This window comes from Podarcis erhardii (assembly GCF_964252035.2).
Source record: "Podarcis erhardii genome assembly, chromosome: 11".
Taxonomy (NCBI): Eukaryota; Metazoa; Chordata; class Lepidosauria; order Squamata; family Lacertidae; genus Podarcis; species Podarcis erhardii.
The window spans coordinates 794,941-1,083,298 of record NC_138501.1 but is presented as its reverse complement, the minus strand read 5'-3'; the positions used below and the strand labels follow the sequence as shown (position 1 = coordinate 1,083,298).

General features: G+C 43.7%; 4 protein-coding genes and 4 long non-coding RNA genes across 18 annotated transcripts; 3 read left to right on the top strand and 5 right to left on the bottom strand.

The window, feature by feature from the left end:
- Window positions 1–22,706: 22,706 nt before the first annotated feature.
- Window positions 22,707–51,822, bottom strand: CFAP95 (cilia and flagella associated protein 95). 2 transcript variants are annotated; one of them, XM_081881098.1, is made up of 6 exons: window positions 51,680–51,822; window positions 51,254–51,362; window positions 46,292–46,413; window positions 45,547–45,615; window positions 40,512–40,569; window positions 22,707–23,107 (listed from the first exon to the last, which is right to left on the bottom strand). In XM_081881098.1, the coding sequence occupies exons 1-6, from the start codon at window positions 51,775–51,777 to the stop codon at window positions 22,910–22,912; spliced, it is 654 nt and encodes a 217-aa protein (XP_081737224.1). In that variant the 5' UTR covers window positions 51,778–51,822; the 3' UTR covers window positions 22,707–22,909. The 2 variants fall into 2 exon arrangements, with proteins under 2 accessions (XP_081737224.1, XP_081737225.1); XM_081881099.1 differs by lacking the exon at window positions 45,547–45,615.
- Window positions 51,823–53,097: 1,275 nt separating this feature from the next.
- Window positions 53,098–90,252, top strand: PTAR1 (protein prenyltransferase alpha subunit repeat containing 1). Its single transcript, XM_081881096.1, has 7 exons — window positions 53,098–53,189; window positions 63,068–63,237; window positions 73,939–74,005; window positions 82,231–82,335; window positions 83,830–84,043; window positions 86,833–87,146; window positions 88,868–90,252. Exons 1-7 carry the CDS (start codon window positions 53,104–53,106, stop codon window positions 89,211–89,213), a joined length of 1,302 nt encoding a protein of 433 aa, XP_081737222.1. The 5' UTR covers window positions 53,098–53,103; the 3' UTR covers window positions 89,214–90,252.
- A 33,607-nt stretch (window positions 90,253–123,859) lies between these two features.
- On the top strand, window positions 123,860–243,085 carry APBA1 (amyloid beta precursor protein binding family A member 1). 10 transcript variants are annotated; one of them, XM_081880956.1, is made up of 15 exons: window positions 175,837–175,908; window positions 186,381–186,420; window positions 201,072–202,282; window positions 217,164–217,265; window positions 219,494–219,533; window positions 224,297–224,442; window positions 226,875–226,907; window positions 228,672–228,758; window positions 229,323–229,355; window positions 229,447–229,632; window positions 231,142–231,321; window positions 231,970–232,182; window positions 233,422–233,541; window positions 234,819–234,959; window positions 238,666–243,085. In XM_081880956.1, exons 3-15 carry the CDS (start codon window positions 201,125–201,127, stop codon window positions 238,735–238,737), a joined length of 2,511 nt encoding a protein of 836 aa, XP_081737082.1. In that variant the 5' UTR covers window positions 175,837–175,908; window positions 186,381–186,420; window positions 201,072–201,124; the 3' UTR covers window positions 238,738–243,085. The 10 variants fall into 10 exon arrangements, with proteins under 10 accessions (XP_081737084.1, XP_081737085.1, XP_081737083.1 ...); XM_081880958.1 differs by lacking the exons at window positions 175,837–175,908; window positions 186,381–186,420 and adding an exon at window positions 123,860–123,957; XM_081880959.1 differs by lacking the exons at window positions 175,837–175,908; window positions 186,381–186,420 and adding an exon at window positions 132,365–132,427.
- LOC309352581 lies at window positions 124,282–125,293 on the top strand. The gene is made up of 2 exons (XR_014161386.1): window positions 124,282–124,470; window positions 124,608–125,293. It is a non-coding gene; the product is annotated as an uncharacterized lncRNA (long non-coding RNA).
- LOC309352557 lies at window positions 190,113–195,597 on the bottom strand. Its single transcript, XR_014161371.1, has 3 exons — window positions 195,571–195,597; window positions 190,601–190,694; window positions 190,113–190,298 (listed from the first exon to the last, which is right to left on the bottom strand). It is a non-coding gene; the product is annotated as an uncharacterized lncRNA (long non-coding RNA).
- A 3,943-nt stretch (window positions 243,086–247,028) lies between the features above and the next one.
- Window positions 247,029–248,419, bottom strand: LOC309352551. The gene is made up of 2 exons (XR_014161363.1): window positions 248,193–248,419; window positions 247,029–247,532 (listed from the first exon to the last, which is right to left on the bottom strand). It is a non-coding gene; the product is annotated as an uncharacterized lncRNA (long non-coding RNA).
- Window positions 248,420–249,374: 955 nt separating this feature from the next.
- ENTREP1 (endosomal transmembrane epsin interactor 1) lies at window positions 249,375–262,532 on the bottom strand. The gene is given in 6 exon segments (XM_081881093.1): window positions 249,375–250,197; window positions 251,355–251,644; window positions 255,692–255,841; window positions 260,878–260,956; window positions 261,754–261,860; window positions 261,863–262,532. Coding segments are annotated over 6 exon segments (843 nt in total). The 5' UTR covers window positions 261,879–262,532; the 3' UTR covers window positions 249,375–249,996.
- Window positions 255,936–259,648, bottom strand: LOC309352553. Its single transcript, XR_014161365.1, has 2 exons — window positions 259,035–259,648; window positions 255,936–258,326 (listed from the first exon to the last, which is right to left on the bottom strand). It is a non-coding gene; the product is annotated as an uncharacterized lncRNA (long non-coding RNA).
- Window positions 262,533–288,358: the final 25,826 nt, after the last annotated feature.

Here is a 288,358-nt window from a genome sequence, read left to right as displayed (position 1 = left end):
CCTGCCAGAGAACTCTGATTTGTAGTAGAAGACCTTAAAGGTGATTGCCTGGTGATTGCTGTGGAATAGTCCTGTTAGGGCCAAATTGCACATTACACTATAAAAAGGTAAAGATAAAGGACCCCTGACACTGTTAAGTCCAGTCGCAGACTACTCTGGGGTTGCGGTGCTCATCTTGCTTTACAGGCCGAGGGAGCTGATGTTTGTCCGCAGACAGTTTTTCTCGGTCATGTGGCCAGCATGACTAAGCCACTTCTGGCAAAACCAGAGCAGCGCACGGAAATGCCATTTACCTTTCCGCTGGAGTGGTACCTATTTATCTACTTGCACTTTGACGTGCTTTCGAACTGCTAGGTTGGCAGGAGCAGAGATTGAGCAACGGGAGCTCACCCCGTCGTGGGGATTCGAACAGCCGGCCTTCTGATCGGCAAGCCTAAGAGGCTCGGTGGTTTAGACCACAACGCTACCCGTGTCCCTAGGTGTAATAATATGACAACATCTTGCCACCCCCCAGGCTGTTTCTGTCAAGGCTAAAATGGCCGCTGTTTCTTTAATGCGAATAAAGCTGGGTCAGCATGACTCAGCGGTCTGCACCAAGTTGTATATATAAGTGAGAAATGTTAGTTTGTGCTGTGGCTGGTGTTTGGGTTGGTTGGTGCTGGTGTTTATAGTTATTCAGTTGCTTTTGCACAAAGACTTTTAAGAATAAAGCTCTGCAAGGATATTCTCGTGGACTCTTTGTGCCGACAAGGGTCCGAGGACCAGGCTGAGGAGACAATGGGAGGTCAGAACCCTTTCCTCCTCCTCCTCCTCCTTCTTCTTCTTCTTCTTCTTCTTCTTCTTCTTCTTCTTCTTCTTCTTCTTTTTTGCTTTTTACAAACACTGACAGGTTATGGGCCCAGTGTTTCTGAGCATGTGCAGAGTGCAAAACGGCTGACAGCATCTCAGCAGGGAGCTGGTGAGTCCTGGTGGTGTATGGAGCCAGTGGCTGTGTGTTGGAGCAGTTGGTGGCAAGCTGTAACTGTCTGCAGCGACGCTGGAGTGGCTAGGATCTGAGGATCAAGAAAGCACTCAGCGTCAGCTACTGGAACAGTTTGAACTACTAGAGGACCACAGTAGGTGACTCACAGAGTGGCTACACCAGTTGCAGAGCCCGGCGGGACCTGAGGGTCAACAGAGGCAGCTGCTAGAAGCCGGTGAGTGCCAGCCAGGACCATCCAGTGGGACTCTAAAGAGAGAGTCAGGAGAGATTGCTGAAGGCCCCACAGAAGGGGCTCAGCAAGCACCAGCAGAGATGGCAGATTTCCAGTCTTCCCAAGTTGTAAATATTGGGGGAGGCATCCCTTTTGAACTTCTCTGAGAGAGCAACTGGCTGAGTTGGTCAATTAAAATGCAGCAGTTGTTAAGGAGAGATGGACTATGGGACTGTGTTGAAACTGAGGTTTTGAGACGGGACTCTGCTGAGAAAAAACAGCTGGATGAAAGGGCTCGTGCCCAAATTATGCTGTGTTTGAGCAACTCTCAGTTATTGCATGTAGCAAATGCCAGCACAGCGTTTGAGTGCTGGAATTTATTAAGGGCAATGCATGTCAGAGAAACTGCTGGAACTATAATTTCTCTGACCAGAAGGCTGTTCAGGACTGTTATGAAAGAAGGTGAGAGTTTGGCAACTCATCTTCAAACACTGAAATATCTGTTTCTTCAACTACAGCAAAGAGGTAAGCGTTATGATGAGACTGACCAAACATACATTATCCTTTCAAGTTTGCCTGAAAGCTGGTTGCCTGTGATTAACAGCATGGAGAGTATGCATCCCCGAGATCTGACCCTTGAGTATGTGGTTGGCAGATTGACCGAAGAAGCAGAAAGAAGGTCAGATAGACAGGCTGAACTCCAAGAGCGAAGGAGTTACAGCTGAGGGGGCCAGCAGCAGAATCTGCCAATGGAGCAACGCCAAGGTTTGGACTTGGCCATGGCGGTGAGGAGGTGCTATAGATGCAACCAACCCGGGCACCTCCAACGTCAATGCAGGGCAAGACTTCCAGGAGATGACGTGGAGCAGAGACAGCAATCAACGCAGAAACGTAAGCAGAAGGGGTTCTCTTCAGGGAAGAAGAACACGCGTTCTGCTCAGTTTGTTTCTGCATTTTCTCGAAAGGAGAGGAAGATACCTCGAGGAACATGGTTGCTGGACTCTGGGAGCAGCAGGATTATCTGCAACAGTCGGGAGGACTTTAAGACCCTGGGGAAGCCAGCCGATGGAAAAGACTCAATCTATCTTGCTGATGGTTGTAGAAGCAAGATTGATGGCCAGGGAACATGTTTCCTGCAGTGCTTGAACACTACTCTACCAGAGACTCTGTTTGTCAGCAGTTTAGACTATTGTTTGCTGTCTGTAAGCTGTTTGATTAATGCAGGGTATAGTGTTAACTTCACGCATGATGGCTGTCTGATAAAGAATGGAACTCAGGTATGTGGCTATGCAAAGTTGGAAAATGGGTTATATGTAATGCAGGACAAGCCTGTTAAAGCAGCGCAGGTGGTTCAGGATAATTTGCCAGTTCATAAGGGGTGTGTACATGAACTGCACAGAAAACTGGGTCACGCCAGTTTTCGTGTGCTTTCAGAGATGCAAAAGGTGTGCAAGAACCTAAAAGTAAATAGCTGTAACTGTTTTCTAGATTGCAATGTATGTAAAATGGCCAAATCTAAGAGGAAGCCTGTGGCTTCTAAAAGTGACAGAGTATCTAAAGAGGTTTTAGAACTTGTCCACTGTGACGTGATAGGCCCTTTTCCACAGAAGACTGAAGGGGGCGCCAGATATGCTTTTCTGGTAATAGATGATAAATCACATTTTAGTTGGCTGTTTTTGTTAAAGCAGAAATCTGAGTGTTTCCCCACATTCGGAGAATGGGTTGCCCAAGCTGAAAAGCTCTTCGCTCGGCCTGTTGTGCAGTTGCAAACAGATAGGGGCGGAGAATTTCTGAACAAACAATTTGGGGCATGGCTGCGACATAGGGGATCACTCATCGTTTGACTAACCCTTATAGCCCTGCTGAAAATGGTCTGTGTGAAAGACGTGGGGCTGTAATACAGTCAGTAAAGGACTGCCTGCTAGTGGATGCAGGATTGGGTCAAAACCATAGGCTGTGGGGCGAGGCTTTTCTCACAGCGAACTTTTTGATTAATTGAACCTGGTCAAGCTCTATAAAAGATATACCTTATCGTGTATTGTTTGGGAAAGAACCAGAGTGGACAATGCTCCATAACTGGGGTTCTTGGGCACATGTAAATATTCCCAAAGCTCAGCGCCAGAAAGTGGTGCTAGAGCGCAGAGACTGCGGTTTGTGGGTTATCAGTCCTATGGCAAAGGGTGGCGTTTCAATCTACACCCAGGACGCGTGGTTCTGTCACGAAGTGCAGACTTTGCTGACCAGGACAGATGGACTGCGATCCATGCCAACCCAGATTGCCTACTGCCCCTGCAAGTAAGAGAAGAGGCTTCTTCTCAGCCATTGGCAACACAGGAGCAGAATGAGGAGGAGGCACAGATTTCTCCAAAAGATGAGGCAATAGATAATAATACTTCTCTAGAGGAAGTGGAAGAAGAGCCAGAGATAAGGGGGGAAGAAGAAGTAGTTGTGCCTAGGCGCTCCCAGCGTTCAAACAAGGGTGAACCTCCTCAGCGTTTGACCCTAGGAGGAGTGAGAGTATGCAATGTGAGTTGTGTGGAACCACAAAGTTATAATTAAGTCTTAGACTTACCCCCTGGGGAACGTGCTTTGTGGGAACAAGCTATGAAAGAAAAAATGGACTCTTTTAAACGTAACAAAGTGTTTGAGGTCATAATGCCGCCCCCTGGTGGCAGAGTGGTGTCATGCAAGTGGGTTTACAAAAGGAAAACCCTTGCATCTGGGGAGCCACGTTTTCAAGCCAGATTAGTAGCCAGAGGGTTCACTCAGATTAAAGGGGAGAGTTATGATGAAGTGTTTTCTCCCACTGTAAAGAGTGAAATTTTTCGTTTAATGCTTTCCATTGCTGCTGTAAGACAATTAGCAGTCCACCATTTTGATGTTGATGCTGCATATCTGCATGCAAATTTAGACCATGAAGTGTTAATGAGACAACCCCCTCCTGGGTTTGAAGAGGAGAATGGTGCAGTCTGGCGTTTGAGAAAGGCTGTTTACGGTCTCAAACAAAGTGGAAGGTGTTGGAACCAGTGTTTAAATGAAGCCCTTGTAAAACTTGGTTTTAAAAGGAGTGTGGCTGATCCATGCTTGTACACTAAGGGGACAGGCGACAAATATCTAATGCTCTTAGTCTTTGTTGATGATTTGCTTGTAGCAGGGAGTTCCACAGATGAGATCCAGAAGCTTACAAGTCAACTGCAAAAGAGGTTTAAGCTTAAAGCCTTAGGGCCTGTAAGCAATTACTTGGGAGTAGAAGTATGGCAGGAAGCTGATGGAAGCTTCCTATTGAGCCAGAAAGAGAAAATTCTTCATTTGATAGAGCAGTTTGGCATGGAAAACTGCAAAGCCAGTTCAGACTCCCATGACACCAGATTTCCCAAAGACAGTGTGTGATGATGAATTTGATCAGCCTGAGTTGTATCACTCAAAAATAGAATCACTGTTGTATTTAAGCCAGTGGTCAAGGCCAGACATTGCATGTGCTACAAATGTTCTGAGCCAACGTGTATCTAAACCCAGTACTGCTGATTGGTGTGCTTTGAAAAGGCTTATCAGATATCTAAAGGGGACATTAAATGTATGTTTGAAGATATCTAGTACACAAGTCGAAAAACTAGAAGTATTTGTTGATGCGGACTGGGGAAGCTGTGTAGCTACCAGAAAATCTACAAGTGGAATGGTTATGATGTTTGCCAATTCCATAGTTGGATGGAGGTCAAAGAAACAAGGATTTGTTGCGACCTCATCCTGTGAGGCAGAATATGGAAGCCTGTTGCTAGCATGCAGTGAAATCCTGTGGTTTATACAGATACTAAAAGATCTAGATTGTAAAGTTGATTTGCCTATCCAAGTGTATGAAGATAGCCAATCATGCATTGCATTAGCAGGCTCAGAAATAATGAAATCTGCATCCAAACATATTGCTATCCGTCATGCGAATGTTAGAGATTGTGTACAGAATGGGGTAATCAAACTGGAGTATTGTCAATCACAAGATAATATTGCTGATTTGTTTACCAAGCCTTTGCCAGCAACATGCCATAATGAATTGATGACAAAACTGGGTTTATGTATATAGTATATAATGTATGTATGTATTGTTTCTGTTGGGGTTTTTCGCATTTAAGAAACAGAAGCGGTGTCACGGCTAAAATGGCCGCTGTTTCTTTAATGCGAATAAAGCTGGGTCAGCATGACTCAGCGGTCTGCACCAAGTTGTATATATAAGTGAGAAATGTTAGTTTGTGCTGTGGCTGGTGTTTGGGTTGGTTGGTGCTGGTGTGTATAGTTGTTCAGTCGCTTTTGCACAAAGACTTTTAAGAATAAAACTCTGCAAGGATATTCTCGTGGACTCTTTTTGTTGTTTTTTTAAAATAAATTTTTATTAAGATTTTAAAGATTACAGAAAAAACAAGAGAAAATAATAACAATCAAAGAAAAAACGAAAAAACAATACATATAAAAAAGAAAAAACATCATCAAAAACCAGAAAACAGAAAAACAAAAACAAAAAACAAATCAAACATCACTTGCTTACATTCACTTATTTCCTTGACCTCCTCACACCTCCCATTTTTGTATTCTAATTCAATTTGTTATTTCAGCAAATCCTTCCAACCCTATTTTTATCTTAATAATTTATCTTAATATACTATAATTTTACATTCTTTCTTTCACCAACTCATTTTTACTTAATCCTTTATGTCATGTCCACTAAAACCACATAATTTTCTTTTCCCAACATCTTTCTAACAATCCTTAATTTTACAATATTTTTGAAGATAAACTTTAAATTTTTTCCAATCTTCTTCCACCGACTCTTCTCCTTGGTCCCGGATTCTGCCAGTCATCTCAGCCAGTTCCATGTACTCCATCACCTTCATCTGCCATTCTTCCCGGGTGGGTAGATCTTGTGTTTTCCAAAACTTTGCAATGAGTATTCTTGCTGCTGTTGTGGCGTACATAAAAAAAGTTCTATCCTCCTTTCGCACCAATTGGCTGGCCATGCCCAAGAGAAAGGCCTCTGGTTTCTTCTGAAAGGTATATTTAAATACATTTTTCATTTCATTATAGATCATCTCCCAAAAGGTCTTAATCTTTGGGCATGTCCACCAAAGGTGAAAGAAAGTGCCTTCAATCTCTTTAAATTTCCAACATTTATTATCGGGCAAATGATAAATTTTTGCAAGCTTGACTGGTGTCATGTACCATCTGTATATCATTTTCATTATATTCTCTCTTAAGGCATTACATGCTGTAAATTTCATACCTGTGGTCCATAACTGTTCCCAGTCAGCCATCATAATGTTATGTCCAAGATCTTGTGCCCATTTAATCATAGCAGATTTCACCGTTTCATCCTGAGTATTCCATTTAAGCAACAAGTTATACATTCTTGACAAATTCTTAGTTTTAGGATCTAACAATTCTGTTTCCAACTCGTGGACTCTTTTTGTGCCGACAAGGGTCCGAGGACCAGGCTGAGGAGACAAAGGGAGGTCAGAACCCTTTCCTTCTTTTTTCTTTTTTTTTCTTTTTACAAACACTGGCAGTTTCTTCCTCCCATCCCCTGTGGTTCCAGTTTCACATTTATATGGTATACAGAAATCCAGAACACTGGCATGGGTAAAATCATATGGGGAGTTTTTTGGGGGGGGAGGCTAAGCACTCAGCTTTGTCTGGTAGGAGAAGGGCTAAGCACTTAGCTTTTTTCCTGTTGCACAGCAAAGAATCGCCCATGGAACTAACAGGTAGCTGCAGTATGATGTGTGACTTGACCCTTAAGAGTTTCATCCAAATGCTCCTTCTGTTCATTTTCCAAGAACACATGCTAGAGATTCCAACACATGATGTCTAGAATAACACTGAGAATTTAACATTGGGTAGCAAGCATTTTGGGTATGGCTATTCTAACTTTTAAAATAATAATAATTTAAAAATGGCTAGCCGCTAGACCAGCCTGCTTCCTCTAGCTATTTTTATTGAGACTAAAATCAACTCTGTATTTGGACCTGTGGTTTGCAATGTCAGTTGGCTTCAACATTTCTTGAAAACTGTGGCCCGCCCATAGGATGGGAAAACAGGAAAAATCCCCAGATCTTTAAGCACTAGCCTTTGTACCCAGAATTTCTGGGTTTCTTTTGCTTGAGATGAATAGAAAACAGACTTAAGCCATCAGGAAAATGACTAGTCTGTGGCTTCCTTGAAATAGAAAAAACATGGCTGTCATCGACAGCCAATGATAAGGTACAGAAGAGGAAAAGATTAATTATGTCAGTTGCCAAGCGCAAGAACAACCACATCAAAAAGTTACATCATCCTGTCAAAATACAAAGTAGACTTTTTACTGTGTGATTTATACTTGGCCTTAGTAGTCAGAAAACATGCTTCTTGATCATCAGTTTTCCCCCTCGCTTGATGAAGTCACTTTCTGTTTACCTCTTGTGATCAGTTTGTGTTTTTTTTAAAGCAATGGCTGTTGCTAAGGGGTTAGTAGAAATGGCTTTGGCTCTTGTGTTTCTGGTAACTAGCCCAACGACATAAACACAACAGTAAATTTTCCTATTGCCTGCAAAACCTTTGTGATTCCTAAGGCTGATGTCTTTATCCTCACCCGCTTCCACTCATGCTTTTAGCTTTAAGCTACTATCCAAATGGATAGTCAGGCTACTTTTGCATGAATTACAAACTTGGTTCTTCCTAAGGAGTTCCACGAACATTTTTATTGGCCTTGATGTTTGCATGTTTTCAAAATTTCAACACAAGAACAAAACTGGTGTCTCAAGCTGAGTAAAAATGAAAAGTTTTTCTTTCTATTCACATAGAATTGCAAGGTCATCAGTTTTACATGAGCTGCTAAGAAAAGCAGGGAAACCAACACTTACTTCTCAATAAGCGAGGCCCACATCACTGTTACTATTTAAATAGAGAACACTTGTTCTCACATACCTCAGAGGGCAGGATGAGATCTAATAGGCTTAATTAACAGGAGTAGATCTCCGTGGAACATTAAGAGAAACGTATTGACAGAAAGAGCAGTTCAGCAATGCAGGCAAACATCTAGAGCAGGGTTGGGGGACCTTTTCAGCCCAGTGGCCCAAGCTCCTTATTTCCACAACCCCTGCAAACCATGTTTGACAGGGGGACGGGCCCCCAAAACCCATGCAAAGAGTGGGGCAGCCAGACACATTTGCCCCAGCCTCAGAGAGTAAAGCTGGCCGGGAGAACACTCCGTGCTTCTCAGCCAACCATTGACTCCTACCCTGGGCCTCAGACAATTTCTGCACGGGCCTGGGGCCACCCACTTGTCAGTTGTTGTGATATACAACTCCTGACTCACACTTGTGTGCGTGAAAGGGTTAACCTGAGATCTTAGCTCGAGTGGGTGGAGTTTAACAGGCCCCCAGAAGCCTTTGCTCACCCCTTTGCTGCATCCTGGAACATGCTGAAGTTGCTTCATGGTTTCCACCATATGGAAAAACCAAGTGAATGGAAAATCTCTCTAAAATGAGATTTTTACAGTCTGCGTCTTTGCTAACCAAAAAATTACATGGTCCTTTTTGTAAGGAAACCAAATTATTTTGAAAAACCTTTTTCTTATTTATTTCACTGCCAGCAGGAGGAGACTTGTTTGCTGTAACTCCTAAAACTGTGAGTAAAATCGTAACTTATTTGCAAAGCTAAGTGTCTGTGATTTATTCTAGCCTAGGTATTTTTATGAGAAACATCTGGATGAGGGCAGGTGTGAATCTAAGCAAGTTTTAATTTGCTTGGAGCAATTGCTATTATGCTAACTGCTACTAGAGAAAAAGAATCTCTCTTCCCTCCCATATCAGTCACCTGACATCATAATTATATCAGATGATGATGCCTTTGAAGTGAGTTTCCAAGTGGTTTCTTTTGAAACTGTCTGGAAACACACTTCAAAGTGAAGGCTGCACCTTTATCTGTCTTTCACCTGAAGTGACATTAAAGGTAAAGGTAAAGGTACCCCTGACCGTTAGGTCCAGTCGCAGATGACTCTGGGGTTGCGGCGCTCATATCATTTTCAAGCTGAGGGAGCCGGCGTTTGTCTGCAGACAGCTTCTGGGTCATGTGGCCAGCTTGACTAAGCCGCTTCTGACGAACCAGAGCAGCGCACGGGGAAAAAACCCAAAAAACGAAGTGACATTATGAAGTCAAATTTAAGACTCCCGTCGGGCCTAATTAGGCTCACACGCCTGATATTCTGCACCCCGTCCTTTCTCACTCAAGGGCTTCAAGCAGAGGCTGGTGTGGGTGTGATGTTATAGCTCTGGATTTTCTGCATGCAGCACAGGTGGGACTGGACTGTTTTGAAGACCCCTTCCAACTCTTATGATCATTTGACTATGTATATACATCTGGCAATGTACTTGGAGTCAGCAGAAGCTGTAAAAATAAACCTCCCAGTGAATCTGAGTTTTGATTTTCTAAAAAAAAAAAAAAAGATATAAGTAATAATAATAATAATAATAATAATAATAATAATAATAATAATTTTTATTTATACCCCGCCCTCCCCAGCCAAGGCCGGGCTCAGGTCGGCTAACAAGCAATAATAAAAACAAGTTGAATGAATACAACTTAAAAACAAAATTAAAATACAACAATTAAAATATTGAAACAGTAAAATATTAAAATGCAGCCTCATCACAGAAGGAGAAAGAAAAAAGAAAAAAAGAGGGGGGAGGGAATCAAATTGGCTCCAAGCCAAAGGCCAGGAGGAACAACTCTTACAGGCCCTGCGGAAAGAAATCAGATCCTGCAGGGCCCTGGTCTCATGAGGCAGAGCGTTCCACCAGGCCGGAGCCAGAGTTGAAAAGGCCCTGGCTCTGGTTGAAGCTAATCTAACTTCCTTAGGGCCCGGGACCACTAGGGTGTTGCTATCTATGGACCTTGAGGTTCTCCATGGGGCATACCGGGAGCACATTCATTCAAACTGCTGAATTGGAAATACATTTATCAGTACAGAAATGTACTGCAGTATCATCAGTTAATAGAACCGTGCAGGTCCTTTACCTTTTTTTAACATTAGATGCTAAAATACAACCTTATTCTATGTGCAGTTTTGAAAGTTTAGCCTGCAATGCATGTTTTTCATCATCACAAAAACCCACCATCAGCATTGGGGCATCACTTTAACATGCTTAATCTGCGGTTTGGAAGAACATTCAAGTGATATAAGCTGCAGACACAACTTGAGATGTTCTGTCGTCACAAAAACTGTTCCCATTCTACTACCTCTCCTTTTACATGCAAAACAAAAACAAAAACAAATTTCAAGCACAACGTATAGTGTACACATAAAAATACCACTAATAAATTAAGCAACAGCAGCAGCAATAGTAGTAGTAGTAATAAAAATACATACATACATAGCCCAGACACGTCATTTAAAATGCAAAAATCTGCCCAGATGGGCATGCTGACTCCCAAAAAGAAGGCATGTCTGGGAAAACCTGGATGTATGGCAATCCTAGTTTAGCCCATGCTCCAGCTTCCCCTCTCTGTTATGTTTAAAAATATTCTTAAAATTAAGTTGTTGGTGGGTTTTTCTTTTAAATGACTGTACATATGAGTGCTGTGCTGTGATACCATGATGCCAAAAAGAATTGTTGTGCCCCCTTAATAAATGTAGTGTGTGTGTGTGTGTGTGTGTGTGTGTCTGTAAGCATACATACCATTGGCATGAAAGTATTAAAGACAAATAACAAAAAAAGGAACATTCCGACAGGAGAATTAGATTCATATTTTACAGAATGTTTACACTTTGAAGAGCTCAGGGAATGTGATAGAATTTTTAAAAAAATCAAAGGAAGGAAAGCAAATCCACCATCATTATTAAAAATATCCAGCTCAAGCCTGACCGTCACAACATGAAACAGGAGATAAGTTCCCAGCTTGCTTCTGCCTTATTGCAATTTGCAGCAAAAACAGAATGAAACTAATTACACAGAGTGTTACACCAGGAGATCTGCAAAGCTCCAAGGGAAACAAAAATCCCCTTTCTCCCTTCTAAAGTTTAGCAAAAACATTCATAAGGTCAGGATGAGAACCACAAGCTCAGCTGTAGATGAAGGGGGATAAAACTTCACTGCAAGATGCCTTCACTCTGGCCGGTGTGGGGGTGGGGGACGCATCTTGGCTGTTTCTTTTGGTGATCTGCCAGTGCGCTTTTCTGAAAATGAGCAGGATTCTTTTGTCAGCCACGGTATACAGGGGTGAAACTAGACTTTATTTCACCTGGGTCAAAGACCCAGTTTGAAAGCACGCACCCCCCATGCATATTTGCAGCCAAGGGGCGTGGATCAGCCAGGACGACCACTTGGCTGTTAAAAGCTAGCAAGGGGGGACAGCAGGCTGGGCCAGGGAGTGTGATGAATGTCTCTTTACCAGAGGGGGTGGTTCCTGTCTGCTTGAAGGAAGCAGTGGTAAAACTATTCCATGAGAAACCCTCCCTGGATTCAGAAAATCTAACTAACTACTGTGGAGCCTTCAATGTGGGCTTCCTCTGGGTTCAATTTTATCCCCTAGGCTGTTTAACATCTACATGAAACTGCTGAGTGGGATTATCTGGAATTTTGACCTATAAAGCCTTAAATGGCTCAGGAGTGCAATACCTCAAGTATGCCTGTTATGTACTGATTACAGATAGGTAGCCGTGTTGGTCTGCCATAGTCAAAACAAAACAAATTCCTTCCAGTAGCACCTTAAAGACCAACTAAGTCAGTTCTTGGTATGAGCTTTCGTGTGCATGCACACTTCTTCAGATACACGACTGAAGAAGTGTGCATGCACACGAAAGCTCATACCAAGAACTGACTTAGTTGGTCTTTAAGGTGCTACTGGAAGGAATTTGTTTTGTTTTGTTATGTACTGAGTTGAATAGGATCCAAAATGCAGCAGTCTGATTGGTCCTAGAACAATAGGATCCAAAATGCAGCAGTCTGATTGGCCCTAGAACAATAGGATTCCGAATGCAGCAGTCTGATTGGCCCTAGAACAATAGGATTGTTCCCGGCCACCACACATAACTCCTGGCAAGGGCCTTCATTCTCACTACCCCTGGGTGTGTCTTGTGTAGGGCTGTGAGGACCCTTTTGTGGAGGGGCTAGGGAACAACGACCCTGCTTCCCCATAACAGGCACCCCTTGTGGGCCGACAGTTCATGTTTGCGGGTTGTGTAGCTGGCGAATCCTGGCCCGGGGCTGCTGCTGGGCCATCCACTCCACTCCACACCCAGTCCAGGACCCGGGAGATGACCCTATCTTTCTTGGAATGGTGTGCAACTTCTTGTGCCTGAATGGGGAGGTCGGGAAGCAGCTCCAGGCTCATAACCTCTTGTGCAGGTGCTGGGTCGGGGCCTGTTTCCGGTAGTGGTAGCCTGCTGAGGGCGTCCGCATGGCCCATCGCCTTCCCCGGGCGGTGAATCAGTGCATACTGGTAGCTGGCAAGGAAAATTGACCACCTGAGGACGCGAGGAGACAGCACTTGGGGGGTCTCCTTTTCGGGGGCAAACAAGCCAAGCAACGGCTTGTGGTCAGTCACCACGGTAAAGGGCTGCCCGTACAAGAAATCATGGAATTTTTTTACTCCCTTCAAGATTGCCAGACCCTCCTTGTCCATTTGCGAGTAGTTCTGCTCGGTTGCGTTGAGTGTCTGGGAAAAGTATTCCACCGGTACCTCTCTTCCATCCAGGAGTTGGTGTCCCAGGACAGTGCCGATGCCATAGGGCGAGGCGTCGCATGCTAGCACCACCGGCAGCCTCTCGTCGAAGTGTGCCAAGACCGAGTTTGAGACAAGCAAGTCCTTGACTGCCTGGAATGCGGCCTCCTGGCGCTGGCCCCACACCCAAGGGGCCCACTTGTCCAGGAGTCTGTGTAGGGGCTCCGCTACCGCCGCCTTGTGGGGAAGGAAGGAATGGTAAAAGTTCAATAGTCCCAAGAAGGCCTGAAGTTCAGTCTTGCTCTTGGGCGCTGGGGCATCACAAATGGCCCGTACCTTGTCCCCAGTCGGGTGGACCCCTTCTGCATCCACCATAAATCCCAGAAAGTCCGCCTGAGGCACTCCTAGTAGACATTTTTCCCGCTTCACCTTGAGACCCGCCGTCTGGAATCGGTGCAGAACGGTGCAGAGGCGGTCCTCAAACTCCTCTGGTGTGGGCCCAGCAATCAACACATCATCGAAGAAGGGGGTGACGCCAGGAATCCCTTTAAGGAGAGAGTCCATTAGATTCTGGAATATGCCTGGTGCCACACTGACACCGAATTGCAGCCGCTTTACCCTGAACGCTTTACCCTGAACATGTGTCACAATCGTCTGTGCCTCTGCTGTGGCCTCATCTACCGGCAGCTGTTGATATGCTTGGGCCAAGTCCAGCTTGCCAAAAAAATTTGACCCAGCCAGGGTGGCAAGGACATGGCTGACCACTGGCACTGGGTATGCATGGGCTGTGAGGGCCTTGTTTATGGTACATTTGTAGTCTGCGCAGATGCGGACCGAACCATTAGGCTTGACGGGTGTGACGATCGGGGTTTCCCAGGGGGCACTAGGCACCGGCTCCAGCACTCCTTGCTCCACGAGCCGGTCCAATTCCTCATCTATACAGGGTTTCAGGGAGAACGGGGCCTGACAGGTCATACTGCGGGGTCAAGCTGTAGAGCAATGGGGGGCCTGTATACTGTCCCAATTTCCCATCGAAAAACCCCGGAAATTCCTTGCAGATGGCGTCCACTTCCACTTGTAAGCTAGTGTGGTTCACCCCGGTGACGGCTAGCCCCAGTGGTCCAAACCATGCCAGTCCCAGTAAGCTAATGTAGGGTTATTGCACCCTCGATATTGCACCCTGAAGGTCCCCACCCCCAATGTGGGGACCTTACATTTCTGGAAGTCCCGGAGGGTGAATGGGGCCGGCCTGAGTTTGGGACCCCCACTAGGACACAGTTTCCTTAAGGTTATTGATAGAGTTGAACCCGTGTCCAGCTCCATGCGGCATGGGGCCCCCTCTATCTGTACCTCTACATAAATTTTCTCTACGTTGGGGTGGGGCAACTGGTATACCTGGAAGTCTGTGAGCTCCGTCGAGTTGCCTTGGTGCGTTGGGCCCCGGAACCTGGGGCTCTTGGATTGGTTATCGGATGCCTGGCGTCGGGTGGGCTGAGCCCGACACACTCGAGCGATGTGTCCCAATTTTCCGCACTGCCTGCACTCTGTGTTGCGGAAACGGCAGGTCCTCCTCTCGTGACTCTCCCCGCAGCTTGCGCAGTTCCCTCCTTCTTGTCGAGGCAGCCGTGGTCTGTGCGCTGCTTGAGTACGCTGCTGTACTCGGTGCACTTCCTCCCTGTCAGATGCTGAGTCGTCGGTGAGGTCTTCGTGGTGGACCCTTGGTTGGGATGGCAGCCTCGGCCGTGCCTCTTGTGTCGACCTCTTGGCAGCTTCCGTTGCCAGGGCCTCCCCCAGAGCGACCTGGAACGTTAGGTCCTTCTTAGCGTAGAGGCATCGTTGCAGCTTCTCATCCTTCAGGCCACCGACGAGGCGGTCACGAAGCATGTTCTCCAATTCTGAGAAGTTGCAGAACTGGGCGGCTTGGCGGAGAGAGGTCACAAACCCAGTTATGGTTTCCCCAGGGGCTTGCCGCTTTGCGTAGAAGGCATTTCGACGAGCCACCACTGAGGGCTGCAGCGAAAAGTGCCCCTTCAGCTGTTCCATTATTGTTTTGTATGGAACAGTAGCGACGTCTTCAGGCGCAAGGAGAGCCCGGGCGATTTCAAACGTCCCCTCTCCGCAGATGCTGAAGAATATCGCCCTCTTCTTGGCATCTTCTTCGTCGGTGACCCCTTTGGCTTTTAGGAGGAAGGCGAAACGGGAGGCATACGCTTCCCAGTCTCCAGATGCTGGGTTGAACGGCGAGAAGCTGCTGTCAGTTGCCATTCTCAGTTCCTTGGGTCCCGGAGCTGAAGCCTGGATACATGGTGTGAGGCAGCGGTGCAGCAGGTGGCGGTGCTGCGGTGCTGTGTGTGGCAGTCAGCTCAGCGGGATCCCACCTTCGTCACCAGTGAAATATACTCAGAGCCGAGAGTGGATTTCATGCTCTTTATTCAGCTCATAGTGGTGAGGAGGGAATGAAAGTCCCCTCAAAGTGTCTGCTTTATATACATTATTTACACAATGGGCTGCACGTGATTGGCTAATTCCGGAATTCTCCTGTAGACCAATCAGGTTGTGGATTCACTTCTATCTGGAGCTGGATTGGGTGGCTCCTGTCGACCAATCATACTGCTGCATTGTTCTAGGACCAATCAGACTGCTGCATTTTGGATCCTATTGTTCTAGGACCAATCAGACTGCTGCAGTTTGGATCCTATTCAACTCAGTACATAACAGGATCCAAAATGCAGCAGTCAGAGTGACCCTAGAACAATAGGATTCAGAATGCAGCAGTCTGATTGGTCCTAGAACAATGCAGCAGTATGATTGGTTTGCAGGAGCCACGCAATCAGGCTACAGATGGAAGTGAATCTACAACCTGATTGGCCTATAGGAGAATTCCGGAATTAGCCAATCACGCGCAGCCCTTTGTGTAAATAATGTATATAAAGCAGATACTTTGAGGGGACTTTCATTCCTCCTCACCACTGTGAGCTGAATAAAGAGCACGAAATCCACTCTCGACTCAATTTCAATGCCTCTCCCCATGTGAACCTACCAGGACCCTGCGATCATCTGAGGTCCTTCTTCATGTGCCTCCTCTGCAAAAGGTCTGGAGGACAGCAACATGAGAAGGGGCCATTTCTGCGGTGTCCCCCCTTGTGGAATGCTCTCCCTAGGGAGACTCACCTGGTGCCTTTGGTACAGATCTTTCGGTGCCAGGCAAAAACATTCCTCTTTTCCCAGGCTTTTGACTGATTAACATTCTACTGTATGTCTTTTAAAATGTGTTTGTGGGGGCAGGGGATTATTGGTTTGTTCTTGTTCATGTTTTATTTTGCATTTTATGTTCTCATTTTGTTCTTTTATGTTTTGGATGCCCTGTGATCTTATGATGAAGGACAGTATACTACTACAACTACTAATTAGAAGGAGGAACAGGACCGCACTTCTGCCCCTACCCTCATCTAAATGATTAGCATAGATAACCGAAGAGGCAAACGTCTTCTGTTTGTGATGGGGAGGAAATTCAATTGAGTTCACATTTAAAAATGAATAATATCAAATTCATACTTTCTGAAACAATATGCAAATCAAAATATCTGTCAAAATTCACACTTATCTGAATTTTGTGATGATGTTCTCCCCCCCAATGTTGACAAAATGTGTATGTTGCTGGGCACTGTGCATAAAAGTAATATATTAGTGAAAAACAACATGTAAAATGAATATATTGGGAGAAATTGCAAAAATTAGTCAAAGCTGCATGCAAAAATGTCTTTATTAGGAGAAATTCATACTAAAATGCTGGTGAATTTTTATGAGGATTTTAAAAATAAAAAATGCAGGTTGCTACAGAAATGTAGAGAAATAGATTTAAAATTAGACTAGTGAGAAAAGGAGAGAATCGAAATTGACAGATCTTCCCATCCCTACCTGTGACTGCCCTACACACAGCAACACATGAGTAGGGCTACAGCTACAGTTACACATACATAAACCTTGGTTAAATGAGGATTATTTGGGACTGAATTTGGTTCTTGGCTCACTGTCCCCTATTAAATGATTTCCTTCCCCTGGAGTCTTCTAAGCTCGAATGTCATCTTATAATATTTAAAGATGTTGATATGGAGGCTCCTCACAGCTGCATGCAGCTCATGCAGAGTATATTTATTCTAGGAGCATGGTTGCAATTTCTAATTTTGATGTGGATTCAATGTCAGAGGCTTTGTGGCTCTTTGAAGCTATCTCCAAAGTAGTGTTTTGTATTTTCATTAGGGAGCTTCACCAGCACAGCATACAAGCCAAGAGAAAAAGAACCACCAAAACCTTGCCAGAAAATAAGTATGTAGATTAAATCAGGCAGATGGATGATATTTTTAAGAGGACATCCAGATTCATGAGCGTGTGTGTTTTCCTTTACAAGAGTATAAAACAATGAATCAGCATACACTGAATTATTGAAACCAGTGCTTTATATGTGATTTCTGCATGCTGTATACTAGAAGCAATGCAGTAGAACCTCGGGTCACGTACCGTCCTCCTTACAAACGCTTTGGGTAATGAGCTCCGCTAACCTGGAAGTAGGTGCTCCTGGTAGTGAACTTTGCTCTGGGATGCGAGTGGAAATCGTGCGGCGGCAGCAGGAGGCCCCATTAGCAAAAGCATGCCTCAGGTTAAGAACAGTTTTGGGTTAAGAACGGACCTCCGGAACAAATTAAGTTCGTAAACCAAGGTACCACTGTATGTGCATTAGGATCTTGAGTAATTCTTTCCTAATCCCATATTTTGCACTGACTAGTGTTCTACTTTTAAGGCTTTCATGCGTTTCTGCTTGATCAGGCAAATATATTACAAACATTAAATGATTTTCTAAACAATTGCTAGTCTTCTTATACCATATTATACCATCTTTGCAGCGTCAGCTCAGCTGTTAGGCAGGCTGAGGCAGCTCCTTCAGGTGGCAGAAGCCCTGAAGGTGGCAGCCCCTGTGGGAGCCCTGCCACCTCCTCCGCTAGCCAAAATTGTTTGAGATCTTATGGAGCTTTGTATTGTATTGTATTGTTTTTTCTTGTTCTTGTTCTTTTCCCCCCCTCTCTTGTCTCTTTTTCCTTTTTAAAAAGTAATAAATATTATTTTTTTAAAAAAGAGAGATCTTATGGAGCGCACAAGATCTCACAAAATAGGCAAGAATTTGGTACCTATGCCAATGCCGCTTCTCCATCTACAATCAGTATTTAGCTAATAAAATACTACTACTACTATTTTCTAAAACATTATGTTTCCTTTAAACTGAATCAACTAATGAGAAACTTCTCAGCCCTGTGTACTGTCTTTAGAAGATCACTTTCTTCCAGTGCTTGTGAAGGGCCTTCAGCTTAGTGGTAGAGCACAAGCTGTCCATGCAGGAAGGGCTGAGATGCTGGAGGTTTTGTATCCATCAGACCACATAATGCTAGACTAGATGAACCACTGGTCTCACTTGGTATAAGCTTATAAGGCTCATATAGGACTACAAGAAGAAATGTAGAGATGCTCTTCTCAGTAGTTGTGGCCTGATGAGGGAACCTTGTTCCTTGTTTACTGTCCTTAAGCTAGCAGTTGTATAAATCCCTTTGAACACAATGCAATTTACTTTTGAGGAGAAAACCTATGATTGCACTAAGTGTTTTCCTCACCTTGTATTTTGTTTTAATTATGTTTATATTTTTGTGAGCTGCCTTTAATATTTAGGCGTACCCAAAAGGCAGCCTAAACATATTTTGAAAGGAAGAAGATCCCGGATTGTTCCCGGATGTGCTGCCGGCAACCGCAGTCCCTGCGGTAAGAGTGGCTTCAGGAGCTCCAGTCTCAACAACAACTATTGATGTAGCAACTGTGCCAGGCCAAGGAGGCATACAAGGCCCAGGCCGACCGCCACCGCCAGGTGGGGCCGGAACTCCACATCAGTGACCTGGTATGGCTCTCCACTTGCCACCTCCACCCCTCTCGGCCTTCGCAGAAGCTGGATGCCCGCTTCACCGACCCGTTTCCTATCGTGGACCAGGTCTCGTCGGTGGCATTCCGTCTCCGGTTACCCTCAACCCTGAAGGTTCACCCAGTATTCCACAGGTCCCTACTGAGTTCGGTGCCCCCCCGACGAATTCCACCCGAACCGTCCCCGACCGCAACCAGTTTTGGTTCAGGGGGAGCCCGAGTATGAGGTGGAGCGCATTCTGGACTCACGATAACGCAGGGGAAAGCTCCAATATCTCATAGACTGGAAGGGGTATGGGCCTGAGGACCGTTCCTGGGAACCAGTGGCCAATGTAATGTCCACACGCCTGCCTGCCTCCGTGATTTCCATGCAGCGTACCCCAGCAAGCCGGGTCCGGACCCTCGGTTGGGGGGGGGGACTGCGAGGCGGGATGGTGTGATGGCCTGGGAATCTGATTCAGAGGCTGAACCGGAGGAATCCCAACCTGCACAGGAGTCCCCGCCTCCAGGGCCGGCTGAGCCAGGGCAGGGGCTTGAATCTGAAGGGCCCTCACCTGTGCCGGATCCTCAGGAGCAGACACCAGCTGAATCCGCTCTGGCTCCAGAGGTGATCGAGGACCCATTGCCTGCAGGTGCTCCTCTCCCAGCCCCATCAGGGGAAGAGGAGGTTGCCTCTGGGTCCGGTAACCCTCCAGCCTCTCCTGAGCTGCAGAGGCTCAGGGCAGAGAGGCAGAGGGAACTAAGTTCTCTCAGGAGGAGTGCTCGCCTTAAGGCCAGGGGAGGCGAGTCACCTGTGGGCCGGGACCGCCCCAGGCCTCAGAGGAGATAAAGGCCAGTCAGCCCAGTCCCAGGAGCAACATCGTTGAAAACCTGTTCCTGCCAGCACCCTGACCTGCTCTTCTGGAGTTCCTGACCATGCCCGGCTCCTTGCCTTGGACCCTGCTTCGCCCTTGTCGGACAGCCTCCAGACCCTCGACCCAGGACCGGACTCAGACCACGCTGCACTGTAACCCCCCCCCCCTGGGACCAGCACACAGACCATCTGATGCGTCTGACACTGAACTGGAAGAACCACTGTTCACCATTGGCCACTTTTCTCCTAAGGAGGAGGAAATGAGTGCAGAAGACTTGCTTCTAGTACGCAGATCTGAAAGGGCCACAAAAGGCAAACCTCCAAAGAGATTTGCTGATGAGTTTGCTAAGACAGCAACTGCTGTTCTTAGTAGCTCAGAGAAGGTGTGGGAACCTTCAAGCTTCAAAGAGGTTCAGGAGTTAACCTCTAAAGATGCTGAACCATGGCTTAATGCCATGAAGGCTGAAGTCGATTCCTTGGGTAGGAACCAAACCTGGGAGCTAGTGCCAGTAGTCCCAGGAATGAGACTGGTTGGCAGCAAATGGGTCTTCAAGGTCAAGACAGACCAGACTGGCAAGGTTGTCAGGCACAAAGCCATATTGGTTGCCAGAGGTTTTTCACAGATACCAGGACAGGATTACCACGAGACCTACTCATCCACCGTCAAGTATGAGAGCATTAGGCTAATGCTCAAGATTGCTGCAGAGGAGAAACTGCACGTTTCTCATCATGATGTGAACACAGCTTTTTTGTACAGGGTTTTGGGGGAGGAACTTTATATGCTTCCACCTGACAGAGTGCAGATACAGAAGGGAATGGTCTGTAAACTACGGAAATCCCTATATGGTCTCAAGCAGAGGGCCAGCTGTTGGAACACAAAACTCACTGAGACATTGCTTTCCCTAGGTTTTCACCAAGGCAAAGCTGATCCATGTGTGTTTGTCAAGGAGGGGGGCAAAACAAACTGTATTGTTTATGTTTTGTTGATGATCTTCTGTTTTGGAAGAATCAGGCTTTGTACCAAAGCACCCTAGCTCAGCTGAAGGAGCACTTTGACATAAAGGATCTTGGTAAAGTATCCAACTATCTTCCTCTGCAGGTGGAGAAGGACCAAGCAGGTAATTTTCTGGTACACCAAACACAGAAAATTGCTGATGTATTAACCAGGCTGAATTTGGTTGATGCAAAACCAGCTGACACACTGATGGTGACAGGTTACCAGGTAGATAGTACTGCTGAAGCATTTTCTGACACCACACTGTACAGATGCATTCTAGGCAAGCTGAATTTCATTGCTAGATGTTCAAGACCTGACACAGCTGTAAGCACTAACCTGTTTAGCAGACATGCCAACAATCCTACAGTTCAGGATTGGAAAGCTCTGAAGCGCATAGCCCACTATTTGAAGGGGACTTTGCACTACAGGCTGAGGTTCACCAGTCAAAAGATGGGAGATCTTGAAATCTTTGCAGATGCTAGTTTTGGAAGTGACACCATGGATGGTACAAGCAGTTCTGGAGTATGCTACATGTACAACCATTGTCTCTTTGACTGGCTGTGCAAATAGCAGACGACAGTAAGCCTAAGTTCCTGTGAAGCAGAACTCAATGCCCTGTCATTTTCACTCATGGATTGTGAATGGTTGATGCAACTGTTTCAGGACATCAGAGTTTCTGTAAAATGTCCTATACAGGTGTATCAAGACAATAGATCCTGTTTGGCTTTGCTGAACTCAGAGAGTTGCAAGCAAAGAACCAAATACTTGCAGATTAAGTTACATCATGTACTCTCTTGCGTATTCAGAAAGGAATCATTCAGGTGTCCTACATGCCAGGAAATGAAATTCCTGCTGATCTGTTGTCTAAGGTTGTTAACAGAGAACAACTTAAGGTTTATGTACAGAGGTTGCAATTGGGTTGAACCACAGGTACTACAGGTTACACGGAAAGGGGGAGGATGTTAGGATATAGTTCCATTCCACCTTAAAAAGGGAACAGATGTTGTGTGTCACATACTTGTTTACTTCCAGCTTCTCGCTGGGAACCTCTGTTCTGGCTGTTTTCCTGGATACGGAGGCAAGCAGTCATGTTTTTCCTTTGTTCTGAACTACGTTGAATAAAGCTGTAAATATGCTCTCCTGTCTGCATCCTTTTGTTGTGGAGACTCTGCTGAAAGGATGTGCACGGGTCTTGGAATGTCTCTGTGGCTCGTGTTGCTAATTGACTGATGATGTTCCATGGGAGACCGGTGATCGTCCAGAGACGACTGGGGGCCTGCCTGATGCCTCCGTCTCCCTGGCAGTATCCCAACAGTGTGGGGGACAGAAGGAAAAACAAATACACCCAATATAGGGTTGGTGTGTTTTCCTTTCCTTGCCAAGAAAAAGGGATGGCTTTGGATCCTGTAGACCCCAAACCTCCTTCAGTCCACCCTGAGGTGACTCCTCCCTTGGCAGCTTTCACATCCATGAGGCAGCCATGGCCTATTGCAGGGATCACAGGATTGTGCCCTTAAGCTTGCATTTGGAAGGGACTTACTGAAAATACTAGTTGTACAGGGAGGGTGGTAAAAAATCAGGGCATTCAAGTACACAACAACAACCATTTTTATTATTTGTACTTTGCCCATCTGACTAGGTTGCCTCAGCCACTCTGGGCAGCTTCCAACATAGTGATAGAATATAGATGACCCTGCAAGGAGGCCAACTGTTTTAGGTGGTGTTCACTAAATATGGCAAATGCATATTAACTCCCCACCCCCAGTGTGCATAAAAGGATGACTAACCAAATCTTATCATCACAGCACTATATATTCATACTAAGTGACCCCCTTGTCAATGGCAGACCATGTTGCAGGATGTGGGAAGGATAAGCAGAAAGCTATAAGAGAATTTAAAATGTACTTGCTATTTTTGACAGCAGCCCAAACTAATGTAACATGCAGTTCCTTCCTAAGCAAAGCACAATAATTTACAGAATTCCTCTAACTTGACATCTGTTGGCTTAATCCATCACAGAGAATTTCAGTAATCTGGGATTTGATTTTGTTTTTTTGAACAGGTTAACAACAGGATCCCAATTTGGTACATCCATTATACAAGTACCGTATATGGATTTATTCTATAACCAGCTATTCTAAAAGTTGCAATGTTATTTATTTTGCAGTATGATTCTACAATAATCAGATACAAAGATAGACTTTACTTTTGTAGAGTTGCTAGTGCTTAAGAATTATCTTCATTCACATTTGTCCGTATAGGGCTAGTTACAGGAAATACCTTTTGCCTTAGATCTGCATTACCATACAACCCACTCTCATCTTGCCATGTGTTGATCCCATGTCTTCTGTAATCAGCCGTGTCAGTAAACTGAGAATGACATTTTCTGTGAACTACAGAGTAGCCATCTGGCTGAAGCTCAATCTAAAGAAAATACATTCAAGGGCATGTTATTAATCATTTTTTATTATAAGAGAGGCAATGGTTGTGTTTGCACATCAAGCAAAACTCTGTCACAACCTAGAAAACCCAAGAAGGAAGGAAAAAATCCTTAAATAAGAGACACGGGGGAATGATTAATGGACTTCAATGTCTGTACACGAATGCGCAAAGCATGGGAAATAAACAAGATGAGCTTGAGCTCTTGGTACAGCAAACTAAATATGACATAATAGGCATCACTGAAACCTGGTGGGATAAGTCCCACGATTGGAATGTAATAATGGAGGGATACAATCTATTTCAGAGAAACAGGCCAGACAAGAAAGGAGGAGCAGTGGCGTTATATGTCAGGGATGTGTATACCTGGGAAGAGATCCAAGATTTAGAACCTCAAAGCCAAAGTGAGAGCATTTGGGTCAAAATTAAGGGAGAGAAGAATAACAGGGACCTCATTGTGGGAGTTTACTATAGATCCCCAAGCCAAACGGAGGACATAGATGATGCCTTCCTGGAACAGATGGCCAAGCATGCAAAAGGAAGGGAAATAGTAGTAATGGGGGACTTCAATTACCCGGAGGTAATTCAATTACTGGAGGAGACTCCTCAATGCCTTCTTTGCCTCAGTCTTCTCCGATAAAGAAAACAATCATGATTCTATGATTCTAAGAAGCTGCTTTATACTGAATCCGACCATTGGTCCATCTGGCTCAGTATTGCCTATGTCAATTGGTGGGGGCTTTACAGAGTTTCAACTGGCGACATGACCAGCCCTACTGGGAGATGTCAGGGATTGAACCTGGAACTTCTAGAATCATACAATCATAGAGTTGGAAGAGACCACAAGGGCCATCGAGTCCAACCCCCTGCCAAGCAGGAAACACCATCAGAGCACTCCTGACATATGGTTGTCAAGCCTCTGCTTAAAGACCTCCAAAGAAGGGGACTCCACCACACTCCTTGGCAGCAAATTCCACTGTCAAACAGCTCTTACTGTCAGGAAGTTCTTCCTAATGTTTAGGTGGAAACTTTTTTCTTGTAGTTTGGAACCATTGCTCCGTGTCCGCTTCTCTGGAGCAGCAGAAAACAACCTTTCTCCCTCCTCTATGTGACATCCTTTTATATATTTGAACATGGCTATCATATCACCCCTTAACCTCCTCTTCTCCAGGCGAATCATGCCCAGCTCCCTTAGCCGTTCCTCATAAGGCATCGTTTCCAGGCCTTTGACCATTTTGGTTGCCCTTCTCTGGACACGTTCCAGTTTGTCAGTGTCCTTCTTGAACTGTGGTGCCCAGAACTGGACACAGTACTCCAGGTGAGGTCTGACCAGAGCAGAATACAGTGGCACTATTACTTCCCTTGATCTAGATGCTATACTCCTATTGATGCAGCCCAGAATTGCATTAGCTTTTTTAGCTGCCGCGTCACACTCTTGGCTCATGTCAAGTTTGTGGTCAACCAAGACTCCTAGATCCTTTTCACATGTACTGCTCTCAAGCCAGGTGTCACCCATCTTGTATTTGTGCCTCTCATTTTTTTTGCCCAAGTGCAATACTTTACATTTCTCCCTGTTAAAATTCATCTTGTTTGTTTTGGCCCAGTTCTCTAATCTGTCAAGGTCGTTTGGAAGTGTGATCCTGTCCTCTGGGGTGTTAGCCACCCCTCCCAGTTCGGTGTCATCTGCAAATTTGATCAGGATGCCCTTGAGTCCATCATCCAAGTCATTGATAAAGATGTTGAATAAGACCGGGCCCAAGATAGAACCCTGTGGCACCCCACTAGTCACTCTTCTCCAGGATGAAGAGGAACCATTGATGAGCACCCTTTGGGTTCGGTCAGTCAGCCAGTTACAAATCCACTGAGTGGTAGCATAGCCAAGTCCGCATTTTACCAGCTTCTTTACAAGAATATCATGGGGCACCTTGTCAAATGCCTTGCTGAAATCAAGGTAGGCTACATCCACTGCGTTCCCTTCATCTACCAGGCTTGTAATTCTGTCAAAAAACGAGATCAGGTTAGTCTGACATGACTTATTTTTCAGAAATCCATGCTGACTATTGGTGATCACAGTATTCCTTTCTAGGTGCTCACAGACTGTTTGCTTAATGATCTGCTCCAGAATCTTCCCTGGTATTGATGTCAGACTGACTGGGCGGTAATTATTTGGGTCCTCTCTTTTCCCCTTTTTGAAAATAGGGACAACATTTGCCCTCCTCCAGTCTGCCGGGACTTCGCCTGTTCTCCAGGAATTCTCAAAGATGACTGCCAGTGGTTCTGAGATCACATCTGCCAGTTCTTTTAATACTCTTGGATGCAGTTCATCTGGCCCTGGAGACTTGAATACATCTAAACTAGCCAAGTATTCTTGTACTATCTCCTTAGTTATTCTGGGCTGTGTTTCCTCTGCTGAATCATTTGCTCCAAATTCTTCAGGTCGGGCATTGTTTTCTTTATCGGAGAAGACTGAGGCAAAGAAGGCATTGAGGAGTTTCTGTCTCATTGGTATTGCCTGAAGTTGTGCTTTTACTATCTCCCTCTTAACAAACTCCCAGCCATCATGAACTCCCTTTCCTTTTACAGATAGGTAGCCGTGTTGGTCTGCCATAGTCAAAACAAAACAAATTCCTTCCAGTAGCACCTTTTTGAAAATAGGGACAACATTTGGTCTTTAAGGTAGTTGGTCTTTAAGGTGCTACTGGAAGGAATTTGTTTTGTTTTCCCTTTCCTTTTAGTATTACTGTCCATGGGATCTCACCCAGCACTTCCCTAAGTTTTATGAAGTCGGCTTTCTTAAAGTCAAGAAATTGAGTCCTAGTATGCCTGGCTGCTCCTTTCCGCTGTATAGTAAACTTCAGAAGAGCATGATCACTCGCGCCTAATGATCCTTCCACTTCTACCCCACTAACCAGGTCATCAACATTGGTTAGGACCAGATCTAAAATGGCTGTTCCTCTTGTTGCTTCTCCCACTTTCTGGACAATGAAGTTGTCTGCAAGGCCAGTGAGGAATCTGTTTGACCTTATGCTCTTGGCTGAGTTTGACATCCAGCAAATATCCGGGTAATTGAAGTCCCCCATTACTACTATCTCCCTTCCTTTTGCATGCTTGGCCATTTGTTCCAGGAAGGCATCATCTATGTCCTCCGTTTGGCTTGGGATCTATAGTAAACTCCCACAATGAGGTCACTGTTATTCTTCTCTCCCTTAATTTTGACCCAAATGCTCCCTCTTTGGCTTTGAGGTTCTAAATCTTGGATCTCTTCACAGGTATACACATCCCTGACATATAACGCCACTGCTCCTCCTTTCTTGTCTGGCCTGTTTCTCTGAAATAGATTGTATCCCTCCATTATTACATTCCAGTCGTGGGACTTATCCCACCAGGTTTTAGTGATGCCTATTATGTCATATTTAGTTTGCTGTACCAAGAGCTCAAGCTCATCTTGTTTATTTCCCATGCTTTGCACATTAGTGTACAGTGGTGCCTCGCAAGACGAAATTAATCCGTTCCGTGAGTCTCTTCGCCTAGCGGTTTTTTCGTCTTGCGAAGCAAGCCCATTGACGGCTTAGCGGATTAGCGCTATTAGCGGCTTTTCGGCTTAGTGGATAAGCAGATAAGCGGCTTAGAAAAAGGGGGGGAAAGGAAAAAAACCCCGCAGGAACTCGCAAGACATTTTCGTCTTGCAAAGCAAGCCCATAGGAAATTTGTTTTGCGAAGCACCTCCAAAACGGAAAACCCTTTCGTCTAGCGGGTTTTCCGTCTTGCAAGGCATTCGTCTTGCGGGGCACCACTGTACAGACATTGAAGTCCATTAATCATTCCCCCGTGTCCCTTATTTAAGGATTTTTTCCTCCCACCACTAGGTCTGCGTGCTGTTTTCTCCATTTGGTCTATGACATTTGGATGATCATCTTCATCAGTTGATAGACTCCTACCTTCAGGAGCACTGTCTCCCTCCCCCAGATGCTCTACCCCTAAGCTACAACCCTTGTTGCCCCCATTAAAAAACCTTGTGCCATTAGCTCCCCTGGTTAAACAGTGTTGGTTTAGAATAGCTACCATTTTCACAGCAGATAAAATAGATTGAAAATCAGTGCTAGGGGAGGCTTCATCAACCTCGGCCCTCCAGATGTTTTGAGACTACAATTCCCAGCATCCCTGACCACTGGTCCTGCTAGCTAGGGATCATGGGAGTTGTAGGCCAAAAACATCTGGAGGGCCGAGGTTGAAGAAGCCTGTGCTAGGGCAACAAAGCAAACAGTTTTTAAAGCTTTATACCCGGTGACAGCAACAGAAAATAATTTTTAAAAAACCAAGAGCAAAGAAGGAGAAGAGTGAATTTCTGGGGTTGGGGGTAAGCTGTATCCCATGGTAAATTTCAGAGAGAAAAATATTTCTTTGGAAATAGAGTCTCCTTCTTTGGAGGTCTTTAAGCAGAGGCTTGACAACCATATGTCAGGAGTGCTCTGATGGTGTTTCCTGCTTGGCAGGGGGTTGGACTCGATGGCCCTTGTGGTCTCTTCCAAACTCTATGATTCTATGATTCTATATTTCATTTTATCCTTCTCATCCTAAACATATTTTATTTAAAGTAAATCCTCTTGATTTTGATTATGCTAATTTTCAAGTAAGCATGCTGTCAGGGAAGAGTTAGAAATTTCCAGTTTCTCAGAGGGAGAAAGCATTCCCCAAGGGGGGAAGGAGAGCAGTGAATCTAATAGAAGGGAGCAAGAGGAACAACAGGGAGGGACCGGCTGTTCCCAGGAAAGGCAAGGGTTGAGTTCTAGCTCAGATTGGGAGGAGGGGAGATACAGGCCAGCTCTAGCCAGGAGGGTAGGAAAAAGAGGGGGAAAGCGAAGGGAAGGGCGCCTTCGCCATTTTGAGAGTGGCAGGTCACCGAGAAGCAGAGCTCAGAATGTAGCTAAAAGAAGTGACTCGGAGGAATAATAGCTAAGAACCGTTTATAAGATTGTTTTGTTAATACGCAATAAAAAGTTTTATAAAAGAACAAGAAGCGTTTGTGTGGTGATCTGAAGAGGACAACGACCAGGCCTGACACATACTTAGGATTGCAGTCTTATTTTAAATGTTCAGTTTGTTATTCAGTTAGATAATTTGTACGTGAAAGCTATCTTTCCTTTATGTGTACTACAGGGATCTAGAAAAAGGAGAGTAGATGGAGATGAGCTGTTTGTGGGGGGGGGGGACATTTATTCCCCTTAATCCCTGCAAGTGATGCTGATGTTTGTTGGATCATGAAATCAGAGGAGGGCTTTCTGAAATTAATAGTATTTAACATTGTTGTCATTGCCTAGAGCTTGAAGGAAGTTCAATAAATAAATGTAAAACCAGAATTCAAGCAAAAACCCACCAAGTCTATAGACAAGAAATGTAAATACCACGCCATTTCTTGTTTGATGGGTAGTTTTAAAAACAACAATAAAAACCATTGGTTATGTTTGCTGTTTTAAAAGAAAAAAAGCCTTTTTAAAAAAAGATAACTAGCTAATAGAAACATAACAGCTCTGCTATTTCCCTACTACCATTATAGCTCAGTTTATGTGATGTGGTAGCATCAGGGTGGATAAAAATCAATGATTTAAAAAAATAAATATTTAAAAAACAGTTTTTAAAAAATCAGTTTTTTTTATTTAAATTGGATTTTTAAAATGAAATGCTTTTGGAGAGAAAATCTTTCTAAAGATAATTTTCTATCTAAGTTACATTATAGTCCAAAGGCTATTCATCAGGAAATAAGGATTTAAGTTTTTCATGTGTGCTAAAACTCAGTCTAAGGTTGTGGGGTTTTTTTTTTTAATTGTTTAACCACATCAGTTAACAAACATGGATACATATGTGTCAGGGAACTGCCATCGGAGAGTCAGGTGGTGGAGGGGCTCAAGGAGGCTAGGAGACCCTTGGATACGGAGGAAGGAACCAGCAGGGGGAGAGAGAGTTCATGGAGAAACTCAGTCGGAGGGATGGCTCCCAGAGACTTCCAGTGAAAACAGCGGGGAGGTCTCAGGACCTCCTCTGGGTACACCTACTCCTCGCAGGAAACTGTCACGCCGAGAATCCCGAAGGAGAGTTTCCGTTAAGGAACTCTTATGTTGGCGCAAATTCCGGAAACGCCCACTGACAGATTCTGCCAGCGATTGAGGGAGTCATGCTTTGAGGGCTCCCGTAAAGGCAGAGCTTTGAGACCTACGCCAAAGCTCTGAGGGATTCAGCTTTTACGCACAAGCAGCTCATTATCCCATCACAGCAATCTGTCAGTCCCTGAAAGCCGCTTGTGCAAAGGAGAGGCATCATGAGTAACCCAACCGAAGCCGGAGGGGCAGGTGGAGCTGGAGCGGGTCCAAGTCTGGAGGAAAGATACAGAGCGTTGGAACACCAGCTAGCACTGCAAACGGCGCGGCTTGAGGAGAGGCGGGCTCAGGATGCAAAGGGGAAAACCACCCCCATCGCAAGGAAGGTACCAGGGTTGGTGCAAAAGTTTGGGGGTGACCCAAGAAATTACCAAGCCTTTAAGACAGAGATGCAGTATGCCCTCAATCTGCAGTTTGATGACTTTGCCGATGAGGAATCGAGAGTGGCTTTTGTGATTGGGCATCTCGAGGGTGGGGGGCTAGAGACTGGGTGAGGCCCCTGATGGCAGCGAATAATGACGCCTTAAAGGACTTGAGAAAGTTTTTCCTCGCGATGGACTTGATGTTTTCCAGCGAGATTGAACAGGGGGTGGTGCGCAGACAGTTGATGGCGTGTAAACAGGGGAATCAGTCCGTCCGAGAGTATTGGACACAGTTTACCATCCTGATACATAAATTGGGGTGGGACCTGTCTGCGGACCAGATACAAATGCTGTTTGAAGAAGGGCTATCCCCAGCGGTAAAAGACGAGCTTTCCCGCGCGCCCCGTCCGGAGTCCATGGATCAGCTGACCAAATCCGCGCTCGCGATTGGAGCGCGCCAAGAAGCAAGGGCTCTGGAGAAGCAGGAAGGGAGAGGAGAGCGTTGGAGCGATTTCCGCATTCCTGAGATGCCGGAGCAACCTTCCCCGCCTGTAGAACCGATAGAGATTGGGGCAGCGCGCGCGCGCGAAATTTCAAACGCCAACGAAGGGCGGAAGAAGGAGAGGAAAGGCGCCAAAAAATGTTTCCTCTGCCAACAGCCAGGACATTTTGCCAGAGTCTGCCCTCAAAGGAAGGGATGGCAAGGGATGGCGGGAGCTGTTGGGAGTGAGGAGGAGGGGGGTAAGGAGCAGGTAAAAGCCAACGCCTGGCTGCCAGCATCAGGGCACAGCAGCCAGGCCAAGGATCAGTGAACGTGCCCAAGCCTGAACCCCCAAGAGCAGCTCTAGTCATAGAGGTGTTGCTAGAGCTACCCAATGGACATCCGCTAACGATAAAAGCTCTATTAGACTCAGGCAGCTCCTGTAATTTCATGAGTAAGGAGTTTGCAGCTGAACACCAGATACAGACGCTCCCTTTAAGTAACCCTTTGCAGGTGACAACGATTGATGGGAGGGAACTGCTGGTAGGAGAAGTGAACCAACAGACTGTTCCCATGATAATGAAGGTGGCAAGGCACACGGAAGTGATTGCGTTTCATGTGGCCACCCTGGGAGGAGCGCCCATCATATTGGGAATGAGCTGGCTGGCGCTACATGACCCGCTAGTGGGATGGCACCAACGGATAGTCTCTTTTGGGTCAGCTCATTGCCTAGAACACTGCAAAGGAAGGGAAACTCAGGGGGGAGCCATGGCCACTCTGGCAGGGATGGAGGTGGAAAAAAAGGGAGAAATACCACAACAATACGCCGACCTGGGTAACGTCTTCAGCGAGAGAGAAGCAGATAGACTGCCCCCGCACAGACCCTTTGACTGTCAAATTAACCTACTCCCAGGAGCCCAGCTGCCAGTGGGCAAACTGTACGCCATGTCCGACAGGGAGATGCAGGAGTTAAGGGAGTTCATTGACAAGAACCTGAAAAGAGGTTTCATCAGGGAGTCACGAGCGGTGGGGGGTAGCCCAGTTTTCTTTGTGGACAAAAAAGACACGGATAAACCCAGGCTTGTAGTGGATTTCAGGGCCGTAAATGCAGTGTCAGAACCAGTGGCTTTCCCCATGCCCAGAATTGATGACATTTTGACCCGGGTGAGGAAGGGAAAGATTTTTACCAAGCTGGACCTGAGGGGGGCGTATAACCTGATACGGATGAGAAAAGGAGATGAATGGAAAACTACCATGTTCACCCCCTTGGGGGCCTTTGAGTATCTCGTTATGCCTTTCGGTCTACAGGGGAGCTCAGCCTGCTTCCAATCCTTCATGCATCACGTCCTGGGACCTCTGCTCTATAAGAACTGTGTGGCCTTCTTAGATGACGTGTTGGTCTACTCAGAGGACGAGGAGCAGCATGTCCGAGATGTCCGGGAGGTCCTAAGCAGGCTGCAAGCAAACCAGCTGTGGGTGAAACTGGAGAAGTGTCAGTTTCATACCAGAGAGGTGGAATTCCTGGGGTACCGTTTGTCAGACAAGGGATTAGCCATGGATCCCAGCAAGGTCCAAGCAGTACTGGAATGGAAGACACCCAGAACCAGGAAAGACGTGCAGAGGTTCCTGGGGTTTGGAAACTTCTATCGGAAGTTCATCAAGAACTTTGCCCACTTAACAGCTCCCATCACTGATTGTCTCAGTAGTAAGAAGAAATTCGCCTGGACGGAAGAGGCGCAGCAAGCGTTTGAAAGGCTAAAGAAAGCGTTCGCGTCGGAAGAACAGCTTTTGCACGTGGATCTTCAGAAGCCAATGAGGGTAGAAATGGACGCGTCTGATCGAGCGGTAGGGGCGGTGCCTCTCCAGCCGGGAAAAGATGTGTCGGACTGGAGACCGTGTGCCTTCTTCTCGCGGAAATTGAACAAATCCGAGAGGAACTACACCGTGTACGACCGGGAACTGCTCGCCATTCATGAAGCTTTTCGGCGGTGGCGACACCTGCTGATTGGAGCACAACACAAGGTCCAAGTGTGCACGGACCACAAAAATCTAGAATATTGGAGAACGGCCCGAGTACTAACCAGAGACAAGTGAGATGGGCACAGGAGTTCTCCAAATTCCATTTCGAAATTTGTTACGTACCGGGCCCGGAGAACGTCAGGGCGGACGCTCTCTCTCGAAAACCAGAGTATTTAGAGGGGGAGGGAGCGCCCGAGGAAAGGCATATCATCCCCGAGGACCACTGGGTGTGTGGGGCAGCATTGGTGGGGCAAAGAGAACTGGTAGAGGGAACCGAGAACGATGAATACGCCCAAGATAAGCTCAGAGGGCTCAGGGGAGCTGGAGAGAACACAGGGGGGTTTGAGGAAAGGAACGGGGCGTTGTATTACAAGGGGGCACTGTACATACCAGAAGGGGAACTGAGGGGTAGAGTGCTCAAACAATTGCACGACAGCCCCACCGCGGGGCACTTTGGGCAACACAAAACCATGTGGTTGGTTACCAGGCAGTTCTGGTGGCCAAAGGTGAGGGAAGATGTACGTGAGTATGTAAGGGGGTGTGACCACTGCCAGCGGGCAAAAGGGGAGAGGCTGGCACCGGCGGGGTTACTGGAACCATTACCCACACCAGAACGGCCCTGGGAGGCAGTATCCATAGATTTTATGACGGATCTGCCAAAATCCAAAGGGAAAACAGCAGTCATGGTAGTGGTAGACCTATTAACCAAGATGTGCCACTTTATAGCCTGCTCACATGCGGTCACGGCAGAAGAAACCGCCAGGTTGTTTGTAAAACACATTTTTAGGTTGCATGGCGCCCCCTTGAGGGTGGTCTCAGACCGAGGGAAACAATTTACTTCCAGGTTCTGGAGGAAGCTCATGAGCTTACTGCACGTAGAGGTAAATTTCTCGACCGCCAGACATCCAGAAACTAATGGGCAGGCGGAAAGGGCAAACAGTATTCTACAACAATACCTGAGGTGTTATGTGAATGACAGAGAGAATGATTGGGTAGAGAAATTGGCTCTGGCCGAGTTTGCCTACAATAACGCGGAGAATGTGTCCACGGGAACGAGTCCCTTTTTGGCTAATTATGGGTGCCATCCTAGGGCATTTCCAGGGGAAGGAGGGGAAAGATGGAGCGTACCGGCAGCGGAACACTTTGTAGAAGAAATGGAAGCAATACATTCAAAAAATTATATACTCAAGGGCCGCAAGACGAGGTTGAGATTAAACAATTTTTGGAAAGAAATGGATTAACAAAGTTGTCACAAAAAAACAGAACAATCCTGAATAATAAAATAACACGACAAGAGATTGAACAAGCCATTCAGAACATGCAATTGGGCAAATCTCCAGGGCCAGACGGTTTGACCTCCAAGTATTATAAGATATTAAAAGACTACTTGATCCAACCAATGATGGAGGTCTGCAACGAAATTATGGAGGGGAAGAGGGCGCCGGAATCGTGGAAGGAAGCTTTTATCACATTGATACCAAAACTGGAAACTGAAAAGACACAACTCAAGAACTATCGTCCCATTTCCCTTTTAAATGTGGATTACAAAATATTTGCAGATGTTTTGGCAAGCAGATTTAAAAGAGTTTTAAATGAGGTAATCCATAAAGACCAAGCAGGCTTTCTTCCAGGTAGACACATGTTTGCTAATACAAGGAACATTATTGACATTTTGGAACTTTTGCAAACAGACATAAACACAAAAGCAGTGTTAATTTTTATAGATGCGGAGAAGGCCTTTGATAATATTTCTTGGAAATTTATGAAGGGAAATTTAAAAGAAATGGGAGTGGGACGGGGGTTTGAGAACGGGATTGACGCAATATATTCAGAACAAAAGGCCAAATTGATAGTTAACAATGTGGTTACAGAAGAGTTCAAAATTGAAAAAGGAACACGACAAGGCTGCCCGATTTCCCCTCTGTTATTTATTTCGGTTCTGGAGGTGCTCTTGAACATGATCAGAGGGGACCGGTTGGTGGAAGGGATTCAGGTCGGAGCGAAACAGTACAAACTTAAAGCTTTTGCAGATGACCTAGTTTTGACCCTGCAGGAGCCAGAATCTAGTACGAAAAGAGTATTACAACTGATTCAGGACTTTGGTCGGGTGGCGGGATTTAAATTAAATAAACAGAAAACTAAGGTGTTGGGAAAAAATGTGATAGATACAGAGTCAGAACGGTTTCAGAGAGAAACAGAACTAACTGTGGTTAAAAAAGTAAAGTACCTAGGGGTAAATATAACAGCAAAAAATCTGAGTCTATTTAAGGATAACTATGAAAAATGTTGGTCTGAAATTAAGAGAGACTTGGACAGTTGGACAAAACTGAAGCTTTCTTTGTTAGGCCGAATTGCTGCTATTAAGATGAATGTATTGCCAAAAATGTTGTTTTTGTTTCAAACACTACAGATTGTGGACAAGACGGAGTGCTTCCGGAAGTGGCAGAAAGATATTTCTAAATTTGTCTGGCAGGGCAAAAAGCCCAGAATTAAGTTTAAGATATTAACTGATGCGAAAGAAAGAGGGGGCTTTGCCCTGCCAGACTTAAAGTTGTACTATGAAGCCGCAGCTTTCTGCTGGCTAAAAGACTGGCTACTTCTCGAGGATACTGACGTACTGGATTTGGAAGGTTTCAACAATGCTTTTGGTTGGCATGCATACTTATGGTACGACAAGGTTAAGATCAATAAGGCCTTTAAGAACCATATTGTTAGGAAAGCAGTATTTAATGTCTGGACAAAATACAAAGACTTATTGGAAAACAAGACTCCGAGGTGGCTTTCGCCTCTGGAAGCTAAGGCCCGAAAAAGACCCAATATGGAGGCCAAATGGCCAAAATATTGGGAAATATTAGAAAAAGATGGAGACAATTGGAAATTGCAGAGTTTGGAGAAAATGAAGGATAAAGTGCGAGACTGGTTACATTACGCTCAGATTAAAGAAGTTTTTAAAAATGACAAAAAGTTAGGGTTCCAGGTGGAGAAATCGAAATTAGAAACAGAATTGTTAGAACCAAAGACTAAGGTACTATCTAGAATGTATAACTTGCTGTTAAAATGGAATACACAAGACGAAATGGTTAAATCGGCTATGATAAAGTGGGCACAGGACATTGGGCACAACATCATGTTTGAGGACTGGGAAAGGCTATGGACCACTGGGTTGAACTTCACCGCATGTAATGCTCTGAAGGAAAATGTAATGAAAATGATATATAGATGGTACATGACCCCAGTTAAACTTGCCAAAATATACCATTCGTCTGATAATAAATGTTGGAAATGTAAAGAAAATGAAGGAACATTCTTTCACCTCTGGTGGACATGCCCTAAGGTGAAGGCCTTCTGGGAAATGATATATAATGAACTGAAAAAGGTATTTAAGTATACCTTCACTAAGAAACCAGAGGCCTTCCTCCTGGGTATTGTCGGCCAGAAGGTGCTAAAGAAGGATCGAACATTTTTTATGTATGCAACAACGGCAGCAAGGATACTCATTGCTAAAAACTGGAAAACTCAAGATCTACCCACACTGGAAGAGTGGCAGATGCAGCTGATGGACTATATGCAACTGGCCGAGATGACTGGCAGAATCCGAGACCTGGGAGAAGAGAGGGTTGAAGAAGCTTGGAAGAAATTTAAGATGTATTTACAAAAATATTGTAACTTGGTTGAATGTTAAGAAGGATGCTAGATTATAAAAAATTGGCCACCACTAAACTAGATTTGAACTCGATGATAAGTGAGATTAAAGAAAACATAAATTTTTTGGAGAATTGCTAGATTATATTTAAATGAGTGGATATAAGACCGTAAACAAGTTGATAATTTGCTTGGAAAAACCTTTTAACAATGTAAATGGGAGCGGGAGACGTGAGGGAGTCCAAAGAATTGATGAAACTACGTTGTGTTGGAAGTAAGATTGTTTATCATTTGTGTATTTGTATTCAAAAACTTTAATAAATATTTATATATATAAAAAAAAAAGAAATGGAAGCAATACATCGTCAGCTCCAAATGAATTTGGATAGGGCCAAGGAAGAATACAAGAAACAGGCAGACAGGAGCAGAAGGGAAGGAGAGACCATAAGGGTGGGGGACCGGGTGTGGTTGTCGACACAAGGGTTGCCATTCAAGGGCGGGTGTAAGAAATTGAGGCCCAAGCGACTGGGACCCTTTGAGGTCATACAACAGGTAAATCTGGTGGCCTTCAAACTCAGGTTGCCAAACAACATGAAACTGCACCCAGTATTCCATAGATCATTACTGTCACCATACCGAGAGGGTCGGGAGTTTGTGGGACGTGAGGGCGAGGTTCCCCCGGTACCGTCAGTAGAAGAGAGGGAACGCCGCAGTCACGTGGCAGAAATAGTCGATTCCAGGTGGAAGGGTAAACAGGTGGAGTATTTAGTGGCATGGGAAGGGGAACCGGAGTCAGAGAACACATGGGTAGCGGCAGAAGCGGTCAATGATGAGGTTTTAGTAGAAACGTTTCATCGCAGGTTCCCAAGGAAACCTCAGCCCGTGACACGGTTCTGGAAAGAACACTTCGGCACCACCGACGAAGAAGAGGAGTTTGAAGGGTTCCCAGAATCAGGGCCGGGAGAGGGAGAAGAATCCGATGAGGAAGAGTACTCGGGGAGAAGGGACAGTAGTCGGTGGAGGGCGGTTTTCGAGTCATCCGAAGATGAGGAGGATTCTTTCAGGGGTTTTCCATCCTCACCACCCATAGAAGAGGGGGAGAGGGGGTGTGAGGGGGGCCCTGGAGGGGAGGTGGATGTCAGGGAACTGCCATCGGAGAGTCAGGTGGTGGAGGGGCTCAAGGAGGCTAGGAGACCCTCGGATGCGGAGGAAGGAACCAGCAGGGGGAGAGAGAGAGTTCATGGAGAAACTCAGTCGGAGGGATGGCTCCAAGAGACTTCCAGTGAAAATAGCAGGGAGGTCTCAGGACCTCCTCTGGGTACACCTACTCCTCGCAGGAAACTGTCACGCTGAGAATCCCGAAGGAGAGTTTCCGTTAAGGCACTCTTATGTTGGCGCAAATTCCGGAAATGCCCACTGACAGATTCTGCCAGCGATTGAGGGAGTCATGCTTTGAGGGCTCCTGTAAAGGCAGAGCTTTGAGACCTACGCCAAAGCTCTGAGGGATTCAGCTTTTACGCACAAGCAGCTCATTATCCCATCACAATATGCTATAATGTTATTGTTTTAGTTAAATAAACTGTTTGAATTGTTATTAAGGAAATGATTATTATTATTCTTCCAATAAAGTACAGCAGAAAAGTTGTCCAAATATAGACAGTTAACTTATTAAACCTCACAATTTCATAATTATCTGTCAATGTATTTCTAGTAGTATAACCAAATCAGTGATTTTTGATGTAACTGCAAAAACTACTTTGAAAAATTGTTATTCCCTGCAGGATACACTAGGACTAAGGAAGCAAGGGATCTAGTTGTCAGGAGACTCAGGAGACAGAGTAGCTGAAGGAAGAGGAACAAAGGGGAAGGACCAGAAGGGAAGGGGAAATAATCCAGGATGCTTGTTCTGGAGGGTTTCAATATTCACACTGTGTCCATCTTGGAGGGACCACGGTGGGACTTAATGCCCACCATGACCACTATGGTTTCTTAATACATTGTCGGCATGACGTTCTGCAGGATACACTTTGGATCTTGTATAGTTGACGCCACAGAAAGTGGACAGTCTGGAAATCAGGGGCTTCTCTGTCAGCCCAATGTCTTGAACAGACTATTTCTTGGTGAGGTTTTGTCAAGATGTGGCCTGACAATGGGGAACCTAATCTGATGAAAGGAAATTGTAGAAGCCCCCCAGTACAACTGAGAACCTGGAAGAACCTACAAAAGTCCCAAAGCAGACTGTAGTGCCTCAGCTCATGAATGCCTTGTCTGAGCTGCGCAGCACAAGGACCACAGCCCATGCCCTGCCTTGATCCCCAATGCTTCCTCTTCCACCACCCAGGCCTTAAGAGCAAAGACGGCAGGGAATTCACTGAGTTCCTGCAAAGCTCCACAGGTGAAGTCATTCAACATCTGTAGCGAGGGGCCATCAGTAGGCCAATGAGACTCAACTCTTTCTCATCTGAGTCAGGTGATCAGGTGAGGCATGCAAGAGCCAAATTGGTGTCTGGACTCAGTAACTGGCAGCCTGAATTTCAACAAGATGGAGGCACTGAGAGTGGGTAGTTTTCAGGTTCAGAAAATTGGTGTTTGTCCTGATCTGGGTGAGATTTCATTCTTCCTGAAAGGGTAGAGACACAGTTTGAAGATATTCCCTGATCCCAGCATTGGATCCTCAGTGGCCCAGGGTGTATTTTACCAACTTTGGCTGGTATGCAACTGCAACTGTTCCTGAATAAGGAGTCCTGCTTTGGTGATCTGTGTTCTGGGAACCTCTCTGTTTGATCACTAATGTATTATACAGGGGGGATGCCCTTAAAGACATCCCCAGAAGCTTCCATTCATGAAAAATCTGGCTGCAAGAGTGTTGGCAGGTATTGCTGAGGTTGTTCATATTTCACTTATTTTGAAATATCTACTGCTTATTTGCTTCTAACCCTAATTTAAGGTGCTGGTCCTTACTTTAAAGTCCTAAATGGCTTGGAGTCCAAATACCTGAATAATGGCATCTTGCCATATGAGGATGCCTACGTCTTAAGATTTGTTCCAGTATTGTTCCAGGTACCCTCTTTAGTGGATTATGTTATATAAAGCAGATGTCTTTTTGTACTGATGTGTCAACATTTTAATGTGTTTGCCAAGGAGACACACCTGGTTTTGTTGACTAGTGGGGCCATTCCTACTTGCCCAGGTATTTTAGCCTTTTAAAATTGTATATGGTTTTGTTGGGGTTTCTATTTGATTTTGTCTTGTTATATTTTGCTGCATTTTTAAAATTATGTTAATTAGTTTTTATTTGTGCTTAAGTACACTCTCCTGGAATCTTTGTATGACGCATAAGTAAGGAATATTTTAAATTAAATAGTCAAGAAACTATGTGATAGTAGCAGAGATTGAGGAGACATAGAGGGTGCCTAGGCATGCTTAGAAGGAGCTTGAGGAGCCAAGGATGCTAATGATGGCAAATGCATTTTGCACATTAACTTGAAGCAGAACCTTGCGCTGGTATGCTTAATGAGATCAAAATGTCCAAAGGATGTGCATATGGTAAAAAAGGTAAAAGGTAAAGGACCCCTGAAGACAGGAATGCCTGGCATGCTCTGGTCCATGGGGTCACGAAGAGTTGGACACAACTAACGATTAAACAACAACAAAAGGACCCCTGGACGGTTAAGTCCAGTAAAAGGCAACTATGGGGTTGCGGCACTCATCTCGCTTTTCAGGCTGAGGAAGCTGGTGTTTGTCCACAGACAGCTTTCTGGGTCATGTGGCCAGAATGACTCAACCGCTTCCGGTGGTGTCTGACGGGACACCGTGACAAGTGCATATGAGAGAGACAGAAGGGCGGGGAGAGGGAGAGAGACAGAGAGTGTTCATCATGATCACAGTTGAAATGTGTACTGACAAACACTTTCCTTTATGAGTTGCCATGGTTACAAAAATATCTGGCCATGATTCCCATTCTGCTAAAATCCCTGGCACGTAAAATAAGGGATCCAGAGCAAGCCATGATTAACCCACACACTTTCCTTTCTCATTTACTGGCTTAACTCTGTATTCCATACACACACAATTAATCAATGCAATTTAAGTGGTAAAGTTAACATTTCTCACTGCTACTAGAGGCCAACAAATAATACAACAGGTTTGGAATCCAGTTAAAGATTATGGGTTGTGTTCAAGGTAGCGCCAAGGTTAACATTCTATCAACGCAAGGATTTTTCCTTGCATGACAGAATCTTCTTCCTCCACCCAACTTTGTCCCTAACCCTCTAGAGCAGATTTGGGAACAGCACAGGGTGTGTACAGTGGGGTTGGCCCATAAGGTGGGGTGAAGAAACCACTTTGGGCAATGGGTGCCGCTCCTTTCCCCCCACCTCTGCCACCGGCCTGAGTCTGGACATTAGGTTAAGGCCAACAATTACTCAGCACTAGGTAGTGTGGCAGCAGCATGATCAGGGAGGAGCAAGGGCCTCAAACTGTTGCTGTGAGTTCCCACATGCTTTCTCATTCACACATACCCATGGTATGGCTTAATGTTATGTGCAAACTGGGCTGCTATCCAATTTCATTGCTATGTAATATATGTAAAATTGACTATTTTGGGGTGAATCTACATACTTCATTTACCTGGTAGAGCCTGTTTGAAACAACCTCTGAATGGCTACTGTTCTACACATGAAGGCCTTGATGTAAAGCATGGTAGAAAACAACCATTCTGCTCTTATACTTACATATGGTTCATAGTCATGTGGTGGAACATAATCTGTTTGGTATGTTGTATCTAGAAACCTGTAACACAGAGAATATATATTATACCTAGCTTTTGTGTAATGTTTTTAACTTGTCTTTCTCTAAGAGCTCTTAGAAAAACAATTTAAAAGATATAGTTAACGTTGATCTTTTAGTAAGCAAGACCAAAGTAGTGGAAAAAGATATTTTCAGTGTGTGTTCCCATAGCTGTTAGAGTCAAGTTATACTTTACAGAATTTATTCTCCTTTGGATTTGGACCAAATGAGGACTGCTAATTTCCAGAACCCCCACAATTGTTTTTCAGTACTAGGAAAATTTAGCAGCTATGCCTGAGGCACAGGAAGAATAATACTTCCAGTGAACTGCCAAAAAGTGTCATGCTAATGAAAATAGAAGTATTCCTGTGATTTGTCATATAACATGTTACACTCGATTGAAATTTTCTGACAGAAGTTGATCTATTCTCAGCCTGTTTTTAACTGGAGAATCCCAAAGCTGAATCCCAAAGTTCACCAACACAGCCCACAGCAGAACAGTTCCAGATATGAGTTTTTTAAAGCACTGCTTTTTTGCAGGGACAGTTCTCATGGCCCTTGGCATCCCTATATGGATGAGAGGATGGCACAGGTAGAGCACTACATTCATATGAACAGTCCAGTTGTTTGTACTTATTTCATACATGTATACAGCTCGAAAGTTCTTGAAGCGATTTAGAGGAAAACTGAACAAACCCACAACTGCTGCCAATCAATTTCAGAATATGGCTCTTAGGAGGGTAGGAATGGATTGTGCCAAGTTGGCATTTGGACAGCCATGGCAGTACAAGGATTGATGGAGGTGGACACTGGAATTTCCAGCCCTGACCCAAAGAGTCTGTATACAATTTTAACAAGTTACAAGAGAATATGTAATAATAATAAATAATAAATAATAAATAATTTATTATTTATACCCTGCCCATCTGGCTGGGTTTCCCCAGCCACTCTGGGCAGCTTCCAACAAAGTATTAAAATACAGTAGTCTGTTAAACATTAAAAGCTTCCCTAAAGAGGGCTGCCACCTTCTGCCCCTCACTTAAATCTTATCTCATTCACTTCCAGGACTGGAACCCAGGTGAAGAAAAGTGCCCAAGCACAAGGCACGGGTATATTTAGCTTTCCTTGCTCATATGAACCTTCTGATGTAGAAATCAGACCCTACCCAACCCTATACTTGATATATGAACGAGGCAGATACAAGAACAATCAATGTGACTTCAGTCTTCTCACCTAGTTCAGCCCTATGATGAAAGCAGCAGCAATCATGAATTCATGATTTATTACATACCAAGCCAATAAATAAAACAAAGCATGTTCTGATCATCCTGTAACAAGATCATCTTGTAACCTCTTTTAAAGATGATCTCTGTAAAGTTTGTACTCTGAGCTAGTGACTAACTTTTTAAAATATGTTCAGAGTTGCCATGAAAGGCAAATGATCCAGCTCTAATAAGCATTATAATATCTAGCTTTCAGGAGAGTTGCAGGGGGATAAATATCAAGTTTATGGGGTCTAGCTAGTTTACCCACTAAAATATTCAACAACACTGCGATCCCACATCCCAGCCTCGCAAAGCGGCGCAGGGCTGGCAGGGCAGTGTGAGGATGCAACAGGAACATGTGTGCTTTGGATACATGCCTGTTGCATTCTTGCATCCCCTGTCAGCTCTGCGCCCAGTGCTTTTCCCATTGCAAAGAGCCCCCAAGCCCCAAGGAGGAGGAAGAGACGTCGTTGACCCTCCTGGAACCTCCTTGCACCCTGCTCGGCTCCAGTTGCCCCTCAGCCTTCCAGTAGGAAAAGGCGCAGGCTGAGAAAAAGCAGGGTATAAATAAGAAGAATGGAAGGCAGGCACAGCATGCAGCCTTCTCTTCTGTTTTCATGCCTCTGCACTGCCAGACGGACGCAGCCTGGAAGGCGAGTGGAGCCCATGGAGGAGCCTGACTGCATCAGAGGCAGCACAGCCGCGGAGAGGTGGGGACAACACTGACAGATGGGAGGGGACAACGGTAGCACAGATGAGGCAATTTGGGTGGGTCTTTCCCACTTGACCCACAATGTGTCTGTGGGGAGAGTGGTGCCCTCAGTGATTAGTCCTCACTTGCTGCACTCCTAGCCCCACCTACCTGTGAGTAAGACCTGTAATTTACACAGACTAATATTTAGTCATATGGTGCCTTCAGGCAGCCTGTTTATTGAGCATCCATCTTAATTTGTTTGCAGGGAGATTAAAAGACATTGGCTGTTTAAGGAACCTTCATTCCGATTTGTCTTCAGGGAGGTGACAAATCAAAGGTAGTGTTATCCCACACTTTCCAGTGCATTTTCCTGCATGTACCTTGTTGCAAAAAGTCTGATCTTTGGGGGAAGTGGGCTTGTTGTGCAAGACATCCTAGTCAACTATAATGGCACAACCTAAATTTACTAGTACAGTGGTACCTCAGGTTACATACGCTTCAGGTTACAGACTCCACTAACCCAGAAATAGTGCTTCAGGTTAAGAACTTTGCTTCAGGATGAGAACAGAAATCGTGCTCCGGTGGCGCGGCAGCAGCAGGAGGCCCCATTAGCTAAAGTGGTGCTTCAGGTTAAGAACAGTTTCAGGTTAAGTATGGACCTCCGGAATGAATTAAGTACTTAACTTGAGGTACCACTATATGTGCTTGAATCCTACCTGAAAATAACAACTGTCTGGAAGCACAGTTAGCCTACTTATCTATTTACCACATTGTCTACAAATACATCTATGCCCAAAGTGATTCTTCAGGAGTTCAGTGGAGCAATGCTATGCCAACCCCCACCCTTCCCAAATAGCAGTTACTGGAACAGGGCAGATGAAGGGCAGCAAGTGACATGGGGCTTTGTAGAAGGACATTTTACTTTAATTACAGCAATATTTTCTTAAAATACAATGCATGTACTTTTGGGGTAAGGGGTTCAATTTTGGATGGGGGAAGGGAGTCAGAGAGTCACGGTCCACAGGTTAGGGGATGCCTTGCCCTGGGTGCTGGCAACCCATGCTACGCCGCTGAGCCTACTCACAGAAGTGCCTGCATGCTTGCCCAGCCTGGCTCGGGACGGAACCCATGTGAATGACTGCACCCACCCTACTTGGGACATCTTGGCTTATGCCTAGCCATGAATTTAACACCTCTGCTTTAACTGCCAGCTTTGGAATAATCATGCCGAGAGTCTGCCTACCATGTGCACGAGTGACAGCCAGGCAGATGCAAAGGAAGGAAGCCTCTGGACATACACAGAGGGCTGTAGTCAATGTTAGTCAAACTCAGAGTAGACCCACTCAAATTAAGAGACATGGCTAATTCAAGAGCGTAAATTTCAATGAGTTTAGTCTGAGCAGATGTTACAACCCAGAATGCCTAGGCCCCCACCCCAAGGAGAAATGTAGTCATAAAGTTACCTACATGGGAGAAAGGAAGGAAGCTTCTAGGCATGCACTGAGTGCAGTATAATTAACTGAGCCTATGCAGTCTGTGCTACCAGACTTCTGTTATAGTAATGCACTTTTAAATATGAAGTAGAGTTGCAGAAGATGGTGAAAAGCAAGATATATTCTAAAGCCAACACAGCAGTTTCTAAATGTAGAATTTTAATGTTTTACTATCTATGCAGTCTGCCAATATCTGTATTATAAACATTTATCAACTCCATATTCTTAGGAAATAAATATGGTGAACCAGATGCTGATAAAATTAAAACTTAACATACTTCCGTTTTACCAGAAGTTGTTTCCTGCATCTGCTCCCTAGTCTTGGATATAATCTTGCCCTCCTTTGCTCTCAAATTTAATTCAATTTATTTTTTAAAGTAGCATTGGCCTTCTGAATTTGATTTACTGCTCCACTGCCTTTCTGTTTAGGGTCTTTTAATTTGCTGTTTTCAGTTTCAAAGCCTCTCTCAAATGTTAATGCTAGTCATCTACTTTCCTCAAGTCTCAGTCACAATGCCAATCATTTTTAAAGTTTATGTTTTGGAACATAAATTGCTTGTAATTCTAGTAAGATAAATACTGCAGGTTTTTTTATTCAAAACAAAAGCAGACAAAACCAGTTAATAGCCAGAAAACCTTTTAGAAGAAAATTATACTTTCCTCAAAAAATATCTCAAAATGTTTACATAAGCCCATGAGCTAAAAGTCTGATTTGCACACCATGGTCAGCCAAACTACGGCTTCCTGGGACCATGCAAATCTGCAGGCTCCCAGGGAGGAGCTCACAGCCAGTTTGCTCCACGCCTGTCTTTTCTACTCCCACAAAACACTGAAGCTGGGATTAGCATATGGTGTGAACAAGCTCTCTCCTTGCTAACCCAGACTGTGCAGCCAAGGTTTATTCCTCAGATCCATTTTCTTTTGCATACACAAATGAACGGAAAGTGGAAGTGCTATGACAGAACATACAACCATTTATTTGGGACTATTCCAGTAATAACACTAACATCACTTACAGTGAGATCCTATACTGTACATGTATTCCCGGGTACTGAATCCTTAATTGCCAGGGAAATATTTCACTGGGTCATGGTCAAAAGCAACAGAAAACTTCTCATTGTGTTTCAAAATACACAATTATGCCAATGCCAATGCATTTAATGAAGAAATGGGTACTCCAGTCTTCTTAAGCAGTTTCAAGGTATCCTATGCAAGTACTGGAAGCAAACTCAAGAGGAAAATAAGATATCACAAGAGTTTTAACAAAGCAGCATGGAGAGGAAACATTCGTACTTTTCCTTGCTTGAAAATAAAAAATATAATTAATATTCTAATGCAAAATACAACCACTAAAATAATTACCTATGTTGGAACTGAAACTAGTGCACACATGCCACATGTTATCCAATGCAAAAACAGTGGTTGTTAATTACTTCTCTATGAACACTATAGATCTTTCCAACCCTTACAATGCAGTACAGAATCTGATCATAGATTATCTAGTTATTACAATTTTGCAAGTACTAACATTTTAAAGTGATCTGGAGAGTGACAGGGCAATACGGCTCCAGGACCTGTTTCAGGTAACCCTGTCTCCCTGCAAAAAGAGAGTTTTTCAGACTTCAAGCAAAACAATAAAGCATTAAGCAAGTCAGATATTAAGTGTTTTATGATGAATTCAATTCCCATGAGTGGGTGGGTATTAAATAAATGATCAGTAGTCATTGGATCAAACTCAGTTATTAAGAGACATTATTGCCACAATGTTTTCATGCTACAATAAAATGCTGTTGTTTTTGACACAGTTGTAGGGTTATCACACGGCATTTTTGCAAGTGGTCACTACTGCTCTCTACTGGATGAAATGCGACAGACGGGTTCAAACATTTATTTATTTTTAAACTTTACTGCTTAGCAGTAGCTGAAGAGCAAAACTATTCTCATCCTGACAAATGTCTCTAGTATAGAGCATAACTTTCCATCTCAACAGCACAAAGAGGCAAGGTACAACATTAATTCTGAACTAAACAAATTTAATGGAGGATGCCAGTTTCTCATTCTACTTTTGATGAACTACCACCTCTATCACAGATACTTTGGAGCAAATGTAGACATTATTGGCATCCAATATTAATGGCACTCAAATGTTTGCCGTACAAATAGCGTAAGATATGAAGAAAAAGGGGGTGAAAACAGGAATTCACAATGTGTTATATCCTATAATGCAGTATTATTTGAATACTGAGTATGGATTCAAAAGCTTCCAGAAATACCTGCCAATAACAGCTATTTCAAAATTATCTTCATCCAACAGAGACTTCCGAATGTCTAGTTCTTTATATTCTTTAATTCTGTAGGGTTCAGACAAATGATCTTCATATGTGGTTACCCATTTCTAAATGGAAATGTAACAGAGAAAGGAATGGGTTTTAGAAACACACCAGCTGTCAACTTATTAAATGTAATGAAAAATTATATGTGCTTTTATATGCCAATTATTCTTACGGATGTAGAGTATCTTTCTGGAAGAAGTTCCTGATGCTGCCATTATACTTCTCCTCCTCCTCCTCCTCATGCTTCCCCCCCGCCTGTCTCACTCCTCTCCCTTACTGATCCAACTGTGTAGCCCCATCAAACTTACCATGACCTATCTAGCCTGACAAGAATAAGACATGGATAGGTTTCTAGAAGCAAGCCAAACCCCATCCTTGCTTGGCCTGTGTCAATGATTTCATGGGAGGGCAAGGAGTTACAGAAATCCCTTCCACCTCCTTGCCCTTAGATCCATTATGCTTCCAAGAGATACATGTAAGGAATGAGTCCACCACAGCAATTAAGAAACTGATTCCAATCATGTTGAAAATAAATAATATTTCCACACCTTAGGGACCTTTTGATTACAGAGGAAATAATCTAATAATCTGCATATCATATTGGCTGCCCTCTGCTTTTTTTAGGTTTGGAGGATCAGAATGTGACAGAATATTGCGGAACAGCTATTTTATATATCAATACTTTAAAACTGGCATGACCCACACACCCATTTAGTTGAATCAATTGATAAAAGGTATACTATTCTTGCATGATGGCTCTACCACCAACTATATGGTCAAGACATACGTTAATACAGTCGTACCTCCGTTTACGTAACCCTCTGGTTACGTAAACTTTGGGATGCATGCGCGGCAAACCTGGAAGTATTTTACAGGTTGTGGAAACCTTCGGATCGAACTGGACCTCCAGAACAGATCCCGTCCGCAACCGGAGGTACCATTTTAATTCACTTACAATTAAATCAGTGTATAGGTTTGTATCAACTGCTATAATACTATAATGTCAGTTTTTGGATTTGATTTGAACTGGCCTCAGAAAGTTAAGCAAGGAGTATATTCAGATTAATCTGATTCCATGAAAATCAAGGTGTGCTAAACTCTGCAACTCTCTGCTTTAAGAATTATGCTGGCTTTCATGTTCCCAGCAGGCTGCTCCTGCATCTTATTCACCCTTCCAACTTCACCTGGTTTGTACTACATTTATAATAATTATTATTTGTTGAATCAACACTCAGGGCTTATCCACACTTCCCCTTCTTCCACTGCTTTCCCCTGGGGAAAACCACTTGTTTAGCACTCAACTGGAACAAATAGCAATTCTGGTTTTCCCTGGAGGTAAGGCAAGGGGGAAATCACTCGGACCCGTGCCTAGAAAGCTCCGGTCAACTGGAAAACTGCTTGGATGCATGCTTTCTAGTCATGACATAAGCGAAAGTGTGGACGAGCCCAAGCAGTTGACTCATGTGTGAATGGTCTCCATCTCCCACCGCCAATGAAAACTAATCAATGAATGGATAAAGAACCTACCCACATGACACTGACACAAAAATCTTGCGTGTACATGATGTAAAATAATGAAAGTTCACTACCCCACCCCCGTACATCTTTTCTCCCTCAACCTCATACTCTCTATAACTTTGGTGTCTCAAATCAAAAGTACGCTAGCGGTCAACATTGTAGAAACCTGTTGGAAAAACTGTATTTCTGAGGTTTGATGGCTTATAACACCACTTTTGGGGAGTAATACCATAAAGTTATATATCAATGGAAAGATAATTTAATGAAGAATGCAATGCAATAACTTTTATGAAGGATTATTTATTACAACAGAAGTCATAAAGAAGAAATGTGAAACACATAGAAAAAATTAGATATACAAAAATTCTCACCAGTTTCCTGCCATGGCATTTGGCTGCTTTCCCAGGGCACTGGACCCCAATTGTGCAAGTTTTCAGGGATAATATGGGGGTAATTATCCCTGCCGACCCACCCCCCAGGGTAGGGGGGCTGGCCATCACCTCGTCCAATAACTGCCGCTCACTACAGAATGCAGGGGCAGGGACACTGAGCACTGCATGAACTGGAAACTCTCCAGAGTCATCACCATGAGCAGGAGGATCCCTGTTCCTCAAAATACTATCAAAATTCAGACTAAGAAACAGGCGTGTTCTGGAATGAAGGCGATAAAAAAGACCTGCTAAATAAATCAGTCACTGGGTGCCAAGGCTTTGATCTGAAAAGGACTTTCATTGTTGTGCTGTGATTTAAGTGAGGTGAGCGGTAGTTTCTGTTTCTATATTTCTACATTTGTTACTTCATGATTTGGCAAACCTCACCAAGAAAGAATCAACTATCTAAATGAAATGCAGGAGGAATGGTAAAATTGGAGAATTTGATGCTTGATCGCACGGTCCTCTGTGGAGAGCTGCAATTAGAACTGGCAAAAACAAGATCAGATATACATGTGGCTCGGGTTGAGAAAAGGACGCGGGCTGTGGTGCAGGAGAAAAAGAAATGGCCTCCCCTCCAGGAGAGGCTGAAGATAATCGATGGATTATAATTGGGGAATTTTTCACACAAAAAACTGCATTTGCTTGCATGGATTATTGTTATATATGGATTAATGTCAAAGTGAGGGTGAATCTTTGACCCTCGCGAGCTTTCCCTAGGGCCCAGGGAGAGCAAGCTTGGATTTCAGAGGAACCTAACAATTACTGATTGTGCAATATACCCTATGGCCCTGCTTTTCTACGCAACACTCATATTTGGAACATCAGCTCGTTAAAAGACCTGAAAGATTGCTGTGCCATAAATCTTATTAAAAGAAGGAGAGCTGGAAGAGAGCCCAGAACCCTTGACGATAAGACAGTGGAATAAAAAGGGGGGGCCACCAGGGGGGACTGTGCTGAAAACCGATTGATGGATAACAACACAAAATAAAATGCATCTTGCATGATAATAGACATATGGATTTGCTAAACGCGATTGAAAGTCATACAGCAGTGAATGTGATATAAGACAATGGGATAAGATTGGAATTATGAAATTGGAAAAAAATAAAAGAAAGCAGAAACAAGGGAAACAAACTTTCTCCCAACAGCCAGAACATGGGAAGTGCTCTTGAAAATTTTAATTTGGAAAGTATAATTGGCTTTACTGTTTGTATTATGATGTGGCAAGAGTCAGTTTGATTTGTTACCAATTGGAATGTTATTAACTGAAAATTAATTTTAAAAAATTATACAAAAATTATCACCATGTCAGTAAATACTTAGTTGGGTAACCTTTAGCTTTAATTATGGTCTTATAACGCCTTCGCATGGAGTGAACCAAGTTTTTTCATTCTGCAGCTGTAATAATGTGAAACCAAGAGTGAATTATTGCCTTTATTAATTGGGTTTGTATTGCTGGCTCCATAGATTTTCAATTGGGTTAAGGTCTGGGCTATGTATTTGGGGGCATTTACATTCCCATTTTTGACCAAACTGCGGGAGGCAGTGGAAGACAGAAGTGCCTGGCGTTCTCTGGTCCATGGGGTCACGAAGAGTCAGACACGACTAAACGACTAAACAACAACAACAACACATTCCCATTAATGATGCAAATTCTGCCCAAACCTTTTGCTGTCATACAACCCCAGATTACAACACATACCTGGGTGTTTCACTGTAGGTGTAATGTAAGTAGGATGTAAATCTCCAATTCTCCTAATGTATTTCATGCCATCACTACCAGGCAAGGACATTTTGGTCTCATCACTCCAAATAACACTGTCCCATTATTCCACCGTCCAATTAACATGGGGTTTAGCTCAGTCTAATCTTTTAAACCTTTGTTTAAGAGATAAAAATGGCTTTTTCCTTGGAATTCTAGGATTTAGACCATATTCCTAAAGTCTGCACCAAACAGTCCTTGCATTCAACTTCACATTACATTGCACCATGTCATCTTATATACACCCAGATAATTTTCTTCTGTCACGTAGGCACAGTCTTTCAATTCTTCAGCCGAGCTGTCTGGGTTCCACGCAATCAGAGAGGGCGCTTTGGAGCCAGACAGTCAATAGCTCTGGGTAACTCTGCATTCCAGCGGGCCACCATCTGAAAGGCCATCAGCATAGTATAAAACATCCCCTACCACTCTCTGGATCCATTAAGTGGTGGGGTGTTATGAGCCATCAAACCTTGGAAATACACTTTTTCAAAAAGGTTTCCACAATTTTGGCCACTAGTGTAACATCCGCAGAAAGGACTCTTAGAACCTAAAGCAGAGATGCTGTATGTACTTCTGTTACCCAAGAAAATCTTCAATAAAAACAAAAAACAATAAAAAAGTAATTGTATTTAGATGGGCTAGTTATTGGAAAGTTCTGCCTGCTGGTTTCTGATGGCTCTTTTACACATACAACATCATGTATCATGGATGAAAGGAGAATACTAAGCACCTTCTGGTGAACCCGAGCAGCACACGGAAACGCCCTTTACCTTCCCGCTGGAGCAGTACCTATTTATCTACTTGCACTTTGACGTGCTTTCGAACTGCTAGGTTGGCAGGAGCAGGGACTGAGCAAAGGGAGTTCACCCCGTCGTGGGGATTCGAACCGCTGACTTTCTGATCAGCAAGCCCAAGAGGCTCAGTTGTTTAGACCACAGCGCCACCCGCATAGGATTGGGCTACTGTATTAAGACTTTTTTTCAGTCACACAATCCTCCCCATTCCATACAACAACCAGCTTTTGAAACTAAGACAATTTTAAATAAGTTATATTGCTACTGAAATTTATTTTAAAAATATTTCTAATTATTCTTCATATTCAAATACAAGGAATAATATTTTGACAGCTAATTAAAGTTATACTCCTGACATGTTTATAGGCATGAAAGAGGAAAGACGCTTTCTTACCTCATCTATGGTTCCAAGTCGCCAGTAGGTAGAGCGACATAAGTTTTTAGAGCCCAAAGGAATTTCATGTATGTCATAGTCCTTAGGTTCTGCTTCTCTCTTGTAGTACCTAAAAACCCCCAAAACGGCAATAAGCTAGATGGGTGCTACCAAAGAAGCACACGCAACAGACTCCTACCCAGATGCGCACGCCAGCTGTGCCAGATCCATCACATTTCGCGGGGGGGGGGGCACTTTCAGAGTTTTTAGGGTTTTACTTGAAGCACTACAAAAAATTGAAACCATTTCAAGCACAGGCTGCGCCGGAACATGCGCGCCCCACCGGAATGGAAAACCCGTAAGCGGAGCCCGCCTTTCCCCCAGCCCGGAGCCGCAGCGCGCAGCACCCCGCGCAGCCCGGAGCCCGGGCGCTTCCCTTTCCCTCACCAGCGGTGCACCAGGGTGGGCCTCCCGTAGTCGGCGCAGGGCGAGCGCAGCGTCAGGGCTCCCCGCCGCTCCATCACGTCCGGAGGGCCCAGCTCCATGGCGGCCACCCCAAGCGCGCCGCCCCTCTCGCCGCCTCAGAGGCCTCCTCGCCGCGCCTGGTCGCCCGGGCAACCCCCGAGGCCTCGCGATCGCTCCGCCCGAGACCGGAGCTTTTTACGCCCCGTCTCTGCCGCGGCCGAAAAGGCCCCGCCAGGCAAGCAGCGGCTGCAGCTCCCGCCAGGCGGCAGCCTTCTTTAGCAGATCCCCGCCAAACCCAGGGGAGCGGCTGCACGACAAAATATAATCGCCTCGGTGTGGTAGGAATACTTGGCAGAAGCACCCTTTGCGTGAGAAGCCCGCGCGCATCCCAGGCTGGTTGTGGCGAATGAAATTCACTCTGCACATGCACAGAGGCACTCTTGTGTCGATCGCTTCATTGCTATACAAAGGTTGCTGGATGTAGGGGCTAAATTCAACCAAGGCTGAAAGGGATGCGGCATTTCGGACTAAATTAACTCCTTGTGTGTAAGGGGATTCCCTGCAAGAGGATGCTTCCACCGGTCCCGTCGCTTGAAGGGATCCCTCGGGGTCCGGGCGGGCAGCTACCGTGGAGCTCCGCTGGCCCTACACTTCCTCCCGGCGCAGCCTTCCCTTGCGCAAGGGGCTCAAGCCTTCCAGTCACGGGCCGGGCCGGGCTGGCCAGACAGACAAGGACAAAGATTCGTCCCCCAGATGTAACTCTTCAGAATTTATCTTGTGAAGCGCCCTGAATTACAGTATATGGATTTGTAGTATACAACATTAATTTTTAAAAATCCCAGGGTCCATTGTGAAGGAGTTTAGCACGCTAAGGTCAACTCCCCCCCCCGCCAATATCCGTAAGCCCGGTCTTGCTCTGAAACAGAAGGGGCGAGATGGCGCCCTGCGCTGGCTGTTCTTTCCAGGCAAGACGGCAATAGACGGGGCGGCGGAGGAGCGGCAGGGGGCCGGGCTGTGGGGCTGTGGGGCCCCGGCCCCTCCGGGAAGCCTCTTCGGGGAAGCCCCGCCCGGACCCCTGGCCCGCCCCGGCAGGGAGACGGGCAGCCAGCCGGCTGGGGCGGCGGGCGGGCGGGCGGGCGAGGCGACTTTCTCTCGGGAGGGACGGGGGGGGGCGGCGTCCGCGGAGCCGGTCTCTGCCCCGAGGGAACTGGCGGGGGAGGACGGCCCCAGGCGCGAGGCTTAGGCGGAGCGACCGCGGCGGGGGCGGGGGCGCCCTTAGCGGGAGGCGCTCCCTCCTGGCTCCCCCGAGCTCGGCGCTCCGCCCCGCGGCGCCGCTGACCCGGATGCGCTCGGCTTTCCCGGCCCGCCTCGGCCCGCGCCAGAGCCGAGAAGGAAGGCGGCCCGCCATGGCCGAGTCCCCGGAGGAGGTGGCGGTGCTGGTGCGGCGCGTGCTGAAGGACCTGCGCAACGCCTTCCAGCGCAACCCGCACATGTGAGTCCGGCCCCCCCCCGCCCCCCCCCGCCGGCCCCCCCGGCCCAGCGGAGCCGAGAGTCCCGCCCGAAGCTCAGCCCGAGAATATAGACCATCCTCGGCGACGCAGCCAAGAGAGCGGGGGGCGGGGGGCGGGCGGGGGGGGCAGGGGCAGTTCTCTGCGCCCCGGGGTCCAAAGCGGGGGGCGGCTTTCCCTCCCAAGCCTCCTCCGCCATGGAGATTGGCCAGTGCTGCTGCCCGAAGAAGAAGAAGAAGAAGAAGATTATTGCACTGTTGGTCTCTAAAGCACATTTCCATTTTTAATGGTTCGGCGTTAATGTACTTGGGCAGTATCCCTCTCTTCATGGGATTTCAGATAGTTTTTTCGTGCCAGGATGGCCTCCCTCGTGGGTGATTTAGCTGAGATTTCTGTATTGGAGAGGGTTGAGCTAGATTACCTTCAGAGTCCCTTCCAACTCCACAATTCTATGAATCATTAGCCAAAATGGGGAAATTGGGAGAGAAGAAAGGGGGGGGGACCCTCTGGATCATTAGCATGGATGTCTTTTACCAGTTAGAATAACTTGTGTAAGATCCCATTTCAGATCTGTGGTGATGATGATGATGATAATTTATTATTTGTACCCCACCCATCTGGCTGGGTTTCCCCAGCCACTCTGGGCGGCTTCCAACAAAAATTAAAAATACATTAAAATGTCACACATTAAAAACTTCCCTGAACAGGGCTGCCTTCAGATGCCTTCTAAATGTCAGGTAGTTGTTTTTCTCTTTGACATCTGGTGGGAGGGCGTTCCACAGGGCGGGTGCCACCACCGAGAAGGCCCTCTGCCTGGTTCCCTGTAACTTGGCTTCTTGCAGTGAGGGAACCGCCAGAAGGCCCTCGGAGCTGGACCTCAGCGTCCGGGCAGAACGATGGGGGTGGAGATGCTCCTTCAGGTATAGATAGATGGGTGTTTAGCTCCTAAGGTCTCAACTTTTAAATTTTGCTCTGGAATTTGATTAATGTATAAGAAAATATTTTCAAAGATGAAAGATGACAATTATTGAGGTCAGCACACTGAACAAATTCAGAATGCTGTTAAAAATAATAAAAGCATGCAACACTTTCTCCGCTTTTTAAATTATTTGATAATTACTACAGAGCCCACCACATATTAAAGGAAATATGTGTCCTTTTTCTCCATCTGTGTCTCCATAGGGACCACCATGACATATGGAGGGGAGTCATATGTCTGGAAGCAGGCAGTAAAAATGCACAATTGGGAGCTTTGATTGGCACATTTTTAAATAAATGACTTCCTTCTGTGTGTTATGATGATAGCTGCATAGGCAGATGGTAGACAATCAGAAATGCGTTCTTACTAATGTGTGAGGTAGCACTGAGAATTAGACGGCGGCATTATGCATCTGTTAGATATGCGTAGGTCTGTTCAGCGGTGGAGTAAGCTGATTGGGCGCCTGGGGTGGCGCGCTTACCCAGGGGCGGGGCCAGTCAGGGCAGGACGCCCCGAGCAGCCTGCCTGCTTCCTCCCCCTCAGCCGCCCTACAGCTGAGGGGGAGGCGGTGGGCAGACCGTTTGGGGCAGCGCGGAACCTGCGGGCACCCAAACCACCTGCAGGCCTCGTGGTGAGTGCCACCCGGCATTTTGTCACCCTCCTCAGTGGTGATACCTGGGGTGGCCCACCCACACTGCACCCCATTCTCTGCCCCTGGGTCTATTATTTTGAAGAGACGGCTACTTTTTACAATGTCATCCTTACAGGGTTTATAATACAGGTGAAAATTTAGAATAAGGACCCATTCTGAGATTCTTAAATCTCCTTGTAGAACTTATTGGAAAGGAGAACACCCTCTTGGACATCCTGTATCAGCAGGTAACTGGGGGTGGACTTTGTAACTGGGCCAGACTCTAGAACAGGCTTCCTCAACCTCAGCCCTCTGTATCTTTTGAGACTACAATTCCCAGCATCCCTGACCACTGGTCCTGCTAGCTAGGGATCATGGGAGTTGCAGGCCAAAAACATCTGGAGGGCCGAGGTTGAGGAAGCCTGCTCTAGAATGTAGGAAGCTACCTTATACCAAGTCAGACCATTATTCATCTTGCTCTGGATTGTCAACACTGTTTGGTGGAGGTTCTCCAAGCTTCCAGGTGGCAAATCTTTGCTAGTTCTACTGGAGATGCCAGAGTTGGATCTGGCACTGTCTGCATGCAAAGCAGCTGCTAAGGCTCCATTCTGAGAACAGAAAGCTTACTAATGAATCAATTAACAATATCCTAAAGTAGTCCCAAAGTTGATGGCATTAGTACTCATCAGCACTTCGCACTTTTATTCCTTGACTTAAAATCTTGAACAGGCAGCCAGTAGAGTTCATTTTTGTGTCACGTTGTACCTGGCATTGAGAAACTTCCATGGTCCAGATTGCTGACTGGATCTGGCAAATTGGGACAGATAACTTTGATAGCATATCATCTGTGTTGGTCACCTTTGGATTTCAGGTCTCATTCAGTGGTTTTAATCTTTGTAAATGGCCAGGGACCTATAGTATAGTTCAAGAATTGCCACTATTGAGGCCCTTATCCAGAGTTGCCTTTTCTTTTCTTTTTAGTTTTGCAAGATCTTAAAAAAGAAGAAGTTTTGAGCTATTTTTAAGGTGGGCTTAAGGGGGAAGGCTTTTTTGCTGGGATGGTACCAACCCCTGGAATACTGTCAGAAGTTTGGCTTTTGGAGCAGATAGTGATTCTTTTAAGATCCTGAATCTGATCTTTAATTCCTGCTGCCTTTCATACTCGTTCTAATCTTTTAATTGCTTTTGCACATTCTTTCCTTTCGGTAATGGTTTTAATGGTTTTAAAATTTGTACTTATCTTTTGTCTGCTTTTCTAAAGCCTTTTCTAAAAAGTTGGAATAGACATGAGGAATAAAATGGGGTAGAAATGTTGACTAAAAGTAGAGCTGGAGTCTTGGGCAGGTGCAGATTTTTAAAATTACAACACCTGTACCCTGGGGTTTGTGGGAACAACACCCTCCTCAAAATTCCCCAGCAGAGAAGTCTTCAAGTGGTTCTTTAAAGAGGACAGATGTGATCATGAGATGCTTGCTTTGTCTTTTACTTGGAGGCCAAAACTTCAGTACCCACCAGCCCTTTGTTGGTGATTGAAAAGCCCTTTGTTCTTTAACTGTAGAAGTAGGAAGGAATTTTAGAACAAAATGTTTTTGTGTGTTGAGATCAAACATAGCCATTCTTTCCACATCAAGGAGAGACACCAAGGACAGCTGGCAAACTTCTGCACTTCAGGGGATGAAAAGTGTCTTCATATATTGAATGTCTGCAAATACACGTTTATTACTGCATGTGAACCGCGGCAAAAAACTGCAGCCAATCTCTGTTTCCTGGATCATTTCTGTCTGTTGTAAACCAAGACGGTGGCCTTAAGAAAACAGTTGTTTTTTCAGGTTGTGTGGTGTTATCTCTCATACTGAATTTTTGCTTGCTCTCAAGTAGATTGCTTTAATTTCTTTAGAAGAAGAGAACTTTCTATTTTTATGTCTGTAGTGGTTATAAATTAAACATAAAGAGTCATATTTTTGACATGTTTTGCTCATTTGTGTTTTTCTGACTAAAGTAGGACAAGCCACTTTGACTGACATCATGTTCTATATTTAAATATTCACTAAATTTGCCAAATTCAATGTGCGGTGTTCTTGGATCCTGCACTGCCACAGAAATTTGAAGCCTATTCATTAAGTAAGCCATGTAATGAAAATGGGACTACTCTTGTGCTTTTTATTTTGTTGTAAGGAGATGCTCACACTAGCAGTCTTACTAATTTGGATGAGAAAATAATGCTTACACTATGCTTGAAGCATTAGAAAATGGAATAATAATAATAATAATAATAATAATAATAATAATAATAATAATAATAATTTTATTATTTATACCCCGCCCATCTGGCTCAGTTGCCCCAGCCACTTTCCCTTAGCTTAATATATGTCCTGTCTAGGTTGCTCAGAGATACCTCAAATTGCTTTGCAGTCCAACATCCATTCATTGCATTAACAGATACAGTACAAGTAAACGCCATTGGGAATGGAACATCTTGTTGCCTTCAAATATTAAGTCAGCACAGAAAAAATATAATTGCCATTTCAATTCTTATTTGATGTTCACAGGAGACTCTCAGTTGGGGCAAATCAGGTGGGGTGGAAAATATTCCAAGTGCTTTATTCTTCCAGGGGAAAAAATCCATTTCATTTTTAACATTTTTAAAGCTTTTTGTTTTGTTAGCTTTGTTTATTAAATGCAAATAAAATAAACATGCTAAATTAGATCCCTCTCTAGGGCAGGGCGCTCCAACTTTTCATACCAAGTGGGCCGCCAGAGTACTTCAACGGACCCCACAGGCCATGCATTGCCTCCTCTCACATGGGGAGGGGGGAAGCGAGGCTGAAATCTGACACGCACACCCAGCCCTTGTGCTGCCTTCCCCAAGCCGCCTAAGCAATGTGCCCGGCTTTGGGAAGGAGGAAGGAGGTCTCTAGGACTCTGCCAATGCCTCATGCCTCCTTCCCAAAGCCCACCGTACACCTACCTGGTTTTCCAGTGTGAGGGCTTGGGGGGGGAGGTGTCAAATGTTCTGAGGGACACGGGAAAAGGTCTTGGGGGCTGCATGTTAGACCACCCTGCTCTAGGACATAGGAAATAAATATGTATTTTTATTATTTATACCCCACCCACTCCAATTTAAGTGGAAAAAAATCCTGATGCAAATTATCCAAATTTGCATCAGAAATATTTCAAGAAAAATAAGAAGAAGAAGAAGAAGAAGAAGAAGAAGAAGAAGAAGAAGAAGAAGAAGAAGAAGAAGCCTCCCTCACTGGTTGGGGCCACAGAGCACTAGCCAGTAGAATCAAAGAATCATAGAGTTGGAAGAGACCACAAGGGCCATCAAGTCCAACCCCCTGCCAAGCAGGAAACACCATCAGAGCACTCCTGACATATGGTTGTCAAGCCTCTGCTTAAAGACCTCCAAAGAAGGAGACTCCACCACACTCCTTGGCAGCAAATTCCACTGTCAAACAGCTCTTACTGTCAGGAAGTTCTTCCTAATGTTTAGGTGGAATCTTCTTGTAGTTTGGATCCATTGCTCCATGTCCGCTTCTCTGGAGCAGCAGAAAACAACCTTTCTCCCTCCTCTATGTGACATCCTTTTATATATTTGAACATGGCTATCATATCACCCCTTAACCTCCTCTTCTCCAGGCTAAACATGCCCAGCTCCCTTAGCCGTTCCTCATAAGGCATCGTTTCCAGGCCTTTGACCATTTTGTTTTTTTTTAAGATAATTTTTATTAGTTTCCAAAACATAAGACAGAAAACAAGAAAAGAAAAGAAAAACACAAAGAAATAAATAAAATGTGACTTCCCCATACCTCCCCTTCACTGCATCCTTGTTTTGCAATTTTTTAGCAACCCTTCAATCAATTTTTTCATTTAACTTTTTTGGATTTTCTCAACTTAAACGATTACAGCTGTAATTCTCTGTTTCTGACCCCTTGACATCTTAACAATTCAAAATTTTACAACAGTTCTTAAGATATACTTTAAATTTTTTCCAATCCTCCTCCACTGCCTCCTTCCTCTGGTCTCGGATTCTGCCGGTCATCTCTGCCAGTCCCATAAATTCGGTCACCTTCATCTGCCATTCTTCCAGAGTGGGTAGTTCTTGCATCTTCCAATACTTTGCCAAAAGAATTCTTGCTGCTGTAGTTGCATACATAAAGAATATTCTATCCTTCTTTGGTACCAATTGGCCGACCATGCCCAAGAGGAAAGCCTCCGGTTTCTTTACAAATGTCCACTTAAGGACTTTCTTAATTTCATTATAGATCATTTCCCAGTAGGCCTTGATCTTTGGGCAGGTCCACCAAAGGTGATAAAAGGTTCCTTCAGACTCATTTTGGTTGCCCTCCTCTGGACACGTTCCAGTTTGTCAGTGTCCTTCTTGAACTGTGGTGCCCAGAACTGGACACAGTACTCTAGGTGAGGTCTGACCAGAGCAGAATACAGTGGCACTATTACTTCCCTTGATCTAGATGCAATACTCCTATTGATGCAGCCCAGAATTGCATTGGCTTTTTTAGCTGCCGCATCACACTGTTGGCTCATGTCAAGTTTGTGGTCAACCAAGACTCCTAGATCCTTTTCACATGTACTGCTCTCAAGCCAGGTGTCACCCATCTTGTATTTGTGCCTCTCATTTTTTTTGCCCAAGTGCAATACTTTACATTTCTCCCTGTTAAAATTCATCTTGTTTGTTTGGGCCCAGTTCTCTAATCTGTCAAGGTCGTTTTGAAGTGTGATCCTGTCCTCTAGGGTGTTAGCCACCCCTCCCAGTTTGGTGTCATCTGCAAATTTGATCAGGATGCCCTTGAGTCCATCATCCAAGTCGTTGATAAAGATGTTGAATAAGACCGGGCCCAAGACAGAACCCTGTGGCACCCCACTAGTCACTCTTCTCCAGGATGAAGAGGAACCATTGATGAGCACCCTTTGGGTTCGGTCAGTCAGCCAGTTACAAATCCACTGAGTGGTAGCATAGTCAAGTCCGCATTTTACCAGCTTCTTTACAAGAATATCATGGGGCACCTTGTCAAATGCCTTGCTGAAATCAAGGTAGGCTACATCCACTGCGTTCCCTTCATCTACCAGGCTTGTAATTCTGTCAAAAAACGAGATCAGGTTAGTCTGACATGACTTATTTTTCAGAAATCCATGCTGACTATTGGTGATCACAGCATTCCTTTCTAGGTGCTCACAGACTGTTTGCTTAATGATCTGCTCCAAATCTTCCCTGGTATTGATGTCAGACTGACTGGGCGGTAATTATTTGGGTCCTCTCTTTTCCCCTTTTTGAAAATAGGGACAACATTTGCCCTCCTCCAGTCTGCCGGGACTTCGCCTGTTCTCCAGGAATTCTCAAAGATGACTGCCAGTGGTTCTGAGATCACATCTGCCAGTTCTTTTAATACTCTTGGATGCAGTTCATCTGGCCCTGGAGACTTGAATACATCTAAACTAGCCAAGTATTCTTGTACTATCTCCTTAGTTATTCTGGGCTGTGTTTCCTCTGCTGAATCATTTGCTCCAAATTCTTCAGGTCGGGCATTGTTTTCTTTATCGGAGAAGACTGAGGCAAAGAAGGCATTGAGGAGTTCAGCCCTTTCTGTGTCCCCTGTCTGCATTTCACCATCTTCTCCTCTGAGTGATCCCACTGTTTCTTTGTTCTTCCTTTTGCTACGAACATACCCATAAAAGCCTTTTTTTGTTGCTTTTAACCTCTCTAGCAAGCCTGAGTTCATTCTGTGCTTTAGCTTTTCTGACTTTGTGTCTACACGTGCTGGCTATTTGTTTGAATTCCTCTTTGGTGGTTTCCCCCCTTTTCCATTTTTTGTACACATCCTTTTTTAATCTTAACTCAGTTAAAAGTTCTTTAGATAGCCACCCTGGCTTCTTTAGGCACCTTCCATGTTTCCGTCTCATTGGTATTACCTGAAGTTGTGCTTTTACTATCTCCCTCTTAACAAACTCCCAGCCATCATGAACTCCCTTTCCTTTTAGTATTACTGTCCATGGGATCTCACCCAGCACTTCCCTAAGTTTTATGAAGTCGGCTTTCTTAAAGTCAAGAAATTGAGTCCTAGTATGCTTGGCTGCTCCTTTCCGCTGTATAGTAAACTTCAGAAGAGCATGATCACTCACGCCTAATGATCCTTCCACTTCTACCCCACTAACCAGGTCATCAACATTGGTTAGGACCAGATCTAAAATGGCTGTTCCTCTTGTTGCTTCTCCCACTTTCTGGACAATGAAGTTGTCTGCAAGGCCAGTGAGGAATCTGTTTGACCTTATGCTCTTGACTGAGTTTGACATCCAACAAATATCCGGGTAATTGAAGTCCCCCATTACTACTATTTCCCTTCCTTTTGCATGCTTGGCCATCTGTTCCAGGAAGGCATCATCTATGTCCTCCGTTTGGCTTGGGGATCTATAGTAAACTCCCACAATGAGGTCCCTGTTATCCTTCTCTCCCTTAATTTTGACCCAAATGCTCTCACTTTGGCTTTGAGGTTCTAAATCTTGGATCTCTTCACTATCTCCCTCGCATTTTGCTTGCCTTCTCACCCCCGCTATTTGTAAGGCCTCGTTGGACAGCCACTTTGCTTTCTTGTGTTTCCTTTTCATTGGGATGGTTTTCGTTGCTGCCTCCTGTATAATGTTGCGAGCCTCCATCCATAGTTCTTCAGGCACTCTGTCCACCAAATCTAAATCCTTAAACCAGTTCCTCACTTCCACTGTGTATTCATAAGGGATTTGACTTAGATTGTATCTTACCGGCCCAGTGGTTTTTCCTTCTTTCTTCAGTTTAAGCTTGAATTTTGCTATAAGAAGCTGATGATCTCAGCCACAGTCCGCTCCAGGTCTTGTTTTTGCTGACTGTATAGAGCTTCTCCATCTTTGGCTGCAGAGAATATAATCAATCTGATTTCGATGCTGCCCATCTGGTGATGTCCATGTGTAGAGTCGTCTCTTGTGTTGTTGGAAAAGAGTGTTTGTGAGGACCAGCTTGTTATCTTGACAGAACTCTATTAGCCTTTGCCCTGCTTCGTTTTGAACTCCAAGGCCAAACTTGCCAGTTGTTCCTTTTATCTCTTGATTTTATTTGCGTATAAACTAGTAAATTTGTATGACAAAGAAATGAAACAAATTGCAAGCAATATTCTGTATATGCCTATAACACTGAATGAAAAAGGATCCTCCTTAATGTCGGTAACAACATTAAGCATATTTGCCATTTAAGTCAGTGAGACTTCCAATATCAGAATTGTGGCTGGCTGGCTGATTTCAGTGGTAACAGTCTTGCAAAGGACTGACACTTCTGCACTTAAAGACTTATTTTGCATAGAAACTTAAAGGAATATGATATACCTGAATGACAGTCAGAAGGGCATCTCCAGATGATCAAAGTGACCAAAGTGATGATCAAAGTATGAGGGACAAGGCCATGGGCACATTAGGGTTTTATATACTCCACCAGTCATACCTTGCACTGAGCCTGGTCCTAGTAGTCACCGCAGGGTTTTCTGGAGTTGCTGCAGTCAAAAGCCGGGCTGCTGCATTCTGCACTAGCTGCGGTTTTGGAACCAACCTCCAGGGTAGCCCTGCAGAGAGATCATCACAACAGTCCAGTCTGGAGGTTACTATGGGCCTGCGCCACTGTGGCTATGCTACCCCTGTCCAGGGATGGCCATAATGTGTGTTCCAGCCAAAGCTGGAAGAAGGCATTCTTGGCCAGGGGGGTCTCCAGTGACCAGGAGCTGAGAGGAGCCCAAGTTATGTACCTGCTGCTTCCAGGAGAGGGCAACTCTGTCAAGAGCAGGCAACTTGCCAACCTCCTGAATTTGGAAACACATCACCAAAAAGTTAGCATTGACTTAAAGATCAATGCTTTATTTATTGGTCTAATTTACATCCAATTATATCCATTCTTCCTTGGCAGCAGGTTCCATTGAATTCAGAGGGGGCTATGCCTAAACATACTTTCCTAGGAGTAGGCCCCATTGAATTCTGTGGGATGTACTTCTAAGTCAACATATGAAGGAATGAGATACTAATTGCATAATAGGAGTTTTTCAAGGCTGAGTTTTTCAAGGCTGAGTCTTTCAATTCTGGGAATCTAGACAGGCAGGAAGAAAAGAAGAGCCTGGCAAATCAGGAAGTGTAGGATGAACAACGGGCATACTTTAACAAGCATCAAAAGAAATGAAGAAAATAGTTATCTAGTTATCTTTTTACATGTCTTTTTTGTTTTTAAGAGATGAAATTGGATTAATTCCCTGTCCTGAAGCCAGATATAACCGGAGCCCTATAGTTCTGGTGGAAAACAAACTTGGGGTGGAAAGCTGGTGTGTTAAGTTTCTTTTGCCCTACGTCCATAACAAACTCCTTCACTACAGACAAAGAAAGCAATGGCTCAACAAAGAAGGTGAGTAATTCCATAAAATGTGTATTGTATGGTGCCCATCATTATTAACTTTCTATACAATTGTAAAGGGAGCCAGAACAAGTAGAGGAACTATTGAAGTTGCATCTTGAGTGTTGATTTTGTGCAAGCATTTTAAATAAGGTGGGGCTCCTAGAGTGATGTTCCCACAACATGGTAGGACACAGAGGAGCAAAGTGACTGAGCTCCTCCCCTTGTAAGCCATAGCTGGACTTTCTGTGTCATTGTGGATCATTCTTCACCATGTAGAGTAAAAAGGTAGCCTATTGTCTGCTATATGCAAAGCAAAGAAACTTACCAGTGCAATGCAATGAAATCCTAACTGTGCCTATTCAGCTGTAAGTCCTGTTGAATTTAGTGGCACTTACTTCCAGGTAAGTGGAGTTAGGACAGAAGCTTTAATAATAAAGTTTTAAAAATATGTATGGACTTTCTGGAACAGAAATATTTAGAGGGCTTGACACCTAAGAACTGGAAATACAGTGGTGCCCCGCAAGACGAACGCCTCGGAAGACGGAAAACCCGCTAGACGAAAGGGTTTTCAGTTTTGGAGGCGCTTCGCTAAACGAATTTCTCTATGGGGTTGCTTCGCAAGACGAAAAAATCTTGCGAGTTCCCGTGGGGTTTTTTCGCTCTTCCCCCCCCTTTCCTAAGCCGCTTATCAGCTGTTCCGCTGATAAGCCGCTTAACAGCTGATCGCTAAAAGCCGCTAGACCCCTAATAGCGCTAATCCGCTAATCCGTCAATGGGCTTGCTTCGCAAGACGAAAAACCGCTAGACGAAGAGAATCGCGGAATGGATTAATTTCGTCTTGCGAGGCACCACTGTATTTTTTATTTCCATGAATTGCTGGCTATCATAAAGGTCAACAAGTCAATTGAGCTTCATTAAAATGTGAACTTTTGCAGTTGCCATTAGTGACAGATTGAGCAAAATCAATCTCAGTAGCCTGAAGACAGATACAGACTTGAATTCCAACTAGTCCTCTGCAACAGCTCCTTCTGGTCATGGTGGGAACTGGAATTCAGGCATGTGGCAGCATTTTTTGCCTACTTTCCCTTTTTGCTGCTGCATCCTGTTCTGCCTCTCATTCTGCTCTGGAGTCTGGAGGTTGCCCAATCCTCAAGCGAAGGGGAGATGAGTGAAAGTCACCTCCCCATTTCCATTCACAGGATCTAAGTGCTTTGGTCCTTATCACCATCTGTAAACCCCTCTTGACAATGTGGCAGTTAGGCTACCATGTCTATCAACTGACTAAATGGATGCTTCTATAAACTGCTTTGAGGTTTGAGCAGTATAGAACTTGTATGAAATAATAAATAAAGACACATTTGCAGAGGAAAACTGCATTCTCTGTTAGTACCATACTGTCAACACATTAGTGTCAGAAAAAGCAGGAATCATGTAGTGCAGACCACAATTAACCTCCTCCTCCTCCTCCTCCTCATCACTTTTAATTTGTATACCGCCTTTCTATCTTACAATACTCAAGGCGGTTTACAAGCTGAAGAAACAAAAAATGTACATCTTATAACAATCTAATGCAATACAAAAACATAACTTTAAAATAAACAACCTCCATCAAAAAAGTCACATTCAACAATCATTAGAATAGTATAAAATAATAATATCAACATATAAAAGTCAAACAGAAATCCACTCAACAGTTACAATAATATCTAAACTATAATCAGTAAAACAACGGCAAGCCACAGTACATAAAACAATACAATACACATTGAGAAGCAGAGGGTAGAGCAAGGCAGGTGGAAAGAGGCCTTGCCTGATGGAGTCCCTCCCCTCACAGTTCTTCCTCCAGGCACAGCTCCCTTATGAGGACTCCTAGGGCCGGAGGGTGGGAAGGTGGAAGGAGGCCTGTTCAATAAACACCTCAAACTCACTTCCACAGAGCTCTGATGTGGGGTTGGCAAAAGGGGAGTGTGTCTGCTGCTGTTGGAAGGAGAAAAAAATGCCTGTATAGGGGTACGAAGGGGTGTGCTTCTGTCCTTTGCAACCCCCTTATGCTGCTGACACGGCTGCTGCTATGAGAAGAAGAAAAGTGCTGAATTTTAAAATACAAACATTTTCCTGTCCTTTCTAGAGCAGCAACTGTGGCAGCAGAATTGGAAGGGAGAATGGACAAGGTGAGACTTTGTCCCCTTTGTTCCCCTTCCTCCCCTCCGCCCCCCGCCCTGCACCAAAGGTTTAATGGGGCTGGGCCTGTCTTGCCTGGTCCTCTGTGGGTCACTAGCTGTGCCTGTACTGCTCCCTTGCTCTGCTGGGCTTCTATCCATTTCTCCAGTCACTCACTCACTCACTCACTCACTCAATCAATCAATCAATCAGTAGCTGAACTGGGATCCGCCCAGTCACAAAAACAAATTAACCGAAAAAGCCTCAATAATTAGGAGACAGCCAACCCAAAGGTACAAAAATGAATGGGAAATTTATAAAGAATATTTAATTAAACATTGTCCACAAGTGAAAATCTGGACGTGTTTTGACTAAACTCCGCAAACTGCAAGTTAGATTAAGAATAATGAGACAAAATAGAAGTAAGAAATTGAGATAAGGAATACTGAAGCAGTGATAATAAAAAGGGGGGGAAATGATGAACCTCAATGAAGAGGTTGGAATTCATATGGAGGAATTAAGAATTTTTGAATTAAGAAAAAGACTTCAACAACAACATTCCTCTCTTAGGAATTTAAGGATTTGTATATTTTGGTTTATTTGGAAATTTGTTATTTCTTTTGTGTTTTATTTGGAATGTATAATTTGTGTCATGTTGGAAATTCAATAAAAAGCATAAAAAAGGGGGGGAACAAAAAACAAAAACGCAAAATAGCAAAAACAAAAGTGCCAAACTTAATCCGTTCTGGAAGTCTGTTTAACTTCCGAAATGTTCGAAAACCAAGGTGCAGCTTCTGATTGGTGCAGGCACCCTGGAAGCAATAGTCGACAACTGCATCAGACATTTAGCTTCCAAAAAATGTTCGAAAACAGGAACACTTGCTTCAGGGTTTTTGGCATTTGGGAACCAAAGCATTTGAGTACCAAGGTACCACTGTATTGATAACATACTACCTTTTGTTTTGATTGCAATCATCTTCATGCTTTCCCATTGCCTGTGGATTTATCTAACTGAAACAACACTTCATAGAAATTGGTCCCATTGATTCACCAAACTAAGATTTACAAGGAGATGGATTACCAGAACAGGCATTTCTAAATGTGCACCTTCCCAATCATTTTAGAGCTCTAACAACTCTAGGAGAATGGGAAATGTCACTTCGGATCAGACATTTGTTATTGGAGAAACAGCATGTTGAAGCTGTGGGATGTCTTTGGGAAAAGAGTAAGGATGCATTTTACTGGTCTTTAAAAATTTGACATTATTTCCTGATTTTTTAAAACATCCTGCTGTGTGTTTGTTAAACTAACTAGTCAGATTAATCTCTCATAGGGTTTCATTTTTGCTTTTTGAGTTACAGTCGTACCTTGGATCTCAAATGCCTTGGCTCCCGAACAAATCGACTCCCGAACGATCAAAACCTGGAAGTGAGTGTTCCAGTTTTCAAATGATTTTCGGAAGCCGAACATCCAGCACGAGTGTCTTGCAGCCAATCAGAAGCCGCGCCTTGGTTTTCGAACAGTTCCGGGAGTCGAATGGACTCCCAGAACACATTCTGTTCGAGAACAAAGGTACAAGTGTATTTATATCCTGCTTTTAGCAGACTCCTATCCAAAGGACTAGTCAGTCCACAGCTGGTTAGCTTAAGCGATGTCATAGCATCAGATGTGCCTAAACCACCATAAGGTTTCATTTTTAAAAAGGCCCATTACTGAATAACCTAAAATTTTACATTATTGTGTACATCTGTCAGGGATGATTTGTGGGTGCTAGCTGAGATAACAACCCAGGATTCCAGCCAGCTTTTACAAGATTTATTAAGTCCAAAAACTATGTACAGTACGGAGCTCTTAAAAGCATGTCTTCCTCAGTCGCTATCAGTTGCCGGAAGTGGCTCCTGCCTCTTCCCTTTCCAGCATAGAAACTTCCTGAGCCCCCCCCTTCCCCCTCTCCCTACGTAAAGACCGAAGGGTTGGAGGCTGTTCCTTTCTCTCTGTTTCCGTGTTTCCTGACAGCCCCTCCTCCTCTTCTCTCTCTGACGAAGTGCAGCTGCACGTTAAAGGAGGCGGCTCCCTGTACATTCCGATCTCTCCCCCCTTCTCAGCCAACAGATCCCTGACACATCTGCTAGCAGAAATTACGCTGCAAATATGGATAAAATATGCATATTTTGTTCAAATTCCCACCCATCCTATCCTGGAGTCTTAAACTGGGTTACAGCATTCTAAACCCAAGTATATTAAAATCTCTTGAAAAATATAAGATTGCAGAATACATTTCCTTCAAAAGAGACAAAAAACTTTTGATTCCTGAGTATGCTAAAGCTCAGCAAATACCAGCTCAGCAAGATTAAAATATTGTTTCTTGCCATCTGTTACGCTACTGTCTAGATTTAAACTTATGTGCTATAACCAGTTTGTTAAAGGGTTTAAGATGACAAAAATATGTTAGCACACTATACAAAATTATAGCCTTATGTGCACCAAGGTTCATAATTCTCTTAGATCTAGGCAACATTTCATACACTCTAATTGGATAATTCCTGTTGCTTTTCTACATTCTGGCTTTTTATTTTTGAAAGTGTTAACTGCATTAACTTCCCTTGGAGACCTCTTTCTAATTTGTTGCTGTACTGTGGTCTCATCGATTGACCTGGTTTTGAGTTAAATAAACCAACCGCTATATAGGAGAAGTAATAGATAGTTCTGGCACAGTCCTCTGCTGGGTATCTGGTAATTAATTATACTTCTGGCAGAATCCCACAACAAGCAAGGACATTCTAATCCACAACAGATAATAGATAGGTGCTAAATTTCTTCCCACCTAGGAGAGGGAGACTCACTGAGAGGGTCAGAAACATATGTTTGGGATTAATCCTCTCATTAATCTTTCTTAGTACAATAGTTGCTTATAGCTCAACATTTGAATTGAAAACAAGTTTGAGGCAATCTAAATGCACCGTTTTTGATTCATCCTTTGTATTCCCAATTTTATATCTCCAGTCAGTAATGACTTAGGTTTGTGTAACACCAAACTCGGGTATTGTACACTACGGGAGTTCCCCTCTCCCTTCTGGTAGCTCACTAATAAGAATTAACAAGCATCTGGTAGATTTATAGCCTTTTTATTACAGTATCATGTTGCGAACACATATTAGCATCTCTCTGCAAGGATAGATGCTAATATGCTCTCTCTGACTCCTCCCCCCTCACTTCCGCTGCAAGAAGTGCGACGAACGGATGTCTCTCCTCCCCTGCGTCTCTGTTGTTCTCTGACATACCTCTGAGTTCGGGGGAGGGGGGTGCCCCCCACTCTCTAGTGATGTATCAGCCAGCTGCTCCCTCCCTTCTGGTTGCTTAGCAACTACCTCAAAGCTGGGTAGCTCTGGGTCTGCCTGTTTCTCTGCTTCTGGAAATGCTGAAAGCAAAGGGGGCAAATAGTCCCCCTTCTCTTCTGTTAGATGCTGATCTCCCTGCCTTTCCCAATCCTCATTTTCAGAGTATTCTCTGACAGGTATTATGCATGTAAGTGTACTAAAATTTATTTCCCTTTTAATCCAGAGGGACTGGTGATAATATGATGCATATTTCAGACCATTTGCAAAAGGAGATGAAACTGGATTACAGGTGCTCCTCATAAGGGAAGCGGTGGCCAATTGTGTGAAAATGTTATATAGTTAGGAAATTATTCCTTTCCCACTGGGTTGGTAGGAAAAAAAGATGGTTCACCGTTGTTTAGGATGGGTAGTGCCTGAGCCTGAGCCCTTAGGCTTGACTGTTACATATTTAGGGTAGTTATATTGAAGCTGGCAAAACCCTCAAAATCTTGCTTAGCCACCCAGTGAAGAAAAGTACATCAGCTCTTGCATTTTTGTTCTGCTTAAACTACCATTTCCCATAACCCCTGAATCTGTAAACCTATCTGAGTTCTTTAACAACTCCCACATCGTCACCCAGCAATTACAACAACATTACATTTAGGTAGGTAGAAGGTCCGCGGTTCAAATCCCTGCGACGGGGTGAGCTCCCGTTGCTCGGTCCCTGCTCCTGCCAACCTAGCAGTTCGAAAGCACGTCAAAGTGCAAGTGCAAAGTCCCGCTCCGGCGGGAAGGTAAACGGCGTTTCTGTGCACTGCTCTGGTTCGCCAGAAGCGGCTTAGTCATGCTGGCCACATGACCCGGAAGCTGTATGCCGGCTCCCTTGGCCAATAAAGCGAGATGAGTGCCACAACCCCAGAGTTGGCCACGACTGGACCTAATGGTCAGGTGTCCCTTTGCCTTTACTAAGGTGCTACTGGACAATTATTTATCATTACATTTATTTATCAATTTGCACTTTGAAGATGAGAGGAGGTGACTGTACAATTCTTAAGTGTATTGCTGGGAAATTTATTATTTAGGATATTTCATACACTGGAGCTCAGTCAATGGATAAACTGAATGATTTGCTTTCTCTCTCACAAGTTCTGGATTATTCAACAAAATCATCTACTGTCATCTCAGTTTCTGATCTATATGGCTGCCCCCACATCTCTTTGTTTTGCCTTGGTGTGAATTTACCTTATTTCTTATGCCAATGTGGGTTGTAACAGAGCTGCAGTTATTATAACTCAAATCACTCTTTCCCCCTGTTATTAACTCAAAAGGGCAGCATCACTATGTTAGCTAGAGTTCCTTTACTATAAAATAAAAGATTTTTTCTTTCTTGCCCGTTCTGTGTTAAAGTATTTTTACTCTCTGCCGATGCTAAGATAGATTCAGGTAGGTAGCCGTGTTGGTCTGACGCATTCGAAACAAATAAATAAAATTTAAAAATTGTCCAGTAGCACCTTAAAGACCAACTTAGTTTGTTCTGGGTATAAGCTTTCATCTGCATGCACACTTCTTCAGATACACTGAAACAGAAGTCACCAGACCCTTATATATGTTGGGAGGGTGGGGTGGGGGTGTTCTCAGAAGGGTAGTAGGAGATGGGTGATTGACTCAATGGCTATGGTAAACTTGTTGGACTGTTAACAACTGCCATGATAACATAGTCTTACTTTATTATTCTGCACAGTTAACCCACTTTTTCAGTTTTCCCTACAAAGCACATTCCCTGTCTTTCCTCTGCTTCCCATAGTGTACTCCACAGGAGCCAATTCCTAGGGGCCAAGATCCCTTCCCCCCCAAATATTTGAGGAGGCTCCCCCAAAGTTGATGGGCATTGCCACTCAAATGGTTTGCGTGTGCCATGGCTTACCTGCTCCCTCCCCATATTTTATTCAAGTTGGCACCTTGGTGTACTCTGTCCTCTTGTTTCCTTTCCCAAAGCTCTTTCTGTAGCCTCATTTCTTCTCCCTCTTTTCTTCCATCACTTGCTCTGCTCTCCCCTCCTCTTTTCAATCTTCTAGTTTTGCTCCATTTCCGTACCACCATTCTTCATCCTCACCAAGACTTCATCTTCACTGGACATTTAAAGCAGCATCATGCCACTTCAAACAGTCCTGGGAACTGCCGTTTGTTCAGGGTGCTGAGAGTTGTTAGGAGGCTCCGTTCCCCCCATAGAGCTCCAGTTCCCAGAGTTCCCGGTGAAAAAGGATTGACTGTTAAACCACTGCGGGAATTGTAGCTCTGTGAGGGAAAGAGGCGGCTCCTCATTACTCCTGGCACCTTTAACAAACCACAGTTCCCAGGACTCTTTGGGGAAGCCATGATAGTGCTTTAAAGGTATTCTGCAGATGGTGCCGGAGGTTCATAACAGCAGTAGCAGCAGCAGCAGCAGCAGCAGCAGCAGCACTAAAGGCTTTTTTCCTCCAGTTCTTCTCTTCTTTCAGGATTCATACAATGTGGGAGGGTTGGACTTGCAGCAGAACTGGTTGCCCTGAACTGGGAAACTAGCACCCAATCTCCCCAGGCACCTCCACTTCCAAGGACAGGAGGAGAAATCTAAACTTAGTGCTCTGTGGGCATTTTCCCACTCCCGTTTGGGATTGGCTTTTGAGAGGCTATAGGCTCTCTTTTCATTTTAAATCAACATCATGGGGAAAACTGCAGTATTGCTTTTTGTGACATCCCTTTGGTAATGTGGGAAGCTCCAGGCTTTGTGGGGAAAGTGCTGCCATCCCCATGCTGGTGCTTAGATGCTGCTTGGACTACAACTTCTGTAAGCTCTGACCATTGGTCAAATTGACCTGGACTGATTGGAGTTGTAGTTCAAAACACCTGGAAAGTACCAAGTTAGGAAGGAAGAAACATGCCAGTATCACCCTTCCGAGTGTTAGGAATAAGAGTGCTGGAAAAAGTTGTGCCAGCATAATGTTAGATGAGGACTTTAGGTGTTCCTACAAACAGGTGGAAAAGATTGCCAAACAAGGAGTGTTTGAAATTTCCATGGGGACAACAAACAATCACGATGGAGGCCAGAATCAGCCCGCAGGTTTTGTGTTGTGCAGTAGAGTAACAAAAAATAGTAATTGTCAACTGCAGTTCACTCTTCTGTAATTGCTACCATCTGCTGGCACATTTTTAGCAATCAACTAGCCCTCAAACCAAAATTGTTCAGTCTGGGAACGTTATTTGTTTTTCAGTGCAATTGCTTAAATGAATCAGTTTGCTTGAATTTTCTAAATAAGCACATGCCCCCTCCCCCCCAAAATTGAGAATTTGCGGTTGAGGCATTGGGGAAGATGTGAGAGTGTTGGTGGGCTCATATGTAGCTAAGCAAAGCTAAACAGGGAGTACCGTATTTTTCGCTCTATAGGACGCACCAGACGATAGGACGCATCTAGTTGGGGGGGGGAGGAAACAAGGGGGGGGATTCTGAATCCCAGAAGCCAGAACAGCAAGAGGGATCTGGCTTCTGGGATAGCCTCTTGCTGTTCTGGCTTCTGGGACAGCCGCTGGGATAGCTGGTCTAGCTTTGCGCGAAGCCTCCGCAGGGCACGGGGAGACTTCATCCCCGTGCCCTGCGGAGGCTTCTGGGACAGCCCGTGAAGCCTCTGGAGGGCAGCGGGATGAAGGCACCCCGTTGCCCTGCGGAGGCTTTGTGCCGCTAACCCCAAAGCTAGAACAGCGCTCCGTCTCGCTGTTCTGGCTTCTGGGACAGCCCGTGAAGCCTCCGGAGGGCAGCGGGATGAAGGCACCCCGCTGCCCTGCGGAGGCTTTGTGCAGCTAACCCCGAAGCCTTTGGAGTGCAGCGCGAGGTCCCACTGCGCTCCAAAGGCTTCAGGCGGCTATCCCTGAAGCCTGGAGAGCGAGAGGGGTTGGTGCGCACCGACCCCTCTCACTCTCCAGGCTTCAGCGAAAGCAACGCGTAGCCTCCGGAGCATGGAGGGAGCGCTCCCTTTGCCCTTTGGAGGCTTCGTGTTGCTTTCGCTGAAGCCAAGGAGTCTGCATTCGCTCCATAGGATGCACAAACATTTCCCCTTAATTTTTGGAGGGGAAAAAGTGTGTCCTATAGAGCGAAAAATACGGTAGTTTTATCTATGTGTTATGTTTGTATCCTGTTTTCCCTTTGCTCAGGAGCTCAGAATGCTGTTTTAAGATTAGGGTAAACTGAACAATTTAGCACAGAAGCTTTGTAGTTTCATAGCAAAGTCAGGTATCAAAAGTTATTTTGGAAAGAAGTAGGGAGTATGACATCTTGTTTGCTAGCTGTAGCATGTGTTCTGAAGTTTCAAAATTTTGGCGCTGAAATGGAGAGAAGGATGCCAAGGTGCATGGTGTCCACATGGACTTCTCACCAGGGTTAATTCAAAATTAAAGTGCCCCAGTTATTTATCCAATCCCCTTTTTCTTTGTTGCAGAGATACTCTCTGGGTTTGGATAAGGGGATGAGGTCTGCGTGTGTTGTGTGTTATATTGCTAGCGTGTTAAATCAGGACAGTCTTGATCACCCTGGTGCCCTCCAGTTGTTTGGGGCTGCAACTTCCACCAGCCCAAATCAGTCTGGTTAATGGTCAGAGATTATGGGAGTTCTAGCCCAAGATGTCTGGAGGGCGCTTAGGTTGGGGAAGCTGATTTAGAAAAACATGATAGCAGCACTGCTTAGAGACGATAGTAGTTAAGTGGTATGTACATTGTTTAAAATAGTAGTTGTAGTAATGTTGTTGTTTAGTCGTTTAGTTGTGTTCGACTCTTTGTGACCCCATAGACCAGAGCACGCCAGGCACTCCTGTCTTCCAGTTTGGTCAAACTTATGTTTGTAGCTTCGAGAACACTGTCCCACCATCTCGTCCTCTGCCGTCCCCTTCTCCTTGTGCCCTCCATCTTTCCCCACATCAGGGTCTTTTCCAGGGAGTCTTCTCTTCTCATGAGGTGGCCAAAGTCTTGGAGCCTCAGCTTCAGGATCTGTCCTTCCAGTGAGCACTCAGGGCTGATTTCCTTCAGAATGGAGAGGTTTGATCTTCTTGCAGTCCATGGGACTCTCAAGAGTCTCCTCCAGCACCATAATAGTGGTTGTAGTAATAATAAATAAATAAATGTCACATGAGGAACTGAAGTGGGCATGAAGACATAATTAATACTAACTTCTGCAGGTTTTGATGGGTTTCTTCTTTCCTTTCTCTAGAGCTGATAGATATCACCTGTACGTTGCTGCTATTGAATCCAGATTTCACTACTGCATGGAATGTCAGGTAGGTTAAGCAGCTGAGGATGGAAATACTTCTGGTAGCTGCCTTAAGTCTGTGTGAGGCATACGCATGGTTTTAAGCATACCAGCTCATGTGCTTTATTCAGTTGAGAAGTGCACAACTCATTGGAAGGGGGAGGACCATGTATTCCACCGTGAGCTGCCTGGAAGATATTATTATTATAAATAAAACAGAAATACATTCACCTTTTGGGACAAGAGAAAGCCACAAGAAATACCTCAAGGCAAGTGGGGAAGACTTCTCTTTTACTGCTTCCTCTCCCACTCTAAATAAAAATGCATGAAGCCTGTGTAAAACAGCTCATGAAGCAAGTGGGGAAGGCCTTCCACTTTCCTGTTCTCTCCTTCTCTCAAAATGCCCTGCAGAGCTAGAAGAATGGGGAGGGAGGTGCCCCACTGCTTGTCTCTGCTGCCCCCCATTCTAAGTCAATAGAAGGTGGAACATAGCCCCTGCAACACCTCTCCCCCTTCCCAAATAAAAATGCCTTTCAGGGCTAGAAAAAACAGGAAGGCAAACCACGAGGATATAGGCAAACCATCCTTGCTGCTTACCTGTCTCCCAGAGTAGGGTAGAAGTTGACTGCTTAACCAACTGGAGTGGAAGGGAAGGATGAGTCCTTCCAACTCTAGGAACTGCTCTTCAGTGCTGGGCAATATGACGCTCCCTAGAGGGTACCAGTACATTTGGCTCCATGACTGTTTTCTTAGGAGCACGAGAGATACTCAGCATTGAGCTAAAGCAGTCGTTCCATCAGGGCAAGCATTCTGCTTGCCAGGCAGAATGATCCCCACTCTCCTCCCCATACATGCTGGTCTGGGTGTTCTCATGACCCCTGTGAGCCAATTTCAGGACATCTGTGGATTAGTTGAATCCTGCCGTTATTATTTAGGGAAGTTTTTAATGTGTGACATTTTAATGTATTTTTAATCTTTGTTGGAAGGAGCCCAGAGTGGCTGGGGTACAAATAAATTATTATTATTATTATTATTATTATTATTATTATTATTAATATGCTATTAATTGTTATTAATATAATAATAATATATTATAATATTAATATTTTTAAAAACCAAAAGCTGAAGAACCTGGGGCTCCTGAAGGCAACCCCTGTACTAGTGTAATATGTTTGTAACACCCAGTCCTAGTTAGCAGCCTTGCAGCCATATTCTGTATCAGCTGAAGTTTCCGGATCATTTTCAAAGGCAGCTCAACATATGGTGCATTACAGTAATTCACATGGGAGCTTGCCAGGGCATGGGACAAGGCTATTCCTGTTCAGGTAGCATTTTAGTTGGTGCTCCAGCCTCAGCTTCAAAAAGGTACTCCCATCCTCAGCAGCTATTTGTGACCAGTGAGCATCCAAACTTTAGAGGCAGCATGGCCTCTTCCATACCAGGTTGAACTTCATTTACCTGGACTATAAATTTAAAGCAGTAGTATTATAAATACTCCCAAATGAGAATCATGGAATCGTAGAATTGTAGAGTTGGAAGGGGCCACGAGGGTGCAACCCCCTGCAATGCAGGGATCTTTTGCCCAATGTGGGGCTCAGACCCTGAGATTGTCTCATTCTCGACTGACTGAACTATCCTAGGTTTTCCCTCAGGATGATAGTTTCTGTAGTACTTTTCTGAATGCAGCATTATTATTCTTGCAACAGCATTTTGCATTGTTTAAAACCGAGATAGAGCACCTTGAGCAAGACTTCCAGGGAGCATTGTTGGTGGGTAAATTTGAACCTTACTTTTTGGTGAGCAGTGGAACTATATACGGTCCCAAAACACTAAGCACACAGGTTATTTGTTTTGTTCAACCCAGTTTAATTCATCAAGAGATGAACACACACACAAAGTCAAGTATGAATATTTGCATTCCTTACCAAAATTCTTTGTTCTGGCTCTGACCAATCCCTGGAGAGTACAGAACGTACCTTGCCTTCCAACTTGAAATCTGAGAAGGACCATGTGCAGGGATGTGAGTATGGTCTTGTATAGATCAATTCCAATATTCTTTTCTTCATTCAATGAAGGTCATTCACTTGTTCTTCCTTAATCAGATTTGCCTAATTTACATCAACCTCAACTCATCCTCTGCCAACCAAGCCCTTGACTTCTAACACAATGAAGCAAATAATATATTTCAAGTTCAACCAAGATGAAGGCTACGTAGTTCCTAGAGGCAGCCATTACAGGGGTGTATAGGAGAGGGAGTACAGGACCTCTCAATCAGCTCCATTGAAAGACCAGCAACTTTGGGGGCGGGGAGTCATCAATCTTTGGAATTTATTAGACCCTTAATCCAAAGCTCTCAAGCAGGTATTATTATTATTAAAAAGATTTGTTGGTAATTACATTCTTTATTTCAGCCCAAAGACCCACAAAAACATTTTCAAAAGCAAAATAAAACAGAAATACAGGGGAAAGATTCCAAGGTGGTTGCTATGTTTTATCCAAAGCTTGTAGGTTTCTGTTTCTTAAAAAGATTTGTAGTTGCTAGAGATAAATCTAGGAAGACAAATCTCTGTGGAAGCAGGGGGGTGGGACCCCAAAAGAGCGTCTTACTCCAAAGTATTTCCCCCTTAACTATGAAGTCTTGTGAAAAATCTTTACTGCCTTTCTAAAATATCATGAACAGCAGAATGTAGTGTAACTTATTTACTCTAAACTTAGTTACATTAAAACTAGTGTTTTAGTTCCTCACCTTATTTTCTTTAATGCCATTTTTGTCCCGCTCCTATTGCACAGCCATTTTATCATGGTAAAGCTGTGCAAGGAGAAAGAGTTATCACTTTTCTCCTTGTGGGGCCACTGGAGTGGTGGAGAAGCGAATGAGCTGTGATTGATTCAATTCATATATCATCTCAATCACAAATCTTGCTAAATGTCCTTGGACAAAGCAATAGCCCTAAACCTCTCACCACCCCTCAATCTGCAATACAAGGATTGTAATAGTACCTCACTGTACAATGCTCTTGTAAGGTTTACTTGATCATGTGTGTGAAGGACTTTGAACAGTGAACATGAGTAAGGCAAGGTATTTTGTTATGCCTGTAAAAACCAGATTCATAAGAAGTGTACTTGAAGAAGTCATATCAGTGACATTGCTTCTCTGCTTAGTTGAAGCAGGAGAGAGTGGATGAGACCCAATCTGACTTTTTCACATGAGGCATACAATTATTTTTCACATGAGGCATACAAAAATAGCTTGGTCTTGCAATCCCTCTCACCTGGATTTTTGTTTGGCTACTCTAGGCCCGTAGACTTCAAACTTCCTCAGACCTAAGATCTACCTTTTAACCCTAACATGCATTTGAGGCCCCATTTCTTAACTTTTTGCCAAACATTTGCATAGTGACCGTGCTGCTGTTGTGTCTCACTTTGGACCTGGTCATGGGCCCTGACCCACCAGTTGCAGGCCAATGCTCTCCATCAGTCGTTGAGACCCCTAATGGAACCCATGACCACCTTGGAGACCATTAACACATCCTAAAGCTTTATAATTGATTTTAGTACTTTTGGTTGTATGCTTTGCCAGATGGGATATTATGGGCTGCATCCCATGCTGCAGCTCAGCTTGCACAAGAGAGCTTCCTGTTGCTCTCCTTTTCTCTCCAGCCCCACACATGCTTCCAAAATCAACACCAGGAGGTTGGGGTTCCCTCTGGAGCAGATTTTGGGAGCACACATGGCGAGGAGAGGAAATGGAAGTCCCATTGGAAACAACCCTAGATCTGTTCTTATTCTGTGTGTAGGACTGTGCCTCACTCAATGGCTTTGGGGAGTATCTATTACAGTGGTGCCTCGCAAGACGAAATAAATTCGTTCCGCAAGTTTTTTCTTCTTGCGAGTTTTTCGTCTTGCAAAGCACGGTTTCCCATAGGAATGCATTGAAAATCAATCAATGCGTTCCTATGGAAACCGCCTTCAGACCAGGTCCGGGGACAGTCTGTCCCCCGACCTCTTCTGAAGGCTGGGAGGGGGGGGGCGGGACAAGGGCTTTTCTTCCCACCGCCAGCCTTCAGAAGGCTGTTCTGAAGGCTGGCGGTGGGAAGAAAAGCCCTTCTCCTCACCTCCTGCCCCACAAGCTCCGGGGACAGGAGGGCTTTGCTGCCGACCGCCAGCATTTTAAAAGCCCCTGGGACAGCGGAGACTTCTCCGCTGTCCCGGGGCGATCTTAAAATGCTGGCGGGCGGCAGCGAAGGCTTCGCTGCCGACCCCCAGCATTTTAAAAGCCCCCGGGACAGCGGAGGTCTTCTGAAGGCAGGCGGTGGGCGAAAGTCTTTGCTCCCCCCCTCCGCCTGCCTTCAAAAGCCGTCCGGGATAGCGGAGAAACGCGCTGTGCTTCTCCGCTATCCCGGGAAGGCAGGCGGGGGGGGGGAGCAAAGACTTTTGCCCCCCCTGGCCTTCAGAAGAGGTCCAGGACCTCTTCTGAAGGCCGGCGGTGGGCAAAAGTCTTTGCTCCCGACGGCCAGCATTTTAAAAGCGGTCCGGGATAGCGGGAAAGTGCAGCGCGCTTCCCTGCTATCCCGGACCGCTTTTAAAATGCTGGCGGTGGGGAGCAAAGCCTTTCAGCCCCCGCCGGCCTTCCTGGACCTCTTCTGAAGGCCGGGGGGGGGGCGAAAGGCTTTGCTCCCCACCGCCAGCATTTAAAAGCGTGTGGTGGAGTCTCCTTCTTTGGAGGTCTTTAAGCAGAGGCTTGACAACCATATGTCAGGAGTGCTCTGATGGTGTTTCCTGCTTGGCAGGGGGTTGGACTCGATGGCCCTTGTGGTCTCTTCCAACTCTATGATTCTATGATTCTATGAAAGAGGTCCCCGGAGATTTCCCCATGGGCTTTCTTCTTGCGAAGCAAGCCCATAGGGAAATTTGTCTTGCGGAACGACTCAAAAACGGAAAACTCTTTCGTCTTGCGAGTTTTTCGTTTTGCGAGGCGTTCGTCTTGCGAGGCACCACTGTATCCTATCCTTCTTCCGTGCCCCCTCCAGTTCTATAAACCATGATTCTCCTAACCTGTCATTCTGCACCCATAGTCATTCTGCAGTGGAACCAAAAGGTTTCTTTACCTAGTGTAGTCATCTGCAGCCCTTGTCATGTTAATAAAGTGCCTTAGAGTTGAACTGATATGATTTCTTTGTACAAGCATTGCAGTTTCATAGCTCAGTATCACTGGATGCTGCAACAGGAGTAATGAACTGAGTTTCTTCTGTGGAATAACATTTGCATGAAAGGCATTCTGTGAAAGGATTCTTCAGTGGAGATTGGTCCTAGGAAGGATTTATACAAACAGCAATGCAGGCCATGAATAGGTTAAAATTGAGTCTTGATAATCTTGCTGAGTTTTGCTAAGAGGCTGGCAATCAAGTGTTCTTCAGTAATAAGCATAATAAGCATAAGTGCCTGCACGTGGAGTTTGGCATTTCAGATCCTCCACCAGGGCTGCTCTGTCTTTCTTTCATCTTCCCAAAGGTAACTTCCAGCTGTTAGATGCATCAGCTTCTCAGCGGATGATCTGCCTTGGTCCTGGCTAGCAGGAAGCCAAACTGTATACAAATATATGAAGCCAAGGAACAAATGCCTCTAATAATCCTAATTAGTTTTCCATCTTTGAAGTTCAAGGTCAGGATAGATTTGATTGCCTTGCTGCACTTCATTCTTCACAAAAAAATTAAAGCTGAAATAGAGAGCAAAATAATCTGCAGCTTGTTGGGTAGGATAAGTGCATTAACAGACTGTAGTAGAAAACCAAAACTATTTTTATCATTTCCCCTTGTTGTTGTTATAAATTTATATGTTGCGCTTCACCCGAAGATCACAGAGTGGTTTACAGCATAAAAATACAAAATGAAAACACAAAATACATAACATAATAACAGAACCCCCCACTAATGACTCCTCTCCCACAAACACATTTAAAAGGCCATAGATTCCAATTTAGCACAGGTTGGTAAAAGTCTTTTCCTTTTTATTAAATCTTATTTCTGAATGGCATAGGCAGAAATCACACCACTGAACTATTGAATATGGTAAAAAAAAATGAATATTCCATTATTATTTAGCTGCTTAATTTTAGCTCTGTTTTAAAATCTGACCCTATTTTAAAGTATTTTATAAACAGAGATGTGTATTAAGAACAAAATATGTCAGAAGCAGACTTGAGGTAGCAGGAGATGTTTCTAAAGAGACATGTCATTCATTACAATTCTCTCACCCAAAATCAGTTCTCTGTGGAGCTCTGACCGTGGGGCATGCAAGTGGTTGCTCCATTTAGATGCATGCACGTAGAATGCGCAGACTGAGTGGCTGCAGCTTAGTATGTTTATTTCTGTGCGCACACGCTTCACAAAGGGCATTTGTGATATTGTTACACATATCTGCATACTTCTTTCGCTCCTTTTTGTACATGGAAAGTTGTACCTTCTGAAGCAGCTCTAAATAGGGTGGACTATAGGATTGGTCTGTTGGGAATTGAATGAAAAAATAAGTAGCTTTCCAATATCTTGCAGGCGTTGACTTGCACCATTACTTTCTGCTCTGTGTTTTTCTTTGTACTGAGTAGATTTGCATTAGTTATAACCAAAAAGAATTTATTTTTCTGTTTGTTTGTTTTTGAGAAAGTAAAAACTTCCAATTCCCAAAGGAAGTACATAAGACTACTGGCATATACAAGGGCCATGCCCAGTGGAAAAACAAATCAAATTATTATTTGTTTTTCTTGAACTAAAATAAATTTGGTTAACTCCTCCCTATTTGGCCTAAGCAGAAGCAGCATATTATTTTGTACAATGGCAGACCCATATAAACCTCCGTTTAATTCTTGACATTGCTGAACCCCCCAGCACCATCTGGAAGCACCCATTTTACATCTGTGCAACTTTCATTTGGAATCTGCCAGGGTTCTATGTATGTGTGACATGCATGAGACTGGAATCTGATCCAGAATGTTTATTGGAATGTGGAAAGCATTTAACCAGGCAGATGAAGTGATGATCTGGTTGTGTGGGGAGAGAGGCTCAAGTGGGATAAAGAAGGAATTGACTTGCTAGTTACTACTTCACAGAGTTCAGGGCTTTTACTTTCCTCTGGTTCTATTCAGAGCGACTGATCCTGTGCCTCCGCTATCATGATCAGTTTTAATATATACATATATATATACCGTATTTTTCGCTCTATAGGACACACTTTTCCCCCTCCCAAAATGAAGGGGAAATGTGTGTGTGTCCTATGGAGCGAATGCAGGCTCCTTGGCTTCAGCGATAGCAACGCGAAGCCTCCGAAGCGCAGAGGGAGAGCTCCCCCCGCGCTTCGGAGGCTTCATGTTGCTTTCGTTGAAGCCGCCTGAAGCCCCCAGAGCGCAGGGAACTCCTGCTGTGCTCTGGGGGCTTCAGGCAGCTATCCGCAAGCCTTCGGAGCGAGCAGGATTTCCCGCTGCGCTCCGAAGGCTTGCGGATAGCCGCCTGAAGCCTGGAGAGCGAGAGGGGTCTTGCTCTCCAGGCTTCGCTTCGTTGGAGAGGCACTGCACAGTTTTCCCTCTCTGCTCAGCGCCCCTTCAGTGAAGTGGGAGGAGAAATGGAAGGGGCTCCGTTTCTCCTGCCGCTTCGCTGAAGGGGCGCTGAGCAGAGAGGGGGAGAATATTTTTGCCCCTCTTCTCCCCTTCCTATGGTCCGGTGCGTCCTATAGAGCGAAAAATACTGTATATATATTATATAGGTATATGTATAGATTAATAAGTTTTAATGCTTTTATCAGTTTTTATTGATGGGTTGGATCCAGAGTTGGCATCCTGCAAATGCAAGGGCTCCCTTTGTACACATTCAGTTACTGGTCCTGTGCAGGAAGCCTGTTAGCAGAACTGGAGAAGAAGTTGTTTTTGTCCATTTCCTGCCTCGCTCCCAGTGATCCCATCCCCTGCCCTCTAAAATCTGCTCTGGAGGTTGATGGACAATTTGGTCCAGAACCGGGGGGTGGGGAGGGGGAGGGGAGGGGGAGGGAGAGAGAAGTGTTTCTGAGGTTCTGGGAGGAGGAAATGGTAACCTGCCCTCCCTGGCATCCAGGTAACCTGCCTTCTGGCATCCAGAACAGAAGGCTGTTCAGGGGACACGACTGTTGGCAACAGCAAACTCTGGATCCAGCCTTATGTGCAATTTATTACTGGCTACTTTCAGTAAATGTGTCTGTACTAATTAATTCATTTTTTGGAAAAAATTGCAGGAAAGAATTAATAGTATCTGGCACTTTAAATCCAGTTAAAGATTTACATCTTGGGAAACTGGCACTAACTAAGTTTCCAAAGAGTCCAGAAACGTGGATTCACAGGTTTGTCTCTTTCTGTGGTTATTTCTCTTTCCCTACCCCCACCTGAAAAGAATATGGAAACGTATAGCAGTGGTTCCTCCATGACGTTTCAGTGAGAGGAAACTACTAGTCAGTCTATTTTAAAGTTCCTATGTTTGATGTAGAAAATACTGTCCATTTTTATATAAGGTTTTTCTGTTGAAAATGTGTGCTGCCTGTTTCTCTAAAGTGGCCACAACTACCCAGAGACGAAATCTTGAGGCCATAATGGAGATCTCACTGAAAACACAAGCTGCGGGTGCTGAAGAAACGAAAAGGGCAAATGAGTTATTTACAGTTATTAGCAAAGTAGTTGGAACCAGGGCAGAAAGCTTCAGAGTGCTATTTTATGAATCTTTGATTACGCTGGTCACTTTCCCCATCTCAAAACAGGAACTCCTAGAAATCGAAAGAGTACAGAAAAGGGCATCTATGAAGGACAGACTAAGGAGAGTGATACTTTTTGGTTTAGAAATACAGTGACTAAGAAGGGCAAGAAGAGTTCATATAATAATTAGCCATATGGAGAGAGTATCTGATATTTATAGAATGAGAATCACCCCATGATTTTCATTTTCAAATCACAACAGACAAAAGGAAGTAATAAATCAAATGACTTTTTAAAAGGATTTACTGACCTGGTTTGCAGGTGATGGTAAACCAAAGTTAAATGAATGGTTTATCCTGACTGCTGCCATGGATGGGAGGAAGCAATTCATGATCATAGCAGTTCATGCATAGCAATTCATGCATAGCAGTTTGTCTGTTTTGCTCCCAACAAACCATAATCAGGAAGCTAAGGACAGACCTTGGCTGCACATTGTGGTTTGTTGGGAGCAATCCTTGATTTGTGCTTTCTCCCAACACAAGAAGGAAGGAGCAAAGTGGTGAACTATTAACCGTGGCTTACAAAGGTGGAGAATGTTTTTCAGGCCAAGGGCCACATCCCAATGACCAGTGGTAGGGACACAGCTGTATGTGGGCAGAGCTGTAGGCTTGCACACCAAAGTCAGAGGTTTTTAGACTTGCATGCACAACTCCCCATCCTCCATCCATGCAAACGGCAGATGTCATCCCAGCTCAGCAACAATTTCCATCCCAGCAAAACCACCCAGAAGAAACAGGCTGTGGCCTAGAGGAGGCGAAGGCTTGAGGAGAGCCCTGAGGACCAGATATATTGGCTTGGAGGGCTGCATTTAGCTCCCAGGCCTGAGGTTCCCCACTCCTGGTTTACCATGCCAAATGTCAAACAGCAGGAGCTACAGGCTGAAGTAGGTGATAAAAGCATTTCAGGACCATAAAATATATTTCCCAGTATTACTTGATTATTAGTGCAGAGGTTGATATATTTCTTTTCTCCACTCCAACTTTCATTTTTTCCTGCCTTAAGACCTAGTAACAAACAGAACAAAATAAAATGTTTTCACTCACTTAAATTGGCTTTTGCCCTCTTAACTCTCTATGCCACTTGACCAGACGCTGGGTGCTGCAACAACTAATTCAGGAAAACTCCTTGCCCACTCTCGTGAATAAAGGGAATTTGGAAACAGCTCCCACGGAAAGGATTCAGCGGCTAGTGAAAGAAGAAATGGATGTTTGCTGTGAAGCTGCTGGGAGATATCCAAGTAATTATAACGCCTGGTCCCATCGCGCCTGGGTCTTGCAGCACTTGGCCAAGCTCAGTGGAAAGGTAGGGAAAAGTACCTTGTAAGAGCCATTGGTAAGAATTGGAATGACTTTCTTATAAATACTTTGAAATATTTGGAATGAAATTTCATCATGAATGGCCTATGAAATTTTGGGGAAGAGAAGAAGGGATAAAAACTGCATTAGGCTGATTCAGACCATCCAGCTAGCAGCTACGGTATGGAGCCTGTCCCTCCGAAAGGTGAGACAGGAGAGCGGGTGATGCAGGAGGGAGATGGAGCTCATGATGAAGTTGTGACAAACTGTAAAGGCTCCTGTCAGAATAAAAGAAGAAATATTGTACAACAATATTTGAATACTATGATTTTTCTTTTCTTTTTTGATCCCTATATTCTCTAAAGACAGTATGCATTGTTAAAATGCAGATTGGGTATTGGCATAGGTTCAAAGAGCTCAAACAATTTAGAAGCCCCATAGTGGTATTTATAAGTGCCTTTCACATATCTAATGTTATCCTTCAGCTCAGATTATGCTGGTTTAATGAATTAGCACAACATCAAACAACTGGAACGTTACTAACTGGCTTTAAAAATGCCTTATCAACTGGAACAGAAATGCCTGTTTGAAAAGCAGCTGTTTCCACCCCTTCAGGGAGGTTCTTGGAGGTGGGGGGGTCTCTAAAACGGGCTGCACCAGCGGGTTGGAAGCAGTTGATATCTGCCCCTTTTAAAATGTAACGTTCAATATTCTTATGACTTTCACATTGCCATTTCTCATTTGCAAAGCAGGCTTGGTGCCTTTTCATTATGCCGGCCCATTGACCTTCCACAAAGCTAAGCTTGAGTCTGCCCTCTTTTCATCTCCAACATCATCTGCTTCTCTGCCTGAGCAGTTTCAAGGGAAGAGTGCTGAGCTCAGCTCCTTGCAAGAAAATCATTTTGCAGCACCCCATCCCCCAATCTCTGCCTGGTTACCTGAGAACCTTCCAGAAATGATAAGGGCATTTAATAATAACCTGAAAACTATGCCACAGGCCCCAAGAGAAAGTCTGGCAGCCTCTACTACTTAATTTCCAAATGAAAAAGAATTTAGGGCAGCAAGAGTTTGAAGAAGTTAGATGGGGAAAGAAGCAAATAACTTTTCTTCCATCATTTAGCAAGGGCTGCTTCAGTTTGCTTCTAAGGAGAAAAGCTAAGACAGCCATTCTGTGGTATAATACAGGGCATCAATGAATACAGCAGTTTAAAAATCTGTTCCCTTTGCTGTGCTTAAAGAGGTGCATATGTAGGGTTCTGACTTCAGAAGACTTACACTATGCACAGTTATAAAAATCCAGATTATAAAAATAGTCAGAGTGTTTGGCAGCTGCTGTATCCAACTTCACATGCGCTGAAAATGACTGCTGGCTCTTCTGCGCAGTTGTACCAGGTGTGCATAAGCCCTTGTGTCCTACAAGAAAGAAGAAACCCTTTCCCAGGTATCCACGAGGGTTGATTTTACCTTGCTACCCTCTCCGATGACTGATGGAGCTATTATCCCTTCCTGACCTAACTAGTAATGTGGGGAGGAAACATTTACAGCGCTTAATTTTTCTGCAGAAAATTTTTTGTTTCATAAGTTCATTAGTAACAATGAATTGAATCCAATTGCAAATACAATAGGCAAGTTGGGCAGTTTCAAAGCTGTAGTTAATGTTTTTCAGGTGATTAGCAAGTCTGAGTCAGCAAATTATGCACAGTTCTTTAGGTTGCTAAAATTTATTAGTGTGTCAGCAGTTTTTAGTACCTTTTGTGCTTGTTTCTTCTTATACGAGGGAACTATATGCTGTTCCAGTAACAATTTTCACTCAATATATAGCATTTAAACCACATACAGGCTGCATCCAGCAACAGTTTCTTCTGTGTTCCCAACATTTTCTTAACTGTTAACGGTATTATATTTGAGTTTTCATGTGTCATAAAAGGCACTTCCAGGAATATAGCAGACTATAACACAAAGTTATGACTCATTGGCATGTTATTTGCTTCCAGAAAATCAGTTTGTGAAGATACAAAATTTTGCCATTTAAAAACTTAAGCAGCAAATGAATGTCAAATTCAACTTATTATTATTATTTATAATATATATAATAATATAATATAATATTATTATTAATATAATATAATTTATTATTATTATTATTATTATTATTATTAATAATAATAATATCCCGCCTATCTGGCTGGGTTTCCCTAAGGGCCACTCTGGGCGTCTTTCAACAGAACATTAAAAACAGAATAAAACTTCAAACTTTAAAAACATCCCTAAACAGGGCTGCCTTCAGATGACTTCTAAATGTCATATAGTTGTTTATTTCTTTGACATCTGGTGGGAGGGTGTTCCAGAAGGCCCTCTCCCTGGTTCCCTGTAACCTCACTTCTTACAGTGAAGGAACCACCAAAAGGCCCTTGGCGTCCAAAGAGCTCCCTAAGCATGGAAATGAAAAGCTAAACCAAACAAAAAGTATACATTTTAAAATTTGGAGGTAAAGTTCTTGATTTGAAGACTGGCAGGGGAAGCAATGGGCAGACTTGATTTGCCACAGTAGATATCAGATCTCTGTAGTTTTGCCCATTTCAACACCGCTTATATTCCTAAATTTATAGCGGGGACTGAAGCCCACTTTCTCTGTTGTTTTGGCACTTTTTGTTTAGCTATATGGAGGAGCTATGCTTATTTTGGCTCAACAGCAGAAGACCTCAGGCAGTTGCTGTAAATGAAAATTGATTTTTTGGGGGGGTGGTGTCTTATCTTTATGGATGGATTAATTTACTATCCGCTTTTGACTTTCAGATTCTTCTAGATGAACTTTCTTCCACTAAGCACTGGGTCTCCATGCATGTTTCAGACCATAGTGGATTCCACTACCGCCAGTTTTTATTAAAATCTTTGATTGACGGAACTGAGACTGAGTGTACTGTAGAAATGCACAATTCACCAGCCAATCAGCAAGCAGCCAGGCTTCTAAAAAATGAAGAAAATGATGAAGCAGAAGCTACCTGTGTGGAAGAACAACCAGATTTCCCACTTCTTCTAAATGAAGAAGTAGAGCTCTGCACTGATTTAATTAACACTTACCCAGGGCATGAAACCCTGTGGTGTCACAGGTAAGGAAATGTATACAAGGATCTGGGTTGAAGAGAATAGTTACCACTCTAATAGGATTCATTTATTCCAGCCATTCCACACTGTGGTGCTGGTGGTTTGTGTGTCATTAAAGCTACCTTTAAAAGTTGCCTCACAGAGCTGCCATTGAACATTGGTTGTTTTGCAGTAAATCAGCATTTTCTATTTATTATTATATTTGTTTAGTAAAATATTGCTTAAATGTATGGCCTTTCTTCTGACAGTGTTCACTTCTACAAGGTACCAACAGCTCTTTTATTCCTTCATGTCAGCCATTTTTTATAGCACCTGTGTCAATTTATCAATATATAAGTACAGTACCCCATTTTTCACCAAAAAGACTAGCTAAACATCTCAAAGGTAGCCAGCAATGTACAACAAAAGCAATATGAATCATACAAGGACATTTTGTAGAGCAGAGCAAAAGAAAGTAAATCAGAACAGCAGGAGCAGGAAAAATGCATCAGGGCAATACAAAGTTCTCCAGAAGAAGCCCATCTTGATCTAGTGCAAAGTGTGTGTCGTGACATGTTGGTGTGTCGGCTGCAGAGTGTAGGTGTGTCGTGCGAATGCTCCCCACATTCCTCCCGCAGCTGGAAAAGAGTTAGTTTAACCTTTGGTTTGCAAGTAAAACTGAATTACTGTGTCTTGAAATGATGCAATGTCTAAAAAGTGTGTCACCCACATGAAAAGTTTGGAAAGCTCTGATCTAAAAGCTATTATATCTAAAAGCTATTAAGGAAGAAGGAAGGCTCAAATATTTGATTCAGTTGGTTCATAAGGCCAGGAAATGTTCCAAGAAAGACTCAGAAGTTTTGACAGCACATTTATTACTGAGTCAATGGACAGTAAGAAATCCCCAGAGACTCACAAAAGCTTCTACAGAACCTTTCTTCCATATCTCTAAAGAGCACTGTCCTGTTATATGTACCCTTTTAAAAAAATCCTTTTGCTGATATCTTCATTTGAGACCCATACTGTTTATGGTTATTGTTTTTCTCATAAAATTAATAAGAAGTTAATTTTTTTAAAGAAAAAAGGGAAGGAGGAAGGAAGGACTAGGAAGGAAATTCCACAGCTTTCAGGCTCCTGAAGAAACGACACTGGTTCACGTTATCACCCACCATACTTTAGCATTTCCGTGCTCTCTGACTTCCATCATGGTGTCCCATTGTGCCAGTTTAGTCCTGCTGGCCACATGACACGGAAAGCTGTCTCCCTTGGGCTGAAGCGAGATGAGCGCCACACCCCATAGTCGTCTTTGACTGGACTTAACCATCCAGGGGTCCTTTACCTTTCCTTTACCATACTCCAGACGTACCTTTTTGAGTTCTTGCATTCTGGTGTTAGCACCAACCCCCCCCAACCCCCACCAATAAAAGGTTGTTATCCGGCAGCAAAGTAGGACTTGAGTTTTGATGTCCGTTACATCAATGATATTAATTAGAATTCTCTTGTCCATTTAGCAAGATGGAGATCTAGTGTGAATCTGTCTCCTTGCAAAGTATCACAGACTCTGCACATTGCCAACAAGACATCAGATACAGAGAATGAGGAATTTCGAATTTAGAAGTCAACCTTTTTTATAAAAAAAAATGCTTAACAAGTTGTGAAGAAGTTTATGGGGAAGAGGGCAGAAATGTTACTTTCAATCAACAGAAGTGCTAGACATTTGATTTACTCTTATTTCTTCTCTTTGAAGACGGCGTGTGTTCTATCTTCAGCACCACTTAAAAAACAAACTTCCACTTCCAAGTGTGTGGTCAGCAGCTGCAGACAAGAGTGATGGCCTGCTGAACAACTCACACCCTGGTGCTGCATTTGGTCATGTGAGCCAAGCCATGGATGTGGACGGCCTGCTGGAATCCAGCAGACAAGGCTACACTCAAGAAACCAAACGCCTGAAACGTGCTCCTGTGCAGGACTCTATCAGTCTCGAAGCAGAATACAGATTCATCGATCAAGTTTTATCAACATGTAGGGATGTAGAGCAGGCAAGGTTTGCCGGGGCATACAGAAAATGGCTGGTTTCCTTTCTAGGTCAGTGAAGAAGGAGATTTTAAAATAATAATAATAATAATAATAATAATAATAATAATAATAATAATAATTAAAAAAAAATAATATGCAGGGTCCTTTGTTTAGTGCAATATTCTCTTTTCAAACATTGGTGCTTGTAGTGGCGCCTGGAACTTTTCATCCTTTGTTTTTGTTGTCTGTGCTAAACATCCTTTGCAGATGATGGCTTTTACCATCATCTTTAAACATCTTTAAACATCATTTTTAAACACCCTTGTGTTGATCAATAAAAGTTTTTTTTCTGAGTTTATGTTACATGTAGGGTGACTCCATATCACAAACTCATTAATTATAGTATTTTAAAAATCAGCTTTAATTAAGATGAATATAAGGTAGCCGATACCACTGGAAAATTTATTCACTTTTCAATCTCTCTTCCATAACAAATGCACCTGATCAAAAACATTGCCTACAATGGAAAATAATCCACAACATCAGCGCAGACAGTGTTTGGGCCTGTTTGTTTTAAATACAGATGTTTTAAGTGGTTTGTGTGTAAACCATAGTTAAAAATTAATTATGGTTTATTGCAAATGAGCAATGTATTGGTCTGCTTCATTTGTCTCCCACTCCTGACTTCACTGTGATGGAGAAACAGACCAGAGACCAGCTTCATGGTTCCTGCACACCAAGGCTTGCAGTTTGTTTCTCTCCAAAGCAACCAGCTTACTGCTTGTGGTTTCTTTCAGGGAGTGAACAAAGCTGGGCCTTCCTAGCAGATGCACCGGCACCTGATACTTCTCATTAAACCATCATTAGTTTCATGTGTGAACTGGCCGTGGAATCCTTGCATTGCTTTCAGTGCTCTGCTGTGCTTCTGTAAATGTTCCAGATGCAGTTGGTTTCTTTCTGAATTACTCTGACCTTACTTACATTTTCATTGCAGTGCCAGTTCTAGAGGAATATGGTTAATATGTTGCAGGAAAGTTGTGAAAATAAGTGAGAGAAAATTGTTTCAGTCTTACACACACTAGCTGTGTGGTTATTAAAGTCCTTCATTGTATGTTATATTTTTATTTATTTTTCATTTGACTCAAGCCAGTGTTAATTATGTATATTTATGAATGTATTATGAACACTACAGAATTCTGCAAAGCGTCAAAACACATGCCATGGGTAACTCAGTACAGATTCTTAACCTGAAATTATCTTAGTATAAGGTGGCTGCTGGCCTTTTTGCATTTGTGTTTGAAGAACAGGGGGGCGGGGGAACAAGTCTTTTCCTATTGATGTTGCTGATTCTTCTCAGTGAGAAAGACAGTTTGTTGTCTTCAGCCTCCTCCTCATGTCTTTTTGTTATTTATAAATCCATCTTTATGTAAAGAAGCAATTAATTTCCTTGCAATCAAGCTTTTATTCCTTATTGCTTTGCTAACAGTAGAGTGAAGTATGATTGATTTGTTCTGGTATTTATTTAGTGCTGGCCTACATTTGAGATTCCTCAGCCCTACTAAATGCAGCCCACTTAGCACACAGGCTCCAATAGGAAGCTCCTTCTGTACCCCAAAACAAACGTAAACTCTTGCCCATGACCTCAGTCACAGGGGCAGCTTCAGGCACTGAATGAGAATTGGGACACGCTGGTCAGTAGGGAAACAGATGCTTTGCTTAAACTTCCCTGCACGGAAGGAGCCCTGGATTGAGCACTCTGGACAGCGCTCTGGAGTCTGTGAGTCTGTCAGCTCTCCCTCTTAAGGCCACCAAGAAAATGCTGCTTGTCTGGAAATAATAGTTCGCTCAGATTTCTCGACCCAGATAGCGGTGAAGCATTTCCATTCATAGTCATTCTGCCTGTTTTCTTTGCACAAAGATAAGTGTGCTTGCAGTTTATCTAAGTCAGAAAGTACTATGCCCTGAGAAACCTGGACAGCATTCTGAGACTGATTACATTGTCTTAAGTGGTGTAGCGCAGTGGTTAGTTTATATCCCGTGCAAGTATTGCCAAAGGAAAAGCAGTACAGTGGTGCCCCGCAAGACGAACGCCTCGCAAGACGGAAAACCCGCTAGACGAAAGGGTTTTCCGTTTTGGAGGCGCTTCGCAAGACGAATTTCCCTATGGGCTTGCTTCGCAAGACGACAGCCCATAGGAAAATCTCCGGGACAGTGGGGAAGCGCAGCTCGTCTTCCCCGCTGTCCTCGGACCTCCTCCGAAGCCTGGCGGCGGGGTGGGGACACCTCCCGCCGCCGGGCTTCGGAAGGATGCCCCGATGCCGGGCGGCGAGGCGGGAACGCCTCCCCCCGCCGCCCGGCATCGGAACGATGTCCCGAAGCCGAGCGGCGGGGCGGGAAAGTCTCCCCCCGCCGCCCGGCATCGGAACGATGTCCCGAAGCCGAGCGGCGGGGCGGGAACGCCTCCCCCCGCCGCCCGGCTTCGGGGCGGGAAAGCCTCCCCCCGCCGCCCGGCATCGGAACGATGTCCCGAAGCCGAGCGGCGGGGCCGCGAAGCCTGAGGAGCGCTCCCGCTGCTTGTGGAGAGGTCCGCGAAGCCTGTCCTGGACCTCTTCTGAAGGCAGGCGGGGGGCAAAAGTCTTTGTCCCCCCTGCTTGCCTTCCCAGGGGCTTTTAAATCGCCCGGACAGCGGAGAAGTCCTCCGCTGTCCCGGGCGATTTTAAAATGCCGCCCGCCAGAAGAGGTCGGGGGAAGGCGGTTTCCATAGGAACGCATTAATTGATTTTCAATGCATTCCTATGGAAAACCGTGCATCGCAAGACGAAAAACTCGCAAGACGAAGAGACTTGCGGAACGAATTAATTTCGTCTTGCGAGGCACCACTGTAATGCTAAGAGGTTTCTGCCTCCCGTAAAGTCTGAGGTTGACTGGAGGATAAGGAAATGCAAAAAGGCCACCAGGGAATAGGTCCATCTTCATTTAGATCTGCCCCCATCTAGTCTTTTCTCAGCAGAGGCATGATTTGCATGTACTCAGCCAATCTAGGACTTGCCACGAACAAGCACACCTACACAGTGAGAAAATGGAGGCTGCTTTGCTCCTCCCCTGCTGCTGCCACACTACTTGGAACTAAGACATAGTTTGGCTCAGCAGAACAATGCTGTTGGTCTGTATTACGGCGGGGGGGGGGGGGGCGGCATTCAAAAAAGCCATGAAATGCAATGAAGGCTTGTTCTTGGTTTACTATCTGCAGCATGTTTGGGGAGTCTGCAGCCAGTTGGAGACCACCTGTAGGAACTATATTGACAGTGCTGATCCCTTATGTAATTCAGTTTTATTTTCATGAAAACTTCATCATTTAAAATGAAATCCAATAGGCTCTGGGAACATGCACTTTCCATTCATTACAATGGGATCATGCATGCCTCATTGAAATACCGTACTTTACCATGTATTAGACAAGGGTTTTTTACTCCAAAATAAAGTAAAAAATGGGGGGAGGGTCTTATACATGGGTAGTGCAGAGGGGGGACAGGCAATTGGTTGCATCCGCGAGCAGGATCTAGTGATTGGGGGGGGGGTGAATGGTGTCTGCTGCAAGGGCTGCTCTGGATTGGCTGCTGCTTTGTCAATTTGGCTTGCGTTGCTTGCGATTGTTAGCGTTTGCCAGTTGGGTGAGTGATATTTGGTTCGGCATCCTCCCTCCCACACAAATAGTTAATTTTCTTAAATTTGAGCTCCCCAAAATACGTGGGGGCGTCTTATAGACAGAAAAGTACGGTAAATCAAGGCTGTGCAACAGCATCACATAATGGATTTACTCCAATTCCCTCTTGGTTTTGACATTGTTTAGGTGTATCATATAAATGTACAAGGGAGAAAAGTGGATTTCTCAAATGGGGTGCAATAAAAAAAGGTTCGTGATGGACAGATAATTCCCTCTTTGCTTGAGCTGCATTGATTGTATGAAAGCTTTGAAAGGTAATAGTGAGACGTGACTTGAAATCCATTTTTGCTTTCTGTTGGATTTCTAAACTGAAGTCCCAACTAGATTCCCTGAAGCTATGTATAATGATAACTCTGCTTATTAAATTTGGCAGCCCTTCCATTATCTTAGACATAAGGTCAAATTCTGCCCTCAAATATGCATTTGTCCCTCCCAGTGATGGTAGTAGGAATTGTATGTGCAGAAACCTGCATGCCTGCAATGAAACAGTGAAGTATCTTTGGGTTTTAAGCTTGCAAAATAAAAGGGAGGTTCTTAAGAGTTTTTAAAGGATATAAATTGAATCAGAATGGTTGGGGAACAGTATTTTTTAAAGAGATTCATTGAAATATTCTAATGTCTGTTTAACAATTCCAGTGGAAACTAAAAGAAAAATTAAACCTACCTTTTTTATAGCTGAGCTCTGGCAGTGTTTGGGGACCTAAAGGAAAGAGAAGTAACAATTTAGATAAGTGAGTATGGTTCATAGCAGCAACAACAAAAAGGAGTAATTTCTCCTTTAAAATAAAAAGAGTTGTTTGGAAACACAAGCAAGTCACAGCAATCATAATAATAATCATAATACAGTGGTACCTTTGGATACGCACACCTCTGGTTGCGTATCCTTCGGGTTACGCACGCGGCAAACCTGGAAGTATTTTTCCGGGGTTCGCCGCATGTGCAGAAATGCACTGTGCTTGTGTGCAGAAGCAGCACCTCCAATTGCAAATTCCTCGGGGATCTGACTGGAGCTCCGGAACGGATCTTGTGTGCAGCTGGAGATACCACTGTAACAACAACAACAACAATGTTTTCATTTAGCCGTGTCCGCCTCTTCGTGACCCCCTGGACCAGAGCGCGCCAGGCATCCCTGTCCTCCACCGCCTTCCACAGTTTGGTCAAACTCATGTTAGCAGCTTCGAGAACACTGTCCAGCCATCTCGTCCTCTGTCGTCCCCTTCTCCTTGTGCCCTCCATCTTTCCCAACATCAGGGTCTTTTCCAGGGTGTCTTCTCGTGAGGTGGCCAAAGTATTAGAGCCTCAACTTCACAATCTGTCCTTCCAGTGAGCACTCAGGGCTGATTTCCTTCAGAATGGAGAGGTTTGATCTTCTTGCAATCAATGGGACTCTCAAGTGTCTCCTCCAGCACCATAATTCAAAAGCATCAATTCTTTGGCGATCACCCTTCTTTATGGTCCAGCTCTCACTTCCATACATCACTACTGGGAAAACCATAGCTTTTACTATACGGACCTTTGTTGGCAAGGTGATGTCTCTGCTTTTTAAGATGCTGTCTAGGTTTGTCATTGCTTTTCTCCCAAGAAGCAGACGTCTTTTAATTTTGTGACTGCTGTCCCCATCTGCAGTGATCATGGAGCCCAAGAAAGTAAAATCTCTCACTGCCTCCATTTCTTCCCCTTCTATTTGCCAGGAGGTGATGGGACCACTGGCCATGATCTTCGTTGTTTTTTTATGTTGAGCTTCAAACCATATTTTGCGCTCTCCTCTTTCACCCTCATTAAGAGGTTCTTTAATTCCGCCTCACTTCCTGCCATCAAGGTTGTGTCATCTGCATATCTGAGGTTGTTTATATTTCTTCCGGCAATCTTGATACCAGCTTGGGATTCATCCAGTCCAGCCTTTCGCATGATCTATTCTGCATGTAAGTTAAATAAGCAGGGAGACAATATGCAGCCTTGTTGTACTCCTTTCCCAATTTTGAACCAATCAGTTGTTCCATATCCAGTTCTAACTGTAGCTGCTTGTCCCACATAGAGATTTCTCAGGAGACAGATGAGGCGCTCCCATTTCTTTAAGAACTTACCATAGTTTGCTGTAGTCAACACAGACAAAGGTTTCTGCGTAGACAATGAAGCAGAAATAGATGTTTTTGTGGAACTCTCTAGCTTTCTCCATAATCCAGCGCATGTTTGCAATTTGGTCTCTGCTTCCTCTGCTCCTTCGAAATCCAGCTTGCACTTCTGGGAGTTCTCAGTCCACATACTGGTTGAGCCTACCTTGTAGAATTTTAAGCATAACCTTGCTAGCGTGTGAAATGAGTGCAATTGTGCGGTAGTTGGAGCATTCTTTGGCACTGCCCTTCTTTGGGATTGGGATGTAGACTGATCTTCTCCAATCCTCTGGGCACTGCTGAGTTTTCCAAATTTGCTGGAATATTGAGTGTAGTACCTTAACAACATCACCTTTTAAAATTTTAAATAGTTCAGCTGGAATGTCATCACTTCCACTGGCCTTGTTATTTGCAGTGCTTTCTAAGGCCCATTTGACTTCACTCTCCAGGATGTCTGGCTCAAGGTCAGCAACCACACTACCTGGGGTGTACAAGAAATCCATATCTTTCTGGTATAATTCCTCTGTGTATTCTTGCCACCTCTTCTTGATGTCTTCAGCTTACGTTAGGCCCTTACCACTTTCGTCCTTTATTATGGTAATCTTTGCACGAAGTGTTCCTTTCATATCTCCTATTTTCTTGAATAGATCTCTAGTTCTTCCCATTCTGTTGTTTTCCTCTATTTCTTTGCATTGCTTGTTTAAGAAGGCCTTCTTGTCTCTCCTTGCTATTCTTTGGAAATCTGCATTCAATTTTCTGTATATTTCACTATCTCCCTTGCATTTTGCTTGCCTTCTCTCTCCTGCTATTTGTAAGGCCTTGTTGGACAGCCACTTTGCTTTCTTGCATTTCCTTTTCATTGGGATGGTTTTAGTTGCTGCCTCCTGTATAATGTTGCGAGCCTCTACCCATAGTTCTTCAGACACTCTGTCCACCAACTCTAAATCCTTAAAACTGTTCCTCACTTCTACTTCCATAAGGGATATGATTTAGATTGTATCTTACTGGCCCAGTGGTTTTCCCTAGTTTCTTCAGTTTAAGCTTTAATTTTGCTATAAGAAGCTGATGATCTGAGCCACAGTCAGCTCCAGGTCTTGTTTTTGCTGACTGTATAGAGCTTCTCCATCTTTGGCTGCAGAGAATATAATCAATCTGATTTCAATGCTGCCCATCTGGTGATGTCCATGTGTAGAGTTGTGTTGTTGGAAAAGAGTGTTTGTGATGACCAGCTTGTTCTCTTGACAGAAGAACTCTATTAACCTTTGCCCTGCTTCATTTTGAACTCCAAGGCCAAACTTGCCAGTTGTTCCTTTTATCTCTTGATTCCCTACTTTAGCATTCCAATCCCCTATAATGAGAAGAACATCCTTCTTTGGAGTCATTTCTAAAAGGTGTTGTAAGTCTTCATAGAATTGGTCAATTTCAGTTTCTTCAGCACCAGTAGTTGGTGCATAAACTTGGATTACTGTGATGTTAAAAGGTCTGCCTTGGATTCGTATCGAAATCATTCTAACATTTTTGAGATTGCATCCCAGTACAGCTTTTGCCACTCCTTTGTTGACTATGAGGGCCACTCCATTTCTTCTATGGGATTCTTGCCCACAGTAGTAGATATGATGGTCATCCGAACTGAATTCGCCCATTCCTGTCCATAGTAGTTCACTGATGTCCAGGATATCAATATTTATTCTTGTCATCTCATTTTTGACCACGTCCAGCTTACGCAGATTCATGGATCTTACATTCCAGGTTCCTATGCAATATTTTTCTTTACAGCTGTAATGGTTGTAAGGGGGTTACTTGTGCATAAATTGCCTTCAGTTTGTTTGCTCAACCATGTTTAGGGTTAGAGCTCGCCCTCCGTGACCTGTTAGTCACTTGCAGAATCCGTCAGTAGGCGTTTCTTGAATCTCTTCCAGCATAAAAGCTGTTTGACCCCAAGTCTCCTCCTATGTTCCCTGCGCGGAACGCGTCTACGCAAGTAGGGGGAAGGCAAGGGCGTGCCAGCGCTCTCTCCGCTAGTTTCGGTTGAAGGGTCTTGGAGCTCTGACACCGCTTCCTCCATCTCCCTCTCCTCTCTATTGGTGTCACGCTGAATTCCTTCCCCCCGCTGGTTCCCTCTCCGCCATCGCTCTGAAGCCTTGCCTCCGCTTCTCGCCCTGATGTCAGTTCCCTGACAACAGCATTGGACTTTCCTTTCACTTCCAGGCACATCCGCAACTGAGCGACCTTTCGGCTTTGGCCCAGCCTCTTTATCAGCTCTGAATCTATTTGTACTTGTCCTCCGCTCTTCCTCAGTAGCATGTTGGATGCCTTCTGACCTAAGGGGCTCCTCTTCCAGCATCATAACTTTTATATGCCTGTTCTTTTTGTCCATGGAGTTTTCTTGGCAAGGATACTGGAGTGGCTTGCTGGTTCCCGCTCCCGGTGGATCACGTTTAGTCAAAACTATCCACTATGACCTGTCCATCTTAGGTGGCCCTGTCCGGCATAGGTCATAGCTTCTCTGAGTTATTCAGGCCCCTTTGCCACGACAAGGCAGTGATCCATGAAGGATGATAATAATAATAATAATAATAATAATAATAATAATAATATAATATTACTAATACCCCACCCATCTGGCTGGGCCTCTGCAGCCACTCTGGGCAGCTCCCAACAGAATATTAAAAAAGAATAATAATTCATTTTGGTTGGCAGATTTTGGCATGTGTAAAAGATATTTCCTTAGTAATATATTTCCTTGTGGGAACCTGTGTAGTATGTAAATGAGAGCTCACAAATATGAACACTCAACATTCAATTTGACTGCATTCTTTGAAGTCCCAGACTGGAAAAAGGCTGTGCAGTCCCATTGATTTAGCTGTGCCTCGAGGAACTGGTGATTACCATACATTAAAAGTCCCCTGCACAACACTTCAAGCACTAAGTAACACTAGATTGAGTTTTTAGTATGTCGGAGGTCAGGATATTCAAACTTAATAATTAAACCATGGGTTTGCTGGGAAAACACCTGAACATCAATTTAGCACCAAACTACAGTTCTTTGAGTTAATAGCGATACAATGTCCAAAACATTAATCTAACAGCATAACAATATCACTGTTTTCTCCTTAAGCACAAGTCTACTGCCTGTGTATTTTTTAAGGATTCAGAGAGTGTTAGGTCTCCTTGCACTGTATCACATATGAACAAATCCATTCTTCTTGTATGCTTGCCAGATCTTGTCATGGCAGCTTTTTGGTGAAAGTTAATTGCCGATATCTCTGATAATCACTTCAGAAGTGAGAATCCCATTTAAGAGTATTACACAGTGAGGTCAGTATAAGCAAACAAGCATTGAATCCTGCATTGTGTCATCTGCAGCGATTGCACTCGAGCTCAGGGCTGAAGAAGCAATTGACTGTAGATTTCACGTAGTTTGTGGGATAAAAAAAACACTATGTACATGATGACTTTTTTGACAGTTACTTGGAAGAGGCTAGTACAGATTCAGCCATTTTATATCAAATTGATATCAATTTTAATGCAATATTAAGCCATCCCATTTAAGCTATTGTAAATACCACGTTGAACAGAGGTTTTGTTTGTAATTCTATATTTTTGAATCAGCGGGAAACACCTGTGTTTGTGCTTCTTCTTTTTTTTATAAATAATATTTATTGAAATTTTAAAGGTTACAAAATAAAGAATAAAAACACCATATCAAACAAAAACAAAACAACGCATCACAATAAGGAAGAAGAAGAAGAAAAAGAGGAGAGGAAAAAAACACAGCTTGTTTCCTTGACCTCCTCACACCTCCCTTTTTTGTATTCTAGTTCAGTTGACTATTTCAGCAAATCCTTTCCATCTTTTCCACTTTTTGTTCTGTAATTTATCTTAATATAATGTAACTTTACTTTCCCTCCTTTCACCCATTAACAGTCTATTTTTTCCTAAACCCTTATAACATTTCTGCTAAAACCACATAACTTCATTCCAACATCCTTCTAACATTCATTGATTTTACAATGTTTCTGTAGATAGTCTTTAAATTTCTTCCAATCTTCCTCCACCAACTCTTCTCCCTGGTCTCGGAATCTGCCAGTCATTTCCGCCAGTTCCATGTAGTCCATCACCTGCATCTGCCATTCTTCCCGGGTGGGTAGATCTTGTGTCTTCCAATACTTTGCAATAAGTATTCTTGCTGCTGTTGTAGCATACATAAAGAAAGTTCTATCCTTCTTTGACACCAATTGGCCGACCATGCCCAGGAAAAAGGCCTCTGGTTTCTTCAGAAAGGTATATTTAAATACCTTTTCATTTCATTATAGATCATCTCCCAGAAAGTCTTAATCTTAGGGCATGTCCACCAAAGGTGAAAGAATGTATCTTCCGTCTCTTTACATTTCCAACATTTATTATCGGGCAAATGATAAATTTTTGCAAGCTTGACTGGTGTCATATACCACCTGTAAATCATTTTCATTAAATTCTCTCTTAGGGCATTGCATGCCGTAAATTTCATACCTGTGGTCCATAACTGTTCCCAGTCAGCCATCATAATATTATGTCCGACATCTTGTGCCCATTTAATCACAGCAGATTTCACCGTTTCATCCTGAGTATTGCATTTCAACAGCAAGTTATACATTCTTGACAAGTTCTTAATTTTAGGATCTAACAGTTCCGTTTCCAATTTTGATTTTTCCACCTGGAAGCCAATTTTCGTGTCCAAATTGTAAGCCTCCATTATTTGATAATAATGAAGCCAGTCTCACACTTTGTTTTTTAATTTTTCAAAACTCTGCAGTTTTAATCTATCTCCCTCTTGTTCCAAAATTTCCCAATATTTCGGCCATTTGGCCTCCATATTGAGGTTTTTCTGAGCCTTCGCTTCCATTGGTGACAACCACCTTGGAGTTTTGTTTTCAAGCAAGTCCTTATATCTTATCCAGACGTTAAACAGTGCTTTCCTGACAATATGGTTTTTAAATGCTTTATGTGCTTTGACCTTATCATACCACAAATATGCATGCCACCCAAATACGTTATTAAAACCTTCTAAGTCCAGAATGTCAGTGTTTTCAAGAAGCAGCCATTCTCTCAGCCAACAAAATGCGGCTGATTCATAATAAAGCTTAAGGTCTGGCAGGGCAAATCCACCTCTTTCTTTAGCATCAGTTAATATCTTAAATTTTATTCGAGGCTTCTTGCCCTGCCAGACAAATCTAGAAATATCTCTCTGCCACTTCTTGAAGCATTCCATTTTATCCAAAATTTGCAATGTTTGAAACAAAAACAGCATCCTTGGCAATACATTCATTTTTATCACAGCAATTCGGCCTAGCAATGATAACTTCAAATTTGACCATATTTCTAAATCCTTTTTCACTTCCATCCAACATTTTTCATAATTGTCTTTAAATAAATTCACATTCTTAGCAGTCATATTAACCCCTAGGTATTTCACTTTCTTAACCAGTGTTAATCCTGTCTCCTTCTGAAACCTCTCTCTCTCAATCACTGTTAGGTTTTTCTCTAAAACCTTAGTTTTCATCTTGTTCAACTTAAAACCCGCAACCTGACCAAATTCTTGAATTAGTTCCAATACTCTTTTAGTACTAGATTCTGGCTCCTGTAATGTCAATACCAGATCATCAGCAAATGCTTTCAATTTGTACTGTTTAGCTCCGACTTGTATACCTTTAACCAATTGGTCCCTTCTAATCATGTTTAAAAGGACCTCCAGGACCGATATAAAAAGCAATGGAGAGATTGGGCAACCTTGACGTGTTCCTTTCTCTATCTTAAATTTTTCCGTCACTACATTGTTCACAATTAATTTTGCCTTTTGTTCTGAGTAAATTGCACCTATACCATTTTCGAACTTTTGCCAACCCCCATCCCTTGTAAATTTTTCTTCATAAAACTCCAAGAAATCTTGTCAAAGGCTTTCTCGGCATCCACAAATATCAGAACTGCTTTGGTGTTAATATTCACTTGTAGTTTTTCTAAAATGTTAATTATGTTCCTCGTATTGTCAGACAAATGTCTGCCCGGGAGAAAGCCCGCTTGGTCTTTATGAATTTCTTCTACTAGTACCTTTTTTAATCTTTTTGCCAAAATATCTGCAAAAATTTTGTAATCCACATTAAGCAAAGAAATGGGGCGGTAGTTCTTAAGCTGTGTCTTCTCAGACTCTATTTTCGGTATAAGTGTGATATAAGCATCCTTCCATGACTCTGTTGCCCTTTTCCCTTCCAATATTTCATTACAGACTTCCTTCTTTCAGGGATCTATAATATCTTGAAGTCAAACCATCCGGTCCTGGAGATTTACCTAGTTGCATGTTTTGAATGGCCCCTTCCACCTCCTGTTCCGTTATTTTGTAATTCAACATTAGCTTATTTTCTTGAGAGATTTTTTGTAGTCCATTTGTTTTCAAAAAACAGTCAATGTCCATTTCTTTCTGCATCTCCTGTGTATATAATTGTTTAAAATACCTCTGGAAGCACTTTCTAATCTCCACTGGATTCACTGGATTCTGGATTCTTTCCTTCCACTTCCAGATTTGTAATGGTATTAAGTTTTTGTCTTTTTTTCATTTGCCAAGCCAGCAGTTTTCCGCATTTATTTGCCGATTCAAATGTCTTTTGTCTCATCTGTTTAACTTTCCATTCTATTTCCTGGTTCATTATTTTCATATATTGTACTTGATATAACTTTATCTCTTTCAAAATCTCCTGCGACTTTGGTTTCAGTCTCAGTTTCTTCTCTCCTTCCTTTATTTTCTCCAAAATCTTGTCTTTTTTTTCATTTTGAGCTCTCTTCTTAATTGCGTTCTGTTGTATCAAAAATCCTCTCATAACTGCTTTACTTGTGTCCCAGATTACTCTTTTTTCAACAGTGGTGTTCATATTTGTCTCAAAATAGTCTCTCAAGGTTTTTTGGACCTTCATAGTCACTTCTTCGTTCCTAAACAAAGTGTCATTCATCTTCCATCTAAAGGAGCCAATTGGTGTTAGTTTCATTTCCATCTTCACAGCATTATGGTCGGAGCAAGTTTTAGGGCAGATTTCCACTTTTCTAGTCTTCGGAACCAGCCCTCTAGTTACCCAAATTTGGTCAATTCTTGTCCATGTCATTTTGGCCTCAGAGAAGAAAGTTCCCTCTCTTCCCAAGGGGTTCTTCGTTCTCCAAATGTCAACAAAATCCATATTGTCAGTCATGTCAAAAAAAGGTTTTGGTAGTCTACCATCCTTAGTAACTACCTGTCTCTGTGCCTTGTCCATATTTGTAGACACCACTCCATTCATGTCCCCCAACAAAATCATATTGTATTCCATATAGTCCAACAGAGTCTCATGTAACTTCTTAAAAAATTCCAATTTTCCCTCGTTTGGTGCATAGATGCCTACTATCAAGAATTTCTCTCCTTGTGATTGAATTTCAATTGCAACAAATCTTCCTTGGTCATCTTTAAATATAAATTTTGGTGATAGGCTCTCCTTTGCATAAATTACTACTCCTCTTTTTTTAACTTTGTCTGATGAAATAAATTCATGGCCCAATCTTTTATTACTCAATACCTTCCTATGTAGCCTTATCACATGTGTTTCTTGTAGACAAATCAAGTCCAATTGTTCTTTTTTTAATAGATGAAAGACTCTTCCTTTTTTGCGGGGAGTTCAGTCCATTAACATTCCAGCTTAATACTTGCAGTGCCATGATGTAGTTACTCTGACTCTCCTCCAACAGCACCCAATGCTTGTTCTTGTTCTGTTGGTGGTGTTGGTATCACTTTCTCTGGACAGTCCAGTCCAAAAGGTAGTCTTGCTATGTCCAGTATTCCTCTTTTTGGTGATCTGCCCGGTGCTTTTTGTTCTAGTCCTCTCTCTGGTGATTTTCTGTCTGATGCTCCTGGCTCTTTCCCGAGTTCTTTCTGCAGATCTTCTCCGTAATTTTTCAGAAACTTTTCTTTATCCTCTACTGATCTTATTTTTATCTTTCTTCCTTTAAAACTAAAGGATAGGCCTTGGGGAAATTCCCACCTGAAGATGATTTTAATCCTTCTCAGCAGGACAACCAAATCTCCGTAATTGGACCTAAGGTCCAAAAGATGTTTCGGAATATCTTTAAATATTTCCACTCTTGACTGCAGTATTGTCAAGGTCTTCTGATAGTGCAAACCCAGAATTTTATCTCTCTCTTCTTTAGATCGGAGGGTAATCAAGCAGTCTCTTATTTTATTCTTCTTCCCTCCTCTTCCAAGTCTGAAGGCACTCACGATTTTAAATTCTTCTTTGTCCAAATCCAAATGCCAAAAATCTGCAAATTCCTGCGTGAGAAAGTCTGTCAAACTATCCTTCTCCAATTCAGGTACAGCTCTAATCCTCAAATTCGTCTGTTTTTCCTTAAGTTCAATCATAGAAATCGTTGACTTATGGTCCTCAAGTTGCCTCTGTAGGTCTGGGACTCTCTCTGTTTCCAGTTGTGTTATCTTAACTTCCACAGCAGCAACTTTATCCCTTGCTTCCTCTGCGGTCTGTCGGATCAAAGTAGATTCCTGTAACAATTTCTCAATAGTTTCTGTATTGGTATTCACCTTTTGTCCCAAACTATTTATACTTTCTGTATTTAAGTCAATTTTAGTAGTTGCAGCATCCACTTTTGCATTTGTCGCATCCACTTTTGCATTTGTCGCATCTGCTTTTTTATTAAGCTGTTCCAGTGAGTCATTTATCTTACTCAATGCAAGCGCTAGAGCTTCTTCTGATGTCATTCCTCTAGGCTTAGATTGTGTTAGTGCAGCCGCAGATGAAGCAGAAAGGCCAGATGCTGATGCCCTTCGCTGCCAAGACTTCCCAGACCTTGTTTTGTCTGGGAGTGACGAATCTACTTTTTCTTTCCCATCTGCCATAACACTTAATCAAAAAAAAAACAAAAACCAAGGCCACAGTCACACAGTTTAACTTGCAAGTGGAAAATTTCCCTGATCCAACTGTTGTATCAATTTCAGAAACTTCCTCTAGGGGGAAACAGTCGCAGTCTATACTTGTTTTAATCCAAAATAACGCCTTTTAAACCCCAACTCAAATAAGAAAGTCAGTTTCAGTTTTCTGTTACTTTTCAGTTACTTTTCCTCCTTTTTAAGGTCAGAAGAGGACACCTAAAAACAGTGTATCTCTCTTGCTGAGCTAGCTGTCAGCGAGTGGTCTATTCACAAACATTATGCATTTCAAAGTACGGCAGTCTTATTGTCTATTAGCAGCCCATTCCCAGGTTCTGAGTGGTGGATTTTAGCTTCCTTCCCTCTCTTTTGCAGGTAACATATAGTCCAATACTTCCCCCCCTCTTCCCCTGCTTCCAAGGGGGGGTGGGTTTCACAATTTTTGGTGTTGAAAATTTAGTCCTTTCCTATCGGCTTTCAAAGACTTTAGCCTGCAGCCTCTTTGCTTTGATCTATTTACAAAAGCGGAAGGCGGACTTCCTGTTTAAGCCTCCCCGCTTCGGTATCAAATTGAGTCATTTTTTCCCCCTCCTTTTTTCCGATTTATCCTACTCACGGGTAGTTGCTTTTGAAGTCGAATTGTCACAGGAAAAAGTCAGCGCTCTCCGGTAACAGCTGTGCGGCTTCGCTCCGTGGAAAAAGCAGCCGATTCACAGCACCGCGCCGCTCACCCCGCTTCGCTCCGGAGCCCGTAGTCGGGTTCCCCCGCGAGTTGGGGGGCGCAAAGAGTGCCCGCTGAATCCCACGTTCACAGGCTTCACCCGCCTGTGATTTTTGGAGGGTCTCCGCCTTCGCCGTGGCGGACAGACCCGATTCCCACGAAGCAAATCCCTCCTAGTCAGAGGGATTCCGCCATTACCGTTGGTGCTAACCCGGAAGTCCCTGTGCTTGTGCTTCTTGATAGTTACTTGTTATCATGGAGAGAAACATGGGTCAAGTAGTTTAGTCGCCACTCTGATGAGTTTTCTAGATAGCAGCTATAGGATTGGGTTTTGGTTCCCCCCCCCTTTCGCTTTAAGTAAGCTTTGGGAGGCAAAAGAACCAGAGCAGTTTTGATATTGTGAGTGATACAGTTGTGAAATAATGGACATTAAAATTCAGCACGGGAATAGGTTGAGCTGTGGTTATGTAGACTTACTATGGAGAGAATAAATGCAACCAACACCAGCAAAAGCCATTTTCTTGTATTGTAGATTTGTAACGCTTCAGCAGTCTTCCCCTGCTTGTTAACAACAATTGGCAGAGTGTTTTTATACTTTATTTTTTATTGCAGTTTTCTTTTATTATGCAGGAGTTAAATAATTGATATTTGAATAATCCACACATAATTTATAATTAGTTGCATTGTTACCATTACGCAGCAGACTTGTGTTTAAGGAGAAAACAGTGATATTGTTATGCTGTTAGATTAATGTTTATACCTTAAATCTGTTACAGACTTTAATCTCTTTCTGTCTCAGTAAAGGCATAAGCATAAGTAGAATCTGAACTGCATAATATGCTTCACTTTCCTTGGTCTGCCCTGCCTGAAATAACGCAATTTGTAACCATTCTGAGTAAATAATGTTATTGTCAAGGAATGGCTGGCTGTTATGTGTACAGCCAAATCCAGCAAGCAGTTTTTGATGGTGCTCTGCAGTTTCCATTGAGAGTGGTTGTGTTTTTGGATCACTATACAGTCATACCTCGGGTTGAAGTAGCTTCAGGTTAAGTATTTTCGGGTTGCGCTCCGTGGAGCGCGTTACTTCCAGGTTTCACCACTCGCGCATGCACAGACGCTCAGAATGATGTCACGCATATGCGCAGAAGTGGCAAATCGCGACCCGCAGACATGCAGTTGCAGGTTATGCTCTACTCAGGATGCAAATGGGGCTCCAGAACGGATCCCGTTCGCATCCAGAGGTACCACTGTACTCATTCCAAATTGTAATGCTTTTTTTTTTTTTTTGCAGAATACACAAGTTGAACCTGAGTTTTTAGTATATTCTTCTACGTTGCTGAAAATTAGACTGTCAGTTTAGATTCGCTCTAGACATCTCAAGATCAGCTAAGTGAAAGATGGATGTGACTTTTAAGAGCACCTGAGACACAGTCTCCTCTTCTGTCTGTGGACATTTTGATATGAAAGACGAGGAGGGGGGACTCCACTACTTTCAAACATGTTTTTTCAGTATGGCTTTTGAGTGTTGATGGGCATTTTTTCTCTCTTACTCTGTTTAATGTGTGGTGTCCAAATTAGTTTTCTCTGTGAAGAGTGAAGTGTAACAAGGCAAGGGGATCTTTTTCAGATATCACGGACTCCTTCCCAAGAGTTGAGATGAGGCCATGTCTTCAGATGCACCTGCTTTTTACCTTGAAACTCAAAGCTCGAGTTTTGAAAAGCAAGAACTGTATCAATTAAGCCAATGTGATTCCTTTTCATGAGGAGCTTTAACTAACAAATGCTTCCAATGGTTTGTGAAGTTGGAAAGCTCTCCAATGCCAGAACTTATTTCTGCCATTTCCACAATGCAAGTGCTGTATAATGATCAAACAATGGAAATGGGCTTGTGGTCATTGATGCTTTCAGTATATATCAAAGCGGGAACAGACTTCTTCTTGTGACTTCTAGTTTGTAATGCTCCTTTACTCAGGGTATAGAATATCAAGTGCATTAGATTCCTTTTTTACCACTATATAACCTATGATGTGTAAATACTTAAATGCTAAATGCATAATAATAGTCTCTTAAAATCTAGCCATCTAACTAATGCTGTAACTGGTTAACAGCTTTTAAAAATCCACCTTTTGCTCTTGTTCTGCAAACATATGGTTTATTTTGTTTTTGAAATGAAAATAGCTGTTAGTAAACTGTGGGCCTGTCCTTATAGGTTGCCAAATATCTCTTTGCAACTAAGAGTTCTTGAGAGGGGGACTTGTGACAATATCCTATTTAACAGCACAATTTAATTTCTTCTGCTGCTCTAGTTAAATCATTATAATACCCACTGATATCTGGAGCAGGCTTATTACCTATTGGCATGACTCAGCCAAAATTAATGAGTCTGCATGACAGTCCTAGGCATGCTTACTCAGAAATAAGTCCCATAACTTCAGTGGGCTTACTTCCAAGTGAGTGTGCTTAGGATCAAAGCCTAACAGTGTTTAAGGTTGACTAAATAATGCCTGAAGCCAAGAGATATAACGATGGAATACTGTTGTAGAGAAACAAGGGAGTTAAAATTGGTTAGATTTAAATTTTGAAATAAGCAAAGGATGCACAATAGCAACACCTGGGGAATTATACAGACACATGTAACCCTGGTCAACTGCCCTATATAGACTCGGTAAATATTTGGATGGAAAAAGCATGGATATTCCATTGTGTGAAACTGTAAACGGAATACGTAAGTAGCATGAAGCACCTGAGGAATAAGTGTTTTGCACTCATCTCTTCAAGGCTCAAAAGCATTTTCTTGCCTTATATACCTGATATTCCTGATGTCCCACCTGCGTTTTCTTTGTGAAAGAGGCATTTCCTGTTGTAGTGTCATTACAGCATGACTTCTGGTAAATTCTTTAGTGTTTGTTTACATATGCCAGCTTTTACAAAACAATCTAATGGATGCAATCCACAAGTTCATTGTTGCTGCACAATCTCTATTAATTTCAGTGTGGGGTTTCTTTATTTGTTGTATGTACTGGAAGTTAGAATGAAACAAGCCTTAGGCTCATTTCAGATGTAAGAGGAAACCATGGTTATGTAAATGAGCCATAGTGACCCCTCTGGTTTGAGTAGTTTCAGCTTTCCTTTCCCTTGCAATTTTAAACAAGCCACTGTCGCCCATCATGGCAAAGCTCAGGGAATGGTGGTTTGTTTTGAAACCATGGTTAGTGATTTCAGATGCTTACTTGTTATCAAAACATAGTTTAAACACATTTCATGTCCTCTGATCTTTGATGGTGAAAGGAGAGATGGAGTTTTTGAGGGTGAGGCTTACTATGACAAATTTATGCAGTAGGAAACAGGAGCTTTTAGTTACTTCTGAATCAGGCCTTTGTCACCTTTGCTCTTGGTTTAAACGAGACTCATGTACTGTAAAACAGTGAACAAAAATATATGATTTATCCTATTCATTAAGAACAAATGAAGTGAATACAATTTGCCCTTTATTTGTTGTACACTTTGTCTACTGAACTCTCCAGCAAAGACTGCCATCAAGGGGAAAAGGCAAAGGTGAAATGTGATGTGGCTTGGGTTTCCGATACCCAAAGTCCAAAATCAAATAGCAGTCAAGAGGTTCTCTGGATGGCATACGTATCATGTTGAGTGGTTGTGGTCGGGAGGCAAACCATTATTCTTAAAAATAAAATATTCCAGCATGAGGGTAACCTTGTATCCAGGAGCTTGTGATGAACATGTTAACTAGTTAACATGACTGTTCTGTGTCTGCTTGTCCACTTTTTTTCTGCCTGGAATTGCAGTGGACTTAAGATGTTTGGACAACTGGAATAGTTGGCCAAGAGTAGAACTGGCAATTTTCACAGGCAAGTCATATTAGACAACTTGTAGCAGGATACACAATCACAAACAAATTTTGATGTGTATTGTGCATTCAAGGCAACGAAGAAATTACTTGGTTGTACAGTATTCAATGACACTTTATTTCTGTCTATCCATCACTCTTCCATTTTTAAAAATCACACTACCCTCTATTTTTCCAAATTAATGTGGGGTTTTGGATGTTCATTGGCTTTCAGATATCTTGAAAAGCCTTTTAGAAGATAGAGAGAGGTTTACATGAACTTTCTCTTTGAAAATTGAGCTGTTTCCTTGAGGATGGGCAGTTAAAATTGGGAAAAGTTACAAGTTATGTTCAAATATAAAAGCTGTGTGTATCCAGTTCCTTCATCCTGCCCTATTCCTGGGAGCTTTGCTCCTGGTTTACTGGGTAGGGGAAGCTGCTTCACAGAAGAATCTGTTTCTGGTGCCTCAAATACAGCCTGTATTACATCAAATGCAATGGAAAGAATTGGCCACACTGATCCAATTCAAGGGTGAAATGTTTGTTATACTATAGTGTTGCTTAGCACACATTTCATGTGGGCATAACTACATGGACAAAATGCCATTGCAGTGATATTTTTTCACATGTGTTGAATTTCCTAGATATTTTCACATTCTATTCTCAAAATCCAAGGTACATATTTTGGTGCAATATTTTAAACACCATAAACCAGTGTCAGTTCTTCCACTGGTTTACACGGTGGCTATGTTTTTAGGTTTAGTGTAGGTTCATAAGTTCTTATGAAATAGTACCGTAACTACCTAGGGGTGTGTATCCTCTTCCACTCACTTAAACCTGCTTCTCAATACGTTTTGCATTTCAAATTGCTGCTGAGTTGTGATTTCATGAAATTCTCATTTGGTCTGGAGAGTAGTAGAAACTTCATCCTGCTTAAAATATTGACATAGCTGGTTGTGGTGTTAGCAACAGTGGGCAACAGCTACCAAACAGTTTCTGAGATCTGATCACAAAATGATACCTTGATTTCTCCCCACCCCCACAAATGTTTTGTATCCTAGTAATACAAAACTATATTGCAGACTGGTTCTGAAGCTCTAGCCATCCCTATGCAATGTCTTCCAAATCTAACAGAAAAAAATTGTGGTGGCAAAATTGTGTCAGCAAAATTATTTTTCCACTTCCAACATCCATCTGGATGTTTATGTGGTTCTCTTTTGTGTTCATATATGATGGTTCTAGTGACAGGCTATACTAAGCACAGTTATAAGTTATTGTATTTCTGTATAAAATGGAAAATAGTGTACTTTTTTTGCTAAATGTTGGCAGTTTTTAAATAAAAATATCTTCCCAGTCTTCATATCTTGAAGTTCAGTTTAGTTTCTTCTTTGTAAGATTGTTCAAGTCTACTAATCTCTGGAGTGCCTGACTTCTTAAATCTGTAGGAATACTGGAAGCTGCCTTGGAATACTGGAATCAGACCATTGGCCTGTCTGGCTTGGCATGGTCTCCTCTGACAGGCAGTAGCTCTCAAGGAAACGTCCCCAACCCTATTGGGACATGCCAAGGATTGCGCCTGGCTGCCTGCTCTACCAGGGAGCTACAGCCCTCCTCAGAATTAAAATAAGTGCCAGCAGTGAAGATCAGCCTCTCAGAGCAATTAATTTATAGCCTGCATATTCATAATGGAATCATAGTCATTTCCATGGGTCTGAACCGTTTTCAGTGCAGTGGGAATCAGTTTGCATTAGTCCCTCAGAAACGAGCAGCATTGGGTGTGAATATATCTCTTGGCATAGATTGCAAAGTGTGCAGGACTTGCACTGAATGCCTCATTTCAATCCCCTGAAGGATGGCTGCCGCTTAAGAGAGAGGTGACACTGTAATGCCAGGAGGCTAAGTGTTGAAGGCTCCATATGCTTCTCACTGACAGCTGTCACATGGGACTGGGGCTTAAGGGTTCGACTGGAAATAATTATTAGTGTTGGGTCAAGTCCGTTTCATATGCCACTCAGCTGTCAGAAATCTGCCATATGCTGCTGTAGCAGAGCTAAGGTGATCAGTTCTGATTAGGCTTTTCATTACTTATCTTCTTAGTCTCTAACACAGGACTGGCCCAAGACAACTTGGCACCTGAGGCAAACCACAAAATGGTGCCCATCCGCCACTGTGGAAGAAGGGGTGAGTGTCGCTCTTCCTCTAGAACAAGGGGGCAATAAACATCTTCCTAGGGAACAAGGGCAGGAGCCTCCTATTTCCCCAGAGGATGCTGCAGAGGCAGGATTGGGCCAGCAGGCTGCCAAGGAGGTGGCAGATCCAGCCTCCAAGGAATGTGTCGCAGCAGCCACAGCAGCACTGCATTTCCTGGAGGCTGGATCTGCCCCCCTTGTGGATCCTGCTGCCTGAGGCGCTTGCCTCACCTTGCCTCACGGGTAGATTGGTGCTGCTCTAACAAGATGGAGGTCTTTGGCCAAAGCAGAGTGCAGCAAGGCCCACTGAGGCCGACACACCCTTTCCTCCCCTGGAGCCAAAGGCTTTTGATACACAGCCCCATTTAGCTCTCTCCCCACTTAGAATCATAGAATCATAGAGTTGGAAGAGACCACAAGGGCTATCGAGTCCAACCCCCTGCCAAGCAGGAAACACCATCAGAGCACTCCTGACATATGGTTGTCAAGCCTCTGCTTAAAGACCTCCAAAGAAGGAGACTCCACCACACTCCTTGGCAGCAAATTCCACTGTCGAACAGCTCTTACTGTCAGGAAGTTCTTCCTAATGTTTAGGTGGAATCTTCTTTCTTGTAGTTTGGATCCACTGCTCCGTGTCCGCTTCTCTGGAGCAGCAGAAAACAACCTTTCTCCCTCCTCTATGTGACATCCTTCTATATATTTGAACATGGCTATCATATCACCCCTTAACCTCCTCTTCTCCAGGCTAAACATGCCCAGCTCCCTTAGCCGTTCTTCATAAGGCATCGTTTCCAGGCCTTTGACCATTTTGGTTGCCCTCCTCTGGACACATTCCAGTTTGTCAGTGTCCTTCTTGAACTGTGGTGCCCAGAACTGGACACAGTACTCCAGGGGAGGTCTGACCAGAGCAGAATACAGTGGCACTATTACTTCCCTTGATCTAGATGCAATACTCCTATTGATGCAGCCCAGAATTGCATTGGCTTTTTTAGCTGCCGCGTCACACTGTTGGCTCATGTCAAGTTTGTGGTCAACCAAGACTCCTAGATCCTTTTCACATGTACTGCTCTCAAGCCAGGTGTCACCCATCTTGTATTTGTGCCTCTCAATTTTTTTGCCCAAGTGCAACACTTTACATTTCTCCCTGTTAAAATTCATCTTGTTTGTTTGGGCCCAGTTCTCTAATCTGTCAAGGTCGTTTTGAAGTGTGATCCTGTCCTCTGGGGTGTTAGCCACCCCTCCCAGTTTGGTGTCATCTGCAAATTTGATCAGGATGCTCTTGAGTCCATCATCCAAGTCGTTGATAAAGATGTTGAATAAGACCGGGCCCAAGACAGAACCCTGTGGCACCCCACTAGTCACTCTTCTCCAGGATGAAGAGGAACCATTGATGAGCACCCTTTGCGTTCGGTCAGTCAGCCAGTTACAAATCCACTGAGTGGTAGCATAGTCAAGACCGCATTTTACCAGCTTCTTTACAAGAATATCATGGGGCACCTTGTCAAATGCCTTGCTGAAATCAAGGTTGGCCACATCCACTGCGTTCCCTTCATCTACCAGGCTTGTCATTCTGTCAAAAAACAAGATCAGGTTAGTCTGACATGACTAATTTTTCAGAAATCCATGCTGACTATTGGTGATCACAGCATTCCTTTCTAGGTGCTCACAGACTGTTTGCTTAATGATCTGTTCCAGAATCTTCCCTGGTATTGATGTCAGACTGACTGGGTGGTAATTATTTGGGTCCTCTCTTTCCCCCTTTTTGAAAATAGGGACAACATTTGCCCTCCTCCAGTCTGCCGGGACTTCACCTGTTCTCCAGGAATTCTCAAAGATGACTGCCAGTGGTTCTGAGATCACATCTGCCAGTTCTTTTAATACTCTTGGATGCAGTTCATCTGGCCCTGGAGACTTGAATACATCTAAACTAGCCAAGTATTCTTGTACTATCTCCTTAGTTATTCTGGGCTGTGTTTCCTCTGCTGAATCATTTGCTCCAAATTCTTCAGGTCGGGCATTGTTTTCTTTATCGGAGAAGACTGAGGCAAAGAAGGCATTGAGGAGTTCAGCCCTTTCTGTGTCCCCTGTTTGCATTTCACCATCTTCTCCTCTGAGTGACCCCACTGTTTCTTTGTTCTTCCTTTTGCTACGAACATACCCATAAAAGCCTTTTTTTGTTGCTTTTAACCTCTCTAGCAAGCCTGAGTTCATTCTGTGCTTTAGCTTTTCTGACTTTGTGTCTACACGTGCTGGCTATTTGTTTGAATTCCTCTTTGGTGGTGATTAGAGGGAGACCTTGAAAACTGCCAATGGATTTTCAAAATCGACAATAACAGAAGCAAATAGATGGATATTGTTCTGTACAGAGCACCATTCCTATGAAGTACTGCAATACATGTGTTGGACATGGCAGAAGTGAGCATGGGAACCTGTACCCCTCCAAATATTGTTGGACTCTACTTCATTGCTGACTGAGGCTGGTGGTTTCCAAAAAGATCAAGGACCACAGGTTCTCCAAGAATGGTTAACAAATAAAACTTTTTTATGCAAACTTTTTGCAATATGCTAAATATTAGGAAGAACTTTCTGGCAGTAAGCTGTTTGACAGCAGAAGGTGGTGGATTCTCTCTTTCACAGGAGGCTTTTTAGCAGAGGCTGAATGGCCATCTGTCCTGGATGCTTGAGCCGAGATGCCTGCATTGGTGGGGGCTGGACTAGATGACCCTCAGGGGTCCCTTCCAACTCTGCAGTTCTGTGATTCAACAGTACAAGAGGGAAAATATCTGGACACAATATGAATTATTGGCATGGCTAAGGAATATGAAGAGCTGTGACTTTGACACACAAGTTTTGTTGTTTTTTAAAAAAACTGTGAGTCACAATTATTCTATCTTAAGGTTCATGAGGCATGTTTCTGCCAATGTGATTTATTTTAGATGCTTATATGCTGAATGAAGTCTGAGATGTAATGCAATGGGTTTCCTAGGAGATTTCCAATCTAGGTCCTAATCAGTTCCATATCTGTTTAGCTCAGAAACATTGCTACAATTAGATTTAAGCAGTTTTTCAGTAATCTGGGGAAGATTTGAGTTTTTGTCAGAACAAACATATATATATTTACTATTCAATGAGTTCTGCAGAGTTCAACAGGTCTTGCTACAGCATAATTGGTTAATGGATTACTATCTGAAGTGCTTATGCTTATATGTGTTATGCCCATTGTTTGTTTTTTTTAAATTCTGGAAATAATATATTTTGGGTCCCTTTCCTATATTTCAAGGGCTTTGATATTTTGTAAGTTATTCTGAGAGCCTTTGGGGTCAAGAGGGGTAGAAATGCTTTAACTCCAGGATAACTATTGTGGTGCCCTGCAGGTTTTGTCAGCTATAATTTCCAGGCAGCCCTGGCCAATAGTCAGGGATGATGGGAGTTGTAGTCCAAAACATTTGAAGGGCACCATGTTGGCTACCCTGCTTTAAATAAATTAAAAATTATTTGTAGACACACAAACATATTTGCCACTGTTGCTTCCTGTGGAAGCATAATGGTTTAACTGGTCAGCTAAATGCCCTAGAAGCTTTTGAATGTAGCCTGAGTGTTATTGTAACTTTAAAAAAAGATGGTACTTTTTTCAGTCATGCTATTTTCATCCCAATGTGGCCATTATGACCACAACATTAGTAATACAGTGCCTGTTGTTGGTAATCAGTTGTAGGAGTGACCACATCATTTTTTCAGTTTAACAAGCGTTTATCACACTTTCTCACAGAGAAGAGCTTAAAGTGAGGAAGACCCTTTAAAGGACTACATTTATTTAGAAACAGAGTAAGTGTGTGATAGGTTTATTTAACTGAATACAATCTTCTTCACAAGTCAGAAATGTTTTCCTATATATAGTGTGTGACTGAACAAGACAGAAGACACATCTTTCTGAATAAACTACACAATGCTATAGCAGCCACAGTTTCCAACATCAATCACTGGATGAGTTCAGTTTTGTTATTGACAAAAGTGTTCAGAAACAACGATCAGTGAATTTTATATAAGTTTACTCGGAAGTCCCTTTGAGAGTGAGAAAGCAGTTTTATGCCTCAAGTGTAAACTTTGCTTGAGGACGTGGATGGCAATTCAACAGGTCTGGCTTTCCGGCACTTCCTTGTCCAGCTGCTTTCCCGTGAGCTTTGGAGCTTAGGCAGGGAACACAGGAGCAGCTGCACTTCAAGCGGCCTCCGATGTCCTGCCCCCGGCACACGCGGAGCGGGGCTGCCCTGGGCTGGCCAGGCCCTCGCGAAGGCCACACTGGCACGCAGCAGCTGGCCAGGCGCCCGGCGGGCGGGCGTCCATGGCAAAGAGCAGGCAGCCTGAGGGAGTGCTGGCCTCGCGCCAGCTCAGGCCACGGGCAGCCGCTCTCCCTCGGCACCGGCCGCTTTTCTCGGGGCTCCAGAGAGGGGTCTCCTCCAGGCAGGGCCGGATTTATGTATCGGCTAAGTAGGCTGAAGCCTAGGGCCTCTAGCTCCAGGGGGCCTCTGTCGAGTTGCAGCTCGGCATCCAAGGAAAAATCAGTCTCACACCATAATAGGTTCCGAAATATGGCTGCTTCTAGGGCTCATGCAGCACAGCTTTTATTGTGTGAAATCAGAAAGATACAAAGTACAAGCCAAGCAATTTGTTCTAGCAAGCAGATAAGGACCTTCGCACTAGACCATGCGAGCATCAGGCCATGCCACGTTAGCCAATCATATAGGACAGCACGAGCTGTTCACGCGCTGTTCATGCTCCAAGGATGCTTCTAGCTATGAAATCACCCTGTAACAATAAGAACTTTGCTCATGCTCTCATGTACAAGCAATCATTTTCCCACATATCCCCTTTTTTTGTTTATATTATTAGAGGAAAAGAGGGACCATTAGTCCAAATCATACACTTCATTGCCTAAGCGTCTACACTTTGCAACATAAATTCCTCTTGTAACCCCTGTGGTAGGCCGTGGTCGGTACCACCATGCAGTGCATTGGGAAATCAAAGAGGGTATGCATTGAATGCAACAACACACCATAATGAAGCCAGCAATACATGCAATTACAATCAATAATATTTTTCTTAACCATAATCCATTAGGTAACCAAGAAGACAACCATTCCCATGGATCAAAACCTTCAGGTGGATTCAAAGGATTATGGGCTATCATTTGTTCCATATGATCAATAGTAGCAGAGATATTGGTCGATTGATCAGTTATATACATGCAGCAATGAGAATGAATTAAGGCACAAATTCCACCTTTAGAAGCAAGGATCACATCTAAAGCATAATGATGTTGAAGAACTACATTTCTTATTTCTGATATTTCTTTGTTAATCATTTTTAAAGCCAAAATGGTGGAATTAAACAAATTTTCTGTCCAGTTTGCCAATTTATGCAAATCACGGTAATTCATGGCTGCACCTAAAGAAGGCAGAAGGGACCTAGAGATGGCCGTCCCTGTATATTGAGAAATAGGTGATAGTACTTCCCTTCTGTTACGCAAACGGACCGCTGGGAGCTTATCTATTTTATATACCAAGGGTACTACTATACCTAACGTGCAGGTACCAGAAAAGGCAGAGGGGATTTCTTTGTAGGCAAAGTTTCTTTTACAAAGTTCACGGAGAGGCTCCATCCGTGTGAAGTGGAATTGTGGGGCCACTCAGGACGATGCCATATTGGTTGCTCGGGGGGGCAATAAGGGTGAGAATGGTAAATTATTCCAATAGCTGTTTCCGAGCAACCTGCGTGATATTTCGTGGCTCGATTATTGGCATGTAAAAACCACAAACCAGGAGAAGCCACACAGCCATTCCTGCAGATACAGGAGCCCATTTGCTGTAAATAAAAAGATTGCAACAAGGCAGAGAACAGAGCCCATTGTCTTCTCAGGCCCTGCTAAAGAACCACATTGCAACTTGCTTTCTGTCCGGGAACCATGCCAAAGCACAAGAATGAAACAACTGGAACACACTGAAACCTCCTCACCCCCTGTCCTGCCAAGAGTCCACAATAGTTCCAAGACAGCTTTCTGTACATGCTCAGGGGAACACACCATGGGGCAGGACTCCTGAGGGAGGAGAAAAGAAGAAGAGATCTGGGGGGTAAAATCCAAGCGATGCCAGTATAGCGAGGGCATCCTTCAAAGCCAGGCTCAGTTCCCAAACCAGAAGCAGCAAAACTGTCATGATATTTGGTGGTAGAAGTGGCGTCCCAGGGAAAAAGGAGGGCCAATGCAGTAGAGACGAAGATGGCCTTTCAACGTGCCAGGAAACACTGGAACAGCTGTAGAAGGTGACTCCATCCAGGGCACGTCAATATGGCGATGTCTCCAGCTGCAGGGCGGGTTGAGGTCAGAAGGCAGATTCCCACAGGCAGACAGCGTAAAATACGGTCGCAAGGCGCTGGTGTCTCCTTGGGCGAAGACGTAGTGAAGTTCAGCAGGCGTAAAATCCTTTCTGCCCAGGGTGGCCAGTGTGAGATCTAAGATGTGCTTCATAAAATTGACAAGTCCTGGCCTGTATCAAAGATGGGGCACTTTGTGCTGGGGTGACATTGCTGTGCGATAGATCTGCACTGCGCATGAAAATGACCCACTTCGCCACATCCAAAACAGGTTTTATCCTTGGCAGGATTTTGGGACACGGTGGTGGACAAAGCCGTGGCTAGCAGGCAATCAGTCCCCACCGATTGGCAGGCTTTAAACATATCTGCAATGGCTATATTGGGAGTTGTCATCAAAGGGCGCAGTGCTTGCTTACAGTCCTCATTCGCATTATCAAACGCAAGCTGGCGGACAATCACTTCTTGGGCTGCTACGTCCTGAACTTGCCGTTTAAGGGTGTTATACAAGCGATCGACAAATTGTCCAGAAGGCTCTGTAGGATCCTGTCTGACGCTGCCCCAACGGCCATCTCGCTCATTTTTGTCATCAGGTACAGAAGACAAAGCTTCCTTTATGAATCTCAAATCAAACTGTTCGTGCCGGGCTGGGCCTCCCCCCGGGGCGGCAGGAGCAATCACAGGAAAGAGATTAGGAGTTGTAGAATCAAAGGCCAGCAACGGAGCAGCCGCTCGAAGGGCCTCTTGAAGTGGGGTGGAAGCGGTGCCAGATGCCTTGGGCGGAGGAGGCGGAAGAGCGGGGGGTGCTGCAGAATTTGAAGAATGCAGGGGAGTGACAGGAGGAGCCGAAGGGAAAATGTCCGGCGGTTTAGGAGGTAGGTTTGAGGCAGGCAAAGCGGGAGCTGGGAGGGCGGGCGAAGAAGCTGTTGCGGCAGCCAGAAGAATGTTTGAAGGAGTTAAGCACGACATAGCTTTGTAGACGTTACACCAGGCATGCAAAACTTTGACATCAATCTGAGGATGATTTTGAAAGAAGTGTCCAATTTTTTTCCAATCGTCTAACTCCCAATTTCCGTCCTGGGGGAACCAGGGACAGTGAGTGTCCAGGGCTTTTATAAGGGACTTAAGGTCAGCTTTCTGAACAGCAAGGTTGTTACTGGCCAAAAGGAATTTAAGGTCTTTAAAAAAAATTTTCTGTGGTGCAGAGAGAGACTTTCCCATGATTGCAAGAGTTGCAAAAGAGCAGGGAGCACTTACCGGAGGGATCCTTAGGAGGATGAGGGAGGCGCCTTTTGCCCTGTCCGGGCGGAGATAAGTGCTGATAAGTCCGTAACGTAGTCCAGAATCACATTCACACGGGAGCTCTCACCGGGGATCCACTACGTGGATGAACGACGCGTCTGCAGCCCTGCCGGGCGAGGTGAGGCTGAACGTTGTAAAACAGCATGAAGTCCGAAAGAAATCACACGGGAGCACTCACCAGGGATCCACTACGTGGATGAACGACGTGTTGGTGAGTGCTGAATAATGAAGAACAACGTGAAGTCCGAAGGCAGTCACACGGGGCACCAATTGTCGAGTTGCAGCTCGGCATCCAAGGAAAAATCAGTCTCACACCATAATAGGTTCCGAAATATGGCTGCTTCTAGGGCTCATGCAGCACAGCTTTTATTGTGTGAAATCAGAAAGATACAAAGTACAAGCCAAGCAATTTGTTCTAGCAAGCAGATAAGGACCTTCGCACTAGACCATGCGAGCATCAGGCCATGCCACGTTAGCCAATCATATAGGACAGCACGAGCTGTTCACGCGCTGTTCATGCTCCAAGGATGCTTCTAGCTATGAAATCACCCTGTAACAATAAGAACTTTGCTCATGCTCTCATGTACAAGCAATCATTTTCCCACAGGCCTCGCCAGCCTGCCCTCTCCCCAGCGCTGCACAGTATTCCCTCTTCCAAAACTGCAAACCAAAGACTTCATGAGAAGGCAGGGCAACTTGGGCCTCTAGCTCTAGGGGGCCTCGCCAGCCTGCCCGCTCCCCAGCACTGCAGTCTCCCCTCTCCCCAAATTGCAAACCTATGACTTCATGCGAGGGCATTTCTCCCCCATTTCAATGACATTTTGCTTCAAAGGGAAAGGCGGACTTGGACATCATCTTCCTCCATAATCCTCTGAGAGGTCATGTACTCAACTTGGATACCACCCTCCCCCATGATCCTTGGGATATACAGTCAAGTACACAGCACCCCTCCCTTGAGGGAAACAATGAACATCCACTGATGGGTTTCCTGAGGCTGGTGTTCCCACAGCCCATCCTTGGGAAGGCCAGAAGGCAAGGATATGCATTGATAGTTTTCTTGTTCTTTAGGTGGCGGGTATTTAAGGTGTTGGGAACCTGATCTGATATCCAGGGCAAGTTGATGAACTTGGGTAACCTCACGACTCCCCCCGCTCCTTGTGACATGATGTATCAGCGATGTATCAATGATGGTTCTGGATATGTATTCTGGGTAGGGAGGGAAGGTCTTCAAAGAGCTTGTAACCCATGTTCGGGGTTCTTACTCTGTGTGGAGACCTGTTGCGCAACAATAAAGATTGTGGTCTACTGACCACTGTTTTGCTCCTGTATTTGGCTTCTTCCGCTAACTACAGAAACCTATGGGTACTTTCACCCTGATGAGTATCCTCGCACCCCAGAATTTTCCATCTCAGAATCCAGAGCCAGCAGGCCCAGAGAGTCAACAACCAGCTGCACAGCCTTCCTCAGCCCAAGGGTCAGTCAGTAGTGGTATGTGCTACACTTTAATCAGTGGAAGGCTGCCTGGAGCATGCACTGCAGATTGCTCACAGGCAGAGAGAGGCCTTTAGGATCAGGGAAGGGATCCACAGAGGGATCCAGAACTACCTGTAGAAGGCAGGAGGCCAGGCTGCAGGTTGGTAACTGGACCTCATCCTGAGGGCGGACAGAAGTATAGGGATCAGTTCAGGGTCAGAGGAACTGCGTTTTGTCTTATTTTATTTGTGCCCGGTGGTGTTTTCCTTTTCTGTGTTTAATTTAAAGTGCCTTTTGTGTTTAAAATCCTGTTACTTGTAGATAGTCAATAAAATATTTGTTCTTTGTTTAAAAGCCCAGTCTAGTGCTGTGCCTACAGTCTCACCTGCTCTGCCCTCTACCAGTGCCTTAAGAAGGGTTCTGGGAGGGGCAAAGCCCCAAAATGTGCAAGTGCTAACCCTCTAGGAGAAACACAAAGTTAGGGGTTTTCATCTCCAAACCCCAGGAGTCAGCCAGAGGGGACTCACTACCCCTCAAGAAAGGCATAGGGAAGTCAGTGAGTGGTGGCAGCTACTCACTGAGTGGCTACCCAGTTGAAGATTAATTTTTATTCTTATTTTTAGATTCTAATCTAAGTATGAGTTAAAGATTTAAAAGTGGCGCTAGCAAGCGCAAGAGACAGAGACTCGGAAATGCTATGATAATGAAGTTAAGACCAATCACTGCTTTCGTGCATCAACCACTCAGTGAAGCAACAAGAGTCAGCAGTGAAGCTATTCAATCTGAACCAAATACAAGCATTCAACCAGACAAAAACCTCCCTGAAAGAGAAACAGTGAAGCAGGATGTGGAACAGCAAAACGATTATGAGGAAGCAGCCATGAAAATATAGAACTAATTCAACAGTCACTTACTGGGCAGGGAGAGGCTAAAGAGCCACAAGAAAAGAATGTGAATAGTCAGATTTTGCAGTTCACACCTGATATGATAGTAGGCCAAGTCCAAGGTGTCCCAGATGCAAGAGAAAGATGATGCCAAACATAGATCTACCGTACCAGATGTTGGTTTGTGGTCAGAATAATCACATGAGAAAGTATCCTATTGGGTAGAGAGGGGTCCCTCTCAAGTTCTGCATCATCGTGGACCATTTTCAAATTCCAAATCAGTGTACAAAAAGCAGTCCAGGTTTTGCACAAAAGCTTTTTTTTATCCAACAAAAGTAAATGGGGAAACATATAGCCAAGGGTGGCTTGCATATTCTCCCTCAAAAGGGCAGATTTTTTGCTTTGTTTGTAAACTCTTTCCAGACCTTGCATCTTCTTCCACAGTTTGATGACTGGCACAACCCCCATCTTATCCAAAGTCATGAAAACTCAGAGAAGCATAGGAATGCCATATTGGCCTACCTAACAAGGGAACGCAGGCAAATGTTTACTTCCAAGCTAGAGGAACAAATAAAAGCAGTACAGCAATACTGGCAGCATGTCATGGAATTATTGCTGTAATATGCACTCTTGTAGAATGAGGCTTACCATTCGGGGAGACGATGAACACTTTGGATCACCAAATAATGGTCTTTTAGAACTAGTGGCAAAATTTGATCCATTTTTACATGCTCCTATCAATCGGTATGGACATTCTGGATCAGGCAATCCCTCTTATTTGTCAAAAACTATATGTGAGGAAGTTTTTCAGCTCATGGCAAAAAAAGTTAAGGATGCAATTCTGGCTGATGTGAGAAAGGCTGGATATTTCAGCTTTTCAGTAGATTCCACTCCTGACATTTCACATACTGATCAGTTGACTTTATTTATCAAATATGTATCACCTGAAGATGGTTTGCCAACTGAGAGATTAACTTTCCTTGAGCTGAAAGACCACTCAGGGGAAAGCATGGCTGATTTAGCGTTCAACTATTTTACTACTGAGCTTGAAATTGACTTTAGAAAATGCCATGGGCAGTCTTATGACAATGCTGCCAACATGGCTGGCAAGTACAATGGTATGCAGCAAAAAATCATTTAAAAAAAAATTTGCAAAATTTATTCCATGCGCAGGTCACTTTTTAAATCTGGTGGGCTGTTCAGCTGTGGATTGCTGCCTTGATGCAGTGAACTGTTTTGGCATTATCAGTGAAATTTATACCTTCTTTTCATCCTCCACAAAGAGATGGGCAGTTCTAAAATCATTTTTGCCACCTCAGTCTAAAGTGCCTTAATATTTGTCAGACACTAGGTGGGATGTACACGCAAAAGCCACAGAAGCTGTTTTGGAAAGTGCTATCACCGATGCCCTCAGTCATTTGTACTCTGATGTTAAGGGGAAGGGGGAGACCAGGCTTCAAGCTAACAATCTTTTGCAGAAAATGGAAGAACTGGAATTTGTGTTTATGCTGCATTTTGGATCCATGTGCTTGGTCATTTTCACATGGTCAGCAAAGCCCTTCAGAAATCAGACCTGTTATTGAGTTCTTATGCAAGTTTGTACAGTTCACTCCTGGATTTTAAAGGAAAATTAGACTTGTTTTTGACGAGCTTGAGAAACAAGCAAAAGCCACCTTGCCAAATGTCAACTACAAAACAAGGAGACAAAGAGTGAGGGAACGGCAAAGAAATGACAGAAGTGCACCTGATGCCTCAGATGCACTATCTTCAAGAGATAGGTTTAGAAGAAAATCATTTATTAGATGCACTTGAAGCCAATTTAAAAAGAAGTAGTGTGTATAGTGATACTGCACAACTGTTTGCCATTCTTGCTAATTTGACAGCAAGAAATTAAGCAAGGTGTTGAACTGTTGATGAAAGAAAACCCAGAAGATATTGACCTGAAACCTGTTGATGATATTTTGCACTTTCACCTGTTCAGGAGATAAAGCCATAGGCTTACAGCAGAGCACTCTCTGTCTCATACAGACCTTTATCAAATTATATACAAGGAAAAAATTCAGATAGCCTTTCCTAATGTGGAAGCAATCTTGTGGCTATTTCTTAGCTTTATGGTCACTAACTGCTCAGGAGAGAGGAGTTTTTCAAGACTCAAAAGAATTAAAAATGAAATAAGGGCCACAATGTCTCAAGAGAGGTTGTCCACACTGAGCATTCTGTACATTGAAAGTGACAAACTTAGACAAATTTTGATGAAGTTTTGAATGATTTTGCTATGAGGAAGGCTAGGAAAAAACCATTTTAGCCTTACTGTATTTGATGGTTGTAGTTTACTTCCATTTTAAAACTGACTTTTTAACAACAGCATAAAGTACCGGTAGATTCTAAAAGTGCCACGCTGTCAGGTAATCATAATCATATTATTTACACTTCCCAGGCAATATAATTTGTAAGCTCAAGGTGTGTTTTTTAAGGATAACATTACAACCTCATTTTCCTAAAACATTATACATATTCCACAACAGGTTCACGAAGTTCAGTAAAGTGGTACCTCGGGATAAGAACTTAAATCGTTCTGGAGGTCCAGTTCTTAACCCGAGGTACCACTGTAATTGCAAAAGGTTTTCAGTGTTAATTCTATGCATTTTTAAAAATCACCATGGTATTAAGTTCACAATAACATCTTATGTCCTTTATGAGAATTACAGAATTTTAAATCCCGTCCTCATCCTTCTCTTCACGCACTTCCATTTCCTTCGAGTCCGGAGGGGGGGGGCCGGGGCCGGGGCTGGGGCGGGGGGGCCTCTCTTCATCCCGGCCCGGCGGGCAGCCAGGGCTCCGCGCTGAGGGGAAGACCGGCCGGCCGGCCGGCCCTCTTCTCCTCGGCCCCTTGCCTCTCCTCCCCAGGCCTGCGGGCGACCCAGGCGGCGGCGGCGGCCTCTTCCTCCTCCTCCTCCTGCTGGCCGGGCGCCTTGGCGAGCGGCCCCTCGCCGCCGCCTCCTCTTTCGGGGCCGAGCGTGAGGAGCGCGAGCGAGCGAGCGAGCGCGGAGGCGGGCGGAGGGCGGAGCGGAGGGAGGCGCTGGCCGGGAGGCTGCGGAGCCGAGCCGGGGCGGAGCCGCAGGAGGAAGATGGTGGAGCGCCAGGCCGGGCGAGCGGCTCCGCGGAAAGCTGCTTTCCAGGTGGGCCGCCCAGCCCAGCGCTGCCGCCGCCGCCGCCGCCTCGGCCTCCGCTGGGCGCCCTGAGTGCGGCGGGCGCCGCGGCTCCCCAGGCAGGTAAGGGCGCGAGAGAGACGCGCGGCTCCCTCCCTCGGGGCCGAGAAGGGGATGTGGGGAAGCAGGCGCCGCCCGCCCGCCCGCTAGGGAGGCAGAGCCGCCGGGTCTCCTCAGCCGCGCGAAGGGGCCGCGGGGGCTCCTCCTTGCCCGAGGCTGCGGGGCCCGCCAGGTGCCGCACCGGAGGGGAAGCCGGCCTCCCTCCCTCCCTCCCTCGGAGCCGCGGATGCGCCTGCAGCGCCCAGCAGCCTCCCTCTCCTCCGCCCGGGCGCCTCCCTGGGGCTGCGCGGAGGGCGCCGGGCGCCGGGGCTGCCGCGGGGAGCTCCCGCGAGGGCCTTCTCCCCTTTCTCAAAGGCTCGTTTTGAGAAGACTTGGCGTAGCTCTCCGATGGCTGGAACGTCAGATTTTTAAAAATGCTTCTAGACCATATTATCTCAAAAGGAACGGTACCCACCGCCAAGAATGAACGGAAAGGCTCATCCTTTTCCTGCCTCCGAACAATCCTTCATATTAAATGTATGCAAATGCAGGGGTGAGGGGCAGATCAGACATGTGACATAAATTTCTCGCCTCAAAGTATGCTGCTTATTTTGGTATGGATGTGCGCATCCATCAATATGCATTTAGGCATCCCTTTGCTTATGTATTTCCAGAGACCCATCTACATCATCCGAACAATATCTGAGTCACAGTACCTTACATTCTACTGCACTGCTGTCAAATTGCGAAGTGTTTTTTCTGTGTTTGCAGCCTGTGCCTCTCATACCTCCAGAAGCGCACATACAATGCCATATTTATTGCAGGCTGAGAAATGGAGAGAAAAAGTACAGTATTGTATTTTTGTTGCTGCATTAACAATAACACAAAACAGGAACCATTTCTCCTTTGTCTTAAATCTGAAAGTCATTTCAGAAACTTAGTATATCAAGCATATCCAGCATATCCCTAGTGGCATTTATGTTTTTTTGTATTTTTTGGGGGGGGGGGGAGCTGTGAAGGGGCAGATCTGCATAACATCCATGCATCTCCATCCCTAAACATATTAAGACCAAAATCCTACGCATGCTTTCTTGGAAATAAGTCCCGTGGGTTTTGCTTATGAGTGAGCAATGACAGGATTGTGCTGCACAGCTGTGGTCCTTCATACACCAAGTTTCACATAAGCAACAGAAACCACAGTGTGGCTTGCTTTTGAGTAAATATACAGCAGGTAGGACTATGTATGACCAGTTAAAGAAAGTACAGTTAAATCCATGGGGGATATTCCCAGTTGTGTGATTGACCATGGCCTCAAATTAAGTCAATATTTGTAATAATACTGTCCAAGATTTGATTGTCTTTTAATTCTAAGTTATATACAGTGCTATTTTTCTAGAAAAAGGGGTGCTGGAACCCACCATGAACACCTCACTTGTTTTCTTATAATGGCAATGGTGCCCAGCTGAGAGGTGCCAGAACTGAGTTCAGGCGAGTTCCAGCTGAAAAAAAGCCCTGGGTATATATTTATTCTAAATAGCAATCTAGGGTTCCTCATCACCACTGAAAGTCGTGCTGTTAGCCTGTTTTAAAGCACAGCATACTAGCCAATAGTATTTAGAAAATGAAAGCAAAACAGGAGTACTGTGTATATAGCTTTATTATAGCACTACATTTTCTGTATATGCCTCTGTTGCAGCTTTTTTGAGAGCAGTTTTGCTTATAAGTTTGAAATCTAGAAAGTATGTACACGTCAGCTTCTTTTTGTCCTGCTGTGTTGTACCTTTAATAACTATGACTAGCAGAAATTCAGCAGATGACTTTCTTTATGGTTTGTAGGTTCTGCATTGGGGAATACTGCTACATTTCTCTTTGTCTCTTAGCTGTAACAGTTTTAGGAATCCCATCACTAAAAAGTGGGCAAGCTTAATAGAAAGTTGGGTTTCGTTGTGGGAGATAATAGACTCAAATACTATGGAGGTAACTGAGTGGCTTTGGGCTAATCATGTTAACTTACTTCAGATGGTGTTTATGAGACTATACAGTACATTGTGATAAAGTTGAAAGCCAGGTTGATTGAAAATATCTATTGTGTTTGCTATAAAATGATTGAAGAATGGTTGCAGTAATCTGAATTTAAAAGTGCCATAAACATCAGATTTGAACTGGTTTGGCCAAGTAATAGTAGTACTAGACATGTATCCTATAATTCATGGAGGTATAATGCCTCTTTTGTAGCTGTTCTAGCTTGCAGCTACATTTTTGTTATGCACTAATGCGCCTGGCTTGATTTGAAATAGGAGTAATGTCTTTTGACTGTTGTTTTGTCTTCAATGTAAAGCCTCACATTTTAGAAAGCTGGTATAGAAAAGATATTTGTAGTTTGAGTCATTGGTTGATTCATTGAAAGATTGCCAGGGGAGGTAGACTCTAAGAAGAGAGTGCTGCTTGAGAGAAGCAGAAATGTTTTTCATATTGCATGCAGAAAATTTATTTTGTATTAGCTCAAAATGAATTCTGTTTGAAAAATGTACTGTTCTTAAAGCTATGATCCGAAGCATACTTGCTTGAAATCAGTTGAATATCTAACTGGATGCATTTAATACTGAGTTATAAACTTAAATTTTTAAGTGGTTTTTTAAAAATTGCAAAAATTGCAAAACCAGCAATAAGTAAAAAAAAAAAAAGCAATAAAATTCATTGGGAAAAACCCTCTAAACATGAATATGTAAAGTGGAAGGCAGCGATGTTACTTTTGCTTTTGTAATAATTGTTTTTTATTTGCTGGGATTAAAATAAAATTTAAAAATATGTAATGTATTAACTCGTTAAGAATAAGTATTTAAAGAGCTGAACTGTTTGATCATTGTCATTCTCAGTTCAACCCTTAATTGTCTTTAAGCTACATAGCTGCCTCTCTGATGTCTGATATCTTATAAAAGAAGCCTTAAGAATGAAAGGTGATACAAGAGACATTACACATACTTCTGAAAATCAAGAAAATCTTTAATAAAAATAGAAAAGAAGAATGAAAGGTGTTGTCTGTGACCTTCAAGGAAATGTACAAAGGTATCATTGACTAAATGTGGGGAACTGACCAAAAGCAGGCCGGCCAGCTTGCCTAGCATGGAAAGGCAGGAGATGAAGGTCTTCCTTCCCCTCAAGGTTTCACAGAAGGTTGTTCTGACTCACAATCACTGAATTAATTTGAACTCTGCATTTAAGAAATTACAACAGTGCACCATTGGAACATTTTAGATATAATACCTTTTCATTCTTCCCCTTCCAGTTCCATCCTGCAGCAGTACAAAATGAAATTTAGGTCTCTTCTACATAAACTCAGGCCACATATTACAGAGCTCTTTCTGTGTGCATTTGTATAGGGTGTTTCTCCACCTTTTTCAAAAAACCAAAATCATCTCTGTGGGCAGAGCAAGACCAGATGGAAATGGAGGTTATGCAGACCTTTCCCATCTGGTCCCCAGAGGACCCCATATGTTTTCTCTCATATATATAAATGGTAGAAGAAGCTTCAAAAGGTTGCTTTAGAGCAGTGTTTCCCAACCTTTTTTGGGCAAAGGCACACTTGTTTCATGAAAAAAATCTCGAGGCACACCACCATTAGAAAATGTTTAAAAAATTAACTCTGTGCCTATATTGACTATATATACAGTGGTGCCCCGCAAGACGAATGCCTCGCAAGACTGAAAACCCGCAAGACGAAAGGGTTTTCCGTTTTTTGAGGCACTTCGCAAGATGAATTTCCCTATGGGCTTGCTTCGCAAGAAGAAAGCCTATAGGGAAATCTCCAGGGACCTCTTTTAAATGCTGGCGGTGGGGAGCAAAGCCTTCCCCCCCCTCCGGCCTTCAGAAGAGGTCCAGGAAGGCCGGCGGGGGCCGAAAGGCTTTGCTCCCCACCGCCAGCATTTTAAAAGCAGTCCGGGATAGCAGGGAAGCGCTTCCCGCTATCCTGGACGGCTTTTGAAGGCAGGCGGGGGGAGCAAAGACTTTTGTTCCCCCGCCCGCCTTCAGAAGAGGTCCAGGACCTCTTCTGAAGGCTGGCGGGGGGTGAAAGTCTTTGCTCCCCCCTGCCTGCCTTCCCGGGAGAGCGGAGAAACGCAGCGTGTTTCTCCGCTGTCCCGGACAGCTTTTGAAGGCAGGCAGAGGGGAGCAAAGACTTTCGCCCCCCGCCCGCATTCAGAAGAGGTCCAGGACCTCTTCTGAAGGCGGGCGGGGGGCAAAAGTCCTTGCTCCCCCCCTGCCTGCCTTCCCGGGAGAGCGGAGAAAAGCAGCGTGTTTCTCCGCTGTCCTGGACGGCTTTTGAAGGCAGGCGGGGGGAGCAAAGACTTTCGCCCCCCGCCCGCCTTCAGAAGAGGTCAAGGACCTCTTCTGAAGGCTGGCGGGGGGCAAAAGTCTTTGGCTCCCCCTGCCTGCCTTCCCGGGAGAGCGTAGAAACGCAGCACGTTTCTCCTCTGTCCCGGACGGCTTTTGAAGGGGGGGAGCAAAGACTTTCCGCTCTCCCGGGAAGGCAGGCACGGGGGAGCAAAGACCTTTGCCCCCCGCCCGCCTTCAGAAGAGGCCCTGGACCTCTTCTGAAGGCAGGCGGGGGGCGAAAGTCTTTGCTCCCCTCTGCCTGCCTTCAAAAGCTGTCCGGGACAGTGGAGAAACACGCTGCGTTTCTCCGCTCTCCCGGGAAGGCAGGCAGGGGGGAGCAAAGAGGTCCTGGACCTCTTCTGAAGGCGGGCGGGGGGCAAAAGTCTAATTCTAATTTCAATGAGTGTGCCCTCCCACGGCACACCAGGCAACGTCTCGCGGCACACTAGTGTGCCGCGGAACACCGGTTGGGAAACACTGCTTTAGAGCTGAAAAAAATGATAAGAGGGGAGAGGATTAAGCACGCTCTCTACTTTCAGTCTTTCTCTGCTTAGATTGATTTTGGTTTTAAAAAGAAGAAAAAAACAGGTAGAAAGAACTTCATGGAGTTAGACAGAATCTTTAATCAATGCTTGTGTATTTTCTTAAGATTGCAGAAATATCTCAGCCTGCCATTCTTTGTGTTGTGTCATGTACGGCACACAGTTTTGCTTAAACTTCCCTTGTGCTGGTATGGTTCCCTTCAACCTTCCTCTTGGTTTAGTCTACAGTTGGTTTCCCTGGCCCTCTCCAGACGTTGATGACTACATCCCTGCTGGAAGCAGGAGTCCAACAGCATTGGGAGGGCCATAGTGTACCTGCCTTGATTTAAATAGAACAAGGAGCAGGATCTGGGAGACCCTGGAAGCACAAATTTTCTTATTTCAGTGTGAGAGCTTGTTTGTGGTGTTGGCTGTTTGTTTTCAGGAGTTTCACATGAATGTATGTGAGGAAAAATATGTGGAATCATATATATGTGTATGTATATATACATACATACATACAGTTTTATACATTTTATTATAACCTTGTTCAAATGTGATACCAGGTCTTCAAGAAGAACTGAACCTAATGGGACACTGAAGGCACTCAGATTCTTTTGTTAAACAGGTCCCTTGACCATGATTCATAAAATATTGGCCTGCCAACACCTGGGCTACAAGTTTTTGGTCCGCTCACAATGCACATACTGGCAAGGCTAACTAGTTTTGAATGAAACACCAGGCATGTCTAACACTGTGTGGGTAAGCTATTCTTGGTCACCCAGAAACTTATTTAAATCAGGGCCAGACCAAGTTTGGTGTCAGTCTTCATAAAAAAAAAGCTGGAAATGTCAGATTCGGCCACTGGACTAAAATCTATGGGAAAACAAGAGTGTACCCTTTCACAACCAACTGATAGGTTTGTGCTTACTTGTGGGTTATAATAATGGCTGAAAAGCATTACTAGGGTGTTGGAATGATGACACTTGACTATGACTTGACTGGGTAGACAATGTCACTGTGCTCAAGAGTTGCTTCCTCCAGTGTCTGTAAATACTGCAGTGAAGCAACACCCTCTAGTGCCCATTAATTCTTGCTTCCAGACTAAAATATGTGAGAAAACAAGGGGCTCACACATTAGAGCTCACAGGTTTGGCAGACTCTTAGCAAATACATTCTTGCCAGCCACTGTGAGGTGAAACCCATCACAAGTGGGGTCCACAGGATTATGTCCTGGGCCCTTTGTTGTTCAACATTATAAAAGACTTGGATGAAAGTTTTGAGGAGATGTTTGGGAAGTTTTTGAGGTTTGACGTTTTCTTATGTTTGTATATGTGCTGGAAGGTGCAAGGGTAGCTGGGGAAACTGATGGGTGGAGTATTGTTGCTGCTGCTATCATCATCATCATCATCATCATCGTTGTCATCATCATCACCATCATTATTAAATTTGCAGATAACACCAAACTGGGAGGGGTAACTAATGCTGCAGAAGACAGAATCAGAATTCAAAATGACCATATAACAGATTGGAGAACTGGGCCCAAGTTAACAAAATGAATTTCAATAGGGACAAATGTAAAGTTCTGCACTGAGGCAGGAAAAACCAGATGCACAAATATACTGGATTTCCAGTAGTACATGTGTAAAGGATTTAGGGGTCTTAGTAGACTACAAGCTTAACATGAGTCAACTGTGTGATGCAGCAGCAAAAAAGCTAATGCTATTCTAGGCTGCATCAACAGAAGTATAGTGTCCAGGTCAAGGGAAGTAATAGTCCCACTCTATTCTGTCTTGCTCAGACCACACCTAGAATACTGTGTCCAATTCTGGGCACCACAATTTAAGAAGGATGTTGACAAGCTGGAAGGTGTGCAGAGGAGGGCGACCAAGATAGTCAAGGGTCTGGAAACCTAGCCCTATGAGGAGCGCTTGAAGGAGCTGGGTATGTTTAACCTGGAAAAGAGGAGACTGGGAGGAGATGGCATCAGTAGGATAGCTCAGTTGGATAGAGCATGTTGCTGATAAAAATAAAAATAGTAGTAGTAGTAGTAGTAGTAGTAATAATTATTATTATTATTATTATTATTATTATTATTATTATTATTTATTATTTATACCCTGCCCATCTGGCTGAGTTTCCCCAGCCACTCTGGGCGGCTTCCAATCAAGTGTTAAAAACAATACAGCATTAAATATTAAAAACTTCCCTAAGCAGGGCTGCCTTCAGATGTCTTTTAAAGATAAGACAGCTGCTTTTTTCCTTCACATCTGAAGGGAGGGTGTTCCACAGGGCGGGCGCCACTACCGAGAAGGCCCTCTGTCTGGTTCCCTGTAACCACACTTCTTGCAATGAGGGAACCGCCAGAAGGCCCTCGGCGCTGGATAACACCAAGGTTGCAGGTTCAGTTCCCATAAGGGACAGTTGCATATTCCTGCATTGCAGGGGGTTGGACTAGATGATCCTCAGGGTTCCTTCCAACTCTATGATTCTGTATTATAACTGTCTTCAAATATCTAAAGGAATCTCACATGGACGATGGAACAAGCTTGTTTTCTCGTGCTCTGTAGGCTAGAACCCAAACCAATGGCTTCAAGTTACAAGAAGGATGATTCCGACTAAACATCTGGAAGAACTTTCTGAGGGTAAGAGCTATTCAACAGGGGAATGGACTCCTTTGAGAGGTGGTAGACTCTCCTTCTTTGGAGGTTTTTAAGCAGAGGTTGGATGTCATTTATGTTCTAGTTGAGATTCCTGCAGGATCCCTCTCCTTAGCAAAGATCTTAGCAGGAGCCGGGTGGGGATCTCTCAGCTGGGAAGGGAGGCTTTGCCCTCTCCAGCTGAGCTGCCACGAGAGATCCCTGCCGCTGCTCCTGCTTGCACAGGAGTAGGAGCTGGATCGGGCTGCTCAGCTGGGGAGGTGCAGGCTCCATCGCACTTTCCATTGAGGGGTTTCGCGCTGGGAAGGGAGGCTTCCCCAGCTGAGCTGCCCCGATCCAGCTCCTCCACCTTTGCAAGCAGGAGTGGGGACACTCAAAATAGAAGTGTGGCACTGAAAAATGAAGTGTAACACTCAAAACGGAACAGTTCGGATTCTGAAAAAAGTTCACAAACCGGAATACCTACTTCCGGGTTTGCGGCGTTCAATTTCCAAGTTGTTCATGAATTAAGCTGTTCGAAAACCTAGGTACCACTGTATATTTCAGTGGGCAGAGAGGCAGACAATATGCGGTGGGCACCCCAACAGAGCTATAATGGCTTGAGTGTGCTTCCTTGGGCAACTTCCTTATTGCCCATCTGAAAAAAGAAGGGGACTTCCTAGGGGAATGTTACAACGCCTAGGGGATTGTAACATGCATTGCTCTGGAATGGGCCAGGGGCTAGATCTCTGGGTGTTCTTCAGTAAATCAGCAAATGTTTCTAAATTCCAATAGAAAATTATAATATATGTGTATGCTATAGCTGGATGCCTTGGTGCTGATCTCTTAACCTTCATGTTCCCCACCCGGTTTCCTTGACTGTGTCTTACACACCCCAGTGCCATGACTCAAAATTTCCCAGAACATCTGCCTCAGTGAGATTGCTGTTGCAATGAGAAACAGGTAATAAACATTTTAAATATGTGCTTAAAAGTTGTACAATGTGGCTTTTACAGATGTGTAGTCTGTATTGATGGTGATTGGAAAAAATGGTGGGTTTTTTTTTTGGGGGGGGGGATACAGATCATTGATCAACATAATAAACCAGAAACTCAAAGCAGTACAAAGGCATTTTTTAATAGCTACTAAAAAGAAGTATTCCCATTCAAGTCTGATTCTTGCCAATGGACTCTACAAAATGATATGCTGTTTTCAAAATGGAAATCAATTGGTGTTTTCACCTGCACTTTTCAGTCGCAGCTTGCACAGTACTACCTGATAAGCATATGTTAGGATACTGAAGATAATCATTATTTTATTTTTAATAGAGCTAAACCCAGTCTTTATGCTAGAGTTCGTATCGGTTCAATTAATGCTCATTTGAATAATCTGAATGTAGAGACAGTGCTATTTGATAAATAAAATTATAGGAATTAATTTGCTGAATTTCATGTGAGAGAAAAAAGTTTTCCTGACTGAAGCTATTCCATAAGTGTTTATGATACATGGAAAGAAAATGAATTGGGTTGTTTAAAATATTTACCGTATTTTTCGCCCTATAGGACGCACCGTGCCATAAGGCGCACCTAGTTTTTTGGGGGGGAAATAAAGGGGGAAAAATTATTTTCCCCCCCCAGGCGTGGGGCTGGGGCGGGGGAGGCCCGAGCTTCCCCCGCCCCAGCCCCCAAACAGGCAGCTCTCTGCAAGCCGTGGGAGCCCAGCACTGGCTCCCGCTGCTTGCGGAAAGGTCCGCGAAGCCTGGAGGCGCTGAGCTCAGCGTGCGCAGGCTTTGGCATGCAGGCAACTCTCCGCAAGCAGTGGGAGCGCTCCCGCTGCTTGCGGAGAGGTCCACGAAGCCTGCAGAGCGAGAGGGGTCGGTGTGCACCGACCCCTCTCGCTCTCCAGGCTTCAGTGAAAGCCTGCATTCGCCCCATAGGATGCACACACATTTCCCCTTCATTTTTGGAGGGGAAAAAGTGTGTCCTATAGGGCGAAAAATACGGTATATATTTAAGATAAATAAGTTTGGAAAATACAGGCCTGCAAAATTTTCAGCAGCTCCAAAAGTTCAAATATTATTCACCTAATGAAAGGCTTGGGCTTCCTTTGCCAAACGCTTGGTATTTTACAAAAGTGGTAAGGGGATAAATTCTTTATTATGAGATGACAAATTATTTTATTAGCAATAGAGAAGGAGAAATAGATGAGTAAATTAGTCTGCCTAACTGCCAGCGTAAAATTTTATTTTAGAGAAGAAAGGTTTTTAAACTTTTCTATGGAATTACTCAAAAATGTAATGAAAATATTGGCCTCGTTCAGATTACCATATCTTGGTGGAATACTAAGGTAAGCCAGAGCCTTTTGTTCCCCCCCAGCCCCCTCTCTCCTTTATTAGCCATGCACAGTAATGAAACCTGCAAGTCTCCAATTTGAACTACCCCAATGAATTAAACCACTGTTTGAAGCTGTTGCTTCTGAATCTGATAAACATAGTTTCCTGGTTTGGACAAAATGGAAACTTCTGAGTCAAATTGCTGCAAAAAGAGGAGAGAAGGGCAAATGGCCATAAGGCTCAAGCTGAGATATAATTTGTTTGAGTGGGGCTGTCCTCTATTTGAGCATTTTGTGTCTGTATACATGGAAAGCGAATACTCTACAGTGGTACCTTGGTTCTCAAACATAATCCATTCCAGAAGTCCGTTCCAAAACCAAAGCATTCCAAAACCAAGGTGCGCTTTCCCATAGAAAGTAAGGCAAAACGGATTAATCCATTCCAGACAATTAAAAACAACCCCTAAAGCAGAAATCTAAAATTAAATTTAACGGAAATTTTAGAATCTAATGAGACCATTGATCCATAAAATGCAAGCAATAAACAATGTTAACAGTTGTCTTGCCTTTGCTGCTTTTATCCATTTCTGCAGTAGCACAATCAATCAATCAGTAGCTCAACTGGGTTCTACACAGTCACAAAAACAAAAAACCCACACAAACAAAAACACAAAAATAGCAAAAACAAAAGCACCAAATATAAGCTCCAAATATCACCTCCGAACACTGCAATCAGAAATGAAAGACTTCTGTCGGAATGGTAGGATGCAAATTAGCAGCGCAACACCAAAACTGGAAGAGGAACTTATCAGTTACAATGGTAGGATGCAAATTAGCAGTGCAACACTCAAAACGGAAGCTCAGGACTCAAAATGGAGCCTATTCGGCTTCCAAAACAAAGTTCAAAAACTTGAACACTCACTTCCAGGTTTTCAGCCTTCGGGTTCCAAGTACCGTAGTTTTTGCTCCATAAGACACACTTTTTTCCTCCTAAAAAGTAAGGGGAAATGTTTGTGCGTCTTATAGAGTGAATGCCTACGGACGGCGGTGGGCTCCCACTGCAGTTGCATGGTTCCCCTTCCTTCCCTCCTCTGAGGCTTGCTTTAAAGCAGCAAAGCAGACAGGAGCTGCCTGCTTTGCTGCTTTAAATAGTTTAGTACAACATTTGATTCAGAATATTTTTTTTCGTGTTTTCCTCATCTAAAAACTAGGTGTGTCTTATGGTCAGGTGTGTCTTATGGAGTGAAAAATACGGTAGATACTCAAGTGCTTCCATCAGGGTTAGATTGTGTCTTTATAAGGACGGATTGGGTAAAACCTTTTCAGGTGGTTCAAAATTGACTACTTCAACCCCTCATTAACCTATTTGCAGAGAAACAACATTTTAGGAGGTTCTTGTTCAGAGTTCAAATGGTGGTAGTAGTGATGTGAGGTGAGAATATTCTCCAGAGAATATTATCAAGAATATTCTCTGCTAGAAAATTCTCCAGAGAATATTCTCTACAAACTGTAAATTCTAATGTAAGAACCAGTTTTACAATCCACATTTAAAAAATCTAGTAAGCTTTGTTACCAGTGGAAATGAAGATGGTGACATCCTCTTCAGATGTTTGAGTCAATATAAATTTATAAACATTGTTAAAAAGGTACCCCTGCCCGTACGGGCCAGTCGTGTCCGACTCTAGGGTTGCGCGCTCATCTCGCTCAAGAGGCCGGGAGCCGGCGCTGTCCGGAGACACTAATGGGTCACGTGGCCAGCGTGACTAAGCGGCATCTGGCGAGCCAGCACCAGCGCCGCACACGGAAATGCCGTTTACCTTCGCGCTATAAAGCGGTACCTGTTTATCTACTTGCACTTAGGGGTGCTTTCGAACTGCTAGGTGGGCAGGAGCTGGGACCGAACGACGGGAGCTCACCCTGCCGCAGGGATTCGAACCGCCGACGTTGCGATCAGCAAGTCCTAGGCACTGAGGTTTTACCTACAGCGCCACCCGCGTCCCACAATAAACATTGTTATTTAAAGCCTATTTTTAAAATAAATTTTTATCTTGTGACAATTTATCAGTTATAATTTAAATATGTTGTGTGTCGCCTTACTTGTCTAAGCAGATAGTAATTTGTATTTCTGATTTATGTAACTTGTCATTACTGATTGTGTTTTATTTTCTGGAAATAATAGCATTTAGTTTAAACTTTATATTGATTTTATTGGTGTTGCACTGAAAATACTGTACCATGTAGATATGCTTATTAAAGAACATACTCATGTAGCAGACCTGAGTTTCTTTTATATTCCTTTTACTTTTAAAGCTACATTTCATACATATACAACATAATTAGAATTCAAAGTTGATGGTAAATATACGGTTAGTAGCAGGCTTAGTGAATAACGTGAGTCATAGAATCATAGAGTTGGAAGAGACCACAAGGGCCATCGAGTCCAACCCCCTGCCAAGCAGGAAACACCATCAGAGCACTCCTGACATATGGTTGTCAAGCCTCTGCTTAAAGACCTTGAATTTTCAATTTCAAGTTTGGTGCAAAAAATCAAAGAATGTGAATTCACTTCATTGCCCCATTGAATAAAAGTATCTGTACAGATTTTGGTTGCCACCTGAACAAGTTTATCCATGAATAAACATTTATATTAACTAATTATATCATTTTCAATTCATTAAAATGAATAATTTCCTATTTTAAATGAAAATTCTCTAATCTCATTAATCGTGAATATTCTCGAGAATATTCTCCAAAAGATTATTCTCGAAAATTTAACATCACTAGGTGGTAGCAGCAATCGCTTATATTTTCCTTGGTAATTGTGATACAGACCATCTCACTGTTCCTAGAATTTGGCGATAACTCCCAAGTTTCTGTGTTTCTCCAGCTAATATGAAAACATAGGCAGTACAGTCATACCTCGGGTTAAAGTCGCTTCAGGTTGAGCGTTTTCAAGTTGCGTTCCGCGGCAACCCAGAAGTAACGGAACAGGTTATTTCTGGGTTTTGCCGCTCGGGCATGCGCAGACGCTCAAAATGACGTCATGTGCATGTGCAGAAGCGGCGAATCGCGACTCGCGCACGTGCAGACGTGGATTGCGTTCTGCTCAGGATGCAAACGGGGCTCCGAAACGGATCCTGTTCGCATCTAGAGGTACCACTGTATTGCTGTATGTTCAAATATTACGGTTATCTAGGGTTACCTGCCAACCACTTGGTGATTTGTCATGCATTTCTGCACAGTATTCCAAGATGGCAAGAAGGGCAACATTGCCTGACTGAATACAATAGTGTTTCGGGACTTTAATAATTGGTTAGAAATAGTTGGTTCCTTGCACACATTGGCTGTGATGAACACTTGCTGGGCCTTCTGGTCACATTTTGGCACTCAGTTGTGAAATTATGTATTCCAGTTTCTACAGATGCTGGAGACAGTTGCAACAGCTTTTTATACATAGCAGTGGTAAGTTATGATTATTTTTCATCAGCAAAGAAACAGGTATCTGGTAGAGTTTTATGATGAGAAGTTGCAGGTATGGCTGAGTGAGAGCAAGAGAATATTTATTTTCCCCCATATAGAAAATGCACTCTTTCTTCTGAAACAGAAATTATAAAGCATAGTGGAGAGTGTGATTAAAAAGGGGGAAATATTATAGCAGAATATACAGGCAAAACTGCTACAAGAAAGAAATTGAGATCTTTACTGGATAGCATAAATGGTCCTTTCTTGTTTTTGTAGCTGATATTTTGGGACTATGATTAAATTAATCACATTTTTAAGAAATCTTTTATTCCAAAGCATTTGTGATATTATGTAAGAGGTATAGGTTGGTTTCTCGAGAGCAATCAGGCAGTATGCTTCAGTAGTCTGTTTTAAAGCTTTCTTATCGGTGGTAGAAACCTTTAGAATGCAGAGCGCCTCTATTCCGTGTCTTGCTCATTCACTGGCAGAATCTGAGAGAGGGCGGTCCTTAAACCTTCCCCAGCAGAGTAGCTTCTTGGCGCCCAGTCTGCGCCTCCCCTCTCTGGGAGGAAGCCTACTGCGCAAGGAAGGCTTGGGTAACGGGGGACCTCTCTCCTCCCTGCTTTGCTCAGGCAAGGAGTCCTGGCACTGCCTCGCCTCCTCCGAGCCCTGCATTTCCTCTCCACTAGAGGCGTGGCTACTCTGCTCCGCTGAGGAGGTGCTGCTTCCCACGATCTTTGGGGGCTCTCTGTAATCCATCTGGCTTTCCCCCTCTCACCCCTGAGCCGATGGCAGTTCCCTGACATATTATTTCCACTGTCTTTTTCCAATTAACTTTCCCATCCTGCATCATGTAATTTAACATTTGTAGTTTCAATATATTCACTTTCACAGCTGGCGTTGATGGGGTCTTGATCTGACATGATCAGGTGGCTGCTTGAGTTACTGACCCTGGATGGGTTTTTAGGATTGGACTCACCAGAACAGTCTAAGAGTGGGATTTAGCATATTAAATTTTGTATCTTGTAGGTATTGCAATAAATGGTTACAGATAGGTAGCCGTGTTGGTCTGCCATAGTCAAAACAAAAAAATTCCTTCCAGTAGCACCTTAAAGACCAACTAAGTCAGTTCTTGGTATGAGCTTTCGTGTGCATGCACACTTCTTCAGATACACTGAAACAGAAGTTTCCAGACCTTTCTATATAGTGAGAAGGTGGGGAGGGGTATTACTCAGAAGGGTGGTAGGAATGGGTGATTGGCAGATAGCTGTGATGAGCCTGTTGACGACTCTTAACGACTGCAATAGGTCTTACAGGAGGAAGCAAGGGGTGAAAAGGTGAAAAATGGCTTTGTCATGTATAATGAGATAAGAATCCTAGGTCTTTGTTCAGGCCAGGTTTTTCCATTGTTTTAAGTTTGGTGATAAGTTGTAATTCAGCAGCTTCTCTTTCCAGTCTATTTCTGAAATTCCTTTGTAGTAAAACAGCTACTTTGAGATCTTGTATAGAATGTCCTGGGAGATTGAAGTGTTCTCCTACTGGTTTCTCTGTCTTGTGATTCCTGATGTCCGATTTATGTCCGTTTATTCTTTGGCGTAAGGTCTGGCCTGTTTGTCCAATATAGAGAGCTGAAGGACACTGTTGGCATTTTATGGCATACACAATGTTAGACGATGAGCAATTAAATAGTCCCGAAATGGTATGTGTGATGTTGTTGGGGCCAGTAATGGTGTTGTCCGGGTGTATGTGGCAGCAAAGTTGGCATCTGGGTTTATTACAGGCTCTGGTGCCAGTGTCTGTGTTAGGTCTGGTTGTAGTATTATTGTGGGTTAGGAGTTGTTTAAGACTGGGTGGCTGTCTGTAGGCAATGAAAGGTCTTCCTCCCAGAGCTTGAGAAAGAGAACTGTCATTGTCCAGGAGAGGTTGTAGATCTCTCTATATTGTCATTGTCCAGGAGAGGTTGTAGAGCTCTCTATATTGGACAAACAGGCCAGACCTTACGCCAAAGAATAAACGGACATAAATCGGACATCAGGAATCACAAGACAGAGAAACCAGTAGGAGAACACTTCAATCTCCCAGGACATTCTATACAAGATCTCAAAGTAGCTGTTTTACTACAAAGGAATTTCAGAAATAGACTGGAAAGAGAAGCTGCTGAATTACAACTTATCACCAAACTTAAAACAATGGAAAAACCTGGCCTGAACAAAGACCTAGGATTCTTATCTCATTATACATGACAAAGCCATTTTTCACCTTTTCACCCCTTGCTTCCTCCTGTAAGACCTATTGCAGTCGTTAAGAGTCGTCAACAGGCTCATCACAGCTATCTGCCAATCACCCATTCCTACCACCCTTCTGAGTAATACCCCTCCCCACCTTCTCACTATATAGAAAGGTCTGGAAACTTCTGTTTCAGTGTATCTGAAGAAGTGTGCATGCGCAATAAATGGTGCTTGCAACTGCTGTTCTGTGCATGTCCATGCTTGCCTACCCAGGTTCCTTTTTCTTCGGGTGATAGGTCCCAAGAAAAAAAGAAAAACATGAAGGAGGGAGATGACTTTTTAAATTTGTGAAGAAGTTACAAAGGTGGTAGAAAGGTGTTTGGAAGGTTACAAACACAGCTTCAAGCAGAAGGGTACAAACACAGCCTCAAGCCACTTCATGGCTATTTTTAATTTCTTGCGTTCCACAAAACAGATTAAAGGCACTGTAATTTGCCTAAGAAAATAGTTAGCAGCTGGTGCACTTTCAAAAGAAATAAATGCCTCACAACTGACATCATTCTGACTTAAATATTCTGTTTCTTCTTCTGTTTATTTCTGTTTACGTTTTCACTAATTGCTTTCTTTAGGCACCCTCTGAGAAATGCCCCATAAGCACTGAGTGCATTAGCATTCCTAGAGTAATGAATAGGCCTTCCGAATGGCAGCTGAGATTGTGCTTTTAAGCGATGACATCCAAGCCACTGGAGTGGAAACTGGTAATAGGAAAGGACATTATTTTCTTTGTTCATTCTGCTTCAAGTTAAGGGGTTTCCCCTGCTACTGTTGACAAACTTAGGAACTGGTCAGCAATGGCATAGAGCAGATTGAAGCATTAAGAAAAAAATATGTGGTATATCCTTCCTGGAACCATATGGTCAAAATCCTTTGCACATGGAAAGCCAGCCCAGTTTGGTCTTTGGTGTTCTTTTTTATGTATAGGGAAGGTTTTATTTGGGAGAGCATTCAAATATGCAACATCCCACTGGCAGAATAGGATGCCAGGATGGAGCAAAGGAAGTTCAAAGGGAGATTGCAGTGGGAAATTGCTGAATTAGGCATTGAGGTTCAATGCCACCGCTTTTGGACTGAGCCAAGGCAAAGGATTTTTAGCAGATTATATGTGTTAATTGGCTTACTAGCATCAGACTGTCTGTCTTATCAGTAGGGGGCGAGGATCTGTCCATTTCTGCTCTTTCAGTTTCTCATTTTTCTAACCTTAAATTTAGTTTTCCACACTTCTACAGCAATTTGTGAATTTTGTGTTTTTTTAAATCCTCATTCAATATTTTAGTACAGAGTTCTAATAAACACTTTTGTAGGCAGTTTTGACAAATGTGCACATTTTTGCAAGCTATTTCTAATAAAATGCATTTTTGCATGCTATTTTCACAAATATCTTTACTGGTTGGTTAGAAAACTACAGTGCAAAATTTGGAGAAAATGTGAATTTTGAAGAATGGCCGTGTTTCGAGTCTCATATTATTTCAAAAAGTGCAAATATGATAGATTAGACCAAGAGTCTTCCATGAACACAGTCTTTAACAGTGAGTCTGTAAGTGACTGTGGAGGCCAATTCTGGATCCACACGTCCTTCCACAGTGAGGACATAAGCAGCGGCGGAGGAAGCCACTCAGGTGCCTGGGGCGGTGTGAACCTCCCATAGGGGTGGGGCGCACCACGGGGCCTCCGAGGTCTGCCTGCCTCCTCCCACTCAGGCGCCCTACAGCTGGGGGAAGGCAGCGGACGGACCATTTGGACAGCGTGGAAGCTGCACACCCCCAAGCCACTGCGTCTCTCCCAGGCGCACTGCAGGCACTGTGGTGAGTGCTGCCTGCCATTTTGTCACCCCCCTCAGTGGTGACACCTGGGGCAGCCCACACTCACTGCTCTCCCCTTCCTGGACATAGGTTTCCGAGTGGGAGTTGATCACGGTGAGGGTTTGCCATGCGTGCCTTTCTCTTAGCCCGTTTCTCCTTTTCGCCTTGAGTTCGTGCTTCTTCAAAGTCCACAGCACCTTTGGTAAAGGCTCTTCTCCAATTGGAGCGATCACAGGCCAGTGTTTCCCAGTTAACAGTGCTGATACTACTATTTTTAGATTTGCCTTGAGAGCATCTTTAAACCTCCTTTGTTGTCCACTAGGAGCGCTGAGGTTGTAGTTGTACTTCAGTTGGCATATGAATGCATAGCAGGTTTGATTTGCTATGTTGTTGTTGTTGTTTAGTCGTGTCCCATGGACCAGAGCACACCAGGCACTCCTGTCTTCCACTGCCTCCCACAGTTTGGTCAAACTCATGCTGGTAGCTTCAAGAACACTGTCCAACCATCTCGTCCTTTGTCGTCCCCTTCTCCTTGTGCCCTCAATCTTCCCCAACATCAGGGTCTTTTCCAGGGTGTCTTCTCGTGAGGTGGCCAAAGTATTAGAGCCTCAGCTTTACAATCTGTCCTTCCAGTGAGCACTCAGGGCTGATTTCCTTCAGAATGGATAGGTTTGATCTTCTTGCAGTCCATGGGACTCTCAAGAGTCTCCTCCAGCACCATAATTCAAAAGCATCAATTCTTCGGCAATCAGCCTTCTTTATGGTCCAGCTCTCACTTCCATACATCACTACTGGGAAAACCATAGCTTTAACTATACGGACCTTTGTTGGCAAGGTGATGTCTCTGCTTTTTAAGATGCTGTCTAGGTTTGTCATTGCTTTTCTCCCAAGAAGCAGGCGTCTTTTAATTTCATGGCTCCTGTCACCATCTGCAGTGATCATGGAGCCCAAGAAAGTAAAATCTCTCACTGCCTCCATTTCTTCCCCTTCTATTTGCCAGGAGGTGATGGGACCAGTAGCCATGATCTTCGTTTTTTTGATGTTGAGCTTCAGACCATATTTTGCATTCTCCTTTCACCCTCATTAAAAGGTTCTTTAGACTTCTGGGTTAGCGCCATCGGCGAATGGCGGAGTTCCTCCGATCGGAGGAATGGGCTCCATGGAAACTGGGTCTTCCCACCGCGGCGAAGGTGGGGACCCGCTAGAAATCCCAGGCTGAGAAGCCTGGGAACGTGGGGTTCGGCAGAGCACCAAGAGCGCCTCCCCCACTCGCGGGGAAACCCCTTTTTTGGGGCTCCGGAGCGGAGTGGGGTGAGCAGCGCAGTGCTGCGAACCGACTGCTACTTTCACGGAGGGAAGCCGCACAGCCATCGCCGGAGAGCACTGACTTTTTCCTGATGACAATTGGACTCTAAAATAAGTACCCGTGAGTAAAAACGGAAGATTTGACTAAGAAACTTATGAAATTTATGAATTAGGCAACGAAGCGGGAAGGTCTAAACAGGAAGTCCGCCTTCCGCTTTTTGTAAATAGACTGAAGTAAAGATTTTGCAAGCTAAATAGCCTGGAAAATTGATCCAAATATTGAAATTTCCTGCATTTATAACCAACAAACCCCCCTTGACAGTAGGAGAAAGGGGGGGGACTTTGACCGTTTAATCCTGCAGAGAAAGAGTAAAGGAGTAGAAGTTTCTATCGTCCCAAACCTGGGGACGGGTGTCAGGACAGAAATGGTTGGAGATCTCCATTGATTGAAAACGGAACACTTTTGACAGATAGTTAAAAAAGAGAAACAAATGAACTTCAACGCTGCTTTCTGCATCTTTGTATTTTAAGGAAACAAAGTATTTGAAAATCGAAAGTAAATTTCCCTTTGTTGGATACTTTTTAAAGATGGACGTTAGAAACTGTGTCCCCTAGAGGGAGCTTGTCAGTTTGTTGCTGCAGTTCACAGGGAAACGTTATAGTTGTGAGAATTAGACCGTGGGACCAGCTATCTGACCTTGAACAGAAATGTGCAGGGAGGAAGTTCTATCGTCTGCCCTTGGCAAAACAATTGCTATGCTGCAGCAGTTGCATGAGAAAATGAACGTGATGAATGAAAAGTTGGACTTTATGACTGCTGTAGCCAGTAAATATGAACTAACAGGAAACAAAGACAAGGAAATTCTACAACAACTAACGCAGGAAACTGGCTTGATAAGGCAAGTCCAAGGGCAGATGAAGATGGAAGAGGTTGCGATCGCACCTCAAAAGATACAAAGGGAAAGATCCAAAGTCCTGCATGACCAAAAGCCGCAACATTGGAAGATTGAACTTGGAGTGTGTCTGGAAGTGCCTGGAGTCAAGGAAGCTATTAGCTCTGGTGGGACTGTGAAACAAGGTGACAGCTACTTTTGGAATAACTACTTTTTGGATTACAAAATTAAAATAGGGGAGAGGGATTCTGGGGAATGGGCTAACTTGATGAAAGAAAATAAAGATTATTACCGTTTGGAATTCCCCGGAGACCCTCTCCTCAAGGAGAGAGGGAAGAAACTACAAAAGAAACCAACAAGGGACAGGGAAGGGTGCAAGTATAAACAGGAACAAGAAAATCTGCAGAGGGGGCGTAGAAGAGACCTGAGAGCCTCGGACATTAGAACACCAGATTGATGGACAGGATGTAATGGTTAGAATGGACTGAAATAACCCGAAACCAGGAAGAAGGGACGGTGGATTTAATTAGAAGAGAATTTCTTTTTATATATTTTCTTTTTGGAATGAGTGTGATACTAATGAAATATCAGAATATGTTGGAAAGGAATTAATTGGCTTTAGTAGAAAGGTTTAAAGGAGGTATGCATAAATGTGGTTTAAATTTTGAAATTTTATGGTTCTTAAGGTAAGACAAGGTTAAAGAAATCAACGGTAAATTGAATAACAGAATATAGTAAAAGTTGGAAAGGATATGTTGAGTTAACGGGGGGGGGGGAGAGAGACAGATTGTTAAGACAAATTATTTAAATAAAAATTGTGAAGTATGGGAAGAATTTGCTGAAATAATGAATTAAGATAGAATACAAAAAGGGAGGTGTGAGGAGGTCCAAGAAATAAGTAAATGAAAGGATGTAATTTGGATTTGTATTTTTTTGTTATTTTTTCTGTTTTTTGTTGTTTTGTTGTTGTATTTTTGTTTTTTCTTGTATTTTTTTTTGGAAATTTTGAATAAATATCATTTAAAAAAAAAAAAGGTTCTTTAATTCCTCCTCACTTTCTGCCATCAAGGTTGTGTCATCTGCATATCTAGGGTTGTTGATATTTCTTCCAGCAATCTTAATACCAGCTTGGGATTCATCCAGTCCAGCCTTTTGCATGATGAATTCTGCATATAAGTTAAATAAGCAGGGAGACAATATACAACCTTGTCGTACACCTTTCCCAATTTTGAACCAATCAGTTGTTCCATATCCAGTTCTAACTGTAGCTTCTTGTCCCACATAGAGATTTCTCAGGAGACAGATGAGGTGATCAGGCACTCCCATTTCTTTAAGAACTTGACACTTCTGGAAATGTTTATTGGGAACAGTCTCTCCAAATGGAAGTCTCCTTGAGCCATCAAAGCCACCAGGTATTGCCTGTCTCCTCCTCTCCCCCTCCGCCCCATTTCTTTTTGTAATGTCTAGGAGTACTATAGGGCTTCCTAGAGGAGATTTTGTGCTGTTTGGTTCCTTTGCATTGAAAAAAATGGCTCAGACAATTCATATTTTTTCCTTAGTGCTTTTAAATATTTTGGTACATGTTTGAATATCCAGTAAAATAGTACAGAGAAGACTTTACAGTTGATTACATGCAGAGTATTCAATTCACCACTTTATATGTTAACTAGTAATTCATTCTTTTTAGCAGTTTTCACTTGTTTCAACACTTCTGTTTTTACTGTTGAGTTGCTAGTTTTTATCTGGGTGATAAGAAAAAAATGGCAAAAGCAATGCTACATTTTTTTATCCTTCTAAGTAAAGAACCTTGCCACTTTAGATAAGATAAAATTCCCTTGGGCTCCATCCAGATTGAGGCAGGCACATCACTCATGTATGGAGTGATCCCTCATAGACACAGAGGCATTGGGGGGGCTTTGGCCCCCACAACAGGCACAGATCCCTGGCAGCTGAGGCGCAGCAGCAGGTGGGTTTGTCTAGTGAGTAAGTGGATGGAGGCAGCAGGTGAGGACCCTGCTGGAGGTAGGCTCTGTTCACCCTCCAGGCACACTCTGCCATGTGCCCCCACCCCAGCTGCCCAGTCCTCCAGGCAGCGCAACACTTGCCCTGCCCTGGGCACATGGGGCAACTGATAGGACACGAGAGAGGCTGGTTCTTCCCTCCCCCACCACCTCCATTGACTGGCAGCGGCTCTGCAGAATTTCAGGGGGTCTCTCCCAGCCCTGCCTGGAGATGCTGGACATTGAACCCAGGACCTTCTGCACGCAAAGCAGATTCTCTTACCGCGGAGTTACAGCGTCATCTTTTCATAGGATGGACCACAACAATAACAGCACATCACAAAATTTGACTTTGTATATGTGTTTTTAAAATTCATATCCCATGGGTCTCGATTGCTCAAGCTGCTGTACATCAGGTCGCGAAGGAGTCTCAGTCCTGGCAGTGCCTGGAGTAGGACCTGCTTAGTTGGAGCAAGCTTGCCCCACCATGGGCCTCCAAATTTATTAGAACGGAGTAATAAGCAGATCCACCAGTAAAAGTTTTAGAACTGTTGTGTTGATTACAGAAAATGAAAAAACTTCCCCATTTACTAAGTAATAGTAATAGTAGCTTAATTACTGATCTATATTACTTGTTAAAATATTTTTTGCCTTCACGGCACTGTTCTAGGATACATTACAATTAAGTATAAAGCATTCAGTAAAGTATACTTCTTATTATTTCAAAATGCCAGCAACTGGAGTACCTGAAAACAAAAGGGAATGGCTTAAGTGTCAAGAAGTTTATTGATCTATGTAGGATTAATGTTTTTACATTGATACAATGTGCATTTCTTTTAAGTTGTGTGTGTGGGGTGTTTAACTGTAAACTTAGTACTCTTGTTCAACCACTTTGGGGGGGAGACTTCCTAGCTGGTAAGTAAAATATGTTTTTACACCAGATAATTTGTAATTATCTTCCCATAATGTGTATGGTTTGGGAAGCAGAAAAAGTACTGGAGCTGTTTGAATTCTACAATGGCAAAGTAGCACAGATTAGTGAGATATATTTATTCATCCAGGTCAAAACTATTTCAGTGGTATTTTGAGCTAGCTGATTAGGGAAGGTATCAGGGAACTCTTTGTATGTTCAGTTCTGCAAATAGGTTCTGTAGTTTAACAGATGAGACAAAAGGCAGTAATTTATGGTATTCATAATGTGAACAACCTTTAACTTGTTTTAAGAAAATGTGAGGACTGCATTTGTTGATACAAACCCAAAAAGTGTATATTTCTACAGTAATATTTAGAATGTTAAAATGATGAGTAATGTTGTTAATGCTTATTTAATTTTGCAATGTTGGATTTAATTTGGAAAGGAGAATCTCTTTCTGTTTTTGTTTTTGTGCAACCAATTTGAAACTAACACATGCCAAAGAAAGTTGTTCATGGCCCTTGGGAAATCTTTGTTCAAATAGCATCCCTTTTTGAAAATGCCTGCCAATAAACTGTCACTCGAAATTCACACACCTGCCAATTACAACTCTGCTCTAAACATTCTCTTCTTTATGACGGGAGAACTCTCTGGTTCCAAGTTGGATTCTGCCAGAATTGTATCATATATAGTCATACCTTGGTTCTCAAATGCCTTGTGACTCGAACGTTTTGGCTCCTAAACGCCGCAAACCTGGAAGTAAGTTTTCCGGTTTGCAAACTTTTTTTGGAAGCTGAATGTCCGAAGCAGCTTCTGTGGCTTCCCCTTGAGTGCAGGAAGTTCCTGCAGCCAATCGGAAACTGCACCTTGGTTTTTGAACGTTTTCAGAAGTTGAACAGACTTCTGGAACGGATTCCGTTTGAGAACCAAGGTACAACTGTATTTGGATATTGTAATGGTTGTAAGGGGGTTACTTGTGCGTAAATTGCCTTCGGTTTAGTTTGATTGCTTGCCCAACCATGCTTAGGCTCACAGCTCGCCCTCCGTGACCTGTTAGTCACTTGCAGAATCCGTCAGTGGGCGTTTCTTGAACCTCTTCCAGCATAAAAGCTGTTTGACGCCAAGTCTCCGCCTATGTTCCCTGCGCGGAACACGTCTGCGCAAGTAAGGGGAAGGCTGGGCGTGCCAGCGCTCTCTTCACTAGTTTCTGGTGAAGGGTCTCGGAGCCCTGTCACCAATTCCTCCATCTCCCTCTCTTCTCTACTGGTGTTACGCTGAATTCCTTCCCCCCTGCTGGTCCCCTCTCCGGCATCGCTCTGGAGCCCTGCCTCCGCCTCTCGCTCTGATGTCAGTTCCCTGACATCCACCTCCCTCCCAGGACCCCCTCCACCCCCGGCCTGACCCTGTGACGTGACCTTGTCCCCTTCTTCAGCCGACGATGCAGGGAACCCCCGAAAGGAGCTGCTGTCGTCGTCCGAGGACTCAAACCCCGCTTCCCACCCACTCCGATTTCTTCGCACGGGACGAGCTTCCCAATCTGATTCCTCCTCTCCCGACGATTCTCCTCCTTCCTCTTCGGAAGCTGGAAAACCCACGAAATCCTCCTCCTCATCATCGGTGGTGGCAAATTGCTCCTCCCAGAATCTCTCCAGGGGTTTGGGCTTCCTCGGATACCTGTTGTGGAACTCTTCCACCAGATATCCATCATCTATTTCCCCCGTGGGAACCCACGTGTTTTCTGACTCGGGTTCCCCCTCCCAAGCTACTAGGTACTCCACCTGCCGCCCCCGCCAGCGCGAATCCAGGATCTCCATTACCTGGTGGTGGAGTTCCCTCTCTTCCAGTTGTGGGTGTGTGAGCCCTTCCCCTCCTACCCCCCGGACCCTCCGCTCCCCTCTGTACGGTGAGAGCAGTGACCTATGAAATACCGGATGGATTTTCATGCTGTCTGGCAACTTGAGCCGGAATGCCACCGGGTTCACTTGGTGTGTCACCTCAAATGGTCCCAGCCGTCTTGGCCTTAGTTTCTTACACCCGCCCTTGAAGGGTAAGCCTTGGGTGGATAACCACACCCGATCCCCCACCCTTATGGTCTCCCCTTCCCGGCGATGTTTGTCTGCTTGTCTCTTGTACGCCTCCTTGGCCCTTTCCAGATTCATCTTAAGCTGCTGGTGCAGGGCTTCCATTTCTTCCACGAACTGCTCTGCAGCGGGCACGCTCCACCCTTCCTCCCCCCTCCCGGGAAAGGCCCTGGGGTGACACCCGTAATTAGCCATGAACGGGCTCATCCCAGTGGACACATGCTCCCCATTATTATACGCAAACTCCGCCAGTGCTAGCTTTTCTACCCAATTGTTCTGTCTCTCGTTGACGTAACAGCGTAGGTATTGCTGTAAAATGCTGTTCGCCCTCTCTGCTTGTCCGTTAGTCTCCGGGTGCCTCGCCGTCGAGAATCCCACCTCCACCTGCAATAAGTTCATAAGCCTCCTCCAGAACCTCGAGGTAAATTGTCTCCCTCGGTCAGAGATAACCCTCGAAGGAGCCCATGCAACCTGAAGATGTGATTCACGAACAACTGGGCAGTTTCCTCTGCTGTTACTGCATGTGAGCACGCTATAAAATGGCACATTTTGGTTAGCAGATCTACTACTACCATGACTGCTGTCTTCCCTCTGGATTTGGGTAAATCTGTCATGAAATCGATAGACACCACCTCCCAGGGTCTTCCCGGCGTGGGTAAGGGTTCCAGTAGCCCTGCCGGGGCCGCTCTCTCCCCCTTGGCCCTTTGGCAGCGGTCACACCCCCGTACATACTCTCGTACATCTTCCCTCACCCTTGGCCACCAGAACTCCCTGGTAACCAGTAACATAGTTTTGTGTTGCCCAAAGTGCCCCGCTGTAGGGTTGTCGTGAAGCTGTCTGAGCACCCTTTCCCGCAAGGCCTCCCCGGGCACATACATTGCTCCCTTGTAATACAGCAGTCCTTCCTTTTCCTCAAAGCCTCCCTGGTCTCCCCCAGTTCCCCTGAGTTCCCTGATTCTGGTTTGGGCGAATTCGTCCTGGCGAATCAGCTCGGCTAGTTCTCGTTTCCCAACCAACGCTCCCCCACACACCCATCATTCCTCTGGGAACACGTGTCGAGCTTCTGGCTGTCCATCTCCTTCCGTGTACTCCGGCTTCCGGGAAAGCGCGTCTGCCCTCACGTTCTCTTCTCCCGGCACGTACTTGATCTCAAAGAAGAACTTGGAGAACTCCTCTGCCCATCGAATCTGTCTCTGGTTGAGGACTCGAGCTGTTCTCCAATATTCCAAGTTCTTGTGATCGGTGCACACCTGAATCTTGTGCTGAGCCCCTATTAGGAGATGTCTCCACTGCCGAAAGGCTGTGTAAATAGCTAGCAGCTCGCGATCATACACCGTGTAGTTCTGTTCCAATTTGTTCAGTTTCCGTGAGAAGAAGGAGCACGGCCTCCAGGTGTGTTGGCTCCCTCCCGGCTGCAGCAACACCGCTCCTACCGCTCGGTCTGATGCGTCGGTCTCCAGCCTCATCGGCTTCTGCAGATCCACGTGCAGGAGCTGTTCCTCCGAGGCGAATGCCTTCTTTAGCCCTTCGAAGGATCGTTGGGCACTTTCCGTCCTGACGAACTTCTTTTTGCTACTGAGACAATCCGTGATAGGTGCGGTTAAGTGGGCGAAGTTCTTGATGCACTTCCGGTAGAAGTTGCTGAACCCGAGGAACCTCTGCACATCCTTCTGGGTCTTGGGGGCCTTCCATTCCAGCACCGCCTGCACCTTGCCGGGGTCCATGGCTAGACCTCTGTCTGACAACCTGTATCCCAGAAATTCCACTTCTCTGGCGTGAAATTGGCACTTCTCCAGCTTGACCCATAACTGATGCTCTTGTAGCCTCTTCAGCACTTCCCTGACGTCCTGGACATGTTGTTTTTCATTGTCCGAATAGATCAGGACGTCGTCCAGAAATGCTACGCAGTTTTTGTACAGCAGGGGTCCCAGCACGTGGTGCATGAAGCTTTGAAAACAGGCTGAGCCCGACTGTAATCCAAATGGCATGACTAGGTACTCAAAGGCCCCTAGGGGGGTGAACATGGTGGTTTTCCATTCGTCCCCCTCCCTCATTCTAATCAAATTGTATGCTCCCCGGAGGTCCAGCTTGGTAAAGATCTTACCCTTCCTTACCCGAGTTAGAATATCATCAATTCTGGGCATAGGGAAGGTCACAGGTTCCGATACGAGGTTTAATTTTCTATAGTCTACGATCAGCCTAAGCTGATCCGTGTGTTTTTTATCCACAAAGAACACAGGGCTGCCTCCCACTGCCTTAGATTCCCTTATGAACCCCCTTTTTAGGTTCTTGTCAATAAAGTCTCTCAACTCCTGCATCTCCCGGTCCGACATGGCATACAGCTTACCCACCGGCAGCTGCGCCCCAGGGAGTAGGTTGATTTGGCAGTCAAAGGGCCTATGTGGCGGCAGCCTGTCCGCCTCCCTCTCGCTGAAGACCTCCTGTAAGTCCGCGTACTGTGGCGGCACCTCTGCTCTCTGCTTCAGTGTCGTTGCTGCCACTCTGGCTAACTGCACCCTGGGCTTCTCCCCCCCCTAGACAGTGTTCCAAACAGTGCGCTGACCCGAAGGTGACTGTCCGTTGATGCCAAGCCACCACTGGATCATGTAGCACTAGCCAGCTCATGCCCAGTATTATCGGGGGTCCCGCCAGTGTGGCCACATGAAAGGCAATGGTTTCTGTGTGTCTGGACACTCTCATTCTCATTGGTGGGGTTTGATGTGTCACCTCCCCACCCAGCAGCTCCCTGCCATCTATCGTGGTCACTTGGAGTGGGAAATCCAGTGGCAGCAGGTGGAGTTGGTGCTCTAGTGCAAACTCCTTGCTAAAAAAATTACAGGAGCTGCCTGAGTCCAGCATTGCCTTTACCTTGACTGGGTGTCCATTTGGGAGTTCTAGCACCACCTCTATCGCTATAGAAGCCTTGGGTGGGTCCGGTTGGGGCACTTCTGTTAGTTGTTCGCTTGGCTGCTGCGCCCCCCTGTGGGCAGTCAAGCGCTGGCGTTTCCCTGCACCTTTTCCTCCGCCCCCTCCTCCTCGCTTCCAGCGGCTCCCACCATCCCTTGCCAAGCCTTTCTTTGTGGACAGACCCTGGCAAAGTGTCCTGGCTGTTGGCAGAGGAAACACTTCTTGGTGCTTTTCCCAGCCTTTCCCTCCCTTTTGACTCCTTGGTTGGTGGTCGAAACCTCGCGCGCGCGCGCGCCCCATCGATTTCCATTGGCACCACGTCATCTAAAGGCTGCTTTGGCATCTCAGGAATGCGGTAGTCAGGGCAACGCTCTCCTCTCCCTTCCCACCTTTCCAAAGCGCGCGCTTCCTGCCGAGCGCCTATCGCAAGCGCAGCTTTGGTCAGTTCATCCATAGACTGCAGGCGGGGCGCGCGGGAGAGCTCGTCTTTCATGGTTGGGGACAACCCCTCCTCAAACAGCATCCGTATGGGCGGGTCATCTAGATCCCATTCGAGCCGGTGTATGAGCATCGCAAAGCGGGACCAGTAGTCTCTAACAGATAGATCCCCCTGCTTGCATCTCATCAACTCCCTCTGGCTCACACTCTGCCCAAATTGGTTTGAATACATTGCGTCCATTGCCTGGAGAAACTTCCGGACATCCCTCATGGCAGCATTCTGCGTGGCCATTAGGGCCCTGACCCATTCGCGCGCGCCATCCTGAAGGTGCCCCATGATATACGCCACCCTCTCTGCATCGTCAGCAAAGTCATCGTGCTACAGCTCCAAAGCGTACTCTATTTCCGTTCGGAACCCATTATAGTCCTGTGGCTTCCCCCCAAACTTGTGTATCAGTCCAGGCACCTTCTTTGCCACTGGGGTGGGTCTAACCTGCGCATCCTGGGTTCGCCTCTCGTCCAGCCTCGCCGTCAGCTGCACTACATGCTGTTCCAGCTCCCGGTTCCTCTTCACCAGGTCTTGCACACCAGCTGTTTGCTCCGCGGCACCGGCGCCTCCAGTCAGACTCATGGTTCCCCTGCCTGCGCACAAGTAACTTCAGTGACTGACGGATTGCTGTAATGGTTGTAAGGGGGTTACTTGTGCGTAAATTGCCTTCGGTTTAGTTTGATTTCTTGCCCAACCATGCTTAGGCTCACAGCTCGCCCTCCGTGACCTGTTAGTCACTTGCAGAATCCGTCAGTGGGCGTTTCTTGAACCTCTTCCAGCATAAAAGCTGTTTGACGCCAAGTCTCCGCCTATGTTCCCTGCGCAGAACACGTCTGCGCAAGTAAGGGGAAGGCTGGGGCGTGCCAGCGCTCTCTTCACTAGTTTCTGGTGAAGGGTCTCGGAGCCCTGTCACCAATTCCTCCATCTCCCTCTCTTCTCTACTGGTGTTACGCTGAATTCCTTCCCCCCTGCTGGTCCCCTCTCCGGCATCGCTCTGGAGCCCTGCCTCCGCCTCTCGCTCTGATGTCAGTTCCCTGACAGATATGCTTGTTCTCAATAAAGGAAAAAATACCTGCAGTCTGGGCTAATATAACTTGTGATTTCTGTTGTCTATGTTCCAGTAACCTCTAGGCTGGACCACTGGAATGTGTTATATATTGGGCTGCCTTTGAAGACAGTTCAGAAACTGCAGCTAGTGCAGATTTAGTGGTCAGATTGTTGAACATGACAGGATGGTCTGAACATATAACACAACATATAACACCACTTCTGGCACAGACGTGACAGTTTAAAGGTAGGAAAACCAAGTTTTTGTTTGTTAATAGGAATCTGGAATCACCAAACGTTCAAGATAATGTGTGGTGACCTTCTGCCATTAGAATTTGCAGCACTACCTGAAAGTTGTTTTGCCTTTGCTTTTTTGCTTTGACTCAAGAAACTTGAGAAACTTGAGTGGAAGGAGAGTAATTTATTGGTGCAGTTCTGTGATGTCAAGTGGAGGGCTTCTTGCAGAACACCTCTGGAACATATTGGAGTTTGTATTGCATTATGAGGAACATGGTAAATCCAGAAGATCCAAGAGACTCTACCATATAATCTTGAGAGTCCAATGGGTCATTAAAAGGTCTTGAAAGGGAGTTGTTCAAATTCTTGCATGTTAGTTTGTGCAAATGGAAAGAACAATGTTAAACAACAATTGATGACCTCCTTCTACAGTAGAAAGTGTCCTCTCATATTGTATGGTACGTTGGCTTGACAGCCACAGACAGAAAGTCTTTACAGAGAGTGGTGAACACAGCACATGATATCATGGGCTGTCCCCTCAGCCTGCTAGATGACATCTCAAGGGATCATTGCCTTAGGAGAGCGAGAAAAATTCTCAGGGACGATTCACATCCTGGCCAGCACCTCTTTAATCTTCTACCCTCGGGCAGGAGATATAGAAGTATAATCATACCAACAGGCTAAAAAACAGTTTCTATCCGTGGGCTGTTAGGCTGCTGAACGGAAAATAATATAGTGCAACTGACTTTTGGGGTTGGTATGTTGTGCGACAAGCACACAGAGTGCAATGAGATTGAGTGTTTGGGGGGGAGGCTCGGTTAATTTCATTGTACACAGGTTGTACATTGACAATAAAGGTATTATTATTATTATTATTATTATTATTATTATTATTATTAATTTTTTTCTGGTTTTGGAGTCACTTTTGACACACAGTGATCTTCAGGTAAGTTAGAACCACCTTTCCGGGGGTAGGAGTTTTTCACTAGCCACTGCTGGATTCAAGCTGTCATTTTGTACAAGTGTGGAACAACATGTTGGAGGGCATGTACCACAGACTACTGTTGGATGGTTAAGTAACCAACAAACAAAATACTTTTAGGCCAAAATTATTACTATTTATAAAGCACCAACAGTGTATTTATTTAAAAGATGTTGAAGCCGTCCATTGGTAAAATTATCTGGGACATGATTAAAAATAGGAAAAACAATATAGAATAGCAATAAAATAAAGTAAATGAGAACCAGTGTAGAAGAAAGTCGGCACAAAAATTCAGCAGAGCAGATGAAATTTAACCAGCCAGTTCACATTCCATGCCCCAAAGCCTGGACTAATAAAAACATATTTATCAGGCCCTGAAGAAACAACACCGGCTGCCCATGTAACTTGGGCAATTTAGTTCCATTGGACTCAATATGATTTACTTTTGAGTATGGATTGTATGAATGGTGCCTGGTGAGCCATCCTGGAGAGGGAATTCCATGAACCTGGTGCCATGACTTTTCACTACACGCCAGATGATGAGAGGGAAACTGGAGGTGAACATCAGATGTTGAGCATACCCCTGTTGTGGAAGGTAGTCCCCTGGTTCCCACCATACATGAGGTTTTACAGCATATGCAAAAACATGCATCTGCAGTCCTCCCCACTTGCGGGATGCTCTCCCCGGGGTGGGTTGGCTGGTGCCTTCATTAAACGCCTCTAAGTGCCAGGAGAAAACATTGCTTTTTAACCACGTCTTTGGCTGATTGACATCCAGTGCCTTTTTAAATGTGTTGTGGAAGGGGGATTCTTGGGTGGTTGTTGCTTTTATTTTTATTGTGCATATTGTGTCTTTTATGTTGTAGTTTTATGTTGTTAACTGTCCTGAGATCTATGTGCATAGAGTGGATGATGATGATGATGATGATGATGATGATGATCCCAAACAATTTCTACTCTGAAGTCTCAGAGTGGGAAGATAATAATAATAATAATAATAATTTATTATTTATACCCCGCCCATCTGGCTGAGTTTCCCCAGCCACTCTGGGCGGCTCCCAATCAGTATTAAAAACAATACAGCATTACATATTAAAAACATCCCTGAACAGGGCTGCCTTAAGATGTCTTCTGAACGTCAGGTAATTCTTTATCTCTTTGACATCTGATGGGAGGGCGTTCCACAGGGCGGGCGCCACTACCGAGAAGGCCCTCTGTCTGGTTCCCTGTAGCCTCACTTCTCGCAATGAGGGAACCGCCAGAAGGCCCTCGGCGCTGGATCTCAGTGTCCGGGCTGAACGATGGGAGTGGAGACGCTCCTTCAGGTATACAGGACCGAGGCCGTTTAGGGCTTTAAAGGTCAGCACCAACACTTTGAATCGTGCTCGGAAACGTACTGGGAGCCAATGCAGATCTCTCAGAACCGGTGTTATGTGGTCCCGGCGGCCACTCCCAGTCACCAGTCTAGCTGCCGCATTCTGGATTAATTGCAGTTTCCGGGTCACCTTCAAAGGTAGCCCCACGTAGAGCGCATTGCAGTAGTCCAAGCGTGAGATAACTAGAGCATGCACCACTCTGGCGAGACAGTCCGCGGGGAGGTAGGGTCTTAGCCTGCGTACCAGGTGGAGCTGGTAGACAGCTGCCCTGGACACAGAGTTAATCTGCGCCTCCATTGACAGCTGTGAGTCCAAAATGACTCCCAGGCTGCGCACCTGGTCCTTCAGGGGCACAGTTACCCCATTCAGGACCAGGGAATCCTCCACACCTGCCCGCCTCCTGTCCCCCAAAAACAGTACTTCTGTCTTGTCAGGATTCAACCTCAATCTGTTAGCCGCCATCTAACCTCCAACCGCCTCCAGGCACTCACACAGGACCTTCACCGCCTTCACTGGTTCTGATTTAAAGGAGAGGTAGAGCTGGGTGTCATCTGCATACTGATGAACACCCAGTCCAAACCCCCTGATGATCTCTCCCAGCGGCTTCATATAGATATTAAAAAGCATGGGGGAGAGGACAGAACCCTGAGGCACCCCACAAGTGAGAGCCCAGGGGTCTGAACACTCACCCCCCACCACCACCTTCTGGACACGGCCCAGGAGGAAGGAGCGGAACCACTGTATAACAGTGCCCCCAGCTCCCAGTCCCTCTAGACGGTCCAGAAGGATGTTATGGTCGATGGTGTCAAAGGCCGCTGAGAGATCCAGCAGAACTAGGAAACAGCTCTCACCTTTGTCCCTAGCCCGCCGGAGATCATCAACCAGCGCGACCAAGGCAGTTTCAGTCCCATGGTGAGGCCTGAATCCCGATTGGAAGGGATCCAAATGGTCCGTTTCCTCCAGGCGTGCTTGGAGTTGTTCAGCAACCACCCGCTCAATCACCTTGCCCAAGAATGGCAGATTTGAGACTGGGCGATAGTTGGCCAAATTGGCCGGGTCTAAAGATGTTTTTTTAAGAAGCGGTTTAATGACCGCCTCTTTCAGCGGGTCTGGGAAGGCTCCCTCACAGAGGGAAGCATTCACCACCCCGCAGATCCCATCGCCCAGCCCTTCCCGGCTCGCTTTTATCAGCCAGGATGGGCAAGGATCAAAGAGACAGGTGGTCGGTTTCACTCGTCCAAGCAGCCTGTCCACATCCTCGGAGGTAACAGATTGGAATTGATCCCATGTAACAGGACCAGACAGAACTCTAGCACTCTCCCGCCCTGGCCCTGCTCCCACGGTGGAGTCTACCTCCTTCTGAATCTGAGCGATTTTATCTGCAAAAAACTTTGCAAAAGCATTGCAGGAGATCCCCGGTGGTACAGGTGGTTCTGATAGATTGCGAACCACCTGAAAAAGTCTCCTGCTGCTGTTTTCTGCAGATGCAATGGAGGCGGTGAAGAAGGCCCTCTTCGCCGTCGCCATTGCCACTTGGTAGGCTCGACGTTGAGCTCTAACCCGTGTCCGGTCTGATTCAGAATGAGTTTTCCGCCACCGGCGCTCTAGCCGTCTCAACGATTGTTTCATCACCCTCAGCTCCGGGGAAAACCACGGGGCTGTCCGGGCTCCATGCAATCGGAGAGGGCGCTTCGGAGCCAGACAGTCAATAGCCCTGGTTAACTCCGCATTCCAGCGGGCCACCAGGGAATCAGCTGAAAGGCCATCAACTTGGGATAAAGCATCCCCTACCACTCTCTGGAAGCCAATTGGATCCATTAAGTGGCGGGGGCGGACCATCCGAATCGGTCCCACCTCCCTGCGGAGGGGAAGGGTTGCGGAGAAGTCCAGTTGAAGAGAACAAAAGGAGGGAAAAGGCAAGGATAATAAAGGATATTTGTGAACCAGTTCCGATACTTGTACAAAGACTTGTACATAGTAAATGTTTTCATACATGATTAAGATTTAATTGATTTTTTTTTAAAAAATATTTGATTGATATCCATAACTCTGGAGCATCTATATGCACAGCTTTAGTTGTGACCTATTGTCAATACAAAACAAATTACTGCTCCTACTGCTACATTGTGCCTGGGGATTCACAGATGGGATTCATTTTGAGGTCAGGATTTGAAGGAAGAAGGAAGAAGAGAGAGGTAACCCCTTTATATTCTTATAACTTGAATTGAAACAGCTTTTGAAGACTATGAGAACTACTTTTTTGGAGTCAGTTTTGTGACATGTACATAACATGTACTGCCTCCCTTAAATTTCACGTTGGAAAAAAATCTTGCTCCTTTGCCAAGAACATGTTTGTATTTTTTGTTTATTTCAAGATACTACTACAGCCATTCTGTGCTTAGCAAAGAAAAATTTAGTGGCAGAATTAAGACAACGGAGACAAATGACAGAAGTTATATGTGGTTCTTATTATCAACCAGTGTCTGAGTTTTACAAAATCTGTTTACAAGTTTAGGGAACTGTTTCTTGCTTAAGGAGGAAAGTCATGAAACCAGCAGAAACAGCCAGATGGCACCTAGTGTGAGATGCAGTCTTTTCCTCATGAATTGGGCTGTCTGTGCTTGGAAACAATCATGTAATTATACTGAGAAATTGACAAATTTTGCACTTCCTTCTCTAACAGCAGTAAGTGAAAGGTGAGGTCTTTAAAAGCAGGTTACCCATTTTCAAAGCATCGCGTATTTACCCAGTTTATGCAACTTAACCAGTGTTCCTCTCTTTTCGCTGCCCAGAGGATAGGTGTAGCTGAAATGGAGAGAATCAACACTTACTATAAACCAGGCTCCCTCAACCTCGGCCCTCCAGATGTTTTGAGACTACAATTCCCATCATCCCTGACCACTGGTCCTGCTAGCTAGGGATCATGGGAGTTGTAGGCCAAAAACATCTCTGGAGGGCCGAGGTTGAGGAAGCTTGCTATAAATGGTAAAATGGTTAATTACTTAGAGGGCTTTTGTTATACTCTTCATAGAAGACAAGACACAAAAGTATGGTGGCAGAGAGTCTTGAGCTACCTAAGGCAGCAAAAGTAGTGTGCACAAAAAGGAGACAGAAGCTCCTCATTGAGATTCCACACAGTTTGCCATTATGAATTTGCTAAAATTCCAAAGTTTCTTGGAATGGTAGGAATAACAACAACAACAACAACAACAACAACAACAACAACAACAACAACAACAACTTATACCCTGCCCATCTGACCGGGCCTCCCTGGCCACTCTAGGAAAGCTTTGACTTGATATTATGATATTATAGAGTGTGACACATAGGAAAGATGGCCCTCTAGGACCTTGGGAGATTTAATGAGGCAAAGATCTTCACCATGCTGCTCATGGCTGAGAGTCAAACCATCCATCAGATGCTTACTGCTTAGAGGTCTTTTGCTGTGAGCAATCTTCTATATATGTTGCTGTTCGTTTTTTGCGTCTAAGCCAATTTCATTTCTTTCTTGCATACTTTGGTTGATGCAGCTGCTTGTCATGTATTTCACGTGTCCTTTTGATGTTGGTGACATGGATGGTTTCCCCCTCCAACACTGTTTGTACTTCTTAAGTGGAGCTTGTAGCTTGGTGCTCTACCTTTGTTAGACTTTATAAAAATCATAGAATCATAGAATCATAGAATCACAGAGTTGGAAGAGACCACAAGGGCCATCGAGTCCAACCCCCTGCCAAGCAGGAAACACCATCAGAGCACTCCTGACATATGGTCGTCAAGCCTCTGCTTAAAGACCTCCAAAGAAGGAGACTCCACCACACTCCTTGGCAGCAAATTCCACTGTCAAACAGCTCTTGCTGTCAGGAAGTTCTTCCTAATGTTTAGGTGGAATCTTCTTTCTTGTAGTTTGGAACCATTGCTCCGTGTCTGCTTATCTGGAGCAGCAGAAAACAACCTTTCTCCCTCCTCTTATGTGACATCCTTTTATATATTTGAACATGGCTATCATATCACCCCTTAACCTCCTCTTCTCCAGGCTAAACATGCCCAGCTCCCTTAGCCGTTCCTCATAAGGCATCGTTTCCAGGCCTTTGACCATTTTGGTTGCCCTCCTCTGGACACGTTCCAGTTTGTCAGTGTCCTTCTTGAACTGTGGTGCCCAGAACTGGACACAGTACTCCAGGTGAGGTCTGACCAGAGCAGAATACAGTGGCACTATTACTTCCCTTGATCTAGATGCTATACTCCTATTGATGCAGCCCAGAATTTCATTGGCTTTTTTAGCTGCCGCGTCACACTGTTGGCTCATGTCAAGTTTGTGGTCAACCAAGACTCCTAGATCCTTTTCACATGTACTGATCTCAAGCCAGGTGTCACCCATCTTGTATTTGTGCCTCTCATTTTTTTTGCCCAAGTGCAATACTTTACATTTCTCCCTGTTAAAATTAATCTTGTTTGTTTTGGCCCAGTTCTCTAATCTGTCAAGGTTGTTTTGAAGTGTGATCCTGTCCTCTGGGATGTTAGCCACCCCTCCCAGTTTGGTGTCATCTGCAAATTTGATCAGGATGCCCTTGAGTCCATCATCCAAGTCGTTGATAAAGATGTTGAATAAGACCGGGCCCAAGACAGAACCCTGTGGCACCCCACTAGTCACTCTTCTCCAGGATGAAGAGGAACCATTGATGAGCACCCTTTGCGTTCGGTCAGCCAGCCAGTTACAAATCCACTGAGTGGTAGCATAGTCAAGTCCGCATTTTACCAGCTTCTTTACAAGAATATCATGGGGCACCTTGTCAAATGCCTTGCTGAAATCAAGGTAGGCTACATCCACTGCATTCCCTTCATCTACCAGGCTTGTAATTCTGTCAAAAAACGAGATCAGGTTAGTCTGACATGACTTATTTTTCAGAAATCCATGCTGACTATTGGTGATCACAGCATTCCTTTCTAGGTGCTCACAGACTGTTTGCTTAATGATCTGCTCCAGAATCTTCCCTGGTATTGATGTCAGACTGACTGGGCGGTAATTATTTGGGTCCTCTCTTTCCCCCTTTTTGAAGATAGGGACAACATTTGCCCTCCTCCAGTCTGCCAGGACTTCGCCTTTTCTCCAGGAATTCTCAAAGATGACTGCCAGTGGTTCATCCTTCATTGTTTCCTAACATTTACTGGGGCACCACACTGAGGTTGTCTGCTCATAGTTGGTTCACACTTTGCCAGACAAATATGAAAACTGCCGTTTTTGGGGGAGCAGTATGTATACGTGGCAGGAGTGGGGACAAACAATGACACTGACTGTGATCTGGGGAATACAGTGGTACCTCGGATTAAGTACTTAATTCGTTCCAGAGGCCCGTTCTTAACCTGAAACTGTTCTTAACCTGAAGCACCACTTTAGCTAATGGGGCCTCCCACTGCCGTCGCGCCGCCAGAGCACGATTTCTGTTCACGTCCTGAAGTAAAGTTCTTAACCTGAAGCACTATTTCTGGGTTAGCGGAGTCTGTAACCTGAAGCGTCTGTAAGCTGAAGCGTATGTAACCTGAGGTACCACTGTACAAACTTTCTTTGTTGCATTGCTACATCATCTCTATGTAGAAGTAAGCATAGAGATCTTTCCATCATGAAGGGTTCTGTTTGCATTTCCCGAATATTGCAGAGTGTAGAGCATCCCTCTCTTCCAACCCTTCTCTTCCATCTCTCACTTGATGGTTCTCACTTTGGGAGACCAGGAGGGTTCTGTGAGGGCACATCTTCAAAGCAGTTTTGTGTGCTTGGATTTTTGCATTGTACAAACATCTGGCTGTTACTCTTTCCTAGTGTGGACATGCAGACTGATGTTTCCAGGTTCAGATATGCATAAAAGGCACTGCTGAACCCTTCTAAGCTCTCCATTGATTCCTGTTTAATATCTTCTGCAGAACTGGAAGTATTCCTGTTGCTGTAATTATTTAGGTAATTTCTGTACTTGAGAAAAAGAGTTTCCCATAGGTAACGTTTTTCAAGCTTGACATTTTTCTGTCTGAACCTTGAGGGAATGGCTACCTAACGGCTCCTTATGCAGTGCTTGCCCCTTTTCTCTTCTATTTCATACTTCAGAAGTTGCCTTCTAAGGAGCAGTTTTTGCTCCATGTTTCCAGATGATCTGCAGTTGACATGCAGCAGTCTTTGCTACACTAGACATGACACCTTTCATGCAACAGCAATTGCAGTTTATTTGTTTTTTAAGTAAAAGAGTAAAAGATCAGTAAAAGTAGTCAGTTCCTACCCTCTTACACCAGCTGTTTTCCTGGTCAATATTCAGGATGGAGGCTCCTGCACTTGATATTTGGCAAGAACCCTCCCATTGGCACTAATGGAAGCTTTCCTTGCAGTGCAAACAGTAGATGCTGGAGGGCAATTCAAATAAAGACTACAGTGGAAGAGTCAAAGAGTTAAAGCCTGCTTCCTCTCTCCAAGGTCATAGTCTGCATCAGGGCCCCTGCACCTATTTGCTTTAAAAACAAAACAAAACAATTTAAATTGCTGATTGTATGAAATTGTGTCAGATTTAGTTTGGTACTTGGTTCTGGTTGTATCCTCCAAGAGCTGCAGAAGGTTTGGCTCGGTTATTCTCTGATGAGGAGCCATCAAAATGGTAAATGATATTTGGTCTGCATCAGCCATAAAAGAGGAGGAGAGTGACAGAATGTTAATATTTCCTGTGCCTGGGACTTGTCCAGACAAGGATCTTCTCTTCAGCACCAGCTACATGTTAACTGAATTGGATTCCAGGGCCAAATGCTGGAATTGAGGCAGGAAGTAAATTTCTGTGCAGAGTAGCCACGGTGTGGCTCTAAGCATAATAATTTGATTTTAAAAGCTATACAAGCCTGACCCTTGTAGACTTCGATCTGGAGCTTATTTCCCTGCAATTATAAAGGTAAAAACAGCATTGGAACTATATATAAGTGATAAAGCGTCGTGGAGGCAGCAGCAAAAGCATTTCCCTTTCCTCTAGTGTTTTAAACAAAATTACAACCTTAGATATTCTCCTCAGTCCAGGAGTCATGTAACTTCCTGAGCTCTATTATTACCTGCCAGACTTTCTGGTGGTAAAGAGCCATGGCCAGCATTTAAGGTCGTCTTGGTCTTTTGGCTCCCTTCACAGACACCTTTCGTTTATGGAGGTGAAAGAGCCTTGAAGTTGTGCAGACTATATTTTCATACAAGTCATTATTTATTATATCACTACTAAAACAAAAAAGCTTGCTGTTTTGTCTTTATATCCTGAGCATGTCTTAATTTCTATAGACTACCACTCATTTTCTATTGTCCGAATTTCCCCCCTGAATTAAATATGTCCTGTAGTTGGTAATATTGCAGCCAACTGGTACAGTGATCTCTAACTTCTTTGTAAGGTTTCAGTTTCAATTGACCATCCTCCTCTATTAGGAGCTGTTTGTATGTTGCCCAATTTCCCCCCATATTTCCCTTTTTTCACTGAAAACGCTTCCAGTGGTGACACTGTCTTGGGCTCTAACAAACTTTGGTATTTTATCCACACTTTATATAGTGCATTCCTAATTACGTGATTAGTAAACCCTTTGTGTGTTTTGGCCTTGTTATACCTAAGATATGCATTCCAGACGTGCATTTTATTCCAGCCCTCTAAATCCGAAATATCTGTATTGTCTAATAACATCCAGTCCCTAATCCAACATAAGCATGAGGCTTCATAATAGATTCTTAGGTCTGGAAGTGCAAAGTTCCCCCTTTCTTTTTTGTCTGTTAATAATTTGTATCTTATGCGTGGCTTCTTTCCCTGCCAAATGAATTTAGTTAAATCTTTCCTCCATGTTTCAAAACACTCCATTTCCCCTATAATAGGTGTGATGGGATAATGAGCTGCTTGTGCGTAAAAGCTGAATCCCTCAGAGCTTGGCATAGGTCTCAAAGCTCTGCCTTTACGGGAGCCCTCAAAGCATGACTCCCTCAATCGCTGGCAGAATCTGTCAGTGGGCGTTTCCGGAATTTGCGCCAACATAAGAGTTCCTTAATGGAAACTCTCCTTCGGGATTCTCGGCGTGACAGTTTCCTGCGAGGAGTAGGTGTACCCAGAGGAGGTCCTGAGACCTCCCCGCTGTTTTCACTGGAAGTCTCTTGGAGCCATCCCTCCGACGATGAGTTTCTCCATGAACTCTCTCTCTCCCCCTGCTGGTTCCTTCCTCCGTATCCGAGGGTCTCCTAGCCTCCTTGAGCCCCTCCACCACCTGACTCTCCGATGGCAGTTCCCTGACAATAGGGATCATTTGAAAAGAAATAGCATTTTTGGGAGTATATTCATTTTAATGACAGAGATTCTGCCCCATAATGTCAATTGTAACCTAAACTAGATATCCATGTCATTTTTTATTTCTTTCCAAATTCTTTTATAGTTGTCTTCAAACAGATTGATATTCTTCATAGTGATGTCAATTCCTAAATATTTGGCTTTCTTGATCATTAGTAGGCCCATTTTTTCTTGTAATTCCTTTTTCTCAGGATCCAGCATGTTTTTGACCATTAATTTCATTTTAGATTTATTAAGTTTGAACCCTGAGACCTCACCAAATTCCATCATTTTTTCTAAGGTTTTTGGAATACTTTCTTCTGGCTGTTCCACCATTAATATTAAATCATCCGCGAAAGCTTTCAACGTGAAGGCTTTCCCCCCAATGTTATCCCTTGTATACCTTGGTCTTTCCTTATGTCCAGTGTGAGTATTTCCAGGACCGTAATAAACAGTAAGGGGGAAAGTGGACAGCCCTGCCTGGTCCCTTTTTCTATTTGGATCTCTCTCTCTCTTTCTGTCTGAATATAATACAGAGCAATTTTCTTGAATGCCACCAAACTTCAAGTCTCTGTGCTTTATGTGTTGGCAGTGAGAGGTTGGGGAGAGAACTCTTAGTGCTGGAGGGAGCTGATACTGTTAACTCGTGTGTTGTTGCATTTCTTCAAATTGAAATGTCTTTCTAGCCAGTGGCATTTTGTGCTCGGTAATGGACATAGTTGGGGGATGCTGGGAATATTTGCCAGCCTTTATTTATTGGTTCAGATCCTTACTCTTTAGGGAGGCAGGTTAGTTTTTTCTTTTTCTTTTGGGACAGAATGATTTCTTCCAGTCTCTTGCTCAGCGAGGAAAGGCATCTTCTAAAACAGCCATTTTCACTTCCTCAGTGTCTTAGAAAGATTTTGGCAGTAGGATAATTATATCAGTAACAGTTCATACGAATTAGGAAATGGATTTTTTATTTGTAAATCAATAGTTTTGTATATAGCAATAGCATTTTGACAATGGAGACCTAATGGATAGGATGTTGTATTGATGCCACGAGGCACTTGCTTCCTACAGCATGTGATAGAATCAAACAGCCATGGGAGGAGGTTCCTGTCAGGGACAGGACTGAGGAGGAATGGTGGGGGCCACTTCTCCTGAACCTTCCCGAGAACAGGAGGACAGTATAGATTTAGAAGAGTGGTTTGCAGACGGACATAGTTCTGAGACTGCAGAGGGGGAAAGCTGGGAAATATTGGAAGAGGAACAGCAGGAAGAAGAAGCACTGGGGGAGAGATAGCTGACAGACTCCGGTCTTTGGAGAGCATTCCTGACCTCCACCCCCAGGACTAGGCATGCATTGAGGGTAGTAGGACAGAAAGCTCAGAGGCAGAAAGCCCAGATCATCCGGTGCAGGGATGACATACAGGTGAAACTGGAAAAATTAGAATATCGTGGAAAAGTTCATTTATTTCAGTAATTCAATTTAAAAGGTAAAACTAATATATGAGATAGACTCATGACATGCAAAGCGAGGTATGTCAAGCCTTTATTTGTTATAACTGTGATGCTTATGGTGTACAGCTGATGAAAACCCCAAATTAACAATCTCAGAAAATTAGAATATTGTGAAAAGGTGCAGTAGCTATTCAATCCATAACACCTGCAATGGGATCCTGAGCCTTTAAATGGTCTCTCACTCTGGTTCAGTAGGAAGCACAATCATGCTGACCTGACAGTTGTGCAGAAAGCCATCATTGAGACCCTCCATAAGGAGGGAAAGCCTCAAAAGGTAATTGCAGAAGTTGGATGTTCCCAAAGTGCTGTATCGAAGCACATTAATGGAAAGTTATGCGGAAGGGGAAAGTGTGGAAGAAAAAGGTGCACAAGCAGCAGGGATGACCGCAGCCTGGAGAAGATTGTCAGGAAAAGACCATTCAAATGTGTTGGGGACTTTCACAAGGAGTGGACTGAGGCTGGAGTTAGTGCATCAAGAGCCACCACACACAGACAGATCCTGGAGATGGGCTTCAAATGTTGTATTCCTCGACTTCTGGGTTAGTGCCATCGGTAATGGCGGAATTCCTCTGACTAGGAGGAATTTGCTCTGTGGAAACCGGGTCTGGCCGCCACGGCGAAGGCGGAGACCCCTCAAAAATCACAGGCGGGTGAAGCCTGTGAACGTGGGATTCGGCAGGCACCTTTTGCGCCTCCCCTACTCACGGGGAAACCCAATTTCGGGGCTCCGGAGCGAAGTGGGGTGAGCGGCGCGGTGCTGTGAATCGACTGCTTTTTCCACGGAATGAAGCCACACAGCTGTTGCTGGAGAGCGCTGACTTTTTCCTGTGGACAATTTGATTTTAAAAGCAACTACCCGTGAGTAGAATAATTTGGAAGCTTTCAAAGAAAAAAAGACTTAATTTGGTATTGAAGCGGGGAGGCTCAAACAAGAAGTCCGCCCTCAAAGCAAAGAGGCTGCAAGCTAAAGTCTCGGAAAGCCGATCGGAAAGGACTAATTTTTCCAGCTCTTTAAAAAATAGTGAACCCCCCCCCCTTGGAAGCAGGAGAAGGGGGGGGGAGTTCGGACTATATATACCTGCAAGAGACAGGGGAGGAAGTTAAAATTCCACCGCTCAGAACCTGGGAACGGGTTGCAAATAGGAAAATAAGACTGTTGTGCCTTGGAACATGCTTTGACTGTGAATAGAGAGATACATTGTTTTTAGCTGTCTTCTTCTCATCTTAAAAAGGAGGAAAAGTAACTGAAAATTGAAACTAACTTTCTTCCTTGAGCTGTGTTTCAAAAGACGTTATTTTGGATTAACACGAGTACAGATAGCAACTATTTCCCCCTAAAGGAAGTTTCTGAAACTGTTACAAGAGTTGGATCAGGGGAATTTTCCACTTGTAAGATAAAATTGTGGGACTGTGGGACTGACCTTGGAATTTTTAAGTGTTATGGCAGATGGGAAAGAAAAAGTAGATTTGCCACTCCAAGACAAAACAACAAGGTCTGGGAAGTCTTGGCAGCGAAGAGCGTCAGCATCCAGCCCTTCTGCCTCATCTGCGGCTGTTTCAGCACAATCTAAACCAAGAGGAATGTCATCAGAAGAAGCTTTAGTGCTTGCATTAAGTAAGATAAATGCCTCACTGGAACAACTTAATAAGAAAGTCGATGATGCAACTACTACAATTAAGCTAAACACAGAAAGCTTAAATAACTTGGGACAAAAGGTGAATACAAATACAGAAACCATCGAGAAATTAATACAGGAATCTACTACGATACGACAGACCACAGAGGAAGCCAGGGAAAAAGTTGTTGCCGTGGAAGTTAATGTAACACAACTTGAAACAGAGAGAGTCCCAGACCTGCAGAGGCAACTTGAAGGCCGCAAGTCGAAATTTTCTATGATTGAGCTTAAGGGAAAACAGACGGATTTGAGGATCAGAGCTGTACCTGAAGTGGAGAAGGACAGTTTGATAGATTTTCTCACGCAGGAATTCGCAGACTTTTGGGATTTGGATTTGGAACAGGAAGAATTTAAAATCGTGACTGCCTTTAGACTTGGAAGAGGAGGGAAGAAAGAGAAGAATAGAATAAGAGACTGTTTGATTACCCTCCGAACTAAAGAAGAGAGAGATAAAATTTTGGGTTGGCACTATAAGAATCCTTTGGAAGTACTACAGTCAAGAGTGGAGATTTTTAAAGACATCCCGAAATACCTTTTGGATCTTAGGTCCAATTACAGTGATTTGGTTGCCCTGCTGAGAAAGAACAAAATCAACTTTAGGTGGGAATTTCCCCAAGGCCTATCCTTCAGTTTCAAAGGAAGGAAAATAAAAATAAAATCAGTAGAAGATAAAGTTAAATTTTTGAATAACTACGAAGAAGATCTGCAGAAGGAGCTTGGAAAAGAGTCAAGAGCATCGGACAGAAGATCACCTGATAGAGGACCAGAACAAAAAGCATTGGACAGAAGATCACCAAAAAAAAAGAATACTGGACATAGCAAAACTACGCTTCGGACTGGACAATTCAGTGATACCAACAGAAGAAGAGCAAGCATTGGGTGCAGTTGGAGGAAAATCAGAGTAATCACATCATGGCATTGCAAATATTAAGTTGGAATATTAATGGACTGAATTCCCCCGAAAAAAGGCGCAGAGTCTTTAATTATTGAAAAAGGAACAATTGGACTTGATTTATCTACAAGAAACACATGTGACAAGGCTACATAGGAAAATACCAAGTAATAAAAGATTGGGCCATGAATTTATTTCATCAGACAAACTTAAAAAAAGAGGAGTAGTACTTTATGCAAAGGAGAGCCTATCACCGGAATTTATATTTAAAGATGATCAAGGAAGATTTGTTGCAATTGAAATCCAATCACAAGGAGAGAATTTTTTGATAGTAGGCATCTATGCACCAAATGAGGGGAAATCGGAATTTTTTAAGAAGTTACACGAGACTGTTGGATTACATGGACTACAATATGATTTTGATGGGGGACATGAATGGAGTGGTATCTACAAATATGGATAAGGCACAGAGACAGGTAGTTACTAAGGATGGTAGACTACCAAAAACTTTTTTTTATATGACTGACAATATGGATTTAGTTGACACTTGGAGAATGAAGAACCCTTTGGGAAGAGAGGGAACTTTCTTCTCTGAGGCCAAAATGACATGGACAAGAATTGACCAAATTTGGGCAACTAGAGGGCTGGCTCCGAAGATCAGAAAAGTGGAAATTTGCCCTAAAACTTGCTCCGACCATAATGCTGTGAAGATGGAAATGAAACTAACACCAATTGGTTCCTTTAGATGGAGGATGAACGACACTTTGTTTAGGAATGAAGAAGTGACTAAGAAGGCCCAAAAAACCTTGAGAGATTATTTCGAGATAAATATGAACACCACTGTTGAAAAAAGAGTAATCTGGGATGCAAGCAAAGCGGTTATGAGAGGATTTCTGATACAACAGAATGCAATTAAGAAGAGAGTCCAAAATGAGAAAAAAGATAAAATTTTGGAGAAAATGAAGGAGAAAAGAAATCGAGAGTGAAACCAAAGTCGCAGGAGATCCTGAAAGAGATAAAGTTATATCAAGTACAATATATGAAAATGATGAACCAGGAAATAGAATGGAAAATTAAACAGATGAGACAAAAGACGTTTGAATCGGCAAATAAATGTGGAAAACTGCTGGCTTGGCAAATGAAAAAAAGACAAAAACTTAATATTATTACAAACTTGGAAGTGGAAGGAAAGAATATACAGAATCCAGCGGAGATCAGAAAGTGCTTCCAGAGGTACTTAAAACAACTATATACACAGGAGACGCAGAAAGAAATGGACATGGACTGTTTTTTGAAAATAAATGGACTACAAAAAATCTCTCAAGAAAATAAGTTAATGTTGAATTACAAAATAACGGACCAGGAGGTAGAAGGGGCCATTCAGAACATGCAATTAGGTAAATCCCCAGGACCGGATGGTTTGACTTCAAGATATTATAGATCCTTGAAAGAATGGTTAGTCTGTAATGAAATATTGGAAGGGAAAAGGGCACCAGAGTCGTGGAAGGAAGCTTATATTACACTTATACCGAAAATAGAGTCTGAGAAGACACAGCTTAATTACCGCCCCATATCTTTGCTTAATGTGGATTATAAAATTTTTGCAGATATTTTGGCTAAAAGACTAAAAAAAAGTGTAGAAGAAATTCATAAAGATCAAGCGGGCTTTCTCCCGGGCAGACACTTGTCTGACAATACGAGGAACATAATTAATATCTTGGAGAAATTACAAGTGAATATTAATACTAAAGCAGTTCTGATATTTGTGGATGCGGAGAAAGCCTTCAACAATATTTCTTGGAGTTTCATGAAGAAAACCTTACAAGGGATGGGGGTTGGTCAAGGGTTTGGAAATGCTATAGGTGCAATTTACTCAGAACAAAAGGCTAAATTAATTGTGAATAATGTAGTGACGGAAAAATTTAAGATAAAGGAACACGACAAGGTTGCCCAATCTCTCCATTGCTTTTTATATCAGTCCTGGAGGTTCTTTTAAACATGATTAGAAGGGACCAATTAGTTAAAGGTATACAAGTCAGAGCTAAACAGTACAAATTGAAAGCATTTGCTGATGATCTGGTATTGACATTACAGGAGCCAGAGTCTAGTACTAAAAGAGTACTGGAACTAATTCAAGAATTTGGTCAGGTAGCGGGTTTTAAGTTGAACAAAATGAAAACTAAGGTGTTAGAGAAAAACCTAACAGTGATTGAGAGAGAAAGGTTTCAGAAGGAGACAGGATTAACACTGATTAAGAAAGTGAAATACCTAGGGGTCAATATGACTGCCAAGAATGTGAACTTATTTAAGGATAACTATGAAAAATGTTGGATGGAAGTGAAAAAGGACTTAGAAATATGGTCAAATCTGAAGCTATCATTGCTAGGCTGAATTGCTGCGATAAAAATGAATGTATTGCCTAGGATGCTGTTTTTGTTTCAAACATTACAAATTCTGGATAAAATGGATTGTTTCAAGAAGTGGCAGAGAGATATTTCTAGATTTGTCTGGCAGGGCAAGAAACCTCGAATAAAATTTAAGATACTAATTGATGCTAAAGAAAGAGGTGGATTTGCCCTGCCAGACCTTAAGCTTTATTATGAATCAGCCGCATTTTGTTGGCTGAGAGAATGGTTGCTTCTTGAAAACACTGACGTGCTGGACCTAGAAGGTTTTAACAACGTATTTGGGTGGCATGCATATTTGTGGTATGACAAGGTCAAAGCACATAAAGCGTTTAAAAATCATATTGTCAGAAAAGCACTGTTTAACGTCTGGATAAGATATAAGGACTTGCTTGAAAATAAAACCCCAAGGTGGTTGTCACCAATGGAAGCGAAGGCTCAGAAAAAGCTCAATATGGAGGCCAAATGGCCGAAATATTGGGAAATTCTGGAACAAGAGGGAGATAGATTAAAACTGCAGAGTTTTGAAAAACTAAAAAATAGAGTGTGGGATTGGCTCCATTATCATCAAATAATGGAGGCATATAATCTGGACAAAAAAATTGGCTTCCAGGTGGAAAAATCAAAATTGGAAATAGAGCTGTTAGATCCCAAAAGTAAGAACTTGTCAAGAATGTATAACTTGCTGTTGAAATGGAACACTCAGGATGAAACGGTGAAATTAGCTAGGATAAAATGGGCACAAGATGTTGGACATAACATTATGATGGCTGACTGGGAACAGTTATGGACCACAGGTATGAAATTTACGGCATGTAATGCCTTAAGAGAGAATATAATGAAAATTATTTACAGGTGGTACATGACACCAGTCAAGCTTGCAAAAATTTATCATTTGCCCGATAATAAATGTTGGAAATGTAAAGAGACTGAAGGCGCATTCTTTCACCTTTGGTGGACATGCCCAAGGATTAAGACTTTATGGGAAATGATCTACAATGAAATGAAAAAGGTATTTAAATATACTTTTCTGAAGAAACCAGAGGCCTTTCTCCTGGGCATGGTCAGCCAATTGGTGCCAAAGAAGGATAGAACTTTCTTTATGTATGCTACAACAGCAGCAAGGATACTTATTGCAAAGTACTGGAAGACACAAGATCTACCCACCCGGGAAGAATGGCAGATGAAGGTGATGGACTTCATGGAACTGGCGGAAATGACTGGCAGAATCCGAGACCAGGGAGAAGAGTCGGTGGAAGAAGATTGGAAGAAATTTAAAGTTTATTTACAGAAATATTGTAAAATTAAGGAATGTTAGAAGGAGGCTGGAATGAAGTTATGTGGCTTTAGCGGAAATATTATATAAAGGATTAAGTAAAAATGGATTGTTAATGGATGAAAGGAGGAAAGGTAAAGTTACATTATATTAAGATAAATTATAGGATAAAAATTGGAAAAGATGGAAAGGATTTGCTGAAATAGCTAACCGAACTAGAATACAAAAAAAGGGAGGTGCGAGGAGGTCAAGGAAACAAGTAAATGAAAGATAAGTTATGGGAAGGTTCGTTGTGTTTTTTAATTGTTTCTATTTTTCTGTTTTTTATATTTTTTTCTTTTTTTATTTCTTTTCTATTCTCTTCTTTCTTTATTGTGATGTGTTGTTAAGTTTTTGTTTAACTTGGAATTATTTCTTTCTCTTTTTGTAACATTTAAAACTTTAATAAATATTATTCAAATGTTGTATTCCTCTTGTCAAGCCACTCCTGAACAAGAAACAATGTCAGAAGCGTCCTACCTGGGCTAAAGAAAAAAAGAAGTGGTCTATTGCTCAGTTGTCCCAAGTCCTCTTTTCTGACGAGAGCAACTTTTGCATCTCATTTGGAAACCAAGGACCCAAAGTCTGGAGGAAGAATGGAGAGGCACACAATGCCAGATGCTTGAAGTCCAGTGTGAAGTTTCCACAGTCTGTGTTGATTTGGGGAGCCATGTCATCAGCTGGTGTTGGTCCACTGTACTTCATTAAGTCCAGGGTCAACACAGCCGTCTACCAGGAGATTTTGGAGCACTTCATGCTTCCTTCTGCAGACGAGCTTTATGGGGATGCTGACTTCATTTTCCAGCAGGACTTGGCACCTGCCCACACTGCCAAAAGTACCAAAACCTGGTTCAGTGCCCGTAAGATTACTGTGCTTGATTGGCCAGCAAACTCGCCTGACCTGAACCCCATAGAGAATCTATGGGGCATTGCCAAGAGAAAGATGAGAAACATGAGACCGAGCAATGCAGAAAAGCTGAAGGCTGCTATTGAAGCATCCTGGTCTTACATAACACCTCCGCAGTGCCACAAGCTGATCGCATCCATGCCACATTGAGGCAGTAATTGATGCAGAAGGGGCCCAAACCAAGTACTGAGTACATATGCATGCTTCTACTTCTCAGAGGTCCAATATTGCTCTATTTGCAATCCTTGTTTTGCTGATTTCATTTAATATTCTAATTTTCTGAGATTGTTAATTTGGGGTATTCATCAGCTGTATGCCATAATAATAATAATAATAATAATAATAATAATAATAATTTATTTATACCCCGCCCATCTGGCTGGGCTTCCCCCAGCCACTCTGGGCGGCTTCCAAAAGAATATTAAAATACTGTGATACATCAAACATTAAAAGATTAAATTATAACAAATAAAGGCTTGACATATCTCACTTTGCATGCCATGAGTCTATCTCATATCTTAGTTTCACCTTTTAAGTTGAATTACTGAAATAAATGAACCTTTCCACAATATTCAAATTTTCCAAGTTTCACTTGTAGGACAGGGATGTCCAACCAGTAGATTGTGATCTACTGATAGATCCCTGGCTGATCCTGGTAGATCACTTTTTGTGTACAAAAAGTTACCGGGGGAGAGCTAAAAAACTCTTTGCAATACTCCCCCTAAAAAGCTCAACAACTCTGGGCAATCCACCCATCTCACACATGCTCCTCCTCCCTCCAATGACAGTGGGTAGATCACTGCCAGTTTTTTTATACCAGGAGTAGATCACAGTCTCTTGGGAGTTAGACATTCCTGGCATAGGATAAGAGAGACGGAGAGGGTTAGGCTTTACTCGGAACAACGCCATTGCAACGGTACCTTGGTTTTCGAACAGCTAGTTCACGCACAACTTGGAACCCAAATGCTGCAAAACCGAAAGTAGATTTTCCGTTTTTTTAACTTTGCCTCGGAAGCTGAATGTGCAATGGCGGAGCTCCTCCGATCGGGAGGAACTTGCTCCGTGAAAAGTAGGGTCTGAACCGCCACGGCGAAAGCGGAGACCCATAGAAATCACAGGCGGAAGAAGCCTGTGAACTTGGGATTCAGCTGGCACCATTCGCGCCTCCCCTACTCGCGGGGAAACCCTGTTTTGGGGATCCGGAGCGACGTGGGGTGAGTGGCGCGGTGCTTTGAATCGACTGCTTCTTTCACGGAGTGAAGCCGCATTGCTATTGTCGGAGAGCACTGACTTTTTTCCTGTGGACAATTGGACTTTAAACAACAACCCGTGAGTAGAACGGAAAATTGGATTTTTAAATACCTTAATTTGGCAACGAGCGGGGAAGGTTCAAAACAGGAAGTCCGCCTTCCCTTTTTGTAAATAGACTGAAGCAAAGAGGTTGCAAGCTAAGGTCTTGGAAAGCCTCATGTAAAGGATTAAATCTCCATCGATTGAAATCATTAAACCCCCCTTGGAAGCAGGGGAAGAGGGGGGAAATTGTGGACTGTGCATCCTGCAGGAGAGAGTGATAAAAACTAAATTATCACTGCTCTGAACTCCTGGGAACAGGCTGCCAGCAGATTGACGTTTGGAAGAGTTCATTGACAGCGAAAAACAGTCAGTTAATAAGAGATATATATTGCTTTCACTGTCCGCTTCTGCGTTTTAAAAGGAAGAAAAAGCAATTGAAAAAAGTAACTGAAAACTGAAACTATTTTACTTTTGGAATTGTGTTGGAAAGGATTGATACAAGTGGAGATTGCTCCCCTCTAGAGGGAGTTTTTGAAACTGTTACAAGAGTTGAGCTGAGGAATCCAGCTGTACGATAAGAATTGTGAGAACTAGAGACTGACCTTGGACTAAAATGTCGGCAGATGAGATAATAGTGTCTGCATTTTGCAGGATAGATCATTTGCTGAAACAGCTTCACAAGAAGATAGATGCTATGGCTACTAAAATTGACATTTCGGGACTAAAAGTGAATACCAACACAGAAATAACTCAGGATCTGGCACAGGAATCTATTTCAACAGGGCAAATCGTTGAAAAGGAGAAGGAGAAAGTTGCTGTTGTCGAACTTAAAGTAATACAAGGGGGAGCCTTAACCTCACAGAGGCAGGTTGAGGGTTACAGGTCGGGGCCCTTTGTGGTTGAAACTGGAAGAGGTCAGATTTTGAGGATTGGAGCCTGGCCTGGACTGGAGGGGGAAGGTTGGAGAGATCCCTTTATGCAGGGATCAATTGACATTTGGGACATGGATTTGGGTCGGGAGGGGATTGGAGCTTTGGGGGCCTTTGGATTTGGAGGAACCTTGAAACAAGATTTGAAATATTTTATGGATCCTAGTTTTAACTATGGAAATCTGGTTGACCTGTCGAGATGGAATAAAAGTGCTGTTGGGTCGGAGCTTCCCCGAGATCTGCTCTCTTGGCAGAAGGGATGTGGAGAAGAGTTAAGAGCCTCGGACATAAGATCTCCAGGTTGATGGACTATATGGAATTGACGGAAAGGACTGGCAGAGGCCGAGACCAGGAAGAGGAGACGGTGAAGAAGATTGGAAAATTTAAAGTCTATATAGGGAAATTTTGTAAAAATTTATGAGGGATAGAAAAATTTTGGAATTGAAATTTTTTTGGCCTTAGTGGAAATGTTTTAAGAGGTTAAGTGTAAATAGGTATATTAGATTTAATGGGGAATAAGATTAAAAATATTTTAAGATAAACGATTTGCTGAGATAACGTATAGAAGTGGAATACAAGGAGGGAGGTGAGAGGAGGTCAATGAAACAAAGGAATGAAAGATAGATTATGGTAAAGGTATGATGTGTGTTTTTAAATTGTTTTTGTTTTGTTTTGTATAGTTTATGGTGTTTAGATGTTAAGGTTGTGTTTTGTATTGTCTATATTGTATTGTTTCTTTTGTTTCTTCTTTCTTTTTCTTCTTTTTGTAAGTTTTAAAAGTAATAAATATCATTTAAAAAAAAGAAAAAAAGAATGTGCTCTGTTTCCATGTTTCCTGTTGCGCTGCTAATTTGCGTCCCCCCCCCCAATAGTAATTCAGACCTTCCGTTTCTGACTGCAGTGTTCTGAGGTGATATTTCAAGCTTATATTTGGTGCTTTTGTTTTTGCTTTTTATTTTGCGTTTTTTTAAAAAGGCTTTTTCCGTTAATTTGTTTTTGTGACTGTGTGGATCCGAGTTCAGCTACTGTTGGATTGATTGATTGATTGATTGATTGACTGTGGAAATGGATAAAAGCCCCCCATCCAAACAATGACTATCATCAGTGCAGGTAAGATTTTTTAAAACTTTTTTTATCATCTACAATACTATTTTATTTATTTTATAGTACTGTGCAGTACATTGATTATTGCTTTCATTTTATGGATCAATGGTCTCGTTTGATAGTAAAATTCATGTTAAATTTTACTATTTTAGGAGTTGTTTTTAAAAGTCTGGAACGGATTAATCTGTTTTGCATTACTTTCTATGGGAAAGCATGTCTTGATTTTGGAACGCTTTGGTTTTCAAACAGACTTCTGGAACAGATTAAGTTTGAGAACCAAGGTACCACTGTATTGAATAAGGACTACATTCCTTTGTCTCTCTGTGTGAATATTGAACAAATTATGTGGTAAGGACTCTTTGTGTTATCTGCTTCTTTGGCTGCTACTAGGGGAGGGATAGGATTCCCTGAACCTTGACAGTACCCTGTCCTGTAAAAGGAGATATTTGCTTCTCCTGAAAATAGCTAAATCCATGCCTAAACACAGCCAACTCCATATGCATAAGATCAACTTAGCATCCGCACCCAGTATGATAAGGCAAATGCTGAGGACTTGCAAGAGTTGTCATTACTAGCCTTTTCTTGAAGATGTGTTTTCAGCTTGGCACTTGCCAAGGAAATGATAAGCAAAGGAGATTCAGCCGCCTCATGTTCTTTGCTTTAAGTCCACCTTTCTGAAGCATGCTAGCTCTGAAATGTGTATCACACCCATAGGTTTTCCCAGGGTGAGGCTCATCCATTGCACAGTGCTGGTGTGCTGACCCCTACGATATCCCCCCAAAAAAGAATGAAATATTTAGCATACCTATATTCATTTGAAGTAACTTCAAGTAACTTTGCTGTCCATTAGGGCTGGGTGATACCTGGTTTTCAACATTATGATATATCACCAGCTAAACATCACAATATACTGATATATCATGATGGAGGATGGAACTATGAAGAGGCATTAGCTGGCTTCACAGTTTTTCCTGCATCATGATTTTTGCTGGCGCCTGCTCTTGTGATTCCTGCAGGAGCCGGCTAAGCTGGCAGAGTTAATGGGCTGCAGGAGTTGAGAGAAGTGTTGGCTGGTGTCACAGTTTTCCCCACATTGTGATTTTTCCATAGCACACCCACACACCATGATTTGCGATACATTGCCAGGTCAAAAATTATGAAACCAATACAGTCGTACCTTAGAAGTCGAACAGAATCCATTCCGGAAGTCCATTCGACTTCCAAAACGTTCAGAAACCAAAATGCGGCTTCTGATTGGCTGTAGGAAGCTCAGAAGCCGCGGAAGCCCTGTCGGATGTTTGGCTTCCAAAAATAGTTCGCAAACTGGAACAGTCACTTCCAGGTTTGTGATGTTTGGGAGCCAAAACGTTCGAGAACTAAGCTGTTCAAAAACCAAGCTGTATACATATGGACTTCAAAATGTTTTTGGACAATATATTCATCTATTGCCCAGCCCTACTGTTCATTTTACAAAAGGTTTGGTGATGCAGCTGCTGTTTTTGATTGTGCTGTGGAAATCAGATGACCCCCCCCCTTCTTCTTTTTTTCTCTTACTACTAAAGAATGCAGATTGTGAAAGCCAGGCACAAATGTGATTAGCTGTGTCCATTCTGCTTGCTAGAGAAAAAGGTCAAGAAATCTAAAAGACCTTTGTGATGGGATGATGAGCTGCTTGTGCGTAAAAGCTTAGTCCCTCAGAGTTTGCTCAGTTTAGCAAATTCTCTCAATTCTCTCAGACAATTCTCTCAGAGACATACATGCTGTAAACTTTATGTGGAATTGTAACATCAAGTTTACAGCATGTATGTCTCTGAGAGAAAATGTTTGGAAGATGCTATATAGGTGGTACCACACCCCTGTGAAGTTGGCCAAAATGTATAGACTAAAAGATAAGAAATGCTGGAAATGTGGGGAGGTGGAGGGTGACCTATATCATCTATGGTGGACATGCAAAAAGGTGAAAGGCTTTTGGGAATCGGTTTACAATGAGCTTAAAAGAATATTTAAATACACTTTTCCCAAAAGACCCGAAGCCTTTTTGCTGGGAATGACGGGTAAAGATATTAAGAAAGAAGATAGAACGATATTCCTCTATGCCACCACAGCAGCGAGAATTTTATTGGCACAATATTGGAAAGTGGAAACTATCCCCAATATAAATGATTGGCAAATTAAAATGATAAAATATGCTGAGCTTGATAAATTAACAGGTAAATTAAGAGACCACGATGAACAGAAATCTCTGAAAAATTGGAGTAAATACTGGAACTATATTGGAATAAATGCTTAATGTGATTGGCGGGGTCAGAACAAATACTACCAGCGTGTGAATTTAGGCCTATAGATTAAAAATCAAATACGTAATGGAAGCAGATATTCGATACTTACCAAAAGGATGGAAGGAAGTCCAGGAGGCGGTTTCTGTGGGGGTGTGGTTTTTTTTTTTTTTTAATCTTTTACTGTTTTGTGAAATAGCCAGATTAATCTATCTTTGTATAGTTAGAGAGAGGAAAAAGTTGGCTTGTATATCTTGACTCTTTTTTTTGTTACAATTTTTTCTTTTGTATTTGGTTGTATGTTTGTTATGTGTATAACCTTAATAAAAATGTATTTTGGAAAGAAAAAAAAAAAGCATGGCTCCGTCAATCGCTGGCAGAATCCGACAGTGGGCGTTTACGGAATTTACTCCAGCATAAAAGCTCCTTGACGGAAACGCGTCGTCTGGATTCACGGCGCGACAGTTTCCGGCGAGGAGTGGGTGTACCTATGGGAGGTCCTGAGACTTCTCCGCTGTTATCACTAGAAGACTCCCTGAGCCATTCCTTCGCCTCCCTCTCTCTCTGATCTCCCATTCTCCCCCTGCTGGTGCCTTCCTCCGCTGCTGACTCTCTCCTGACTTCTGAGAGCCCTTCCACCTCCTGTCTTTCCGATGGCAGTTCCCTGACATCCACCTCCCCTCCAGGGCCCCCTTCACCCCCTCCCGCCTCCTCCCCTACTGGCGGTGAGGATGGAAAACCCCGGAAGGAACACTCCTCCTCATCAGAGGATTCAAACACTTCTCGCCACTGCCTCCCGTCTCTTCTTCCTGATTCCTCTTCCTCGTCGGAGTCTACTCCCTCCTCCACCCCTGACTCTGGGAACCCTTCAAACTCCCCCTCCTCATCGGTGGTGCCGAAGTGTTCCCTCCTGAACCGTGCCACGGGCTGAGGTTTCCTCGGGAACCGTTGATGAAACGTTTCTATTAAAACCTCGTCATTGACCTCCTCTGCCGGTACCCATGTGTTTTCTGACTCCGCTTCCCCTTCCCATTCTACCAAATACTCTACTTGATTCCATTTCCACCTGGAATCAATGATTTCTGCCACATGCATGTTGCGTTCCCTTTCTTCTATGACTGGTGTTTGAGTAACCTCCCTCTCACGTTCTCCCCACTCTCGCCCCTCTCGGTACGTTGACAGTAAGGACCTGTGAAATACTGGATGCAGTTTCATGTGGTTGGCCAATCTGAGTTTGAATGCTACCGGGTTGACCTGTTGTATGACCTCAAAGCGTCCCAGCCGTTTGGGTTTCAATTTCTTACACCCTCCCTTGAACGGCAGTCCTTGGGTGGATAGCCACACCCGGTTCCCCACCCTTATGGTTTCACCTTCCCTTCTGCTTCTGTCTGCTTGCTTCTTGTATTCTTCCTTGGCTCTCTCTAAGTTGAGTTGGAGTTGCCGGTGGATCGCTTCCATCTCTTCAACAAAGTGTTCCGCCGCCGGGACACTCCACCTCTCCCCTCCTTCTCCTGGAAATGCCCTGGGATGACACCCATAATTTGCCAGGAAGGGACTCATCCCTGTGGACACGTTCTCCGCGTTGTTGTAGGCAAATTCTGCCAGGGCCAACTTATCTACCCATTCATTTTCTCTGTCATTTACATAACACCTCAGGTATTGTTGTAAAATCCCGTTTGCCCTTTCCGCCTGCCCATTTGTTTCTGGGTGCCTGGCCATTGAAAAATTGACTTCCACATGCAGTAAGCTCATTAGCTTCCTCCAGAACCTGGAAGTAAATTGTTTCCCTCCGTCTGAGACCACCCTCAAGGGGGCGCCATGCAACCTGAAAATATACTTTACAAACAACTTGGCGGTTTCTTCCGCTGTGACTGCGTGTGAACAGGCTATGAAATGGCACATCTTAGTTAATAGGTCTACCACCACCATGACAGCTGTTTTCCCTTTGGATTTTGGCAGATCCGTCATAAAATCTATGGATACCGCCTCCCATGGCCTTTCTGGTGTGGGTAAGGGTTCCAATAGCCCCGCTGGTGCCAGCCTCTCCCCTTTCGCTCGCTGGCACCTGTCGCACCCCCTAACATATTCCCGTACGTCTTCCCTCACCTTGGGCCACCAAAACTCCCTGGTAACCAACCACATGGTTTTGTGCTGCCCGAAGTGCCCCGCTGTGGGGCTGTCATGTAACTGCTTGAGCACTCTGCCCCTCAGTTCCCCATCGGGTATGTACAGTGCCCCTTTGTAATACAACGCTCCGTTCTTTTCCTCAAACCCCCCTGTGTTCTCCCCTGTCCCCCTGAGTTCTCTGAGTTTCTCTTGGGCATATTCATCGTTCTCGGTACCCTCTACCAGTTCTCTTTGCCCCACCAATGCCGCCCCACACACCCAGTGGTCCTCGGGGATGATATGCGTTTCCTCAGGCGCTCCCTCCCCCTCTAAATACTCAGGTTTTCGGGAGAGAGCGTCCGCCCTGACGTTCTCTGGTCCTGGTACGTAACGGATTTCAAAATGGAATTTGGAGAACTCCTGGGCCCATCTCACTTGTCTCTGGTTCAGTACTCGGGCAGTTCTCCAGTATTCTAGATTTTTGTGGTCGGTCCGCACTTGGACCTTGTGCTGCGCCCCAATCAGCAAGTGTCGCCATCTCCGGAATGCTTCATGAATGGCGAATAGTTCTCGGTCGTATACGGTGTAGTTCCTTTCGGATTTGTTCAACTTCCACGAGAAGAAGGCACACGGTCTCCATTCCGACGTATCTTTTCCCGGCTGTAGAAGCACTGCCCCCACCGCTCTGTCTGAGGCGTCAGTCTCCACTCTCATTGGTTGCTGTAGATCCACGTGCAAAAGTTGTTCTTCCGACGCAAACGCCTTCTTTAATCTTTCGAACGCTCGCTGCGCCTCTTCTGTCCAGACAAATTTCTTCTTGCTGCTGAGACAATCAGTGATGGGTGCCGTTAAGTGGGCAAAGTTCTTGATGAACTTCCGATAGAAGTTTCCGAAACCCAGGAACCTTTGCACGTCCTTCTTAGTTTTCGGTGTCTTCCATTCCAGTACCGCTTGAACCTTGCTAGGATCCATGGTCAATCCCTTGTCTGACAACCGGTACCCCAGGAATTCCACCTCTCTGGTATGAAACTGACACTTCTCCAGTTTCACCCACAGCTGGTTTTCTTGCAGTCTGCTCAGTACCTCTCTTACATCTCGCACATGCTGCTCCTCATTCTCTGAGTACACCAGGACGTCATCTAAGAACGCTACGCAGTTCTTGTAAAGCAATGGTCCCAGGACGTGATTCATGAACGATTGAAAACAGGCCGAGCCCGCCTGTAGACCGAAGGGCATAACGAGGTACTCAAAGGCCCCCAAGGGGGTGAACATAGTGGTTTTCCACTCGTCTCCCTTTCTCATACGTATCAGGTTATACGCCCCCCTTAGGTCCAGCTTGGTAAAAATTTTCCCTTTCCTCACCCGGGTCAGAATGTCATCGATTCTGGGCATGGGGAAAGTCACTGGTTCTGACACCGCATTTAGGGCCCTGAAGTCCACGACCAATCTGGGTTTATTAGTATTTTTTTTTGTCCACAAAGAACACTGGGCTGCCCCCCACCGCTCGTGACTCTCTGATGAAACCTCGCTTGAGATTCTTGTCAATGAACTCCCTTAACTCCTGCATCTCTCTGTCTGACATTGCATACAGCTTGCCCACTGGCAATTGTGCTCCTGGGAGTAAGTTGATTTGACAGTCAAAGGGTCTGTGCGGGGGCAGTTTATCTGCTTCCCTTTCGCTGAAGACGTTAGCCAGGTCGGCGTATTGTCGTGGTACCTTCCCTTTGTCTGTTATTTCCACCCCTGCTAGCGTGGCCTGGGTTCCTACTTGGGCTTCCCTTTCCTTGCAGTGTGCCAGGCAATGCGCTAACCCAAATGAGACTACTCTCTGGTGCCATCCCACTAGCGGATCATGCAGCGCTAGCCAGCTCATCCCCAAAATAATGGGCGCTCCTCCCAAGGTGGCCACATTAAACGCTATCAGTTCTGTGTGCCTTGCCACCCTCATTATTATTGGGACAGTCTGCTGGTTCACTTCTCCTCCCAACAGCGCCCTCCCATCAATCGTGGTCACCTGCAAAGGGTTACTTAAAGGGATAGTCTGTATCTGGTGTTCGGCTGCAAACTCCTTACTCATAAAATTACAGGAGCTGCCTGAGTCCAATAGCACCTTAATCTTTAGTGGGTGCCCGTTTGGCAGCTCTAGCGACACCTCTATTACAAGCGCTGGTCTTGGGGTTTCCGGCGTGGGCACATTCACTGCTCCTTGGCCTGGCTGCTGTGCCCCGATGGTGGCAGCCAGGCGTTGGCTTTTACTTGCTCCTTAGCTCCCTCCTCCTCCCCCCCAACAGCTCCCGCCATCCCTTGCCATTCCTTTCTTTGCGGACAGACTCTGGCATAGTGACCTGGCTGTTGGCAGAGAAAACATTTCTTGGCGCTCTTTCCCTCCTTCTTCCGCCCTTCACTGGGGTTTGAAACTGCGCGCGCGCTGTTCCAATTTCCATCAGCTCTGCTGGCGGGGAATGCTGCTCGGGAATCTCTGGAATGCGGAAATCCCTCCAACGTCCCCCCTTCCCTTCCCGCTTCTCCAAGGCTCTCGCCTCCTGGCGTGCTCCTATGGCCAGCGCGGATTTAGTCAGCTGGTCCATAGACTCCGCCCTGGGCGCCCGGGAAAGTTCGTCCTTCACTGCCGAAGATAGTCCTTCTTCGAACAGCATTTGTATCGGTTCCGCCGACAAATCCCAACCCAATTTATGGATCAGCATGGTGAACTCAGTCCAGTACTCACGGACAGATCGGCTCCCTTGTTTACACCCCATTAACTGTCTGCGCACCACTCCCTGCTCAATCTCGCTGGAAAACATCAGATCCATGGCGCGAAAAAACTTCCTTGTGTCCTTTAGGGCGTCATTATTAGCTGCCATCAGGGGTCTCACCCAGTCTTTCGCCCCCCCTTCGAGATGGCCAATCACAAACGCTACCCTCGATTCCTCATCAGGAAAGTCATCAAACTGCAGATTGAGGGCATATTGCATCTCTGTCCTAAAGGCTTGATAGTTCCTGGGATCACCCCCAAACTTCTGCACCAATCCTGGCACCTTCCTTGAGAGTGGGCTGGCTTTTCCCTTTTCTGCATCCTGAGCCCTCCTCTCCTCGAGCCTAGCCGTTTGCAGCGCTAGCTGGACCTCCAACATCCTGTACCTTTCTTCCAGGCTTGGACCCGCTCCAGCTCCTCCCGCTTCTCTGGCTCCGGCTGGGTTGCTCATGATGCCTCTCCTTGCACAAGCTGCTTTCAGAGACTGTCGAATTGCTGTGATGGGATGATGAGCTGCTTTTGCGTAAAAGCTTAGTCCCTCAGAGTTTGCTCAGTTTAGCAAAGCTCTGTCTTTAGCGGAGCCCTTAAACATGGCTCCGTCAATCGCTGGCAGAATCCGACAGTGGGCATTTACGGAATTTACTCCAGCATAAAAGCTCCTTGACGGAAACGCGTCGTCTGGATTCACGGCGCGACAGTTTCCGGCGAGGAGTGGGTGTACCTATGGGAGGTCCTGAGACTTCTCCGCTGTTATCGCTAGAAGACTCCCTGAGCCATTCCTTGGCCTCCCTCTCTCTCTGATCTCCCATTCTCCCCCTGCTGGTGCCTTCCTCCGCTGCTGACTCTCTCCTGACTTCTGAGAGCCCCTCCACCTCCTGTCTTTCCGATGGCAGTTCCCTGACAACCTTTCTGGATAGACTTGCATTAAGGGCATTGAAAAGTATTGGGGAACAGACTTCTAGGACTCTTGAGCAACTCTAAGCTGTGACTTCTCTTGATTGTTTTGAATTGAAACCCTCCATGTGCTCTTCTTCTTTATGTTTGTAAGATAGTTTGCACTGCTTGCAGAGAATTAACTGGCCCACAGAAGTCACATAAGCATTTATTATTTGTGTGGCAGAGTGTAGCCAGCAGAGGGAGTGCAAGTTAACAAACAGCCCCCATTTGAAAACTCCATACGAATAAATTTTCATACTTCAGAAATATTTGCCTGCTTGCAAGGAACTGATGGAGCTGTAGTGAAGCAATTGAAAGGCAGGATAGCAGTGTTTTAAAATAATTTTGGTAACTCTGACTAGGAGAGTGAAGTGTGCTCTTGGATCCCTGGGGCATTGTAACTTTTGGTGGTGTTTCCAGACTCTGAAAAGAAATTGTTGCACTGTTGATTATGATGCACCACAAAAGTTGTTTTCCCAGCCAACCCCAAACAATTACATATACATGTATTTTTCGTTTATTCACCTCTCAAATTCTGTCCCATTTCTTAGTCTTCTTTCCAGTTCCTTTATAAGGGAGGTGCATTTTGAGTTCTCATATCCGTTCCCTCAAGACATGACTGCAATTCCCTTATCACACTGAGAGCTCTTGTTCACACATGAAACAATGATCAGAATTGAAGATTTTGGGTGTGGGAGCTGCTGCCATCTTTGGGGTACTTAGTGTGTATTAGTAAAATTAAGAATCCACTTTAATTTGAGTGCGTGAGATCTGTAAAACAGCACAAACAGGAGAGGCATGGTGCTTAAATGGGGCAATAAGAAGGACACCAGGCACTCAGCAGTACAGGAAACACAACAGACAGTAATTGTGAGGAGCGGTACAGAAAACTTCCCATTTGTGCGGGGGTTGTGTTCCAAGGAACTGCACATGTCAGTGGGGCGTATGTAAGCCTGTTCCACCTCCACCCTGCCCCCTATTTGTGCCACTTCTGGGTTCTTGGCAATGCACGTGTGCATGGTTGCATGTGACTTGCATGAATGGGGAGTTGCCTGTATGTTAAATCCCTTCTTTGGAAAGAGAGTTGTCTGTCTATCCATTTTGCTCTCACAACAATCCTGTGGTGTAGGTTAGGCTGAAAGATTGTTCATGGTCCAAGGTCATCCATTGAGCTTCATGGAGATTTGAACCCTGGTCTGCCAGGTTCTAGTCAAACACTAATAGCTACACCACACTCGCTGTGTTTATTCTGCAGTTATGCAGTTGTATTTTAAGGAATCTTTTGGAAGGAGAGGATGGTGTCTACGCAGAGAAATAGACCATGCCTGCACTAAATGCTGGACCTGTGTAGAATGCTTCCATGTGTTAGTGCTCCATCCATTGGTTTCCCCCCTCAATTGACAAACGTTTTTATGTTTATAGCAGAGCAAAATGTAAGAAAACGTTAGAGCTGGTACATACTCAGGGCTTAACCATCAAGCCTCATGTATTTGGAATGTGAGTTGGAAAAGCTCCAGGTCCAGCGTTTAGTGCAGGCATGGTCTATTTCTCTGCGTAGACACCATCTTCTCCTTCCAAAAGATTCCTTAAAATACAACTGCATAACTGCAGAATAAACACAGCGAGAGTGGTGTAGCTATTAGTGTTTGACTAGAACCTGGCAGACCAGGGTTCAAATCTCCATGAAGCTCAATGGATGACCTTGGACCATGAACAATCTTTCAGCCTAACCTACACCACAGGATTGTTGTGAGAGCGAAATGGATAGACAGATAACTTAAAACATCTTTCTTTGTAATATTCAGCTATTGTTGGCGAAATTAAAATGCAAGCATTTCCTTGCTGGAACAAAGATCAATCTAGTTCAGTAACAGAATTGCAGTACCGTATTTTTCGCTCTATAGGACGCACCTTGTTTTAGAGGGGGAGAACAAGAAAAAAAATTCTCCCCCTCTCTGCTCAGCGCCCCTTCAGCGAAGCGGCAGGATTCTCCTCCCGCTTCGCTGAAGGGGCGCTGCGCAGCTCACCGTCTCTGCTGAAGCCAGGAGAGTCTTGCTCTCCTGGCTTCAGCGAAAGCAACGCAAAGCCTCTGGAGTGCAGCGGGACCTCCCGCTGCACTCCGGAGGCTTCAGGCGGCTATCCCTGAAGCCTGGAGAGCAAGAGGGGTCGATGCGCACCAACCTCTCTTGCTCTCCAGGCTTCAGCGAAAGCAACACGAAGCCTCCGGAGCGCGGAGGGAGCGTTCCCTCTGCACTTCGGAGGCTTTGCGTTGCTATCGCTGAAGCCAAGGAGCCTGCATTCGCTCCATAAGATGCACACACATTTCCCCTTAATTTTTGGAGGGGGAAAAGTGCGTCTTATAGAGCGAAAAACACGGTAACTTTTTCTTTCTTTCTTTTTTTTAGTTTTGAACCCTGCTGGTCCCCAAAATGTCTAATTACAAAGGTAAGAGAGGCCTGGTCTATTACCTTTTGCTAGCTAGGGTTGCCATATTTTGAAGAGCAAAAACAAGGACACCTTTGCTGACTTCTACTTTTAACTATGGATCGCTATGACGAGACTTATTTTACATACCCATGAAAAAGAGGGCATGTCCTGGAAAAGGAGGACATATGGTAACCGTTATAGCCCCCTTAGCTACTGATTTTGGAAAAGTATAGAAGGCATGATTTGGTTGGTTGTAATTTTTTTATTATTATAAAATTATTTAAGTACCACATTTACAGGTATAGTACTCCCAAGAAAGCTCACAATATGCAGTTGCAATTGAAATTATTCAACTCCCATTGCAAATCAGGTTTATTATCAAAATTACAGACTTTTAGTTGCTTGCAATGAGCAAATCAAACAAAAGCAATTGAAATAGCTCAGCACAACGAATGCTTCAAGCTGTTTCCCCAATTTAGCTGAAATTGCAACTCATTTTTGTATTAGTTCCTACACAACAAGGTGAAATGCCAATTTTTATAAAACTATGAATGTCTTTCTTAACTTTGTCCCTGACTATTTCTTTCTTGCATCCCTGACTATTTCTTCTCTTGGATAGGTTTTAAAGATCTAAAACATTTTAAGTTTATTTTCATTTTGTTCACCTTTTTCTAATCAGCTAGCTTTAATTCTGTATAATTTTCCATTTGCAGTTACATCCCTCCTCCAGGGCATGATCAATCTGTATTTGAAGTGGGGGTGGGGAGGGGAAAGAGCTGTGGCCTCATTCGGACATGGCATCCTTAGAAAACACATTCCTCTTTCTGCTTGGAGATGTAGATTCAGAGACTGCCATTCTTCATTAGGGTTTTAATTATGTTTAGAAAGCAAGCTGAATGTTTGCTCAGTTGTCCCTGATCAGGAAATTCAAGAAACAGAAAGCCACCCACTGCTTGAATGAAAGAGGAAAGTGTCCTCAAGAGATGAACATAAGATGCCCAGCTCCAGATGCACTTTATAATGGCAAGAGAAGCAAAAGAGCCCCGCCATGGGAACATGTTCTGCGCTTTGAAGCTCTGGCTCCTTTTGCTGCTCTTTGGAAATGCACATGTGGATTGCTTCACATATTGGACATATTTGAACGATTATATGAAGAAACTCCCCCCCCCCCCGCCCTCTGATCAACCATAGTTTACCACTTTTGTCTGAACTTAGAAATTACAGTTCCTTGTTCCAAAATAAGCCACAACCATTCTATTATTATTAATTAATTTTTATACTGCCTTTTATTGAAAGATCACAGGTGTACAGCATAAAAAACCAAAATGCATAACAACAATACAAAATTTAACACACACTCCGGACACATTTTAGAAGCCATAAAAGGATCTTAAACCTACTTCAGATTGTGGCTTATTCTGAAACTGGCTTCCATACTTTCCTGGAATGGGGAACTATGGTTAATTGGAGGGTTACTGGTTTGATCACTCGTGCTGTGAAGAGAAGAGCAAGGGGGCTTCACAGGGGTGGGGTGAGGAGCAGAGCAAAAACATTATTCCTATCTCAGCTTAAGATTCTCCAAACCAGGGCATCATCTTCTCAGTCTTCTTAATTACCTTCCCAAAAGAAGGTCTATTAGCAACCAGTAAGTAGATTAGTTGGTCCAGGGTGGGTTTTGTAAAGGAGCAGTTGCCAGACCGCTTCTTTCCAAGCACCAGCCACTTTCTCCCTCATTCATGGCAACTTAGGCCTCCCCAGTCTGTTTCCTGAATGTGAGATCGGCCCTGCGCAGGATGAGTATCTGGAACAGTTGTTAAATTGTCTCTTCCACCACCTTCCCACAGCCAGTCTGGACTAATTTCCTTTGCAGGGATGGTTAGACCAGTGTGCAGTGCTCCACTGAATTGCTGCATTCTGGTCAGGATTCGAAGGAAGCCCTCAAGCTGTGTTGTTGAACTTTCACCAGAGGACATTGCAATGTCAGCTCAAGACTTAGCCCTAAACAGGAGAACCTTCCGCATAGAGATCTTGCAATGTGTGAAGCAACCCTAGATGCCTTTTTTTATTCCAGCCTAGAGGGGTGGATGATGTATCTTAATGGAAGATGTGCATGCCATGAACACTGTTCTGTTCATTGCTGGTCTGGAGCTGCTGTCACAAAAGCTGATGCACAAGTGTCTGTTTCTGGGATGAAATCTGTTGGATGATATCCTGTGTTGTGAGATGGGGAAGCTAAACAAATTCATCTTCCAGACAAATGCAGAAAAAAAGTATTTTATGTATTCAGTATTTTTTGTAATGTCCAAACCCTTAACATGTGGAATATGCTATGTACCAGAATCATAGAACTGTAGAGTTGAGAGGGACTGCAAGGGACATCTGGTCCACCTCCTGCAATGAAAGAATCTTAGCTAAAGCATTGGGGACAGACGGCCATCTAACTTGAAGCCATGGGTTCAAGTCCCACCCTCCAGAGCAGGAGAAAGCAAGCTTGCTCCAATTAATGGAGAAATTGTGGTGGGTCGGGGGATAGTATTAAAAGGTACAGGATATTTAGTAGCGTCTGGATGCTGCTGAGAATGTTGCTTATAACTCAACATTAACGGCAGTGAAAGTTCTCACCCTCATTCTCTCCAAGGAGTAACATCATTCCCTTTTAATACTATTTGTGGATGAAGTATGCTTGGTCCTCTGAGGAATGCTGGCAGCTGGAACTGTTGGGATTAACGCCTGCCTCTTGACAGCATTATTGCTCTTGACAGTTCAAGAAGGACACAGACAAACTGGAACGTGTCCAGAGGAGGGCAACCAAAATGGTCAAAGGCCTGGAAACGATGCCTTATGAAGAACGGCTAAGGGAGCTGGGCATGTTTAGCCTGGAGAAGAGGAGGTTAAGGGGTGATATGATAGCCATGTTCAAATATATAAAAGGATGTCACATAGAGGAGGAAGAAAGGTTGTTTTCTGCTGCTCCAGAGAAGCGGACACGGAGCAATGGTTCCAAACTACAAGAAAGAAGATTCCACCTAAACATTAGGAAGAACTTCCTGACAGTAAGAGCTGTTCGACAGTGGAATTTGCTGCCAAGGAGGGTGGTGGAGTCTCCTTCTTTGGAGGTCTTTAAGCAGAGGCTTGACAACCATATGTCAGGAGTGCTCTGATGGTGTTTCCTGCTTGGCAGGGGGTTGGACTCGATGGCCCTTGTAGTCTCTTCCAACTCTATGATTCTATGATTTTCAAACAAATGTCAAATCCTTTAAACCTAGCAACAGGGTGGTGCTCTCTCTTTTGTCTGAGGGATAAGGGAGCAAGGGAAAGAGAAGAATGTGCTGATTCCTAATCCATTGCTTTCCACTAAAGCTCTGTTTTCTGGAAAGAGCCAATATCACCTCTCCCCTCAAATAATATATTAGCAACCTAATTCTAAAATTAATAATCAGAACATCAGCATTAATGTTGCTGCCCTTTGGGGCTGTTGTTTTTAATGTAAACATTCACAGCAATGTTAACATTTTAAAGGTATTTTTAATTTTCAAAATGGTCTGCTTTTGACCATACAAAAAGTTGTAGCAGCTTTTGTCACCGTGATGCATGATGCATGTTCTTACGCCATTTGCATGCTTGCTTTTATATTTTTCAACAGATATTAGACTGCTTATGATGACTTAACTCACATTTGAAATATTGTTTGAAATATGAAAGATACAAAATTTGAATGCTAAAATTTATTTCCTTGTTGTCACTGGGTTGCATTCAACAACTTCATAGTCAAAATAAACCCAATCCAATCTATGTAGAGTCCATTGATAACAGTGAGTATTCTGAGTGGGACTTTGCTGGACACATTCCAGTAAATCCTAAGTGATTCCCCCAGGAGTGACGTTATTTTAAACATTCTGAAAAGCAAAGAGGGTGGATTCAGTTCTCCAAATGCAACTTAGAAGCATAGAATCACATGATGTGTAAGATTTTTCTTATTTATTTATTAAATTTGTATACCACCCTCTCTCTACCTGTAGATCTCAGAGTGGTTCACAACCTGCCACCCTTGGACTGCTGCTCTGGATTTCTGATCAGATGCCAAAGTGTGGTTAAGATTTCTGTCCACCATTTGGCAGGAGAGCACAGTGGTCATAAATTACTGTTTGTGAATGTTTATCTACCTTCTAATTATTAACAGCGTCTAAAGTATTCTTACTTCTGATTGAATTGCTATTATTGAAAGGAGTGTCAAAAAGACATGTTTTCATGAAGGGCCATTTCACATGGTAGTTTTGTTTAGCATGTACGTCCTAAAAACAAGTGAAAGGGACAAATGGATGTTTTGAAAGAAATGTACATATGCTGACATAAAAGATGTGTGCAGATAGCAAAAAAGCTAGAATTTGTTGTGTATACAACATTCATTTACACTGAATTGCATTTGCCATTTTACTGCTCTTTCCCAGAGTTTAGAGAGCTCTTTTTACACTACTTCATCCACCTGCCAAGGTGCGCCATCGCTCCCTGAAAGAAATCCCAGGGCTGGGGACTTCCGGGTTAGCGCCTCTGGCAATGGCGGAACTCCTCCGAATGGGAGGAACTTGCTCCGTGAAAAGTAGAGTCTGAACCGCCACAGTGAAGGCGGAGACCCACTGTAATCACAGGCGGAAGAAGCCTGTGAACTTGGGATTCGGCTGGCACCCTTTGCGCCTCCCCTACTCGCGGGGAAACCCTGTTCTGGGGATCCGGAGTGACGTGGGGTGAGCGGCGCCGTGCTTTGAATCAACCGCTTCTTTCACGGAGTGAAGCCGCATTGCTGCTGCCGGAGGGCACTGACTTTTTTCTGTGGACAATTGGACTTTAAACAACAACCCGTGAATAGTACGGAAAATTGGATTTTTAAATACCTTAATTTGACACTGAACAGGGAAGGTTCAAAACAGGAAGTCCACCTTCCCCTTTTGTAGATAGACTGACACAAAGAGCTTACAAGTTAAGGTCTTGGAAAACCTTATGTAAAGGATTAAACTTCCATCGATTGAAATTATTAGACCCCCCCCCCCTTGGAAGCAGGAGAAGAGGGGGGAAATTTTGGACCGTGTATCCTGCAGGAGAGAGTGATTAGAATTAAATTCCCACTGCTCTGAACCTGGGAACAGACTGACAGTGATTGATGTTTTGGGTGAGTTCATTGACAGCGAAGAGAACGGATGTTGACAGTTGGTTGAATATTGTTTCCATTGTCCGCTTCTGCGTTTAAAAGGGAGGAAAAGTAACTGAAAATTGAAACCAACTTTACTTTTTGAACTTTCTTTGAAAGGATTGATACAAGTGGAGACTGTTTCCCTCTAGAGGGAGCTTTTGAAACTGTTACAAGAGTGGAGCTGAGAAATCTCCAGCTGCTTGATAAGAAGTGTGGGAACTAGAGATTGACCTTGGACATTTGAGAATGTCGACAGGAGAAGCCTTAGTAACTGCATTTTGCAAGACAAATTATCTGCTGGAACAGCTTCATAAAAAATTGGATGTTATGATTACTAAAACTGACATTTTGGGACCAAAAGTGAGCACCAATACAGAAATTACTCAGGATTTGACACAGGAATCTATTTTAGCAGGACAAATTGCTGAATATGAGAAGGAGAAAGTTGCTGTTGTTGAACCTAAAGCAATACAAGGGGGAGCTTCAGTCTTACAGAGGCAAACCGAAGACTATAAGTTGAAGTCCTTTATGATTGAAACTAGAAAAAGTCAGACTTTGAAGATCGGAGCCTGGCCTGGACTGGAAAAGGAAAGTTGGAATCATAGAATCATAGAGTTGGAAGAGACCACAAGGGCCATCGAGTCCAACCCCCTGCCAAGCAGGAAACACCATCAGAGCACTCCTGACATATGGTTGTCAAGCCTCTGCTTAAAGACCTCCAAAGAAGGAGACTCCACCACACTCCTTGGCAGCAAATTCCACTGTCGAACAGCTCTTACTGACAGGAAGTTCTTTCTAATGTTTAGGTGGAATCTTCTTTCTTGTAGTTTGGAACCACTGCTCTGTGTCCGCTTCTCTGGAGCAGCAGAAAACAACCTTTCTCCCTCCTCTATGTGACATCCTTTTATATATTTGAACATGGCTATCATATCACCCCTTAACCTTCTCTTCTCCAGGCTAAACATGCCCAGCTCCCTTAGCCGTTCCTCATAAGGCATCATTTCCAGGCCTTTGACCATTTTGGTTGCCCTCCTCTGCACACGTTCCAGTTTGTTCGTGTCCTTCTTGAACTGTGGTGCCCAGAACTGGACACAGTACTCCAGGTGAAAGATCCCTCTATGCAGGGATTAACTGACTTTTGGAATATGGACTTGGGTCAGAAGGAGATTGGAGCTCGGGGGGCCTTTAGAGTTGGAGGAATTTTAAAATATGCCCTGAAATACTTTATGGATCCTAGCTTTAATTATGGAAATTTGGCTGACCTGTCGAGAGGGAGTGGAGGTGTTGTTGGATTGGAGTTTCCTCGAGATCTGCTCTTTAGCATCAAAGAATATGAAGAAGAACTGCAGAAGGGATGTGGAAAAGAGTTAAGAGCCTCAGACATAAGATCTCCAGGTTGATGGACTGTATGGAGTGGACGGAATTGTCTGTCAGAGTCCGAGACCAGGGAGAGGAGATGGTGGAAGAAAATTGGAAGATTTAAAGTCTATATATAGAAATATTGTAAAATTAATGAGTGACAGGAAAATGTTGGAATGAATTTTTATGGCCTTAGTAGAAATGCTATAAGGAGTTAAGTTTAAATAAGTATACCAATTTTAATGGAAATAAGATTAAAAATATGTTAAGACATTTATATGATAGATAATGGAGAAAGATGGAAAGGAATTGCTAGAACAATTAATGGAAGTGGAATACAAAGAGGGAGGTGCGAGGAGGTTGATGATATAAGGGAATGAAAGTTAGAATATGGAAAAGGAATGATGTATGTTTTTAAATTGTTTTTGTTTTGTTTTGTTTAGCTTATTATGTTGGGTGAGGTGTTGAGGTTGTGTTTTGTATATTTTATTGTATTGTTTTATTTTTTCTTGTTCTTGTTCTCTTTTTTGTTTCTCTCTTTTCTTTTTCCTTTTTAAAAAGCAATAAATATTATTTTTTTAGAAAAAGAAAAAAAAAACTAAAAACAAAACAAAACCAGGGCTGGGTTGCATCCATCTCTTTTTCATATCTTTGGTTCTCCTGTGGCTTTAGGCCTAGTGGTTGGTGTGCGTTACTAAAACAGGAAATTAACAGTGCACCAGCAAGACCCACTGAAGTCACAGCTAACTTGCCCCATGCAGTTTTTAGTTATTAAACTGTATGTTACTTTATAGTTCCTTCAGTATCATAAACGAGCCCTATATATTGAATCCTTGGCAATTAGCAAATGTATAATTCAGTTACTTAAAAGGCAGGCAATATATTGATTAAATTATGTACTGTGACAGTGCATATATTTTAAAATTGTTCTTTTTAAAGTTTATCCTAGCTTTATGGTAACTGAATTTTTGGCCATTGGTCACAGCTGTATCTTAAGCCCACTGCCTCATCCACAGGGAAAGGGCTGAGGCTCAGTGGGACAGCTTGTGATTTTTTTTCAATTCAAAAGTTCAATCTTTGGCATTTCCAGCTGGAAAGCTGGAAAAGGCTTTTGTCTGACATCATGAAGAGCTTCAGCTTACCTTGGAGGTAAGATGAAATATTCACTTGCAGTGATAAGCTGAAAGATGGGAGCATGGGGGTGGTGGCCAAGGAAGCCCCACAGATTGGTTTCTTAATCTTCAGGGGTTTGGATATGTTTCTTAACGTGCTGAAGGCAGAGAGTTACCACTGCAGATATGAGGCAGCAAAAGGTTGTAGCTGGTCTCTCCTGAATTGCTTTTAACAAGCTTTGCTGCATCTTCTGTACTCAGCAGTTGCCTGGCAGCATTCCTCATGGAGAATGGCCCAGTAGGAATGGCAGTGTTAGGACATAGCATTGTTCCCAGGGGATATCTTTGATAGGGGGCAGGTTTTTTTATTTCTTTATAAAGAATGCCCCTGGGATGGCACTGCAGCATGATGCAGCATTCCCAATGCTCCATGCTCAATGAGGAACACTGCCCTGTAGCAGCTGACACTTTTTGTCATGGTGTCACAGCTTGAAGCAAATCTTTTTTTAAGAAAGACCAGCTGCAGCCCTCTGTCGCTTCAATATCTACAATACTGAGCTCCCATGAAAAATTAAAGAAATCCCCCACCCCCTCTGTCCCTTCCCCTCCACTCTTTGGTGGGTAGAGCTGTCCTGCTCTCTATCCTGGTTTTGTTTCAACCATACTTCAGTATGATGGCAGCAAATTGTGATTATTGTTAACCAAGAATGGTCAGCCCTGGTGAATGCTAAACATTAGGTTGTCTGATTCGGATGTGAAAGTTGCATATGATTAGAGCAGGGGTATCCAGCATACTGCCCTCTAGATATTACTGGACTCCCATAAGCTTCAGCTAGCCTGATGGGATGATGGGTGTTGTGGTTCAGCATTATCTGGTGGTGCAATGGCTTCCTCTGGGTTAGAGCAAATCTGAAGGAATGCTGGGAATCCATGCGGGAGAAAAGGAGAAGGGGACAGAGTTTGTGGCACATTTTAGTCATGGTTTGAACCCTGGGAAGTGTGACGTCTGAATGGAGACATTCTGCTGCCTGTGCCTCCCTAAGCATAGGCAAATTGGAAATGGATGGTTCAGTTTGTCTTGTCCAGGGCCTGAGAAAAAATGGAAGCAGGAGGGAAGGAAACAAAGGCTGTGATGAAAAAACGCCCAGAAACTCCAGAAGACGTGAAGCAAATAGCTTTATTTTGTTACTGTCCTGGTTTAAAAGAGGAAAGTTAACAGTCTGCTTTTTGCTCTCAAACTATACTGTCCTATCAAGAAAGGCTGTGGTGACTGTGAGGGCCAATGAATGAATACCGATTTTAATCTCTGGAATACAGATTTTAGCTGAAGGAGTGTTATTTTTAATGTAAATAAGTTTATAGGGAATTTTTAATTACATCCACTTCTTCATGCAGAGGTGGCATATGTTGCTGTTGTTCACTTTGCTGTCTGGTCTTTGACTGCAATATAGACGATAGATAGATAGATAGATAGATAGAGAGAGAGAGAGAGAGAGAGAGAGTCTGTCCTACCTTTTGAGCCCTATTGTTGGTCTTTGCTGGATGGTAATAGAACATGTGTGGAATGTGGAATGATGTCACAAACTGACAATACCATAGTTTTTTAAAGTAATGTAGAACTCCCACTAGAAGCTTCATAGGAGATTGCTCGGCATATATCATCCTAAAGATTCCACATGGAAAAAAAGAGATGGTAGGCAGAGGCTTATATTCAAATCCTTTTTATATTTGCTAAAATATGCAAACAGATGTCATTATATAGACATCTTGTGGACTTGAAGATGGTACATTTAAGACTGAATTTATTAGTTTTGTCTGTCATGTTTTTATTTGCTTATAACATTTTGTCTTTAAGTTGGACACTTTGAATGCTGGATTTGGTAGAAATGTGTGAGTACCTTTATTCAATCATATACATGAGAACTACAGAAATTATTTGAAAGCCTTAGCCAAAATAGCCACCTTGGGGCATCTTTGTACAGAGTGACAGGATAGGAATACTTCAGCTAATAACGACTTTTCTTTATGAAGACTTGCTGTATGAAATTCCTTGGTCTTTAAAGTCAAAAATAATTCTCTATAACCTGGTTAACATGACTGCTTTTGTAATGAGCTTTATACATGAAGGTCGTTAACTATATGTACTAGAAATAGTATCGTGAATGAAAGGCAGATGATGAGATTTTGCTCTCCATCAAAAGGACAACAATAATACATATACAATATTTGAAAGCCTATGTGTTATATTGCCCCCCCCCCATGAAGGAAATTGTTTTCATGCAAGAGCAAGAAAAATTGTATCTGGGAGCAATGGAGGAGTGTGGAACACAATTAAAAATTCTACCTTTGAAAATGTGTTTCCCCACATGTTGGATTTTTATTCATTCATCACTCCATGTCTGTGCTGCTCCCATTACACAAGTAATTGAGGTTGTTCCTTTGCAACAAGAGAGCTACATATCTGTGCTAATTCCTTTTACCAAATAGCATTTGTCACAGACCATCAGAGGAATAAATTGAATTTCAGACAAACCTAGATTCCCTGTGAAATATTTCCATACAGATGCTTTCAAACTACAAAAATATGTACAAGCAAATACAAATAATGTATGTTTGTGAAATTAGGCAGAAAAGTGATCGCGTGTGTCTTGGAGCTCTCTTAGCCATGGGCTGGGCTGCTTTGATTTCACAGCATGCCACATTTGCCAAATCCTTATAATTGCTGAAGGGGAAGGGTCAGTTATTACATTTTCCTGAACACTGACAAGGAAGAGTATTTTCCAAAGACTAGCAATCAGAGTCAATTGGTATAAGGAAAGTAAAAGTTCAGTTGGACTAAGCAATCAGCAAGCAAGCAATCAATAAATGTCATGTATAGACATTGGAGAAATAAAACCTTGAGAGCTTTTGGTGGGAGGGGTCACAGGGGCAGGGGGAGGTGACTGTAGGATGTTGGTTTGGAAAAAACCCTGTCCGAATTATGAATTGTTTTTGTGCGGTCACTAGAGAAGTTCTGCAAGAAGCCAGGAACACCAGAGGCCAAGCCATCCATCAGGGTCTGAGCTCAGAGCCAGGAGTGCTTAGAAAGCACTTCCTGCTATGTGCCGTGAGCAAATATTGGGAGAGAGCGCTACATTTCCCTGCAATGTTGTATGTCTTTATTTGCAAAGCCATGTGATACCTAATACTTCTCTTGTCGATGGAAAATTACAGGAAGGCATTTGAATATAATTTTATATGTATTTAGGAGAGAGGAGAGCATCTCATAGAAATATGATGCCTGCAGCAAGACTACTTTTTGTGGCCATTTGAATGATTAATCTGTGTCCTTTAATTTAGTCCTCTTGTAAAAATGGGTTTCACTCTTTTACATTTGTTAGGGTAAACCTCTGAATTAAGCAGCCATTGCCAGAAAAGCTTTCCATAAGGTTTCACACCAGGTTCCCCCTAAAATAGTTTAGTGTCAGACCTCGTGATATAAAATATGTTATCAAATTATTGACTTTCTGCTCTTCCCCATTGAAGCCAGAGGCTGGGATTGGCGCATCTAGTGACAAATGTCTGCTTCTCTCATGGGCTTGTTGCAGGGCCTGGGATTTTTTCCCTTATTGTAAAATGGGAATAAGTATGATGTATCTCACATTATTCTGAATGCATTAAAGATGCTAAAATGCTCTAGGAACTAAAAACATCATAAAGTTAATAGTAGTTTGGTGAGAAACAGTACTTTGAAAGATGTCTACAATTTAACTTCTTGTCCTAGGGTGGCGTGCAGGCCGTGGTCTAGTTGCAAAAGCTCTGCAGAGCTCTCAGTTCAGGCCTCGGGCAGGAGCAGCCTGCTCCTCCCTGGATAGGCTGGGGGGGGGGGAGAGGAAGAAGGGGGTGGTCCTCCTCTGGCCCCTCTCACTGCTGACATTAGCTCTATCCACAATAATGTATTACCTTCAGGGGAATGTGACTCTCAACAGAAAACAGGTTGCCCACCCCTGATTTAAATTAAGATATTACACTTGATCTTAGCCAAAAGGCCGAGAAGCCTTTATAAGATGGAAGCAAAATCCTGTGTTCAGTCCTGGGCACTTCTTACATATGATTATGCATATGACTGCTTGTTGGATTGCTCTCTCTCTTGCTACTTTTTCATTTGTAGCTGCTTCTACTTAATATCTGGTTTTGAGATGGGAAGCTTTGGTGCCTGCTTATATCCTTCTGCGTAGCTTCTTTACAGAATTTGTATGGAACAAATGGTACTCTTGAGTCACAGAAGCCTTTTGATAGCTGATTAAAATCAAGTTGGACATTATGCATGTGTGTATGTTTTACAATGCATACTCAAGGTGATACTGCTTATTTTCATTTTAATTCAGCATTAAGACAGCTCTGTTGCATATATTAAAGTATGCATTCCTAAGTTTAAAATTTTAATTAGCCATGACTTGAAAATAGTGTTGGTATGTTTGGATGAATTAGGTTGTTTTCAGGTGTCTAACCAAGGACTCTTCACACAACCTGGCTCATTGGATGGTATTCTTCTAATGAGTTTCATCAGTGCAAGGATTTCCAGTTGTGCAACAAGGCCTCTCTTTGTGTGGGCCCTCTGCCACCCCCAAATCAGCTCTAGAAGGTGGGGGAAACTCCTAGAACTGATTTAGGGGGTGCACAGAGGGAGGGGGGAAACATCTTCTTGCACTAGGAGAAATCCTTGCACTGAAAGAATGTTCACCTTAGCACAGTGTTGGATTTTACCCATTATTTCTTCTAGGCTACAAATGACTGGCGTTGATTCCTTCAGATGTGTCAAATACACTGTTTAAAAGATTTATATCCTGCTTTTCCGCTATTACTGTACAGTACTCATTTGAGACCACAAAGCATACATACATCAAGTGATGCTATAAATCCCAGCTGCTCTTGGATGTCAATTTCAATTAAATTTAGAGGACGTGAAAGTGCTATGTAAAAAGTCCCTTGAAGTCTACTCAGGTGCCAGTATCATGAGACATTTATGAAAATTACAGACCTTTCCCTGGATCCAAGTTGACCAATTTGTTACTGAAGGTGTTTGTATGTGGAGACATCATAATAAATACCACAGCTGCCTTAAAGTGCAGAGACATAAGTGAATGTGAACATTCAGTGCAAATACAGAAACTTTGAGTGTGCATATTTTAAATTTGTGAATTTTGTAAAATTATTTTGATGGCAGCTATTTCCTAAAGTTGATTTTAGCTGAAGTGTGTTTATTCTTTTTTTTTAAAATGGGATTGCCTTTGCCCACACAATTGCTAAAGTTAGTTTGCAGTTATTCTTGGTCTGTGGCATGAATTTATGGGGTACACACGACCACATTTTCACTCAGTGTTCCCTGAGATGTGATTATCATGGAAGAGGAAATAAAAACCATCTTTTGACTTCCTTCAGTGAGTCCAAAAGTGCCTTGCCCCTCTGCTTATGCTCTCGTATCCTCCTCCTCTCTCTATTGAAAGGCTGGTAGCTAATATATAGATTGGAGAGAGAGAGAGAGAGCACACTCTTATTGACTTCTGCCCATGCCCAGGGAACCCTCAGAGCCTGGCAGTGATGACCTGTCTAAGATGCACACCTTGGCTGGGAAGGTCTCTCCCATCCCAGCCTTGGAATTTGGTCCCACCATTTAAAAATTGTTTTTCTTATCTCTGTAATGAATTATCCTGGCAGCTGCTTAGAGATGGTTGTTGCCGCTTCTTCGTACAGTAACCGAGGGATCAAATATAGTGTGTGCTTCCAGACTATCCAGTGCTAACAAAATTCTCCCCCCATGACATAGCAGGAGCATTTAAGTGTTAGATTCACAGATTTCTGGCTCTACATCAGTGCTATCGGTGTGCTAAATATTTATTGGCATAGCACATCCATTTATAGTCCTTTCAAGTTATAAATGTTCCTGTTTGACAAACACCTTCCCCCCTTTCTCTAAATGGCCATAAACCAAAAGCTGTAATTTATACTTCCCCTTGAGTGTATGGCATGATGACTCTTCGTGTTCCAGAACCGGCCTTATTTATAATGCTGCATATCAGAGCCTTCAGCTTTGCTCAGAAAAGTAAAATGGCTTCCAGCAGCTTGCCGGGGGGGGGGGGGAGAGAAGAGCCCATTTATTTTCTTATACCTCTTTGTGGGGCTCTCTTAACAGGTTGGAGGTGAAGTTCTTTACTTCAATGTGGAGAAAAGAAAAGGCTCAGGGCAGGCAATTAAGTTTTTAGAGACAAGAACTGTTCATTGCATGTACTTCTCTGGCGTTTTCTTCCCCTTGGATTTATTCAGTGGGTCAGAGTAGGACCATTGAAATGGCTTATCAGTGGTTTCAGTGGGCCTCCTCAAAATAATGGCTTAGTTGGCTATCACCTAGTGAGTTCAGTTTTCACTTCCCTGTTTTTATTTTTTTCAGTTTCTGTCAGATCACTTTTGTATAATCTTTTGTTCTGTTATTCTCCACAGTCTGCCTACTTAGAGCATTTCCCAGTTGTTCTATTAACCATATTTCCCCAGGCGGCATCTGTCCTCAGTATGTTCTTCTCTGTCCCTTGCCTTTTGCCCTCCTCCTTCGGTCTCTTATTCTGAGCACGTCTCCTTTGCAGAATATGCCTCACGCTGTCCATCTTGTCTGCTTGTCTGTTAAATTCTGGCTCGTCAGCTAGTATCCAATACATTCTCTCCATTCTTGCTAGGGTTTTCTGCTAATATCTTAAATTAATTTTTGGTAACACTTTACTTAAATTTTCAGCTTATCAGAACTCACATGTCTGATTCTTTACAGCATATAAGGCAACAGTTTATGTGAACCGCCCTGAGACCTTTGGGTATAGGGCTGTATAGAAATCAGTCAATCAAATAAATAAACAACAGTTTATTTTATGTAAAATCAAAAAAAGCCAACTGATACTGTATTGTTATATTAATTCTACAGGGCTTTAAGAAACTCCTTCCTTGTTCCTGTGTAATAAGAGGTGTTCATTTTTTGTCCTTCTTTACAGCCTCAACACACAAAATGTCAATAGAATAAGTGAGGCTCCCTCGAGAACCTGCCATGAACCATTTTGAGGGACCAGCTGAAGGAGAGGTGAATGATGAACTCAGGAGCAGAGTGGTGAATGAATCTGTGGAGGCCGACCTGGAACATTCTGAGGTAGAGGATGAACAGCCCCAGTATGCCAGCCATTACCCGAGATGTGCCAACAGCAGCCTTGAAGGACGTTCTCGACAGGAAGAGGAGGAGGGCACGTTGGCACGGTCAGCTAGCACGGAGAGCGGCTTCCACAACCACACGGATACTGCTGAGGGAGATGTCATAGCCCCAGTGGAGGATGCCTATGAAGGAGCCCGAGTGCTGGACAATGAGGATGAGAGTGCCTATGCAGTGCAGTACAGGCCCGAGGCAGAGGAGTACACAGAAAATGCTGAGGCAGAACATGCGGAGACGATTCGTAACCGAACTCTCCCCAACCACTTGCACTTCCACTCCATTGAGCACGAGGAAGCCATGAATGCTGCTTATTCAGGCTATGTGTACACCCACCGGCTCTTCCACCGGGGGGAAGATGAGCAGTATGCTGAGCCCTATGCCGACTATGGGCTGCAGGAACATGTCTATGAGGAGATAGGTGACACGCCTGACCTGGATGTTCGGGAAGGCCTTAGACTCTACGAGCAAGAGAGGGAGGAAGCTGACAACTATCGAAAGGAAGCTCTTGGTGCCCGACTCCACCACTATGATGAGCGCTCTGATGGAGAGTCTGACAGCCCTGAGAAAGAGGCAGAGTTTGCTCCCTATCCAAGGATGGACAGTTATGAACAAGAGGAAGACATTGACCAAATTGTGGCTGAAGTCAAGCAGAGCATGAGTTCTCAGAGCCTGGACAAAGCTGCTGAAGACATGCCAGAAGCAGAGCAGAATGTGGACCCTGGTGATGCTCCTGCTCATGTTCACCATGAAAGCAACCGTCCGCTGTCTGTTGGCGCTAGACCTACAGTTAATGTGGGAGATCCAGTGCAGAGATACAGCAAGGAGAAAAGGGATGCAATATCCCTGGCTATCAAAGACATTAAGGAAGCTATTGAGGAAGTGAAGACTAGGACCATCCGTTCTCCTTATACCCCCGATGAACCCAAAGAGCCCATTTGGGTGATGAGACAGGACATCAGCCCAACCAGGGATAGGGAGGATCAGGGTCCACTAGAGGGAGATGTGAGTATACCAAACAGCTCACATAATAAGAAAACCGAATGTTAAGGCTATGCAGTCAAAATCGCACAAAACTGCATAGCCTTAACATTCGGTTTTCTTATTGTGTTTTTAACTACTTGCGGGGGATGACGACACATAGTTAAATGTTATTTTTCCTTATTAATTGTGTTTGGAAATCAGAATTATTACACTACAAATTCTCCTTTGGCCTTAATAACCTTCATTATTAAGCATTGGCAAAAAAGGAAAAGAAATATAAAAATAATATTTAGATGTGGCTTTGGTAAGATATGTCCTCTCACAGGTTAATTTCTAAATATTTGCGTTGATGCATTTGCTTCTAATAGAAGTTGTGTGTTGCTGAGTACTAACATAGTGTCATGTGGAACTGCAATGGTGTCATGGTCAATATGCTTTTGAGTTCTTGTTAGTTTTTCAGTCATCCAGGCAGCAGACTTGTTTTCTTCCACTGCTCATGATCAGCCTGTGTTGATTAGTAGATTCAGAAACCGCGTTCTTGTTTTCAGTTGCCATGCAAAGGAAGTGTTCCTCCTTCTCCCATTAATGTTTTTGTGTTTGGTGTTTCCTAAAACACCACTGGATGCCTGAGAATATTTGCTGTGGGAATTCAATCCAGTGAATGGCAAGGCTTTAATGAATGTTTTAGGTTGTTGATTGCCAACTACTTAGCGATTTTCTGTTGAGTAAGTGCTGTATACATTTTGTTAAATAAAATAATAATAAACAAATCAGGCTAAAATCCTGTACAGTTGACTTCAGTGGAATTATAGCAGCCTAAATGTGCTGCTGCCCCAGCACTTTATCAGATTTGAATTTATTACTTTGTCATCTATTGGGGTTTTTTTTTGGAGCCTCAAAATATACTAAACTTTTCATGAAGCCAGAAGCCAGCTATTCTTTGTGCTTCAGCCTGTACTAGGGTTACTATCTCTAGGGAGTTCTTGACTCTGCAAAATAAGAACTGGTTGCACGCCTGGTTCGTAGATATAAGCTCGCAGGCTGCATCCCCATCATTTTCTGTTAGGGCAGTGTTTCCCAACCGGTGTTCCGCGGCGCACTAGTGTGCCGCGGGACGTCGGCTGGTGTGCCGTGGGAGGGAGGCGAGTCGGACGCCCCGTGCTCCACGCAGGGAGCGCAAGGCTTGCGGGCAGCAGCCTGCAGCGCGGAGCACGGGGCGCCCTCCGGAGGACGCCCCGTGCTCCGCGCTGGTGTCCGCAAGCCTTGCGCACGGCAGCCTGCAGTGCGGAGCACGGGGCGCCCTCCGGAGGACGCCCCGTGCTCCGCGCAGGTGTCCGCAAGCCTTGCGCACCCGGGGGATCTCCCCCCGGGAGCGCAAGGCTTGCGGGCGGCAGCCTGCAGCGCGGAGCACGGGGCGCCCTCCGGAGGACGCCCCGTGCTCCGCGCAGGTGTCCGCAAGCCTTGCGCACCCGGGGGATCTCCCCCCGGGAGCGCAAGGCTTGCGGGCGGCAGCCTGCAGCGCGGAGCACGGGGCGCCCTCCGGAGGACGCCCCGTGCTCCGCGCTGGTGTCCGCAAGCCTTGCGCACGGCAGCCTGCAGTGCGGAGCACGGGGCGCCCTCCGGAGGACGCCCCGTGCTCCGCGCTGGTGTCCGCAAGCCTTGCGCACCCGGGGGATCTCCCCCCGGGAGCGCAAGGCTTGCGGGCGGCAGCCTGCAGCGCGGAGCACGGGGCGCCCTCCGGAGGACGCCCCGTGCTCCGCGCTGGTGTCCGCAAGCCTTGCGCACCCGGGGGATCTCCCTCCGGGAGCGCAAGGCTTGCGGGCGGCAGCCTGCAGCGCGGAGCACGGGGCGCCCTCCGGAGGACGCCCCGTGCTCCGCGCAGGTGTCCGCAAGCCTTGCGCACCCGGGGGATCTCCCCCCGGGAGCGCAAGGCTTGCGGGCGGCAGCCTGCAGCGCGGAGCACGGGGCGCCCTCCGGAGGACGCCCCGTGCTCCGCGCAGGTGTCCGCAAGCCTTGCGCACCCGGGGGATCTCCTCCCGGGAGCGCAAGGCTTGCGGGCAGCAGCCTGCAGCGCGGAGCACGGGGCGCCCTCCGGAGGACGCCCCGTGCTCCGCGCTGGTGTCGGCCAGCCTTGCGCACCCGGGGGATCTCCCCCCAGGAGCGCAAGGCTTGCGGGCGGCAGCTGGCAGCGCGGAGCACGGGGCGCCCTTCGGAGGAGCCCCGTGCTCCGCGCTCGTGTTGGCAAGCCTTGCGCACCCGGGGGGCGCATGGGGCGCCCTGAAACAGAGGGTTCCCCATGCTGCGGACTGTAGCCTGCCGCCGGACGCGCGGGGCGCCCTGAAGCAGAGCGCCCCTCGCGCCAGGCAGACATGGGCCAGCCCCACAAGCTCGGGGGACAGCGGGGAGGCGCAGCACCGCCATCCCACTGTTCCCCGACCTGGTTTTTTTGGGGGGAAATAAAGGAAAAAAATTTTTCCTTTATTTCTCCCCTCAAAAAAGTAGGTGCGTCCTATGGGACGAAAAATACGGTACTTACTATTTCATAATAAAGTAATTATAAAATACTTTCTTTGTGTTTATTTGATTCCTATTAAAGAGAGTTACTTTATATATAGTCAATATAGGCACAGAGTTAATTTTTTAAACATTTTCTAATGGTGGTGTGCCTCGAGATTTTTTTCATGAAACAAGTGTGCCTTTGCCCAAAAAAGGTTGGGAAACACTGTGTTAGGGTATTAGATAGGAGGGATGGGTTGAGTAAGATAAAGCCCTGTTAACTGATATTTTCTCAATCAACAGAGATTTTTTAAAATCCTGCACTTTTTGATTGATACTGGAAATGAATGTCAGCAAGGCTTTTTGCATCGCTATGCAAAAGAAGTGGGAGAAGCAGGTGCCTTGCTCTTCCTGTCCGTTCCCCCCCCCCCCCGATCTCCCTGCTATCCAGAAATGAGGCTTAAACTCCCAATGCAAGGACAGGACACAACATTTTCCACAGGGAGAGATGCAAGAATTGCCTTTCAAATGAGCTAGAAATAGGGTGTGACAGGTAGTGCAAGACCTTTGCAGGTCTTGTTTTCCGCACAGCCACATCCCATGTGAAGCTGGTTTTGATTTTCAGCTGTAGTGGACAGTAAGATTGAAGTTTTGTTTACTTGCAGCATAATTTCTGAGATACTTGTATAGATTCAGTTGCTCCCAAATGGTGGGGGTTTTGAGTATTGAGTATATTTGCTAACCTAAGCAAATATATTCAGGCTTTTGTTAGAATTCTGAGAACCCCAACTTTCATATTTTTTTAAAAAAATCATTTTCTATTCCACATGAATAGCCAAGGGCAGCCTTCATAATAAAATATAGTAGCAAAAATATTAAAGTAATGGAAACAAGTAGGACATCCCAGACTTAGTACATTGTTCAACTTCTCTAACTTGGACAGTTTGTGACAGCTCTTCCCTGGCTTGCAAACCTCAGACTTGGTGGATTTGTTTTCATGATGTTTAGTAAATGATGCACATGGATGGTCTGGTTTTGTAAGTGGAATGTAACATTTCTGAGGAAGATGTTTCTCTTTTACGCCTCCCTTAGGGGTAATATCCTTTGTTTTCTTTTCGCTTGCCTTTGGGTCCACAGGTTTCCTTTGTTCTCTGCCTGGTGCTGTGCAGCTTTGCAGAGCCTCAGTTTTTCCACAGCAGGGCTCATCTATCATTAACGAAGGGAGTAGCAAAGGCGCCTTGAATAATGGAGCAGCTTTCAGGTGCTTCAGGGGCCTGAAATAATGTCACCAGCTATGCGGATGGGATGATGCTGTGCCTGACATTTGCACAGCCATGGTTTTAGAGCTGCTCTTTGGAGCACAGATGGAATTCCATTGGACCTTGGGTGATAGAATTAACTTCCAAAATTATGCAGTGGCCCAAGTAATTTTCAGTTTTTTTACATGCTTGAATACTTAGACTTTTGCTGACTAAGATACCACTTTTAAAAGGGGGGGGGGGAGAATATATTTTTTCCAAATAACCATGAAAGGCTTGATTCAGAATTCTTTGGAGTTGTATGTGTGCACTGCATGTAAGACTGAGATGTCAAATACATAGAATCATAGAATAGAATCATACAATCATAGAGTTGGAAGAGACCACAAAGGCCATCGAGTCCAACCCCCTGCCAAGCAGGAAACACCATCAGAGCACTCCTGACATATGGTTGTCAAGCCTCTGCTTAAAGACCTCCAAAGAAGGAGACTCCACCACACTCCTTGGCAGCAAATTCCACTGTCGAACAGCTCTTACTGTCAGGAAGTTCTTCCTAATGTTTAGGTGGAATCTTTTTTCTTGTAGTTTGGAACCATTGCTCCGTGTCCACTTCTCTGGAGCAGCAGAAAACAACCTTTCTCCCTCCTCTATGTGACATCCTTTTATATATTTGAACATGGCTATCATATCACCCCTTAACCTCCTCTTCTCCAGGCTAAACATGCCCAGCTCCCTTAGCCGTTCCTCATAAGGCATCGTTTCCAGGCCTTTGACCATTTTGGTTGCCCTCCTCTGGACACGTTCCAGTTTGTCAGTGTCCTTCTTGAACTGTGGTGCCCAGAACTGGACACAGTACTCCAGGGGAGGTCTGACCAGAGCAGAATACAGTGGCACTATTACTTCCCTTGATCTAGATGCAATACTCCTATTGATGCAGCCCAGAATTGCATTGGCTTTTTTAGCTGCCGCGTCACACTGTTGGCTCATGTCAAGTTTGTGGTCAACCAAGACTCCTAGATCCTTTTCACATGTACTGATCTCAAGCCAGGTGTCACCCATCTTGTATTTGTGCCTCTCATTTTTTTTGCCCAGGTGCAATACTTTACATTTCTCCCTGTTAAAATTAATCTTGTTTGTTTTGGCCCAGTTCTCTAATCTGTCAAGGTTGTTTTGAAGTGTGATCCTGTCCTCTGGGGTGTTAGCCACCCCTCCCAGTTTGGTGTCATCTGCAAATTTGATCAGGATGCCCTTGAGTCCATCATCCAAGTCGTTGATAAAGATGTTGAATAAGACCGGGCCCAAGACAGAACCCTGTGGCACCCCACTAGTCACTCTTCTCCAGGATGAAGAGGAACCATTGATGAGCACCCTTTGGGTTCGGTCAGTCAGCCAGTTACAAATCCACTGAGTGGTAGCATAGTCAAGTCCGCATTTTACCAGCTTCTTTACAAGAATATCATGGGGCACCTTGTCAAATGCCTTGCTGAAATCAAGGTAGGCTACATCCACTGCGTTCCCTTCATCTACCAGGCTTGTAATTCTGTCAAAAAACGAGATCAGGTTAGTCTGACATGACTTATTTTTCAGAAATCCATGCTGACTATTGGTGATCACAGCATTCCTTTCTAGGTGCTCACAGACTGTTTGCTTAATGATCTGCTCCAGAATCTTCCCTGGTATTGATGTCAGACTGACTGGGCGGTAATTATTTGGGTCCTCTCTTTTCCCCTTTTTGAAAATAGGGACAACATTTGCCCTCCTCCAGTCTGCCGGGACTTCGCCTGTTCTCCAGGAATTCTCAAAGATGACTGCCAGTGGTTCTGAGATCACATCTGCCAGTTCTTTTAATACTCTTGGATGCAGTTCATCTGGCCCTGGAGACTTGAATACATCTAAACTAGCCAAGTATTCTTGTACTATCTCCTTAGTTATTCTGGGCTGTGTTTCCTCTGCTGAATCATTTGCTCCAAATTCTTCAGGTCCGGCATTGTTTTCTTTATCGGAGAAGACTGAGGCAAAGAAGGCATTGAGGAGTTCAGCCCTTTCTGTGTCCCCTGTTTGCATTTCACCGTCTTCTCCTCTGAGCGACCCCACTGTTTCTTTCTTCTTCCTTATGCTACGAACATACCCATAAAAGCCTTTTTTGTTGCTTTTAACCTCTCTAGCAAGCCTGAGTTCATTCTGTGCTTTAGCTTTTCTGACTTGGTGTCTACACGTGCTGGCTATTTGTTTGAATTCCTCTTTGGTGGTTTCCCCCCTTTTCCATTTTTTGTACACATCCTTTTTTAATCTTAACTCAGTTAAAAGTTCTTTAGATAGCCACCCTGGCTTCTTTAGGCACCTTCCATGTTTCCGTCTCATTGGTATTGCCTGAAGTTGTGCTTTTACTATCTCCCTCTTAACAAACTCCCAGCCATCATGAACTCCCTTTCCTTTTAGTATTACTGTCCATGGGATCTCACCCAGCACTTCCCTAAGTTTTATGATGTCGGCTTTCTTAAAGTCAAGAAATTGAGTCCTAGTATGCTTGGCTGCTCCTTTCCGCTGTATAGTAAACTTCAGAAGAGCATGATCACTCACGCCTAATGATCCTTCCACTTCTACCCCACTAACCAGGTCATCAGCATTGGTTAGGACCAGATCTAAAATGGCTGTTCCTCTTGTTGCTTCTCCCACTTTCTGGACAATGAAGTTGTCTGCAAGGCCAGTGAGGAATCTGTTTGACCTTATGCTCTTGGCTGAGTTTGACATCCAGCAAATATCCGGGTAATTGAAGTCCCCCATTACTACTATCTCCCTTCCTTTTGCATGCTGGGCCATCTGTTCCAGGAAGGCATCATCTATGTCCTCCGTTTGGCTTGGGGATCTATAGTAAACTCCCACAATGAGGTCCCTGTTATTCTTCTCTCCCTTAATTTTGACCCAAATGCTCTCACTTTGGCTTTGAGGTTCTAAATCTTGGATCTCCTCACAGGTATACACATCCCCGACATATAACGCCACTCCTCCTCCTTTCTTGTCTGGTCTGTTTCTCTGAAATAGATTGTATCCCTCCATTATTACATTCCAGTCGTGGGACTTATCCCACCAGGTTTCAGTGATGCCTATTATGTCATATTTAGTTTGCTGTACTAAGAGCTCAAGCTCATCTTGTTTATTTCCCATGCTTTGCGCATTAGTGTACAGACATTGAAGTCCATTAATCATTCCCCCGTGTCTCTTATTTAAGGATTTTTTCCTCCCACCACTAGGTCTGCGTGCTGTTTGCTCCATTTGGTCTATGACATTTGGATGATCATCTTCATCAATTGATAGACTCCTACCTTCAGGAGCACTGTCTCCCTCCCCCACATTAGTCAGTTTAAAGCCCTCCTGATGAGGTTTCTGAGATTTTTGGCAAAAACATTCCTCCCAACCGTTGTGAGGTGCAGCCCATCGCTTGCCAGAAGTCCATCTTCAAGAAAGTGCAGTCCGTGATCTAAGAATCCAAACCGTTCCTGTTTACACCATTTGCGAAGCCAGCTGTTCACTTCCACTATTTTTCCCTCTCTCCCTGGGCCACGTCGTTCAACTGGGAGGACAGATGAGATGACAATTTGTGCATTTAATTGCTTCAGTTTCCTGCCCAGAGCCTCATAGTCTCTTTTGATCTTCTGGAGGCTATTGCTTGCAGTGTTATTGGTTCCCACATGAACCAAGAGGAAGGGGTATATCAGTTCATAGAATTCAGAATCAAGTAATATATGGAAAGATAAAATGTATGTTCACTATTTTCCTGCTTGCACCAAGTCCTCATGGCTTGTTCACCAAAATGGAAAAGTGAAATAGACTCGAGTACAAGAAGTTCCTAGCCTAGGTAATTTCCCTTTAAATGGAAACCTGAAAAAAGAAGACATGGTCTTGAATGCGGGGACATAGCTAGGAAGAAGATGCATATTACAAAAGTACAGATCTGAAGGATAGCTTTAGGTTTTCCATAATTTTTTATTTTTATATGTATAAAGCTTTATCAGAAGCCCAGTTTAATCAAAGACCAGGGTTGGACATACAAACAAAGGAACATTTTTACTATAGACAATTCATTCTAACTTTGTGAAAAATGCAAGAAGGGGAAAAAGGAAATATTATGACTATGCCTCCTAAGGGCCTCCACTAGCCAGAAGACAAAAATGGGGACTTTCTTACTCTGCAGGGACTAAAGAACCCTTATTCTTAGTCTGATCTACTCCAAAGGCTCAGGGCTTGTAATAAAAGCTTTAAATCTGCTTGAAAAGCTGAATTCTATCACATTTGCCAGTAAGCCTGAGCCATGGTAGCACTTTGTCCTTGTGGCTATTCCATAATCAGATGAAATGTCTAGGATCAGGCTGTACATTGGGTTGGATCTAGACGTAGTCAAACTTTGAGGGGAAACGATGAGACTCTCTAGTCATTATTAACTTCAGGTCCAATTATAATTATGCTTTACTTTCAGTTATAAACTTTTTTCTGGGGGGGAATTGCATAACTATAATAGCTCTTAAATTATGCTTGCTTTTTTAAAAAAATATTTGTACTTTAACCACCTAACTGTACATTAATATCATTTATTACTTATTCAGAAGATACCAATAGTACTGCAATTCTGCTAGAAATGTATGTCTTCAAGGCAATAAATGAAAGGAATAGCTGCTTGCTAAGGGAGAATGACCTTCTTATGTATGGGTGTTTGACAACCATTCAGTATCAAATAAGATTAATCTACATAGATAGGATACTAGCAGCATCTCTTGTTACAGGCTTCAATTTCAAGTTCCAGGCACATAACACCACCGGAAAAAGTAATTTGGTGGCACTTGATTGTTAGCAATTAGCAGACAACTCTGAAGTTCAGCAGAACAGCAGCAAAATCAAAATGGAGAATTTTTGGATGTATCAGGCTGAGTATCTTAGGAGAATGGTAAGTGAATTGTAGCAAGAGAGTAACCTTCAATTTAGGATTTTTTTTACTTAACCCCTGAAGGTGTTCTGTCTGCACAATTCCAAACTTTTAATAAGGTTAATGTTGTGTTGCTCTGACATTTCTATGTATGGATGATGTAGGAGCATCCAGAATCATCTTTGATATTTTCTTTTGAAATTTGGATCTGTTCTGGTGTTTTGGTTCTTACCATAACAGCAATTATGATAGGAAAAACAGAATATTTTTGAATTTTTTTAGTTATGAACAATAAGTATATTCAAGTGGTGCTTAATATTCATTTTTCTGATGCAAAGGCTGCAGTGTACAAAGGATACTGCATTAGAAATCCAAGCAACATAGTTGCGAAGAATACAGCCCTTGTTACTGAATATAGCCGTTGTTCTATAATATTGTGAATGATACAGAAGAATAGAATAATTTTTTAAAATAAAACTCTGCACCTCTGGTGTATTTTTTTAAAATGGTTGTAGGTTGTAGAGAACTGCTATTTGTGATATTTTTAAGTGACTGTGGAGGGAGAGTTTGCTTTTCACAATGTGTAACCACATTTATTTTGTCCCGTTGTCACTTCTGGTTAGTCGCTGCAAGCTTATGGAGTGATACAGATCTCTTCAGCACTCTCTCCTCCGGCTTTTCTTTTAGCAAACAGAAAGACGGCATTGGCAAGAGGGAAGTAAGATGAACTGCAATGGACACGGGAGGGGAACTTCCCCCCATTTTTCTGAAAAAGCAGTGTTTGGTGGGAGGGGAGAACAGACTCGCCTCCTCCTGTGTTTAGAGGTCGGCAGCAGCTGGTCCCCAGACAAGGCCTTCGCTCCAAAGATGTCTTGCGTGAGCAGGCTCCTGCCAGCCATCCTTCAGCCTCTGGCACAGCTGCGGCAGCAGCGCTGGTGCTGGCTAGCCAGGAAATCCCCGTGGCTTCAGCAGAGCTCTGTTGAACCAAGCCCTGGAGGTTTTGAGAGTGGGTTCAAGGGGCTTCTCTGCATCTCCAAGAAGTGCTTGGTTCCTCTGAATTGTTCCCAAGGGGCTTGCCCCCTTGACTGGGGGGTGGGAGGGACACGAGACCGGGCAAAGGGGAAAGAGGAGAAGAGCTGGAGCCTGGAAAATGTCCTGGCTGCCTCTTGGGACTCTGCATGGTAAAAGAAATAAGAACCGAGTTGGTTTGATTTGTCACCTATAAATGTAATTTCTGTTGTTTTATTGATATTTGTAAGCTGCTGTCAGAGTTCTTTCCCCCAACCAAAGAGCAAGATAAAAAGGCTTTAAATACTAATAGTCATAATTTTCAAAAATCTTTCTCTGCTTCCATACTTCTGTGTTTTTTTTAAAGATATTTATTAAGATTTTGTATAATAAAACAAATATCACAATCAAACAAAACAAAAGAGAAAGACAATAAAAAACAACACAATCCAGCAAAACTAAGAAGCACAATAAAAACATAAGAAAAAGAAAATAAGAAAAAACAGAAAATAAAGAAAATCTAGTTTTTTGCTTATTATCTTTATAACCCTCTTTCCTGACTTCCTCACATCTCCCTTTTCTGTATTCCCCTTTACACAATCAAATTCAGCAATTCCTTACCCTCTTTCAAATCTTATTCAATATTATACATTTCAACCTATTATGTCTTCAATTTTTCCTTTCCTTTTAAATCTATTTTTACATGTTCTTTATAACTTAATCCCTTATATCATTTTGTTTAATTTCGACATAATATTACTCTGGCCTTTTCACCCTTTTCTTTTAAAACATTTTTGCATATTCCTTTTAGCTATGTCACTGATGCCATATTATCTTTATATCCAACATCATTTTAACATTCAAACATTTTACAATGTTTTTGGAGATATTCTTTAAACTTCTTCCAGTCCTCTTCCACCACCTCTTCTCCCAGGTCTCGGATTCTGCCAGTCATTTCTGCCAATTCCATATAGTCTATCACTTGCATCTGCCATTCTTCCAGAGTGGGCAAATCTTGTGTCTTCCAATACTTTGCGATGAGTATTCTTGCTGCGGTTGTTGCATACATAAAAAGTGTTCTGTCTTTCTTTAGCACCAATTGGCCGACAATGCCCAGGAGGAAGGCCTCTGGTTTCTTAGGAAAGGTATATTTAAATACCTTTTTTAGTTCATTATAGATCATTTCCCAGAAAGCCTTAACCTTTGGGCACGTCCACCAAAGGTGAAAGAATGTTCCCTCAGTTTCTCTACATTTCCAGCATTTGTTGTCAGGCAAGTGATATACTTTTGCAAGCTTGACTGGGGTCATGTACCACCTGTACATCATTTTCATAATATTTTCTTTTAAGGCATTACATGCCGTAAATTTCACACCAGTGGTCCATAACTGTTCCCAGTCAGCAAACATAATGTTATGACCAATATCTTGTGCCCACTTAATCATAGCTGATTTGACCGTTTCATCCTGAGTATTCCATTTTAACAGCAAGTTATACATTCTCGAAAGTATCTTAGTTTTAGGTTCTGACAATTCTGTTTCTAATTTCGATTTTTCCACCTGGAAGCCTATTTTTTTATCCAAATTAAAAGCCTCTCTAATTTGATAATAATGTAACCAATCTCGCACTTTATCTTTAAGTTTCTCAAAACTCTGCAATCTCAATGTGTCTCCATCTTGTTCTAATATCTCCCAATATTTCGGCCACTTGGCCTCCATATTGAGTTTTTTCAGAGCCTTAGCTTCCATAGGTGATAACCACCTTGGGGTCTTGCTTTCCAATAAGTCTTTATATCTTGTCCAGACGTTAAACACAGCTTTCCTGACAATATGGTTTTTGAATGCTCTATGAGCTTTTACCTTGTCGTACCACAAATATGCATGCCACCCAAAAGCATTGTTGAACCCTTCTAAATCTAAAATGTCAGTGTTCTCAAGAAGTAGCCAGTCTTTCAACCAGCAGAATGCTGCTGATTCATAGTACAATTTCATGTCTGGCAGGGCAAACCCCCCTCTTTCTTTAGCATCAGTCAATATTTTAAATTTTATTCTGGGCTTTTTGCCCTGCCAGACAAATTTAGAAATATCTCTTTGCCACCTCTTGAAACAGTCCATCTTGTCCACAATCTGCAAAGTTTGAAACAAAAACAACATTTGTGGCAATACATTCATCTTTATAACAGCGATTCGACCCAACAAGGAAAGCTTCAATTTTGACCAAATTTCTAAGTCTTTCTTAACTTCTGACCAACCTTTCTCATAATTATCTTTGAATAAATTCAAATTTTTAGCTGTCATATTAATCCCTAGGTATTTCACTTTCTTAACCACAGTTAACTCTGTCTCCTTCTGAAACCTTTCTTTTTCCATTGTTGTCAAATTTTTCTCTAAAACCTTAGTTTTTTGCTTGTTTAATTTAAATCCTGCCACATGACCAAATTCTTGGATCAGTTCTAACACCCTTTTCGTACTAGATTCTGGCTCCTGTAATGTCAAAACCAAGTCATCTGCAAAAGCCTTAAGTTTGTATTGTTTAGCTCCGACCCTAATTCCTTCGATCAGCCAGTCCCTTCTGATCATATTCAAGAACACCTCCAGGACCGAAATAAATAACAATGGAGAGATAGGGCATCCCTGTCGTGTTCCTTTTTCTATTCTAAACTCTTCTGACACCACATTATTGACTATCAGTTTTGCTTTTTGTTCTGAATAAATTGCATCTATGCCATTTTCAAACCCCCGTCCCACTCCCATTCCCTTAAGATTTTTCTTCATAAAACTCCATGAAATATTATCAAAGGCCTTCTCCGCATCAATAAAAATTAAAACTGCTTTTGTATTAATGTTCATTTGCAGTAACCCCAAAATATCAATAATGTTCCTTGTATTATCAAACAAATGTCTGCCTGGGAGAAAGCCTGCCTGATCTTTGTGTATCACTTCATTTAACACTCTTTTTAATCTGTTAGCTAAGATGTCTGCGAAAATTTTGTAATCCACATGTAAAAGGGATATGGGATGGTAGTTCTTGAGTTGTGTCTTTTCAGATTCAGATTTTGGTATAAGTGTGATGAAAGCTTCTTTCCACGACTCCAGCGCCTTCTTCCCCTCCAGAATCTCATTGCACACCTCCTTTAATAACCATTAAATAGTCTTTCAAAGTCTTATAATACTTGGAGGTTAACCCGTCCGGTCCTGGAGACTTGCCCGGTTGCATGTTCTGAATGGCACCTTCAATCTCCTGTTCTGTTATTTTATAGTTCAGTATTGTCTTATTTTCTTGAGATATTTTTTGTAATCCATTGGTTCTTAAAAATTGGTCTATGTCAGTCTCTTTCTGTGGCCCCTGGGTGTAAAGTTGTTTGAAGTATCTCTGGAAGCATTTTCTAATCTCCATAGGATTCTGAATGTTTTTCCCTTCAACCTCAAGATTTGTAACCGTGTTCAACTTCTGTCTTTTTTTCAACTGCCACGCTAGCAGTTTTCCGCATTTATTAGCCGATTCAAAAGTCTTTTGTCTCATTTGTTTAATTTTCCACTCAACTTCCTGATTTATCAATTTCATATATTGTACTTGATATAATTTAATTTCTCTCAGAATCTCCTGTGACTTTGGTTTCGACTCTGCTTCCATACTTCTGATTACACTCAGCGCTGCACCCCGTAGTCACCTTTGCCAGGACTTAACTGTCTATGGGGTCCTTTACTTTTTTTACCTTTTACTTCTGATTACATTGTATAGACTAGAACTCAGTTTTGTATTACATGGTTGTCCTCATATTTTCAATGTAAGCTTGGCTCTCTGATTTTACTTTCTATTGAACTTGACCAGAAGTAAAGCTTTAAAGAAGATAAAGATATCCAGCCACAAAAGTGCTGTTTATACAAACAGCCTAATAAACAGCTTTCTCTCAGGCATGACTTGGGAGGGTTTTAATGTCTGGATTTGTTGTTGCCTCAGTCATGGGCTTTAATTTAATTTGCTGCTTAATTACATATTTATCAGCAGTATTAAGCCAAAACTCACTACAGGGGGGTTGAAAATCATATGTCCCACTTCTTACTAATGTACTTTTTTCCTAATGTACTTATTAATGTGCAGTTTTCTTGCATTGTCTTTTGCCCACATCTGCAGCTCCTCCCCCCCCAAATTATCCTGTCCCCCCAGAGGACAGGATCACACTTCAAAACGACCTTGACAGATTAGAGAACTGGGCCAAAACAAACAAGATGAATTTTAATAGGGAGAAATGTAAAGTATTGCACTTGGGCAAAAAAAATGAGAGGCACAAAGACAAGATGGGTGACACCTGGCTTGAGAGCAGTACATGTGAAAAGGATCTAGGAGTCTTGGTTGACCACAAACTTGACATGAGCCAACAGTGTGACGCGGCAGCTAAAAAAGCCAATGCAATTCTGGGCTGCATCAATAGGAGCATAGCATCTAGATCAAGGGAAGTAATAGTGCCACTATATTCTGCTCTGGTCAGACCCCACCTGGAGTACTGTGTCCAGTTCTGGGCACCACAGTTCAAGAAGGACACTGACAAACTGGAACGTGTCCAGAGGAGGGCAACCAAAATGGTCAAAGGCCTGGAAACGATGCCTTATGAGGAACGGCTAAGGGAGCTGGGCATGTTTAGCCTGGAGAAGAGGAGGTTAAGGGGTGATATGATAGCCATGTTCAAATATATAAAAGGATGTCACATAGAGGAGGGAGAAAGGTTGTTTTCTGCTGCTCCAGAGAAGTGGACACGGAGCAATGGTTCCAAACTACAAGAAAAAAGATTCCACCTAAACATTAGGAAGAACTTCCTGACAGTAAGAGCTGTTTGACAGTGGAATTTGCTGCCAAGGAGTGTGGTGGAGTCTCCTTCTTTGGAGGTCTTTAAGCAGAGGCTTGACAACCATATGTCAGGAGTGCTCTGATGGTGTTTCCTGCTTGGCAGGGGGTTGGACTCGATGGCCCTTGTGGTCTCTTCCAACTCTATGATTCTATGATTCTATGATTCTAGTGGTTCAACAATAATTTTATTATTTACATTTATGCAGACCTAAAATTAATAGGACTTGCTTCTAAGAAAATATAAATCTGAATATAATACCATGAAATGCTGCATGTTTAATTTTGCTGGAACCCTTTGCCCAGTCCTCAATCTCAAAGCAACAAATACCATTTATTGTTCTGTCAGCATTTTCATTGTGTATCTTTTCTCTGTCTAGTCTCCATCTCCTGATTCATCTTCCCCACGAGGCGCTGAATCATCAGGTCTGCAGCATCACCAAGATGTCTGTGGAACAGCAGAAACCCCCACCAAGAAGGAGGTAGAGTACAAGTCTTTTTAAAAGCAGTAGTTTTACTGGAAATGTTCCCCAAATTTAGGACTCCTTAATTGTGTTCTGTGCATTAAACAATCTTTTAAAAAAAGATTTATTTATAGTAAGCAATAAGCTTTTTAGATTTAGGCTGCAGTCTGCAATACATGTATTCACCAGGAAATTTGAATCCAATCTGATTTAGGAATGCAGCTTTTATTAGGTAGTGTTATGTTTAATAGACTGGAGGTCTTGGATGTAAGCACTGCTGGAATCACTGATAACTATTCCTAAATTTAGTATATTAGAGATATTCCCACAGTTCTTTTTTAACAAACAGCAGCACCTTCCTCAGGGGAGAAATGAGAATTGCCACAACACTTTCCAAATGTCTTTCCTCAAAGCAGAGTCCAATTTCCATAGTACTACAATCCGCTGCCCAAAGACATGCATGTTACTTTACTTTGAAATGCTTTGTCCTAATAGGTTAACAGTAGAATTCTTTATAGTGTCTGCTTACTAGTAATATTTGATGTGGGTTTTTTGGGGGGGTGGACTTCTTTTCCAAAGAGCACATAAAATGTGCTCCTTAAAGGCAGCAGTGATACTGATTCCTTGGAATTCATTGGCACTAGACTTTCTAGCTGTGCAAAGTCACAACTGAATCATTTCTGCTTCACCTGCCTGGACAAACTATGGAGACATGAACCTCAGGAATCTCTCTTCTAAAAGTGGAAATGCAGATGTCCCACCCTCAGGCTCAGCTGACCAAGATGTTAAAGTTGGGGTACTTCCCTCTCAAAATTTCCAGGCATTTGGACATATTTGCTCTTTTCCTGAAATCTGAAGGATATATCAGTGTCAGCCAAACCTAAGAGCTATATTCTGAATAACTGCACACAGTTATTCTGTCCATTTGGGGATATAGCTTTCTTAAGAATAATTTTTAGTTAAAAAATACCAATCACAGTTTCTCAGGGCAGGCTGACACTTATCGTGTTAAGGAATGTGCCTGTATGAAGTTACTCTCAAAATGTATCATGTACTCTCTCTCTTCTCCTTTCTCCAGCCATTTAGTGAGATATGAAATGTTTTGCTTCTGCACAGATTTTTTTCTATAAAGCCAAATGCCTAAATGGAGGGAGTATCAGTCAGGAGATTACACAAATGTATTTGTAACAAATATTTGTTCTGAAGGATAATAGATATTTGTAAAAACTACTCTCTCTGAAGGAAGGAATCAAGATTTATAGCAATAATGATAGCTATAATAATAGTAAAGCTTTTATATCAGTTAATTGAAGGCTGTGTATTTTATACCACTAAGCTTTTCTCAGAAATGCTCTTTGTTGTTCTGCTGCTTTATTATCTCTGCCTACTTGAATCCAGAAGATAAACCACTTTAATCTGCTCATGGCAATTGGATGAATTATTTAAAAGGATATTGGAGTCGGAGTATCAAAAATAGAGGCATTGCAATAGATCAAATGGCTGCAGAAGCAGGTTCCCCGGTGGAAATAAATGTCACAATCTCACACCAGTACTTAATTTCCTGAAAGTGTCTTGTCAGCAAGAGGTCTTCCGTTATTTGGTAGTAATTGATACTTCTATTTGACATTTTTCTCTTTACTAGTTATTTTCTTGTTCCAAGATGCTGTTCTATAGGACCTAATCAAACTGTAGCTTCAGTTTTATTGTATTTTATGGATTTTAAACATTTGCTGTATTTACTTGGAAGTAAGTCCCATTGTGTTTCTTTGTGTGTTTAGGGATTGTTTGTGTTCAATCAAAGTGGATTAATTTTTACCTTAAAACTACCAGTTTATCTAAACTTCAGCAATGAGCGAGATTACTAAGAAGTTCTTTCACATAAATGTAAGCCTAAGACCCTGAAGACATTGCCAGAGTCTAGAGCTCTTTAGTTTTTTTGTTTCTGTTCATGACATGATAAATGTTTGTGACATCTTTGGAACTTTAAAAATCTGTCATTCGTAGGAAAGGCAGCCTGGAAATGCTTTATTGATGCTAATGGTCTAGACTACACTCTAGGATAACTTCTTAATAATTAACCGATCCTTTGAAATATGTATACATATTTCTTACTAGGCTGTCCACAGAGATCGGGTAACAACTGTCAGTGTGTGATAAATAACTTTGCCAGTTCTGCATGAAAGGCTTTTTAATGCATACCTCAGCATGCTTAGCTTAGTTTGATATCCTGTTTGTCTTAATTACAGTCAAGAAAAAGCTTGGCTTCTTTCCCAACCTATGTTGAAGGTAAGCTATCAAAATCTCTCTCTCTCTTTAAGTTTTAAAACCTTTTCATATAAGTGCAATGTGAGTTAAAAACAGGTGTTAATCCATTCACACAATCTGTTTAGTAACTTTCTCAAGTGCTTGTTCTCCAGGGAGAACAACTTTCTCAAGTGCTTGTTCTCTGCACACAGAGCAGAATCTACTGCTTTTGCCAGCACTTGGTGGAGAGGCTTTGTCACGTTAGAAACAAAACTTTAAAGTTTAAGAAAGACAACCCGGGCACACCAGGGAGAAGGTTCTAGCGTAGCTTGTTCCTTTTGCTCCTACTGTAGTCACAAACTGGATCTCTCCCTACACACTGCAACTGATATTTGCCTCAGGAGAAAAGCCCTCATTGATGTCTGTCTGGATGACAATGATAATTCAGAGTCCTCCATGTAGGGACAATGGCATGGGCAAAGTTCTTTTTTTAAAAAAAGTGTCTTCTCCCATGCTGTAGTCCTAGGGCTGCTATTTCGTAAAGTAAAATCCTTGTACGCCACGGTCAGACTCATGTCTACCTTGGTCCATGTGGGCCACCTCTAAGAGAAACCCCACCTCCTCTTTTAAGCCTTGCATTGGGTTCAGCTTCTCGTTGCCTCCAGGCCAAATTCAGCCAGAGGAAGATGACCCAATGACCCTCAGCTTACATCCCCTGGGCAGCTTTTCAGTCACGGAAGGGCATTCAATTCAGTGAGGGCATCTGCTAATGGAAGACAAGGCGACAGCCACATTTTGCCAATTTCTTCCTCTTCCCTCCCTGCTCCAAGCTTCCTGTACCCCCTTCGACACACCAGGCTGTTTTGAAGGGCTCCCAACTCTCTGGAATCAATTGTTTTGCTGTGCTGGAAACTGCAAGGAGGGAGGGGAAATAAGCAGAAATGGCTCTTCGTCCCTCCCTCCACTGGGAGCCCTTCTGGAAGGGCCAGGACACCACTTGGATTTGGAGTTAATACATCCAGTTTGCTAACATGCTTGTGTTGGTGCACTATGTCCAACATGGATTGGGGCCTAAAAGCATTTTCAGGCAGTTTTGTTTGTGAATATTAATAATCACAATTAAAACTAATAGTGACAATAATGTTGTCTGCATGCTTTTGACTATATGCTCGATTCTGTCCTAATGTCTTGTGCGAACAAGCTCTCTGGGGGCTTTTATATGCCGATGTTAATGGTCACCTGAATATTAGCCTTCGGTTGCACAACCAGTAAACCAGTAAACCAGTAAACCAGTAACCAGTAAACTACTTAATGAGTACGTAAATTTGTATTTTGTTTAACCAAAGGTTGGCTAACCTTTGGCCCTCCAAATATTGCTCCCATCTTCCCTGACTGTTGGCCATGCTGATTGAGGTTGATAGAACTTGATGTCCAACAACAGGTTAGCCCACCCCTGGTTTAGGTACATTAAAATTTATTTAGTTATTACATTTATATCCTACCTTTCCTCCAAAGAGCTTAGGAGAGCGTACCTGGGTCTTCTCACACCCTCAAAAACCCTGTGAGGTAGGTTAGGTGGAGAGTGTCTGCCCCTGGTGTAAGATTCTTGGCTTAGTGGAGGTTGGATCAGTCTTAGTCCAACACTGTTCAATTCTGACTTTTGTTCAGAACATTATTCTTTATATTCTGATGTCTCTACTATTGCCCGAAGATATATCGTCTGTGAACATTAAATTGCCTTAGGTTGCAGACCTATAATGTCCTTAGCAACAAATAAATCCCATTAAACCCACTGGAAACATGGATAGTATTGGACTAAGTTATGGACTATTTATAATTGTGTGCATGCAGCTGAATTGGTTAACAGATTGCATCATTAAAATTATGTTTTATTGAATACTAATTTGTTTATTGATGGTTGTTGTTTTTCAGTTGACAGTGTTTTGTCTCAACCCCCACAAATTCTTCTTGTATTGTGGAATTATCTATTACACACTCTATGCTTTTACATTTTTCAGCATAAATCATTTTTTAAGATTTTTGGTTGGATTTGTAGCTGGTTAACTGACAGAACTCAAAGAGTACTCATTCATGGTTCCTCGCCATCCTGGCAAGAAGTGGCAGGGGGGTGCCACAGGGTTCTGTCCTAGGTCGATTGCTGTTCAATGCTTTTATAAATGACTTGGATGAAGGAATTGAGGGGATGCTCATCAAATTTGCAGATAACCCCAAACTGGGAGGGGTGGCTAATACTGCAGAAGACAGAATCAAAATTTAAAATGACCTTAACAGGTTGGAGAAGTGGGCCCAAACTAACAAAATAAATTTCAGTAAGGTCAAATGTAAGGCTCTGCACTTGGACAGAAAGAACCAGATACACAAATATAGGATGGGGGACACCTGGCTTACTAGCCATACATGTGAAAAGGATCTAGGGATTTTGGTGGACCACAAGCTTAACATGTCAACAGTGTGAAGTAGCAGCAAAAAAACTAATGCTATTCTAGGCTGCATCAACAGAAATCTAGTGCCGAGATCAAGGGAAGTAATAGTCCCACTCTATTCTGTCTTGCTCAGACCACACCTAGAATACTGTGTCCAATTCTGGGCACCACAATTTAAGAAGGATGTTGACAAGCTGGAAGGTGTGCAGAGGAGGGCAACCAAGATGGTCAAGGGTCTGGAAACCAAGCCCTACGAGGAGCGCTTGAAGGAGCTGGGTATGTTTAGCCTGGAAAAGAGGAGACTGGGAGGAGATATGAGAGCCATCTTCCACTATCTCAAGGGCTGTCACATAGAAGAGGGAACAAGCTTGTTTTCTCCTGCTCTGAAGGGTAGGGCTCGAATCAATGGCTTCAAATCACAAGGAGGAAATTCCAACTAAACAGGAAGAATTTTCTGACTGTAAGAGCTGTTTGATAGTTGAATTGTCTCCCTCGGGAAGTTGTGGACCCTCCTTCCTTGGAGGTTTCAGCTGAGATTCCTGCATTGCAGAGGGTTGGACTAGATGACCCTTGGGTCCCTTCCAACTCTACAGTTCTATGATTCATACAATCTGAGCAAGGGCGTTGAACATTTAAAGCACAAACATGATTTACAATAAGCCAGGTTTCCAATTCGAATTCCTGCTTTCAAAGATGTCCTTGAGCCTATCATTTGTTATGCTGAGCTTTTCCAAACCTGCTTTTTAGTTTTCAAAAAAAGTAGACTATGATTTAGAGTGCTCAACCTAATTGTAAATCTATTCTCAAAGAGAGAAGTTGTATTGTGTTGAAGATCATCTGGCTTGCAATGCCAGAAAAGGCTAGAATCCGAAACCTGCATGGGAGAGAACAATGATAACATTTGTTTTCTCTTTTTGCGACTGTACTTCTGCACAGCTTGTAACACTGGGTTATTGGCAGTGGGAACACCTAAAGTGGAAAGTGAATACAGAAGTCCCACAGTTATCTCTCACACACATGCATACCCTTTCTTTTGATTCTTCTCATATTTGAGTTATAATGTACCCTTTTTTCCTCTGGGGGCAATGGAAGCAAAGAAGATCTCATTGGCCTGCAGATCAAGCTGTGTCGTTTGTTAGCCAGACTGGTGTATTTTCTCTTCCCTGCACAAGGACTATATGGCTAAGCTGGAATATTCTGTCCAAAGGAGGGTATAAGTACACTGTGTTGCTGTCATGTGCAAAAGTGTATGTACTTTGTAGGAACAAGCCAGTTAATTTAACACAAAAAACAAATCATCTGTCAAATAATTTTAGGAGCTAGTCATAGACTTGTAGTTAGTCCAGCTAAACTGAGTTAAGGCTAAGGTAGTTTTTTAACAGGTTATGGATACCTTTTAGGATCTCCTGAGTTGAGAGCTATTTGTTCAGGGGCAGCTGCTGGGACTTGTAGGGAAGAAGTCCCTCTGCTAAGTGGAGCGAGAGCCAATTAATTTTAGTTTCCCCTCCTCCTCCTCCTCCTCCTCCTCCTCCTGTGTTCTACAAGGGCAACACCAATATGACTCTCCCTGGACCGGTTGTAAGGCAGGTCGGGGGGGGGGGGCTAGCCCGAGGTTGGTGGGGCAGTTTTACATTCACTGGCATGGACCAGTCTCCACTGTATTTGGGGCAGGGTGTGGGTCTAGGTTAATGTTTTCTTTCTAGGATTGCCTTTGCTGGGTACATATCAGTGTCTAGCCTTCGTTATTGCAGGGAAAACCTTGGAAAGATGCAGGTGATATCTGGGGAAAGGAGACATTGCTTCCACAAAGAAGCTGGGCAGAGCTTCCGTTGGTAAAGCCATAATTGCTCAGCAAATAGGTGGCTGCAGAGAAACCCAGCCTGTGCTGCCTCATTGACACCAGAAAGGCGACTGGATGCGTCCTCATCACAGGAGAAATTTAGCTTCCCGTATGCTCCTGCACATGCACAGAAAGCTGCATTTTCAGCTGTGTGTCATTTTGCACCTTGTTTTTAGCCTATCTGATGTTATATAACCCTGGTTGTAGGTGGGGTTGGGGCCAAGCCAGTGCTTTGTGCCTTTCTGACAAGGAAAGAGAAAAATCCATTGAGATTATTTTGCTTCAGGGTGAACTTTTGTTTCAACTGAATGAGCAAATGTAAGAGTCAGGTTGGATTATCAAGTGCTGTCTCTGTGACAGAGAGGCTGGTCGCTCTTTGTCTCCTCTCATTGTATCTGATCTTTTGCTATCATGATGAATTTCAACCAGTCCAAAGCCTTTGCTTCTGGCAGTGGAGGGTTCTCTCTCTTTCCCATTAGCAGCATAAGTTTGCTCAGTAATTCAATTTTTCCATCCTGTAGTTCCTGGACCCTGTGATCCTGAAGATTTAATTGATGGAATCATATTTGCTGCCAATTACCTTGGCTCTACTCAGCTTCTTTCAGACAAAACTCCGTCAAAGAATGTGAGGATGATGCAGGCTCAGGAAGCTGTGAGCCGAATCAAGGTGAGGAATCTTTCTTACTGTCTGTCTCTATGGAAGAGTCAAAGCTGAATCTAGGAATGGTGCATGCCTAAAATCCCTTCTGAAATGCAGTCTAGTAGTAATTTGTGTTTGGACCCCAAAATTTGCCAGGTCATTTTTTCATATACAATAAGTTGTTTTCATGCTCTGCGGGTGACATCATACAGCAGTGGACGTTATTACATAATCCTTATAATCTGAACAAAAGGGGTCTCTGGAGGGAAATTAATATTTCTACCGTTATTCTAGGCACAGATTATCCAACCCATCCACAGTGTTCAGCCCTGTAGGCCGACTTCCGAATAGTTTGGAGAGGCCTGTGGGGGGTGCAGTGGGTTGGAGGGTGAAGGAAGGATGGTTTGGGAGACAGAATACACCGTCTTGCTGTTTTAACATATATTGCATTGTGATCAAGCCCAAGAAGAATGCTCACACGAACATGATGACCATGGAATGGGTACTGAGGATTTACTATGCAGGGAGGAAAAAAATACTGATATACAGTAGTGCTAAGTTGAATCTATGCAGCCTTTTCAAAAATGTGCTGGTAAGATTGAAGAAGTTTTAAATGGCATTTTGTGTATTTTCTGGTAGATATCTGACATAAACACAGAATTTATAAGAAGTATAGATACGTACAGTATATTTTGTAGTTTTAAAAATGTATTTTAATAGTATTTTAAATCCATCCTGTGTATTATCCAGCACAAACTGCCAAAACTGTTATCTTTGTACTGGTGCCAGTAACTGAGAGCACTGCTCCCCCTGTGCCTCAGCCCCTGGCACATTGAGTGGCTGGGGAGGCCTGGATGGTTCTGGCCCCTTAGTGGTTCATTGAAATCTTTAACCACCTTCACAGCAAGGGTGCTGGGTGTTCCCGACCTTGTCCTTCCCCTCTGGCCCAGCAGGGGTGGGCAGCAACAGTACTGGTGTCAGGAGGGGGTCACTGCACCAGCTTGGTTCATTGAGATTGTTCAGTCTTCTGTTTGGTGCCACAGAATGGCCATTCCCCAAAGGAGTGTGTGTCTCTAGAGCACAGCATGGAAGGGACACAACAGAAATACTTCTGTCTAGACCCACATCTTTGTGTTCTTTCTAGCCATCTGTACAATCACTCCTCCTAGATTATGCCTCAGCTCCACATTCAGGGTTTCTGTGTTGACCATTTGTAGCAGTAGAGCTGCTGAGATTTTCTGGATTTTTTTGGCATGCATTCACATCTTATCATTGTTCAGTTAGTATTCTGAAATAATGTAACCCCCCCCCCAAAGAAAAAAATCCTGCCACACAAACAAACAAAAATCAACTTTTGTGAGAGATCTGGAATGAATTCTCAATATTTTTGTTAGTGTGGCACCTAAGTCTCTGTGTGGAGGGTTGATGGGCATGGTTTGGGAGACAGCTGCTTTGTGCCACATCCCTCTGATCAGTTTTCAAGTCAGTTTTGTGTCAAAACATCTCCTCCTTGTGGGCCCAAATGGCTGCTAGCCATTCATACAGTACATAACACCTGGAATCCTAGACTGTTGGTCTTGGTCGTAGGCATCCTCCATATGGTGTGATCCTTTAGTACATACACATCGAAGACTCAGTATAGGAGTTGACAGAGGCACACCATTTCCTAGCAGTGCTGCTCATCTGGAGGAGGACGATTTCTTAAAAAATCTGCCATGCTCATGCCAATTGCCACAGGAAGCTGTGGGGGCTCAGGAGCTCATTTACCTCTAGTAGAATAGCCATTTGTCAGTTGCCCAAAGGCTGGTTTACAGTTGCAGCTGCCAAGTGGCGGTGGCTTGCAACATCCTCTGCAGGACAACTACTCTGTGTGTGTAGAGCAGGGGGCAACCTAAAGGGTGAGCATCTGTTTCTCCTTGGAAGTGGAGGCCAAGGATCTACATGGCAAACCATCTGGCTGAGGATGTTTTCAAGCAGCCTCCACAAAAATAAGACTCATTTGCTTATATTGAGTTCTAGTACCATGTTTAGGATTGGATGGAGTTTGGCTGTATTGGAGTGCCAGGGCTGGATTACTTTTCTCTTGTGGATTTAAGAAATGATGTTTCATATGTATTCAGTAGCAACAGCTGAATTTGCTCTTTAGCAGAATTATTTCTCTCTCAACAGTAGATTCTCCTTTAAGACAGCTAGTCTTTTTTTTTTTTTTAAGTTACTGGGCAAAATGTTTTCCTTTTTCTGTCTGTCTGTCTGTCTGCCTTCCTCTCTCGACTGGTGTCTATGTACAGGGTTATTTTATAAAACTTTACTCTCCTGTGTGAAATTTGAATTATGAAGCAGAACTTAATTTGGCTAGATGGCAGTCATAGTCCTGATATTCTAGATCCCTACTTGACTTGGAGTCTCTGAAAGTACCTCTCTAACTATTCTCCTGTCTCTGTTTATTACATGCTAAGCAGATGGCCCAGAAATTAGCCAAAAGCAGAAAGAAGGTGCAGTACAAACTCATCAGCTTGATGTTTTTCCTGTTTTTTTGTTTTTGTTTTTTTGTTTTGTTTTTGCATTTCTTACTTTTGATTTTCACATTTTATTTTAAAAAATTCTGTATCCAGCAAACCTTTTCTTACAATTTGTTTGAACCCCCATATAAATTGACATTTTTCAAATAACCAGTAGCATGATTTACTCTTTGTTGTTTACCATTAGCCATTTCATGTTAGTAGGGTAATGCAAAGTAGGGTAATGGAAAGGTTTAATTAAATGGAAAATAGGCTTTTCCCAAAACTATCTTCCAACTATAGAGCTGACTGAGAAAGGTTTTAAATATATTAAATGGTATGCTTCTAAAACTGTGCATTTCAGCTTGTGTTTAAACGGTAGTTTCGTTTGATTTCATGGAGGTTATTAAATTGCTGGATGCAAAAAAAACCAAACCTTTATAGAGATAAAATTATATACTATACTAAGATTACTAAATACATATCATTGTGAGATTTAAATGGAATTTTTAGGTGCTTTTCTAAAAATTTTGCCAATTTTTACTGTACGAAATTGTGCTCCTAGCCGTTTAGCCTCTAGTGACCACAAGGACTCTTCTACCAGAGCTGCATTATACATTCCTGTATTATACATCACAGACTCTGATCTTTGGGGTGTGCTGGGTGTTTTCGTTTTCCATTTTTTCCATTTTTGCAGGCTTTGTGACTTACTCTTTTTGCCAGAACAACCATGAGTGGGGGGAAATGTAAACTGGCATGTGTGAAAAGGAGTGTTTTTGGACTGTCTCAGATACAATAAGAGGACCCCATTTGTATAATCATCAAAGGAGAGAAGAGCTGGGCACTTTGGGGTCATTACCTTGCCCTCCCCTCTCTTGTCCCATTCTTCTGGGGTACTGAGGACAAGGTTATTCATTCATTCACTTATTAAATACAATTTATAAATAGATATATACAAAAGTTCCAAATTTTCCTAATGCAAAATTATTATTCAAATATAAAAAGGCTGCCATTGAGAAAAGGTCACTGTATATATCCTTGTCCATTTCTTCTCTATGTCATCTTCCTTAACTCTGTTAAATAACCACTCTGTAATAGAGAGCTAACCAACATGGTGCACCCCAGACCTGGTTGGGCTTCAGCTCCCATCCTGCCTGACTATAGGCTGTCTTGGCTGGCAGCTCTTATGGGAGTTGGACTCCCATAACATCTTGAGGGCACCATGCTGACTACTCCTTCTCTAACAGATGGGATTATAGACAGATGGGAAGGACATTCTTGCAACATTAGGAAGTTAACAATCAAGACAAATGCCAGAGGTTTGTGTATACTCAGGCTCTCCTTGAACCCACTAAGCATCTCTTGATCACTTCATAGGCTCCCAGTTATGGCAGTGAACATCACAGCACTTTCTTTCTATGTGTGGGAAAGAGGAGGAGGGATGTGTGCAAGAGCGCAAGTCTAGCTTCCCCTGAAAGGAACAGGGATAATGGGCAAGAGATTTGTAGGGAATTAACACTTTTGTGCACAGTACTGACTTGAGCTCGTAACTCACATTTCGTACCCCTATAGACAGCTTCTGTACCTCTATGCATACCATTAGCTTCTGCTATCTTAATGCTACATGTTGCATTGCTCTTCTGATGACTGTGTCCTAAGGCTTTTTTGAATTGTGATCTAACACAGTTCTGTTCACGGATTCTCCTCAAATGCTTGTTTGTTGTTGCTGTTGCTGATTAACTCTGACCTTAATTGCAGGCCCCTGAAGGTGAATCTCAGCCCATGACAGAAGTTGACCTCTTCATCTCAACACAGAGAATAAAAGTGCTGAATGCAGACACTCAGGTACAGCAAATACCCATCACTTTATCAAGATAAGACAGTGTTGTCTTATCATCATTGATTCATCACCCATATACTGTATTTATTTGCATTTGTTCCTTTTATTAACCTGAAGGTAGCATGTTTTAGATCATTTATTAGGGGGTGAAGTGAGGCAGGAAGATCATTGCACCCTGAATGTTTTATAAAAGGAGCTATCAACATAGTTTTGTTTTATTTTTGTCATTCATTTCACAAAGGTTATTTCTCCACTTTTATGAGCTAAATATTTTTGCAGATGCTTACTCTAAGAAAGGTCAAGAATAAAAGTTATGCTGAGAAATATCAGTTTGACAAGGAAGAATAAAATGCTAGATTTGTAAACGCCTTCTAGCATTTTAGGTTTAAATAAGTATTATGGGGGAGGGAGCATAGGGCTACAAATATAACTGAAAAGTACTGCTAGATTGCTGTAGTCCAAAATCAGACAAGCTTATGCCTTCTGCAAAGAGGTATAGATATCCTGACCTCATACTGCTGCAATTCGAGATCTTGCAAGTGGGAACTTCTACTGTTCTTTGCTTTTAGGAGGTGATGAAAATTCCCTTTAATGTGGAAAACGTAAGTGTTTGTGTGCACTGAATGCCAATGTTTTTTAAATTCTTATGTGTTAGTGCTAAAGAACACTAATGGAAGGGTTTGTCTTCTCTAGGAAACTATGATGGATCATCCTCTGAGGACCATTTCCTACATTGCAGATATTGGGAATATAGTCGTCTTGATGGCTCGCAGGCGAATGCCAAGATCTAATTCCCAGGATAATGTGGAGGCATCTCATCCCTCCCAGGATGGGAAGAGACAGTATAAAATGATCTGCCATGTCTTTGAATCTGAGGATGTAAGGAGCTTTATTGTTTCTGCATTGAAAATGAGCAAAGAGTTGTTCCTCTCACTTTCAAATGCAACCACTACTGATCACAGTGCAAGAGAAGGCTCTCCTTCAGTCATCTGGGGAGTGGGCAGTGACTGATGACTGGAATGACCAGCCAGATGGGGAGAGCTGACCCAGATGATCCCAGCTGGATATGGGTTGAGATGAAAACAATGACAACAGAGGAAGAGAGCAAAGAGAGGAAGAACAAAGGCTTCCTTTCTTTCAGGACAGGCAGTCATTGTGGTGCCCTCCATATGTTGGTAGACCACAACTCCCATCATCCCTGACCATTGGCCATGATGGCTGGGGCTGAAGTTATAGTCCATGACAGGGGTCAGCAAACTTTTTGATCAGGGGGCCAGTTAGCTGTCCCTCAGACCTTGTGGGGGGCTGGACTATATTTAGAAAAATATAAATACCTGCAGGCCGGTCCCGCAGCTGCCTCTGGACCTGGAGGAGGAACACACTCTGCACGCACTCAGGAGCGCATCTCAATGACACCCGCTCACTGGCGTTGTTGACGAGCAGCAGCCGCTCCATTGGCCCATCCTCAGAGCTCCCAGGCAGTGTGCATCACACGCTGCGGCCCATTGTCCAAGGCCAGGTCGGCAGGCAGGCTGCGCACGCAGAGCGCCGAGCAGGCGGCACGCATCTTGCCCTCCAGCTGCTCCAGTGCTGCCACTGAGCTCGCCGCCAGCAGCAGCGCCGAGATGGGCGCCAAGCTCCTGCTGAAGCCCTGTGACACACCCGCCACGATGCCCATGGCACGGCCCAGACCCCCCGCCCACCGGCCTCTCCGTCCATGGCTGCGCCGGGTTTACCTAAGCGCACAGGCGGTGAGGCTTTGGATTGGCTGCGGGAACTTCCTGCAGCCAATCCGAAGCTGCGTCAGCATCACAGAAGTCAGTCTCTGCGCAGCGAGGCGTCCTTGGCTTCTTTTCAAGGAAATGCCACGGCGATTTAGCCCAGTGCAGAGACTGACTGAGCGGGCAGCAGGGTCCGCAGGCCAGATTTACGAGCCTGGTGGGCCACATCCAGCCCCTGGGCCGTAGTTCGCCGACCCCTGTTCCATGACATTTGGAAGGTGCCATCCAGACTACTCTTGGGGTCTGAGTTGGTGAGAATAAGGACTGGTAAGAATACAGAGCAGACCCAGAAACACAAATTGCAAGTATGACCCAAATTAGGAATCATCTTTTTCTCTTATGCAGTGATGTACTTGAGGAGACCCTAGGCAAGTGAGGAACAAAAGGCTAATTTTTATGATGGCCCTCACTATATTTTGCCCACCTCATGGCCCTTAGTGAGCCAAATGATTCAGCAACCACTAATAAAAAAGAAGCATTTTGATGTGTGTTCTGTAGTTGTATCATTTTTAAAGCTTTTCCAGCTTCCACTTGATTTTGTGAACTAATTTGGTATGTCTGCTTTTGTTCCTGTTTCATTCCCCCTCCCCTTTGGCAACTGCTACAGGCACAGCTAATTGCACAGTCCATAGGTCAGGCATTTAGTGTGGCCTACCAGGAATTCTTGAGGGCCAATGGGATAAATCCAGAAGACCTGAGCCAGAAGGAATACAGTGACCTGCTCAACACCCAAGACATGTACAATGATGACCTGATCCACTTCTCTAAGTCTGAAAATTGCAAAGATGTATGTACCCATTCTAATAACAAAGCCTTTGAGCTGATAACCCCCTGAGCAGCCCAATTCTAGTAACAATTATACAGCCATTGGAGTTCCTCAAGAATGACTTCTGTCCCTGCTTCTCTACTCGTGGGATATCAGCAGCCAGTCTTTCCTCCTCTCACACCCCACTTTTCTATATTTTTAGGATAGTGCTAAATTTATCAAGATTGAATTGATTACCATCTGCCATGTATTTTTTTTTAAAGGAACAGCTTTCAAATATTTGGCCTGCAGTGTTAATGCATTCAGAATTTTCACTTTTATAGTTGTAACATGGGGTTGCAAGAGCTCGTTTCAAAAACACTATGTCTGAAACTGGCTTGAGAGATACAGTGCTAAACTTTGTAGAAAAATAACTTTATGAAGATGTAATTCGTAGTCATTTAAACCCATAATAATAATCCTGCTGAGTTCCTTTGCTTTATTCCACTCCACTGTCGCACAGATAATAATGTTATACATATTTTTATTGATGTAAATCTTCCAGATGCCTTCACTGATTTAGTTGCAAGAGAGAAGTGTGTGCACTTGGAAGGCAGTTTCATTTATTCTGTAGGTTTCATAGAGGAGAAAGGTTTCAGGTTGTTCTCGTTTTTTCTTCTCCTAATTCAGGTTTTCATTGAGAAGCAGAAGGGAGAAATTCTGGGTGTAGTAATTGTAGAGTCCGGATGGGGATCCATCTTGCCTACTGTTATCATTGCAAATATGATGCATGGAGGACCAGCTGAGAAATCGGGGAGGCTGAACATAGGGGACCAAATCATGTCCATCAACGGGACCAGTTTGGTTGGCCTACCACTCTCTACCTGTCAGAGTATCATAAAGGTACAGAAAATAGACTTAGTCTCGAAAGGGCTCCTGACTGTGGGTGTAGCAGGGAAGAAGGCTGTTGGCTCCTTGGCAGGTTAAAGTGGGATGCTGCTTTGGTGTGGTCACACGTGGAAAGCCTTGCACCATGAAAGCAAGCTGTTAAGATGATGACATTCTAGAGCATGAAAGGATGACCCAGAGCAGCCTGTGTGCAAATGGGTGTTGTGACCAATTAATGCATAGACATTAGCTGTTAGTTTCCATCCAGATGGAAAATACCTTCTGCATTTGGGATCGCCATTACCTGTTCAGGAGTACCATGGCCCAGGTATTTTACATGTTAATCAAATCTGCTTTCCAGTCCATACATGTCAATCATTTTTCTCACACCACCCAGTACCAACTTACGGCTTATAGGATAGCTGTCATCAAAATGAAATATATGAACTCTCAGACTTTTTTAAAAACAAAAGCATAATGTGTCATGGGGCACTTGCTAGAAGCTCAGCTGGCCTTTTCTGATTCTTTGTGGAAGGACTGCATGTATATACAGAACCTTGGGACATTTTCTGACTGGGAAGGCGAAGGGGTGGGCATATGCAACACAGCCGATGTTTAGGTCTGGATTGTCTGGTGCTTTTCCATGTATAAATAAAGCCAACCAACCACCCCAAATGTGGAAGCTATAAAACAGAATGAAAATCTCTTGCAACCTTGTGTGTCTTTGCACACCAGATGGCTGCTGAATAGCCTTTTCCTACTGTCAGAGTTGTAGTTTTATTTACTTTATTGTCTTCCCACATCTATGTGCATGTATCTTTGCTTGATTAACAAGCAGAGATTGGATGGCCATCTGTCCTGGGTGTTTCAGCTGAGATTCCTGCACTGCAGAGGGTGGGCTAGATGACTCTTGGAGTCCCTTCCAGCTCTACAATTCTATGAAATGAAGTGGCTTAAAGTAAATTCCAATTTTTCCAAAGTGCTGTGGGAGCCACTCCTGTGTGGCTGAATCCCTTTCCACTTCAGCAACTTTTCTTGGATGAAGTTGTGTAGCTACACTTTATTGTGTGACTACTCATTGCATTAGTTATCGTTCAAGTTCTGTAACATGAGCTTGTATTTCTGCTGTGCATGTTCTTAAATTGTGATGATGGAGCAAATGGTACCATACTGCACATTGAGTTGAACTAAAGTGTAATGTTCCAGCACAAATTAAGATTAATTTTAAATTTTATTTGCCATATTGTTTTCAAGGGGTTGAAAAACCAGGCTAGAGTTAAGCTGAATATAGTCAGATGCCCTCCAGTAACTACTGTCCTTATCAGAAGACCAGACCTCAGATATCAACTTGGCTTCAGTGTTCAGAATGGCATTGTAAGTAGCATTTGACATTCTTAACTGTTTATAAACCTAGCTCTATTGATATTTTCTTTAATAAAAAAGGAAGCTGATTTCAAAAGCACTTAATATACAAGTGTATTGAATTTTAGCCAAAGCATTATTTGCATAAACATTAAGGACCTGATAGTTAAGCAAATGAATGAAGGAGCGTCTCTACCCCCATCGTTCTGCCTGGACACCAAGGTCCAGCTCCAAGGTTCTTCTGGCGGTTCCCTTGCTCCGAGAAGCCAAGTACAGGGAACCAGGCAGAGGGCCTTCTTGGTAGTGGTGCCCGCCTTGTGGAACGCCCTCCCGTCAGATGTCAAAGAGGAAAACAACTACCAGACTTTTAGAAGACATCTGAAGGCAGTCCTGTTTAAGGAAGCTTTTAATGTTTGATGCTTTATTATATTTTATATATTCTATAAGCTACCGAGTGCCTGGGGAAATCCGTCCAGATGGGTGGGGTATAAATAAATTAAAAAATATAATTATTATCATTGATTGAAGGAATAATATCTAGTAATTAAATAATGGAAATTGAGGTGTTAATAATATTGCTTGTGGGTTGGGGTAGTGTAACTGAAGGGGATTGCAGAGTGCACATTGTTGCTTTTCCAGCAGCGGGATATATGGTAGAAATACTCCCATGTTTAATTGGTAAAGCCAGAAGCATGGCAGCTGAAATCTGTTGACGTGTGAGGGTGTGGCTGTAGTTAGTGAGGAGTAAGTTCAGGGTGCCAGGATAACACTGAAGCTGCTAGTGATTCTGTAAATATCATCCCTAATACTGAATAGTACAGTGGTACCTCAGGTTACATACGCTTCAGGTTACAGACTCTGCTAACCCAGAAATAGTGCTTCAGGTTAAGAACTTTGCTTCAGGATGAGAACAGAAATCGTGCTCCGGCGGCGCGGTGGCAGCAGGAGGCCCCATTAGCTAAAGTGGTGCTTCAGGTTAAGAACAGTTTCAGATTAAGAACGGACCTCCGGAACGAATTAAGTACTTAACCTGAGGTACCACTGTATTAGGAACCAGGCAAAGGGCCTTCTCGGTAGTGGCGCCCGTCCTGTAGAATGCCCTCCCATCAGATGTCAAGGAAATAAACAAATACCTGACTTTTAGAAGACATCTAAAGGCAGTCCTGTTTAGGGAAGTTTTTAATGTCTGATGTGTGAATTCAACGTTGGTCTAATGGCAGCTCCTGCCTTTTCATGGTTCCAGGGCCTCACATGGTGTGCTGTCATTCTTTTGCATCTTCTCTTTCCAGATCTGTAGCCTTATGCGAGGAGGCATTGCAGAGCGAGGAGGCGTACGAGTGGGTCACCGAATCATTGAAATAAATGGGCAAAGTGTTGTAGCAACACCTCATGAAAAGATTGTTCACATTCTTTCAAATGCTGTTGGTGAGGTAGGAGCTGGCAATTTTCACTCCCCCCCCCCCAAGGCCATTTTGGCACCAAAGGAGATCACAGGTGTGGGCAGGTCAGCCCTTCCTGCTGTGTGTGGCTTTCTCATGAAGTACATTGAATGGCCATGGATCTAGTTGTACAAACATTTACCTCTGTATGTTTTCTTTTTTCCTTCCAGCAACTTGGGGCTTATCCTCACATCAAATTGATTAGATATGTTGGGCTAAGGGGTAAGGCACTGGGCTCAGGGCTCAGGTGAGCCCTTGGCTTCCTTCCCTCAAGATCCTCCACCATTCTGGCTTACCTCACAGGAACACATGATGCCGCAATCAGCTGAATGGAAGCCAAGGGCCTTCTGCACTCCAGTCAGAGCCAAGTGGCCCTCCTTCTTATCCTACAGGTGTCAGGCACTGAGTACCTGCTCTGGTCCCTTCCAGCCAGTGAAGAAGGGGCAAGTGGCAGCAGGGGCCCAGCAGGCAAGGCGTTTGCTTCCGGGGCTCATGGTGCTTCCTAATGCTAGACCTAGGTTAACATACTGAGAAGACATTTCATTTGGCTCTCCCTGGTCCAGCTCTCTAGTGCCATGGTCAGATCACTTCCTGGTGCAACTGGACTTCTCTGCGACCCTTCCCCTCTGCAGGGAGGTGGACCAATTTGCAAGGTCTGCCCCCCGCCACTTAATGGATACCCAAAAGGTTTCCAGAGAGTGGTAGGGGATGCTTTATCCCATGTTGATAGCCTTTCAGCCGAATCCCTAGTGGCCTGCTGGAATGTGGAGTTAACCAGGACTATCGACTGTCTGGCTCTGAAGCGTCCGCTCCGATTGCATGGAGCCAAGCCAGCCCATGGTTTTCCCTGGAGCTGAGGGCGATGAAACAATCGCTGAGACGGCTAGAGCGCCAGTGGCAGAAAACCCATTTTGAATCGGACTGGACACAGGTTAGAGCTCAACATCGAACCTACCAAGTGGCGATAGCAATAGCAAAGAGGACTTTCTTCACCGCCTCTATTGCATCTGCAGAAAATGGTAGCAGGAGACTCTTTAAGGTGGTTCGCAATTTAACGGAACCACCTTTGCCATCGGGGCCTGGTAACAATTTTGCCATCGAGGCCTGGTAAAAGTTTTTTTGCAGATAAAGTCGTTCAGATTTGGAAAGAGGTAGACTCCACCGTGAGAGCTGGGCCAGGGTGGGAGAGTACTAGAGTCCTGTCTAGTCAAGTTGCATGGGATCAATTCCAATCTGTTACCTCCCAGGATGTGGACAGGCTGTTTGGACAAGTGAAACCAACCACCTGTCTCCTTGATCCTTGCCCATCCTGGCTCATAAAAGCGAGCCGGGAAGGTCTAGGCCTGGCTTCCTCAACCTCGGCCCTACAGATGTTTTGAGACTACAATTCCCATCATCCCTGACCACTGGTCCTGCTAGCTAGGGATCTTGGGAATTGTAGGCCAAAACAATCTGGAGGGCTGAGGTTGAGGAAACCTAGTCTAGTTAATGGGCTTCGCAGGGTGGTGAACGCTTCCCTCTGTGAGGGAGCCTTCCCAGACCCGCTGAAAGAGGCGGTCATTAAACAGCTTCTTAAAAAAACATCTTTAGACCCGGCCAATATGGCCAGCTATTGCCCAGTCTCAAATCTTCCATTCTTGGGCAAGGTGATTGAGTGGGTGGTTGCTGAACAACTCCAAGCATGCTTGGAGGATGTGGACCATTTGGATCCTTTCCAGTCGGGATTTAGGCCTCATCATGGGACTGAAACTGCTTTGGTTGCACTGGTCGATGATCTCCGGCGGGCAAGGGACAAAGGTGAAAGCTGTTTCCTAGTTCTGCTGGATCTCTCAGCGGCCTTAGATAGCATTGACCATGACATCCTTCTGGACCATCTAGAGGGGCTGGTAGCTGGGGGCACTGTTATACAGTGGTTCCACTCCTTCCTCCTGGGTCATGTCCAGAAAGCGGTGTTGGGGGATGAGTGTTCAGACCCCTGGGCTCTCACTTGTGACACCACAAGCCTCAGAGTTCCGTCCTCTTGCCTCATGCCTTTTAACATCTATATAAAGCCGCTGGTGGAGATCAGGGGGTTTGATACCCAGCTCAACCTCTCTTTTAAATAAGAACCAGTGAAGGTGGTGAAGGTCCTCTTTGAGTGTCTGGAGGCGGTTGGAGGATGGATCACGGCTAACAGATTGAGGTTGAATCCTGACAAGAGAAGTACTATTTTGGGGACAGAGGTGGGCTGGTGTGGAGGACACCCTGGTTCTGAATGGGGTAACTGAAGGCCCCTGAAGGACCAGGTGCACAGCCTGGGAGTCATTTTGGACTCCCAGCTGTCCATGGAGGCGCAGGTCAATTCTGTGTCCAGGGCAGCTCTCTACCAGCTCCATCCGGTACGCAGGCTGAGACCCTACTGGCCTGCAGACTGTCTTGCTAGAGTGGTGCATGCTCTATTTATCTCCCGCTTGGACTACTGCAGTGCTCTCTATGTGGGGCTACCTTTGAAGGTGACCCGGAAACTACAACTAACCCAGAATGTGGCAGCTAGACTGGTGACTGGGAAAGGCCGCCGAGACCACATAACACCGGTCTTGAAAGACCTACATTGGCTCCCAGTACATTTCCTTCTGGTGTTTCCCTCACTGTGAGAAGTGAGGTTACAGGGAACCAGGCAGAGGGCCTTCTTGGTGGTGGCGCCCGCCCTGTGGAACGCCCTCCCACCAGATCTCAAGGAAATAAACAACTAGCTGACTTTTTGAAGACATCTGAAGGCTGCCCTGTTTAGGGAAGTTTTTAATGTTTGTTGTTTATCTTTTTTTAATCTTTTGTTGGAAGCCGCCCCTAGTGGATGGCAAAACACAGCCAGATGGGCAGGGTAGAAATATTATATTATTATTATTATTATTATTATTATTATTATTATTATTCACTACAGCTGTGGAGGTAGGTTGCACCCCACAATTTGATAATATCCCAATTTAAAATTGCTTGAACTAGTCCCCATGCTACCATAGTGTTTTCTTTTTGTTGATGTATTAAAGATTGAAGGAGATGAAGAAATACAGATGATGCAAGTGAGGAGGAAAAAATAAATGATTATTATAAAATAAATTAATAAACATGCTTAGAGATGTGTCCTTGGTCTGAAAAGACTGAAGATAACTGTAGCACACTTGTTCCCATTTGGTTAATGTTTGCATCTGCTGATGATGTCTATATTTACTTGAACTCAGTAAGTCCCACTGAGTTCGGTGGGACTTCTAACTTAAACGACATGGATGGTGTTGCAGTCTTTGCAAAAATGTAGAAACTCAAGTACTGTACCTTAATTTAGGATACACTCTTTCTTTCCTTTCCCCTTTTGTTGAACATCTCCCTCATTCCTGAACACAAAGGGTTGCAAGAAGTATTTCCATAAGTAGAACTCCATTCACAGGATTTTCCTTGCTTACTTTTCCTTCTCCTGCAAACCCCACAAATCTGTTCTAGAGGCATGGGAAACCCTCCACAACAGTGTGTGAAGCTGGCAAGCTGCCAAGGGAAGGAGTTCAGCTAAGCTAAAATCCCGTTCTTCCACCTCCAGTGGGAATCTCTGCTAGCTCTCAATCCCTTGCGCAGATGGAAGGAGCCCTTCGGTTTTCAGAAGGCTAACTGTGAATGTTTGGAAAACGCATATATGAAACTGACGCCAGTCTTTCTTTCCTTTGTCCAGATTCATATGAAGACCATGCCAGCTGCCATGTACAGACTCTTGACCGCACAGGAACAACCGGTTTACATCTAAAGTTGTCGCACCCAGTGTGCAAGGGAGACACTTTTCCTCGTTAGTGGAGTTTTCTTGTGCTGCATTTTTATTTCTGCAGCAACATGTCTCACTCTTGTTTCTCACCTTTTATCATTCTGTGTACAAGATGACATTTTGGGTTGCACCTTTTTACTACTAGTTTTATGTAATTCTTCACAAAACAGAAAACTAACCAAGAATTTCTTGTTCACACACACACACACACACACACACACACACACACTTGTTCCAGCTACATCATTTTATGCCTCTCTGGCTGTTAGGATAGAAAATAAAGTTAGAAAGCTCTTTTTACCAAATAGGTAAAATTCTCTTCTTTGAGTGACAGAAAGGATGCAGATTTGTTTTATCCTACATAGCTGCTGTTAGGTGTATGTTAGCAACAAGCTGACATTTTTGCCCTAAAGGAAAAGTTGTGATGTGTTTGAAAAAGGAAATGGGATGACACCTTGTCTTTCAGGTGAGCTCTGCTTTCCTAATGTAGCTCAACACCTGTCTATGAGGAGGGGGCTGCTGCTGGGTTCTGCTCATCCCATGCTGAAAATCCTCTGGGAATAAAATGTACATTGTCTAGAGATGATGCTGCAAGGTCTTGCTCCACCACCTCACACACTCCCCAAAGTCTCCTATTTGGCATGTGCAGCATGGTTTTTCTTGCAATGGCTTTTCTGTTCTGTACTTTCTAAGATTGAGTGGTCCACCAGAAACAGTGTGGGGTGTGTGGACAATACTGCTGTCAGATCTTAACTTTCTAACTTTTTTTCCATTTGTGTATGTATGAATGTGTCTGTGGGCTGATAGGCTGTCACATTTTAAAACTGTATGCTTGATATTTATGTATTTCAGCAAGTCTACATGCAGTTCCAAATGGTTTTGTTTTGAGCCAGTTTACTTCTAACATATCTTTGGTCCAAAAGTTTGTATTTAATTTTTTTTAAAAGAAAATTTCTCATTAATTTTGGACCATAGCAAAATAGTGGAAGGTATAAACTTAATTTATTTTGTAATATATATATATAAATATATATATAAATATATGTAAAGTTAATCCCATGCCTGGGATACTAAATGGTACGCTCACTTACTGTAGATGCTCGTGCAATGAAAGAGCATTCCAAAAGGCTTTGGTCATAATATTTAAAATCAAAGGAGTCCATAGACTGTAATATGCTCCTGTGGCACCTTAAACACTTAAAATTTTATTATGGCATGATCCTTTTTGGGGCAGAGCCCACAAAAGATTGTGTCATTCACAATAAATGTGTTGCTCTTCAAGGGGTCCCAGTATTCTTTGGAGGAAAGAGAGCTGCATTTCTGGAACCTAATATTGTGTGTAGGGGGTAGGAAATCTGGAATACTGCTGATAAAGTGGCAGCCCAATTTACTGTCCAGGGCAACACTGACGTATCAGGGGAAGGGGTTGGGGGTGTTTGCATGTTGCATGGATATGCACACATGTTGCAGATTCTGATGGGATTCAGTGCCCTGCATGGGTGTTACATGTGGATCCTACTTCCCACTACAGCCATGGAAGTTCTAGGAAGGAAAGGAGCTGGTTGTGTAACAGATGCTTGAGCCACAACCAAGCCCTGCGATACACACAAGTTGTTAGGGAGGCTAAGGAATGGAATGTTAATTCCCTTTCTTTATTCACAAACGAATTGTTCATGTACAGTTGCATAATATTGCCCATATACAGGGTGAGTCCTTTAAAAGAGGCCCTGTGGATACAGAGTACACATTTTCCACGGGGCCTCTTTTAAAAGACTCACTCTGTAGTAGTCTTATAGGAGATAATAAGAGAGAGAGAGAGAAATATTTCAACCTGGACAAGTCTAGCAACAATATCTTCTTCACTTGGCTAACCCCTCAGCCCACGGAAACCAAGAGGCAACTCTGCATTGGAGGGGGCAGGACTTGTGCATATTTGGCTGCATGTTTTGGCCGGTGTCAGATGCTGTTGCTTTATTGCACCACCACAAAGTGGTGTGGATCTGGACAGCATGCTAGATAAGAAACCATTAGCAAATGTATGTAAGCAAAGTCTTTTTCCAAAAAAATTGGCCACATTTTTTCCAAAGCAAAACCAGAAAAATTATTTTCAGCTGTAGGATTTACAGCCTATTAAAGTTATTTAGCTGTGATGCAGGGGGAGTGAGGTGTAAATGAACAAAAAGTTGGAGAGGGAGAAAAAGCCGCACTGTGTCACAAAAATGGCCTTGAAAAATGTGGATTTTGTGTGTGTCATTACAGCTTTTCTACCGGAACAATGGGAAGCGTGCAAGGATTGCATTTTCACTTCTGAAATAGGGAGTTGCAGTAGAAAAGAGAACTATCAGTATCCTTTTGACTAGGCCAAATAATGATGCAAAGAAATATAGGAATTTAATATCTTCAGAGTAACAACACTGCACAACTCTTTTATTAAATTAAGGGATTCTAAGCCATGGGATCTCTAAAGATAGTAATGCTGGTATTCCAGATTAACAGCCATAGTTTGTACTTAGTCTGAGGCTACCTAGATTCAGTAAGATGTTTTGAATGGACTTTACACAACAGCACACAACCCCTAAGTTCCTTAACTAAATGCAAAAGTAGCAAATGTAGAGAACATATAAAATTAAATTATACATAGGGTTGTTCACCATTTTTTTCTACCAACTCCAACTAACCTATAGCCCTTTCTTCCCGCTTCCCACAAGGAAACACACTTTCTTCCTCCTAAGCCAGGCATACGCAAACTCGCCCTCCAGATGTTTTGGGACTACAACTCCCATCATCCCTAGCTAACAGGACCAGTTGACAAGGATGATGGGAATTGTAGTCTCAAAACATCTGGAGGGCTGAGTTTGCCTATGCCTGTCCTAAGCCATTATTCATCTTATCGACACCCAATCAGGAAAATCTTGTTTCTCTATATACAGAACAGCTTTTCCAGAAAATCCCTGAATGAAAAGCTGGTCTTGAAAGCCCAACCACTTAACCATGTTGACTCACAGAATAGATCTATTTCTTTTTCAGGTTTAGCCAAGAGGCATCTTTTTACAGCTGTTATTAAACATCCAAGATACTAGGATATAAATGGGACTGGAATGGATATATATATATATATAAAATCAGACCATTACTGGTGGAAACTTAACCATGTCCTTAACTCGATGTCTTTCAAATTATTACATGAGAGTAAAATTATCAATGTCCTAAACCTCTTTGGGCTTGGCCTTTATTGCTCCACCATAAGTTTCACAGTGCTTTCACACACACAGGGCTATCGCACACAGGGCCTCACAGGTGCAGTGGAAGGGGGAGCCAGACATGGAGACAAACCGCTGCTGCTGCTTAGAACTGCAGAAGTTTGGGAAAGTGCTGTCACAATTACAAAAAACATTGTCAACTGTGTTCACATACAACCTGGTTCATGTGGACATTTCTCAGCACGGTTGCAGTGTTGTGCTGCTTGTACATAGGGAATCTGACTTGTGACCTGATTTCCAGCTCTAGACCTCTCAATGTTAAAAACCATATGGACTGAAAGGTTATGTTAAAATTGATGTTTTAACAGCTTGTTAAGAAATTCTAGTAAGCATTACGTACTGTATTGGGATCAAAGGAAGAATTTATTTTATACTTCAAGTTTGCTAAACTCAGCAAGAATGATAGTTGCCTACTTGTGTACTTTATTAATTCTTCCATGTTTACAAAACAGTTGAAATTGCCTCTTGATTTACCATTTTTCTATGTGTGTGTCTGAATTGCATTATAATTTGCAATATGTTTTGGGATTGTTCAAGTACAAGCTTTTGGGGAGAGGGAGGGGAGGTCTTTGTACTTCTGGGAATAAAAAGAAATCTGTGTCTGAAGATGGCAAGCGTGTTTGTGTGTGTGTGTGTGTGTATATACATAGGGACTGAGCACAGTACTAAAGAATATGAAATTTATACTACTGTTCTGTAAAGAGGGTGAATAGAAATCATTGAAATGTGTCAGGAGAAGTATAGTATTGTATTTGTAACAATATTGTTCTTGTAAACACTAAACTTGATGAGCTCTCTCTCTCTCTCTCTCTCTCTACATATAAATGTGAACCTGGAATGTTGGTACTGCACATTTACTGAATGTAATTTCTCAGACTCTTATCACAGGTTTCTGGCCCCTTTCTCTGTAATGCAGCTTGTGGGTGGGATGGGGTGGTTATTTTTTTACTTTATTTTTAATTTTTTGGCCTCTGTTTCGTTGTGATGTATTCATGTGTGCTACATTCCTTTACTTAACAGAGTGCTAATGTCTGTAAGATTTGCAACAATAAAAAATGAAACAAACCAAAAAAGGCATTAGGTTATAGCCAAAACTTCATTAATGTTGAACTAGGAAGGTTTATTCTGATTGAACTACCTTGTTATTAATGGATTTCCATTTCCACAACCTTCCAGAACTCCATAAATATTTGTATCCATGTTGGGCAGAGAACTCTCCATGGTCATAACAACTCCCACTTTTACAAGAAGCTGCAATTAATGATTCAGCCCTCCATTTTTTTGACATAAAAGAATATTGGTGAAAATCACTAGATTAACTTGCTTTGCCCTTACAAATATGCACAGAGTGAGGAAGAACATTATGAAGCATAATTTACTTTTAACATCTAAAGAGATGAGTGTAATTGTACTTTGAAATAGTTGAAATAGTTATGTCTCACAAACAACTTAAAAGGAGTGCTTTACATAAGATTAAGAAATTTATTATTTCTACCCTGCCCATCTGGCTGGGTTTCCCCAGGCACTCTTGGAGGCTTCCAACAAAAGATTAAAATACAATATTCCTTCAGATATTAAAAGCTTCACTAAACAGAGCTGCCTTCAGATGTCTTCTAAAAGTTTGGTGGTTTTTTTCTTTGACATCTGGTGGGAGGGCGTTCCACAGGGCAGGCACCATTACCGAGAAGGCCCTCTGTCTGGTTCCCTGTAAATTCAACTTCTTGCAGTGAAGGAACCACCAGAAAGCCCTCGGCGCTGCACCTTAGTGTCTGGGCTGAACGATGGGGGTGGAGACGCTCCTTCAGGTATACTGGGCTTTCAAGGTTAGCACCAACACTTTGAATTCTGGTCAGGAACGTACTGGAAGCCAATGTAGGTCTTTCAAGACCAGTGTAATGTGGTCTCGGTGGCCGCTCCCAGTCACCAGTCTAGCTGTAGCATTCTGGATTAGTTGTAGTTTCTGGGTCACCTTCAAAGGTAGCCCCACATAGAGCGCATTGCAGTAGTCCAAGCGGGAGATAACTAGAGCATGCACCACTCTGGCAAGACTGCCTGCGGGCAGGTAGGGTCTCAGCCTGCATACCAGATGGAGCTGGTAGACAGCTGCCCTGGATACAGAATTGACCTGAGCCTCTATGGACAGCTGGGAGTCCAAAATGACTCCCAGGCTGCGCTCCTGATACTTCAGGGGCACAGTTACCCCATTCAGGACCAGGGAGTCCTCCACACCAGCCCGCCTCTTGTCTTGTCAGGATTCAACCTCAATCTGTTAGCCGCCATCCATCCTCCAACCGCCTACAGACACTCACACAGGACCTTCACTGGTTGATTTGAAAGAGAGGTAGAGCTGGGTAGCATCCGCATACTGACCCAGCCCAACCCCCCAACCCCCAATGATCTCTCTCAGCGGCTTCATGTAGATGTTGAAAAGCATGGGGGAGAGGACGGAACCCAGAGGCACCCCACAAGTGAGAGCCCAGGGGTCTGAACACTTATCCCCCAACAACACTTTCTGGATATGGCCTAGGAAGAAGGAGCGGAACCACTGTATTAACAGTGCCTTCAGCTCCCAGCCCCCAGAAGGATGTTATGGTCAATGGTTTCAAATGCCGCTGAGAGATCCAGCAGAACTAGGAAACTGCTCTCACCTTTGTCTCTAGCCTGCCAAAGATCATTGACCAGCGTGACCAAGGCAGTTTCAGTCCCATGATGAGGTCTGAATCCTGACTGGAAGGGATCTAAATTGTCTGCATCCTCCAAGCATGCTTGAAGTTGTTCAGCAACCACCCACTCAATCACCTTGCCCTAGAATGGAAGATTTGAGACTGGGCGATAGTTGGCCATATTGGCCGGGTCTAAATATGTTTTTTTAGAAGCAGTTTAATAACCGCCTATTTCAGCGGGTCTGGGAATGCTCCCTCACGGAGGGAAGCATTCATCACTGCGCGGAGCCCAGCCCTTCCCGGCTCACTTTTATGAGCCAGGATGGGCAATGATCAAGGAGACAGGTGGTTGGTTTCACTCGTCCAAGCAGCCTGTCCACATTCTCAGAGGTAACAGATTGAAATTGATTCCACGCAACCAGACTAGACAGGACTCTAGCACTCTCCCGCCCCGGCCCTGCTCCCACAGTGGAGTCTTTCTGCATCTGAACAACTTTATCTGCAAAAAACTTCGCAAAATAATTGCAGGAGATCATGTGACCCGTACCGGGGCCCAATGGTTCCTTTAAATTGTGAACCACCTGAGTCTCCTGCTGCTGTTTTCTGCAGATGCAATAGAGGCGGTGAAGGTCTTCTTCGCCGTTGCTATAGTCACTTGGTAGGCTCGACGTTGACCTCTATCCCATGCCCGGTCCAATTCAAAATGGGTTTTCTGCCACTGGCGCTCTAGCCGCCTCAGCGATTGTTTCATCGCCCTCAGCTCCAGGGAAAACCATGGGCTGGCTTGGCTCCATGCAATCGGAGCGGACGCTTCAGAGCCAGACAGTCGATAGTCCTGGTTAACTCCACATTCCAGCAGGCCACTAGGGATTCAGCTGAAAGGCTATCAACATGGGATAAAGCATCCCCTACCACTCTCTGGAAACCTTTTGGGTATCCATTAAGTGGCGGGGGGCAGACCTTGCAAATTGGTCCACCTCCCTGCAGAGGGGAAGGGTCGCAGAGAAGTCCAGTTTCACCAGGAAGTGATCTGACCATGGCACTAGAGAGCTGGACCAGGGAGAGCCAAATGAAAATGCCTTCTCAGTGAAAAAGCTCACTAGGTTTGTTAACCTAGGTCTAGCATTAGGAAGCCCATGAGCCCCGGAAGCAAACGTTGCTATAGTCACTTGGTAGGCTCAACTTTGAACTCTATCCCGTGTCCGGTCCAATTCAGAATGAGTTTTCCACCACTGGCACTCTAGCTGTCTCAGTGATTGTTTCATTGCCCTCAGCTCCGGGGAAAACCTCGGGGCTGTCTGGGCTCCATGCAATCGGAGAGGGCACTTCAGAGCCAGACAGTCAATAGCCCTGGTTAACTCCACATTCCAGCGGGCAACAAGGGAACCAGTTGAAAGGCCATCAACATGGGATAAAGCATCCCCTACCACTCTCTGGAAACCATTTGGATCCATTAAGTGGCAGGGGGGCAGATGATCTGAATTGGTCCTACCTCCTTGCAGAGGGGAAGGGTCGCAGAGAAATCCAGTTCCACCAGGAAGTGATCTGAGCATGGCACTTCTTTAGTTTCGCTTTTACTAAGTGTCAGATCATCCGCATCCAACACCAGGTCTAAGGCATGTCCGCGAGTACGAGTTGGGCCCATGTCCATGGGGCAGCCCCATGGAGGCCATGCTTTCCACGAAGTCCCGAGCAGCCCCTTGTAAGGTTGTGTCGGCGTGGATGTTAAAATCCCCCAGGATAACAAAACTGTCTCCAGGAGAACATCTGCCCTGACTGCTGGAATTACAATACTAAATGTATACTGTAATGGGGTATGGGGTTGCTTGTGCGTAAGGGGCAAACTGCTCCGAGCTGAGTAGTTTGGTTAAAACTTTCCCCAGGCTGGACAGTCAGTGCACCGTGACTGTCTCAATCACTGGCAGAATCCGTCAGTGGGCGTTTCCTGAATTTCTTCCAACATAGAAGTTCTTTCACACCCAATCACCGCCTGCCTTCTCTGCGCGAAACCTTTCTGCGCAGAGTGGGCGTCCCCAGAGGAGGTCCCGTGCTCTCCCCGCTGGCTTCACTGGAAGAGTCCTGGAGCCTTCTCTCCGAAGCTCCCTCAGACTCCCCTTTCTCCCTGGCGTCACGTCTATTTCCTTCCCCAGCGGAAGCTTCCTCTCTCTCCTTGCTGGTTCCCTCTCCAGCATCATTATGGAGCCTCACCACCACCCTTGGCTCCGATGGCAGTTCCCTGACATATACTTATGTTTAAGATTTGAGCTTGTTGCGCTCTTAGCTACATCATCTGAATAGGCCACTTAGTTTATGTTTATGTGCAATCCCACACTGATTTTATGTTTCCATAGAACCATTTTTGGGCATGTTCTAGAGCTGTAGCCGAGGTCCTGGCTCTCCCATGGGGCGAGGCAAATGCTTGTCCAAATGTTTTCTTTTGTCATGGAACTTTTTCACCTACCATCCTTTCACTTTTATTTTTTATTAGTTTGGAGGGAAATATGCATTATTTAGCAGTGATATAAGAGCCAGCAATAACAGTATTCTAGTACTGGGGGCAAGGGAAGCACTGCTGCTATCTCTTAACTAGATTATAGGAACCCAGTCTTAGTCTACTGGACACCCATGAGAAGTGAGAAAAACCTTGGAAGCTGATGACTTCTCCAGGAGCTCCATTTTCCAAACAGAACTCCACTCCAAGACCTAGCAATAGCAGTAATTCTCAATGCATTGCCAGCTCTCCTGCATTCACATTCACTTTCCAAACAATCAAAGGAAGGGAGCTACAAGTGCTGTTTGGTTCTACTACTGACACTGGTGCAAGACCTGCTTACAAGGCTGTGGTTCCTCAATGATCCTTGAAGAACCCATTACTATCCTAAAAAATTCCTTCCAGTAGCACCTTAAAGACCAACTAAGTCAGTTCTGGGTATGAGCTTTCGTGTGCATGCACACTTCTTCAGATACACTGAAACAGAAGTCACCAGACCCTTCTATATAGTGAGAAGGTGGGGAGGGGTATTACTCAGAAGGGTGGTGGGAATGGGTGATTGGCAGATAGCTGTGATGAGCCTGTTGACGACTCTTAACGACTGCAATAGGTCTTACAGGAAAAAGCAAGGGGTGAAAAGGTGAAAAATGGCTTTGTCATGTATAATGAGATAAGAATCCAAGGTCTTTGTTCAGACCAGGTCTCTCCATGGTTTTAAGTTTGGTAATAAGTTGCAATTCAGCAGCTTCTCTTTCCAGTCTATTTCTGAAATTCCTTTGTAATAGAACAGCTACTTTGAGATCTTGTATAGAATGTCCTGGGAGATTGAAGTGTTCTCCTACTGGTTTCTCTGTCTTGTGATTCCTGATGTCAGATTTATGTCCGTTTATCCTTTGGCGTAAGGTTTGGCCTGTTTGTCCAATATAGAGAGCTGAAGGACACTGTTGGCATTTGATGGCATACACAATGTTAGACGATGAGCAATTTTTTAATTTTGTTTTGACTATGGCAGACCAACACGGCTACCTATCTGCAACCATTACTATCCTTCAGTGACGTCGTGTATGAGTAAATAGAGTTGGTTTTTATGCCTAATAACATTAATTGAATATGTTCTTTAAACTCTGCATACCGTATTTTTCGCTCTATTGGACGCACCGGACCATAGGACGCACCGGACTATAGGAGGGGGAAAATAGGGGGGGTTCTTGTTCTCCCCCTCAAAAACAAGGTGCGTTCAAGGTGCGTTCAAGAGCAGGCCTTGCTGCTTTCCCCCACTGCCAGCCTCAAAGAACCCTGAAGTCTTTGGAGCGCAGCTGCACTCCAAAGGCTTGAGGCTTCGGGGACATCCTTTGTAGCCTCTGCAGGGCGGCAGGGTGCCTTCACCCTGCCAACCTGCGGAGGCTTTGCGCAGCCGTCCCGAAGCTGGAACAGCGAGACGGAGGGCTGCACAGCGCCCCGCCTCGCTGTTTTGGCTTCAGGGACAGCAGGCTGCTATCCGCAAGCCTTGGCAGCCCGGTGGGAACTCCCGCAGGGCTCCGCAGGCTTGCGGAGAGCTGCCCGAAGCCCGGGGTGCACAGCGCTGCGCTCCCTGGGTTTCGGGCTGCAGGCAGCTGTCTGCAAGCCTGTGGAGCCAGGCGGGAACTCCCGCCGGGCTCCAAAGGCTTGTGGATAGCTGCCCAAAGCCCAGGGTGCGCAGCGCTGCGCTCCCAGGGATTCGGGCTGCTGCCTGCTATCCGCAAGCCTGCGGAGCCTGGCGGGATCTCCCGCTGGGCTCTACAGGCTTGCAGAGAGCTGCCCGAAGCCCAGGGTGCACAGGGCCGTGCTCCCCGGGCTTCGGGCTGCAGGCAGCTGTCTGCAAGCCTGCGGATAGCTTCCTGAAGCCTGGAACGCGAGAGGGGTCGGTGCGCACCGACCCCTCTCGCTCTCCAGGCTTCAGCGAAAGCCTGCATTTGCTCCATAGGACGCACACACTTTCCCCCTTCATTTTTTGGAGGGGGAAAAGTGCGTCCTGTAGAGCGAAAAATACGGTATATTGTTCAACCAAGGGTAGTGAAAACACTCAGAGATGCAGTCCTTCCTTGCTAGAGTGGCTTGTACTTTCACCTTAGCCTTTTTCCTGAATGGGACAGCAATGTACGCTCTCCTGAGGGCTCTCCTTATCTCCTTAACACTTTCAGGTATCATGTTCAAAAAATTAAAGCCAGGTTCATTCAATGGCTGAGAGGCCCATTGTAAACTCTTTATATTAATTTTGTTTTTACTCTTAACACAGTACATGTGGACAACATTGGTGTTTTCCATTACATATTTATCCATCTGAATAGTTGTGACTGAGGGTGTGATTCATCTGCTAATGGGTGTATAGCACCAATTGATCTCCAGAGAAGGGTGGAGGAGAGAGAACACTTTTAGTTTGACATCAATTCCAATGGCTACCTCTATCACATATTTCCTTGGAGACAAAACACAAGCAATTAACTGCAGATCGCAAGTGAAACCACAGCTACTGGAGGCATAAAGCCCATCTACAGAAGTTTAAGTAGAATGAATCAGTTGCTTCCAAACATCTTCGAACACATGCTCTTATTTCTTCCCAACACCCAATAAAACTGTTTCTCATATATACAAATTGCACCTGAATATACTTGATTTAAAGACAGCTTCAAATTGGAACATTCTGAGGTTTTCCTAGAAGTAACCTCTTCCAACAGTGTCCTCAAGTATTGTTTCCAAAAGCAGCAATAAGTATGAAATACAGATTAACTTGTTTTTTCACAGAGTGGTTTTCTGGTCTGTTCATTGCATCTGATAAAAGTACTCAGAGCACTCAGAGCACTGTTTCGCATACAACTCCAATGAGACTATGTGGCCGTTCAGGCTCTGACCTCTGTGTTCTCTCCAGCCGCCGGGTTTCTGCTGTAGTAAAAGTACTCACATCCCCACAGCTCTCCAAGTGCAGGAGTCCCGGGTGCCTTCTAAAAGGCAGCGTATATGCCTTTGATATAGATGAACACGCAGGGATCATTACCTTCACAAAAAAGGGGGGGGAAGTACAGTTTTGTTTACCTTATAACACCTTCCATTCACATTTTTATATCAAGGGAGGAAAACAGTTACTTCTCATTATGAAAATCCCAACAATCTTAAAACACTAAAATGGGCCATTCAGTACGTTGAAAAAGAGTCAAGTCACATGTGAATTTGAGCATGTACATAACTTTATTTATTTGGAATGCTACCTAAAAAGACTCTAATTTAGTCTTTTATTGATGGGTCTATAGCACTTACTCCTAACGATAGCAAAACTATTCAGTAATCCAGACAAATGAGTTGCATCCACTTTGCTTTTTAAAAAGATTTTATTTTTTTTTAGGATAAAAGCAACAAGAGGCCTATGGCAAACAGGCTGGTTTCAAAACTTGAGCCATTTCCACTCCTTTCCTAGTTCAGTATGGAATTGGACAAGCAGGAAATAATCTCGTATTTGATAGTAACCTAGCAAACCAAAGCAGATATATTAAGAGACGATCCATTCCCCCAGCACATACTCTTCTTCCCCTGTTTGTGGTGTTATTTGTGTATCTAAGACTTATCCACCTCCCAGATCCAGACTTTAAAGGGCTGCAGATAATCGAAGGGGCTGGTCCATATTTTTATGTTTTGCTAAATGATTTTGGAGGCTTCATTCACAAGTATCATAGTCCTTTTGGTTATTTTCCAAGTAAGTAAAATATTATTCCATACTTGTCAGTAGTACTACATCAGTATATAATGAGTTTTTTTCCTGCATTAACATGATCTCTACCTCCACATGAAGTTAGCATATGTTTATCCTTCTTGCTGTTTCACGCTGCCATAGGGATGAATTTTATAAGTTTTATAAATTCAGAAGTGAAAAGTTAATAAATAAAAAATATTGACACAGATTCACCACTTATTATCACTAGCTCCAGGCTTGGAGAAATGTGAAGAGAATTGTGACTAGATTTTTCCATCACCACATTCAGTACCTAGCATAAAAAGAATCCTAAACTGTTTGATTCTGACTGAACTATTATTTTTCCTTTCAAAAACCAAGTTGACACAGGCCAGCAAGACTTCCAAAACTGCAGCTACAAAATGAATCTGCATCCTGAAAGCCAGATATGTCAATTGCAGTGAAGTTCAGCTGCAATAATCAATTACCTGCTCAAGGAAGCTGGCACTGTGGATGGCTTCCTCCATGTGCTCCTCATCTGATTTTAAAACACATTTTATGTCTTCCACTAGTTCATGTATGTCAGGGGTCATGGTGCAGGACGACTGCTCTAGAAACCTTGCCACGAGCAGTTTAGTATCCATGTAGGATTTGTAGTCTATCAAAGACCGAGGCCGTGAGCGCAAGGCCTTTGCTCTCAGACTCTTTCGCAAAGTGACAGTAGCTAGTTCTGGTTTTAATTCTGTTTGGGTAGCAGCTTCACAACTCAGCACTGGACCTGAAAAGAAAAAGGAAATGCTTCTGGGTAGCATATACATAGGCTTGCATCCAGCACTTCGAATTGTGCACAGCAGAGCATGGGATGTTTGACAAACCCTCCTACCTCCCAAAAGAATAAGGCAGATCAGCTGTCTTTAGCTATAAAAAAGGGAACCTGATAATCATAGGTCTTACAAAAGTGTAGAGTCAATCAGTATTAAGGATATATATATTTCAGAGAAGTATATGTTTTTATTATGACTTACTATGGTCATCCACACTCAACCATACTACTTGCAACTTGCACAATATTGCCTTTGATTGCATGATAGCAGTCTGGACTGCTTACTAGATGCAGAAAACTTAGTTGGCGTGAAATTTAATGGTGGCTTCAAATAATTCTAAATATTAGTATTGTATAGAATAGGCATACAACAGACTGGAACAGATGCTTAAGAAGTTATTAGTATTTTCTAGCTCTGTTCCAGAAACTTGATCTGGCTTTGGCCTCAAAAGACTTCAGTTCAAATCCTGTATTTGCCAAAAATTCATTGGATGGGCTTTAACTCTGCCACTAGACCGGCAACTGGACTTCGTTGTCCAGAAAGTGGGAGAAGCAACAAGAGGAACAGCCATTTTAGATCTGGTCCTAACCAATGTTGATGACCTGGTTAGTGGGGTAGAAGTGGAAGGATCATTAGGCGCGAGTGATCATGCTCTTCTGAAGTTTACTATACAGCGGAAAGGAGCAGCCAAGCATACTAGGACTCAATTTCTTGACTTTAAGAAAGCCGACTTCATAAAACTTAGGGAAGTGCTGGGTGAGATCCCATAGACAGTAATACTAAAAGGAAAGGGAGTTCATGATGGCTGGGAGTTTGTTAAGAGGGAGATAGTAAAAGCACAACTTCAGGCAATACCAATGAGACGGAAACATGGAAGGTGCCTAAAGAAGCCAGGGTGGCTATCTAAAAAACTTTTAACTGAGTTAAGATTAAAAAAGGATGTGTACAAAAAATGGAAAAGGGGGGAAACCACCAAAGAGGAATTCAAACAAATAGCCAGCACGTGTAGACACCAAGTCAGAAAAGCTAAAGCAGAGAATGAACTCAGGCTTGCTAGAGAGGTTAAAAGCAACAAAAAAGGCTTTTATGGGTATGTTCGTAGCAAAAGGAAGAACAAAGAAACAGTGGGGTCACTCAGAGGAGAAGATGGTGAAATGCAAACAGGGGACACAGAAAGGGCTGAACTCCTCAATGCCTTCTTTGCCTCAGTCTTCTCCAATAAAGAAAACAATGCCCGACCTGAAGAATTTGGAGCAAATGATTCAGCAGAGGAAACACAGCCCAGAATAACTAAGGAGATAGTACAAGAATACTTGGCTAGTTTAGATGTATTCAAGTCTCCAGGGCCAGATGAACTGCATCCAAGAGTATTAAAAGAACTGGCAGATGTGATCTCAGAACCACTGGCAGTCATCTTTGAGAATTCCTGGAGAACAGGCGAAGTCCAGCAGACTGGAGGAGGGCAAATGTTGTCTCTATTTTCAAAAAGGGGAAAAGAGAGGACCCAAATAATTACCGCCCAGTCAGTCTGACATCAATACCAGGGAAGATTCTGGAGCAGATCATTAAGCAAACAGTCTGTGAGCACCTAGAAAGGAATACTGTGATCACCAATAGTCAGCATGGATTTCTGAAAAATAAGTCATGTCAGACTAACCTGATCTCGTTTTTTTGACAGAATGACAAGCCTGGTAGATGAAGGGAATGCAGTGGATGTAGCCTACGTTGATTTCAGCAAGGCATTTGACAAGGTGCCCCATTATATTCTTGTAAAGAAGCTGGTAAAATGCGGACTTGACTATGCTACCACTCAGTGGATTTGTAACTGGCTGACTGACCGAACCCAAAGGGTGCTCATCAATGGTTCCTCTTCATCCTGGAGAAGAGTGACTAGTGGGGTGCCACAGGGTTCTGTCTTGGGCCCGGTCTTATTCAACATCTTTATCAACGACTTGGATGATGGACTCAAGGGCATCCTGATCAAATTTGCAGATGACACCGAACTGGGAGGGGTGGCTAACACCCCAGAGGACAGGATCACACTTCCAAACGACCTTGACAGATTAGAGAACTGGGCCAAAACAAACAAGATGAATTTTAACAGGGAGAAATGTAAAGTATTGCACTTGGGCAAAAAAAATGAGAGGCACAAATACAAGATGGGTGACACCTGGCTTGAGATCAGTACATGTGAAAAGGATCTAGGAGTCTTGGTTGACCACAAACTTGACATGAGCCAACAGTGTGACGCGGCAGCTAAAAAAGCCAATGCAATTCTGGGCTGCATCAATAGGAGTATAGCATCTAGATCAAGGGAAGTAATAGTGCCACTGTATTCTGCTCTGGTCAGACCTCACCTGGAGTACTGTGTCCAGTTCTGGGCACCACAGTTCAAGAAGGACACTGACAAACTGGAACGTATCCAGAGGAGGGCAACCAAAATGGTCAAAGGCCTGGAAACGATGCCTTATGAGGAACGGCTAAGGGAGCTGGGCATGTTTAGCCTGGAGAAGAGGAGGTTAAGGGGTGATATGATAGCCATGTTCAAATATATAAAAGGATGTCACATAGAGGAGGGAGAAAGGTTGTTTTCTGCTGCTCCAGAGAAGCGGACACGGAGCAATGGTTCCAAACTACAAGAAGGAAGATTCCACCTAAACATTAGGAAGAACTTCCTGACAGTAAGAGCTGTTTGACAGTGGAATTTGCTGCCAAGGAGTGTGGTGGAGTCTCCTTCTTTGGAGGTCTTTAAGCAGAGGCTTGACAACCATATGTCAGGAGTGCTCTCGATGGCCCTTGTGGTCTCTTCCAACTCTGTGATTCTATGATTCTATGATTCTATGAACTCATAACCAGAAAATAAGATGGTAAAACTGTTTGTGATAGTACTACTATAAGGCGACCCCTATTTTTTTGAACCCAAAATTAAGAAATCAGTATTTTAAACATCAAACAGAACAACTGTGAGCTTTTTGGGGGGAGGTCACCCCAAGTTGTTTTTTGAGGGAAGTTGCCTTAAGTTCCTGAGCTTTTTTTTTTCTTTTTTGCAGCAGTTGGCCCAAGTTAGGATTGCCATATTTCAAGAATCAGAAGCCGGGCAGCTGCACCAGGGCCCAAGCCCTGTGCATTCACCATCTATGTATAAGATGAACCCCATTTTTGGACTAAACAAATTTAGCAAACAGCTGTGTCAGACACAGAAAACTACACTATCTGAATGGTAAAGTGCAAATACAGGCCTAACACTTCATCTACTATTTGTAGTAGTATGCAAAATGACATCCCTGAAGATGTATTTTACAAAATTGTTGCTAGGATTAAGAAACTACTAAGGAATACACACTAACAAGACAGACAGGCAGACAGACACACAATTTTTACATTAGTTAACTTGCTCCTCCAAGGCATCAGTCCAATTACAGATCAAAAAGTCTTAAATGCTAATACAGTGGTACCTTGGGTTAAGTACTTAATTCGTTCCGGAGGTCTGTTCTTAACCTGAAACTGTTCTTAACCTGAAGCACCACTTTAGCTAATGGGGCCTCCTGCTGCTGTCGCGCTGCCGGAGCATGATTTCTGTTCTCATCCTGAAGCAAAGTTCTTAACCTGAAGCACTATTTCTGGGTTAGCGGAGTGTGTAACCTGAAGCATATGTAACCTGAAGCGTATGTAAGCTAAGGTACCACTGCAGACCTCTTTTATTTTGCAGCCTGAAATGGCTGCTTACCTGGCTCTTGGGTGGGCAGCAGTTGCGGCCTAGCACGGCTTCCCCTCTTCCACCAGGGGGACAAAAAGCCTATTTTTCATGACTGGCAACTGGGACCTCCTTTGCCACTGTGGATGGCAGGATAACCTGCTAACACCAAAATTTGAACTGCCCAATTGGGCAAAAACAAGGTCAGAGTCTAGGTCTTCACTCCCGTCCACTGGCTGAAAATAAAAGTGAGTGGGTCCACAACTGAAAGCTATAGTAAATTTCCTTAGGGGAAAACCCCAGTCACCTCTTGGTGGAAATCCATGCAGCACAGGATCACTTTTTGATTGTTTCCTGAGAGGCTTGAGGACTGTCTTGGAGGTTCCTGCAGGGACCAAACTGGCATCCGGATGCAAGGTGGTCTCTCTAGTTATAGAATTACGTTCATCACCACCTACTGCAAAAACAAAGTAACAACTCAGAAGGGAAAAGAAAATCAGTTAGAATACGCTTGCATGTAATGAAGTGTGTAGAAAAAAAGATCTTCGGGACATGTATTAATATTTATTTCAAACAGATTTCTATGACTATTTCTAAATCAAATATTGGCTCCCAAGCAATTATTATTTTTTAAAAACTATGTATTACTCACACTAAGTTATTTGTAAAAGAGAAAAAATACTCCTTGTCAAAGGTAGCACCAACAGGGCATTCTAGAGCAACATCCAAAAACATTTTTACTGTGTGTGTGTGTCACATCTGGCAAAATGATGTTCACATTACTCAAGGAACCAAAGTTTAAGCAAAACATCTTAGAAATGTTAGGGCATTATTCAGTCATTTCATGAAGCAGCTGGTACCATAGGTGACAACGTTCACATCTACAGAACAAAAGGCTTCCAAAGCCCTACTAGATACACTCTTATCATGGTGAGCTGGTTTCCTATCCTCACCCTCTACCCCCCCCCCATCCAACAGCAAACATCCTCCTACCATTGCAGGTTTCTTGGGATGGACCCTCCACATGCTCTGAGTAGACCACAGGAGACTTCTATAGGCTGAATGACCTGCCAGGTAACACAGGGCTACATCTCAATCCTGTGCACAAAGGCTCACTTAATCTGGGATGTCTGAATCTGACATCACCCAAGTTGAACAGCTGGGTCCATAGAAAAAGGAGTTAATTCAGAAAGACAAAATAAAAACAATTAAAAATTAGGAGTACCATCTCAAATCCGTCAAACACAAAGAAGCAAACATTGTGGACAAAAAGAAAAGGCCAAGTTCATTCCTTCAGTAATACAGTGGAACCTTGGTTTTCAAATGTAATCTGTTCCAGAAGACTCTTTGACTTGTGAAACTTTCAAAAACTGAGGATCAAAGGGCGGTTGGCAAAATGCATTGAAAAAGTGGAGAAACACGCCTCGGAAGCTGTTCAACCTCCGAGGCACATTCAAAAACGGAAGCAATTACTTCTGGGTTTTCGTCTTTCAGGTTCCGAATTGTTCAGCTTCTGAGAAGCTCAAAAACCAAGGTTCAACTGTAATACAAAAATGATATAAGGCCCCATTCTTGCTGAAATATTTACAGATATAAAGGATCATGGCCTGATACATGGAACTTGGAAAAGCACACACATTATAGTGCTACCAAAACCAAATAAAGACTTGGAATCGGTTGAGTCCTTCAAAATTTGGAAAAGCTTAATTTTGGTCCAGTGATCCAAGAGATTAGACAAAAATTGAAAACTTGGGGCAAGGGTTCGCTGTCATGGTTGGGCCAAATCGCCACTATAAAAATAATGGTGCCTCTTCAGATTCTTACCAATAACCATAGAAGACAAAAAATTACAAAATTGGCAAAACATGCTTCTAAAATTTATACACCAGAATAAAAGGCCAAGGTTACCATATAAAGCATTATATAAACCAGGCAAAGGAGGTGGCAGTACCTAATATCATGTATGCAGCTGCCCATCTACATAGCATTTTCCTGGTAATTCAAGGATCACAACAAATAGCTTGGCTAAATATGGAAAACCCAAAAGAACAGAATTCAATAAGAGGGGTCCCATTTTGGCAAATTAATAATTTTTTAAATTGAAATAGAAAACCCCCTTTTTTATCTAATCTAAAATTTTGGAAGAAATGGTTCCCATGGATGACCTCTCAGCCTTCTCCTGTAATACCATTGGCATTTCACCCTACTTTCTATAATAGAGACAGAACATTCCCCTTTGAAAAATGAGGAAATGTGGGCCTGTCTTGGCTTAAAGACTTTTACAAAGAAAACACCCCATTGTCTGGATTAATACTACAAGAAATGGTTCAAAACTTTCCCCATAATTGGATGGTCATCCATTTTATAAGTAGCACAGAAATCTGCAAACAAGGGACGAAGTCACTAACTACATTTGAAAATATTTTATATACCAGAGACCCTAGAGGTAATGGTCTAATTGCTTTAATCTATAAAGTGATTGTAAATTTTTCAACCTCAAAGCCCTCCATGTTGAAGACTAGATGGGAAAGAGACTTAGGAGAAGGGATTGATGATAGATTGTGGGAAGGAATGTGGCAAAAAGCCCCCTTTCGAGCTATTTCTGCCTGAATAAGAGAAAACACCTTAAAGCTAACCCACAGATGGTACTTGCATTCCACATTGCTGAGCAAAATGGACAAAAATATTTCTCTGCAATGTTGGAGAAATTGTGGGAATGAAGGAACATTTATACACGTGTAGTGGAAATGCCCATTGATTAAAAACTTCTGGTTAAAAATATTTCAGGAAATGGAACAAATTACATCTTAATCGATCAATTTAGATCCCAAAATAGCATTGCTTTCTATATTTGCAGATGAAGCACAAAATCTTAGAGACAAAGACTTAATTGTGCATCTTATAACTGCAGCACGTCTTGCTGTTGCTAGACACTGGAGGACCTGGCTTGAGAGCAGTACATGTGAAAAGGATCTAGGAGTCTTGGTTGACCACAAACTTGACATGAGCCAACAGTGTGACGCGGCAGCTAAAAAAGCCAATGCAATTCTGGGCTGCATCAATAGGAGTATTGCATCTAGATCAAGGGAAGTAATAGTGCCACTGTATTCTGCTCTGGTCAGACCTCCCCTGGAGTACTGTGTCCAGTTCTGGGCACCACAGTTCAAGAAGGACACTGACAAACTGGAACGTGTCCAGAGGAGGGCAACCAAAATGGTCAAAGGCCTGGAAACGATGCCTTATGAGGAACGGCTAAGGGAGCTGGGCATGTTTAGCCTGGAGAAGAGGAGGTTAAGGGGTGATATGATAGCCATGTTCAAATATATAAAAGGATGTCACATAGAGGAGGGAGAAAGGTTGTTTTCTGCTGCTCCAGAGAAGCAGACACGGAGCAATGGTTCCAAACTACAAGAAAGAAGATTCCACCTAAGCATTAGGAAGAACTTCCTGACAGTAAGAGCTGTTCAACAGTGGAATTTGCTGCCAAGGAGTGTGGTGGAGTCTCCTTCTTTGGAGGTCTTTAAGCAGAGGCTTGACAACCATATGTCAGGAGTGCTCTGATGGTGTTTCCTGCTTGGCAGGGGGTTGGACTCGATGGCCCTTGTGGTCTCTTCCAACTCTATGATTCTATGATTCTATGATTCTATGACATTAAACGTGAACCTATATGAAGTTTGGTATGCTTATGTCTGGGAATTAATTTTGATGAAAAAGTTAACAGAAAGGGTATGTGAAAGAAAACGTGAGAAACTACATAACTTTTACATAACATGGTCCTCCTTTATTACATATGCATCAAAGAAAGAACATGCATTTAAACCACCTAAGACACATGGAATGATATTTTTTAAACCAGCAACTGTAGAAATAATTTTTTATTTCATTATATTACTAATGTAATTACCTGGACATAGTTGGGGCTGTTTTTTGGGGGGGGGGTTAGGGGAAAACTGTATTTGATTGCTTGTATTTGATTATATGTTGTTCTTATATTCAACTAATAAAATATTCAAATAAATAAATAAATAAATGATATAATTAGCTTTGGAAAGAAATGTTTTGGGTACATGTGTGATCATCTTGGCCCAGTTCCTAGTGAAATGAAAATAAGTTAGATGATGATAATTTTATTTCTACCCTGCTCATCTGGGTGTAGACAAAAGCTTGCTGAACCACAGACTCAACTCAATTCAATTCAAGATCAGCTTGAATTGCTAAAACCATCTGCTAACCTCTTTAGCTTCTGCCTGCAAAGGACAAATCAACAGGAAGAACGGCTAAGGGAGCTGGGCATGTTTAGCCTGGAGAAGAGGAGGTTAAGGGGTGATATGATAGCCATGTTCAGATATATAAAAGGATGTCACATAGAGGAGGGAGAAAGGTTGTTTTCTGCTGCTCCAGAGAAGCGGACACGGAGCAATGGTTCCAAACTACAAGAAAGAAGATTCCACCTAAACATTAGGAAGAACTTCCTGACAGTAAGAGCTGTTCAACAGTGGAATTTGCTGCCAAGGAGTGTGGTGGAGTCTCCTTCTTTGGAGGTCTTTAAGCAGAGGCTTGACAACCATATGTCAGGAGTGCTCTGATGGTGTTTCCTGCTTGGCAGGGGGTTGGACTCGATGGCCCTTGTGGTCTCTTCCAACTCTATGATTCTATGATTCTATGATTCTAGGAGAACTGCAAAGATGGGATGAGTGGCAGACAAAGTCTTGTTCAGGGGTCAAGAGCTAGTTGGCTAGCACAGGAACTGTGATGGCTCCTCCCATGAAAAAGCCATGTTTCAGGATTTCTGCCAGAGATGCACAAAGTTAGCATCATCCAGCTGCTCTGCAGTTAGACAACCAATACCGTTCTTTGCCACCAACATTTTTAAAAGCATTATATTAACAGAAATCTACCATAAGTCAGCTTGAATCTGTTTGTCCTCATCCATCTAGTGATACAAAGCCATAAACTTTATTCTATCAGGGTTCCTGAATTCAACATTTCCCTGATAGAATATAATATTTCTGCAAAAAAGTTTAAATAAACCAATGCATTTATTCAAAACCTATTTAAAACTTTTTTCACAGACCAACCTTGGTAGAACTGCATACTGTTTTTTTGTTTGCTCTTATCTGAAGCTACACTGTAATTTTTTAAAAATTATAAAGTACTGTTGAACAATCTGCTGAATCTTCTATGAATCTGTTGGAAGCTCAAAAGCAGAGGGTGCTTTCTCCCATAATTTAGATAAAAATGGTTAGTCACCCCTTATTCCTGATGTGGGGTTCTAGGAACACGTTTTGCAGGTGCATCACCTTTAATATTCTTAACTGTGGTCAATTGTTCTAATGAAATCCCATGTTAGATGCTGCACTGTTGAAAACAATAGTAGGAAACATTTGTTACAGGGGTGCATCCGCTGGCTGCTTATTCATTCAGCATCAGCTCCACCACAACACTTCCAAAGGCCTTTTTTTCAAGTACTTAAAATCAAGCCTACATCTTTACCTGGAGATACTTGTGCCTCATTCTGTCCTGGTGAGCCAATCACTGCTTCTGAAGCATCTGAAATTTGAAATGTGTTTCCCTAAATAAAAAATTAACATTATCCACATAAATATTAATAGGGAATTCATAGAAAGGACAATTCAAGAGCTCTTCAGTATCTTGGTAAAACCAACACCTATCCTCCCATTCAAAGACCAATAAATATTAAAGAGCTAGCAAGCAAGCATATAATCCTTGGGCCATAGGTGGGGGTGGGGTATAAGAAGCTGGGCAAAAAGCAAGACAAACCATATTATGCTTGGTTTTTTAAACTAATTATTATCAAAATGAGTTATGCAAATGGAAAGTAGTTTTCCTCAGGGAAAACTTCATTATTATTTTAAAAGCCTGCTTTGAACAGCAAAACATGTTATATATATTTTAAAATTCAGATTATCAGTGAAATTGAAGATACTATTTATGCCTTTTCAGCTTCTAGTATTACACTCAGGTTTAGGGACTGGACTCTGATTCTCACCATACATGGAGTAGATTCACTGAAAATCAATGAGGTTGAGTTCCACTGGTTTAAATGGGTCTACTCAGTGCATGACTATGTTTGGATCCAATACTAGGATACTACAAAAACCAAAAGTATATAGTCAAGATGCATATAATCTAATACTAGGATACTACAAAAAACAACACTACAAAAAAAGCAAAAGTATATACTCAAGAGACATAAAATCCAAACTAGCTAAATATATTTCATTCCCAATTTAGCAACTTCCAGTTAAAACCTGAACGTATTTAGCTACTTATTCCTAAGCAGAAAAATGAAAATTCAATAACCTGCTGTGAAAGCACATCAAGTTGGTGGAATCCAATGGACAGTACCTGCGCATGATTCTGGCCAACCACAGCTTCATAAGGAGGTGGGGAATCAAGCGGACAAAAAACCTCAACTCCTTTAATTCTGGCTCCATAAATATGTGGCAGTGGATGACATCAGAACCCAGCATCCTAGGAGAAAAAGGTTGTATCAGCTATAAAGTTCCCTCGACTCTTCTATGGAAAGTGGTCCCACAGAATACAGTGACCACAGCAGATATCATTCTTTTGTGGAAGAGCAATTTGTAGGATACTCTTTCAAGAATCTTCCCAGGGCCTCTAACATAACCCAAACAGAGACTGTTATCTGTGAAAACATAAGCCAAATAATTTAAATACTAAATCCAATAAAAGTATATGTGATTTAAATAAATGCTGGGAGTTAGACACATAATCTTGGAAATCCATCACATGAGCAACAGAAAGTGGCATAAGCAGCTGGAGATGCTGTTATATTTTAAGCCAGCTGCACAGCTGACTCCCAGGTAAGAGGTCGGCAGGAAAGGCCTCTGTGGTGTCCCAGAAGGATCCTCTCTCACACTGCTATGTGCTATTAATGTTTCCTTACATTCTTCAGTTCCTTTTTCATGCTTAGGCTGCAGCTCTAGAAAACCTTCACAGCTAATTCTAGATCAGGTTGTGTGAAAATTCAGCGCCATGATCATGAAATGTGAATTGAATTTCTCGCTCATCCCTTAGACAGCAAACTTTTATACTCTGAATCCCAAGCCATTCAAATTTCCTAATTAACAGACATATTTTTATCTGGTACATAATGTGCCTTTAGATTTAAACTCCCCATACTCTGATGGTGTTTCCTGCTTGGCAGGGGGTTGGACTCGATGGCCCTTGTGGTCTCTTCCAACTCTATGATTCTATGATTCTATGATTCTATGAAATGGTCTATTATGCTATGCTTTACTTAGTATGTTGGCTTTATATGAAAATTTGAAACTGATACCTACAGGATTTAAGTAAAGAGCAATCATTACCATTCCAGTTTTTTTAGATTATTTTTTTAGGGGAACCAGAGGGGTTAAAACCCTGCTTGAGTCCAATGTGTCTAAACATCCTACTATTTTACTGTGAGTGAAGAGAGGTGCACCAATCTGGGACTAGGGAAAAGACAGGGGAACACTTCAGTTCCACTCTTTCTGTTAAGTTGTGGGTTGACATAGCAGACGACACAGCGATTTCTCCAAGTAGCTCTTTATTTCGTAAGCTGGAATAGAACTGACTGCAAACAGCTCAGCCGGCCTGCTTTTATAGGCAGCCGGTTGTCAACATTGTAGCCACAACAGCCCAGAGTTCCCGCCTAAAATAACTGACGTGGACCTGAGTGAAAACTATCTACAGACCTGAGTGAAAACTATATACAGTATCCCCCTGCTGGCCCAGGGTGAAACTTCACTACATAACACCCCTCCCCACCGAGATAAGGCGTTAGTTACAATCGTAATGGTTTCCTTATATACAGCACTACGCGTAATGGTTCAATTAGGCACAAAAGCATATCGGTTACATTTCCCATACTTAGACCAACAGTGATACCTGTCCAACAACATAGTCCTTTAAATAAGTTGGGCGCTTGGGAACTCTGCCAGACCGCCGGGGACTGGTAGCCAAGTCCGGAGGGCCACACAGTTCTTGCTGAGGCTGTGGTGCGACCCTAGGTGGCGTTGGAACCAACTCCCCTGGATCCGCTGCTGTGGGTGGAGCCTCCGCAAGTGGAGTGGTCTGAGTCTGTGGTAAGTCTGGCAGACCCTCTGAAGTGGCTCGGTTCGGCTCCACACTGGCAGTTTGTGAGGGAGGTGTAGGTGGGGCCTCGCCATCTGTACGTGTCTCTTCTGGAGCCGCAAGCGCAGTTGGGGGCACCTCGGTAGTGTCCAAGTCCCCAACCCTGCGCCTAAGCTGGTCTATGTGCCGTCGCCACAAGCGTCCGTCTTCGAGTGCCACCTGGTACGAGCGAGGTCCAGTGACTCCCACTACTGTGGCTGGCACCCAAGGAATGTCCCCCACATAGTTCCGGGCAAAGACCTGGTTTCCTGGGACAAATGACCGTGGCGCGTTGGCACAGCCTGGGGGTTCAGCCACGGCAAAGTCCGGGTGTAGCCGGTCGAGCGGTGACCTGAGGCGGAGGCCCATAAGCAGTTCAGCAGGACTCCGCCCTGTGTGAGGGGTGATGTGTTGCACGAACAAGTATTCGGCGACCCGCTCATGCCAGTCTCCCCGGTCCAGGCGCGCCAGTGCCTCTTTTGCCGAGCGCACCATTCTTTCCGCTTGCCCGTTGCTGGATGGATGAAAGGGTGCCGTTAGGGCATGGCGGATGCCCAGTCCCAAAAGATACCGCTCAAACGTGCCTGACGTGAACTGCGGTCCGTTGTCAGAGACAAGGACATCAGGACACCCATGCGTTGCAAACAGGCCTCGCAGCACCCAGATAACAGCTTCGGTAGTGGTGGAGGGCATCAGGGTGACCTCCAGCCATTTGGAATAGGCGTCCACCACTACCATAAAGGTCCGGCTGTGAAAGGGGCCAGCCAGATCGATGTGCACCCTCGACCAGGGTGTCTTTGGCGTCTCCCAGGTGTGTCCCTTAGCTGCCGGTGGTGCAGGCCTCGACTCTTGGCACGCTTGACAGGCGGACACCCAGGCAGTGATGGCATCGTCCATATTAGGCCACCAGATGTAACACCGAGCCAACGCCTTCATTTTGACAATTCCCGGGTGGCCAACGTGCAGAGCCTTCAGGACGCGCTGACGGAGTCCCTGGGGAATCACAACGCGGTCTCCCCACAGCAGACAGCCGCGATGAGCTGAGAGTTCATGTTGTCTGGTTGCGAAGGGCTGGAACTCTGATGCAAAAGGCCCTTGTGGCCACCCCCTCCACACCCAGTTGAGCACCCGGCTGATGGTGCGATCCTGGGCAGACGCGGAGGCCACAGTGGCAGCCGATACAGGCGCTGCCGGAAGATCCTCAATCAGAAGGAGCGATGAAGCTGGAGCCGGGTCTTCCACAAATGCTGGAAGAGGGCAACGGCTGAGGGCGTCGGCATGGCCCATCGATTTCCCCGGGCGATGGATGAGCCGGTAGTGGTAGGCAGCCAGGAAAACAGTCCATCGCAGCATGCGTGTCGAGAGGACCGGTGGAGTTGGACAATCACCGGCGAGGAGGCCCAGGAGTGGCTTGTGGTCAGTGATGAGGTCAAAAGTCCTGCCATAGAGGTATTCATGGAACCTCTTCACTCCAGCCACAAGTGCCAGTGCCTCCTTGTCGAGCTGGCTGTAATTCCGTTCCGTCGGAGATAGCGTCCTGGAAAAGTAGGCGAGCGGTGCTTCTCTTCCGTCTGGAAAACGGTGACTAAGGACAGCACCGATGCCAAAAGGTGAGGCGTCGCAGGCAAGGACCAGTGGCCTGGATTCACTGTACTGTACCAGCACACTGTCTGATGAAAGGAGAGCCTTGACCGCGTTGAAGGCCGCCGTCTCCCGATGACCCCAGGCCCAAGGCGTCTTAGTGCTAAGGAGTCGGTGAAGAGGTTCAGCCACTGTGGCTTTGTGGGGCAGGAACATGTTATAAAAGTTCAGCAGCCCCAGGAACGCCTGCAACTCCGTCTTGTGCTTTGGGGTGGAGGCCTGCTGGATAGCGTGGATCTTGAATGTGGTCGGGTGAAGGCCGGAGGCATCGATAAGATAGCCCAGGAACTCTACCTGTGGAACGGCGATCTGGCACTTCTCCCTCTTTACCTTGAGCCCGGCCTCTTGGAACCTGGTCAGCACGGCATGGAGGCGTTTGAACAGCTGCTGGTGTGAGTCTGCAGACACCAAGACGTCATCAAAATATGGTACCACGCCCGGAAGCCCTTGCAGGAGACGCTCCATAAGGCTTTGGAAGATGCCAGGAGCCACACTCACCCCGAACTGCAACCGGCGGTAACGGAATGCCCCCCGGTGGGTGACGATCGTCTGGGCTTCAGCAGTGGCATCATCGACTGGCAGTTGTTGATAGGCTTGGGCAAGGTCCAGCTTAGTGAAGACCTTACCCTCACCCAGGGAATGCAGCAGGTGTTGGACAACAGGAACCGGATAAGCGTGCTGCTGAAGTGCCTTGTTGATCGTGCACTTGTAGTCAGCGCAGATTCTCACCGACCCATCTGGCTTGACAGGCGTGACGATGGGGGTTTCCCACTTGGCGTGGTCAACCGGCTCCAAAACTCCTTGGGCGATCAGTTTGTCCAGTTGTTCATCCACCTTAGCCTTGAGAGCAAAGGGAACCCGGCGTGGCTTTAGCTTGATGGGGGCGACTTGTGGATCAAGGCTAAAGGAGATGGGCGTACCTGTATATTGCCCCAAGGTGCCGTCAAAAACCTCGGCAAAGTCTTTGACCAGACCCTCAGTCTCTGCGTTAGAGATGCAGTTGATGCCGGTGACTTCCAGGCCGAGGGCATCAAACCAGTCTAGCCCTAGGAGGCTTGGCCGCTGACCTTCGACCACCACCAACCGGAGCAGGCCCGAAAAATCCTTGAAGGCGATCCGGAACCGGCCAACGCCTACCACGGGAATGTCGTTTCCCTGGTAGTCTCTCAGGTGTACGTGGTGAGAGTCGAGTTGCCTTTTGGACACTCTGGGTACCAGTCTTTTGAGGGTGCTCCATGACACGATGGACAGGGCAGACCCGGTGTCGATCTCCATGTCACATGGAGCTCCTTCAATGAGCACCGTGACGTTCAGCTTGCGTCGCGTAGGCGAGTCAGTTTGGCCAATCGTGGTTCCAGACGGGCAGCGGCAGTTGGTGAGAGCGAAACAACTGTCCTTGGCAGACTGGAGTGAAGACTTGGACTTGCGAGTCGATGAAGGGGGGGTGTCAGACGGAGCCGATCGGCAGACCTTAGCAATGTGGCCCCTTCTGGAACACTTCCTACAGATGGCGTCTCTGAATCGACACTTGGCACGGGAATGGTTGCCTCCGCAGCCGGCACATTCCGGTTGGCCCTTGGACTTCTGTTGGAACTTCCTGCGCTCCCGCTTTGTCTGGTGCACGTCATCGTCTTCACTGGAGGATGCCTCATCACTGCTGGCCTCTTCATGATGCACCGGAACTGGCTCCCTAGCAAGACGCGGGCTGCTGGACTTGCGGATCTCCTGGGCGGAGCGTTCAGCAGCTTCTGAGGCCACAGCCTCCTCAATGGCTTTCTGCAGCGTGAGGTCTGGCTTGGCGAGGAGACGCCGTTGCAGATGGATGTCCCGGACCCCGCAGACGATTCGATCCATCAGGGCATCGTCTAAGTCTCGGAACTCACAGTGCATTGCAGCCTGTCACAGGGCGGTGGTGTAGTTGTTGATTGACTCCCCCTCTGCCTGGTTCCGGTGGTAGAACGCATGGCGGGCAGCAATCTTGGACGGCTTTGGTGCATAGTGGTTGCGGAGCTTCTCTTGGATCGTGACCCATGGTGTTGCCTGGACTGCTTCAGGCGCAACCAATGCTCGGGCCGTCTCAAACACCTCAGGCCCACAGAGGCTGAGGAATAGGCCCCGCTTCTGCTCCTTTGATACTGCTGTCAGCTCGTTGGCTTGGAGGTAGCAGTCGAACCGAGCGAGGTAGGAGTCCCATGATTCAGAGGCTGGCGCAAACGGTGGTAGAGGCACAAGTGAAGCCATGATTCCGATGCCGGCGTGAAGGGCGATGGATGGAACACCGTGCTCTTAGCCAGAACAGTCAGCTCTGAATTGGTTCTGTCCACACTTTCCATGAGCTCTGCTTCACTTAGTTTTGTTTCACACTTCTTGCTTTCTATTTTTTATTTTGACGAAGGGAATCTGCATAGTAATGACTCTGTATAGATCAGGCAGACTACAGGAGGTGGCAGGGATAGCCAGCATTTGATTAGTATTTTATCCTGCACAATCAATTTACTTTCCATTAGTCCAAGCCATTTCCATTTGCAAGACACTATCAGCTGCCGTCACCTCATACTGTAAAGGGCTGCGAACAGATTGTCTCCGGCCTGGTGGAACACTCAGTCTTATGAGACCAGGGCCCTGCAGGATCTGATTTCTTTCCGCAGGGCCTATAAGACAGAGTTGTTCCGCCTGGCCTTTGGCTTGGAGTCAATTTGATTCCCTCCCCCTCTTTCTTTTTTCCTTTCTCCTCCTGTGATGAGGCTGCATTTAATGTTTCAATGTTTTAATGTCGTATTTTAATCTTGTTTTTAAGTTGTATTCATTCAACTTGTTTTTATTATTGCTTGTTAGCCGCCCTGAGCCCAGCCTTGGCTGGGGAGGGCGGGGTACAAATAAAAATTATTATTATTATTATTATTATTATTATTATTATTATTATTATTATTCTACAGGACATGGCTCTTTCCACTGAAGAGCCTAGCTTTCTGATGGTTTACTATGAGGCTACAGTCACAACGGATGCAGTCTTTGGCATGCAGTCAGAAAGCAAGAGAGGGCTGAATTCAATCCGTTCATCATCTTGCTAGTCAGCAGCAGCAACCTCTGTGCCTGTCAGAGGACAGAAATGCTAACACAAGAGGAACCCAGACTGATCCAGGTTTGGATTTGTTTTCAGTTTCTTTGGTCTATGAACAACAATAATCACATATGGTATAGACTTATCAAGACACCCAACAGCAGAAAAAAGGGGAGGGAAAGTATGCATGCACACACAAATTATGCCTTTTGAAATAATAATACAAAATCCATAAACAATAATGGTTAAAAATGCAGACAATTTTGACTCAAAACTCATCTTCCCCTTCGATAATTGTGGCCTAGTTTTGATAGCTATAGCAAAAAACTTCCTAAGACTGTTCATGATCTTAGGGTTAGAATCTGCCATTAAAATGGAGACCAAACTTATCTGTGCTCCCAAATGTACACAAAAAGTACTTGTGAAATTGCAGGTTTTTCTGGTTAATTAAAGTAGTTTGTGAATGCATTTTCCTTCTCCCTTAGCTGTTAGGTCTTGCTTCTTCCTTAGACCTTGAAGTTATCTTTTGAGGGGCTCTCTTCTGGGCCTTAACAGGATGACCCATACCAATTAATTTCTCTCTGTGATAGGAATGGTTGTGTCTGCTTTTTTGCATCTGGGTATTGATATAAGCACAAGAACTAAGGGAAAAGCAACAGTAAGGAAGGGAAGAGACGGGAAACCCACTTGCTTCTTCACAGCTTACAGCCCATTTCTGTTACTCAGCCCTTTATAGGTTTTCTGCTTTCTCTGTGCCGTTAGCAATTCAGGACAGGCAAGAAAAGAACAGCTACTGCTTTCCTCTGCTGGAGGAAAGCAGCAACTGTTCTGCCAGTTATACGGTTCTCAAGAGCTCTGCTTGCCAGCCCCCCGTTCCCTGACCCTCTTCCCTTCACCCCTGACGAACCTCCCCTTGACACCTCACCCATCCCCTCGCCTACTTGGGCCTAGTTGGTCCCAGTATTGTTTTCTGTTCATGCTTCCCTGCACCCCACCCAGCCATTGTCTCCTCCAGGACCAGATTCCTGCCTCCCAACTATTGGCTCCCTTCCTCATTTAGCCACTCTGGCTTCCGCCAACATCTGATACCCAGCAGCCATGTTCTCACCACCCTCCTTCCTCCAATTTTGTGTTAAATTAAATGCTGAAGTATTATTTACATCAAGGACTTTCAAACGACACACTGCATGTACACACTGGTCGCACAGTTTCAGAGTATTTCTTCAGAAACAGCAAACATTTGCTGCTGATGGGGTCAGCACTTGCCATAACAATATTTCCTGAATTTGTACTTAGGATGAGTAAATATGGAGGTTATTTGGCAGTAATAATAAACATAACCTACAGTATCTTTTTCTTCCCAAGCACATATTAGAGGCTGATCTCAAACATGAGTCCTACTCAAGAGTACACTTTATATCATTGGGTCTACTCTGGCTATGACCAATGTCACGTATATATGTGTAGAGCTGACAATGTACCGTATTTTTCACTCCATAGGGCACACCGGACCATAGGGTGCACCTAGTTTTTTTGGGGGGGTTATTCCCCCCCCAGCCCCAAAGAGCGAAGAAGCCAAGACAGTGAGCGGGATCCAACTGGGAGATGCATCCCGCTCGCTGTCTTGGCTTCGTTTTTAGCCGCGGGGCTGGGGAAGCCCGAGCTTCCCCCGACCCCAGCCCCCAAAACAGGTCCAGGAGCAGCGGCAAGATTGCGCGCAACCTCGCTGCCGCTCCTGGAGCTTGTGAGCTTCCCCCAACCCGAGCCCCCAGAACAGGCTGCTATCCACAAGCCTCCGAATATGCAACTGGGAAAATCACCAGGACCAGACGGCTTGACCACCAGTTACTACAAAATGCTGAAGGATTGGTTAATACAACCTCTAAAGGAAGTTTGCAATGAAATTATGGAGGGGGAAAAGGCACCTGAATCGTGGAAAGAGGCTTTCATCTCACTTATACCGAAATCAGAGACTGAAAAAAACCAGGTTAAAAACTACCGCCCTATATCTTTACTCAATGTGGATTATAAAATTTTTGCAGACATTTTGGCAAAAAGATTGAAGCGAGTGTTATTAGGGGAGATTCATAAGGACCAAACTGGCTTTCTCCCAGGGAGACATATGTCAGACAATGTGAGGAACATTATCGATATTTTGGAGCTGTTAGAAGTTGACATTAATAGAAAGGCTGTTTTGATTTTCGTGGATGCAGAGAAAGCCTTTGACAACATTTGTTGGAGCTGTATGAAAAAGAATCTCCAAGGGATGGGGGTAGGCCAAGGTTTTGAAAACGGTATAGGTGCAATATATTTGGAACAAAAAGCAAAGTTAATTGTAAACAATGTGGTAACGGAAGAAATACCTATAGAAAAAGGTACACGACAGGGTTGCCCAATATCTCCTCTACTTTTTATATCAGTCCTGGAGGTTTTGTTAAATATGATTAGAAGGGACCAGTTGGTTAAAGGAGTTCAGGTCGGAGCCAGACATTATAAACTAAGAGCATTTGCAGATGACCTAGTTTTGACTTTACAACAGCCAGACACTAGTACTAAAAGAGTGCTGGAATTAATTGAAATATTTGGTCAAGTAGCAGGATTTAAATTGAATAAACAGAAAACAAAGGTTTTGGAGAAAAATTTAACAATGGAAGAAAGAGAGAGGTTTCAGAGTGAAACAGGTTTGGAAATAACGAAAAAAGTGAAATACTTGGGGGTAAACTTAACATCTAAGAATCTGAATTTATTTAAAGACAATTATGAAAAATGTTGGTCAGAAGTAAAGAAAGATTTAGAAACATGGTCAAGGTTGAAACTGTCCTTGTTAGGTCGAATTGCTACTATTAAGATGAATGTATTGCCTAGAATGCTATTTTTGTTTCAGAACTTACAAATTCTGGACAAGATGGATTGTTTCAAGAGGTGGCAGAAAGATATATCAAAATTTGTCTGGCAGGGCAAAAAGCCCAGAATTAAGTTTAAGATTTTAACTGATGCAAAAGATAGAGGGGGATTTGCCCTGCCGGACTTAAGATTATACTACGAAGCAGCAGCTTTCTGCTGGCTGAAAGACTGGCTACTTCTTGAGAACACAGACATCTTAGATTTGGAAGGATATGATAATTGTTTTGGTTGGCATGCATACTTACAAGGCAATGGTGTACAAAGGTTTTAAAAACCATATTGTTAGAAAAGCATTATATAATGTTTGGAGCAGATACAAAGATCTACTGGAAACTAAAACTCCCAGGTGGTTGTCACCAATGGAAGCCAAGGGGGTGAAAAAACTTAATATGGATTCTATATGGCCAAAATATTGTGAAATCTTAGAATATGAAGGTGAAAGGGTTAAGCTTCAGAGTTATGAAAAACTAAAGTCCAAAGTTCAAGATTGGCTGCATTACTACCAGATAAATGAGACATTTAAAGAGGACAGGAAAATAGGATTTCAGAAGGAGAGGTCAAAGTTAGAAACGGAACTGTTAGAACCCAATACTAAGAATCTGTCAAGAATGTATAATTTGCTGCTTAAATGGAATACACAGGAGGAAACGGTGAAATCAGCTATGATTAAATGGGCACAGGATATCGGTCATGACATTATGTTTGCTGACTGGGAACAGTTATGGACCACTGGTGTTAAGTTCACGGCATGTAATGCCTTAAAAGAAAATATAATGAAAATGATCTACAGGTGGTACATGACCCCAGTCAAGCTTGCAAAAATTTATCACTTGCCCAATAATAAATGTTGGAAATGTAATGAGAATGAAGGTACCTTCTATCACCTATGGTGGACCTGCCCGAGGGTGAAAGCATTCTGGGAAATGATTTATAATGAAATTAAGAAAGTCCTTAAATGGACATTTACTAAGAAACCAGAGGCTTTTCTCCTGGGCATGGTTGGCCAATTGGTGCCAAAGAAGGATAGGATTTTCTTTATGTATGCTACTACTGCAGCAAGAATTCTTCTGGCAAAGTATTGGAAGATGCAAGAACTACCTACTCTGGAAGAATGGCAGACAAAGGTGATTGACTTCATGGGACTGGCAGAGATGACCGGCAGAATTCGTGACCAGGGGAAAGAGGCAGTGGAAGAAGACTGGAAGAAATTTAAAATATATCTTAAAAACTGTTGTAAAATTGAGGAGTGTTAAGATGTCAAGGGGTAAGAAGCAGAGAATTACAGCTGTAACCAACAAATTTATGGGAATTTAATGAAGGGAACTAAATGGATAAATTGACTAAAGGGTTGCTAAAAAATTCTTTCTAAAATAAGGATGCAGTGAAAGGGAGGTATGGGGGTCGATTGAAAGAAGTTACAAGAAAATAAGATTATGAATTTATTTATGTTTGATTTGTTTATGTTTGTTTGTATTTTGTGATGTGTTTGTCTTTTAATTATGTGTTTTAAAAATTGAATAAAAATTATTAAAAAAAAAAAAAAAGAGTACACTTTATATCATTGGGTCTACTCTGGCTATGACCAATGTCACGTATATATGTGTAGAGCAGACAATGTACCGTATTTTTCGCTGCATAGGGCACACCGGACCATAGGGCGCACCTAGTTTTTTGGGGGGGGTTATTCCCCCCCCAGCCCCAAAGAGCGAAGAAGCCAAGACAGCGAGCGGGATCCATCCCGCTGGCTGTCTTGGCTTCCTCTTTAGCCACACGCAACCTCTCCAACTGGGAGAGGCTGCACGCGGCTTTGGCAGAAGCCAAGACAGCAAGCGGGATGCATCCCACTCGCTGTCTTGGCTTCGTTTTTAGCCGCGGGGCTGGGGAAGCCCGAGCTTCCCCCAACCCCAGCCCCCAAAACAGGTCCAGGAGCAGCGGCAAGATTGCGCGCAACCTCGCTGCCGCTCCTGGAGCTTGCGAGCTTCCCCCAACCCGAGCCCCCAGAACAGGCTGCTATCCACAAGCCTCCGAAGGCTTGCGGATAGCTGCCTGAAGCCCAGGGAGCACAGTGGGAGTTGGCGCTGCGCTCCCCGGGCTTCAGGCTTCAGGCTGCTATCCGCATGCCTTCGGAGCCCGACGGGAACTCCCGCCGTGCTCCGAAGGCTTGCGGATAGCTGCCTGAAGCCTGGAGAGCGAGAGGGGTTGGTGCACACCCCTCTCGCTCTCCAGGCTTCAGCGAAAGCCTGCATTCACTCCATAGGACGCACACACATTTCCCCTTCATTTTTGGAGGGGGAAAAGTGTGTCCTATAGAGCGAAAAATACGGTAATAGTGTTCCACCAAAACGTAAAACATACACTTCTCAAATAAAGCTTATAATCCGTACTACTTCAACACAAAATTGTGAACATATCCTTGCTCTTAATGAAATATTCACTTGTTATCCTTCTTCCTTCTCCCCTATGGAAGCCTTAACAGTTAATAGTGTTATCTCAATTAGCAATTACTTAATTAGTATTTTCATCACTGGGATGACAGCAAGATTGCAGGTAGCAGTGAAATGCTCAGCATGTATAAAGTACAGTGTTTGTGTGTAGCTTCCTTCCGTCAGTGCTTTAGAAGATAATTGATTTGGCTCCACAATCAGTTTAAGAAGATATATATGCAGTGTATCTTCCTGTGATGTGCAGGAACAGTAGAAGAGGTAAAGCTAAGAGGTCTCAGTGTGTGGAAAGAGATAGGGGTGCTTTGAGGAGGAGTTTGGATTGGTCAGGCACTTGGGAATGTTTTGGGACAAGTCAGGCCTGTACAGAAGGGAGAGGCTCCATGGGAACCGTCCTGGAATCAGAATGCTGGTCTTTTGACATCTGAAAGGTTGCAGAGCAGCTTTCAAACTGCCTCCTTACAGAAAGCTGAGATCCCTTCAGTTCAGGATGAAAGGGAAAACATCTCATATAATTCAAATGGGGATGGCACCATGTTATACTTGTATACAGAACTAGGTAATAAGCATGCACTATGATACGACAGCTCGCAAAAGAGGAGAATGTTCCATGGGAGAAAATACATATCCTAGATACATCTGTGAGGAATTCTATCTTTAGGTGTTCAGATACCAATTCTAGAAGCCTCTGAGCCAAAATGGTGAAAGTGGGCAGCAGCACCCAAACTTGACCCACAAGGGGGGGGGGGCGGTAACCATCTGGCCTCTTGGCCTGATCCAATTCCCCACCCTGGCTAAGATCCTCCAAACATCAGTAACAGAATGCCAAGATAATTAAACTCTTTGCAAAAAAACACAATTTAAGGAGAAGGGTGTTAACTAGCAAGGTTTCAAAGCAGACATTAAAAATACTCATTTTTACTCATTTACTCATTTACTAAATTTATTATTATGGGATTGATATTGGGGACCAGGGTCTGGCAAATCATCATATGTATTAGTATCTTGTCACTGGTCCCAAGAGATGTCATTTAGTATCTCACTAGAGCAACCCACCAACTGATTACTGTATTCCTGTTTTACACTTTTTATGCCTTCCTATTTACTCAGTTCCGAATTATAAAATAACTAAACAACATGAAAATTTGCTCCCCATGGAAAAATATAGTTAAACTAGTAACTAGCACGGTATCTTCTGCAAAGTTCTGCAAATACAGTCCCTTGAATGAATATAGAGAACAGAACAACAGAACAGAAGCCTATATTTTGAAGTAAATTATGTGTACAAAGTACACAAATTATTTTTATCTTATTGACACAAATAATTAAGAATATATCATCATATACCATTTGCTAAAATTCTAAAAGTGAAATATCTTCTAAAATTGCAAAAACCAATTTTATTATTACATATATAAAGGTAAAGGGACCCCTGACCATTAGGTCCAGTCGTGACCGACTCTGGGGTTGCAGTGCTCATCTTGCTTTATTGGCCAAGGGAGCCAGCGTACAGCTTCCGGGTCATGTGGCCAGCAGGACTAAGCCTCTTCTGGTGAACCAGAGCAGCGCACGGAAACGTCGTTTACCTTCCCGCCAGAGCGGTACCTATTTACCTACTTGTACTTTGACGTGCTTTCAAACTGCTAGGTTGACAAGAGCAGGGATCAAGCAACAGGAGCTCACCCCGTCGCGGGGATTCAAACCGCCAACCTTCTGATTGGCAAGTCCTAGGCTCTGTGGTTTAACCCACAGCACCACCTGCGTCCCTATTACATATACTAATGGACGTCAGGGAAGTCTAAGACATTTTGCTGCACAAAATAGCACCACCTCTCATTCTACATTCACACACACACTTTATTTCAGTCCAAAGAACCCCAAAAACATTTTCAAAAGCAAAATAAAACATAAATACAGGGAAAGGGTTCCAAGGCGATCGCTATGCTTCATCCGAGCATGTAGGTTTCTGTTTCTTAATACTTTCTTAATACTTCTGAGAGGAACCAGAATAGTATCATTTGACATATCTCCAAGGATAGGTGGAAGGTTTCAGATTTTCCAGTTAAGTTTACCAACAGAGGTTTAATTAACTGATCCCTGGCTTGTTTGAACTGCTCACAATGTACAGTGGTACCTTGGTTCTCAAACGCCTTGGCACTCAAAACACCTTAGTTCTCAAATGCTGAAAACCTGGAAGTAAGTGTTCCGGTTTTTGAACGTTTCTCGGAAGCTGAGCGTCTGTTGGCTATTGTTTCCAGGGCACCTGCACCAATCAGAAGCTGTGCCTTGGTTTTCGAACATTTCAGAAGTCAAACAAACTTCTGGAATGGATTAAGTTTGGCCCTTTTGTTTTTGCTATTTATTTTGCGTTTTTGTTTTTGAGGCTTTTTCGGTCAATTTGTTTTTGTGACTGTGTGGAACCCAGTTCAGCTACTGATTGATTGATTGATTGATTGATTGTGTGACTGCAGAAATGGATAAAAGCCCCCCATCCAAACAATGACTATCATCAGTGCAAGTAAGAAAAAAAAATTTGTAATTTTTATCATCTACAATACTATCTTTTTTATTTTATAGTACAGTACATCGATTATTGCTTTCATTTTATGGATCAATGGTCTTGTTAGATAGTAAAATTCATGTTAAATTGCTGTTTTAGTGGTTGTTTTTAAATGTTTTAAAAGGATTAATCCATTTTGCATTACTTTCTATGCGAAAGCATGCCTTGGTTTGGGAACGCTTTGGTTTTGGAACGGACTTCCTGAACGGATTAAGTTTGGGAACCAAGGTAGTACCACTGTAGTAGAATATGCTTCATAGAGTCAACACCCTGACAGCATAAGCAGAGCCTATTCTGACAGGGTATATCAGACAGCCTGCCATTTAGTACTTCTGATGGAAATACATTTAGTCTGGCTTTGGTGAATAATCGGCGATAGTTAGGTACAGACAGATTCATGAAATATGATGGTAACTGAAGATCATGGCCATAGTGGATTCTAGATGCAAACGGTCCACAGGTTACATAGAATCTAGAGTGAAGATCGCTGTGTGAAATATCCCATAACCTCTGCCTCAGGGATTTAAAGGCAATATCATAGCCCAGATGATGTAAAAAGGATGGTGAAAGACCAATTGAGGCTTTCCGGCCATAGTTTCTGACCATGAGCTGATAGATTCCTCGTTGATTAGATGCAAAAGTAATCTCTTCCCCAGGCCAGAATTCAAGGCAGCCCACCCTGCTTTGGTGGAGAGTGGGCATTCACCTGTTTCCAACAGTAGAACTGAGTTAGGGACACCGTTTGGGACGTGAAGTAGGGAACTTAGCTTGGAACCCATCTAACTTAGAAAACAGACCATTGTACCAGACGTTTGAAGCATAAAGGAGTTGGGAAACAGATTTCGCATTAAAGACCCTAATAATAATAATAATAATAACAATAAAATTTTATTTATACCCCACCCTCCCCAGCCAAGGCCAGGCTCAGGGCGGCTAACAGGCAATAATAAAAACAAGTTGAATGATTACAACTTAAAACAAAATTAAAATACAATATTAAAATATTGAAACATTAAAATATTAAAATGCCTCATTGAAGGAGAAGTAAAAGAAAAAAGAAAGAGAGGGAGGGAATCAAATTGGCTCCAAGCCAAAGGCCAGACGGAACAACTCTGTCTTACAGGCCCTGCGGAAAGAAATCAGATCCTGCAGGGCCCTGGTCTCATGAGGCAGAGCGTTCCACCAGGCTGGGGCCAGAGTTGAAAAGGCCCTGGCTCTGGTTGAAGCCAATCTAACTTCCTTAGGGCCCGGGACCACTAGGGTGTTGCTATTTATGGACCTTGAGGCTCTCCGTGGAGCATACCAGGAGAGGCGGTCCCGTAGGTACGAGGGTCCTAGGCCATGAAGGGCTTTAAAGGTCAAAAGCAGCACCTTAAATCTGACCCTGTATTCTACCGGGAGCCAGTGCAGTTTGAAAAGCACTGGGTGAATATGCTCCCATGGCAGAGACCCTGTGAGGAGCCTCGCTGCAGCATTCTGCACCTGCTGGAGTTTCTGGGACAGCTTCAAGGGCAGCCCCGCGTAGAGCGAATTACAGTAGTCAAGCCTGGAGATGACCGTCGCATGAATCACTGTGGCCAGGTCGGGGCGGGAAAGGTAAGGGACCAATTGCTTGATGCGGCGAAGGTGGAAAAATGTTGCCTTGGCTGTTGCTGTAACCTGCGCCTCCATGGAAAGGGAGGCATCAAGGATTACACCCAAACTCTTAACGGAAGGCAATGGCACTAATTGGGCCCCCGCAAGAGAAGGGAGCTGGTCCCTCATTCCCATGCCATCCCAACCCAGCCATAGGACCTCTGTCTTCAAAGGATTTAGTTTCAATCAGCTCCCACAAAACCATCCCGCCACAGCTTCCAAGCATCTGGTCAGTGCGTTCGGGGCCGAGTCGGTGTGGCCATCCATCAGCAGATAGAGCTGAGTGTCATCAGCATATTGGTGACAGCCCAGTCCAAAGCTCCGGATAATCTGGGCAAGGGGGCCCATAAAGATGTTAAAAAGCATTGGGGAGAGGATTGCGCCCTGCGGCACTCCACACACCAAGGAATGGCGTGACGACATTTCCCTCCCTAGTGCCACCCTCAGTGCCCGACCAGAGATAAAAGCACAGCGAGTTACGGGCTATGCCCTGTATCCCCACGTCTGTGAGGCGGTGGTCCAGAAGATCATGATCGACCATGTCAAAGGTGTTGTATTTGCAGGCTTTTCTACACAGCGGAAGGATGAGCAGTACGTGCCACATACTTTATTTTACTTTATTTACACTTCAATGCTGAGAGATTACACACATGCATCTTGCCTCTGCGAGAGCAGAGAAGCAACTCCTCTCTCCTCGGAAAACACCGAGAGAACTGTGAAAAACAGGAAACCAGTGTAAGTCACATCCAGTCTCCTATTCCCGTGGGAAACCCAACAGCAACTCTGACTGTGGAATGTAAACAATGTCTCGTGACAAGCACTTCGCTGCACAGTGAAGAAAGCAGAAACCAACAAAAGGCTGCTGACAAATCTAAAAGGATCACCAGTCCTGACCCGCCTCGATCCAGTTGTCTACGGAGATCATCTGTTAGGGCAACCAGAGCTGTTTCGGTCCCAAAACCAGGACGGAAACCAGACTGAAATGGATCTAAAGCCGTTGTTTCCTCCAGAAACCTACCAAGCTGCTCAGCAACCGCTCTCTCAATTACCTTACCCAGATATGGAATATTTGAAACTTGGCGGTAATTGGATAGGTCTAAGGGATCTAGTGAAGTTTTCTTTAAGAGTGGACACACCACTGCTTCCTTCAGTTCCCCTGGGAATGTCCCCGTGCTAAGGGACAAATTGATAATTTCAACCAGGGGGGTCCGCACGACATCTGGACACTCCCTAATCAGCCAAGACGGGCACGGATCAAGGAGGCAGGTAGTGGGCCTACCAACTTGGAGGAATCTATCCACATCAGCATGGAGTATCCGATCGAAATGGTCCAAAAGTCGAGGGGCCTCCAGTTCAGTCACTATATCTAAATTGGCAGGGAGGTCACCGCGGAGCAACAGGACTTCCTCCGCAAAAAGCTCGCGAATGCTTCACAGCTGTGGGTCGAATTTGTGCTTAAATTTGGTTGTCCTCCTAAGGACGTTATTGACCTAATTATTCTAAAAAGTTGTGCCGGGCGAGAGCTAGTGGATGCAATGGCAGCTGCAAAGTAAGATTTCTTTTTTAAAAAAATAAATAATAATATTTATTGAAGTTTCGAAAAGGTTACAAAAATATAAAAGAGAAAAATAAAAAAGAACAAAAAATACAAAATACAAAAAATAATATAAAAACAATTTTTTTAAAAAAACGCGTCATCCTTTTCATATCTTAACTTTCATTTACTTGTTTCCCTGACCTCCTCACACCTCCCTTTTTTGTATTCTAGTTCAATTAGTAATTTCAGCAAATCCTTTCCATTTTTTCTTTTATCTTGATAATTCATCTTAATATATTATAACTTTGCATTTTCACCTAATAACACTCAATTTTCAATTAAATAATTTATCTTAAAAAACCTAACCTGTTAATTAAGTCAGCAAATCCTTCCATCTTTCACTACTATATTCTGTCATTCAATTTGCCTTAATTTATTTTAACCTTATCTTACCATAAAATACCTTAAAGCTTAAGACTTAATACTTATTTGTACATAACTCCATATTATTTCTACTAAAGCCAAATAGTTTCCTTCCAACGTTTTTCCTAATATTCATTAATTTTACACTAATTTCTAAAATAAAACTTTAAAAAAATTCTTCCAATCTTCATCCAGCGTCTCTTTTTCCTGGTCTCGGGTTATGTCAGTCCTTATTGTCCTTTTCTTCTGGTCCATCAACCTGGTAATCTTATGTCCGAGGCTCTTAAGTCTCTTCCATGTCCCTTCTGCAGATCTTCTTCTTGTTTATACTTGCACTTTACTTTCTCTTTTGTTGATCTCTTCCTTAGTTTCTCTTGACGTTAGATGCGAATGTCAAGAGCAGGCCTTTTCTCGGCCGCAGACTGCCCGGCCCTGGGCGGCCCAGGAGGCGCTGGGCCGGGGCACTTACCGAGGAGCCGGCCCAGAAGGGGCAGGAGTTCTTCACTTGCAGGGAGCTACTGAGGGACAGCGCCTCGAAGCTGAGCGCCACCAGGCAGCAGCCCAGGATCAGCTGCAGCAGCCCCAGAGACAGCAGAGGACGCGCTGGCAGCAGCCCCGGCCGAGACGGCGGGGGAGAGCGCGGCCAAGCGCGGCCCAGGCCACCCGGAGCGGGACCATGGCAGTGGGGCGGGCGGCGGCGGGGCGGAGGAGGCGGGTCTGGGCGCCACGGAGAGCCGGGCCAGCGGGCAGCATGAGGCCGGCAGCACCACCAGCAGAGACATGGGCGCCTCCCCCGCCTGCCGCGCCGGAGGCAACAAGTGCGTGGCTGCAGCGGCCCCTTTAAGGCGCGCCAGGCCAGGCCCCACCCCTCTGCCCTTGCCCCACAGGCGGGCCTCCCCCGCCTCTCGCTGCGCGGGCCTCCGTGGGCGCCCCCTGGCGGAGGGTCCTGGAGCTGCGGCGGGAGGAAGGGGGCGGACAAGGGGGCGGGGCGAGGCCGCGGTGCCAGAGAGCTTGGCCGGTGGCTCCGCCCAGATGCGTGCCCTCGCGCGCGTGGCTTCTGAGTTGCCGCCGAGCCCTGTCGGGAGCGAGCCTCTGGGGGGCGTGGTCTCCCCTTGCCACTGACTAGAGAGAATTATCCTGGCCGCCGCCGTGGCCAAGAGAAAAAGGGGTTTCTTATATCACTCCATTTTGTCCATAAAATTTGCCACATTACAAGTGTTACTTTAATCCTTCTAAAATTTTAATCCGTTTACAGTGATCTCCCAGATATATTATAAATTTCCCCCATTTCTTCTGGAAGTTTGGGTCTTCTTGCCTGACCTTTCTGTCAGTTTTGCCATTTCAGCCGAAGCCAGTCCCTTGCTTTGCCTTCTTCTATGGGAGGAACTTGGTCTTCTTTCCATCTCTGCCAGTAACACCCCTGTGGCTGTCCTCACATACATTCAAAGGCTTTCCTGCTCCTTTGGAATATTGGCACCTACAATTCCGAATAAAAAAGCTTCTGGTGTTTTTTAAATAAAAGTTATTTTAAACATTTTCCCCCCAATTCATTATATATCGTTTCCCAGAATGCTTTTATTACCTTACTGTTGAATGGTTTCTTTAAATGTAAAGGTTCATCATTGTTCCACCTAATGTGTATGTCTTTAAGGGGCCAGAGAAAGGGCCAGAGCAAACTAACGAGACCCAGCTTTACAGCTGTGAAACATAGCAGGTGCTGCTGAGTTGTATTGATTAAGCTGTGTCAGCAATTGGGTGTAGTATATAAGGAGCAGCACCTAGCTCTCCCATTACCCTGGGGGATGGGTTGGTGGTTGGGTCATGTTTGTTTGTTGATGTATTTAGTGTAAATGGAGTTTTTGTTTTTGTAATTAAAACCTTGTTTAAGTACTTTCTGGGTCCCTTTTTAATGCATGGTCTCCCCAGCAAGCTCTCTGCAGCGCTACCATACTGCAAATAGCCAGCAGCTTTGGTTATGGGCCCAGTTGCAAAAAACTTTGTACTTCTAAAATGCTTGGGACTTCTCAGCTATTGCATAAGTCCAACAGTATCTACTATACTGGTCTATCAGAGTGAGCCAGTACTTAGAACCTCCTAATGATGGTGGGAGTGGCCCAACTAAATCACAATGTACACGCTCAAATGGCTCAGTTACTTTCCTATCTGAGCACCTACCCTTGCGTGCATCCTTAATCTTATTCTTGCAACAGGATAGACATTGCATAAAGAATTTACATAGTTTTAAGTTGAGGCCATTAACAATATTATTTGTCTTAATTACATCAGCAAAATTCAGATGTCCTAGAATTCTGCGCGCCTCATGGACACATCCAGAATGTGGCCTTACATTCCTCATCCCCTGGTTTGACTGTGCTGCTCTCCAATTTATAGGCGATTCTGAGTAGGTGCGAAAATACAGTCTATATAAACCATCAGAGTCCCGGGCATACAATAGACATTTGTTCCCATCGAAAAGCTCACACATTGACTTTAAGAAACACACAGTTATGCCTTGATGAGCAAATCACCTTACTGACAATAAATTGTCCACTGAGGTGCTGTAAATGCAGTTTGCTATTGTAATGTTTAAAGAGTCAAGTTTAACAGTACCCCTGCCAAGCGACTGCAAGACTTGTGAATTGGCTAAATGTACATTACCAATTTCCTCTTCGAAATAAATAAACAAGCTTTGATCGTTGCAAATATGCTGAGATGCTCCTGAGTCCACAATAAAAGACTTCCACTTGGCACCTTTAATTCTTTTACGATCTGCAGTCCGAGCGTGAAAAACTCGCGGCTCGTTTCTGTCTCTACTATACGATATTGGCTGCTGGGCTGATGACCGTGACTGACGAACAGAAACAGGCTTTGGGAGTACTTTGCTTTCTTTTGGATCTGCAGTCCTTTGCAAAATGTCCTTGCTTATTGCAGAACCAACAATGCTTTGCAGCTTTAAATGCAGTTGTATCACCACATATGGAGTTCCTCATTACTTCTGGAAGTAGGAGTGCTTATGGCACAAGCCTCCCTTCTATCCAACTCGCCCATTAATCTTGCCGTTACCCCTTCCACAGTTAATTGTGCTGGTGGAACGGCAGATATCTGGCTAGCTATACCATCAAAGTCCTCATTAAGGGAACAAAGGATGATAAAAACATATTGAATATCAGGTATTTCCATGTCCCTTCGAATTAATTCGCCGCGTATTGCCTGGACGTCTCAAGTGTGCTGCCAAATCACCACCAGGCTGCAACTTGGTCTGGTACAGCTGCTTGAAAAGCCTCAATGCAGACGCTGACTCTTTTCTAACATGCACTGCTGCAAGACTGTTCCACATTTCTTTGGCAGTTTTCTTATTTATTATATAGACTACTTGCTGGTCGCTGACTGCCAAATTAATTATCGCCCTGGCTTTCGCATCTCCTTTCAACCAAGCATTAGTTACAGGGTCAGGAGGGTCATCAGTTACATAGGTCCATACTTCTCTAGAGGTCAGAAGCGCCTCCACCCGAAAAGACCATAAGCTATAGTTCTCATCTGTTAGTTGTGGGAAGACCAGAGCCTTCTCAGCTTCTGGAACCCGGTCCACCATTCTGGAACTCTTCCAGACCCACAGAACTACGCTAACAGGAGAAGGAGTTTTCAAACCTTTCTCAGAGTCCAAAAATATGCAGTCATCCACTCAGCAGCTGGGCCCATAACCAAAGATGTTGGCTTTTTGCAGTTGGGTAAATACACACTTTAACAAACCTATTAAGAACCTGTTTTCTAACCGGGACGGAGAATTTGTTTGAGGATTTTGAGCATTTCCTGGAAGCGCAGGGGACTACTCATGAGTTATCTTGCTCCCGAAGTCCCTGGCAAAATGGGCTTGTTGAAGTTGTGCAGCGTGACCTGCAGGCAGGGGTGTGTCTGGTATGGTGTTTTGTTATAATGGTTGCCCTTTTGAATGGAAGTCCCAGACACAAACCATTATTTGTCTCTCCACAACAGAGAGTGAATTATGTGCATGCGTTCAGGCCACTCGTGATGTAGAATGGTATCTGCAAATATTTGCAGACCTAGAGATGCAAGTAACACTACCAGTAAATGTTTACCTTGATTCCCAGAGCGGACTTGCTATCCTGTGTTCAGAGACCAATACGCAGCGCACTAGAGTCTTAAGATTACGTTTACAGTTTGTAAAGAAACTAATTGCTGACGAAATGATTGTATTTAAATATGTTCCAGGTGACAATCAAATTGCAGACATTTTTACTAAAACACTTCCAAAGGTTACACATGAAAAACATGTACAAAGTATGCTTTATGTTTTTGTTCCACAATGATGAACCGCAGGGGAAATGTTGAATGGTTTCTTTAAATGTAAAGGTTCATCATTGTTCCACCTAATGTGTATGTCTTTAAGGGGCCAGAGCAAGGGCCAGAGCAAGATAACGAGACCCAGCTTTACAGCTGTGAAACATAGCAGGTGCTGCTGAGTTGTATTGATTAAGCTGTGTCAGCAATTGGGTGTAGTATATAAGGAGCAGCACCTAGCTCTCCCATTACCCTGGGGGATGGGTTGGTGGTTGGGTCATGTTTGTTTGTTGATGTATTTAGTGTAAATGGAGTTTTTGTTTTTGTAATTAAAACCTTGTTTAAGTACTTTCTGAGTCCCTTTTTAATGCATGGTCTCCCCAGCAAGCTCTCTGCAGCGCTACCATACTGCAAATAGCCAATATCACATGTCCACCATGTGATAAAAGGTACCTTCTTTTTCTTTACATTTCCAGAAGGTACTTGTCCTATACATTTTTGCCAACTTAGTAGGAGTCAAATACAACTAGTATATCATTTTCTTTCTTTTTTTAAATTAATTTTTATTATTAAAATAATTCAGCATTAATACATACGTTACGAATATACAAACATACATTTCACACAATCCTTAAAAATATTCCTACATACCCACACTCAATCCCACAGACTGACCACACAAATTTGGCCAAATCTCTGTTCAAATTATTAAAACATTTCTCTCCTCCTAGTACTGGGATACTTTGAAATAAAACATCATCCTTGGTAGTATGTTCATCTTTATTACCGATATTTTCCCTAGTAAGGAAAGATTTAATTTCCCCCATACTTGCAAATATTTTTTTATTTCACTCCATGTTTTCCCATAGTTCTCATTACTTAAATCCATAGTATTTGTTGTTAAATTTATTCCAAGATACCTTATTTTCTTTTTACTTTCCAATCCTGTAATTTCTTGTAATTTCACTTTATCTTTTTCTTCCATATTTTTCACTAATATTTTGGTTTTCCTGTAATTTAATTTGAATCCTGCTAATCTGCCATATTCGCTTATACATTCCAATATTCTAGGTGTGCTTTGTAGAGGATTTTCTGTTGTAATCATAACATCATCTGCAAAGGCTCTTAACTTAGATCTTTTTTCACCAACTGCTATTCCTCTTATTTTGTTGTCCTGTCTTATTTTCTTTAATAGAACCTCTAATACTATTATAAACAACATTGGGGATGGAGGGCATCCTTGTCTTGTACCTTTAAATATTAATTTCTTCTCCAAACTCTCCATTAATAATAATTTTTGCCTTCTGTTGGTTATATATTGCATTTATACCTTTTTAGAATTTTTCGCCTAGACACAATTCTTTTAATAGTTTTTTCATAAATTCCCATGAGATTTTATTGAAAGCCTTCTCCGCATCAATTGAAATCAGGGCTGCTTGTTTATCTCTTTTTACTTGTAAATATTCCATTATGTCTATTATATTTCTAATATCCTTTATTTGGCTTCCTTCCACAAATCCAGCCTGGTTTTTATGTACTATTTTTCCTATTATTTTTCTCAACCTATTAGCCAATAATCCTGCATAAATTTCATAATCTGAATTTGAGACAGATTCCAAGTCCATACCTTGTTTTGGCAGGAGTGTTTTATATGCTTGGGTCCAAGAGTGTGTAATATTCCCCTTCTCTACCGCTTCCTCTATTACTTCTTTTAGTAGGTTGATTAATTCATTTAACATTTCTTTATAGTATTCTGCTGGTAAGCCGTCTGGGCCTGGGGATTTCCCTATTTGATATTGGTTCATTTAATAATTTATGGTCTTCTTCTGCTATCTCTATTAATTTATTTTTCTTTATTTATTCCTCTATTTCTTCTATTGACACTTCATCTTTCTTTCTTTTTAAATTTATGTAATATCCCTTATTGTCCTCTTTTATCTTATTTATTAATTTTTCATTTCTTTGTTTCTTTAATTGCCAGGCAAGGATCTTGCCTGGTTTATTTGCCCATTCAAAATTTTTATATTTCCAGAATTTAATTTGTTTTTCTACCTCCTGTTCTATAATTTTATTATATTCTACTCTCAGTAATTTAATTTGATTTAATCTCTCTTTATTTTTGCTTGCATAGGCCAATTTTTCCTTCCTTTTAATTTCTTCTAAAAGCTCCCTTTTCTTTTTTTCTTTATTCTTACATGCTATTGAGTTTTGTGGTATGAAATATCCCCTAACAACTGCCTTCCCAGCATCCCACACTGTTTTTACATCTGTCCCTTTCCTCCAATTGTTTTCAAAATATTCCTTCATCAACTTTCTGGCTCCTTGTATTACTCTTTGGTTTTTTAATAGGAAAACATTCATTCTACACATCCCCCCCCTTTCTTCTCTTTTCTTTTAAGAGTTAATGATACTAGATTATGATCTGTAAGTGTTTTTGGTAATATTGAGGCATTCTCTGCTTTAATTGTCATATCCTTAGTAATCCATATACTGTCGATTCGGCTCTATGAATTTTTTGGTTCTGAGAAATAAGTGAACTCCTTTTCAACAGGATGTTTATATCTCCATATATCCACTAAATATAAAATCCTTACCATTTCCACAAAACTTTTTGGTAGCTTCCCTTCATTTCCCCCTCTCTTCTGCCCAATTCTGGTTCCATTACTCCATTTAAATCGCCTAACACAATAATTCTCATATCTATATATTCCATTAATAATGATCTTACTTTAACATAGAATTCTGATTTTCTTTTGTTTGATCCATAGATTCCCGCTACCACAATTGTTTCCCCTTCTAGTGATATTTTGACTTACAATCCTCCCCTTTTTATCTTCATATAGCAATTCTGGTTTGTATTTGCTTTTAACATACATTACAACCTCCCTCTTTTTTCTTACATCAGATGCGATGAATTCTTCCCCTAACTTTAGTTTTACCAATAATCTTTTATGCTTAATATTAATGTGGGTTTCATGTAAACAAGCAAGGTCCCACTTCTGCCTCTCTAAGATACGTTCTATTTTCTGCCTTTTCCTCCTATTGTTTAAACCATTTACGTTCCAAGATAACAATTTAAATTTCATTCTTTATTAATTAAAAAATGTAAAGTTAGTAGAAAGAGTTTAAGTTATCTGTGGTGTTAAGGAGAAGAGTTTTGTAGTAGTTATTGGTCTGATTATTACCACTGGCATAGTTCTTTATCCTTCCACCCTTGGCTGAGCTTTCTTCTTCTTCCGCCTCATCCGATAGCTCTCCCTTTTTTCCTTCCTCATTTCTTACTTCACTTTTCCCTCCTCCTAATTCTCCTTGGTACTTGCTCCAAAACATATCAGCATCCTCAAATGTCTCAATTCGTCTTATTTTTCCTTTGAAATTGAAGGAAATCCCCACTGGGTATTCCCATCTGAAGGCTATTGATTTGGTCTTTAATGCTTTTGTTAGAAATTGGAATTGCTGTCTCTTTTTTATTAACCTGGGTAGGACTTCTATCAGAATTATTATTTCTTTTCCATCTGTGGTTAACTTGTTCTTACTCTTTGTTTGGAGGATCTTATCTTTCAGCCAGTTCGATGTGAATACAATGATGCAATCCACTGGCCATTTGTTCATTTTTGCTTTTCTTGAGTTCACTCTGAAGATTTTCTCCGTCTGTTCTATTATGTCTTTTTCCTGTAAATGTAGCCACTTTGCTAAAATTTTGATCATTTTCTTCCAGATATTCTCCCTCTCCTCTTCTGGAACATTTATGAATCTCAAGGTCTTCTCTTTAATCTGCATCTGAATCATTGCCAGCTCATCCCCAGTAGCTTCCAGGATTGCTTTTTGTTCCTCCATCTCCTTTTTCAATCTGTCCATTTATTTTCTTTGTTCCCTTTGTTCTTTGCTAATTTTCTTCACCATCTCTTCCATTTGTTGATTTTATTCTTTATTTCTTGTACTTTCTTATCTGTCTCCTTCATTCCTTCTAAGACTTCTTTTAATTTTTTCTTTATTTATTCATTTTCTTTTTCATTTTTTCCCATTGTGTTTTCTAATTTCCCATCAATTGTATTGATTTTTTCCTCCAAATCTCCTCTCATTCCTCCAATGTCCCCCTTCAAACTTATGATAAGCTCCTGAAAATCCATTTCCTGTTCAAGGCCTGAGTTTCTTCTTAGTTGTTGCTTTTTTTAAAAAAAAATTAAGTTTCTTACAGATGTAACACATATCACAACAAAAGAAAAACAGAGAAAAAACAAAAGAAAAAAGACAAGACAATCAAAAAAGAAAATAAAAACAAGGTACCTAAATACCTAACAACCTAAACACCTAAACAACACAAATTAATTAAT

Excerpts from the sequence above, each read along its gene's own strand:
- PTAR1 (XM_081881096.1), top strand. The coding sequence starts at position 53,104 with ATGGCCGAGTCCCCGGAGGAGGTGGCGGTGCTGGTGCGGCGCGTGCTG. Across the intron at positions 84,044-86,832 it reads TGGCCAAGCTCAGTGGAAAG|ATTCTTCTAGATGAACTTTC; the intron begins GTAGGGAAAAGT and ends TTTGACTTTCAG. Across the intron at positions 87,147-88,867 it reads GAAACCCTGTGGTGTCACAG|ACGGCGTGTGTTCTATCTTC; the intron begins GTAAGGAAATGT and ends TTCTCTTTGAAG.
- APBA1 (XM_081880958.1), top strand. The coding sequence starts at position 201,125 with ATGAACCATTTTGAGGGACCAGCTGAAGGAGAGGTGAATGATGAACTC. Across the intron at positions 228,759-229,322 it reads TGCTGAATGCAGACACTCAG|GAGGTGATGAAAATTCCCTT; the intron begins GTACAGCAAATA and ends CTTTGCTTTTAG. Across the intron at positions 232,183-233,421 it reads CCTGTCAGAGTATCATAAAG|GGGTTGAAAAACCAGGCTAG; the intron begins GTACAGAAAATA and ends ATTGTTTTCAAG.
- CFAP95 (XM_081881098.1), bottom strand. The coding sequence starts at position 51,777 with ATGGAGCTGGGCCCTCCGGACGTGATGGAGCGGCGGGGAGCCCTGACG. Across the intron at positions 46,414-51,253 it reads GACTTGGAACCATAGATGAG|AAATGGGTAACCACATATGA; the intron begins GTAAGAAAGCGT and ends ATTTCCATTTAG. Across the intron at positions 45,616-46,291 it reads GAAATAGCTGTTATTGGCAG|GGAGACAGGGTTACCTGAAA; the intron begins GTATTTCTGGAA and ends CTCTTTTTGCAG.